Source organism: Microcebus murinus, chromosome 2, assembly GCF_040939455.1.
Source record: "Microcebus murinus isolate Inina chromosome 2, M.murinus_Inina_mat1.0, whole genome shotgun sequence".
In the NCBI taxonomy this organism is placed as follows: domain Eukaryota; kingdom Metazoa; phylum Chordata; class Mammalia; order Primates; family Cheirogaleidae; genus Microcebus; species Microcebus murinus.
The window spans coordinates 51262926-51467624 of record NC_134105.1 but is presented as its reverse complement, the minus strand read 5'-3'; the positions used below and the strand labels follow the sequence as shown (position 1 = coordinate 51467624).

The 204699-nt window shown below is 36.8% G+C and overlaps 2 protein-coding genes and 1 non-coding gene across 4 annotated transcripts; 1 reads left to right on the top strand and 2 right to left on the bottom strand.

The window, feature by feature from the left end:
• The first annotated feature begins 46626 nt into the window (after window positions 1–46626).
• LOC142869748 (U6 spliceosomal RNA) lies at window positions 46627–46734 on the top strand. Its single transcript, XR_012918319.1, has one exon. It is a non-coding gene; the product is annotated as a U6 spliceosomal RNA (small nuclear RNA).
• A 21432-nt stretch (window positions 46735–68166) lies between these two features.
• LOC105872867 (non-histone chromosomal protein HMG-17-like) lies at window positions 68167–191562 on the bottom strand. Its single transcript, XM_075999106.1, has 2 exons — window positions 191558–191562; window positions 68167–69349 (listed from the first exon to the last, which is right to left on the bottom strand). Exons 1-2 carry the CDS (start codon window positions 191560–191562, stop codon window positions 68971–68973), a joined length of 384 nt encoding a protein of 127 aa, XP_075855221.1. The 3' UTR covers window positions 68167–68970.
• On the bottom strand, window positions 95641–195049 carry LEPR (leptin receptor). Of its 2 annotated transcripts, none has more exons than XM_012767153.3 (19): window positions 194938–195049; window positions 175665–175724; window positions 168845–169180; window positions 167259–167382; window positions 143347–143555; window positions 138974–139116; window positions 136515–136659; window positions 127871–128161; window positions 127594–127711; window positions 124749–124948; window positions 122384–122532; window positions 121212–121371; window positions 121013–121095; window positions 115922–116138; window positions 113771–113953; window positions 112263–112358; window positions 110909–111014; window positions 109877–109952; window positions 95641–96483 (listed from the first exon to the last, which is right to left on the bottom strand). In XM_012767153.3, exons 2-19 carry the CDS (start codon window positions 175702–175704, stop codon window positions 95656–95658), a joined length of 3504 nt encoding a protein of 1167 aa, XP_012622607.2. In that variant the 5' UTR covers window positions 175705–175724; window positions 194938–195049; the 3' UTR covers window positions 95641–95655. The 2 variants fall into 2 exon arrangements, with proteins under 2 accessions (XP_012622607.2, XP_012622603.1); XM_012767149.3 differs by lacking the exon at window positions 95641–96483 and adding an exon at window positions 97226–99495.
• Between the last annotated feature and the right edge of the window lie 9650 nt (window positions 195050–204699).

The following is a 204699-nucleotide window of genomic DNA, read 5'->3' as shown; positions in this document are numbered from 1 at the left end:
ACAGGAATAATAAACAGAGGAAACAAACTGGATCACTCATACATGGCTAATGGAATGTAAAATGGTACAGCCACCAGGGAAAACAGTTTGATAATTTCTTATAAAACTAAATATGCAACTTTAACCATAATGATCAAAAACTGGAAATAGTACAAACACCCTTCAATGGGTGAATGGTTATACAAGCTATGGTAAATCCACACCATGGAATACTACTCAGCAATAAAAAGGAACAAATTATTAATACATCAAACATCTTGAATGAATCTTTGGGGAATTATGGTCAATGGGGGAAAAAACAATCCCAGAGGTTGTATAGTCTGTGATTTCATTTATATAACATTTTTGAAAGGATAAAATTATACATATGAAAAACAGATTACTGGTTATCAGGGGTTAAGAATGGGGCCAAGGAGACAGAGGGAGGTGGATCTCATTATAAAAAAGGAAGCATAGGGATCCTTGTGGTGATGGACCTATTCTGTATCTTGACTGTGGTGGTGGATGCATGAACCTACACAGATGATAAAGCTGCAAAGAGCTAAACACACACACACACAGTACATGTAATACTATATCAACGTAATATTTATCAATTGTAATACTATATCAATGTAATATTATATCAATGTCAATTTCTTGGTTGTAATATTGTATTACAGTTTTTTTAAATGTTACTCTTGGGAAAAACTGAGTGAAAGGTATACAGGATCTCTATATTATTTCTTAGAATTGCTTATAAATATATAACTATCTAAAAAGTTTAACTTTTAAAAATTGGGTAAAAGTAGTGGGGAAGCAGGTTTTTCACATAGTCTCAAAGTGTCACATTACGGTGTACTTATTAACTTCAAAATAAAAGAAGTAAAAAGAAGGAATTTTGTAACTAACACCTCTCAAGTGATCTAACTTAGTTACCAATAATAGGACAAACAGACTCTCCTGCTGGGATGCAATAGGAAGCACACATTTAAGCAAGAGTATCCTTGCTAAAAAATGTGTAAGTTAAACCTAAGTAAGTGGATTAAACAATTTAAAAATCCAGACTGTACAATACTCTGCAAGGCAATTGTCTTGAACTTGACAAAAATATTAATGTCACAAAACTCAAAAAAGACAAGGGGATAGATATAATTAATTTTTTAAAAAATAAGTAAAGACACTCTAAAAAAAAGCAAATAACTGAAAATAGCCAATTCTCAGAGTGGACATAGTCACAAATAGACATATTATTCTACCATAATGGCAGACTAAGCTAATGTAGACCAAACTGGAGGTAAGACATCTGCATAAAGGAGAACCCTAGGAGACCTCTTGAATGACTGAAAGCCTGGCGTGGGAAGTAGCAAGAAAGCTTATCTCTTCCTGAAGCTCCAGATAGAAGGGGAAAAGTATTCATTGAATTAAATCCCTAAACACACACACACAGAGTTTGAATTTGCACCACCTAAATGGTTCAGAAATCTCAAGCCAAGAAAGTAATATAAAAGCTGGTCTTAGACCAGAGAAACTCCTAGGCTGTTCTACAGAAACAAACACAATGTCATTCCACAGGGAAACTCTCAAAAACTAGAAAGAATGTGACTACCATAGAGAAAAGCCAAAAACAGAAAACTGGCTGAAGATGAGCACATAATCCAAATAACAAATCACATGAGAAAATGATATACTTGGCCATGCGCGGTGGCTCACTCCTATAATCCTAGCACTCTGGGAGGCTGAGGCGGGCAGATAGCTCAAGATCAGGAGTTCAAAACCAGCCTGAGCAATAGTGAGACCCTGTCTCTACTGAAAATAAAAAGAAATTAATTGGCAAACTAAAAATATATAGAAAAAATTAGCTGGGCATGGTGGCACGTGCCTGTAGTCCCAGCTACTTGCCAAGTCAGAAAGATTGCTTGAGCCCAGGACTTTGAGGTTGCTGTGAGCTAGGCTGATACCACAGCACTCTATTCAGCGGAACAGAGTGAGACTTTGTCTCAAAAAAAAAAAAGAAAAGAAAAAAAATGATATACTTTATCATATATATATAGTACTAGAAGAACAAGCAGGCCCAACCACTGGAATAAGTAATTCCCAAAAGAATTTCAAGCTAGAGAACAATTTGAAAGAGACTATAAAATAAGTGCAGGTACAATGCTTAATGAGATGAAATAAGCATAGAATCTATAATATAAGAATAGAAAACCTAGAGGAAAAAAATAAGCAGACATGAAAAGGTATCAAATAGATCTTCTATAAATGAAAAAATAATCATAGCTCAAGGATAATTTAAACAAAAGATAAGGCACTGAAAGACAGAATTATTAGCTGGAAAATCATTCTGAATAATTACCCAAATGCCCCTTTAAAAAGTAATACAGAGGTAATCGACAGGAGAGATAAAACAAGAATGTCCAACAAATACCTAATAAGAATTCCAGAGAAAAGAATAAAGAAAATGGAGGCAAGACAATATATAAACAATATATGATAAGATAATGCTACAAATTTTCAATAATTCAAAAAACACAGGAACCATCTGATTACAAAAGCACAAGAAATCCCAAGAAGGAAAAATAAAAACAAACCCACACCTGAGCATATCATAGGAAAATGGCAGAACACCAAAGACAAAGAGAAACCTTAAAAGCAAACAAAAAACAAACTTGTCATCATCAACAATAAAGAACAAAATGAACAATATTTGATAGCATGACAGAGTGACTTTAATCAACAATAAGTTAGGGTATACTTTAAAATAACTAAAAGAGTAGAATTGGAATGTTTCTAACACAAAGAAATGATAAATGTCCAAGGTGATGGAGACCCCAATTACTCTGATTGGTTTAATTCACATTGTATACCTATAGCAAAACATCACATGTACCCCATACAGATATACAACTATTATGTACCCATAATAATTAAAAAATTTTTAAAAAGACTAGAAAATACTATCTTCATTCAAAATGATGAGAAAAATAATTATCAGCTTAGAATTCTGCTTCCAGATAATCTATTATCCAAGTGTTAGGATGAAATACAGTTTCAAACAAAAAACAATTAACAGATTTTTATCATTTGTACATGTGTACCAAAGAACTACAGATAATCCCCATAGCTACAATGGTTCAACTCATAATTTTTCAACTTTATAATCATTCAAAGCAATACATATTGTAACTATATTTTCAATTTATGGTGGGATTATTGGGATGTAACCCCATCATAAATCAAGGAACATCTGTACTTCCATAAGAAGGAATCTGAATCCAAAGAGAAGGAGAGAGATGCAAGAAGCAACAGTGGAAGCAGAAAATATGAGTAAATTTAAGCGTTGACTATAAAAACAATCAAGCAAAAGAAAAAAACACATTCTATAGGAAATGACATGGGAATATAAAAATGTGGTAGAACTACATCACTACATCATTATGAAATGAGGGATGATCAGAATTATAACACTGAAGGTTCTTAAATTATTCAAGAGAAGAGTAGATATTTTGATTAATTTCATCTGTTAAGACAAAATATGAATATTAAAAACGTAAAAATATCCATTAAAAGAATAGAAGTCTGATACATAACATTCAGATCAATAGATGGAAAGGAGACTACAGAAACTCTAGAGTACCCTACAGTAAAAGTAGGAAACAATGATAAAACATGGATCTCCAGCGAGAAGAGATGCAAGCACAAGGAAATGCCCTCCAATAAGATATGACACTGGCACTACATTTCAAAAGACCAGTGGATTAGAACTGGCAAAATGAGTGCTAAACCATTCGTAGACGACCTGCTTCTGGGTCGGGATTTCCTACGTAGCAGAGCAGCTCCCTCGCTGCGATCTATTGAAAGTCAGCCCTCGACACAAGGGTTTGTAAAACATAAAAATAATAAAAATAAAAATAAATTAAAAATAAAAATAAATAAAAACTGGCAAAATGAATATGTGTGGAAAGAGCATTGCCACAAGTTGGTTTCCCCGGCAAGCCAACTCTGAAATGAAGTTCAAACTGCAGTTTTATTAAGGACTGCCTTGTCATCCACACCTGAAGAAGGATGGGGAAGGAAGCAGAAATGGACAAAGGGAAAAGCAGAGGTGCAATGCAAGCCCACAGTGAGCTCCAGAGTTAGAACGATACTTTACAGTTTTCCAGAGTTCTGCTGAGATGGCCCGACCTTTATACTCCCACATGGAACAGACATTGGACATGATCTGCCCTGGAAAGGTGTGTGACCTTGTATAAGGGGGCTATCTACAGGTCAGGCTGAACATCAGACTGTTAAAGATGATTTATTGACAGTACCACGAGAAGCAGGGGCAAGAAGTTCCTCCTTGAAGAAGGATTTGACACATCACAGTGTCTGCCAAACTACCATGACGTGGCTACAACAACCAGTGCTCAAAAGGATCCATTTGTCCCATGGTCAACAATATCCTACGCCTTCTCCAAACTGTGCTGCTTGAATTTTATTGGAAAGGGCAATGGGTGAAGTTTTATGCCATCATAATAGAGATAAATCCAAATTACTAACTCTCAAATCTTTCTAACTCAAGACCTCTTCATGTACCTCTTGTTCCCTAACCAACGTAAGTTAAAAATGATATTAAGAGCAACCTGGGACTCTCTATTACTTCACAATTTTAAACATTATTTTGTAAAGTAAAATGGAAATATCAATTGTGTCTAGTATCTTTATCAAACGATTCCTTCCTTGTACATACATAGTTCCATAGTACCTGTTAATATTAAATACCTGGCTCTATACAGGCAAAAGACTCCAAGATCAGAAAACCACATATGATTGATTTCTTATTCCTCAAATGAAAACCATCTTTATTTCAAAAGCAAACAAACATGTCCAAATGGATACCCTCTAGAGAAATTTGAGATAATTCATCTTTGCAAAATATGTCAAGCCAGAAATAAAATGAAAAGCAAATCAGCTGATAAAGATACCAGTAGACATCATAAAAGTGTTCAGCTCACAACTGTAATAAGGAATATAGAAAGATGGTAGATATATAAACAGCCTCAATGCATCAATCATGCCATCTCAACAATTCCAGTCCATTTAACAATCTTATTTATTTTTTCTAAATTAACAAATTGGCGTTCTGTTGTTTAAAAATGAAAAATAATAGAAACAGCTAGCAAATATGTTACTAGCCAAGTCCTACAAGTATTGCATTGAAGAGTTGAACAAGGCAATGTATGCATCTTGAGATTAAGGGGTTTTTCTTTTAGGATGTCAGAAAGTACGTGAGGTGCCCTGAGAAGGAAGTGCAGCTGAATTTCCTTTTACCTGAAATGAAATCATCAGTCTTAGCTACCTTCTTGTCAATTCACATACAGATAAATTCCAGACCCCTCCCTATACCTCAGATTGTAGGTAAAAACACTTTAAAGCCCCATTGTTTTGTTTTTATGAAAATTATTAGCATAACAACCAGCTTTTAGCAAAAGGAGGAAGAAGTGTATGATCTACTAAAAAATACAGCATCTGGACTTTAATTATTTTTTAATTTGTCTTTTTTATGTTTAATATGCCTTTGATTCTTACAGTGTAGCCCAGAGCTTTCAAACAGCTGGAAACCTTTGAATTTAAAAGATGCGTGTGATTCAAAGATGTCATGCAGATCTAAGATGTAGAATACATAGATTGACCATTTCTGTTTAGTGGCATCATATACATGTGATGTAAAACTAATGTAAGTACAATGTAAATTTAGGTGAAAGCCTCAAAGTCCTACTTAGAAATTACCCCAGGCATATGTGCCATACATATTAAAACGAACCACTCTGTAATTGAGAGCGATTCCTCTGTGCGCTCCTTCTTATATTTGCTTTAAAGCTGTTGGCTACAGCGGGTTCCGATTTTGGTTTGAAGTATGGCACAGGGAAGGTGGTCTGTGAAAAAGGGAAGGAAGGAAAGAAGCAAAACAGGAAGATGGGAGAGGAGAGAAGGTAAGGAGGAAAGTGGCAAAGGGGGGAGGATAGCTCCTCTCCCGGTCCCTCACACACACACACACACACACACACACACACACACACACACACACACACACACACACACACACACTCGTAGCTTGGAAAGGTGGAAAGGTCCAGGCCCCCTCACCGAACACCAAACAGAGCCTCCAAAAAGTTCCTGGCAGCGCCTTCGTCATGCCACGGCTTGCGTGCGCCCCACTTGGTGCCCGAGCCCCCTGGGCATGCAGAACCATCCTGGGGCCGCAGCCAAGCAAACTCATGGGTACTTGAGGCTCCCGCCCGCGCCCGCCGCCCGCAGTCATTCACTGGGCACCGCGCGCCCAGCCGTCACCCACTCCTGGCTTTCCGAGCGGTGAATCCTTCTGCCTCTCTCCATCCTCCCTTGGCTCCCTCTCCTTCCGGATGACTTGCCAAGAGGTCCAAGGGCGAAGGCAGAGGCAGAGAAGGAGAGCGCCAAAGGGAAGGAGGTGGCTGCGGATTCACTGCAAGGGGCGACAACGCCGTCAAGGCGACCATCCTGGCCCGGTAGCCCTATTCCCTCCTCGCCCCCCACCCCATCAGCCCCACAGCACCCCACATTCTCCATTTCAGCTTCAACGTGTGATGAAGTAAGAGAATGGGGAAAACATAAACCTGCAGTCTCCTAGGCAGCCCTTACCTCAGGCTGCCCTCGCGAAAGCCGCCCTCCTCCTGCGCGGCGCCTCTGCTGCACTGCCGCGGCCGCTGCGCTCTGGACGCGGGGCTCCGGCCGCAGCTCCGCCCGGCGCGGCTCGACCGTGCGCTGTGAGCTAGTGCTCCTCGCTCCCGGGGGGACGAGAGCCAGCCGGGAGGACGCTTGCATGCAGCCTGGCCGGCGACGAAGAGCCTGCAGCCCCTGAAGAGAGCCCGGGAGCCCCGGAAGGGGCGCGCGGGCCGGGGGCGGCTGCAGAGCGCGCGCGCGGACGGACTGGCGGGCTGGCGAAGGCAACCCGCGACTGGGCAACACTGGCTCTGGCGACGCTCCTCTGAGCTCCTCTCTCTTCGTCTGGCCCTTTAAACTCCGTCTCCCTAACCCTCACTACCACCCACCCCTACCCACCCCCCCTCGAAGAGACAGCTCGCCGGTGCCACTTGGTCTGCCGCGCTGCGCTCCTCAGCCCGGTGCGGGGAATGACAATGTGACCGTATTGCACGGACTAAATGCTGTGTAGTAGGTTGTAACTGCTGAGGCCACCACCTGTCAATTCTAGGGAGTAAAGCACGCCGTCCCCAGTCAGCTGGCCTCTCTCTGATTGCCCTACCCGCTCATTTTCCTCCCCACCTACCTCACCGGCCGCCCGCAATACTCCATGGGCACGATACCAGGGGAGTTTTGCAAAATAACCCTCTCTCCTCGCCGGGAGCTCACGGCATCTTCCTCAATACCAGAGCTGAAGGCTTACGCACAGCCCTACGTGCCTATCGGAAGCCAGATACCGAAAAATCCTGGTTTGAACCCCACACTTGCCGGTCCCCCAGCCCCCATTCATAATCCCAGCGGCCGTCTGCCACTACACACCCTCCCCCAGCCGCCCGCGCTCGCTCCCATTCGCCGTCCCCGCAACGTGTCAGTCACTGGCAGTTCATCTGCCATGAACACAGGACGGAGAGCTCCGCAGCTAGGGGCTGCACAAAGGGATGGGAGGTTCTCGGGGGACGCAGAGCCTGGGCTGGGGGGAGCGAGGGAGCCAGCGAGGGGGGCACAGTACGTGGAAGGAGCCGGCGTGAGCGTGGGAGCCCGCGGGTCTCCTGTTGCACAAAGGAGCTCCAGAGTGAACAAGCGCAGTGCTACTGAACCAGCGGGTCACATAACCTCTGAGGAGGTAGGTGCTCCACCACGACCCCCTGGAGGTGGGTCCCACAACTTGTGAATTCATGTGATGGAGCAACAGGCGCCCGGGAACCTGACTGATACTGCTTTAAGAACTGCAGTCGGGTGGAGTCCTGCGTGTGTGTGTGTGTGTGTGTGTGTGTGTGTGTGTTCGTATGTATGTGTGTGTGCGTGTGTGTGTATGTGTGTGTGTTCGTACGTATGTGTGTGTGCGTGTGTGTATGTGTGTGTGTTCGTATGTATGTGTGTGCATGTGTGTGTATGTGTGTGTATGTGTGTGTGTGTGTTCGTACGTATGTGTGTGTGCGTGTGTGTGTTCGTATGTATGTGTGTATGTATGTATGTGTGTATGTGTGTGTGTGATCGTATGTATGTGTGTGTGTGTGTATATGTGGTAGGGAGGGCGGGGAGGGGATGCGGGAATGTGCGCAGGTTTCCTTTGCCTCAGTTGTCCAGCACTTTCAGTCAGAGAAAATGAAAAGAAGGAATAGAAAAAAGGAGGGAGATAAGGATGAGGTAATTTTGCCTATTGAACCACCAAACTAGCTAGAGATCAGGACTTTAATGGGTAAAATTGGCCGATTTCTCAATTCATTCCAATACACATTATGGCACGCACATGTCGCACTGAGCGTGGCATGCTGTACCAGAAGCTAGGGTTACAGGGATGATTAGAACACAGTTTCTACACCCAAGGAGCTCACTAATGACAGAAACAACTACAAAAGCCCAAAATGAATGATAAAAGTTACACAACAGAAGCACATACCGATTACATAAGTAGAAGTAATTTTTTTCCATGTGGGAGGGGGAATAGGCCAGGGAATTAAATCCCATCTAAACTGCGTTTTGAAGGACAAATAGGGGCTTACCAGAGAAGTGTTTATAATCTATTACTCACCCATTAACACAAACTAGCTTTACCCACCAACACATTGAAACGCATGCCTGAAAGCTTACCAGAGTAAGGACTTAATGGACTTCTCCCTTCATTGTTTGGAGGAAACATTTTAGAACACTAGCTCTTGATGTGTAGAATAATACCCAGTTCTCCCCAAATAAGATGTTACTAAGTGTTCATTGGTTATTTTGTCTTCTTAGACTGTTTATATTCTACATACCATCCACCTGATCCATTACCTTGAAATTGAGCCCAAAGACAAAATTAATAATAGTAAAATAATTAGCATCTGGAGGGAAACCAAACAAATTCTGCAATGTAGTCATAGTTCTGACAGTTTCCATCTGTAAATTGATCACTAAGTAATCTCTTTTTCTGAATTACAGTGAGGCTTAATTAGTTAGACTTATTAAATGTAAGGCAACTATTGCCCAAAGAGAATGTGGATGAGAACCTAAATTGTGATGCAATCTAACAACAAAAAAAAAGAAAAACGATCATGTTTGAGTGGCATGCTTTCCCTCTCTGAATTTTAGAACTTTGAAAGGTATTAGTGATTACTAAGGTTCCCAAGGTTATTACATCATCCTCAGAAAAATATGTCCAAATGGTTCTTATTGCAAAAAAGAATTAAATGAACTCCAGTATGAAAATGGTGTCAGCTATTTAAACATATTTTCCATCTCTTCCTAGAAATTATATAAACTAACAAAGTGAAGGGGAAAAAAGTTAAATGCCATTTTCCATAAACTTACACAGATTTTTACCCACAAACTCCAAAGTACTTGTAAAGGTTGCCAAAAGCAGCTGAGTTTGGGCAGAAGTCATATGGAAAATGCCCAGGGCAAAGCAAAGGGAACCAGCAGTAGAGTATCTGGCAGTGCCAGCAAAAATAAGGTCCCTGGAAAGGAGAGGTTTATCACAAAGTGCGAAATCTATGTCTGTCAAAAACTGAAGCAGAAGGAGAAGAAATGAGGTAAAAGAGACATGTAGATAGGAATGGTAAAAGAGGCACAGAGAGTTTCCAAAGCAGCAGATCTCAGGGTCAGCAAAACTTTAATCCTTGATGATGATGAAATCACTGTGAAATGTGGAAGCCCTCTCCCTTCTTTCTAAGACCCAGGGAGTGCAGAACTATTGGCAAAAAGTCCTCAGGACCTAATTCACTTCAGAGACTCAGAAGAAGTGAGTATACAGAGATGCCATAATTATTGGAAGCAATTTGTTTTTGTAGTAGCTGTACAAGTAAATCTATAATCTGCTGCTACATAACAAACCACCCAAAACAATGGTTTAAAAAGCTACCAATTATTTGACTACAACTTAGTGAAGTGACAAATTGGTATGGGCTCACCTGTGTGGACTTAGATGGCTTCTCTGTGCTCCATATGGTGTCAGTAGGTGTCACTCCTATATCTGCGCCTCAGAAGGGATCTTTTGGATACCTGGGCCTCTTCCTAGGAAGCTACTGAGGATTTTTCACATAGAAATGGGTGAGTTCTTAGCAGCAAGACAGAGAACAGGCCCTGTTCATGCCCTTTCAAGTTTCAAACTTCTGTATGAATGCAATTGATTCGCAACACAACTCTGTGAGTTAGATATTGTTATTGGCATTAGATAGGTTTTTTTAAAAAATTAAGGCAGAAGTAAGTAATTTGCTCAAGATCACATAGTTAGTTAGATGAGAGCCAGTATTTAGACCCAGTATTTATTCTCGCTCCAGAGTCTGTGCTGTTATTTTTTTAAACTATATTCCCTCTCTAAATGAAGCATATTTACTGCTATGTTAATGAAGGAATATTATCTATTAAGAAAAACCAAAAAGCACAAATGAAGAAAGTCAGGAGAATGAAATGAGCTGATATTAAAAAAACAAAAAGGTAGGAAGAACAAAAAGACCCCAAATCATCACAGAAATGAAGACATTATTAGAAGAAACACACCGGAAGAATAAGCATTATGGATAGTAAGAGACAGGAAAGACAGATGTAAGAAGAGTTATCAAAATTAAATGATAATAAAGAAAAATATTTTTTTAATTATTTGTGTGAAACTGATAATGATAGAAAAAATAACATGCAGCGCCAACACATGTATAATTGGCATCTCTACAGAAGAAAACTTAATCAGTGGAACAGAGCAAATACTTTAAAACAAAATTATCCAGGAACTTCCTTGAAGTTCCAAAAAAAAAAAAAAAAAAGACTTGAATCTACATGTTGAAAGTAAACACCATGTACTACACAAAATTGATTCATAATGGTTGAGCAAAGACACATGCTAATAAATTTTGAATTTTAAACATAAAGAAAGAATCCTTGAAACAGAAAAGAAGAAGGATCAAGTCTTATGTAAGGAAAAATAAATCAGTCTACACTCAATCTTCTTGACAGCCACATTCAATGCCTAAAGACAATGGAACAAAACTTACCACATTCTCAAGGTAAGAAAGTATAATCTAAGGATTTTATATCTAGCAAGTAGTTCATCAAATATAAAGGTCATATTTTTAAACATTTAGAAATAAGAGAATATTTCTTCTATATGGGGACTATATTAGAGTAAATATGGAAATACTTTCTCAAAAGGATTGGTGGTAAATGGGGAATTTATTTTACTATAAAACTAAGACTATAAAAATTGTATGAATGTTATAGACTTTGAAGGCATAAAAATGACAGAAGTCACAAATAGAGTGGAAAGGGAAAAGGTGGTGGTAATTACAATAATTTCATGATTGACTCATCTATAACTGTTGGGGTTTAAAATGTCACTTAGAGCTGACATACAAGTAGTAGAGTAAACATATATAACAGTACAAAGATAAACACTAAGAAATGTGATTTTTTTTAACAAAATATGACATTGCATCAAATACAGTGTAGGGAAGAGGATGTATACCAATTTATCATTGCCAACAACTAATAGTTATATCTAAACCAATAGAGAATATGAATATTATATAGAGATACAATAATAAATATTGTATCTAGAATGCAAATCTACACTTTAATGCATACCTTCCTAAATATCAGAGGAATCATACACACATGTGCACATGTATATACACATACTCATCTATTATATATATCAAAGAATTGAGAAAATAATTATCAATCAATAAACATTTGTAGATATTTTTTAAAAGCATCTTCAAAATGCATTAAAACCAAAACTCTATACTGTAGACAAGATACACATTGAAAAAGAAAGGTTCAGATGGTTGAACATAAAAGGAAAAACAAAGTTTTACCCAGATAATCCCCTACCACTGCCCCACATACACACAGGACAAGAAAAAGAAATAACAATAATAAAGTAGAAGTTATGACTTCAAAATCAGACAAGTTGGATTTGGGGCAAATAAGTATTAAATGAGACAAAGAATAATATTTTATAATACAAAAAGTAAAAATCACACTGAAGATGCAAAAGTTATGAATATCTATAAACCAAATGCATAACAGGAACTTATATAAAGTTTTGTCACAAGAGATAGAAAGACACAGAAAGAAATATACCAAAAATAGGAGAGTTTTACTCATCACTCTTAGTCTAACACTGGATATATCAGACTTTATGCCTCAAAAGCAGAGATTACATATTCTTTGTAAGAGCTAATATTATATTCATGAAAAATAGCCATATCTTAAGCCATAAAGATAAAATGCAAAAGTAAGTAATTATGAACAGCATTATTAGATCACATTTTCATAAAACTAAAAATTAATCAAAAAGACAGAAAAATAGAAATCTCCTCACCTGGAAATTACAAACTAAAAACTCTCTTAAATATTAATAACTCTTGTGAACAAAAATTATAGGATTTCTTGAAAGTAATGAGAAATTAAAATACTTCCTAACAGAATTATGTGATACAGCTTTAGCTTAATTCATGAATTATGCACCAACTCAAAATGTTATAAAAACAACTATTAAACAGAAAGAAAATAGATTTAAAAATTAAATAATTTAGAGGAATCAAAAAAATAAATTAGGCAAGGAAGGTGCTTACATAATTTGAAATCTGCTTTTGGAAATACAAAAATAAAATATCTAAAGTAATAATAAAGATAAATGCAAATACAAAAAAATAAGAAATAATAAAGGGTTAAAACATAAAAATCAAGAATGTTAATATAAGGATTACTTTAACCTATTTAACCTTAAACCTATTATAATGTTTCTCAAACATGTTTTTCATTTTTACCCCCCCAAGAAAATTTTATTTTATTTTCTCTCTTTTATAATATCAAAAATATATTATCCCCATTGAGAATACATGTTCTACTGTAATATATTTGAAAACCTGGGTCAGATGGGCACTTTAATGGGAAATACAATTAATCACAACTGACCTTAGAAGATACAGAAAATCCATAGAGAAAATTCCATGCCCCCTCCAATAAATTACCAAGCCAATATCATTTTACCAGGGGAATTTTACCAAATCATCAAAGAATGGGTAATTCTTATGATATCTAAATTATTAAAATGTGTTTTTTAAAAAAGGAATACTTCCAATTAAAATTTATAAAGTATGTGGCACTAATACCAAAATATAACAAGGTCTATGCATAGATAAAACCTATAGACCAATCTTACTTATAAATCCAGAATCTACAATGCAAGAATAATTCAGCATTAGTCAATTTTTCAGGTAAATAATCATAGGAAAAGATTTAAAGAACAAAATCCCTAGAATTATTTCTAAAGACATTAAAAAGGTATTTGAAAAACTCAATAACCATTTTTGGGATTTTTATCACTTTAATTTTTTAATTTTTTATTGGTTTCTAATAGATGTACATATTTCACAGGTACATGTGATACTTTAATACATTGATGTAATTTGTAAAGGGCAAATCAGTGTAATTAGGATACTCATCACATTAAATATTTGCCTTTCTTTATGCTAGAAACATTCAAATTATTCTTTTCTAGCTACTTTGAAATACACAATACATTATTGTAAACTATAATCACCCTACTGGTCTATCAAACACTAGGTGTTATTTTGTCCCTCAAAGTGTATATTTGTACCCATTAATCTCTCCTTCTCCCTCTCCCTCCTACCCTTCCAAGTCTCTGGTAACCATCAATCTACTCTCTGTCTTTATGAAATCTACTTTTTCATCTCCTACATATGAATGAGAACATGCAATATTTGTGTTTCTGTGCTGGGCTTATTTTACTTAACGTAATAACCTCCAGTTCCAACCATGTTGCTGCAAGTGACAAGATTTCATTCTTTTTCATGACTGAATAATATGCCATTGTGTGTATATATACCACATTTTCTTGATGCATTCATACATTAATGGGCACTTATGTTGATTTCATGTTTTGACTATTATGAATGATGCTGTAATAAACATAGGAATGCAGGTATCTCTTCAATATACTGATTTCCTTTCTTTTGGATATATTCCTAGCAGTGGACTTGCTGGATATGGTAGTATGGTAATATGGTAGTTCTATTTTTAGTTTTTTGAGGAACCTCCATACTGTTCTCCACAGTGGCTGTACTAATTTATTTTTCCACCAACAGTGTACGAGAGTCCCCTTCATCCTTATCCTTGCCAGCATTCATTCTTGCCATTTTTTGGATAAAAGCCATTTTAACTGGGGTGAAATAACATCTAATTGTAGTTTTGATATGGATTTCTCTGATGACTAATGATGTTGAGCATTTCTTCATGTACCTCTTGGCCATTTGTATGTCATCTTTTCAGAATTATCTATTCAGATCTTTTCCCCAATTTTTAATCAAATTATTTGTTTTTTTCTTATTGAGTTATTCAACTCCATAGATATTAATCCATTGTTCAATTTGCTGTTCCTGTGGAGGAACAATCCCTAGAAGGTTCTATTTGGCCATATTGCTCTGCCTTCAGGAGACTTTTTATTATGAGTTTGATCTTATCACTCATTATTGGTTTATTGAGGTTTTCTATTTCTTCATGGTTCTATCTTGGTGGGTCTAATGTGTCCAGGAATTTATCCAGTTCTAGATTTTCCAATTCATTGGCATATAGCTGTTTGTAATGGTCTCTAATGATTCCTCATATTTCTGGGGTCTCAGTTGTTACACATCCTTTTTTGTTTCTGATTTTATTTACTTGGGTCTTCTCTCTTTTATTCTTAGTCTAGCTAAAAGGTTTGTTGATTTTATTTATCTTTCAAAAAAAACCAACTTTTTATTTCATTGATCTTCTGTATTCTTTTAGTCTCAATTTTATTTATTTCTGCTCTGATATTTATTATATTTTTCTTCCATTAATGTTGGGTTTGATTTACTCTTGCATTCTAGCTACTTGTGGCGCATTGTTAGGTTGCTTATTTGAAGCCTTTCTACTTTTTTTTTGATATAGATGTTTATTGCTATAAACTTCCCTCTTAGTATACTTTTGTTGTGTCCCAGATGATGCAGTGATAAAACCTATGAGATTATCTGGAAACTCCAAGCAAATCAATTGAAGACTACTACAAACTATAACTGTATCAATACACAGAAAAATAGCTTTTATGTATACAAGCAACAATCAATTAGACAAGATAATGATTAAAATATCTCACATTACGAACAAAAAAGCTAAAATATATAATAATAACCTTATCAGAAAATGTGTAAGACCTATACAGAGTGAGCCACAAAATGATGCTTTCATCAGCAATGGATGCATGTATGACAGTGGTCCCATAAGATTATAATGGAGCTGCCCCTTTTTCTATCTTTTATACCATATTTTTACTGTGTCTTTTCTATGCTTAGATAGACAAATGGCTTTCCATTGTGTTACAACTGCCTACAGTATTCAGTATGGTAACATGCTATACAGGTTTGTAGCCTAGGAACAATAGGCTCCACCATATAGCCTAGGTCTGTAGTAAGCTATACCATCTAGGTTTGTGTAAGTACACTCTGATGTTTGCACAATGGCGAAATTGCCTAGCAACGCATTTCTCAGAACACTGCATTCAGCAGCATATACAGAAAACTTTGATTACTAAAGGACACTAAGGAAGACATGAACAGATAGAAAGAAATTCCATGTTCTTCAATAGGTAGATTCAACATAATAACAATTCTAAATTAATTTGTAAATTTAAAGAAATTCCTCCAAAACAGAATTTTTTAGAACCAGAAAGCTACTTCTAAATTTCATATAAAGGAATAAACAAGAAAAGTTCTAGAAGAAAACACAGACAAAAACTTTAAATTTAAAATCCACAAAAAGTAAATCGAAGTTTGTTTATGTAAGAAAAAGAAAGCTTCTATATGCCAAAAATTAAAAGAACATAAAAAAAGAGACAATAAACAAATACCATAAGCAAAGGATAAACTAGGATAAAGTACTTGAAAATCTGGTAGCTCCTCTTACCCATTGCTGTTGGGAGTATAAACTGAATCAGTTCCTTTGGCAGGCAATTTAGCCATATAGATTTACATTAAAAATGTATGTGTCCTTTCACCCAGAAATATCATTTTTAATATGCTTCAGTTATTATATATATTGAATATATTGAACTGAATACACTAATAGTTACTAAAGTTGGCCAGCATGTGAAATTATATTTATACACACACACTTGCGCATACACGCACAAAAATCTATTTGTTGCAATATTGCCAGGAATAACAAGAGATTGAAAGGAGCCCAAATACTTTTCAACAAAGACACAGCCATACAATAGAATACTACTATGCAGCCACAAAAAAATAAGAGGAATCCTTTTGTGTACTGATATGGAAACTTTTCCCAAGATGCATTATAAAGTTTAAAAAGTAGTAGCTTACCTTTGGGTAAAAAAGGAATAAATGTAGGAATATGTATTTGTCTAAATTCAATGTGCATTTTCAAAATCTCCAAAAGGATACCCGCTAAATAAATAAAAGTGGTGAGCTCTGGAAGTAGAATGGAATCTGGGACATGGGTGATAAGCTTTTCAGTGAATTTTTAAATTATTCAATTGGAAAACCATGATAATTTTTATCTGTTTAAACACTAAATAAAATAAAGTTAAAAGTCTTTAGATGCCATGTGAATTATGTGTTTTTATCTGCCATGTTCTCTTTAATGTTGGGGGGGCGGAATGTGATGTGCCGCAGAACTATAACAGTACTACAAGTGATTTCTTTCTATGAAAAGGTCAAACTAATTTTCGCATGCAGAGTATAATCATGTTATCAAGCATGATTCATGTGGTTATTTCAGGAATGTAATTTTTCTTTTTTATCAATTAATCATATATTTAAGTGTCAAAAGGAATGAAAACTTCTAAAGAAATGATGTATTTATCCATGTCCCTGTTTAAACCCTCTTTTATTTTAGACTTTAGGCCAAGATTGGCTGACTTCCAACCTGAAGTTAAGCCTAGCCACTTAACAAACTTGTAGCATCTATAAATTCAACTCTGCTATTCTCCTACTTCAGCCCTTCAATGGGAACAGAGTCATCCTCTGATAATGTCAACCTCAGAAGAAGGTACAGCTCATCTCATAGCTCCTGGCAAAAATTCAAAGTCAGGGTCATTGTCGATACTGGAACAGCAGGGTTATGTGCAGCCTGGGAAACTGCAGACCTGCTTTGGTTTCACCTCTATGACCCATCCTTTAGCAGAGCAAGCATAAGCAGACAGTGATTTATTTTGAAGTGAAAACATATCTTCAAGGCACTTCAAATCTTCATGTCCTCTCTAACCCTAATAATATAGATTAGAACACGATGTTTGAAAAATCCACTAATTTCACCTACAAGAAGACCCAGAACAGCAGCAATGTTACCAAAGTTGACAATCCCCATTATACTGGATATAAAATTTCCTGGGAAATACAGCTTCCTGGCAGTAGACGTTGCCAGGATTTTGTACAGCTTTGAATATCTGTAGTATGTAATCACTCATAATATGTAAAATCATATGTACTCCAGAGAGCTGTTGGAAGATTAAGTAAGAAAATATATCCAAAGTTTTTTGCATGAATTTGAGTCATTCACTTATTTCCTGACTAGTAAACAGAATCAATTTACTTGGCCACAGTGAAACCAACCAAATCCCCCTGTCTACTATATGTCAATAAATTGTTATCTAAGAATTTAGAGAATTCAGAACATGTTTGATTAACCAATGGTCTGGAATTGTCTGAAAATTTGCATTTTCTTAGCATTTTCAAAGAAGTTATAGCAATATATGTTTGGCAAATGATTTTGTGTAGTAACATCTAGTCTGATCATAGCACTACTAAGGCTACAAATGACAAAGTGGTATGAAAAATATGAATTTGAGTGTAGCATATTTAGATCCAAAGGACTCATTTACATATCATCATGTTAAACTCTGTAGATAGGAAAGGGTAGAAAACATCGTATTTCTGAAGATAACATTGGAAAATAAACCTTAAAAAGATGAAAACAGAAAACCTCATTTAATAACCAATATTATAAAAGAAGACTTTGTTCTGTGTTTATTCATTCAACCAACACTCATCAAATATATAACACATATTGAGCATCCCTATTTGCCAAATGATGCTAAGTGCTTAGAATATATTAATAGTATTCAATAGGGTGAGCCCCAAGCCTGCTAAAAACTATGAATGGTCAGAGTTAGCTATTGCCTAGTTCAAAACAGAATTTGCGAAGGGACATTTAGCCATGCACATGGGTTCTGCTGACTTCTCTAGGGGAAGCACAACTGTGATTTGGCTACAGCAGCTTAAGGTGCAGAGGTTCAAGAGTTAAGGCCAGAGACAAATTCCAGAGTTAAGGTACAGAGGTCCAAGCTCAGCTGTGAACAAAGATATGGCAAAAAACAGCCCATCTTTCTGGTCACTGGGCTCTGATTTTCTAGAACTACTTGATGTCCTAATAAAAAAATCAGTGGGGTCCTTTCCACTTGCTAGAAAGATTAGGTTCATGACCCTTCACATACACTAACACACAACGCATTACCCTATAAATTTGCAACCCATCAATATGTAGCTGATATACACAGCCATAAGTCTAGGTAAGTTTACCTCTGTGAAGACTTTAGATTGAGAAGAGGAGGTATTCCCTAGATCACACCAATACTTAGAGACTATGGAGATAAGGAAAACCCAGCAATGGAGACTGAAAATCAGAGGGGGGGACTAAGAGAGAAAGTGACAATCCTACAGCAAGCGAATAAAATGTTTGAAGAAAGGAAGTTTGCCAATCATGACAAATGCTGCTTTTTGTTTAAATAATATAAAAGCTGAGAACTGAACATAGCTTTTGCAAATGTGGAGATCACTGATGACTTTGGTAAGATTCAAAGGAATAGGGAAAGAAACTTGAATAAAGTACATTTAAGAAAGAATGGAGGGAGCAGATAAGTGGTACAATAATTTTAAGCAGGTCTTCTAAAGACATTTCTGTAAATAGCAACAGCCGGACGGGGCAATTTCTTTAAATAAAGGAGGTTATTGGAGAATTTTTGAATGCTCTATGGGAATAATCCAGTAAACTGGAAAAACATTGATGATATAATTGGGGGGGGGCACTTGCAGGAGGCACCTCATGGAGGAGAAAAGAGGAGCGGGATCCTGTGTACCTGTGGAAGGAGCCTTAGTTCAGGAACAAGAGTAGTTCACGCATTGAAATGGGAGTGGAGTTGTGGTCTGTGGACAAAGTTCCAGGAGCCTGGGAAGATGTGAGGGTGGCAGCACATTGAAATGTTATGAACATGCCTGTTTTCTCATTGAAACAGGGGATGCAGAATCATCAGCATAGAGTGAACACAAGAGCGAAGGTACTGAAGTTTTGAAGAAAAAGAAGCAGTTTCTTTTTTTTTTTTTAGAAAGACTGGAGTGTGAATTAACTAGGAATAAATTTATAAGTCCCTCAGACAGCACAGAACTGCCTTAAAGTTCATGATCATGAACGTAAGAACAGTCAGCATCGTGGTGCATTTTTCTTCAACTACATTCTCCTACCCAGATGCAGGCACAGAGGAGACAACATTATGTTAAATCAGGATTTGGTCATATCAGGTCGATAGAAGAAGTCAAGGGTGAAAGTTGAGGAGTGATTCTAGCAATTGACAATGGAATCCAAGCTGCCAGAGAGGGGATGAATGATATAAACCATTTAAAGAACAACAAATCATTGTGAAATTTAAAATATAAATTATTAGAGAGGAGACATTTTTTAAAAAGGGAAAATCAATCCTGGAAAGGAAGAAAAATTTGCCATGATCTGAAATAAAGATCAAGCATAATATAAATCAGCTGAACAACAGGATACAGTTAAACAAACAACAAACATTTCCATAAATTCATTTGGATTAATTGCACTGCAGACATTTTTGGTGTTTTTTTTTAATCACAACTTTATTGAGATATAATTTAAATATCATAAAGTTCATCCTTTTAAAGTGTACAATTCAGTGGTTTCTAGTATATTCCTAAAGTTGTATACCAATCATAACTGATTCCACAACACTTTTATCACCCCAAAAGAAATTCTATAATCATTAGCCGAAACTTCCCATTGTCCCTTATTCTCACTCCAGCAACCACTGTTCTACTTTCTGTCTCTGTAGATTTACTGATTCTGGACATTATCACATAAATGGAATCATGCAATGTGTGGCTTTTTGTATCTGGTTTCTTCGACTTAGCATAATGTTTTTAAGGTTCACTCATGATGTAACATATATTAGAACTTCCCTTTCTTATGCCCCAATATTTTTCCATTTTATGGATATACCACATTTTATTCATCCACTCAATGTTTGATGGATATTAGGGTTATTTCCACTTTTGGGTTATTATAAGTAACACTGCTTCAAACATTCACATATGAGATTTGTGTGGACATATGATTTTAATTTTCCTAGGAGTGGAATTGCTGAGTCCTATATTAACTCAATGCTTAACCATTAGAAGAACTGCTAAACTGTTTTCTAAAGTAGATATACCATTTGCATTCCTACCAGCAGTGAATGAGGATTCATAAAGAAATGTCAGAAGACTCTAGTTTCTTCATATCTTCCCAAATACTTATTAGTATTTGTCTTTATTCATTCATTCATTTTTTTATTTATTTTTGAGACATGGTCTCAGTCTGTTGCCCAGGCTGGAGTACAGTGGTGCTATTATAGCTAACTGCAACCTCAACTCCCAGGCTCAAGCAATCCTCCATCCTTAGCCTCCCAAATAGCTAGAACTACAGGGCTGCACTACTACATCTGAATAATATTTTTTTTTTATGTTTTTGTAGAGCCAGGGTCTCACTATGTTGCCCAGGCTGGTCTTGAACTTCCGGGCTCAAGTGATTCTTCTGCCTCAGCTTCCCAAAGTTCTGGGATTACATGTATGAGCTACCACACCCAGCCCCTTTCTGTGTCTTTGTTCTCTTTTGGGGTGTCCTCTTTCTGTCACCTCTCCCCTTCCTCTAGTGAAGACTTTCCTAAAGGTTCTGTGAATGATGCATCTCATTGTTCCTAAGACTGTGCAGATGACCCTCTTTTGCCTGAGCTCCAGTTGTCCCTTTTATTTATATCAGAGGATGACCAGCATCGTCAAAGATTATTGGAGAGGAAAGCACTAGATTTCAAATCAGACAGATTTGGGATTAAAACTATTTTGTCACTAACTAGCTGTGCTTGGATAAGTTATATGCCTTTCCTTAGACTCAATTTTTTTAATCAAATAAAAGAGAAGAATGTTTCCCATGTAGGCTGTAGTGAGACTAACAGGTAATACAATGAGCCTTGCACCCAACAGTTGCTCTTTAAATGCTTATTGCTATTATTGCTATTCTTTATAATTGTATCCTTAAAACAAATATCCAAGTGCCTTAAGTAAGGGCTCCTTCCCTTTAGCAGTATGACATATTACAATACCAAATACCTATCCTATAACTTCTGTTATGACCAGTGTTAAAGTATAATTTTCAAAAGCTTAGAAAAATTTGCATTCTTATACAAATATAAAGTGAGCATGTGTCAAATATTTTATTTGGTTCAATTAATAAATGGACAAAATCTATAAATTAGTCTCTGTCCCCACCAAGTTGTAAAACACCCTGATCAAGAGGGGAGCAAGTCCAACACTACACTAAAAGTAATGTAATCTCTTTTGTCTATTTCCAGATTTTGGCTAATTTTCCTAACAGTCTCACCCTTTAGGATTAACTCCAAATAACATTCCTAAACACAAAATAGCTGATCTCATTAAGTTTGGTTTCATATTTGCATAAGTGCAGCAAGAATGTTAATAAATATACAGGCCTCCTTGCATTTACTCTGCAAATCTAGAGCCACACAGCAATGAGCAACTACTAATGCAAAACAATAGACTTCACGTGGGGATTTTCATAAGGAATCTTGGATTGAATTTTCTTTAGTGTCTGCTATTTGCCTTTATATCCTGAGTCTGGGAAACCAAGATCAGGGTACTTTCTTTACCAGATTTTACATGCTGTGCCTATACATTTGGGTGAATGTGGCTCAAAATTTTGAGGCTCCCAAAATTTGCCAAAGAGCATCCTTCTTTATCACCTGTGAGGCTGGAATCCTCTACCAGGCACCATGCCAGTTTTCGTAAGAGGGCTGTGAATCACTGGCTCCTTTTGTAAAATCAATCCTTGCTCCTTATCAGTGGGATTGTCACACCTAATTAAATGAGATTCATTGTGACATATGGCATGCCAGGTATTACTTTGATTCCATAATTAATTTGTCCATTATATAATGGTAGAAAAGAGGACGGGTTCTTATAAAATACATATAAACTATATTGCCCTGAAAAATAAAAAGATTCAGTAAAAGGATTTGTTTCTGAATTCCAAGGGTTCAGTGAAAATCAACTACCATTTTTAAATGTTTCAGTTTGTAAAAGCATAGTCTACCAAATGGCTTAGCTAGAAATGGCTTAGAATAAAAGAAAAGAGACTTCCTCATATATCCATAAAAAAGAGAACATTAGAAGTAATACCAACAATAATTCAAACAAACCCCAATTAAATTTCCTTCATTGCTAACATGGATCTTGGGTCAGAAGTCAGCTTTTGGAAGCACATCGACTTTCAGTCTGGAAAAGGTCCTAAAAATCTTGATTCAGTACACTGGCACAATCTGACAATTATCTAAGTGATGTTACTTTGGAGGCCTATACTAAGAGTTTATTTTTTGAAGCACCAATAGTTCAGAGTACCTGGTGTAATTTTTTTCTACAAGGCTCTGATCTTGTTTATATATACTGAAAATACAAATTATAGCTTGAAATTTATAGTAGGCTCCTTAAGCAAGTGTTAGAGGGAAGCAAAAACCTATTTGAGACACTGAGAAGCTGTGGTTATTTTAATCCAGTGACCAATAATATTAGAATGGGGGAAAGTAAAATTTTTTATTGATGTACAGGACATTACCATTTCCTAAGAGACTGATGAGTGTTTCCTCTGAGGGTAAGAACATATTATGGATTATGAAACCATTGAAAAATCTCCAAAGCCTTCACATAAAGTGTACAGTTTGTGAAATATCTTTATGAATACCATGTTTCCTATACAAGCATAACCAAGGATAGACTGAGCATCTTTTCTGATTTGCCATTTCTTCCTATACAGCTTTTATAATAATGTTAATCTATTTAAGAAATATGGGCCAGGCACGATGGTTCACTCCTGAATCCTAGCACTTTGGGAGGCCGAGGCAGGAGGATAGCTTGAAGCCAGGAATTCAAAACCAGCCTGGGCAACATAGCAAGACCCAATATCTATAAAAATAAAAATAAAATTACCCAGGCATGGTGGCATGCACCTGTAGTCCCAGCTACTCAGGAGCCTGAGACACAGGAAGATCACTTGAGCCCAGGAGTTAGAGGTTGCAGGGAGCTGTTATTACATCACTATACTTCAGCTGGGGCAATAGAGCAGACAGAGCAAGACCCCATCTCAAAGAAAAGAAAAGGAAAGGAAACGAAATGAAACAAAATGAAAGGAAATGAAAGAAAAGACAAGACAAGAAAAGAAAAAAGAGAAGAAAAGAAATATGGAGCACATCTAACAAACCTAATTATTTTTAGTATACATATTTTAAAAGACACAATAACAAACTTTTGCAAATTTCTAGGGGCTTTCTATGAAATCTCAAAAATAATCTCAAGTGTGAAAAGTTTCTAAAATTTTTCTTTTATTTTTTCTTAATTTGGAATCCAGTCTTGAGAAGGAAAAAGCAAAAAACTTGTAAGAAAATATGGTAGTTTGATTAATATTGGGTTGTGAATTCCTGAGAAATAACATTTGGTTACCTATTTAGTCAAGGTGACAATTAAATATTTTCAAATAGACATAAGGTCACATTATGGAAATTTAGTTCTTAATAAGTGAGGAAATTGTATTCCTTAAAAAAAGGGAGCATGACAAAGTCAACCAAAAACAGACCTTATTCTGATGAGATATGGAATCTCTGATCTTTGTGTAGATTACATGGAAGGCAAAACTCTAATACCAATTTATTTTCTTATCAGACAGAAAGTCAAATTCTAGTATTGCACTAATGGATTTGGCAGTAAACGTTGCATAACTTCTCTTTTTTTCTTAAATCACCTTTGTGAATATGTCCATCAAAATTGCATGAACTTTGGCAAATTTAGCACTTTGCATAGGCTCTTTATAGCCTGAAAAGTATTATAAACAAAAGCAGATAAATTCAAACTTTTCAAGCCTCTCTACATCTGTCTTCTCCCTTCCTCCAGAACATGCTTTTTCATGGATGAACTTTGGTTTAGAACAAAATTACTCTCCTTTTCCTTGAAAAACAAAATCTATACTGAGCTATAGTATACCTAAGATAGCCTCAACCATCCAAATTAATTATAACTTTAATTAAAGTAACAATTCTATTTTACAGAAAAAAACAAAAGGTAGATAATTGACAATGATCTGTCATTCATAAGCCTTTTAGCATACCAGCAAATCTCATGAATACTAATAATTTAATACATCACACCTATGCACCTCTTTTTCACACCTTTCTCACCTTATTAAAGAAAGAAAAAATGAACATGTTCATTAACATAATCCAAGGACACATCCACTCTATACAGTATAGTAAAATCAGAAGCAAAACTTACCATTATGCTTAGTAATCAATGTTTCAGTAGTCCATCACAATTATAAATTACCCAGCTATTTGAAGATTATGCAAAAAGTAACTAAATTTAACATTAGTGCAAGTATCTGAATTACTTAAGGATTTTGGAAATTACGTTTAAGCTGACACACTATAAAATATGATTACTGTTATAATAATGCTTGTTGGAATTTTGGCTCAATTCAGTTTAACACAAATTTGCATTATTCATAATCTTAAACAGCATGTAGGAATCATGTCAGTTTATTTGGTCATGAAACCAATATAATAAAAAGATTAAGAAGTTCATCTTAGCTAGTCTTTTCATAAGAAAACTAACATAAGATTTTTTTCTCATGAAAGAAAACAAACATCAGAGTTTTCTTTTTTTTCTTTTCTTTTCTTTTTTTGAGTATGCTTACTTGACCCTCCGTAATGAATAACTTAAGAAAAAGACAAAAGGCTATTGTAGATTTTTAAAACTAAAATTATTAAACAAGATTAATTTGACCAAATATTCATCATAATCACAAAAACTTAGATTCTTAGCAAAAATAATTTTGAGCTAGCAGCTTACATAGATGTTTTCCCTTGTCTAGCACTTTAAAATAATTAAAGGTCAGTTTATTTTTGTGAATTTAGTAAATATTCTATTTTTATAACCACTTATTTATCAAGCCAATCAGAACACATTTTTCTAGTAATTCAACAATCTAACTTATTAACCCTTCCCATAGTTAGGGAGATATTTCACACATAGTGAAAGGTAAGAGCTTTTCTGATTACAAGGGCAGATGCTGTAAACAAGCATTTCTAGCTTGTTTACAACTCAGTCACAGATCTGAAGTAAACATAATAATACAAAAACTCATGGGTTTAGATCTCAAACAACTTTTTCTTCCCAGTGGGCATGAAATTTTTCATTTGATTTGAGCTCATAGAGAATAAACACACCAGCCATGAAGAAACTAGGGCGGTGAAGTTAAAACTAGAGGAAAAACTTGGAAAGTCAGAAAAGTTTAAAGTTCTCATAACACTCGGAATTCACACTTGAAGCCAAGAAAAGATGCGTCTGGACCGAATAGTCCTAAGGTGTATGACTCTTGCAACACGATTTCCTTGTCTCTCTTCGGTGAGTTTTTACTTGGCGCGTTGATGGATGACCTCCAAAACTGTTAAGGAATAGTTCTCAAAATACTTTTAAAAACAGTATTTCGTGCAAATATAAAACAAATATGTGTCAAAGATTTTATTTAATTTATTAATTAATAAGGAAGATGTTAAAGATATTAAAACAGGCCCAAGGAACATTTTAGGGGCACGATGTACATAGGGAATTTAATAAAAGAATATCAAGGTAAGATAGCTGGCTTAGATACAAAAGTGGTTAATGTCTTCCAGGGCAATAAACTGTAAGTTTTGCTGCTGCATCTGTTCCACTGGACAGAAATCATTTGCCTCTCTGCTAGACGGAAACCTGAGCCGAGTACTGCCCTGCAGAACACACAGTAGTCTCTTTTGCCTTTTTCCAAGTTTTGGATAATCTTTCTGATTATCTATTTTGTTACAATACTTATTCCTTTTTACCTTGCATGAAATTAATGTGTACAAGTCTTTTCTTGATCCAGACTCAGCCTTCGAGTTTTGTTTTTATTTTTCTTTTATTTCATCATATTATGGGGGTACGAATGTTGTTAAGGTTACATATATTGCCCTTGCCACCCCTCCCCCCTGGAGTCAGAGCTTCAAGCGTGTCCATCCTCCAGGTGGTGCTCCTTACACTCATTGTGTTTGTATATACCCATCCGCTCCTCCCCCCTCCCACTTGCCCGACACCTGATAAAAGTTTGTTTTTGTTTTTGGGTTTTTTTGACATTTTGGTTACATTTTATATCTTTGCCTCTCCCTAGAAAGGGTTATAGGTATGTCCTTCCCCTCCACAATGCTCACCCCATCCCTAAGATGTGGGTTTACCCCCCCCCCCAATCCTTGATGAATACTCTCACCATTTGAGCACCATAGTTTTAATCAGTCAGTACCAATTTGATGGCGAGTACATGTGGAGCCCATTTTCCTGATCTTGTGTCGCCTCACTTCGGATAACAGGCTTGAGCTTAATCCAGGATAGCATAAACGGTGCTAGCTCACCGTCATTTCTTAGAATCGAGTAATATTCCACTGTGAGCACATACCAAATTTTGATTATCCACTCATGAACTGACAGGCATTTGGGTTGTTTCCATGTCCTCGCAATAGTGAATCGTGCTGCCATAAACATTCAGATGCAGATGTCTTTATAATAGAATGTCTTATGCTCTTTTGGGTAGATGCCTAATAATGCTATTGCTGGGTCGAATGATATTTCTATTTCTAGCTGTTTGAGGTAACTCCACATTCTTTTCCACAAAGGTTGCACTAATTTGCAGTCCCACCAGCAGTGTAAAAGTGTTCCTGTCTCTCCACATCCTCGCAAGCATTTGTTGTTTTGGAATTTCTTGACACAGGCTATTCTCACTGTGGTTACCGGGCCTGGACAGCCTTTGAGTTTTTATGATTTTCTGCCTTGGCTCTCTCTGGGAACTGTGTTTCAATTCCAAAATCCCAAGTAGAGAACCTGATTGGCCTGACCTATATTTTCGCCTCGGCCAAAGGTTTTGGCCAGCCTATATATGAGATCTTTTAGATCTATTTTCTTCTCCTAATCTAATTAGCTGTAGCTGGAGGACAGCACTGACAGTGAGCGGAGACAGTTACCTAAGTAAGGGGCTAAAAATGGGGCAGGTCCAGTGTCCAAAAAAGCATAGTAATAATGCATCAAGAAGAAAATCAATCTCATGTGAAAGGATTGTGGAAGACCTCAGAGAGGGCAGGGCTTTTCAGATATTTGTGATTTCAAGGCTTAAAAACACAAGACACCATGGACTAAGTCAGGGATATCTAACACTGGGCACTAGTTCTTTCTGCTTTCTCTTTACTCTTCCCATATATCCAGAACCTATCTTCTTAACTTTTCCCTTGGTCTACACCCAATGCTAGGCCTTTCTTCTGGGAAATACCCAAGCTGTCTCTAAGGTACTTACGCTTATTATTCTTTTTATCCAGTTAATTTTTAAGTATAGTGATTCTGCTCAATTCTTCAGGTATAGGTATTCAGAGCTAATGATGAACACTATAAAGCATATCAGATAAGCACTTGCCCATCTTTTAGTTATTCTGCAAAGTAATGATATCTTGGGGGAATGAATTGGAACAACTTTGTAAGATTAAAATCTTATCATAAGAAGCCATTGGGAACATGACTGTACAGAGGTAATGCATTTTAAAATTCTTTGCAACTATCATCAGTAACAGTTTAGAGATTATTAACACGGAAAGAATATTAAAAATGTAATTTGCTTCTCATATTTTATTGCCCTAGTTTATATTCTGTGTTTTGGTAAGCTTGGGTGATTTGGGACTCTTGTGTGAAGTCTGTGATATTTTTTGTTGTCTTGGTGATTATGCTGCTAAAAAGGTTTAGGAGAGATGATCTTACCAGTGCTTCCACGAATTTGTTCCAAGGACTTTTATAAGAAGTGACTTCAGAAATGGCCTTTAGGAGTGGAATCAAGAGCATAATAGGGAAGAAAAAAAGAAAAGAAAGGTGAGTTTTAAAATGCTTCCTAGGTGCTTCTGATATTCTGATCTGATTTTCTATTGAGAACAGCTAAGTGAAAGTGTTTGAAATAATGACTACAGAGCAGATAAATTGTGTGGGACTTAAGGAGTAAACCTATAAAAACCAATTTTAAAAGAAGCAGCTCTAGAAACTTAGATAGCTACGAGGTTAATATAAAGAAGTTAAAATGACAACTCATAGGTTTAGAAATCAGGGCTTATCGTCTTGCCTCTGCCTTTAAGAGACAACATTGGTAAATTTATGCAGGGCAGGGGGTTCTTATTTTATGTTTTTCTTTACAATGTATCAGTTTTCTCAGTGGGAAAAGCAAAAAAAAAATTCTATGATTGCTTTAAGAATTCATTTGTAAAAATTTTTGTTTTCACACATATACAAAAAGGTGTTTCTGATCTCCTTGTATTCAGGTCCTGAAGTAAGCTGTTCACTAATGCTTTTATAACAGACCAAATCACACAGTAAGATCCCACTCTTTTGACATTCGCCTCTGCTAAGATACCTTTTCACTTTTTGTCAACTGTTTCTTGAGCAATCTTGATATTTGAAAGCAATTAATTCTTGATGAATGCTCAGATGATTTGTATGTATACTACCCGATATTTTTCAGAGTCTCTGAAGAGTAATATATTAATGTCTTCACAGTTTTTCAAAAAGGGTGCAAGCTTTCACAGCAGGATGGAAAAATAATTCTGAGTGTCCAATACTGACGGTCGTTGTATGCAGTGAAAAAGAAAAATGTGGCTGAGTGCAAAATTAACAAGATAGAAAGCCACACAGAACGTGGCTCCAACCAGCAGAACACAGCTTCTGAGTATGAATAATAAGCAAATAAAAAAAGGGAACACTTCTTCAGTCTATAGTGCTTGCTTTATATGTTCTGAGGTGGTACCATATGTTTTCCTCTACAATAATAAATCCTTTTCTGGGGGAAGACTTGATTCTAGCATTCAGAGTTGGCATCCCACAAAGGAAAAACAAAACCACAATGGCACTGATGTCCAGGTGGTGATATTTGAGAGGCCATGTGGTGTCGTGGAGGGGAAGTTCAATGGAAGGGTTTCATAGGTTCATCTGGCCCAGGAGGAAAACACACCACTTTCACCATCACTCCAAAAGCTGCCTCTTGGTCCACACCATCTTCATTTGTTCACTGCTGTATCTTCAGAACCTAGAACAGTGGTTCTAGGCTTATACATAAGAGAAATTCAGAAAATATGTGTACAAAAAATAATCATTTTATGATTTTTATGAGAAATAAATATTTCTTGTAAGCATTAACATGTCTTGACACATAGAACATACTCCATAAATGTTAACTGTGTATTAGATTAGCTGTGTTTTCAGTGATCTCCATTGCATGGAATTTCCTACATATGAAGCATGCACATTGCCCCACCCTTTGTAGTTTGTCCCCACTGTCTTGAGGCTTCTTCTGGTGGGTGACAGCAGAGGCCAACAGAACATATTGGCATAGAGATGTGTTGCAGATTATAACTACAGTAAATGAAACAGCCTAACTGAAGATATTTAACAATTTAAGAAACAAGCTATTTATCTTTCTTGCTCTCTTGTTCTTTATGCTAGATTAATCAGAATCGCACAGCCTAAACTGTAAGAGATTCCTTAAACATGGCTGCAGTTCAGCAACCTTGTTGTTCAGCTCCTTGACTAAAGAGAAATGTTGTTAATTCTGTTACAACAGAAATCAAATGAAATCATCAATTGGGAGTCCATTCGCAAGCTCTTGTTTCATTCTTTACACAGAAAGGATCTTTCTACAACTGGAAACCATATTTATTTATTATGTCTGAATTTTAGATATCTGCACAAAATAGCCCTGAAGTCTATTAAAGAAATATAATTTTAACTTGTATATAAGGGGATAAACAGGCCTTGTTCATTTATTCTCCAAACATTTTTATGTATATTATCTTGTAAGGAGTAAGTAAATAGTAATAATCAATATGTGTCCGCCTTAGTTAATTGGAAGATATAGAGCTATTAAAGACCAATAACCGACTAGTCATTGAGAAAGGCTGAAGTCTAGATTAATGGTTCAGAGGGGAAGAATTCCCCTTTCCTTTCTTATTGTCCTTTCAAGCCCTCTGTATTGGTGTGGTTCAATCAGAAGACAGAAATCACACAGTAATTTAAACAGGGAAATTTTAATACAAGGAATTATTAAGCTATCTTATGAGAGTAAATATAAAGTTGGAAAGAGACTTCTAAAGGGCATCTTAAGACTGAGGGAGAATAGACAAAGAAGGGCAGACTTGGGAAGGTGGTTCATACCTCCTTGAAGAAAGTGACGGTTGGTGAAGAACCTCTCTGGGTTACAAGTTCACACCCTCCAGGCAAGCAGAAACAACCCAGAGGGGTGCAGGTGAGCCAAGCTTGGAGACAGATATGCAGAGGGGGTGGGTGCACAGAGGGAAACAGGCAGGACTGTGGATGTGAAGCCTGAAGCACATGATGTCTTGTAGCAGAAGGCCCTTGAAGCAAACCTCTAGGGAGTGCAGTCAAGCCAAGGCTGATGGGCAGGTATGCGCAGGGAGTAAGGTACCATTGTGGATGCTTCTGGAACTGGGATCTAGAAAGATCTTCTTCAGGAACCTAGTGTACTTCTCTGTGTGGCTGTAGGTTACTGCATAGGACAAAGGTCAGGTGGCCACCATGCTGGATAGGCAGTTCAATGGGGCTCCCAGTGTACATGCACACGGGGCTGAGGACAAGGTGAAAGGAGCAGTGATCAGAGTTGTCTGGGACTCCCGATGGTATCACTGCCACCCACCCAATGCTGTGAGAATGTGAAAAACTTACATAGTCATACTGAGCCACTATTTCCTCAATTGTCAAATCAGCATAATGGTGTCCACTTCATGGGATTGTGGTGAAGATTAAATTATTTTGTAACATGCAAAGGACTTAGTATATTCATGACACATAATTAGTGATCATTAAATGTTATTTCCATTCTCTGCCCTTGAATTTGCTATCAATATAATATTAGGAATTCATTCATTCAGTAAATACGTTACTGTGTGGTTGCCATGTGCTGTCATTGGTGTAAAACTCTGCTCTGATGACTAACTTCTTTCAAGCCTCTGTTTATCATTCATAAAAGGATGTGATAATGATATACCAAGTTCAAAAAATTGTTCAGATAATTTTTTTTTTTTGAGACAGGGTCTTGCTCTGTCACCCAGGCTGGAGTATAGTGGTACGATAACAGCTCACTGATCACAGCTCACTGCAACTTCAAACTCCTGGGCTCAAGCAATCCTCCTACCTCAGCCTCCTGAGTAGCTAGACTACAGGCACGTGCCACCATGCCCAGATAATTTTTTTATTTTTTCTAGAGATGAGGTCTCACTATGTTGCCAAGGCTGGTCTTGAACTCCTGGCCTCAAGTGATCCTTCTGCCTTGGCCTCTCAAAGTACTGGGATTACAGACAATTTAAATGACTTAATGTATGTGAAAGACTTTTATTTCTGTTTTTCTGATGACATAATTATCATGTGTCAAGTGAATATGCTTTCCTTAGCTTTGGACATGAGCTCTGTGAAATATTTTCTTCTTTATTCTATATTTTCAATAAAATAATTTTAAAATTGGCAGTAAAAACATTCAAACATGAAATTTTATATCTTTTAAGTTGTTCTTCAGTAAACTCAGTTCTCTTTTGGATAATGTGATTGCATGTTTTTTTACTACAAAGAAGAGTAAGACTCACATCACTTTATCATAGAGAAAAATGGTTTTATATCATTATGTAGAAGTGCCTTTTCCATCAGCAATCCCTATTATCTGATTGCTTAAGACAGAACAACTACAGACGAACAATTCTCAAACTAAAAAGAATTTTTTTGTTATCTGTCTTCTAAAGTTCTATAGAACAGACTACCTTACTCATTTAACATAGATACACATTGTGTAATGGATTATCCCGAAGAGTACAGAGGATGTAGGATTATCCAGACTCCAAACCATTTAAAAGAAAAAATATGAACAAAATTAGTTATTCTAACTGTCTTTATAAATGTGTATCTTAGAGGGAATGAATTATAAAAACCTGATAGTGTTCAGAGAGTTAGGATGCCCAAAACTTAGATTGCAGTCTGGGCAGCATGACAAAGTCTAGAGGAAAACCATGGAAGTGGCTATTTCAGGTGAGATGGAGTTCAAAACCACTGGAAGAGAAGAGGCTTAGTAACTGAGAGGCCAGGGTTTTTGTAGGTTCCTCTTTGCAGGTATTGAAGTCACCAAGAATAAATGCAAGAGCAGTGCTGGAGATACTGGCAGTGAGCCAGGAAATCAAATCTTTAGGAGTAAGAGGGAATGATTCATGATCTTTAAATAATTGGGCAAGGAGGGATATCAGCTGATACATTTTATTCGTAAGGGATTTAGAACTGGGAATGAGGGTGATTGAAGCTCTGACTTGGGGGATGGGAGAGGCAAGAACAATATATATAACCTAAACATTTGTACCCCCATAATATGCTGAAATTTTTAAAAAGTAGTAAAAAGAAAACAAGACGAAGAAAGCAAGGAGAAAGTTATAAAAGAGGCATTTGCAGCAATAGCCTTGAGAGTAACTATCCGATTATTTCCTTAAGTTTCTAAATAAAATTCAAAGGCTATGAATACATTTGAACTCTAGATCCAATTGCCAAATTATCCTCCAGAAACATGGCATCAATCTACAATTTTACCAGTTTATGAAAGAATTTCCTTTTTAATGATCCTAGAAAATAGATAATTTTAAATGGAAAATTATCCATTTAAAAAATACTTAGAAATTTTGAATGCAAAATTAATACCTCATTATTTATTCCATCTCATTATATTCATTAAATTAACATCTATAGAGTGCTTACTGTGTGTCAGGCATTATGTTAGACTCTGGATATGCCCCTGCTGTCATGAAGGTTATAATCTCATCAAAGGAAAATTTTAAGCAAAAATTAATTTCCATGTGGCAACTGTGAGAGAAGTACTAGTACTGCAAGGCTGTATAACAAGGAGAACCTAACCAGTCTTGTAAGCCAAGTAGATACTTTACAAAGAAGCTAGATTTAAGCTGAGTCTTGATAAGTAAAGGAAGCTGGTTAAATATTTTTAAATTGTTTTTGACTATTTTATTTCTTCACTTTTATGTTTTCTGACCATGTGCTTTACACTCTTTTAATTGAAATTATATCTACTTGTATAATTTTAGATGGTTTAATTTATAATTTTAGATGGTTTTTCTTATGGAATGAATGGCAATAGCACACTAATGAGATGCTGTCTGTGCAATGGCTAAGTTCTTTACACAACATTGTACCCATCTCCTCTCCTTACGGCAGGCATATTCATATAGCAGACCCTACCTACCTTCTCAACCACAGAAGTGGACATGTGACCATGAGTGGGCTAATAGCTGTACCCAACCACCTGATCCAAAGTTGGGCATGTGCTCACGTACAGTAGGATTCTTCCAATTAACTGAAACTGATTGGGGGAAGTTTGCTGTCTTCTTCAGAAATAAATCTATAAGGATGTAAGCACAGAGCTTTCTGTGGCCATAGTTGTATGCTTATGGGAATAAGAAGCTTGGTAGAACAAAGTTAATATGCAGAGAGAAATGGAGAGGAGATATTAAGATGCAAACAAAGAAAGGAAACATGAGAGCAAGAAAGAGAGAGAGAAGAGAGAGAGAGAATACCAGTCAAGTCCCTGCATGCACCTAAACCTGAGGTCAGGCCAGTCTAGCCTTCTGTTGCTTAGGTGATCAAGAAAGCCCTGACACACAAGTCTTATGAATATTCGAATACTCATTAGCAACCCACAGAATGCCTTCTTGAAGGCATTAATGACATTTTCTTATCTAACTTAGTAGCTGACACAGAATAGGAACTTAATAAGTCCTTGTTGAACAAATGATTTAAGAAGCAAAAGATTTTAAGTCATACAAAGAAAGAGTTTTGTTGCTGTTCATGTTTAGTTTTGTTTCTTGCAGCACTGGCAAGATCCTAACCTAGCACTGTCTGGATAGCTTCAAAAAAGCTAGACAGGAACTGGCTCAAAAATAATAAGTGCATCAAGACTGTATGTCTTAACTTGATTTTCAGGGATGAGATATGTTTGAACTCACAATTATTTAATAAATGTCCTATTATAATGTTTCTTCTGGGTGCCTTCTTCCTGGTGTTTTTTTTTTTTTTTTTTTTTTCCATTCCATGTACTGATGTATTAGTAAACTTCATTTGCCCTTCTTCCTGTTGGGTGAAGCAACTACTATGGGGCATCACTTGACAGGGGAAAAGGGAAGAGAAAAAGCCATCATTTCCCCCATGCCTGTGAGTATATCTTTGCTGCTCTCTGTGATCATCAAATATTTTAAATGAAAACCATTCTATACAACATAAAGGAGGAGGAAGACAAATAATGCAGCCTCTGTTACACGGGGAAAAGCAGAGGTGTAAGGAGTAGGTGGAGCCAGTAGAAACGAGCCTAGCAGAAATAAAATTATTTTCCACTTTTAAATAGGGGGAGGGTCATCTTTCATCTGTATTTCTTACTAGCATTCTGCCCAAAGAACATAAAACGCTATAAAGTAGATAGGAAAATATACTCTTGTGCATTGCAATAAAAGCTTGCATTTGGCATTACGTTATAAAAAATAATAACCTTAAGCAGCAGTCCCCAACCCTCCAGGCCACAGATGGCCGGGGTCTGGGGCTTGTTAGGGACCAGGTCCCAGAGCTCTGTCCCCCACCACCTGGAGGCTGTGGAAAAGTTGTCTTCCAGGAAACTTAGCAAAGGAGGGGTGGGAGGGGAGCTGCACAGCAGGAGGTAAGCTGTGGCAAAGTTTCATCTGTTTTTTTTATTTTGAGACGGAGTCTCACTCTGTCGTCCTGGGTAGAGTGCAGTGGCATCATTGTAGCTCATTGCAACTTCCAATTCCTGTCCTCAAGCGATTCCATTCCTTCCTGTCGTCCTGGGTAGAGTGCAGTGGCGTCATTGTAGCTCATTGCAACTTCCAATTCCTGCCTCAACCTCCCGCCATAGCTGGAACTAAAGGCGGGCGCCTCAACGCCCAACTAATTTTTCTATTTTTAATAGAGACGGGGGTCTCACTCTTGCTCAGGTTGGTTTCCAACTCCTGAGCTCAAGCGAATCCTCCCGCCTCAGCCTCCCTGCGTGCTAGGATTACAGGCATGAGCCACCAAGCCCAGCTGCTTCATCTGCATTTACCGCAGCTCCCATCAAACCCATCTCTGGTGCCAAAAAGGTTGGGGACCATTGAGCTAGAGGAAAGAAACGTGAAATTACTTCTAAATCCTGTTGTCATTAGCACCACCACAAAACTGATAGTATAGACTTGTATAGGCAGTTTTCCTTTGAAAAGCACTTTCCTATCCATTAATTTATTTTATTTCAACACATGATGTGATGGGAAAGTCATAATGCCTTGAATCAGGAAGTTTACTATGCTTTTGAACAAGCCACTTAAACTCTCCAAGCATGTTTCCTCTTCTATAAAATATGGGTAGGTAGTAATATCTACTCATTTGACAGGGTAAGAAAATGAAGGACAACTAGATTAATGATTTGCCCAAAGTAACATCAAATGTCTGGCAAAGACAGAAAATGGAACACAGGTCCTTCATCTTTTCCAGGATTCCTTGAAGTATATTATAAATAATTGCTATTTCTTTACGTATAGTATATAAACAATTTAGGAAAAATTATTTCTATATTCTGTAGAACTTTAGAATAATGTTGTTAATTTGTAACATATTATACATGCTCATCATAATTATTAATAATATAAGCAGTTTTTTAAAGTGTGTAATAAAAAATCTGGCCCACATTCCCCTAGCCCTGGAATGAACACAGAAGCCAACATTTCTCTCTGTGTGTGTATAGGAACAGATTAAAAAGCAAAACTTTTGTTTTTGTTTATCAGCATTTCAGCTAAAGGCTCAATTCTGAAAACAATATTCTATATTCTACAGAAGTATGAAAATGCTACCAGATACTCCCTGTGGGGTTTTCTAGCTTCAATCCATTTTCTGCTTCAATGATCTGTCTAGTACTGTCAGTGGAGTGTTGAAGTCCCCAACTATTAGGATGCTACTGTTTATTTCTTTGCTTAGAAGAAGTTGCTTTATGAAACTGGGAGCTGATGTGTTAGGTGGATATATATTTAGGATTATTATGTCTTCTTGTTGAATTGCTCCCTTTACCATTATATAATGACCATTTTTGTCTTTTTTTTTTAACCATCCTTGATTTAAAGTCTATTTTATCTGATATGAACATGGCTATATCTGCTTTTGGTTTCCATTTGCAGGCAATTTTTTTTCTATCCCTTTACCTTGCGTCTTTGCAAGTCCTTGTGGGTTAGACATGTTTTTGAAGACAGCAAATACTTAGGTGGTGATTTTTCATCCATTCAGCAAGTCTATTGTCTTTTGAGTGGGAAATTCAGTCCATTCACATTCAGTGTTAGTATTGATATTTAGGATGCTGTTCTGTTCATCATATTGGGTGGTATCTTCTTGTTTTGTTTTCCCTTTTCTGCTATTTGTTTTTTCTCCTCAATAATTCTCTAATAGGTTTTCCATGCTTTTTGCTTTTTCTTATTCTCCCTCTGAGATAATTTGTATATTGGCTCACTTAACATAATCCTGTATTTCTCTGAGTGATTGTTCATTCTTCTTCATTCATGTTTCTACAGCTTTGGCTGACTGGGTTAGTCTGAAGGCCTTATCTTCAAGCTCTGAGATCCTTTCTTGGCTTAACCTAGCCTGTTGTTAAAGCTTGCTGCTATCTTTTGTAATTCTCTAAATGACTCTTTCATTTATTTAAATTCTGTTATATCCTTTCTTACGTTGTCTGTCTCTTTAGCGAGTTTTTCATTTTTTTCATTCATATCCTGAAATATTTGGCTTCTTCCTTTTGCTTTTTACCTTCTCTTCTATCTCATTTATCTTATTTGCCACCCATATTTCAGAGGATGAAATATTTCAGAAATTTCCATTTCTGACGTTTTAACAGTTTCCTTTTGGTTGGAGTCTGTTGCTGTGGACCTATTGTGATCACTTAGGGGTGTCAAACTAGGTTGTTTTTCATGTTGCCAGAATTCTTTTGCTGGTTTCTTCTCATCTGAAACCTCCTCTCTCAGCTCAGGGAAGATAGATTTGTGGTGCACTCCTTCTCCCTTATTGGGAAGTCTCCTACTTAGTGAGAATAAAGAAAGGGTCCTAGACAGCACTTCTGTGTCTTACTTCAGAGGACTGACCCAGAGGGAGATGGGCAGATGCACTGAGAGCCTGTAACACAGCTGTTCTCCTGTGTTGTCCTGTTCCCATGTGGTTGTCACAGTCTAAGCCACTGCTGGAGGATATTCATAGGGAGTGGCGGGTTGGTCCCCAGGCTTCTGTTAGGTTTCTGATTGTGATATATATATATATATATATATATATATATATATATATATATATATATATATAGGCTAGCATTAGTACGTTTATTTTGTTGAATAAGGATTTCTTTTCTCATTCAATTAAGTACTAAGGGGAAATTATGTGCTTCCTCCCTGTTCCATCATTTTTACTCAGACATTATTAGTAGAAAATTAAATTATCCTACCCTCGTCATGTTTTTAATTTTTATTCATTCAACATGTAATGTCTACTTATTGAACACCTACTTGGTGCCAAGCATTGCACCTATACTCTTACAGACCAGAGGAGAAAAATATTTCCATAATGCAAACATTTCATGATCTCTTTCTCCATCCTCTCCAAATTGTATCATCAGTACTTTTGATTTTATCACTTGGGCGTCTTAAGAAGTTTTCAAAATTTCTAGTTGATTGCGTACACACGTAACCTTGTCTGCATAACCATTCATGACTGCTATTGTCTCTTATGTCCTCGGTAAGCTTTGACAAAAACATAAAGATCTCTCTGTACCAGGAAACAAGGCTGTTAGTATTCAAAGAACTGTAGAAATGAAATCACAAACAGTAAAATTAATTGGTATAGGCCTTGAAGACACAGATTCATATGCAGGTGTGGATTCTAAGAAAACAAGAGAAACAAATGCATTCTGCTTTTTTAACTAAATAAGTATCTGTGAGGGTTTTTTTAATCCCTAAATCTTCACCTTTCAGAGAAGTCCCTCGAGCCTCTACAAGCATACAGGGTGGGAACCAGGAGTAGTTGAGATCACAAACATCATTATCCCCTAAGGCCTTGTCTGCCCTGAGTACTTGTGGGGGAAAAGGATGACAGGACCATTAGTATTGTTGCTTACATGTGCAAAAGGGATCGTCAAGACTACATGTGATTGGAAATCGCTCCCACTCTTATTGAGCAGATCTGGAGATGGTGTCAAGCAGCATAGCATTTTCCAAATTGAGTGCTGCCATGCATGTAGCAGGGTACGTGCCTGGTGTGCAAAACTGGACTGTCCATGGAGCACGTGAACACATGCTATTTGTTCTCTAATCAGAAATACAATTTCTGCATGATAACACCCAAAGAAATACTTAGTATAAGTATTTCTTTGCACTTAAGTGTTATCTGTTATACTGTTATATGCTGATATGTAATCACATGTTGCATTGAGCCCCATACTCCTGTTCAGAAGATTGTTTTGCATGTTAAACTATAGGTCTTTAGCTCTTCTTCCTTTGGTATGTTTGATGTTGTTTTGCATTTTATAGAATTATTCCAACTCAGCAATCAGTAGAATTGGTACATTTGTGCATCTTGCAATAAGATGAAGCAGAGACTCTTCTAGATGCTGTAATTTAGGAATAAGTTAATATTGATTCATCCAAAGAGCATGACATAATTTTTACTTTTTTATTGGCTGAATATATTTGAATTTTAACTTAAAAATGATTTCATTCCTTATGTTTTATTTCTTTTTTTTTTAATTTCAGGATTTATGAGGGTACAAATATTTTGGTTACATGTAGTGCCTTTGCCTCACCTAAGCCAGGGCTATAGGCATGCCCCTTTTCCCCTCCCCCACACAGTGTACTCTGCCTCCATTAGTTGTGAGTTTACCCCCCCACCCCTCCCACCTGACCAGCACCCAGTGAGTATTACTACCATATGAGCGCCTTAGTGCTGATCAGTTAGTACCAATATGATGGTAAGTATATGTGGTACATGTTTTTCCATTCTTGTGATACCTCACTTTGAAGAATGGGTTCAAGCTCTAGCCAGGATAATATAAGCGGTGCTAGTTCACCATTGTTTTTTGTAGTTGAGTAGTATTCCATGGTATACATATACCACATTTTATTAATCCACTCATGTATTGATGGGCACTTGGGTTGTTTCCACATCTTTGTAATTGTGAACTGTGCTGCCATAAACATATATTCTTGAGATATACTGTACAAAGGATCTAGGGTTTCAGAACCCCATGATCTGATATTTTACTTCAAGATTCAAAAATATAATTGTAGGGTGCTGTATTTTGTTTTCTAACAAAATGCAGAGGTCTTGAGGTCTCTCTCAAGAGAGTAGCTATAAACTGTAGCCCTGCCTTGACAGGGCTCTGGGAATTTGGTCATGGATGTTTACAATGTGTCTTTCATCAGACACTTCTTTATCCTGGCACATGAGCCCTAATGCCTAAAGTGTCTGACCCATGACCAGTGTCCCTCTCACAGGAAATTTGTTTATGCTGATAGACACACTTTGTGGCTCTTGTCTGACCTGTGTCCAGTTCGTTCCTACCAAGGTAGCCACTTTCCAGGAGAGCCCTGATCAGGAAAGAAGTTAAGTTCAGGTATGTCCGTCATTTGAGACACAGAGGTGGCAACTCAACAAAACCCAGATCAGAGAGAAGAGATCTGCCTCACGGGGACAATGGGACATGGGGAGCTATTCAACACACATACTCAACCAGCGGTGAGGAGCAAAAGAGAGAAAGAAGGACCTGTGGGATGAAGGCTTTATTGGAGTCCAGGATGTTATCCAAGCAGGTTTTCCACAGTCAGTTCTAACTGGTGGGTTTTGAGCAAAGCAACACGGGTTCCATGACGTGGAACTCTCCGTCATAGCATGACGGAGATGTGGTCCCTGCAGTATATCTAGCTGTCTCATAGGAAGGTGATCACAAGAGGTGCTTCTATAAGGCAAACATCTGGATCAACCACATTAAGGAACTGGGAGAAGGCAGAGAACTGGAAATTTTGTCAAGGGTAACCAAGCCCACTTCTGACATGAGAAAGTTAAATCTATATTCAAAATGAATGCTGAGGCAACATAAAATTAGAGAAAATCACTACACAGGTGGGAATGTAAATACTTTGGGCTGGTAGCCCATTAAATTCCTGAAACTTTTATGTGGATGATTATAGTAGATATCAATCATTCTTGATGTTTTGTATCTGTGATTTCTTCTCCTGATAATGAATCTTGATTTTTCAAAAGGGAAACCAACATCTTCCCTGATTTCTGCCCAGTCTCATGAGTGGAACATGTGGTTCTATATTAATCTAAATAGATTCAAAATCCAATCAGTGTAACACATCTGCTGGCCACATTCAGTGTTTGGTTCTTGTAGAGTAAAGAGATGTTGCTGGTTGGATTTATACTATCTGATCCTTCTTCATGAGGTCTGGAGCTAAAGCCAGCACAGCTAGGCTGTTATAGGAGATTTCTTTTATAGAAATTCATGGGAGCTAGAATTAGAAGAATGTTTTGAGTGGAGAATTGAGAATGGGATCAAGATATTGAGTCAATGTTTAGAGTCTAAAGAGATTACAAAATACGGAACAACAACAGGGCAACAGCAGTTGGAACATATATATGGGAATCAGAGAGTCAAAAATGATAGGTTAAGCTGGCACCAAAAGAGGGCTGTTGTCTAAGGCTAGCTTTTTTCTCCTTTTTATAGCATTATGCTTAAATAAGTTAGCTTTATTTAAATGCAAACACCAGATATCCACCTGTTATACAAATGGTACTTAGATCATAAAATATCTATAAAGCCGATATATATTAATACATTCATAGATCACTGTACATCTGCTCATAATGCCGTCAGATACTATAAAGCTAAGCCTTATGTGCAACATAACAGGAGATAAAGATCTGAGGTTTGAAAGGGTTCCTAGAAAGCATCTGTACAGTGATATCCCTAGAAAGCATTCCAGAGGACCACAGCAGTCATTTATGGTCCAGTGACTAAGACATTCTGGGCAAGGTTTCAGAGCAACTACAATGCTATTAATTGTGACATTGAGACCCTGTCCCTTGTGCAGATCACACTCAGATTCTGCAGCTTCAAAGTCAGCCAGCAGGAAACAGGTGTGGGAAACCTCTCACTGGGCAGTCAATGGAAGGCCTTAGAGTTGCTGTTCTACTGAATCCCCTCGTCATTAAATTGTATTTTTAATAACCACCGACACAAAAGATGTCAGCTATTTAAGAGCCACTCCTTCTCTTCAGAACCCAGCTGCCAGGGACTGTGATTCCCGGCAGCACTTGAACAGGTATCCCAGCAACAGCGCCTTGCATGCCTAATGACAGGCCAGAAGGTCTTCTCATCCCTTTCTTTCCTCTCTTTTCCTCACCTGTCATTTTATGGCCTCTCTCTCATAAAACACTTCTCCAACTGGGCCCCCTTATCTCTCTGAATCTTAAATTCTTTGTGCCATGCCTCCTTTTCAGAGGACAATCTCATAAAAACTCTTATCAGAGTTAACACTTTTGGTACAAGCACTTTTTTTGTTCCTGTTATACAATGAATTCCCTTCTCTGCCCTCGCTTTTGGAATAACCCATCTTTTCTCTTATCATTTTCTTACTTCCTCTCTTTTCCCCTAGTGTTTGGGTGGTATCTCATTCCTCAGTGCATCAAGGATGCCTTAACAGGAGTAGTTTTCTCATAATTTCCCCCTAAGGAAAATAGTTACTTATTTAATAGAAAGGTTACAGAAGACACCATTTCTTGCCTACCCAACCCCCATGACCTTCATCTTCCTCCTTTCTGATTTCGTTTTGGTAACTACCACTTCTTCACACAGCCATGTGATTCAGGGGAAGTTAACTCTACTCCCAACTCCAATGAGAGAATCCTAATTAGTGTAGCCAACTACTATCATACCATTCCTTTTTCCAAGGAGAAGTTTACAGAGGGGATTGGTTCTGGTGAATGAAATCCGACAGGAAGTCTGCTGGAGGACTTGTGGCAAAAGAGCTTGCATGGTCTTAAGAAGACCAAAGATGAAAGTGATCCCTTTCTCCTAAATGCCATCATCCTGCTTGGACATGAGGCCTGGACTCAAGGCAGCCACATTGTCTCCAGCATCAGAACAAGGAAGAGCTAAAGGAATTAGAAAAGCAGAGCTGGAGCCTTGCCATCCTGCCCATGGGACCTCAAGACTTCCTATTATGAGGGGTCACAAATGTCTTTGTTGTTTAATGGGATTTGAGGCAAGATATTCTATTGCTTTTAACCAAAAGTATCCTGATACAAATATTATCCATTTTGGAGAGAGCCAAATGGGATCTCCAACCTTTACGATCCCCACCCCCAGTGCTGCAGACCAGTACCAGTGTTGGCCTGTTACGAACTGGGCAGCAGCCACTCTCCATCTCTCGCATCACCACCTGAGCTCTGCTCCCCCCTTCCCCTGCCCGTGGAAACCCCCAACTTCTATGAAACCAGTCCCTGGAGCCAAAAATGTTGGGGATCACTGCTAGCAAAGTCAATTATTTGTTCTAAGCTCCATCATCCTGATCAATATAACCAAAAGATCCACATGAATTCAAATGAATTCAGGGGTATGCCTTCAGAACTTTCACCTCCTCCTTTTTAATATTAGGCTGATAATTCCTGGTCCCAGTTCTCTCCATGACCCTAAGGGAGCTTACATGTATTCATGAATCAGCGTTGGTTTACAGCCCACAGCTTTAGGACTGGCAGTTCCTTGTGGTTGCTGTCCTAAGCAGGACCTTTTGTCCTCAGCCTTTTTCTGCCACTCAGGTGTTAGTGGAGCTAGGGACCTACATACCTGGATTGTAGACCTACATACCTGGACCTACATACCTGGACCTAAAATACTACTTCAGCTTCTCTATGCCAAGGATCTCTGCTGTCATTCTTACAAAACAAGAAAGATAATTCCCCTTGTGTGTTTAGTTAAGGAAGTTCCCAAAACTAGATTGAGTCTCCAAAGAACTATTTATTGCTGTAGTACAGCAAAATTGCTTATGCTCCAAGGTACTTCAGCATCCAGAGATATAACTTCAATGCACATGTATAGTCTACAGCAGATACTGCAGACTGGTTCCCTGCACTGTAGAGGGTAAAACATTACAAACAACATTTCTCAGACCCTTTACAGCTCAGGTTTCCTATGTAATCTAGCTTCTCCAAGAACAGACACTCACATAAGATGCAGAAGACAATAGTGATGGGAAGGCTGCTCCTCTCCTGCTTTTGCCATTTTTGCTGACAGATATGGTCACAGGAGCATTTAGGATTTTCTGCAGTAGGGGTGATGGAGTCCCTGGCTTTGTGGTATCAAGAGTCAGAACATGGAGCATTCATTTTGCTGGCATGGATTATGGAAGAGACAGAGTGGAGCTGGAGCCAGCAATGGTGGTGGCATCTTCTGGCTCCTTGGCTTATAGATGAGGTGGGGTATTCTGCTTCCAGCAACTTACTGATTCCTCCATGTTGTGATCTTAGTATGATAATAATACCCTTGACAGGCCAGTTCTACAATATTGTTCAGGATGTCATTGCTGGAAAGTCAGTCTCATGCTGGTTCCTCTAGTCCTTCTAACACTTTTGAAGCATCTGTGTTAAATCACTTTCTGCTTAGCTGGGTGCAGTGGCTCATGCCTGAAGAGGCTAAGGAAAGAGAGCCACTTGACACCAGGAGTTTGAGATTAGGCTGGGCAACAAGACAAGACCCCATCTCTACAAAAAACAGAAAAATGGGCATGGTGGCGCACGCCTGTAGTTCCAGCTACTCAGGAGCTGAGGCAGGAGGATCACTTGAGCCCAGGAGTTTGAGGCTGCAGTGAGCTATAATGACACCACTGCACTTCAGCCCAGGCAACAAAGCAAAACTCTATCTCAAAAAAGAAAAATCACTTTCTGCTTAAATTAGTTTCTATGATCTGTAACTGAAACCCTGACTGATATACAGCCTGTTTCTCCCTAAGGTGCAAACAAACCAAGAGAGCAACTGAGTGAGAGAAAATACTATTTCCAGCACCATCCTGATGCCCAGAAGAAATTAGCATGTCCCTTTGAAGAAGAAGCCATATTAAATTTAGCCTATAATGCCAGACGTTTTCTTTCCTAGTAGCAATGTCACTCTCAGGATCTCCATTTTGTTCCCTAAAACATGGCATTTGTTAGGGTCACATGACTCTGTCAAATATATCCACATATACTTGAAATTCAGTGACTGACAGGTCACCCAGAGGGCGTCTCAGCTCCTATGTGGATCAGTGGGTATAAATGGACACTGTGGGGAAAATACATCTGATAATTCCATTTTCCAAGAGCCTCTATGCCCTAGAGCCTGCCTGGACAGGGTAGGATTATTCCTAATTTTACTTCCTAGAATATTTGCCCAGCCAAGAAACTCTGTTATATCTACAAAACAGACATAATTTAGCAGTTATGAAGACTCAGTGAGATAATATAGGTGAAAATGATGAGCACAGTACCTGGGCCAGATTAGGTGCTCATAAACATTCTTCTCTTTATTAGTTTAATATGGAATGAGTGAGTAATCTCAGCAATTCTTAGAAAATAATTTCTATTATTTTAAACATTGTTATAGAAATGTTTGCTGGGCCTGATTTAGCATTATGTATAATTTTATTTTTCGTGTATTCTCAAATTGAAATGCTAGAAAAAATGCTTTTTGTCATTCAAAATATTCTTGCCTCAATAATAGTTCAGAGGATTTCCTAATGAGCTCATCATTTATTTGGTGTTTTGTGTCAGGCCCTATTTTGGACATAAGCAATGCAATAGTGAAAATCAACAGAGTCTTTGCAGTTGCAAACTTTTCATTCTAGAGGAGTTTAGAGATAATTATCAAATAAAAACATAATCAAAATAGTCCTAAACTCATGCTATGGCCAGAATCAATTGACTTTTCTTTCTATTTTTAAAATCTAGCTGCTCTCTCCTTCCCTCCACCTTCCTTCCTTCTTTTCAGTAAATGGTACCCAATTACTGTTTATTGCCAAATGCCATTATTGGAAATAGGGATACAACCAAGAACAAAAAAGACAAACATTCTGCAGTCATGAAGCTTATATTCTAGAAGGAGGAGATAGATCACAAATAAGTTAGAAATAAATCAATAATAAAATTAATACTTAGTGAAATGAATGAAATAAGCTGATTTGTTAGAAAGTGAATAGAGGAGAGTAGGGACTACCTTAGATTGGATGATTGAGGGAGCTGAGAACTAAAGGTGAGAAGGAGTCAGCCACATGAAGAGCTATGAGTAACAGTAACAAGCAAAGAACTGTGAGTGCAGAGACCACAAGGCGAGGACATGTGGCTCTCGAGAAAGAGAAAGAGGCCATTGTGGCTGGGGCTTAGTGAGCTGATGGGAGAGTGGAGGAGATGACATCACACAGGTGGGCAGGCAGAAGGCCATGGGGGAACTCTTAGAGCAAGGTGACAAATTCAGATTTCATTAAAAGTGTATTGATTTCATGATCCATGTAAACAAAAATATTTGTACCCCCATAATACTTTGAAATAGGGAAAAATCATCTTGTGCATCTTAAATATATATAAATTTTTATTTGCCAGTTATGTCAATAAAGCTAAAGAAAACAAGAAAAAAAGTGTATTGAAAGACATTAGAAAGACCTTGTTCTCCTATGCTTGCCTTTTCCATCCTCAGATGTCATGTGGTTCCCAGCCTTTGGTATTAAATATGCAAATATGAGGTAGAGGAAGGCCCACATCAGAAGGCTGGCTTGTTTTTGTCAAGGTAGAACATTGGGTAAAAAGAACTATTATCATTTAATACCATTGTCATCCCATATAAAAGAGTATTTTAATACCAGTGAAACAAAAAGGAAAGAAATACATCATCTTCATGCTCACTGTGGCAGCATATATACTAAAATTAGAACAATACAGAGAAGAATAGTGTGGTCCCCTGTACAAGGATGACACACAAATTTGTGAACATTCCATATTTTTTCACCAGATGTCAGCACCATACTGTTGGACTTTTCAGCCTCCAGAGCACATGAACCAAATAAACTTTTTTTCTTTATAAATAAAAAAAAAAAAAGAAATACATCCTCTTGGGATTTATTTATCAGATTTTTAAAAGGAGCATGTGAAAGACTCACTGTGCCATCCTTTTTCTTTCTTATTTCACCTTTTACCAGTAAATGACACTAGTCCTTGAGCCAGAGTTTGGAAAACATTTCTCCTTTTATGCTTCTATTTAATCATTTTCTGTGATTGTTTTCCATTTCTAAACTCAGAAACATTTGCATATTTTTTGTAAATCCATTTTCCAATAAACTCATCAAGTGATAGTCTCCTACTTACATTCTTGGCTTAAAAAATGATTTTTAAAGTGAAGGAACTCCACACACCTAGATTTTGGATGAATGTTTCTAATTTGTGAGATCATCTCTTTAGGAATAGACTATAATTTCCTATATATTATACATCCTTTAAATGTATATGCTGTAGTATGAAAAACATCCCCTACCTTGCCTTTCATGACAAGACACTGACTTTTATGAACAGGAAACAAGCTTTAATTCCTTTGTCATTTAGCTGTAATAGGATGCAATCAGTTTTCTGTACCCCCCAAAAGGGAGTTTCCATTTGATATAAGGTATGTACCTTGGAGGCTTTCCCAGGTAGAAGATGCATTCTATTAGTCATTAAATACCAGAAAATACTTCTTAAAACTTCTGTTTTGAGTAGGGTGAATATAGTTAACAACAATTTATTATAAATTTCAAAATAGCTGAAAAAGAGCACTTAAAATGTTTCCAAGACATAGAAAGGATAAATACTCTCAGTCTACAGTCCCCAACCCCCAGGCTGCAGACTGCTACTGATCTGCAGCCTGTTAGGAACTGGTCCTCAGAGCTCTGCCACCCCCATTCCACCCCTATCTGTGGAAAAGTTGTCTTCCATGAAACTGGTCCCTGGTGCCAAAAAGGTTAGGGACCACTGCTCTAAGTGATAAATACCTAAATATCCTGACTTGATCATTACACGTTCTACGCATGTAACAAAATATCACATGTCCCCATAAAAATCTACAAATACTATGTATCAATAAAAAAATTCTTAAAACCTCTGCTTTATAAAATAGTATTTATAAAATATATTCTTTTATAAAATGGTAAAAAAATGGTGTTTGGTAAAATGCTTTGATTTTTAACACACGAATTCTTACTGTCAAAATTTTCTGTGATTATCTCTTCCAAAAATAATAGCTTAAATCCCTAATTAGCAGTAGATAATCTCATTATTTGTAATGAGAAAACTCATAAAATAAGAGCATCTTAAGAAGGAATATTTTGGAAAATAATATATCAGCTTTAATTTCTAATTAACTTAAAGGACTAGTGCTTGTTAAGTATCATAAATGGCCTATTACTTCCTTAATGTTTCAGATGAGATTAGGCGCATTCAGGGTGGTATGGCTGTAGACAATTTCCTTAATGTTTCAGATCCCAAACTAAAATATTGAATATTTTATATGAAAAGAAAAGTCCTGGCCATTTAATTGTTGTGGTGTTGTTATCAATTGCAAGTCACTGTGTGTATTCTGTCATGCTCCATAAATATTGATTTAAAAACTAAATAGCAATAGAATTTTTAACTTGATGATGCAAAGAAACATGGGTGGTAAAAAAACCAAATCTATATATTTTACACACTCCTTGACTAAAACACTTGAGACTTCTATTTTTAGAAAGTTTTAAAGAAATCAATCTTTGAAAAAGATTTAAAATGGTCATTTATAATAGTATCAGATTTTATACAGTGCAGATAATAACTGTTATTTAGTGCACATCTTTAGAACCAGAAGACAAGTTTGTGTCCTGTTTTAGCCGCTTCATTTTGTGTGTCCTTAGGGAAGCCACTTAAACTCTCAGAATCCTAACTTCCTCTTTTTAAAAAAATTGGTGTCCAGACTTCTTCATAGTGGTGTTATGAAGACCCAGTGAGATTATTTACAATAATGAACTTTGTAAACTTAACCAAATGTTACTTGTTCTAATTATTATGTGAGTGAATCTTTTTTATCTCTTTTATATATCTGTAATACTAATGTACTTCCTTTTTGCTCCTCCTTGAGCGAGACAATATTGGGCAAAGCCATTCCATTCTCCTAGACTGGTCTACAAACTGGAATGTGCATCCCCCTGAAACACCTGAACATTCTAAATGGTATGGGATTATCGCAAAGGAATTGATTTCCGGGTCCTCAACTCCTGCATGTACCCTTTCCTAGCATCATATAGATTCTTCTTTCCCATTTCCCTTTTCACAGTAGCCTTCCTCATATTCAAAAAAGAAATTTAAGCATATGGTCCTCGTTGTTCCAAAATGTCACCATGATACAATGCATAAGAGTGTAAAATGCAAGGGAACCAAGGAAAGACTTCTTTAATACAGAGTCAGGGCATCAGCAGTTGGTAAAATGAGGTGATATGTGAAAATTGTCTAGCACTGTATTTAACCATAAGCGGAGCTCATTCAATGTAATTTCCATTTTCTTAATTCATGTTTCAAAACCCTCCTCACTTAATGTAAATTTATTATTGAATAATAAATGCTTTAGAGGAAAGAAGATTCAGTCTGTGACCATACTTAACAACCCTTTGGAAATATATACTTTATGTATTACTTATAATAAAAGTTATTTGTTGAGAGCATATTTTGTATCAGGCTCACTGATTTACAAATGATCTTCCATCCTTCACTGTTCTGCGAGGTATGTATTGTAGTCCCTTGAGATTTAGATGATATAAATTCCTGCAGATAACAAAGCCAGGATATTAACCCAGTTCTTTTTGGCTCATGGTACATTTTAATTCACATTTTTCTGCCTTACTTTTAAAAACTCTTAAACGCATAATTATTAACTAACTAGTATTCTACGAAAATAAAAGTTTATAAAAATGTCCTAAATTAACGTTATTAATTTGCTACATCCACTGTTCAATTATATTCTAATAATATTTTTTCTAATTATCTTATTAAAACATAATGTATTAATAGAAAACTTGGAAAATCAAAAGCAAAATGGAACAATATCTCTTATAACCCCAAAGTACCCACTATCAATATTTTGGTAGGGGTTCTACCAATATTTTGTAATTCAATTTTATAAGATTTATAAATATATTGCAGAATTGGTATCATATTGCATATGCCTTTCTGTAGCTCATTTTTCAAATTTAACAATATATAGTGAACACTCTCCCATGCCAAAAGTACTTTTCCACGACATGACTTTTAGTAATCTTGTACAATATACAAAAATATCATATTTCCTTTAATTTTCCTATATGCTTGAATGGTTGTTTTATTTTCCTACTTTCGCTATCACAAATAATACTATGAAAAACATCCTTAAACATATATTTTTTCCATTCCTCTGATTGCTTCTTTAGCATGGATTCTCCAAAGGAGTCATGCCTCAGCAGAGAGGAAAGCCTTTGTAACACCTTATAAAATCGCCCCCAGAGAGATGGTATCTTTGTCCTGCTACTAGTAATATATGAGTTCTCGTCTCTCTTTACCCTTGCTCTTGAGATTCTAGGGAGACAGAGAGACAAGATTCAGACAAATGAAGATGAACACAACAGCTTTATTACTGATTAAAAAAAAAACTAATTGGAAGTTAATGTTTTAGATTTACAGTCAAACTGGCTTGTTAAAACCTGATGTCTAATGTTGTTAAATTTGTGACTCCATCCTTGGCCCAGATGGACTGCCCCAGGCTGCCCAGCTGGGGTCCTGCCCAGTAAACTGGTCATGCGGAAGAGAAGAGATTATAAGTTTCCTGCAGGCAGGCCTGCTCAGGATTAGAACTGAGAAAGGAGTTGGACGAACATGTTCAGTTTCTTCTCCCAAGCTCATCACATTACTTCTTCTCCCATAGGAAGCAGTAGAGGGTGAGAGGGCCTGGAAGAGAGGAGTCAGAGTGCTGGTCCAGCTAACATCCCTCCATGTATATATATGGATCAAAACAAATGGAGTTTCTGCCCCAGCATTTGCCAATATTCTGCATTGAATTGTTGAGCTTTAAAAAATAATTTCTTACCTTGAGGCAGGGGGAAAAGCATCATTTTAATGTATCACTTTAATTATTAATAGCCTAAACTTTTTTATTCTTTTGTGAATTTCCTTTTCATGACTTTTGACTATGTTTTTATCGGAGATTCATCTTTTGATGCTGTTGATTTGTAATACGTGATATGGAAAGACAGTGTACTGTACATATTTTTAAAAATTCCAATTGGCCTTCGATTTTTAATGAAAATAGCTTTATTCTTTTAAAAATTATACATACCATTAAAAATATTAAATAACTAAAAGTATAAGAAAAAATTCATCTTTAGTAATTTCCCAATTTAGAGATAACAACTGTTAAGATTTTGTTGTATATCCTTCCAGCCTTGGTAGATATATAGATAGATGTATGACTAGATAGAAATATGTATATAGAAACAAGCATACACCTATCATTTTACAAAAGTTGGATCATATTGCTGTTTTGTAGCCTGAAAAATTTGCATTACTATCCTTACAAATTTATCTATAATACATTTGTAATGTGTTTTTTTCCTTAGGACATATTTGTAGAATGTTTGCATATTTTTTTTAATTTTTTTATTTCAGTATATTACAGGATACAAATGTTTAGGTTACATATATTGCCTTTGCCCCACCTGAGTTAGTGCTTCAAGCATGTCCATCTCCCAGATGGTGCACACCACACCCATTAGGTGTATATATATCCCCTCCACCCCCACTCCCATCTGCCCAACACCCGATGAATGTTATTACTATATGTGCACTTACGTGTTGATCAGTTAATACCACTTTGATGGTGAGTATACGTGGTGCTTGTTTTTCCATTCTTGGGATACTTCACTTAGTAGAATGGGTTCCAGCTCTCTCCAGGATAATACAGGAGGCACTATGTCACCATTGTTTTTTGTGGTTGACTAGAACTCCATGGTATACATATACCACATTTTATTAATCCCCTCATGGATTGATGGGCACTTGGGTTGTTTCCACCTTTTCAATCGTGAATTGTGCTGCTATAAACATTCTAGTGTAGATGTCCTTTTTATAGAATGTCTTTGTTCTTTTGGGTAGATGCCCAGTAATGCGATTGCTGAATCAAATGATAGTTCTACCTGTAGCTCTTTGAGATACCTCCACATTACTTTCCACAGAGGTTGTACTAGTTTGCAGTCCTACCAGCAGTGTATGAGTGTTCCTAATCTCTCCACATCCACACCAACATTTATAGTTTTGGGACTTTTTGATAAAGACCATTCTTACTGGAAATAAGTGATATCTCATTGTGGTTTTGATTTGCATTTCCCTGATGATTAGAGATGTTGAGCATTTTTTTATATGTTTCTTGGCCATAAGTCTGTCTTCTTTGATGTAAGGAAAGGAACTCATATTTATTACAAATGAACAGTGTATATTGCTAACAATGTATATAATTTCAATAAAGTGGCAAAGATGAGACATTTTCTACAGAAAGTTAAATTTGTACAAGTATAGGCAGTGACAACTGTGGCACATTTATTCCATCTCATTAATAATAAGTTTGTTTTTATATCTATTGTAACATTCACATTAATTTCAGGGCATTAAAAGTGTGAGAAAACATGTATTTCTTGGAAAAACAGGAACTTTGGATATTAAGGTTGTTAGCTATTAATTATAATGTGGAAGTGTGTGCTCCCTCTCATTTTTCATTTCAGTGTGATCTTGTCTATTCTTTCCCTTTTGGCCTTCTAGATCAGTGGCTGACAATCTTCTTCTGTACATATTAATAGTAAGTTTTTTGGGCTTTGCAGGTCTAATGGCTTCTGTCACAACCACTCAACTCTGCCACTGTAGAACAAAAGGTGTTATAGACAATATGTAAACAAAGGGATGTGGCTATGTTCCAATAAGACTTTCTACTTCTTTCTTATCCAGTCCATATTCCAAGGATCACGCTCTCTGTTCTTTAGTTTGCTCTCAGAACACACCATTCCCTGTGTCCATTCTTTTCTCTTCCTGCTTAGTGACAGGTATGTGGGTGTAGCTGATTGTGTAGTTCAGCTATTTCACATGCAGAATTTAGGTTTCCATCGCTGCACTCTCTTACAGGCCAAGGCTTCAGGTCAACTGGACAGAGAAAGCAAAGAAGGTGAGAGGGTTGAGGGAGGAGGGTGATGCGATAACCATATTCTGAGAAGCCACTTTGGCCTTGATGCATTAGCTCTCTCCCTTGCCCTCTTAACAGAGATCTGCTAATGATTTTCTATTTATTCCCACAAACACTTTCTCCCTTTCATGCTTTATAGCTAAGAGATAATGTAAGCACATTTCTCCCTTTGGCATGCATAACGGAGTTAGGGCATTTCTTTTTATTACCAGCCTGAAATAGACAACCAACACTTATTTCACTGGGCCCAAGACAATCACATTTGTTATTTATGGACATGTAATTTTCTCCTTTGAATATAAGATAGCATGTTTGGAGCTTTTCCATTTCCATAAAGTTTCTGTAGAAACATTTGCCCTGAATAATAATACACTTGCATTGCAGATGAGAGAGTTTGATATAAGGGTCATTCTAGAGTGTTTAGCTGAACTCAAATGAACTGAAACTACCAAGTGCCAGTGTTAATTACACATAACTGGTATCTTCTATTGCAGGAGGAAAACAAGCAAAAATAAAAACCAATTTCCCCCAATTCAGCAAGAAAAGTAATAAGACATAAATAATTCAAAATTTATTGATGTTAGTGGATCAATTATTGAGGGCATTTATTCAGAATCTGGGAAATTTAATTAAATTCTGCTCAAAATATATGTAATACTTTATCTGTCCTTATTTTAAAAAGCTACTTTAACCTAACCCTCTTGCTTTGTATGTCTTAGGGATTCTCTGCTGCACAGAACCATATAATTAACAATTAACATGTGAGCAATAACATTCACTGAAAAAAGGGTTCCAGTTTTGTTTGTTCCCTTTGCACTAAGCAATATTTTTCTCTTATATCCATCTGTATTTAATGTTGAATGCATCCGTCTTTTCTACTTTTTGATATATTTATTGCTCCTGGATCACATAAAGCCTCTTCTAACTACTTTCTTCTTTTTAAATGCTCATAATTCATGTGTGTTACGGAGAAATTAGAAAAGGTAAGAAAAGGGGATGCATCATTCAAAATTCTGCTACTCAGTGATAACCACTGTTAAAATGTTGGTTTTTCCTGATCTTTATACAATTTATACATAAATATATAAATTTTGAAACAAGCATGAAATTCAATTCTATCTGTTCTTCTGTACCTATTTTTCTTTAAATATTTTCCATGTTGATAAATACAGATGCATATCCTACCTTTAAGGGATTTCATAAAATTCTACCAGATGTATAAATGATAATTTAGTAAAACCTTTATTAAACTTTTAGATTGCTTCACTGACAAAAACATCTTTGAAAAAATAATTGTTGCATTTTTTTTTCATTCATTAGGATAGATTTCTAGAATAGAATTACCGGGTTGAAGAGTATGTAATTTTTCAAGGCTGCTGATACATTTTGTTAAATTATTCTTCCAAAATGCTGTAACAATTACAGTTCCACCTGCTTTCCCACACCTCATCAATACCAAGTATTTACACGCTTATGCTAATTTACTTCTAAGTACCATCTTTCTTTATTATCAGGTGGTTGATATGGGTTTTAATAGGACAAAGGAAGGAAGACCAATATTATTTGAGTGAATCCCTTAAGGATTATTGGTGGTTCTGCATTTACTGAACTATCGTGGAATCCCACATCAAATCTCTAATTCCTATTAATATGAGTCCATATTTATAATTATTCTTGCAGTTAAAAATATTAAGAATTGCTTATTTTCAGCAAAGCCACTATTAAACCTCAAAATGTTATTCATTTCAAGATCTTGCAGCTATCAATCAAAAAGGCTTTTAACCAAGTCTCTAAGGCTGAATATTGGCATCCTTTCCCACTGGCTAAATGAAATAAACAAGAAGAAAAATAGGCTTAAATTGAGCTGCCAGTTTAAGACCTGGGACTTCTGCCATTTTCTCACTGGGATTTGACCCAGCTATTTTTTTGACTTCTAATTGCTTCTATACAGGTGATTCTTTTCCAGTAGTCTTCAAAATAGAGAGCTTACCAGAAATTTGGAATGACAAAAAAAGAGAGAGAGAGAGAAATAAAATTCTGTGGGCTTTCCATTCCCAGTTGTAGTTTTTAAACACGTAACAGGATGTTAAAAAGAGACCTTTTTGTATCTCAGTTTTGACAGATGTGGTGCATAGCAGATATCAAACTGCAGATAAAGCATTAAAAGGGTTGAGAGTGTGGATGTAGAGATGGAAAGATATGTAAAGAGATACCTTTGGAGAGAGCATGGGTTTGCTGTGAGACTCCATCCACCTACCCAAAGTGTGCAGAAGGTTTATCTCGGTCACCTGAAGCTTACTGAGCAGGCATCCACTGACCTACGAGAGCTTTACATTATTCTCTAAGGTTGGAAAACACCAAGGAATATTGCCCTGACTCTTGCAAGTCTTCGAGTGGGGACTAAAAGTCCCACATCGCAATGGGCCAGCACTCCCAGAGCTTGTCAGGGCAAGGGATGAGTACCTGTTCCCTGTGGTCCCACTATGAGCCACCCCAGGAGAAAAAGCCAGACTGAACTCATGCTAAGTCCTGCCAAGAGAAGTATTTGGGAAGGCGAAGAAGCCTGATAAAGGAGAATCTCCTGGGAAAAGAGCTGGAAAACCATGGGCTTGGGGTGGCAGGTGGGGTGGTGCGGGTTGAGTGGGAGTCAAAGGTCAGGCATTGCCTGCACCATGAGAGCTGCACTGAGAGGCCACAAAGGCACCCATAAATCCAAGTACACTTGAAACACCCAGATCATGAAGTCATCTGCTTAGGGTCCGAAAGAGCAGCAAGCTCACTGGGGAGGAGAATGAGCAGACAGCACAAACACATTTCCTTCCCTGGAAGCTGCTGTCTCACCAACTAGGAATAGTCCTACCTTTGATACATATGTAAGGGAAAATTGATATCCTAGACTGGGCATATTTAACTTATGAGTCAGAACTGAACTGAAACTTGAAGAGACAGATCTATCTATTGGGGCCTGGCAGAGATAAATTTTTTTTTTTTTTCAGGAAGGGAATATATTTTTTCGCTGAAGAAAAGTATTTAAGGGTACAATGGCAGCCTCACACAGATAGCTAGCTTCCTATGGGCCAGGCACTAATCTAAATGGTTTACCGGTTTTTACTCTTTCATCCTCACCATACTCCAGGAGGCAGGTATTATTTTTATCCCCATTTTACATGTGAAGACACTGAGGCACAAAGAATTCAACTAATTTGACGAAGGTCACATAGCTAGTAAGTAGCTGTGCTGGGATAAGATATTTAGCAATCTGACTCCAGGGTCCATCAAGCTCCGAAGTTGGATGCATCCACTAAAAATTATATAGTGAAATAGCTGAAGCTCCTCATGGACATTTTATAAGAAAAGGCCTCTGGGGGCTTTAGGAATCATGAACAATCTATCCTCATCCCTTGGCACATAGCATGATAGTATTGCCACTTGCCTGGGGTCCTTACCTTCCAGTAATAACTAACCTGAGGAGCAAAGATTATTTCCAAAATTAATTTGTAAGTTTCTTGAGAGTCAAGAGAGATAATGTCATCCTTTGTGCATAAATGTTGCACATGTAGGACCATAATAAGCATCCGTGGATGATGACATGTGAATTTAAGGGATTCAGAAGAAAATGATTTAAGCTTGATTCAAGATAGGTCTCAAATGAAGTAGGAACATAGACTAGACGTGATGTTGGTGATATGTGCCTTGTTTTTTTCATGATTCCTGTTGCTACCTGGGATCTGTGGTAATGAGAGGGGGTTGGTAATCACCACCTATTAATAGTATATACCAGATGATTGAAATCAATTGAAAGATAATTAAGGGATAATTGCCATTATCTCCATTTGGTATATTTTAATAACTAACCTTAGCTGAGCACTTCCCCTATGCCAGGCACTATTTTAATTTTTAAATGAATTCATTGATCCCTGTAATAATGGTATAAATTATTATTTATCCCATTTTACAGATGAGGAAACTAGAGTGCTATGAGGTTAAAAACTTCCTCAATATTTTACCACTAAGACATGGCAAAGGGGGGATTTGAATCCAGGAAGTCTGTAGCAAAGCTCATATGTTCAACCACTATACTTCCTCACAAATGCAGTAAGTGGGATGCAGGGTGTTTAAGTAACATATCTAAAGGTCCTAGTAAAAGATGAAGACTGGATTTGAAATCTAGTCCCTTGGATTTGGGTGCCATCCTGCACACTCGCCCTTCCTGATGGAAAGGAGTCACTCCACTTCACCTTCCCCCAAATGAACGTATAGCTTTACTCCTGGGTCTCCTATTTGGGATTCTATTTCGGTATCTTGGGCATTGCAAGAACTATTCTGGCCATTTTCTCCTTGTACCTCTATGAGTCAGAGATGCTACTAGAATTTAATTTAAAAATGCTATTTTCTTGGCTTTAAATACAAAAGAAGGCTTATTAGTGTTTTGGAAAGTGATACACAGGAGCAGAATTTCATTTCTACTTTTAATCAACACCTACCTGAATTTTGGAGTTTGAACTTTGAAACCTCTTGCTGATTAGCAATTGTTTCTGCTGATTGCTATTTGAGATTGACTTTGTTGTTAGACACATGGGATTCCTAGTCCCTCTTTGTCTTGAATTCCCTTCAAGGCTCAACTCAAGTCCCACCTCCTTTATGAGAAGTCTCAGTGACTCCTCCTTCTCTGAACTTCCTTATGGCTTTGTCTATCTCTCTTAGCTGATGTCTAGGAGAAAGCATCCCTGGTTGTTTTACAAACAGAGCCTTTAACTAGATTGAGGAGAAGGACTCTTCTTGTTCCCCTTCATATCTGCTGTAGCCACATACCCTCAGCTGTGGGACTGGTTAAGAAGATACAGAATCTAGAACCAGGCAGAGTGACATCATGGGATTAGCTACAGAGCAGGTTCCAAGAGATGGCCAAGAACCTTCCTCACAAAGCCCACACGTAAGAGCTGATACTCAAAATATTTAACAGTCAGAATGAACTCCCAATCAACCAGAATGGACACCAGCTGTTAAAACTTACATTGTGCGATGGCTGAATATTCTTCCTGCCTAAAGTGGTACTAGTTATGGCATACGACTTAGGAATGTGAGCTCTGGAATTAGATGACCTGAACTGAATTCTGCTGCTGTTTAACCTTAAGACAATTTTCTTCGCCTCTCAGTACTCAATCTCCTTATCTTTAAAAAGAGTACAACAATAGTACTTTCTTTATAGGGTTGTTCTGAAGATAAAGTCAGCTAGAACAAGCTGAGCATTTAGAATTATTTCAAATACATAAATGCTCAGCAAGCATTGGTTATTATTGTTAATTTCATGACTACAGGGTTTAATCTGTGCATGTAGCATAGTAGGAGGCACCAGGCAGAGATGAATCTTGCTGTCAAATTGTTCAGGGCTGTCCATTGGCTGATTACTGTTGAAGCAAAACCCCTGCAGGGCAGTAAAACAGGTACACACTCCCAGGCACAGGAAGGAGGCTTGTTAGGTCAAGGCACAGAGGCACCTCATTCAGAGATTTCATGCAAGTACAGCAAATGCTGGTCTATGGCAACAAGATTTACTCCAGAATCCACCACTGATGAGGGTGAGACCTGTGGCAAAACCTTCTAACTCAAGCTGAGGGGGTAGGCAGGGTGCTGAGCCACAGGCTGAGTTCATTGGTGTCTATATCTAAGCAGAGCTAGAGAAACAAGGACCTTCCTGAGTGCCTTACAAAATTTGGATGCTCATGAGGATAGTGTTGATCATGATAATGTTGAAAGAATATTTATTTATTTGTCCAATTAAAACACTTTCTTGAAAGCTTACTATAACCTAGACACTGTGCTATTCACTAAAGAATAAAACAGGTAATGGTCTAGCAGGTCCAGAATGAAGTCTATGCTATATTCCACATTTATCATCCTTAAAAAACTTGTATTGACAACCTAGAAAGATAAATGTGTTTACTTTGCTAAAGAGCTAACTAGCTTCCACAGATTTATTTGGCTGGCATCCTGGATATCAGGAAGAGAAATGTGTAGATTGTAAATTCCACACTCTGACCCCAATAGCTCTCAACCCCAGGCAGCACCTAACATACTAACACTTCTAAATTCCAATCATATGAGAAGCTATACAGAAAAGAAAAAAAGAAAGGAAAAAAACCCCTCTCCTTGACAGTGCTAGTAATGTAAGGCAGATATGATAAGCAAAATTTGAAGAAAAATATCCAGCTTAGCACATTGCATTTTTTCCCTTAGATAACTACATAATGAATTTTTTTCTTTTTTCTAAAGTGAGTGCTAAAAGGTCTTAGACAAGAAACATGAAGTGCCCCAATAAAGAAAAGCTTTTTTCTTCTCTTTGTCTTCTCTCTCCTTTCTTGGTGAGAAAGCATTCCTTTTAATAATGTCTTCCTGCGGGGAGCATGTGTTTTGCCTCTCTAGGTTCTAGTTTTACAAAGAGAGCCAGAGAGGTCAGAGACTAAGCAGATGAAGGATTCCAGAGCTTAACGCCAGAGGTACCTTCAAGAGCCAGCACAGCTCCCACCAATTCAATGTCATGAAATTGAATTTGCTCACCGTGATGAATGCTTTGGAAAGAGAGGGCCCCAGATCAGCACTGCTCAATACACACACATACACACACACACCGTTTGTTCCTTTGTTCTTAACCCTTCAAATGGTCAGAGGGTAAAAGTTATACACTTAATTGAAAAAAAAAAGTTTCTTCCTTTGGGTCCTAAGCAGCTGATCATTTCTCTCTCTTAAAGGAGCAAGTGCCATCATTTCCGTTACATCATGTAGTAAATGGCTTCCCAGCAGGTGCATAGTAGCCCAGCTTGAAACACAGCTGGCATTAGGTTCAAGAAGATGAAACTGAGAGGAGTTTCATCTCCACCTTTAATCAGTGGCTCTCTGTAGCACCCAGGGAGGCAGGAAGTCTGCATTCTGCACTTGCTTTTTCTCCCCCTTGAGGAGAAATGGAATGTGGTAATGAGAAGAGAAAGAAGGCAGCCACAGGTGGTTGGTGACCCAGCCTTTTTTGAACTATCACTTCCCTTTATTATCTGCTTGACCGACATACATGTGCTTTGCTTTTTAAAATCCTAACTCCATGAATTTCCCCAGAGTTGGGCCCTGGCAAAAGATGTGTGGAAAATTTTAAAATCCATTTTAAACAGCACAGTGCCCTGAGCAAAATAGTTTCTCCAGAAATGTTAGATCATGAGTGTGGAGAATGGGAACATGAGAAAACTTTAGCTCCCAATCCTATCCACACATTCAAACAAATATTCAAATATTAAGCATCCATCGAGTGACTACTATGAGACAGACAGAGCTGGTCTTCACAAATGTGAGGAAAATGGTGATAGTCCATGCCCGATGGAGCTTACATTTGAATGAGAAAGACAGACCATAAATCAAACAAATGTAATATTGCAACAACCATCATTGATCATTGCTAACAAGGAGAAGTTCAAGGTGCCATAAAGGGGAAATTTTAGAAAAATTTGATCTAGACTGAAGAGTCTTGGAGATCTTTTCTGAGCAAGGACAACTGACCTGAGATCTAAAGCATGAAGCAGAATTTTCAAGGGCAGAGAGTGGAGGGAAGGGGAAAGTGCATTTCCAACATTGGAGACAGCGTGAGCAAAAGTCCTGCGGCAGGAAGTAGGAAGGCAGGCCAGCATAGTGGGACCACTGAGCGCCACGGGCACACAGTAAGAGACAAGGCTAAAGGGCTTTGTGTCCCATGTCAAGGGTTAAAGACTCAATCCTAAAAGCAATGGAAAGCCATTGAAGAATATTTTATGAGGGTAGAGGGGGGAAGGGTTTGCATTTCAGAGCGCTCTCTCTGTTTGCTGCAGTGAGAACAGACTAGAAGCAGCCAAGAATACCGAGAACAGTTAGGTGGTTTCTGAAGCAGTCCCTGCAAAATGGATGGCGGCCCAGGATGGTGCTGACAGAGATGGAGAAAGGGAAGTAGAGCTTAGATGATTTTAAGAAGTAATTGGTATATGATCGTGATATTCACAACTCAGATAATTTTTCACTGATTTATTCATTAAACAAACATTCCTTAAATGTTTGCTATGTGCTAGACTGTGGAAGAATAATTATAATGAATAAAGATACAGTTCTAATTGGAAAACATTGCAAGGGTCCATTTAGCAGAACAGCCAAGACCACAGGCTCTGGAGTCGGATGTACTGTTCTCATTTCTGATCGTGCCTCTTATTAGCTGTGTCACCGTGAGCAAGTTAATGTTTCTGGGCCAATTTTATAAATGAATATAAATTGTACCTATCTCCTAGGGTTGTGGTGAGAACAAGATGAGATGACGCATGTCACATTTATGACAAGTTGATAGCATTTAGAACATTTTTTAAAAAATATTTTGAGACAGGATCTCACCGTGTTTCTCAGGCTGATCTTGAACTTCTGGGCTCAAGCGATGCTCCTGCCTCAGCCTCTGGAGTAGCTGGGACTGCAGGCGCACGCCACCACGCCTGCTAGGGAACATTTTAAATTCTTAAATGATAGCTATTATTCTGATCGATCAAACAACTGAAGTAACAAAGATATATCAAAGTTGGTGTATTTGCAAATGCAATGGCTTATATGAAAGGGTACATGGATATAAGGTGAGTACTTAAGGGAGTCTTTGCTATTTGGGTGCCATGATGCACCTGTAAGCTAACCACTCGTCCTAGAAGCTATATACTTCACACACACTCTGTCCTGGATGTGTATAATGTCTGCAACATAACTTGTGTTACTTAAATATCTTCTTCCATATGCTCCGTAAATATTATTCTCAAGACACACTTATGTCTGCTATGGCTGCAAGCAATATTATTACTTGATCTCTCAAACATAGCTATAGACTAATGCACAGACTAAAGCTAATATACTAGCTTGACATGCATAACTTTGCTATTGCAATCTTTCTTATAAATAAAACACCATAATAGTGATCAACAGTTTATATACAATTGCTAAGGCTGCACGTGGTGGTTCACACCTGTAATCCTAGCACTCTGGGAGGCCGAGGCAGGCAGATCCTTTGAGCTCAGGACAGACCAGCCTGAGCAAGAGAGAGACCCCTTCTCTACCAAAAATAGAAAAAACTAGCCGGTCATGGTGGCTCATGCCTGTAGTCCCAGCTACTTGGGAGGCTGAGGCAGAAGGATCGCTTGAGCCCAGGAGTTTGAGGTTGGGGGACTACGCTGACACCATGGCACTCTAGCCCAGGGAACAGAGTGAGACTCTGTCTCAAAAAAAAAAAAAAAGAAAAGAAAATAAGGGACATCTATAATTGCTAAGAACCTTGAGCAATTCTATCATGGATGCTGATGCAGCAATGAATAGATTAGCATTGTAGACTAGCTGCTTGAAGTCAGATTCATACATAATGTGTTTTTTGAGCAAGGAATCATTGAAGAAAATGAAATTACCTTGGAAAATTTCCCTCCACCAACTCTTACTCCATTCAGAAGTTTTTAGAGGCATTCATTTATATCAAAGGGACCACATTCAGGATGGAGAAAACTCACTTTGAAAGCAGTTTGAAAATCCTTGGAGCAATGGGACTGCCTCTAGTTGCTGTAGGGATGCTTATCGGGAAAAGAAGGCATCTAAAGACCAAAGTTAAATAAACTCTTCAGCTAATCAAATCCACATAGAAAAAAAAAATCTTCCAAAAGGAGCATTTATTATATAAATTTCATAGTTAATTTACAGTGTTTCATTTTCTTTAACTCTATTTTAGTGACTGATTTTGGAGTTAGTGTGTTTGAAATGGGATCTCAGAAACAGATCACAAATTCTAATCATGATCCTCTAGGAGATAAGGGTTCTACTCACAAAGGCACACTTGTGACCATCATCCAGAAACAAATTAAGTCAGCGACTCTCAGACTGTTCTCAGCACCCTGATAATTCTTCCACAGTGTCTCAGGGCTGTCACAGACAGGGCTGGGAGAAACTAGGAGACCCCCAGTGAGTGCAGCAAACTCTGCTCCCATCCCAAGCACCATCTGTTTTATTTGTTGGCCTTTGATACAGCACCTTACTTGATGAAGAAAAGTCTTCTGCTTTTTTTTTTAAGTTTGAAAAATTACAGAATTGGGATTTTGCAAAATAGAGGGAAGTGGGCTGTCAGTTGTATGTCCCCAATGCCTCAGACTCTTCTTTGTCTCTGTAGCCATCCCCTGTTCTTCCTATTATTCCTCCTCTCCGTCTTTCTTTTGTCCTGTCTCTTTCTTCTCTCTCCCTCTTCTCCTTCCCTTCCTTCCCCTTCCTGTCTGTCATCATAAAACACTTGCTCAGTGTTAAACAGCACTGATAAGCCTTGTCGATGATAGTATGTATTCCACAAACACTGATCTCTGAAAATGTTTCTTGCTGGGAATTTAATCCCTGCAGTCCTCAAAAAGGTCAAGGTTAAAGAGGGGACAATGTTCACAAAAGCAAAGCCAAGATCAAAATAGGTTATGATAAAGACGTGTTAGTGAGGGCAGGTTAGCAGAGAAGTTGACGGCGTAGGTTCTGCAGTCAGACTGCCTGGGTTCCTAATAGTCCCTCCTAGCTATTCACTAGCTGTGTGATCTTGGGTAAGTTTCTTAATCTCTGAGCCTCATTTACATTATCTGTAAAATGGAGATGATTTTATTCTCTACTTCATTTGCCTGTTGTGAAAAGTAAATGAGTAAATGCACACACACACAAAAAGCACCTTAGAACAGTACTTAGCCTGTGGTAATTGTTCAATAAGTGTGTGTTCGTGTGTTTTGAATATAAAATGTTTTACATGCAGGAGAACCTGGGCATAGTAATGAATTCTGGGAATTGGTGATATCTAAGGTGAGTTTTGAAAAAACTACCAAGTGATTATCTTCAACAAAAAGAGGGAAATGATACTGCAGGAAATGGGACCAGCATCCCAAAGTCCCTAAAGGCAAAGAATGCACCATTCACCGGGTGCTAATAATAACAATAATAGGTCATCAAAAAACTCCTAAAACATGAAAAGCACAAAGAAATAAAACTAATATTTTCTTTAATTTCATCATTCAGAGATAATTACTAAATTATCCTTCTAGACTCTTTGTAAAGCCTAGATTTTAAAGCAAATAGGTTCATTTAAAAAATGCCTTACAGCCTACTTGTTTTTCTGGTTAGAAATTAATTATGAACATTTGTCCATGCCATTATTCTTCTGCAACACTATTTTTAATAGCTACATAGCATTCCATAATCTCTTTAGAATTTAAGGGTATTTCAATTTATAAATACGACTCTAGTACACACATTTTTAGCACATTTTAAATATTTCCTTTGAGTTATTTCCTAGAATTGGAATTGGAAGTTAGAGCATGTTTATTTTAAGGCTTTTGATGTATATGTATGTACTCTCAAGATATTCTTCAGAAAGATTTTGTTATAAATAAGGAATGTTCTGATTGTCCTTTTTGATCACAAAATTGCAAGAACTTACTAGAAGATATGCGTCTATCTAAGAGTAAGAAAATTTTATGGGTGAAGACTGAGGGCATACATGACATGCAATTAATTAATTTTGGGGACACAGCAATTAACCCCATGTCCAGAGGAAAAAAATGAGACAACAGCATGAGTTCAGGAAGATTAAGATTATCATGAGTTTTTGTTTGGATCACTGCCAGGAGGTAAGAACGAAATGGCTCTGTTCCCAGGTACTTACTCAGTTTTGTTGCACTCCTGGTAATATATTCCTATCCTAACAAGGTGCTCTTTCTATCTGATAAATTAATTTTTATCACCCCCAGTCCATTCCCATTAATGACTATAGTACCATCTGCCTTATTCCTGCTCACTTTACTTTCACTGGAAGTGTGCAGAAAAATGGATTTCCACCTTTGCTACTGGGTAGGTCTTGGAACTAAATCAATTTGGCCTTTTCAGTAAAAAGTACTTTTGCAGCCCAAGGTGAATATTCGGCAAAGACCATATTGGAGGTTGGAGGGATGAGGAGAATTTCATATTTGTCAAGCGTCTACTAGGGGCCAGCTATTTGCATATATTAATATTTTTACTTAATCTCCCAATAGCTAGATAGTTATTATAACTACCACCATTTTGCAAAAGATGAAATTGAAATTCAAAGAGATTACTGACTTAGTGATCATGCTGTAAATAACTGGCAGAGCAGGGATTCCATCCTCCCCCAGCTGCCTCCCAAAGCCCACACTGTTTCCACTGCCTCGAAGGAACGAAGACACCCCCAAAGGTAAATTCCACACAAGCTTATTCCAGGAGATATTTCAGGGAGTTTCAGTGTTTTCCCATTGTTTCTTGGGATAACTAGGCAGCCTGAATTAATGTATTAAAACAAACTTGGTTTAAAAACCAAAGGCCCAAGGGAGAAGAGGCTTGGTGCTTTGAGAAAGGGCAGGTGATAAAAGCAGCAAGGAAGTAGACATTTGGTTAGACAGAGTAGACATTTGGTTACTATTTATTTATTAAGTGAGACATTACATGTTAACAGGATGTTTTTAGGTTGCTGCTTTACTCTCTTCCTTCTCCATGATATAAACAGCTGGCCACTCATAGGGATGATGAATGAAACCAGAATATCACTTTGGGGCTGAATTTCAGGCTCTGGCTTCAAGGTTCCTGGCTAGAGCCCTGTGTAGAACTTAGCACAATGAATGTAGATGAATCTTAGCATAAATCATTTACACTTGAAACCTAGAAGCCCAATGGACCATCTGTGAGTAGGTGTGGTGGGATTTGGAGGAGGAAGAAGGTGGTGTTAAGATTAGGAAGTGGGAGGAGATTGGCTTCCTGACTCTACTTTTGGGAGTGTTAGGAGACTTCTGCTCTGGGTTGCTTGCGTGGGCTGGAGGGCTATGCTGAATTCTGACCTTAAAACTACCCTTCTTCCCATTCCCAGGCCCTCAAGTCCCTCTGAAGATAGCCTACTTCTTTCAGAGGAAAATGGAAGCCTAGAAAGAGTAAGACATGGAAAATGGAAAATGACAAAACCCCAGGACTGAGTAAAATTCTCACTTTGAGCCTGGGGTGAAGGCAGTTAGTGTGCTGATCCATGATGGGCTGTCAAAGCAATCCATGCTCTGGAGAAGAAGTGGGGCTCACAGTGCTGCTGGGTCCTTTGGTCCTATTTTGCAGCCTTTCAAGGCCCTGGGCTCTCTTATTGTTGAAGGTCCCAACCCATATCATATCAAGCACATTAAAATGTATCCACATCCCATATTACATTTCATGTATGTATAATATATTTCAGTTAAATGGCAGTTAAACTATTTTTCCCCCACTGGTTGTATATTTTATTGTTTTGGCACATTGATGTTTGAAGCATGGATCAGGAAGAGGAGTAAATAACCAAATCTCCAGCTAGCCAGTCCTTGGCAGATAGAGTCTACAGATGCACTTGCAAATAGCGGGGACACTGAAAAAGAGTAATTGTTGGAAAACATCACATTCCTCTTGGACTACATGTTTGTCTCACCAGAGAAATTGCACCATTAAGAGCAACTGATCCAGACCACCACTTTTTGACTTTTTTCCTTATTAAGAAGTCAAAAACTCTGTTCCTTCTTAAGCAGGGTTTTTTCATAAAGTATTTTCTTTAGGAGATGTTTGAATAAGCATTTGTTCATTTCAATTTTGCAGTTTTCTTTGTATGAACCCAACATTTTTTTGTTCTTCAGGCCTTAGGTGTTTTCATAAGCTCTGGCCAAGGTGGTGAGCATTTGGATTAAAGATTACCTGGAACATCTGGTGCCTTTGTGCGAATTAGAAAAAGACACGTCCTATAGGCTGATGAATTACGAAAATATGCACCATTCTAGGGTTAAATTTGGGGCCTTTGCATTTCCTGCTAGAATTCAGCAGTTAGTAGGAAGTAGATGGAGGGGCCACAGAGCTAAGAAGCTGCCTTCCTTAGGAGCAAGAAGGGCTGTAGGTCAGTCTGAGACTCTGTGCCCGGTGAAGTTGAAGGCTCAAGGTAGGGGGGGGAGGGCTGAGTTTCCTTAGCAGGATTCACACCCCCTCTAGCAGGCATTCCCTCAAAAGGTTATTCAGGGATATTCAACTGCTCAGCCCAACACCCACTTCCCACTATATTGCCTGGTTTTGAACAAAGTTTATGGTTGAAGCCTCTAAGGCTAAACTTCTGGCGTGATTTGTACTTAAAAAAAAATGAGCCTGAGATTGAAAGCAAATCATCCGTCATCATGGATGTTGAAAGCCTAGGAGCCAATAAAATGCACTAAAATGATGAGGGAAAGGTACTATCGGTGTAGATCTCCCTAATCTAAAAATAACATAACACAACAGGAGACAGAACATTAGAGTGCATGCCAGGTGGGCAGCGACAGACACTTTCTATGCAACAAAGGCAGAGTCACAGAGGGTTGTAAGCTCAGATGCCTTCAGGGACCAGGCCCCTCAAGGTTAATGTTGGTACTGTCCAATCGTAAAACACCTGGATGTGGGGCACATACACTCCATGATCCTCTCGCGTATTCTTGTACATATTTAGAAAACATGCTTTACCGCAATAAAAAGATTAAAGAAATCCTTGTGGAAAATATTAATACAACTTAGTTGAACAAATTATTTAGCCAAAGGTTTAGATTAGAAAGAGATACAACAGGGGCAATTGAGAAAGTTTTGTAGATATAGAACTGAGCATCCTACATATTTTTTTTTAATTTGATGAGTACCTAAATAATAAATGAGCAAAGTGGCAGAAATTTTGACATGGCAACATCTTCAACAGTTTCATTCAATTAAAAATGTTTTTGCTATTTTGAAACTCTTTATTATGGATTTTTTTCAAACATAAAAGCAGAAAAAAAATAATATAATAAAATCTCAGGTACCTAACAACCAATTTCAACTAATGTCTACATTTTGCCATTACTTTTATTTCATCACTACCTACCTCCCCGCCCCCAACCCACACACCCAATTTTTTTTCTTTTGCTGGACTAAAGCAAATCCCAGATATAATATTATTTTGCTATAACTATCTCACTATATTAATATATGGCTAACAGATGAGGCCTTTGAATTTAACTTAACCAAATACCATTATCACACACAACGAAACTTCTTTTCAATTTCTTAACATCATGTAATTCCCAACCTATATGTTTGCTTTTCCATGATAATCTAAGTTTTTTTTTTTTTCAAACTGTATCCAGCTTTATTAAAGATACTTTTCATAAACAATCATGGTATTTCAGGCAGGACATGGGCAGACAATCGTTAACAGTATACAACAACTTTCAAACTCCCTTCTTCAATGGTCTACCAAAATCAGAAAGCCACTATAAAACCCAATGAAGTCTTCATTTGATGCTCCAGAACAGAGAAAGTTTAGAGTGAGGGTTGACATTTCACATTTAGCATGTTGTTTAACAACTTTTCACAAGCCGACCCTGACTTTCAGGAAATGAAATGAAAATGGCAGAATTTATCTGAAGATCCACAATCTACAAATGGAACTGCTGCTCTTTTGAGGGATGCCATCTCAGTGGTGCCACTGGAAAAGTCCAGATTACCCGACATACTGGTAAGCAATTATTGGAGGTCAGGCCAAGAGGTGTCTGGGTTTAAGGGAGTTAAGACTATGCTGAAGGCAGAGAGGGAGAATAGGACATAAAAACAAATTAGTTTTTCCATACCACAAGGCATTTGTGCCAAGGTGGCTATGTGTCAACGTCAGGGAATCCCTCCTCCTGAGAGCCAAGAGGAAGTCTCTCAAAACTAGAAGGGGAAGGTGTTTTCCCCATATCGATCTAGCTTTGGAGACATTCTATTAGTGACATATGCCCCTTCCCCCAAAAAACAACAATGAAGTGTTCTGTGTGCTAACAACATAGCTTAAAAAAAAAAAGTAAAACAAAATTCTGCATTTTTATAAAACTTGATAAAAAATAGTATTTCAAACTGTACAGTCACCAGAAGTACACAGTTATCAAAAATGCACACACTTCACTTGGCGTCTCCAGCACCTTCAGCTTTCTGTGCCTGGTCTGTTTCGGCATCTCCGTTTTCTGCAGGATTATTTCCCTCCTTGCCAGCGTCAGCTTTTCCCTTTTTCCCTTTGGGTACCTTCTCTCCCTTCTTTGCAGGGGCCTTTTTAGGCTTGGGCTCTGGCTTTGGAGGAGCAGGTTTAGCAGACAACCTCGCGGATCTTCTCTGTGGTTCGTCCTTTGCCTTGGCTTTATCTCCTTTAGCATCCCCTTCAGCCTTTCTCCTGGGCGTGGTGGCCACGGCGGCGGGACGTGGGCGCTGGACGCGGGGATGCAGCGGCGCGTGGGCTTTGGTCGGTCCGGGGGTCGTTCTCACCTCCTCTTCTTCACACTGCTCCCTAAGTTTTTTTTAATAATTAAAGGCCCACATATTGAATTGTATCAATATGTTCCTTGAGTCTCTTTTAATATATACAGCAGTTCTTCCTCTTTCTTTGCTTTTGTATCATTTATCTGTTAAAGAAAACAAGTTGTTTATTTTGTAGAATTTCCTACATTCTGGATTTGGATGACATATCTTCATGGTGGCATTTAACATTTTCCTCTATGCTCTGTAATTCCTGGTTACTCAAGGTGAAATCTCGAGCAGAGATCAGCAAACCGTAGCCTGCGGGCCACATGCCTGTTTTTCATATAACATTTTTGGGAACACAACCATGCTCATTTATTTATGCATTGTCTGGGACTGCTTTCATGCTCCAATCGCAGAGTTAAATAGTTGTGACAGAGACACTATTGCCTGTAAAGCTGAAAATATTTACTTTTAATTTTTTATTTTTGAGATAGGATCTTGTCATGTTTCCCAAACTGGCCTTGACTCCTGTCCTCAAGCAATTCTTCTGCCTCAGAAAATATTTACTGTCTTGGCCTTCAAGAAAATGTTTGCCAACTCCAGATCTAGACACTCGAACAAATTCAATAAATTCTCTGAGTTCCAAACATATTCCTTCCTACACCCATTGTTCAGCAGCAACACCAACACCTCATAGTAATCAGGGCCCAACATGTCACCAGGTGCAGTAACTCCTGTGTTTTCTTGATAGCTTATGCAAATGAGGAGTCCAATGTGGCCAGGTGTCAGTCACAGCTTCCAATTCATAGAACAGCGTAGATGCATGCCTTGGAAGAGGTGTTCCCTCAAGAACCTCTACCCAGCAGAACTCAAGGTTGTGAGGACAGAAAACACAAATCGCCCAGTTGAGTCACTGGAAGTGATGAGGTCAAACTCACTTCCACTTCTTGTTTTCGGGACCCATATATTCCAGCTACTGAGGACGCAGCACCATATATTGGCACTTGATTTGTTTAGCATATCCTGTCCCCGCCCCCAAAATGGTGTTATCCCAGAGCTATTGCTACAGTCAAGCCTTTAAGAGTTCATTCCAGTGCTATTAGGGAACCCACTTCTGAGAACTAGGGTAGATAGTGTGATCAATGAATCATGTGGTAATGTGCCCATTTTTGCACTTCCTTTTCAGTAATTCAGTCCCTTAGTCTAAGGGAACATTGTATCAGATATCAACAGGTCATGATTTCCAGAAGCCCTCAGAATGTGGTGCTGGCAGAGATACTGCAGGAAATGAAGTCACACCCATATTTGGAGTCGGTGTCAATTTCTGTAAGGGCAAAGTGCTCAGCACTCCATGTTAGAAGGTGTCCAAGGTGAATACTCCACCTGGTGGCTGACTGGTCTGGGCTGGGTTCATGAGCTTGTGACCTATACAGTCCCACAGGGCCCTGCCCTCACCACCCTTAGAAGGGCCTATGCTTGGCTCAGTGCTTGCCACTGTTGCTGTCGTGTTGAAATTCTTAATAATTTCTGAACAAAGGGCCCCCCATTTTTATTTTGCACAGAGCCTCTTAAACTACGTAGCCAGTTCTGTGGCTGGTCTCCCTCAAAAGTGAAAATAAATCAGCCATGGAGAGAAGAAACCCAGGAATTGCCTCCCCCCCCCCCAAAATAAAGTCTATTCCTGACAAAATGGCCCATATGTTCATGGAACCATGGCATAAGCACTGACATGACAAAGGAGAGAAGCTGGCTCGTCCACAGGACAAGTCATCCCATCCTTCCGTTAGTTCACAGCCTCCTCTGCTAGATATTACACAGTGGATGAGAACCAATTCTGCCTCCATGTCAGTATAAGCTCTCCAGGGTCCAAACTTACCTTTCTCCCACGGTGACCTTTGCCACCAGAGGATATATTAGCTAAGACTATCGATTCATCAAGAGTTTCTAATGACTTCAAAACTCAAAGGGGAAGAGGTCAAGTGTGTTCCTTTTGTTCCCAGGAAACTCAATGACCTTTATCAACTTCCTCCCTGGAGACTAGTCATGTCCCTGCCAAGAGGCAGCCATTGCCAAGTTCTAAAAAACCTGTTAAGCCCTCCGCCAAGGCAATGGGTAGGAGGCTTGACTAATACTTACATAAGTAAAAGAGATGACCCCAGTGACCCCTCCCAGAGCAACATCTGCTCCTAAGGATGCCTTCCATCTACAGCCCTAGACGTATTAGAACTGGAAGCCTTGGCAACTTTTCTTGCATGAAATAAAGAGCCCTCAGCCACAGACATCCACAAGATCATAGATGGTGCTGGGGAGTTTGTACTTGCTTCCAGGGATAGAATCAGAAATGAATGACTTAAGTACAGGAGAGACTCTGATTAGATTTTTATTTGAGGAAAAAATATTCTAACTGCTATGTGGAAGCTGGTTCTCAGAACAGCATAAGCAGAAGCCAAGATACATGTAGGGAGGTTGTTAAAAGTTATGGCGGGCCAGAATAGAGCTGTGACAATGAGCAGAAACAAGCAAATTGAGGGAAGAGTTTTAATCTAGTGTACATATTTTCCTACGGGGCTGAAGGAAAAGCAGGGGTCAAAACAGACGCCCAGGTTTTCAATAAGGCATTAGCCACTCACTGCAGGAGCACAGGGGGAGAGAAAGGTCGGTGGGAAAGGGGTGACCACCAACTCTGTGTGGGATGCCCTGGCCCTGATGCAGATCTGGAGGGCTCTCTAGCCACAGAAAGCCTTCCTTCCACTGAATGCAACACAGGGAGCACTCAAATGGAAATGTCCAGTGGGCAGTTGGATAAATGGGTCTGGAATTGAGGAGAAATGATCTGGCTGAAGAAGTGAATCTATGCATCATAAGAAAATGGATAATAACTAAAACTACAGAAATTAATGTGCCATTCCAGGGAAAGTGTGTAGATTAAAGACATAAGAAGGCCTAGGTCAGGCCCCAAGAAGCACCAGTATAAAGGAAGAAGGGTCTCCAAAGGAGGCTGAGAAAGAGGAGTCAGAGAAGTAGGGGGATCCGTGAGAGTGTTTCCTTACAGAAGCCGAGATGGTATATATAATGTTTGAAGGAAGGAACAGCTGTCAACAGAGTCAAATGCAGCCAAATGATGGAACAAGAGCTGCAGCAAGGAGTCATTTTCTGCTCAAATGCCTTGCAAGGCTCGCTTTTCTTCACGGAGTAATAATACTCACGAGCATGGTGCACAGGTCAAGGCGTGCTAGGGAGGCAGAGCACGCCAAGTTTGTCGGAGAGAGGGCATTTGGTGCGGGACTCAGTGGCTCCGCGGTGGAAGGCTGCAAGAACAACAGGGCACCACTGCTGTTACCTAGAGGACAGGAACTGCAGGCAGCCACTACCTCTCCCAGGAACAGGGAGTCTGAAGGGAAGAGGCGAAGAGCTACAGTTCTACAACCGAAGAGCTGGGGAGCAGTTCTGCGGGCCTGGAACTTAGACTTCTTGGAGGAAGCTCTAGAAAAGCTGGTGCTCAGACCACTGAGGAAGGAGAAGAATTCAGCCAGGTCTTGGATTATCAAGGGATTTTAGGGCCCATCTGGTGAAGGAACATGGCGTGCCTGTTCTCTGAAGGCCAAAAGGGGGCCACCCAGCTGCTCCTGGCAACTAAGGGACATGGAACGGCTGGAGCCAACTGTGACTCTAGAGAAATGTGGACATTAATAGGAAAACAGGAAGGAAATCCACTTTCTAGTGCCTCCCATTGGCAAAGCTTAGCAGGAAAGCAGCTGGCAAAGGAGTCTGGGAAACACAATATGCAAAGGCCCAGGCCCAGCTGCTGAGAGAGAACATATTTCTAAATGCCGGCCCACACGCACGTAGGACCCTGTATAATCTGCCCCCACGAAACAGCGTAACTTGAGCTGTGAAATCCAGCTTCACCCCTCACCATTCGTGCAAACACAAGTGTGTTACAAGAATCTAAGCTTCTATTTCCTCTCCTATGAAACAAGGATTTAATATTAATAGTACATGTCTCCTATTGTACAATATATTTGATCCTGAAAAATCTCAAGTTATACAAAATCACACTAAAAATGAAAGATCAAAGGGAAAAATAAAATGGGGCAGAGCTCTCAAACAAAGCTGTGAAGCTTTGCAACAAGAATAAAAAAAAAAAAAAAAACAAAAAAAAACCCAAGTGGTTGAAATCTCAAGAGAGAACTCAGACAGTCCAGGCAGGCTGTTTAGCACGGTTGAAGGTTGCTTCGGGGGATATCAAAAAAGCTCATGACAGAGTGGAGATGATATCGCGTGGGGGCTAAGAAAATGCAGATAGAAGAGGAGCTCGGAGCCGCGGGGCTGCAGTGGATGTCGACAGAGGCGGGAGTGCGCCTGCCGTGGGCCTGGAGCTTGTGTTCGGTGGGCTCTCTAGAGAGGGAGCCCCACAGCAGACCCTCATTTTTAATTTTCTTAAAATAGAGCAGTAAGGGCCCCAAGTCTAAGCCACAGGGGAGCTGAGGTCTTTCTCATTTCCTGCTGAAAGTTCTGATTTTACTCTGATCTTCCAATTCCTCTGGCCTAGAAAAAGTTGTATTTGAACCAACCCAACTTCGTTATGCTGAAGTCATTCTCCTATTTTTCCAGTCATGTGTGCGTTACAGAAACTGTTGTCACAGAAACACATATTGTAGCAGAGCAAACTATACCCAGAACACAGCGTTTCCTGAGAAGTAAATAGGAAAAGCCATGAAGACTGCTGAGAGGAGTACGGGGCCCGCAGGAGGATATTAAGGTCGATGCTGTTGTTCTCATGCCCCCAGCCTCTTCTTCACCTGCTTTCTCACATGCAGCCTAAGCCCCAGCCATAATAAACCAAGTGAAGCAGCGCCTGCCATGTATTCTTGCAATTCCATGGGTCTGCGTGGTTGTCTCCGCCCAAAATGTCTACCAACCCCCCAGACCCATGTCGGGGGATAATGCCGGCTGGGTAATTCCTACTTTTTATCTGCCTTAGCCTAAAGAAGTTTGTTTTTTGTTTGTTTTAGACACAGAGTCTTGCTCTGTTGCCTGGCTAGAGTGCTATGGTGTCAGCCTAGCCACAGCAACCTCAAACTCCTGGGCTTAAGCAATCCTCCTGCCTCAGCCTCCCAAGTAGCTGGGACTACAGGCATGCACCACCATGCCCAGCTGAGTTTTTCTATATATTCTTAGTCGTCCAGCTAATGTCTTCCTATTTTTAGTAGAGACAGCATCTCGCTCTTGTCCAAGCTGGTCTCCATCTCCTGACCTCGAGCGATCCTCCCGCCTCGGCCTCCCAGAGTGCTAGAATTACAGGCGTGAGCCACTGCACCTGGCCAAGAAACTTCTAATACTCTCTGGCCTAGACCATAAGACAGCTTTGGGCATCTCTTTAGAGTACTTTCTGTATGGCTGTCTCTCCAATCCAACTTGGAGCTGCTGTATGGCAAGCACTGTGTCCCACCCTCATCTCTATAGCACATGTGTCAATTATAGCCCCTGGAACAGTCAAATCTGGCTGCTCAGTTACACAGAAGGGGATAGCAGATGATGAGCCTGGGGAGGGTCCCGAGACAGAATCTTCAGAACTGAACAATTGCTTAGATGTGGACTCCAAAGTAACTCTCGTTTTTCATGTTTGGGGTTTTGGAAGGATGGTGGCCCTATTTTCAGAAAGTGGAGCAGGGGAAGAAAGAGTTTATTGGAAGTGGGGAGAAGTTCAGCTTGACATTGCTCATGTGGTGTTTCCTTTGCTAGTGGGGAGAGCCTAGATTTAGCCCCTCTCAGCTCGAGGTAAGCTATTGGTTAATAAGTTTTAAACTATGATGTGCACAGATTTCTTCTGTGGCAAACAAAACAAAGCAACACACACACACACACACACACACAAGTTCTGTGGTCCTCCTCCTTCTCTCCCTTGACTGAATACTGAAAAAACAATGCCCGTTTCTAACCACCTGTTTATGAAAATTTTATGTGGCAATGGAAAGAGAAATTGGAGTGGGGATAAGGTAATTATGATGAGGGAAAGGGCTGGGGACAAAGGTGGTGGCAGGAGATTGTGGGAGAAGTAGGAATGAGGATGGACTGGACCAGAGGTGGGTGCCGGGTCTCTGGACTTCAGCGCCAGCAGTATGTCAGCTCAGCCAAGCTAGTGGTGGCATCAGAGAAGCCAAATAACTCTGTCCACTGTCATCAAACAGCTGGTATAAGTGACTGCAATAATGAAACAGAGCAACCCTCTTCTTTTCTGCTTTTCCATCTCCTGCCCTGAGAGACCCTCATCCGTCCTACTCACGGCAAAAAGGAAAAAAAAAAAGTCCCAGATACATAAAAACAGATTCTCTGAATAAGAGACACTCTTTTTTCTTAAGTTAAAAGATGTTACTCCATTAATGAATGCTCACGGTAGAAAAAAACTAGAAAATGTAGACAAGGAAAAACAAGAATCTCATCATCTTCAGATAACTACTGTTGATATTTGGTCCTTTATCACAACTTTTGTTTTCTTTGTTTTATGTGAATATATGTATACACACATAATAAAACATTCTTTCTAATGTTTTTCCCAGATTTTTAGGAAACAAGTCACTACTGAGTGGTTGTCAGTAGTACTGCTCAATGTAGTGCCTGGTCTCCTAATCTCCACAATCCACTTAGCTGAAGCCCCAGCAGGGGTCAGCTGCCACCTCCCTGAGCGGTCTGCGGACGCTGTAGCTGGGCACAGACTCCCAAGCGAGGGGCTCTCTCTGGATTAAGTCCATGGGCAGATTTTTTGAACTGCAAGTGAAAGAAAGCCCCGATCCTCGAGATGATTTCAGGGGCCAAGTGTGCTCCAACTGCGAGGACTGCAGGAACCAAGCGTTTCCTTGGGGGCCTCTGATGAAGGAAGGGGAAGGAGAAGGAAGACTTGCCATTTGGATAACGCCCGCCGTGCACTCTGAGCCCTCCCTGTGAACCTTGTTACCAAAGGTTCAGAGGACCCAGAGGAGAGGCAGCTGACCAAATCCTGTCTGAAGGCTGGAATTTCAGACCTCGTGGCGCGGGTCCTACGCTCAGAACTTTACAGGGGAGCCTGAAAGAACAGAGACAAGCCAAGGGTGTCCACACAAGCTCCTTGAGGACAATTACAGGAGACATTGAAGTCACTGCAGGGCGGGGCTGGCAAAGACCCCAGAGTACTGACCGTGCGCCGCGAAGCTTCCTTCTGCCTTCGCTTGGATGACCAGCAGGGGGCAGCAGAGCACAATGCAAAACGCAAGGACCACTGGCAGGCGCTCTGAGAAAGAGGTTGGAACCATTGTAGTTTCTAAAATGATTTATTGATATGTTTTCTTCACTTCATAAGTAACTTAAGGAGTCCTACTCAAATTGGCCACCTCATGGCTGTTTCCTAACCCCTTGGAGATTTGGACATCACCCACTGTCCATTCCAGTTTTTACAGCACGAAAATTTTCCTCTCCATGAAGCACACTGTTTAACAAGCTGGGTTTAATATTTACAGGCCTTTAGAACTAGATTCCTATTTTCGTTCTTCATTGACTATTTATTGTTCTGCATTATTGGAAAAATCACTAAGTCCCCGATTTTCTCATGAAGTATCTTTTATGAAAATTTAAAGGAGAACATGGCGTTGAATGACCTGCACAGCACTTGCCACGTGGGAAGTCTTCAACAAGTGCCGGTTATCTTGCCCTTTCTAGGACAAGTGAGGTGAATAAAGAGATAATCTATTCTGGGGAGAGGTGTCATTTCAAATAGTTTAAAGGAGGTAGAGGAAATGATTCTTAAACCAGAATTTTCCTTGTTAAGTCATTTTTAAGTATCTAGTGGAATGCAAGCAATGTAAACACTTCATTGTCCTAAACATTTCACTCAATTTTATGGTGTTCAACTGCATTCAATAAAAATTTACCAAATTATGTCCCGGGCATTACCATAGACACTGGAGGTACAAATGTAAGTAAGACACTGCTTGGTGCAGCTCTCTGGAAATGGACAGTATGGCAGAAAAGCGACAGAAGTAATAAAACAAATAATCTGCTAACAGAGCCCCACTTTCAAGACCCAGGCACACAGTGAGTGTCCAAGACTGAGGCTGGTCTGGCTCAACAGAGAATGTTCTCTGCTCCCACCATGAGCCTGGACTCCAGTAACAGACAATAGCAGCCCAGCACTGGGAGGCAAGCAAGTGAATGGAGAGACCCCTCTGTGAGGAGACAGACCTACAGGGGTGGCTGAAAATGCAGGGAGGAGCTCAAACCCAGGAAAACCCTAACCCAAGGCAAGAGCGTCGCAGCACTCAGTCTAGCCTTCCTGCCTTTCATTTTTATAACATCATTCTCCCACTTTGAGAAACCTAGCTCTTATAATTTATAGTATATTTATTTGTTTGTTCAACCCTAGTATCCAAATAAATTAGTTTCAGAATTTCTAACCCATATCCCATGAGAAGCAAATTTATCAGCTGAAGTATAGTGTTTGCGGATAGTTCTTTTGTTTTTAGTCTTATAGCATCGATCCGGTTAAAACACTTTTCCAAAGTTCCATAGATCAGCTGCTTACTTCCCATGTGGCAGCTTTCCATCATGCCCCCATATCTAGCTGAGATTTTTTACTTACGTGCAGCAAAATTCACTTCTTGTTGTGCGCAGTTTTTTATAGGTTTTGACAAATGCATAGAGCCTGGTACCTACCACCACAGTTCTATTAGACATAAAACATTTCCATCATACATCTCTGCCTACCCCCCCCCCATCTCCCAGGCTTCTCCTTTATACAAAATCCCTCCCTCTACCCCCCACCAACCCCTGGCTCATGCTGATCTATTTCCTTCCTGTGGATTTGCCTGTGGAATCAAGCAATATGCAATCTTTCAGTGTGGCTTCTTTCACTTAGAAAAATACATTTAAGAGGTATCCACATTGCTGGGTGAGTCAATAGTTTGTTACTTTATATTGCTGAATAATATTCCATCATTTGGATAGACCACAGTTTGTTTATTCATTCACCAGGTAAAAGACATGTGGGTTGTTTCCAAGTTTTGACAATTATAATTTCCAATTCTAAAGTGGCTATAAAGATTTATGTACATACATTTATGTGAGCATAAGTTTTCATCTCCCTTGGGAAGGTAGCTAGGAGTGAAGTTGCTGAATCATTTGATGGTACAGTGTATATGTTCAACTTTATAAGAAGCTGTAAAACTGTTTTCTAAAGCAGCCAAATCCTTTTCCACATGACCAGCAATGTCAGACAGTTCCAGTGGCTCCACATCCTCTCCAACACATGAAATTGACAGGAGTTTTTTAAACACTGTAGACATTCTTATAGCTGTGTAGTGCTATCTTATTTTATTTTCCCAAATTTTTGGTAATTCTGAGCACCTTTTTATATGCTTATTTCCCATCCAAATATCTTTTTTCATAAAATGTTTGTTCAGACCTTTTGCCCATTTTTAAAATTCAGGTATTCTTATTGTTGAGTTTTGAATATTCTCTACATTCTGGGTGCAGCTCTCAGTCAGAAATGTGATTTGCAAATATTTTCTCCCAGTCTGTGGTTTTTAATTTTGAAATATTTAACAGTATCTTTCTCGGAGCAAAGTTTTATATTTTAATATGAAATTCAATTGATCAAATTTTCTATTATTGATTATTCCTTTGGTGTCATATGTACAAATTCCTTGCCTAACCCAACATTGTGCAAGATTTCTCTTAGGGAATCTTCTATATATTTTATGATTTTAGATTTTGCATTTAATCTATGATTAATTTTTAGTTAATGTTCTTATGCAATATAAGGTATAGACTAAGATTCTTTTTTGTTTGTTGGTATATGTATGTTCAACTGTTCCAACACCATTTACTGAAAGACTATCCTTTTTCTATTACAATGCTTTGTCATCTTTGTCAAAAATTAGGTAATTATATTTGGTTGAGTTTATTTCTGGACTTTCTATTCCACTGATAAATTAGTGTATCCTTTTGCCATTATTACATTGCCTTGATTACAGTAGCTTTGTAGTGAGCCTAGAAATCAGGTAGCATTGAGTTCTTTAAATTTGTCCTTTGTTTCAAAATTGTGCTATTTTAGTTCTTGTGACATTTAATAAAAATTTTAGAATTAGCTTGTCAAAATCTATGAAAAATTTACTGAGATTTTGATTGGGATTGTGTTTAATCTATAGATCATTTGGGAAGAACTTATATCTTAACAAAACTGAGTCTTCTATTAACACAGTATATCTTTCCATTTGCTTAGGTCTTTGATTTCATTCATCAGTGGTTTATAGTTTTCAGTATACATATCCTGCATATATATATGTTTGTTAGGTTTATACTTATGTATATGTTTGGGTGCTATTCTAAATGACATTTTAAAAATTTTCTAATTTAATTGTTAATGCAAATACAATTTATTTTTGTATGTTGACTTTGTATCATGTGTGCTTGCTAAAATTAGTTATTACTTCTAGGAGCTTTTTTGTAGTCTTTGGTATTTTCTGCATATGTAATATTACCTTACCTAATAGAAGGAGATATTTTTCTTATTTTCTTCTGGTTTGATCTTTATGCTGTTTCCTTTTTCTCTTTCTCCTCTCCCTTTATTCCCCTTTGAATCACTGTGGTGTGGATTTCCAATGTGATGGTCCATAGACATGATGAGAGAGGACATCCTTGGCTTGTTCCCAATCTTAGGGGAAAAAACATTCCATCTTCCACCATTAAGTATGGTGTTAGCTGTAGGGATTTTTTTTAGATGTTCTTTATCAGGTTGAGTACCATGTATAGTCTACCAAGCGTTTTTATCATGAGTGGGTGTTGAATTTTGTCCAATCCTTTTTTTTTTCTGTATCTTTTGAGATGAGCATATGGTTTTTCTTTCTAGTCTATTAATATGATGAATTACATTGATTGCTTATAATGTTGAACCAGCCTTCTGTCTCCAGAATAAACCCCACTTGGTTGGGATATAATATCCCTTTTTATATTTTGCTAGATTTGATTTGTTAATGTTTTCTTAAACATTTTTTATGTCTATGTTTATGTCTGTAGTTTTCTTTCTTGAAATGTCTTTGTCTGGTCTCTGCATTGAAATATCCAAAACCAATAAAATGAACTGGGAAGTGTTCTCTCCTCTTTTTATTCTAGAAGAAATTTTTTTTAAATGCCATTTAGAATAGAACCAAAAAACATACATAAGTATAAATCTAACAAAAATATGTGTAGGATATATATTCTGAAAAGTATTAATCACCGATGAATGAAATCAAAGACCTAAGCAAATGGAAATATATACCATGTTAATAGATTAGAAGACTCAGAATTGCTATTATTTCTTCCTTTGAGGTTTGATTGAATTCACCAATGAAACCATCTGGGCCTAGAGTTTTCTTCTTAATGGGGAAGTTTGTAATAACAAATTCTGTTTATTTAATAGATATAGAACTATTCAGTCTATCTCTTGACTAAGCTTTAGTAGTTTGTGTCTTTCAAGGAATTGGTCAAATTTATTAAGTTGCTGTGCCCTCCAAACTTTTATTGAGCTGTGCCACTCCAAGCTATCCAACAGGGAGCAAGACAGGCAGAAGATAATGCTTAGAAAAAGACTGCCTTGAAAATCATTTGGCTTAAGACGTGGTGAGAAACTCAGTGCTGAAATTATAATTAGGCTTCTGGCAATTCGGTACATATTTATTTGGGAAGAAAAAAAACTGGTTTACTCTGTTTCAGGTACTCTTCTAGGAATTTAGGTTCACAGAATTGAACATTACAAATTCCACGTCCTCTTGAAGCTTATAAGCTTAGATTCTAGTGAAACACCCAGACAACAAAAAAGTAAGCAAAATAAATATGAATATAACTTTAATTGAAGAATGGTCTTACAAAGAAAGAGTGAAAAGACACAACTTTAGGTAGTTTGGTTTTAGATGGTCTCTCTGAGGAAATCAAGTTGAGCAAAGACCTGCGAGAAGTGAGGGAGTGACCCGTGCAGAATTGTGGGGAGTGGCATTTCGCTGACAGGTGCTAAGTGAGAACCCAATCCTCCCGTTCTGATCAGCCCGACTCTAATAGGTTATCCTCCAGGTTAATCCACTTTACCTCTTGACAAGGACTTTGGGAGAGCGGGGGTCCTCTTTCTCTGTGGGTTTCTCCAACTACCTCCTGTCTTTAGGAGGAGCAAGAAAATACTATTTTAACATTTCTCTATTTTTTGCATTTATCTGTTACTAACAAGTTGGCAGAAATATAGCGTTTTCATTTTATTTATAACATTTAACTATTACTAACATGTTGGCAGAAATGTAGCATTTTTATTTCTACAAAGTCACTACACTTATTTATAAATCTCCATTGCTTTTCTGCTGAACGGAGACCAGAAAAATCCCTCCACCTTTCCTTGTCCACTGTCCCTTCTTTCCCACACAGCTGTCTGTCTCGGAGGCAGACCTGTGCTACTGTCAACAGCGCCCCTTCTTCCCAGGCTGTGTTTGGCAACTGAAGTCCTGTGAGAAAACCGGGGGAGGTGAGGAAAGCGATGTTGAGGTGTTTACTCCCCGGGTCCCCTTCCCGCATCGCCTCCAGCTTTCTGTGTCCCTCAGCGGAAGTTCATTGCTCCTCTCACAGTGGCTAACTTTCCCTCATTCTGTTCTCTGGTGAGAGCTCCCTTCTCCCAGCTTTTTGAGCCTAAGGGTGGTGAGAGGTTGGCGGCTACTCTCTTGACATACCTTTGAAAAGGAGTCTAAAGTCTCAGAGAAATCAGTATCTTGGAATGGATCTATGATCTGCAACCTGCTCGGCCATCTCTTATCACACCCTCCTCATAGGACGAGAGGATACCCCCTTCACCAAGTAAGAAATGTCTTAGGAGGGAGCACCTGAACCCGTAAAGAGCTCCCTGGTGACTGTCCTCTGAGGCTGGAAACGATAATGCCCTAAGACGTGGTGGAATCGGGTTCCCTGACTTCAGTGGGAGTAATAGGGTAGTGGAGTGGTAGGCGTCGGTTGATGGCCCTTAAAAATCAGTGGTAAGGTGACACAAATACCAGAATAAACCACAGAACAGGAAGCTAGTCAGAGTGTTTAAGAGTATATTTAAACCAGCAAAAGAGGAAAGACAGCTAAGAAAGTAAAGAAAAAAACAATGAAAACTAAAGCATGACAATCCATGGTCTTGTTCCATAGAAAGCTGTTTCTCTTTGAGGCAGTCATCTACTTGGTTTAAAGGTCTTGGGTGGGAGCTGTCACCTTCCGGTAGATCATCAGTTTCTTGAAGGTCCCTAAGAACCCCCAGCTTGAGATCTGGTAAGAACCACCACACGTGGAGTTCCACAGTCTCTAGCAGTGGCAGTGAGCTCTGCAGTTGGCCCTAGGGTTGGAGCAGTTCCAATAGCCAATAGCTCTCACTCCATGGCGCAGAGGACACATGTGGTGATTCTGACAGCTACAAAGATCTATCTCCGCTTATACAGTCTGCGACTGGGAAAATTAACACAGAAATATGTGAAGCTCAGGCCAAGATTCCATCTATCACTGTCCTCTCTAAACCCTGCTTTAACCTGTGGAACAAAGCGGTGTTTCTGATCTCTGGAAATCGGTGTAAATTCAGATTTCTCTTCCAAGAGTATTTAATAACTCTTGAAAGATCTGGATATTTCCCTTTCCTCAGTGTACAGTTGATTTGGCAATGGCTGCAGTTCTCACTTGAGAACATTGAATTACTACTACTAATAGGATTAGTAGTACATGTCTGTAAGGGATTTTTATTTTAGAAAATTAATTTCCTCATATGTGTTTTAGAACCATATATTTTTCTAGCTTTAGGTGTGTATATGTCTAGTGAAGTTAAGGGTGATATGTCTGCCTTATATCTCTTCTACCTCCAGGTACTACTCAGCATGAGTCTTTTCCTTCCAGGCCTGGCTTTTTTTTTTTTTCCTCTGAAAATTTTCTCTTTTCTATTATACCATGCTCCCCACAGCCATAACACCTCAATTAATTCCCTTACTCTCTGGCACTCTTGGCCTACACATCTGGCTGAGCTATTGAATCCAGCTATAAATCTCAGTTGGAAGCAGTTTTTCCGCCCAGTCTTCATGACCAGAATGTGCGATAGATGACCTCGTACCAGGTAATGCTGGGCACATATTGTTGAAGTTACTGAGAGGGAAATTTAGGGAATTAGAGCAGTCAATTGGCACAAGAATTCTAATGGGTCAGTTGCCCTGGAGAAAATAATTAACATTTCTCTCTTTAAGTGCCCTCTACTTTGGGTCAATCACCTCTCAGCTCTGAAAGATAACCTCCTCCCATGCAACTCTCATTCACTTTACCAAGATTTCCTTTCAGCCTTCTCCTATCTTAATGGTCTCATTTGTTAGATATGAATCATCCCTTCCTCTGATGTTTTGACATTTGCATTATGAAGTGCAAAAGAGGTGATAATTCTATATGTAGATGGCATGGGGGACCTCAGTAAAGCCCATCAGAACTTTAGCACACAGCACTCAAGGTGCTCTTCTGCCTTAAATTCCCTTCCACTTCCATCCCAGGGAAGAAATAACAGTGTCCTATAATGTTAACCGGTGATTGCATCAATGATGGACATGTGACCAAGAGCAACCTGAGGTTATTTCCTTAAAATAAATATTTATTTCCTTAAATTGTCATAAATATTCCTTGAATCAAAAGAACTTATCCCACCACATATACTCACCAGCAAATTTGTATTAACTGAACAGCACCTAAGTGGTCACATAGGTACTGTAGTAATAGGGTATTGGGCAGGGGGGAGGAGGGCGGGTATATACATGTATAATGAGTGAGATGTGCACCATCTGGGGGATGGTCATGCTGGAGACTCAGACTTATGGGGGGAGGGGGGAAATGGGCATTTATTGAAACCTTAAAATCTGTACCCCCATAATATGCTGAAATAAAAATAAATAAATAAATAAAACAGAAAAAGAAAAAGAAAAAAAAAGAACTTATCCCATGCAGAGATAAGCAATACCTTAAAGTGATAGGCTGGGATGCAACACTGGATAGAATATTAACTGAAGGTGTTTAGATACACAAAGCAGAATGTAGGGGTTCTGTTTTAAGTGTGAAGATAGATTAGATATTCTCAAGCAAACATTCCACTGCAAAACACCCAATACTGGATAAATGACAACAAAAAGTAAATGAAATTCTCAAGGTAAAAAAAGTTGAACAGAAAGTTGAAGCCAGAAAGATAAGAAAATCAAAAGTCAGATGCTATATTTAGAAAACAAAAATATCCAACACCAGTTTATATTTGATTTTTAGGTAAACAAATATTGCATGGAACATACTCTCACTGAAAATTGTTTTTTAACCAAAATTGAAATATATCCAGGTGACTTGTATTTTATCTGACAATTCTACCCTAAGGCCAACTAGTTAATGTTCATGTGAGACTTGGAAACAAGACTTTATACCTGCAAATAGTGAGAGCTAAACCTGAGGGCTTCACATAAAGCCAGACTCTCTTTCTGTCAAAAGGAACCATTGCAGATATTTATCTGTTTCTCTTACATCTCTGGGTAGGGAAAAACATGTAACCCTAATAAGTCTCCCCAAGAGAATGTGGGACTGGAATTGAAATTTATATTTACATTGTGGTGGGTAAAACTATAAGCTAAGAAATTAACATTCTAAAAGATTAGTAGTTCCCCGACAGGAGGCAGAAGGATATGCAAATCTACTCTGACAGCATGCTTAATTCAGACCTTTTAGAATTTCTAAAACTTAGGTTCAGCCAAACATGATTCCACAATTGAAAAAAATATATAAGAGTAAACAACCCACTATGAGTTAAAATTAGCATAAATAACAGTATATTTAGGTGACCTAAGATTTCAATATTGGCTTCAGACTAGATGATGCCACACCCCCACCAGAACTGTCACCCTCACACACACCCAGACTCAGCACCACTGAACACCACCAAAGTAAGCTCTACCATATCCCCCACCATCCCAAAATAAGCATCACCATGTCCCACTGGACCCAGTGCTCACACATGGCCCTTTAGTGCCTCCAGACTCAGTACCACCAGGTACCCCACTCAGCCACTTGTGAAGATCTTCTCTACTGATTTATGCCAGTCAGTAAAGTCTGGAAGAAGTGACTGTTTCTTCAAATTTACAGACATCAACACAAGCCTACAAGGAATACACACAAAAAAAATCAAGAAAATATGACACAACAAAGAAACACAATAAATTTCCATTAACCAACCCCAATGAAATAGAGATCTGAAAATTGCCTGACAAAAAATTAAAATAATTGTTTTTAAGCTTAGCAAGTTCCAGAGAACACAAAATCAACAAAATCAGGAAAACAATACATGAACAAAATGAAAAGTTCAGCAGTGAGGTGGAAATCATAAAAAAGAGCTCCCCAAAAATCTGGAGCTAAAGAATGTAGTGATTTATATGAAAAAGGCAATAGAAAGCTTCAGCAGTAGACTCAATCAAGCAGAAGAAAGAATCAGTGAACTTGAAAACAGTTCATTTGAAATTATACAGGAGAAATAAAAACAAATTTAAAAGAGTGAATAAAGTCTATGGGGATTATGGGACACCATCAAGCAAACCAATATGTGCACTATGTGAGTTCCAGAGGAGATGAGAGACAAAGGAGCAGAAGGCTTATTGAAAGAAATAGTGTCTCAAACTTTCCAAATCTGGGAAGGAAATAGACTTCCAGAACTAAGAAGAAAAATCCAACAATAGATATACAAAAGATAAAGAACAAAGTCTAAAAACAAATTACTACCAGAAAATCATCCAATAACAAAGGAAGACAGCAAAAGAGGAAGAGAGGAGCAAAACAACTATAAACCAGAAGAAAACAATTAACAAAATAGCAATGGTAAGTCCTCACCTATCAACAATTACTTTTAATGTAAACGGATTAAATTTTCCAATAAAAATACAGAATAGCTGAATGGATAAAAAATTAAGATCCAGCAATATACTATCTATAAGAAACTACTCTTGAGAGTTAAGGACACACATAGGCTGAAAGTGAAGGATAGAAAAAGATATCCCATGCAAATTATAACAAAATAAAGAAGGGGTAGCTATACTTACACAAAAAAATGGATACAAAGAGGGTCATTATATAATGATAAAAGCATCAATCCAACAGGAAGACATAACAATTATAAATATATATGCACCGAACATAAGACTACCTAAATACATAAAGCAAATATTGACAGATGTGAAAGGAAAAATTGACAGCAGTACAATAAAAGTAGTAGACTTCCATAACCCACTTTCAATAATAGATAGAACATCCAGGCAGGAAAATCAATAACAAAAGAGTTGACTTGAACAAGACTATAGATCAAATGAACCTAATAGACGCATACAGAATTTTCCACTCAACAGCTGAAGAATGCATATTCTTCTCAAGACCAGACCATTCTCTAGCATAGATACATATTAGATCACATAATAAGTTTTAATAAATTTAAGAAAATTGAAATCATACCAAGTATCTTTTCCAACCATAACAGAATGAAACTAGACATCAATAACAATAAGAAAATGAGAAAATTCACAAATAAATACAAACTAAACAATACACTCTTGAACAACTGTTGAGTCAAAAGAAAATCAAAAGATAATTTTGAAAAGATCACAAGACAAATGAAAACAAAAACACAACATGCCAAAACTTATGGTATACCACAAAAGCAGTACTTAGAGGGAAGAAATTTATACCAATGAATACCTTCATTAAAAAAGAAGAAAGATTTCAAACAAACAACCTAACTTTATACTTCAAGGAACTAGCAAAAGAACAAACTAAGCTCAAAGTTAGCAGAAGAAAGGAAAAAATAAAGATTAGAGCAGAAATAAATGAAATAGAAAATAGAACATTAGAAATGATCAATGTAACCAAGAGTTGGCTTTTTAAAATGAGAAACAAAATTGAGAAAACCTTAGCTAAACTTAAAAAAAAAGAGAAGACTCAAATATAAATGAAATCAGAACTGAAAGAAGTAACATTATAACAGATGCCTCAGAAATAAGAGGTATCATAAGGAACTATAATAAGCAAGTATATGCCAACAAATTAGATAACTTGAGATAAATTCCTATAAACTACAGCCTACCAATACCAAATTAAGAAGAAATAGAAACCTGAACAGACCAAAAACAAATAAGGAAAATGAATCTAAATTTTAAACACCCCCCACCCACCACCAAAAAAAAAAAAAAAAAAAAAAGCTTAGGTGGGATTATTAATTGGGATAGCCATTAGGGAAAATATTTTGGAGGTTTCTCAAAAAGTTAAAAATAGCCATAAGATTCAGCAATACAGGCCGGGCATGGTGGCTCATGCCTGTAATCCTAGCACTTTAGGAGGCCGAGGCAGGAGGATCACTTGAGGTCAGTAGTTCGAGACCAGCCTGAGCAAGAGGGAGACTCCATCTCTACTAAAAATAGAAAAATTTAGCTGGTCAACTAATAATAGCAACAAAAAATTCACTGGGCATGGTGGATCGTGCCTGTAGTCCCAACACCTGAGGAGGCTGAGGCAGGAGGATTGCTTGAGCCCAGGAATTTGAGATTACTGTGAGCAAGGGTGATACCACAGCACTCACTCTAGCCCAGGCAATAAAGCAAGATTCTGTCTCAAAAAACAAAAAAAGATCCAGCAATCCCACTACTGGTTATATATCCAAAGGAACGGAAACTAGGATCTTGAAGAGATACCTGCACTCCCATGTTAATTGCAGCCCATATGCAATGGCCAAGATATGCAAACAACTTAAATGTCCATCTATGGATGAATAAAGAAAGCTGTGTTGCATATATACAACAGAATATTATTCAGCCTTAGAAAAGAAGGAAATCCTGCCATTGGTGACAACAAGGATGAACCTGGAGGACATTAGGCTAAGTGAAATAAGCTAGACACAGAAAGACAAATACAAGGTGATCTCACATATAGGTGAAATTTACAACAAACTTATAGGAGCAAAGAGTAGAATGGGAATTTTTAGGGATTGGGGTTGAGGAGGAGATAGGGAGATTTCAGTCAAAAGTACAAAATTTCAGTTGTACATGATGAATAAGTTTTGGAGATTCAATGTATAGCCTGGTGATTGTAGTTAGCAATGCTCTATTGTATATTGAAATTTGCTGAGAAGGTACATCGTAAATATTATAACAACTAAAAAAAGAAAAAAAGAAGATAATGGTAACTCCATGAGGTGATGAATATGTTAATCAGCTTGATTAGTGATCATTTCACAATGTATACATATATCAACTCTGTAGTAGATAAATTTGACTCTGTAGTAGATAAATACTTTTCACTGAAATCACACCAGATTTCTTTTAGATCCCTAAGGTGTCAAGATGCCAGCTTACTGCTGCAGGGCCTCCTTGCTTTAAACTCTTTGCATTAAAGGTATCACACTTGGCCAGGGAACTTAATTGTACAATTTCACTTACTACTACAGAGTCAAAAACTTTTCCTGCCAGCCTTCTCATGAAATTACAGTGCATGGAAATACCAGGCCTAAGGCTATAAACAAAATATTTACTAAAGAGATTTTCATAAAGATAGGCCATCAAACATATATATGTCTTGCTTTAAATATTTATATATTTGTCTCTATCACATATCCCAGTGTATTGTCAATATAATCTATGGGAAATTGCAAGCAATTTCACCTGTCAATAGCTCTACCACCACCTACATCAAGCTGGTGACAGTTCCTATCCCATTCACGCACATGAAACTCCTTTCTTGGAGGATTAACTACCTATTGTAGCTTCAGTACATTTGTTGTAGGAGAGCCTGACTTTAAAGTCTGTTAAGGGCAGCTGCAGGAGAGCCCCTGAAAGTAAAGTCAGCACATCAGAAGAACCCAGATTGTTGAGTCTATAAGAAAAATACAACCAGGAGTAAAAAAAAAAATGCTCCCTAAATCCACACCTATTTTGTCTTTACTGTTGAGATTGGTAATCTCATTAAAGAGGAATATTGGTAAAGAAACATGGCTTTAGAAATCTGAAGTTGAAAGATACTTCAGAAATTAAGTAAAGCATGCTTTTCATTTGACAGTCAAGGAAACTGAGGCTCAGAGAGGGGAGGATCTACAAAGGACACAAAATGACGTAGGGGCAAAAACAGATTGCAAATCTAGAATTGTTCTGGGAATCCTCAAAACAGGCCACCTCTCAGTATACTAAAGAGAAGACTTTCGGGAAAGTTTTACTGGGCACCTTCAGCATAACAATTTCCAACAGCATTCAACACACTATCCTTTTGTACTGAGTCCTATTTTGTGAGAAGGAATTGGAATATACTTCCTGTATCAAATATCTTAAAATTTTCTGGGAGAATTCAAGTTCACCGAGGCTGGCTAGAACCTCTTATGTCTCTTTAGTTTTCTTTATCTGTATTTTATCTCAGGGTCAACAGATGCTCGCTTATCTTCACATTACTGCTTGAGGCATGGTGTGCTGTCAGAAATTTCTATATTAATAACTATGTGAATTGCATTCATTCTTTCTAAAAGAAGAATAAACATATACTAAGTATTCTTCAGTTTTACTGGGACCAGGATTTGTGTTGATTTTTAAGACTGTGATTTTCCCTCAATCTAAAATTAGTCTTCCCCACTCCCACTCCCAATTTACTAGGGCTGGTTCTCCAAAACCAGAAACAGAATAACTATCTGTCTGCCTTTTAGGAATCAATCACAATGTGTGGCTATTTTGTCATCACAATCACCCCATTCCCAATTCAGTTTCTTTTTCTCTCTCTCAAGTGAGATGCTTCTTTCAGTAGATAGCCAATTGAAATGGCTTAACCCATAGGTAAAAAGGATCTTTTCCTTTAGGAGTTGAGAAGTAGGAAGTTACAGGATTGGCTCAGCAGTTCAATAGTGTCTTCAAGGACCAACCCTTTTCCCTTTCCCCTCTGCCTTCCTCCACAAGTTGGCTTGGTTTTCCAGTCCTTGTGTTTCTCATTCTGTTATCTTTTGTTCCCACTGACTTTCACTAAAGGGGCCAAGTTCCTTGGAGAGTTGAAGCTTTCAGGATGTGAGCTGAGGATGGATTTCCCCAGGGGTTGTTTGCATTTGTTTCTGTGATGTACCTTAAAGGCTCAACCAATCTGGAACTCTTAGAACTAGATAATTTGCTTTTTGTTTTTCTAGATCACCCAGGTAGTAGGAATTCTTGCCCCAAATCCATGTGAATGAAAATCTGAGAATAGAAGTCTGAGGAAATACAAAGCTGAGAGTAGGAATTCTCAAGGAAGCTTTTCTCTTCCTTTCATTTTCTTCAACTCAGTTCAGTGCAATGATGAAAAGAGGCAATAAGCTCTGCCAGCTTCCTCTGCTGGGCACAACTTCATCCTGCTCACATCTGAGGTCCTTGGTTTAGGGTAAGGACTTCCCCTTCTTTTTCTCCCTCCATGTTGCCCTCTCAGAACACCCTGTATATTGGGAAAGATTTCTCTGAATATCTAGTTCACTACATTGCTGGGTAAAACTCTTTTTATCTTATTTTGAGGAACAGATATGGATATACAAATATTTGCTACCAGGCAGCTGTTTTCAGGTGATATAGAAGTAAATCTATATCTTGATTTTCTTCAAAGTACACCATGATTTCCAAGAGTCCTGTCTGAACAAATTTGAGAACCACCAGTATATTAAATTGGTAAAAGCAACAGTACCAGGTATCGTCAGCAATTCCACTGTTAAGAATATATCCAAAAGAAGGGAACTCAGTATATTGAAAAGATACCTGCACTCCCATGTTTATTGCAGCACTATTAGCAATAGCCAAAATTGGCAATCAACCTAAGTGTCCATCAACAGCTGAATGGATAAAGAAATCACGATACATATATACAATGGGATATTATATAGCCATAAAAAGAATGAAATCATGGAGAACATTATGTTAAATGAAATATGCTAAGCACCAAAAGACAAATCTCACATGTTCTCACTCATATGTGAGAGCTAAATATTAAAAACAATTGATCTCATGGAGACAAAGAGTAAAATGATGGTTACCAGAGGCTAGGAAGGGTAGCGGGGAGGGAATGGATAAAGTAGGGATGGTTAATGGATGTAAAAATATAGTTAGATAGAATGAACAATATTTGATAGAACAACATTACTATAATCAACAATAAGTTAGGGCAAACTTTAAAGTAACTAAAAGAGGGGAACTGGAATGTTCCTAACACAAAGAAATGATAAATGCCTGAGGTGATAGATACCCCAATTACCCTGATTTGATTAATTCACATTATATGCCTATATCAAAACATCACATGTACCCTATAAATATATACAACTATCATGTACCCATAAAAATGAAAAATAAAAAATTTTAAATAAATAAAATATTTTCAAACCCTTTCCAAATGCAAGGCATATGTTTGTAGGAATTTTGAAGACACAATCAAAGGCTAACAATGAATGAAAATCTTCTATTAACTATTTACACAAACTACAAGGGTTAATTATTTGTATTTTGAAATGTTAGCTGAAATAATATCATTGTGTTGTCATACAATCAATAATATAATCCTAAAGTAACAAATTCCATTTGGACTTTCACTTCTCAAAACTCTAACATTTCTTTTGATTAATAATGACATAAAGATGAGTATACAGTCACAATGTACACTGCTTTCTCTATGACTTTGGGGACACAACAGAGAATTAGGATAATTAAATTTTATAGAACAATTGGAGATGCATATCTCAGCACTTTTGTTTATAACATTTATTAACATACCAATTGTGACAAAAGAGAAAATGTTAACTGCATGCCAAACACTTATGACAGGTTTTTAAAGTGCAATATCTATAATACAGGTATTTCACTGCAAAATTAAATACCTTGCAAATTCATTCTCAGTTCCAGGTTTTTTGAATAAACATGTTATTTAAAATACTCTGGCAGAGACCCACATAAAATTGAATTTGGTGCCATACATGTTAATTCACTTTGAAAAATAAACATTTTCAGCAGCTTTCCAAAATAAATATTGATAAATTTTTTATAAAAATAATTCATTCAATATAAAACCCCATGTAAACCATTTCCTGATACTCATGCAAATACATTAACAATATCTCAGTTCTAATGCAGACTTTTATATTTTACATTGTTCTCCCAACAATATGATTAGGTGCAGGAGTGCTATTGTTCTAACTAGCTGCTCAAGAAGAGTAAAATTACTGACTTATCTAGCTTCCTTTTATAAAGAGGTATTCACATTTTTTCAGTAAATACACTTAAATTTTTTTCTCAAATGCAGCTTATTTTAATCACAATAGAGTGAGAAATTTTAATTTTGTGATTTAAACTTTGGGTATTCATTATTTCTCCATAATGAATACTTGAGAGTTTGTGAAAGTACCAATTGAGATGACTCATAAAAGATGAAATGTAGAAGGAATTTCTTTTAAAGCCGACAGAAAATAATTTAGAAAGAGGTCTTTTTCCATCCACATCTAGGTGATGCAGAACTTCATGGTTGCCATGTGTGGCAATCCATCAGCATGTTGTCCCACTCCACCTATGAGCACTGTGCACACAACTCTCAACATGTCTCACCGCCTAAAGTTTCTCTTTCTTCAGTTTTCAAGTAGTTAATATGAATATTCATGAAGAAATGTGACCATGTTTGATATTTGGAAAGAGGGAGTTGGTTTTATTGGAAAACAGTGAGAGGACTAGAAGAATGTCATGCCCATGGTTATAAAACCTTAAGTCCAGTGAAGTTCACACTGATTTGGGAACTTTATCCAAGTCCTTTTACTACTTGAAGACTAGGTTTAAAAAGAAAAGAATAACCATTCCTATTCCTCTTGTCAACATGTAGCTCATCTCTAAATGAGACATAGGGCTCCAACAGGAGGTCCCTACCCTTAGTGATGTGTGCCTCATATTTTTTCCATCTTTGTTCTTGGGGGGGATTTAAGCTAGGAAACCAGTAATCCTGTTAACCTGACAAATGGTTTATCTTCAAACAGGTTGTTTAAACTTGAAGCCATAACTCAAATTATTAATTTCCATGTTGGTTTTCATGAAGTTCAGATTTAGCGAGACCATGATTAGTAGCTTGTGTTGCAATTTAAGGCATCTGTTTATTTATTTATTTAGAGACAAGGTCTCTCTTTGTCACCCAAGCTAGAGTGCAGTAGCACAATCATAGCTCACTGCAACCTCCAACTCCTGGAGTCAAGCAATCCTCCTGCCTCAGCCTCCCAAGTAGCTAGGACTATAGGCGAGCACCACTGTGCCCAGCAATTTAAGGCCTTTAAATGAAACGTGCAAAATCTCAGATTGATCTTAAGTTTAAAATTCCAAATCCAATACTTCAACTACCCCTTCCCTTAAAATTTATTTATAGAAGCCCTGGGAAGAAATGTAGAGTATCTGACCATTATGATGTATAAAACATTCTAAATTTTTCCTGAATTTTATGAAAATCCACTATTTAATAGCAGTAATTTTCACAAAAACTCATAAAAACATAATAATGTATATAGTGAAATAAACCTTCAAAAGTGGACATCAGAACTCAAGCACACTAACAATAAATATGATCTAATTCTATACATGCCAATAGGCCAAAGTTCAACCTTCTCTATGAAGGAAAGAACCTTGGAATTTCAATATTTTTGAAGTGCTTTTTTTGTTTATTTGTGTGCTTGTTTGGGGGAACTGAAGCTGCAGAAGGGTGGTATCAGTGATCTAAGATTAATATTCTGTCACTAAAGTCCTTTAACTCAGACCTGCACTGCAGTGGTCCTGGGACATCTGGATCACACCAGCATACACACAGCATGGTGCATCCTTGGGCCGACTGGAACGCCTATCAGTTTCTCTTTCCTGTTGGTCTGAGTCCCAGACCACAGGAGAATGTTGTGTGTCAGTGGATGTGCTCAAGGGTTAATCTCCAATTACATGCAGAGTATGGCAAAACATAATTTTCTACCTCTTCTATACTATACCTTCAATTCAATGTTTACATTCTAAGCATGCATTACAAATGGCAATAGTCAATTTTATGGAAATTTCCATATATGTAATAATTTCTGTCTGTTTCTGAATCTCTAAAGTCACTTGAAAATCAGTAGAAAAAAATCTTTTCCATTTATCTTTGCATAGAACTAAGTCTTTCCTACCACACTAATTAGTGGGTTGGTATGGGCCCTAGACCTTTTTCGTGTAAGAGAGGCATCAGTTTGGTATGTGAAATCCTGAGACCTCTTAACAATACTTCTGACATCTTTAAAAGGGGTACAATGTTAATAGTAAAACATGTCTCATACAACCATTGCAATAATTAATTGACTTAAAATATACAAACTATTAGCACAGTAGTTGGTTTAGATCAAGAGAACGCTCAGTAAGTGAAAAAAACAGTATACATGCAAGTGAGTATGAGGAAAGATGATTCAGGGTTATATACAGTGACAGTTGACAATCTAACTTTATAAAAAGTGATGATTTCAACATTTTTAGAGAGAAGAGCCAAAATTAAGAACATGCTTTCAAAAGTGCTATATTGTCATTAAAATACTGGTTATGGATATTGCCATTCTAGTAGGTTTCTTCATTCTATGGTATGCATCTTAGATTTGGTACATATCAATTAACTTACTTATTAGTCTTCACCAGTATAATCCCTTTGGACCAGGGCAACTTTTCTATTTATCTTCAACATTTAGGGAAGTGTCTACTTCAAATCACACAGTCTGGTAGTACAAAATTACAAACACATCACATATTCTCAAAATGCACAAGGACACACATTAAGTACAAATTGTGTGTGTGTGTGTGCATGTTTTGTGTGTGAGAATTAGCACAACTCAAAGACAACCCAAGGTGAAACAAACACACCCCTGAAAGAACAATTACATCTCACAAATATTAGTTTGAAGCCTTGTTTCAGAAGTAGGTGTAATACAAAAGATTAGCTCTTTCTACACAGGTCTAATGTTCACAAAAGATGGTATTTGTTACTTGTTAGCTAATTTCTAGTTAGAAACAAGAGCCCTTCTCACTACAGTTTGGGAATAGAATCATTATAAGAGTCTGTCTACACTACTAGGCTCATGAAGGCTTTCTCACATTTTTTGCAAATATTACCAAGAGAGGACAAACGGACAACATTAATTTTGAAACAACCATTTTCAAATTTGACTCTGACCATTTTCTTTTCTCTCTTCCATCTTTTAAAGTAATATATACAGCTATAAAGCAATACATTACAATTCATATGACCCATTGTGATGCAAATCTGAAGATGTCTTGAATGAAATTACACAGTTAGGTCACACATCTTGTTTTCCATTATCTTATGAGTCTGAGTGGAACAAGTTTGAAATTGAGGCATGTACGATACAAAAGTCTTCTTACCAGAAGTTCCTAAATTGAAATTATTGTCCACAAAGTGTGAGCAACTCTCCTGGAGGATTCTGAGGTCAGTGAATAAACAGTGGGCTGGGAATGGGCACAACACTCTGGACTCGTCAGTCAGAAACACATCGCTCTCTCTTTTTTTGATTGACGTGACCCCTAAATAATAGATAGACTTTTCAACATTATTTTCTTCAGGGAAATTTCCCTCCAGTTTCAAAAGTTCATCCAGTCCTTCTGGGAATGTAAGGTGTGGTGACATTTTGTTCAGATGCTGATCTGATACCATAAGAAACGCCTGGCTCTCTAACTCCCAAGAGCTATTAGGGAAAGAATCTTTCAGTGGAGAATTTTTGCCAGAGAAGCACTTGCTGACCGAACTATTTATAAGCCCTTGTTCTTCATCAGTTTCACTTGATTTCGAGTTACTGACCAGCGTGGCATATTTAACAGAGGGTTGTCTCCTGCTTTCGTCCTCACAGGTTACCTGGGTACCCTCGGCCTGAGAGAAGTTAGCACTGTTGCATTGATCACTAATACAAAGAGAACACTTTCCAACATCTGGAGTTGTCAAAAGTAGAGAGACCACAGTGGCTGGTACCATCTCATCTTTATTTTTCCATGGTGTATCAACACTGATATCTTCTGAAATGGTTTCAGGCTCCAAAAGAAGAGGACCAAATGTCACTGATTCTGTGTGCTTGATAAAAAGATGCTCAAACGTTTCTGGCTAAAAGAAAAGACATATTTTAATGCTCTATTGTATTAAAACTTTTTTCATTATGTCATGTTTGCAGAAATGGAAGTGTGGAAGGTTAATAATAAAAAACATAAATCAACCACAAATTTAATTAGTTTCAGACTGAAACAGAAATATAAAACAATTTAAGGGGCAGGCAGTTTAAGATAGTGTTTAAAAGTGAGACAAGACAGACTTAGGCTTGAGTTCTAATTCTTTAACCACGGACAAGTACATTCACCACTCAGCAGTTTCTTCATCTGTAAAAATATGCTCAACACCCGCTTCATGACATTGTGGATTAAAATAAATTAGTGTCTGCAAATGCTTAGCTCTTGGTTACTGAAATTGGAAAATGCTCTCTTCTGAAAGAATCCCTAATACTTTAGAGCAAATGAACCGAAAATTTAAGCCCCCAAAAGAAAAAAGAAGGAAATAAAACCAAATGAAGAAAATGACTTGTCCAAAGATAGTTAAAATAACTATTTTATGATGTAAGATATGGAATGAAGGTAAAACAATTGTGACTGAAAATTAAGAACTTATCTGCCTTACATCATACTGAGAATCTGCTTGAGATTATCTGAGAAAACGGACTAATAATACCTACTTTTTGAAAGCAATGATGGTAAAAGAGATAATCACATTGTCAATTACTATTCCTTATAAATAACTTCATATAAAAATATATACTATGGAACATGTGGAATGAAGACAAATACACAAGACAAATGTACATCATATTTTTTATAGGAACAATGGTTACATCACAACAAAAATCCTGCTAAGCAGCTACAAATCAAGAATACGTATGCAAAAAGCTCAATTCATACAATGTAAACACATTGAAAAAATGCAAAATAAAAAATACTGTCAATGCATCATATTAAAAAATTAATATAACTAAATTACGTGCTATAAAATGTGTTCAGTTTATATATCATATATGTAATTTAACTTTTGAATTTTACAATTTTTAAACTTATAGAATGAATTCAGATTTATTGCCTGAAATCACCACATACCCAGCTGTTCTTAATAATGGCATGTATATTCCATATAAAAATACAATTTATTTAGCATAGTTTTTACTCTTAAGTGAAATATATTAGTGGTTAAAAATAATAAAAGAATAAATATACCAAATACTAAATATGATAATAATGTAGGTATTAAAATACTACATAATGACAAATACTGTGTTAATACAACTTTTTCTGTTATTCTATGAACATAATACATGAAGAGAAAAAACTATTCATATGCCTGTTTTCTTTCTGACAGAAATCTATAGATTTGTGACTTCCTTCAAATATTTGCTTGCTCATTTTGTTTTTTTTCTTAAGGTTTCTACTAATATGCATGAATTGTCTTGAAATTTAAGCAAACCTAGAAATTAAGGTTGCAAAATAAACGAATTAGATGCTATCAATATGAAAACAAAAAATACATACAGATAGCCCATAGCATGCAGTCAAGCTCACATATATTCTTAAATGATATGTTTAGTATATTTCATGCTCTCTAAAACTTCATAATTGGTAAGTAATTGATCAAACAAAATATTGTATTTGTCTTCAAATGAACTCAGCTGGAAGATTTTTCACTAATAATAAGAAATCACAGGTTCAAATATTATTGAAATATAACTTATCAAAGGGTCACAAAACTTTATTAAAAGTATATTCATCAAAAAGTTATTTCACTAATGCATCTAAGTTTTTAGAATACTCTGGGCACATATTAAATATGTATTCATTCAACTGGTAGGAATTTAAAAATATCCTTTCATAATTTCACATAGATTTTACATTCCAATGACATCTGTTAATAGTCAACAAAAAGGAAAAAGACATGTTCTTCCTATTTTTTAGCTTTTATTACACTCAAAGAAAACTCTGAATAAAATCTAAATATAAGTGATCCATATATGTCTTAAATTTGAATGCTATTTGGAGTCATCCAACAGAGGCTTTGATTTTCTTTGAATGTGAGCAACATAGCACACCTTGTCTGCCAAATTCATAGAACTAATAAGTGGTCTTTTTTCAGGTAGAAAAGCCCTGTCCTCACCATAAACTATTTGCAAAATCTCCAAAGAATCTCCCTTCTTTGCATCACTGCCCACTTCCCTGCCTTCCAGAAGTCTTGGATGATTCAGTGGAAATAAATTAGATTTAGGGAAGAGTTTCACAAGGAGGCTGGACTGGAGGCTGATGTTCTTTTCAGATCTGGTCAATCTAACATGGGCATATAGGGTTATGCTGATATGAACTGTAACTTCCACTGGCCTTTGACCAGTACTAGTCACAACTTCTGGCTTTCTCTGAACTGAAATGGGAGTTAGCACTTAAGCCATTTTCAAGGATATTGAATATTGAAATTCACATATTGACCAAAGTTATGTACCAAAAAAGCTACAAGATACTCAAAAGAACAGCTAAATGGGTCAATTTGTAGTCTGAAGTATCTATAAGGGAATCTAAAATGGAAAAATTTGGACTTAAAAATATAAACTAAACTAAACATTTAGCGTTCTGTACTTAGAGTTATTGTATTTGCCAAGCTATGTGTCAGAAGTTGTAGTTTTAGAGTTCACCTAGTTACAGCATTGCCTTCTATATATTTGATGATATTGAATAGATATATAATGACAGAAATAGTCACAACTTTTTAAATGTTTTATGACCAGGAAAATGATAAGTCAAAAGCCAGAACTCATGAATATTACTTTTAAACTTTAGATGACCTGAAAATTAATCACACATCCAAACTGAACTGGACTGGAACTTATATCTTGACCCCAAATTTACATATCTATTTAAGTCCTAAATCAACATGATCCACCATACATTATTTTCAAAAGTTCAACCGAAATTTTTTTAGATTTGCTCCCCTTCTTCAAAATGTAAAAATCTTCTAATACTCTATAGACTGTTGGGAAGTTGGTACAATGGGTTCATCTGTAGTGATCATGATTAGACTTCAAAGAATGTCCGTTCTCTGTTTAGATAAAATAAAACAAAATAAGAATGCAAAATAAAAAAAATCACTCAGAAAGCAAAAGATAAAAGATTTCAAAAACATTTTCTGTCAAGCATGGGTTCTGAATTATAAATTCTTACGTTATGTTACAGTGATGCATCCTTTTAAGAAAAATTAAAATTTTAGTAATTTAGGGAAGGCTAAAACTCCCATTTTCTTATACTCTAAGGACATTTTCAATTACCCCAGAAAAGGAAAAACTTAGAGGAATAACAGCATAGGTAAAAGGAGAGAAGACCAAAGAGCTGGAAAAATAAAATGGGAGGTGAAGGGGAACCAATAACGATATTGGCACAAGAAATAGCAAAAGAGTAGAGCAGTGAAGAGAAAAATTAAAAAATAAAGAGAAAGAAGAGATAAAATAGAAATAATGAAGAAGAACAGAAACATAGAACCATTATCATGGATTTTTTAAATCTAGAAATAAGATCTAAGAAATCATCTATTCCAAACTTCTCTCTACCGTTTGTTAGACAAAGCAATTGAGTCTTGCCAAGACTATTTGCTTAAGATTACACAGCTAATTAGAGCACAGTAAGGACCCTGACTTAGTTCTTTGTCCTAGCCCAACAATTGTTCTATAATACAATGGAAGATAAAAAGATGTTCCAAACACAAACAGGCAGAAGAACATATTCTTTGTTTTCCTTCTACTATTTGCTATGATAAAGTGGAGCTGTTTAATTCATACTCTCTCCTGGTTCCTTATAACTAGAGGGCTATAAGGAACAAGAAAATAAATAAAACTGAAGTCATATTTTAAAGGAGTGAAACACACACCTCTAGGCCCAGTGATATGCACTTCAGGGTACAGAGGAGATGGCTACTGCTAAATAGAACTTCTAACTAGAAAATGCACCAGCTCTTCCACACATTCACAAGGCCATTCTAGCAATTTCAGGGATGCTTCTGATTCAGATCTGTGAAGATGGTGTTCTGGAAGTCCACAGGTTGTTAAAATGGTTCCCTGGAGGCCTACAGTAAGCTGAGGAATCTAGGATAGTTTTTAGATACCAAGGAAAAATCCATTTGTTTTTAGCTTCTGCCCTCCTAAGTAAGTTGTTAAGTGGGGTACATTCTTGTGAAAACTCACATCAATGTAGGCAAAGGAACAGAGTTGGGTCAAGAAAAAATGAGTGGATGGGAAAAACATTGCAAAACAAATAAAGAATGCGAAGGAATGGAGTGAATTAAAGAGGCTTAAAATATCTTTAAAGGGAAAAATTTCAGATGATTTGGATGTAAAAGAAAAACAATAAATTTGGCAAAAATATTAAAGAAAAAAGGTACAAAACAAATTGAGAAAGGTTATACTTTTTTACTCTGTGAAATTTGAAGAAAAGTAAAGCTATTGGGTCATTATAATACATTTTCCTATAAGAATTCAATCTACGTTTAAGATGCTAATTGTTAAAGCATAAAGAGAAATGGCATGGAGAGGCACATATTCTGATTCAAGGTGGCAGACTGAACATTTCTCTCTCGTCTCTACAGAGATTCTGTTAGAATGACAGTATGTAAATAAATCAAATACAGACCCACAAGAAAGATGATCTGAGAGGGCTAATATGGAATGAGTAATTTGCATACATTCCTAAAACGTGAAAAACATTTGGAAGAGTGAAGACCAAAGAAAATGAGCAAAGGAAGCTGATGACCAGAATATATCCAGAGGGGGCTGCATGTGAGGAAAAAGTCAGTTAACCTGCTGAATAAAATAGAGATGGCGGGTGAAGAAATGGCAAAGACACGTAGAGAAACAAGACCTGAGGCTGGAAGCCAGGGCTTGAGGGAAGTTCTGCATGTGGAGGGGGCTCTTCTATCATGTCTCCCCAAAAATAAGACAGGGTCTTATATTTATTTTTCCTCAAGAAGACACCCTAGGGCTTATTTTCAGGGGATGTATTATTTTTTTTTTAAGTATGGTACAAATGATCTGTCTGGGCTCAGTAGGAGACTGCTTGCTGAAGCTTTTCCCCTATCCCCTGGTGTTTGTGGGGGGTGAGAGAGGCCCACAGTGCTGAGTAAAATGGCAGCCACAGCTTTCCTTCTTCCCCCTGGGGACACACAATACCTAAAGTGGAGCATCCCGCTCCTCACTTCACTGAGGAGACTTTCCCCTCAAAGCCTCAGCTTGCGGCACGCACAGGATGGCCAGGACCTGACAGGGGGAGCCCACCTTGTTGGTGGGGCTGCCTGCATCCTTCCAGTCACCTCTCGGATAGTAGCTGTCACCATGGGGCAGATGAGAAGGGCTTCTCGTCTTCTTTACCGCTCCTGAGGAAATGCATGGGTTGTGCGGATACGCTGCGTAGCCACGCCCATCACTAGGTCTTATTTTCGGGGTAGGGCTTATATTGCACAAATGCTTATAAATCCTGCTAGGGCTTACTTTATGGGCAGGTCTTATTTTGGGGGAAACATGGTACTCCACCACCGAACATGGAAGAGCCACTGTATGAGAACTAGCCTTCATGCCCAAATTGAGGGTTTGTTGTCAAAAGCAAGTGAGGAACTAGGTGGGGAGGAAGAGAGCAGCCTTTGGATACTACTATCTCAGAGTACATCCTTCCTCATCTGGCCAGAAGCCTGTCTACTCATGTGCCTACACACATCCAGCTGCCAGACAGCCTGTCTACTGTTTCATCCCTAAACATGAAAGGAAAGCAAAGAATGACCAGACATTTGGGGAAAGTCTGAGATGAGAAAAAAAAGGCCAAGACAAACAAGAGAAAAACATGTCCTAGCACAAACACAGAATTCACGGATTAGAGCAGAGAATTTTTAAAACAAGAAAGCAAAAATCTTCTAATTGGTATTTCTAGTAATTTTAAAAAAATATTGCACACATAAAATCAGAACAGAATACTCTGAAAAAGAATACTTGGAAATTGACAAATATAATAGAAAATAAAACTTCAACAGAAGCACCGGAAGAACAGGATGTGGCAAGATCTCAGAATGTAAAACAAAAAGACAAAGAAACAAAAGAATATTACTTTTAATTTTTTAATGATGTCCCTTGAGTCATAAGAAACAAAAAATATTATATAAGAGATAAGAAATACCAAAGAATCAATGCACATTGATTGAGTGATGGGTCTAACATCCAAAAAATACAGATTCTAGAAAGAGAACCAAAGAAATATGAAAAGAGGAAATTAACAAAGAAATAAATAATTTCTCAGAGTTGACAGGAGACATGGAAAAGAAAGTCTGATAACCAAGTTAAATGAAAAAGGAACCACCCTAGATTCATTAATGAAATTTCAAAATATTTTAAAAGAAAGAAAATTGCAAATAACCAGTGAGGAGTAAAAATCAAATGCATCTGACTTCTCAGAAGTAACACTGGATGTTAGATGATAAGGCAAGAATTTTTCTATTGGAAAGGCTCTTTCAACCTACAAATTGATGTTCCACCAAACTGTCAAATGAGGAAGTTAGAATAAAAAATTTCAGGCATGGAGAGACTCAGACTTAGCACACAACCGTTTTTAGGAGATTACTTAAGGATATATTAATAGTTAAGAAGGAGGAAGGAAAGGAACCTAGGAAACAGTGCTGCCTAGAAATCAGTGAAAGGAAAGTTCAGAGTGATGGAGTATGGCAGTTTTAGAAAAGGCCTAATCCAGATCAAAGTAGGAGGACAGAGGATTTGCTCGACAGAGTACACTAGAACAAGGTCTCCAGTAAAGATGGGAACTGGATAAAATAGTTTAAATAATAGCAACACACAGAGGGAAAGGAAAAGGAAAGAAAGAGGGAGGAGGAGGAAGAAAGGAAGGAAGGGACAATTAGAAACTCTAAGGAAAAGAAAAAAGGACACAAACCCAAAATGAAGCCAACTAAAATTTGACACAATGTTAACAAGTAGAATATTCCTAATATCTTTTTTTAAATTCCTCTTTGACACTCAAACCACTAAGAAGTGTAACCACCATTATATTACTTGGTTCAGGAAGGAACAATATTTAAATAATCATAACAATGTAAATTCAGTTTATTGGTTTTCTATTTTTTAAATGAACCTACAGCACAGAGCATGATGTCAACCCTGGTTGAAGGAGAGGTGTAAAGTTCGTTTACAGGAATTGGAAAGTAGAGAGAGAAATGGAGGAAAGAGTAAGAGTGCTAATGTCCTTATTTTACAAAAAAAAAAAAAAAAGGTAGGGGAGCTACAAAGCTCCAAGAAACAGTCTCTGTTTGATATAACAAGGAATAGAAGTTTAAGTAGATCTTTCTGAGGTTGCAGAGGTGACTACTCAAAGAATTGAAAAAAGGAACAAAATTATATTTGGCAGAAGCATGAGGAAAAGAGAAGGGGAGGAAAAGTACGTGTATGAGTAATTCCCCATTGTCACCAGAAATCAATAGATAATGTCTACATTTCGGAGTAGCACAAGCAAATTACCTTTAGAAATATAGAGGTGCCCAGCTAGGAAAAGTCAAAAGTCAGACAGTTAAAAGCAGTAGCATTTGGACAGCAAGACTAAGTGTAGGAAGGGGTGGAGGTGGATGCTTTTTAATAAATGTTCTTCCACACTATTTTATTATTAAATCATGCTCACATATTTTTTCAAAAAACATTTTTTAAATAATGAGAACTATCAAGGCATATACACTAGAGAACGAAGAGACATATACAACCATACTCCTGCAGTACTGTTTGTAATCAATAGAAAAAAGTGTTGAAGCACCTTAAATATCCACCAGTAGGGGAATGGATAAATGAATGGCACTACATTCATATGGTGGAATACTATGACTACTCCAAATGGGTAAACTAAATTAACTATGTCAACATGGCTAAAAAAACAATACTGGGATTGGAATGATATGGAATGTACCATAACATGAGCAATACTCCAAAGGATTACTGTTCATTGGTCATGGATACACACATGTGGATGTAAGAAAGTACAAAGGCACAAACTATAGAAACTGTATACAGTTTGTATAGTATATACAAACTATATAAACCCACTTCTTAAATGTGGGTTCCTCTAGGAAGGGAAGGAGGAACTGGAAATAGTGAGGGGAACAAGCAGGACAAACTTTATATGTGGTTTTTATTCATGAAAAAAAATGAGGCAAATATGGAAAATTTTAAGATTCGTTGGTATAGAGCTGTTTTTATATTATTCTACATTTATGTATTTATATTATCTGAAAAATTAATTTTAAAGGAAGTGGAACATACAAAAGAAAGAGGATCTGGGGGAAATTATATTAGCTATATTATCTTTAATCATATATAATATCTTATTTTTATTAGCATATAATAGCTTTAAATAAATGTTGTATTTTTATTTTTCCTTTGAAGATATCTCAGAATATTGGTTCTTTTTTCATCTTCAGCATCTAGCACATTTATATGTTCAGCATAGATTTAGATTTAATATAAACCAAAGGGAAGGAGAATGATAGCTTCTAAAGTGAAATAGATTAATTTTAGGGGAAATTTTAGAAATCAGATTAGATGTCTAGGAATTACAGGTATAGAGCACATTCATAACAATCATTTAAAAAAATCTAAATATGGAGAACAAATTAAGGGAAATACTTTATATAAACAATTATTAGTTTCTTTAAAAATGCTATATTTGTATTTGAACTGTTTTTAAAAATAATAGGATCCCCCGATCTATTTTCATTGTAATATATTGTGGATTTTTTGTTTGTTAGGTTGGTTTGTTGATTGGTTTTAGAATTGGATGTACCGCACACATATTGTTTACCTATTCATCATTTGGGTTGCTTTCATGTTTTGGCTGTTATGAATATGAATTATGCTTCCATGAATATTCATGCACAAGTTTCCATGTGGATATATGATTTCATTTCTATTAGGTATATATCTAGAAGTGGAATTGCTGGTTCATATGATAATACTGTCAGACTATTTACCAAATGGGCTGCACTATTTATGTTCCCACCATAAATGTATGATAGTTCCAATTTCTCCATATTCTCACCAACACATTATCTGTCTTTTTTATTATAACCTTTGTGGCGGGTGTAAAGTGGTATCTTATGTTTTTTATTTGCATCTCCCTAATGTCTAATGATATTGAGCATGTTTTCATTTCTGTTTATTGGCTATTTCTTTATCGTCTTTGGAGTAATGCCTATTCAGATCCTTTGCCCATTTTTTAACGCATTAAAATATACACAACAAAGTTTACCATCTTAACTATATATATTTTTAAGAGTACAATTTAGGTAGTGTAGTACATTAAGGAATACGTTGTTAATATGAAATTGATGGCAAGGGTATCAGTTTGAGCTGGATGGCTCTGCATTTGAACTGTGGTTTTTACATGTATAGGCAGGGAGGTCAAGACAAGCTACTGAACCACTCTGAGCTTTGGTTTTATCATCAGAAAATATAAGGCCATTAGCCCTATGAAATAGTTAATAAAATAATATGAATATAAAAGCATAGGATAGTAAGTTTGGCTTTTCCTCTTTAGTAATATAAAGTGAGTTATACTATGTTATTTTTCCTTAAAAGAAGTAAATTTTAGTTATTTAGCAGATTAAAGCAGAAGGCTAGATAGAAAAAAGTTACTGAATTTTAGTAGATTTTAATAATTTATAAAATCTTTGAAGCTATATTCTTCTATACTCTTTAAAATTTTCCCATTATATTTCAAAACCTGATTTATTCCTAATAGTGTTATTTATGTACTTGTTAAGCCCTAGTGATAAACTAACTGTGGGTTAGTTATGCTTAATAACTATATGATTAGATGTGGTTCTACCTCCCACCCCCCGAATGTCTGGTGAACACCACCACCCTTTGAGCATCATATTGATAATCAGTCAGTACCAATTTGATGGTAAGTACATGTGGAGCCCATTTAAGAAAAAAAACTATATGATTAGAAAGTCAAATATTTGCAGAGGTAAAGAATAGTCTTACAAATAAGAATATTCACACCCACTGTATCTTAAAAATTCTTCACATTTCTTTAATTTACTAGAAACTGAAAAGATCTGGAAATCTTTCAATCTACTTGTATACAGTGTCTGTCAGATGATCTGCTGAAGCAGAATCATGCTCATCTTCAGGGAGCATAGGGGAGACAGTGGGTAGTACGTAGACTACAAATATTTATCAATTCAACCTGCATCCACCCAGTTCCTTTGAGCCAGACATTTTCTGGAAAAGGGAAAAATAATTTGGTGCAGATTCAAACTGCATTTTGCTCATATGGGTTTGATAACTTCCTTGCTTTAATAAACACTCAGAAACCATTTTCATGATGGTTCATAGGTAAGATTTCAGAGCTTAAATACTGAAGAGAGTTTTAGCTTCTTTTTAAGTGATGATAGTATGGTCATTCTCTGAATTAATATACGGTTATATAGTGAAGCTTAAAAATTTTTATTTAGATAGGCATTTAGGGGTTTTTGACCAAAAAAAAAAAATTATCATATTTAAGGGGAAAAAATCTCCTACTTAGTTTTTGTCTTGGAGTCTCCCTATTGCCGGGTTGTGAATGTGCTCTGGTCCTTCCTCCTATGTGACAAGAGTCCAGGTGTTCTTTCCTGGACTCGACATCTTCACCACAAAATCTAGTTAATGACTATTCGTCTACCAGATCTTGGCTCAAATGTCACTTTCTTAATTTCATCTACTCACTCCCACTCAACACGCTAAGCCAGGTTCCCACATTATAAACTCTAAGCACGGGGTCACCTTCTTTCACAACATGTAGTTTATAATTGTAAAGTTATTTCCATGATACACTGATTAATGCTTCTCTTCCCCATGAGACTGTATATTCCAGAGTCCGCAGTGTTTTCTCTAGCATAGTGACCAGCATAGATAGGATAGGTATTCAATAATATTCTAAATGGATGAAATGAATACATGAATGAATGAAAAAATAAACTATTTTAGAGAGGTAAAAGAAGACAAGTTCTTCCTATTCTTTCAACTCAGCCACTCTTCTCTGACTCCACTGTCTTATTTCGTGGATGGTAAGAAGAATATATTTAAAATATGTTTTCCTAAAGCCTAGGAACAGCCTACCCTTACATATAAATATTCACTGTGTGCTTGTTGAACAAATGAATGAATTATATATATATAAATATATATACACATATACATATAATGCCTGACATATCACCATAACTACAAGAAATGTTACTGTATGAATTCATAATGGAAGGGAAAGAAGAGGAATATTTTATTAATTGAAAAAATCAGCAATCCTGTTTTAATGAAAGAAGACTCCATTGCCCTATCCTGAGCAACGGCACAGCTGAGGAGTGCATAAGCGTGGCTTGTTAGACTCAGGCCAAGTGAAGTTTCCATTAAAAGAATGATTCATATATAAAATTACACTGCCACCTCTTCTGATGACAGGGAATTGTTTATTCTGCTGAAAGATTAGAATTAAATCTTTTGTATTGTTCATTATGTCTACAATATTGCTTGTTTATTCACTCATCGATAAAATGTAGAGCAATGTTTCTCTAACTGCAAATTATAGGCCATTTTAATGTTGTGAAATCAATTAAGTGGGTTGCAACCAGCATTTAAAACAAATAAAATAGAGTTTTAAAACATTCTATTTTGTGCAAGTAGTAAAAATGTTTCATTCATCTTGCATTTCACTTTTGCATGTCTGTATCTATGTGTACACTACTGGGTTGGAATGTAAAATGTATTTCTCACTGTGGTTGGGTCATGGTAAAAAAATTGAAAGCCACTACTATAGAGAACAGCTGCTATTAATATATATATATATATAATTATATGTTATATGTATATTATATGTATGGAACAGGCTCCAAAATCAGACAAATTGATAAAACTAATCTTGGCTCTAAAACAAGTTACCTAACTACTATAAGCTTCAGTTTTCACTTCTATAAAATGGAGATAACAATACTTATCCCAAAGGGCAACTGAAAGAATAATAATAATGTAAAATATGTAAGATAATAACTAATATTTATTGAGACCTTACTATGTCACAGGTACCATCTTCTTTAATAACGAAACCCAATAAGGTAAGTGCTGTTAACCTTATTTTACAGGAGAGGAAAGTGAGACACTGAGAATTTAAGTAATCTTAATGAATGTAAGAGTATGTGTCTCAGCGATTTGCACATAAAAAATGGACACTGTTACCATGAATTACTAGCAAATATTTAATGAATTCCTACTTTAATACCTTGCACATAGCAGGAGGAGTGCCATAAATATTTGTGATGGATAAAACACGGTTCTTGAATTCAGAGCAGTATCCACAATAAATGAAACAATAAAATGCTCTAGGGACTTAAAGGGGGCAGAAATTCTTCTGAATTACAGTTGTTAATGAAAGGCTTGGGGAAAGAAGAGTCCAGAGCAAGGTATTCATCAATGAGGAAGGCTCTGTGTAGATGGAAGGGTATATAATAAAGGCCTAATCAAGACCCAGGGACAGAAAAAATTGGATATGTAGGTTGATAACAGATCGCAAGAAGAGGTTCCTAAATACTAGTTTAAGGGGACTGTATTTTCTCTTGTAGCCAAAAAAAAAAAAAAAATCACTGTAGACTTTTTAACAAGTGACTAATGATAAAGATCCAACCCTTGAGGATGCATAATAACCTCCAAATAAGTACTGTTTTAAAATCATGTGTTTTGACATGAAGACTGAATTCTATTTTTCCAATCTCATGGGTGGAAAGCCAACTTTGCTTCAAGGGAAATTATGAGAATTAATAAAACATTCATTAAACTCTAGAGCTTTCTAAAATTCTCCTATAGAAGTAAGTGCAAATTATTTTATTATAGTTGACTGTCTCATAAAGTACTACCACTTGATGAGACTATCTGTAGAAATATGAGTTTTATTATGATACCTGCATTTTTCAGATTGTAGTGTTTGAGGATAAGATTATTTATTTAATACTTGAATTTATTTAAATAATTATGAAGATAATTATAGAGATTAAAAATACTGATTCCAGCCTTTTGCCTAAAAACAATTTATACCAAAAAAGTGTATCCCAATTGCTATTCTCCATCAGATTTGACCCTTCATATTCTAATATTTATTTTTTTGCACTGTGACACAGTTGGCAATATACATATTTATATATAGTCAACTCTCATGACAAACTGTACTGAATTTTCTTTTCTCCTGGTTCTAAACCCCTGTATCCTGCTATTCTTGAAAATACGGAGTAGATTAAAAAGACATATTAAAATGGATTGAATAAAATAAGAACTTTTAAATCCTAAAAATGTTTAAAGCTCTAGAAGACATATGGCATTAAAATACAATCTGATATATTCTAGGTTTAAAAAAAAAATTGAAAAAGTGACCTTCTGAAAATTAAGTCCTTGTGCCCAGGAACAATTCTTGGGGTTAGGAACATCTTCCCAAAACAGCTTTTTCATTCTACAAAAGATAGAAACCATCAGAACTACAGAAAAACATTCAGATTGAAAATGTTAGCAGTTCATGAATACACAAACTAGACATTAGTCCACTGGACCAGCTATGCTTCAATAGAGTGAGATTCATTTTCATGTGCTAGCCCACAAACATTTCCACCAAACTTCATTCTAGAGCAAAGTTAATAAGCCCTTTAATAATAAAAAGCCAATATTTGTGAAAATCTGTGTGCCAAGCACCATGCTGAAACACTGCATAGGTTTTTCCCAGAGAAAATGAAATATTAAATGGCCATCAAGTGAGTATCAGAAACAATTCCATTTGCTATGGCCCCATCAACTCAATTGACTAAAATTCAGATTCTAAAATACCCTCTCGCTCTTTTTTACTAAAAGACAGAAGTTTCTGTAGAGATTTGGCATGTGTAAAATAACCTCACTGGTCTGGACTCAGTGCAAGTAATGTGGCAACCATCGAATCATCCAGGGAAATTCAAGGCCATCTGCCTGACAAATCAGACAGATGGGAGCCACACAGTGCCAATCTCTAAAGAGCAGAGAGCCCGCTGATCATAAATGAACTGACTACTCCAGGTCTCCACTAGAAGTCTACTTTTAACCTCCGCTTCACCATGAAAAGTCTTCCACCCAAACTGAAGAACTCTGAAGGCCATTTTTTTCCACCTCAGAGAATATATTGCCTAGGATTTTCTGTTACAAGCCTCTGATTCCCTGAATATAAAAAAACTAAATTCTTCCTTGAGGTTTATGTTGCCCTAGCAAAATCAAATGTCACTTCTTGAAAACAGGCCTTTCCTTTTTATATCATCTTAATTGTATACTGAACATATATATAAAACCATTTAGAATAATTTAATATTCCTGATTTAGGCTTTAAATCAAGGTTTAAATATGGTTAAGGGCTTTTGCCATAAAAGTTCTTAACACTAAGTACGATACCTTTGGTGTGATATTAACAATGTTCCAAGCAATAAAATGGAAGAGGAAATAATTATTGGCACAATTACATATAGACCTGCATCGTTCTTGTGTTTTTCAATATCATCTGAAAAAGAAATACAAGTCACACAACTCAGAAGCTTGAGGAAATGTTAATTTCTGTCTGTATCAAAAATTATAGTAGACTTTTTTCTGTATTACCTTCAAAAACATAAAAAGAAAGATAAAATTGTGTTTTGATCATAGTAATAAAATAATTGTTATTTTATTCAATATTATACCTATAAATGCGCAAAACATTTTTTCAAAATTATTTATTTGCCTATCCTCTCCATCTGGTCACTTTTAGGTTATATGAGTCAAAGGTGTCCATTAAAGTTGTCATGATGACTCTGTCTCAGCATTGGCTTCAACACCTGCTAATCTCTACTTTGTTCACGCCAGACACACAGACCTCCTTGCTGTTTCTTGAACCACCAAGCATACTCATCCCTCAAGGCCATTGCCACTGTCCCTTTGCCTGGACCGCTCTTTTGCTTTGTACAGTAAGTTCTCACTTCACATGGTCCATAGGTTCTTGAAAACTGCAACTTTAAGTATAATGAAACCAATTTTTTTTCTCATCAGCATTTTAACAAAACTACATTGAAGGAAACAATGTAACAACATTATTCAAGGACCCCCTATACATCCTTTCACTGAAAGTTGCAGTTTCCAAGAACCTATTTATGCAACATGAAGTTCTTGCAGGGTTTTCCTCAAATTTTACCTCTCCAGAGACACCATTTCTGGCTATCTTGACTGAAACCACATTTTAACTCTGTACCTTCATCTTACTTTTATTTTCCTTCATGGCACATGTTTCAATCTGACATTATATTATACATTATTTATTGTCCATCACTCCCAGAAGAGCACTGGAGTTTAAGCTCCATAAGAATGGAGTCTTATGCTCAGTATTCAATCCCCAGTGCTCAAAATAGTGCTCAATAAATATTGGTTGAATAATACATAAATTAATTTTTTAAATTATTTTTATTTATTTCATTATTGGGCTGCTTGGATTTGAAGACAATTTTGAAAGTAATAACAAGATTCAAATGTTGGTACTTAAGTACAGTAAGATGAATCAGAAATATAGGAGGCCCAGTGAGTTTATTTCTGTAACTATCTCTCCAGTTTATTTTTAGAGGAAAAAAATATTTCCTTCAGAATAACTTCATGATACATCTACTTAAGAGTCTAGACTCTTCTATAATTCCATCAGAGAAAGAATAAACAAATGGTAACATTACTGCTAAAAAATTAGGTAACGTCCGTTGCTGTTAAAAGAAACTAAAATTAAAAATTTTACCTTGGGTGAAACTATTAATTATCTTCGGTTTTCCCACTCCTTCCATAAATATTGGATAAAGACTGAACTGATACTTCTCAATGGGGATGAAATGGTCTGAGGAGAAAAGTACATAAAAGGCTCGTTTATACTTAATTAACATCAATGAGTGAAACATATGTTAAAAAGAATGAAAGTGTCTATCCTATATTTCCAAACATAAAAATTAGTTGTTATTTATACATTGAACTGATGATTAAGGGAGTTTAAAAAACGATGGAAGCAAATTCTCTAGTAATGACAATAATTTTCCAAATAATGTTTTAAAAACTTTACCCAGAAATAGAAGATTGTAATGTTTTCAAAGGCTTGTTCCAATGATTCCCAATGTGTTCAAGTTCAGGGTGTATGAGCTGTTTCTGTCCCTCATCTCCTTTTTCCAGGACAACATGTTCTACCTCCTCTCTCTGAGCCCCAAAGCAGGTAACAATCCATTTTTATAGAAATTTAGCTTACTTAGTTTCCCCATTCAAGGTAGCTGGGAGACTAAAGTCTTGTGAAAGCCTATGCAAAGAACATGGCGGTGAAGACCAGGAGTCCCCTTGCAATATCTAGGATCTAGATCCACAGAGAATGACCGTTCCATAGCAAAGCTCCAAATGGATCTATCAATGATTTTCACATGTGCTAATAATATATATTATTCCATAAGAAAAGAAGAAGACAAATCTCTTTAAAGCCTAAATTTTATATCCCCATGCTTTACAGAAAAGCACAGAGAGTAATCACCTGGACAACAGTGGTAATGGACTGAATTCAGTTCTTCATCAATAATTTGTAAATACATTTACCCTAATGCTAAATTCTAGGTATCTGGAATGAAATAAAGGCATAAGTCCTTGAGATGACAGTATATAAAAAGGTCATGGCAATCCCTAGCTTCCCTACTTAACTTCCCTTAATCCTTACTCAGATTTAGAGATGCTATACTGTACACTTATACTTTGTGCTTTACTCGCCTCCTGGAATCATGGTCTACCTTCGGGAGATTATGCTGACCTAGGCCCAGGTCCTGGATCCTCAGACCTTTAGCCTAGCACTCTAACCCATGTGGCATTATTTTTTGGTATACAGTTTGGGGAGACAATTCAGCACTAGACATCACAAGCCATTAAAAATGATTTAACAGAAGGTAAAGCTAGAAGCCACATTAATAATCTCAAATCAATAAATAGCTTAGGTAGATTATGGCATAAAATGTTATATGATCATTAAAAATAATGGTAGAAAGGATTAGAGAGAAAAACATATGATATGGTAAAATTACAACTATGCAAAATATTAAAATGAAAAGGAATCAAAGGAAATAGAATTAAATGTTTTGATAAGGTAATAGGATTATATATAGTAAGATGGTAGGACCATCTATATTTTTGAAGTTTTCATTAACTATCTACAGTAATTGAATTAATAATCTGTAGTGTCATACTAATCCATGAGAGAAAACTACCAAAGTATAGTAAACTTACCGTGGATATAATACTTCTTAAAAGATGAAGGGATTCTAAGCCATTTAATTTCATCATCTTCATTAAGATTCTTCCACTCAACAATAAAATACATTAGACTGTAATCACAGGGTGAGAGTATCCAGGAAAGAATCACACAACTGCTGTTTAAAGGATAAGCACTGAGTGACTGCACGATATTTACTGAGGGGAAAAGAAAGAAATTTATTTTTAAATTCAAAACTTAATGAAAATCTACTAATACCCTTGAGGAATTTATAACCTACTGGAGGAGGGGTGAAGGAAGAGAAGGCAGGCAATTTATACAGATAAATGTAATACATGGCAATCATTTTTGTATCATGAGAGTCATATAAGCAGAGAAATATGGAAATATGTGAAATTGAGGAGAAATGTGGTTCTTTCTAAAATCTAAAAAAAAAAAAAATGTATGATACAGTCAAAAAGTTTTCTCAGCTGGAATATTGCACAAGCCTACTAACCATCCTCTCTGATTCCTTCCAAACTCTTCTCTCTCGCTGATAGAGTGATGCTTCAAAGTATAAATCTGTTATTTTAACACCCTCTGCATAAAGACCCACTTAAAATCCTCCAGTGGATTTCCACATTTGAGGATAAAATTCCTATCATGCCTACAAGGCCCCGAGGGCCAAGTCCCAACCTCTCTCTCTGCCTGTCGTGATTTTTCACACCAGAGCCAACCTGGTCTTCATTTCCTATCCTGGGCCATAAAGACTTTTGATCCTGCTATTCCTGTCAGGAGCCAATGCTTTTCCCACCCGCCCCCTCCATCTCCTGTGAAAGTTTAATTCCTATTCAGATTTCAGATTTCAGTTCAATACCACTTCCTCAAGGTGGCTTCTCTGACCCTCAATGCCAGGTCAGGTCCCTTTTTTCTTTTCCTGGATAAAATTATATTCCTTTCCTAAGGGCACTTATCTCAGTTTGAAAAGACACATTCACTTGTCTGATTATCTGATTAATATCTGTCCCGCTTATTCCATTCTGGATGCTGTGACCATTATAGTTTTCCTCACACTGGAATCCCCACCATGTAGTGCACTGCAGCACTCAACAAATATTTCTAGAATGTATTTATTGAAAAAACTGTAAGTGCAAGACATTGTGGTAGGTGCTAGGGAACTTACAAGAAGCTCACACTATAAATACAAAAGTAATCATAATATAAGGCAGGATATAAAATACCTTAATAATGGTAGAAAGCACTCTGAGATTTAAAGAAGGGATAGGACATATTCAATTAAAGCAATAAGGAAAGACTTCATGGAGGACATAACATCTGGAAAGCTAGGCTGGGCACGGTGGCTCACGGCTGTAATCCTAGCACTCTGGGAGGCCAAGGCGGGAGGATTGCTTGAGGTCAGAAGTTCAAGACCAGCCTGAATAAGAGCGAGACCCCAGCTCTACTAAAAATATAAATTTATCTGGACAACTAAAAATAAAAATATGTAAAAAAAAAAATTTGGAAAGGCCTTTATAAATTGGTAGAGATACAGAAAATTTGTATTTTGTATTAGAAATGTATATTTTGAATATATAATCTAGATTAGAAACTCCTACGGAAAGTGGTTCTCAACTCTCTGATTAATCGAATATATCAAAATTAATGCAGGAAAGTTCACCATTCACGTTAAATGAAGTCCACAGTAATTTTTCAGTCTCAGCAATTAACCTGCATCCGCATAACACGTCACATTATTACTATTATGTATAGTATTTTACATATATAATACTATATACGTAATTATTTTCACATATTTACTTATATACTCACAGACATTTTATTTATACATACATACATATATGGAGAGAGAGAGATGTTGACCAACAACCTCCACTGGCCCAACTCTAATACATAGATTTAAGCATTAGATTTATTAGAATATTCTCCTTTATTGTAACACTATTTCAACAATGTTCTACCAATTGAACTCAAGGACTTATTACATAATCAGTACACAAGGTATTTTGTTATTTTTCAGACAAAGAAGAGAAGAGATGAATGGTGAAAGAGAGACTTTGAAATGCAGACAATTGCAGGCTGCTTGGAAGATAATTTAGAATGGGAAGCGTTTCCAAAGGTTGAACATTAAAAGGGGCAATGGATTATTACCTTGTACATATTCTTACCTTTGCTCATAGGCCATGAGAAAGTTAAATTAAAATTTGCAAAAGAAGCACCAATTGAATTGATGGCCAGAACTGTAACTGTATGTGCTTGTTCTGTCCACAGGAAAGTGAATTTAGTGTGATTTCCCACATCTTCTGACCATGTTCCATTGCGGGAAGTATAATGGTTTATTACATATCTCCTCACACTGCACAATGAGTCATTTTTCATCAGGGGCTGTAGTAAACATAAAAATTGATTAATTTAAGGACTGCAGGGCTTTTTATACCAACTGAGCTCATGGAATTCTTATTATACATTTCTCATCAGGAGGCAAGGATCGTATCAGGACAGGGACTCCATACCATAAGGCTGGGGACTGGGGAGGTGGGGCTGGGGTGCGATAGAGGCTGCCTCTGCCACAGTCTCCATGAAGGTGTTTGAGTGGTTATGAAGCACAGGAAACTTATTTTTCCCTTTTCAGGTTTTTCTTAAGACCCAGAGAATAAATCACTTGAAGATAATCAAGTAAGGACATAATTAGGACACTCTTCTACCAAGAAATCTCACTGTAATTTTAGAGAAGAGAAAGACTGACAAGGAATAGTTTGCTCATCTAAAAAACAAACAAGAAATAACCCTCAGATTATGTAAAGCCTTGACAAGAAGAGATGAGAAGATGTTAATCATCACTTATACTAATCCTACCAAGATATGTCATTCATTTTCCCTTCCTCTGATTATTTAAAATAAGTAGGAAGAGTTTGTAAAGACTAACAAGTGAAAGAAGCTATCAAGACAGGGGTATATGGCACTCCAGAATTTCTGACCTATAGTTTAAAAAAATATACCAAGTCATTGAAGATTTGGATATAAAATACATATGTAGTTCAATCTATTCTTGCATTCTACAGGGTCTAACAATATACTCTACTTTCCCATCACCTTCACCTGTTGCAGGTAAGATTAAATACTATCAATCCTTTATAACCCCATAGAAAGCTGGACTCTATACCATAGGCTAAAATAGTCTCAGTTTTTTGTTGTTTGGGGTTTTTTTTTGCCATTGATATGCCTCTAATTTAGAAATGGCAGAGAAAAATAAACATATATACAAGTATCACTGCAGAGCTTGGAATCATCTGGGTAGGTTGGGAGTAAGATTTTAGCAAACGCTGTAAGAAACAAATGCCTCAAAAGTCATGCAAATTTTGCACTGTATTTGAAAAATCCATGTCAGCTTTAATATACAAATATTTTTTATAACCATAAAGTAAAAGTAATGCTAAACTTCCTTACTTTCTGATATTGCAAGATGGTCCACACTCATCTTGTGTATTTTCTGCCCCAGCCCTAAATTTAGCCACTTTTCCCAATAGTCCTGGTTGCTTTATTGCATGACGGTATTAGAAACAAATCCAGACACCCACCCTACTACTGGGTGTCACTACTTTTAGGCTCTCTAAGCTTACAAATCACGGAAATGTGCATGTATAATAACCCAGAATCCGTCTATACATATATTAAGCTAAATATGGGTTTATAGTGATGTCTCCAACTCTCATTCATTGCCACATAGATCATTTTGTTACTTGTCTGTAACTTTCTGGTGTAATAATGAGAACATGCCACTATGCCTAGCTAATATTTTTTTATTTTTGGGAGAGACAGGGCTGGCCTCAAACTCCTGGCCTCAAGCGATCCTCCTCCTGCCTCCTGAAATGCTGGGATTAGAGGAGTGAGTCACCTTGCTCAGCCCTAGTTTCACGTTTGAAGGGTATTTTGATTGTTTCCAGTTTGGAGGATTATGAATAAAGCTACTTGAACATTCATGTGCAACTTATGTGAACATCAGTTTTCAAATCAGCTGAGTAAATACCTAGGAGCGCAATTCTGCATCACATGATAAGGCTACATTTAACTTTCTAAGAAGCTACCAAACTGTCTTCCAAAGTGGCTGTGACATTTTGCATTTCCACCAGCAATGAATAAAAGTTCATGTTATCCTGCATCATCACTAGCAATTTGAATTGTCAGGGGTTTTTTTTGGATTTAGCCATTCTGATAATTGTGGAGTGATATCTCATTCTAATTTGAAATTCCTTAGTGACAAATGATGTTGAACGTCTTTTAATATTCTTATTTGCCACCTGTACATCTACTTTGGTTAGGTTTTTGTTTAGACATTTGGCCCATTTTTAATTACATTATTTTCCTACTGTTGAATTTTAAGAGTTCTTTGTGTAATTTGATTCAAAGTCCTTTATTAAATATGCATTTTGCAAATTTGTGCCTTAGCTTGAGACTATACTCATTTCCAAAGTTCTATTCTCTTAACAGTCTTTCCCAGATCGTAAGTTTCTAATTTTAATCAAGTCCAACTTAGCAGCACTCAAAAATTAAAGGGGAAAAACTCTACAACGATGGGGACATGTCAAAGTGACATGAGTCATTAAGAGAGCACCCAATGACTGATGTGGGAACAATTTGAGCAACCAAATAAAGTAGCATTGGATTATGACACAGAGTATAGAATAAAATATCCATTGTCCACACTGTTTTAATAAATAAACCAGGTGGGAGAAGAATTCTAAAGAATGTATGTACATCTTCCACCCTCAAGTAGATGGAACATAATTCCCACTCCATAAGATGAGCTGCATATAAGGACTTCATTTCAAAAAGTAAAGTGTGGAAAGGGAAAAAAAGAGTAACTTTTCAGTGGGCAAGCAAACACTACCTCAGCCAGGTGAGCAAGGTCAACATCAACTATGCTAAGTCATGTTGGTAGCATGTAGCCTTAATATGATATCATGAAATGGCACTTAATATCTATGGTCCTCCCCCAAACCCATAGCCCTAATCTAATCATGAGAAAACATCAGATAAAACCCATTTGACAGAGATTCTACCAAAAACCTGACCAGTACTCCTCAAATGTGTCAAGTTCATCAAAAACAAAGAAGATCTAAGAAACTTTTACAGCCAAGAGGGGCATAAGGAGACATGACCACTAAATGTCATGTGCTATCCTGGATGGAATCGTGGACCAGGAAAAGACCATTTCATGAAAACTAAGTAAATATGAATTTTAATAAATTATGGACTTTAGTTAATGATAACATATCAATAATGCTTAATTATAATAATTGTAAAAAATGTATCATACTACTGTAAGATGTTAATAGAGAAAACTGGGTATGGGTGTATATGGGAATTCTCTGTACTATGCTATATTTTTGTAAATCAAAACTGCTCTAAAATAAAGTTTATTATTTAAAAGATGCCAGAGAAATGATGGTTGTTTTTTTTTTAAGTGCTACACTTATCCTGTGGCCTTGTGGCTTATCCTTTATATACCTTGGGGCAAATCTTAACCCAGTCTGAGAAGCACAGGCTTGGAGAACTGTAATCATTGAACTATTTAACCTCACTTTAGGAAACCAAAACAAAACAATACATAACAAAAACAAATTTAATGAAGGACATTTCAGCTAATAACAGGCATTCAAGTTCCTGTAAGGATGGTAGATTAGCAAGAGTGCTGTCTCCCTCCCACAAATCCACCCTAAAGAACCCATAGTGCTTTGCTGACCAATATGACAGCCACTAGCCAATCCAAATTTTAAATCCAGTTTCTGAGCCACACTAGGCACATTCAAGCGCTTAATGTGACTAGTGACTACCATATTGGACAATGCAGATGTAAACCATTTCCATCATTACAGAAAGCTCTACTGGACAGTTTTGCCGAGGAAACATGGAATCCATGATATAAGGAAAATACAAGAACTGTCTGAGAACAAAGACGGTTGTTTTGTTGGAGTGGGAGGAGAAAGGGAGAGTAGCTGCATCCTGGACCATAGGGCAGCTGGCTACAGCTACAAGGGGATAAATTAAAGCAAAAGAAATGCTATTTAAATTCTGCTCATGGCTGGCCCTACCACTGCCTTGGGGACATCACTGCTGGTCTCTCACTGTAGATCTCTGAGGCAAGGTCCATGGAGATAAATAGAGAGAGAGAAAAATCTGTTGGGCAAGTTGGTGTTTCTTATTCAGCAGTGCCTCCTTCCTCAATGACTTCAATACCCCACTCAAATCTCTTAGAGTACAGGCCCTGAATTCCCTGGGAGGGGGAGACATCTATAAATTTCTTGGAATACAATAAATGTTTAATAAATGTCAATGTTAGTTGTTAATGTTAACTTTAATTTAGAAATCTTGAAAAAGAAACCAGTTTAGAAATTACATTCATTATAAATCAAATGAAATTATGTAGTAATTGGACTTACAATCTAAATGAATACAAAGCCTTATATACCTCAATTCTTACATAGGGATTGGTCTTAAATCAAGCAACCATTTTCAAACTATGCTCATTCAACTCCTTGGGGATTAAATTTAAATTTCACATTTGAGGTAACAAAAACACTATTTCGCTTCATGTGTATATTCCCAAATCAATCTTAAATTTGGTATCTACTTATCAGATGTGGATGGTCCTAAAATAAAAGAAAAACAAAAAATTGTTTTGGTATCTACTGGTATCCAATTGGTATCTACTGAGCAAATCTCTAGTCACTTGGGATAGACATTAATTCACTTGGGATAGAGGATGCTTTGAAAATTGCTAAGCTGAATATCCATCATTTATGGACATATCTATTGCTTATAAGCCATCTTACAAGTGGAATAATCTCATGTTTCAGATGCCCTTGGGATGTGTGGGGAAGGCCACACTTACATTGTTCAGGATTAAATGTGAATACAATTTTTGGACTCGAAGGAACACTAGATATCATCTAGTTCAATGTTGCATTTATACAGATGAGGAAACTGAGGCCCAAAGAGTCTAAGTGACTTTGCCAAAAGAGTACTGACATACTGTAATATGTTAAGCCGAGAAGAAAATTAAAATCTCCTAACTCCATGCTAATGCTCCAGCCACTATACTACAACTTAGCTCTCTACAATCACATCTCAAAACTGGAATAAAAATATGGAATTGCAGAGTTTTCTGGAGATTAATAATCACAGGATTATGAACAATGAAGTAAATTTTTTAAGAGTATAAAAGTAAAATTTAAGAATAACATAAAAAGCAGGAATACCTTCCAAAGTAAGGTGACATTTCTCTCTTTTTTTGTAATATCTCCATTAATTATTCTCCAAAATTCGGGTCCTCTTATAGGAACTGCAAAATGACAAGGAACCCAAGTTGTATATATGTTTTTGGAAGCATTATTTTTCAGCCATATTTGAAACACACTTATGCACTTTCAAAACACATTCACAAAAATCTCTGCAGACCTTTTATATCCATGACAACTGTGTAGGCTGGATTGCTCCAATTACTCCAATAGCCCAGCCCATCCAGCCTCTTACAGCGCACCTGAACAGCATAGACTGCACACAGGTCTGGCACGGCAAGACTGGCAGATTTTGATTTTGCATCATACACCTCAGACATCTGTAAAAATAAGTCAAAGCATCAGATTGATCACTACTAACATATATGTATCCAAAGGGCCCTAAAGTACATTTTATTTTAAAACCTTAACACTATTTCAAAATTAACAGAACCGATTTTGCATTTTCTGGCTTCAGAAAGTCACATTAGGCTTGGAGTATCAAGAATTTTCTTACTCATCTTGTCATTTTCTTAATGATGACAAGATTTTGTACTGGTTCACATGCAACCTTGTTTCCCAAATACTCTTTTGCCTTGCTAATAATCCTTGTCCACTAATCCCCTATCCACAAAGATTTTTTAGGCTTTTAACCTATTGGCTAGATAGGGCCTGCTATAAAGACTCTCGGATAGCCAGTCTCCCTCAATAAGCAGCTAAACTGTCAGGTTTGTTTTAGTTGATATCGTTGTGATCTAATGATATAATAAGGGTTCGTGATATTTCTAGGTCTTTGCAGGCTGCCATCACAAAACTGAGAGTCATCATAGGCACTCTTGACATATAGAAATGATGATTCTGGTTGTTTGAAAAGCAGCTTCTCCAAAATGCATTCCTATGAACATATATGCACTGAAAGCTATTAACAGATGTCAAGGAAAAAGAATTCCTTGAGAAAACGAGTTTGGGGAATATGGGATGAAATAAAGTCACAAATATTACTTTAATGTAAGACCTCTTCAAACCTTTGATGTGTAAAACATACACCACAAATCTACACTAGGAAGACACAGCGACACAGGGTTTACTAAACATACTTAGCCACATGATCCTTCTTCAAGGAACATTTTGTGACAACAATGCTCTCCAAAACACACTTTGGGAACTGACGGATTGCAGGAAATTTTGTTCCTTAAAAGGCTTAGACTGAAATAAATCTATGTAATGAAAATAGCTACAGAACACAGGGGGATGTACTTTTATGACCATAAACTTAATCTATGCAATAAAACTTAAACATTATAAAAACAGCACTTAGTGAGGAAAGCTGAAGAAATTTTTAAGTAAAGGTACCTTCCATTGTACTTCTTTTCCCCTTAAGCCATAGCGAATCTGGTACCGAAGGTTATTTTCTGGAAAGACTGGCTTTTCCCAAGATATTTTCAATAATCCAACGTTTACAGTAATTTCTGCTTTTACACTGGATGGAGGCAGTGGCTTCACTAGAAATGTAAAAAACAGTATTATGTAATGGTAATTTAAATAGTAATAATGCTTTAAAACGTTGTTATATTTTTATATCTTATATTTATAAAGCAATATCTATTTTTCAAAACTTTTTCATTCATTATCTCATTTGTTTCCCTGTTAATTTATGTGCGACATTAAAAAAGGGATTATCTGTATTTTTCAAATTAACAGGTTAGCTGAAAATAAAGCAATACATTATCCATGTCACTCTGTAAGTTAATAGTAAACACCTGTAGAAATTGAGCCATCGGCTCTGCACGCAAAAGATACTATACTGAGCACAGAACAAGTATCAACAGCAAACTCCGTTCTACATAGAACTTTAAAGGCAAGAAAACATTCACTGCATCAATTTCCACATGTGTGAGTTTGAAACTCTTCTTTGGCTGTCTATTATTAAGTATTTCTAGGTCAAGGGCAGAGATAGACTCTCAAGTAAAGCCTTGGTTTTCTATAATATGAGGAAAACAGGCTTTAAATGGGCAGAAATAGACGCAAAGATGACCTGAATGATGGAGGGTGAATTTTTTAAAACAGCTTTTTTAGATACACACACATAGAGTCATAGAAGTGCACAGGAAAAAGTTATCTTTTGTCTGGGCACGGTGGCTCACGCCTGTAATCCTAGCACTCTGGGAGGCCGAGGCGGGAGAATTGCTCGAGGTCAGGAGTTTGAAACCAGCCTGAGCAAGAGCAAGACCCCATCTCTACTATAAACAGAAAGAAATTAATTGGCCAACTAACATGTGTAGAAAAAATTAGCCGGGCATGGTGGCACATGCTTGTCATCCCAGCTACTCAGGAGGCTGAGGCAGTAGGATTGCTTGAGCCCAGGAGTTTGAGGTTGCTGTGAGCTAGGCTGACGCCATGGCACTCACTCTAGCCTGGGCAACAAAGTGAGACTCTGTCTCAAAGAAAAAAAACAGTACCACTCTTAATAGCACTTTTAAAAAAAGTTATCTTTTTTGTTTTCTCAATATCTTTCGATGTTGCTGCTTTCAGAGCTAAAGTCAAAACTTTAGCTTAGGCTTATATTCACTATATAAATTTTCTCCTTAATTTTTTACTTAGAGGGCCACTCTTTCTAACAATAATAATAAAAGGCAATATAGAAATTTGACATATTAGGCACTAAAAGCCTGAAAGCCCAAGCAAAACAGAGAGCCTTTGAGGCTCCTAACTTTGTCATAATTCCAAGCATCAACTTTACAATGCAGAATTACACCTCCATAGTCATGTCTTGATTATCTGCATTAACAGAAGATTTTATGTAGAGGACATCTATTCAGGTGATATGCCAAACAGGTTGTTAAAAACTTTCAGTACTTCCATACCAGCTGGTAAAGACCTGCTCCCCTGAGGAACATCTCCTCCAGAAGGAGTGCACATGGGATCCCCACCACACCTGCCCATAACTCAGCACCTAAAAGCTTAACGCCTGGTACATCAGTGGGCTCCAGGATTGTGGCTGGAATGCCCCTCTTCATCCCTGCCAGATACTGATTTTTGACATAATTTCCCAACAAAATAGTATACAGCATCAAAAGACATTCTTTTATTTCTGTTGCACAATCCTAAATGAGTCATTTCTTAAAGATTTCACAATGCTATTGGAAGGATATATCAAATTTTCTAAGGGCTCTCTTAGTATCTTTGAAATCAAATTATCTTTTGAAAAGAATATTTTAAATATTATGATGGATGTCATCATCTTTGTCTATTTTCTCCACTTCAATTTAGTTTTATGAATGCTTTTATACCCTACCCAGCATAACAAATTAAAGCCTTGGATTATTACTACTCAGATTACCAAGACCCTCAGAATACCCCAATCAAACTTTTGAACTAAAAATACCAGATGTTTTCACAAGTACACTGGAAGAAAAACAGGAAATAATGCAGTATTTAGAAAAACATTACTATAATTAATTCACAGTGACCCATGTGACTTATCAAATAGTGTGCTGAAAATATCGTATTGCTGAAAAAGTATGCTATAAATAATTTTAAATGAATTCAAAACAGCAAAACTTTCTAAGACTGATTATCTTCTCAATTCCACTGTAAACCAGAATATATTTTTTCAAAATCCTGTATGATCAGAAAATGGTAAGATACATTAACCCTAAATCAATCTGCATTCAAATCTGCTAATAAAAATGAAGACATACAACACAGTTTGACATACCCACGGAATCAGGGAGGACACATGTTGGTGGAGAGTCAAGTGAACCTAAAGAGTGATTGATCCTAATCCACATTGTATAACCGGATAATAGGAAGATTGGCTGAAAAATGCATTCATAAAAACCATCCCTCTGCAAATGGCAATCTTTGGGTTCAGATATGGGATGAATAGATGGAATATCCGAACAGTAAAGGCTGCTCCTTAAAAGATGTAAAAATAGTCAATTATTATACAACATTGATAAAAGCAATAAGAAAATATCCAAGAATTCTGATGTGTTATTTTAAAGAGAGACAGTTTTGCTCCATCTAAAAATAGATGTTCTTATTAGAAAGACATTCTTAAATTCCCATCTATATCCCAATCTTAAGTCTTTCCATAGAAACTGCCAGTAGCTCATTAAATATTTCATTAGACACCATGTGGGGATATAAACGAAATTAAATGCTCTAAGAAGCAGATAATGCTCCAGTTAGACATAGAACCTACAATACTTTGAAAGTTAAACTAATGTTATACATTAGTAATACAATATTAAAAGTATAGATCAAAAGTAGTAATGGGGCATTCCTGGAATGGGAAGGAAGACAAATTCCTCACACTTTAAATAGAAGATTAAATTCCAACACAAACTGAGATTGTAACTGTCAGTAAACTAAAGGTTAGTTGACAATGCCTTAATATTTTCTAGTTCATATTAATATAAATTAAAATAATACCAATCCCTGATATTTATATCAATTATACAATCAAGTATACTCATTTTCCCAGAGGAGAAAATTAAGAAAAAAATGTTTATAAATGAATCCTAATCAGCACTTCACCTTAGAACACATAAAGCAGTTCTCCTTTTCTTTGAAGTGGCTCTTCCGCCACTATTTGCTCTAAATACGGTATGTAAAATGGCCAAAGTAGCAATTACTCTTTCCATAGAGATGGGAGTGAGGAGGTTGGAAGGAGATAAAAAAATGTATATTCTTCTCTCATTTTTCATTTTTCATAACACTCCTTTTTCTTATATCCTCAAAATTATAATACATGGATGTATATGTGTGCGTGTGTATGTGTGTGTGTATGAATAAGTGGTGGCGAGTGGGCAACAATGACAATGAGGAGTGAGAGGTCGTCTGCACATATAAGAACAGTGTAGAAGCAGTTACAGCCCACTGGAATCCAAAGGTTACATCATTACCATCATGACAGCAATAAGCATTTATTGAATGTTTACTAAAAGTAATTACATCATTTAATTATAATTAAGTGAAATATGTCACAAATTCTCACAGGAACCCTGTAAGTCCTATTAGTCTCTCCATTTCACACACAAGGAAACTGAGGCCTAGGGAAGGTAGAAAATGTGCCCAAGTATATGCAGTGAGTTCCATGGTTATTCTGTAAACGTTACTAAAGATAAATGAAGCGTGGGATTTATATAATAGTCTTCCACAAACACCTTTTTAAACATGAAAACACCATGGAAAGAACATGAAGACAGATTATAAAAGTAAAATGTCATACCATGAACACTGATTTTAAAATACTCATGTCAGGTAGGATGAAGGCAGCTATTATTCCCACTGAAGAAATGTAGAAATTGCTACATTTTTTTCTAATACTACATAAGAATAAACTAACAGCATTAGGAATCGAATTCAGATCACAGTATTTGAGGGAGAGGATTTATTTTTCAAGTTGGAAAATTTAGATTTTGAGAATAAATTAGCATATTATGCAAATTAAGTTTCCAATACAAATAAAAATACAAAGCGCAACATAGTATTTAAGAGCAGTACACATACTTGAAAACTACTACGCTATATTTTAAAAATAAAGATGTATCTATCTTCTAATCAAAGCTGATACCATTTAAAATAAAATGCTTTGTAGCGAGACAGATTTTATATGAAGATGATGCCCTGAATCTTTTTTAAAACAAGAAAAAATTTTTAAAAAGGAGCAAATTACTTCTTATTAGAACACATTATTCTTTATTAATTATTAAGTGTTTACTTCCTAAACAACCTCTCCTAGTTCTAAGAACTATTCATATTGTCTTTTACAATCTTTGTTTCTATCTGAAATTTTTCCAAAACATTAATCTTTAGCCAAATGATGTTAAACTTTTATAATCCTCCACATTTCCCACTAGTCAATTCTCTAAGTCAAATTAAAATGTATTTAAAATAATTTTTGTTGTATTTCATTCAAAAGTTAAAATGCGGCCGGGCGCTGTGGCTCACGCCTGTAATCCTAGCTCTTGGGAGGCCGAGGCGGGCGGATTGCTCAAGGTCAGGAGTTCAAAACCAGCCTGAGCAAGAGCGAGACCCCGTCTCTACTATAAATAGAAAGAAATTAATTGGCCAACTGATATATATATAAAAAAAAATTAGCCGGGCATGGTGGCGCATGCCTGTAGTCCCAGCTACCCGGGAGGCTGAGGCAGAAGGATCACTCGAGCCCAGGAGTTTGAGGTTGCTGTGAGCTAGGCTGACGCCACGGCACTCACTCTAGCCTGGGCAACAAAGCGAGACTCTGTCTCAAAAAAAAAAAAAAAAAAAAAAAAAAAAAAAAAAAAAAAAAAAGTTAAAATGCAATTATATGAAACTGATTGTCAGAAAAGATAATTTGAAGTAAAAACAATTACAATTTGTTAACCTCAGATGTGAATGCCTTTTAAAAATCACCAATTCATATTATCCATCAAAAATTCTCCAATTGATTGTATCCTACCTTCCTCTTTCAGGAAGACAATAATCTATAAGACTACTGTTATGGTGATATTTCTATAGAAAATTTTTATATCACCATACCCACAGAAAACCAAAACAGCAAAAATAATACATACCTATGATATCTCAATTGCAAAGTGCTTCCCACAAGTGATTGGATTGTATTGGTGGACCATCTACAAGTCATTTTAGTTAAGTACCCATCAGTTTCACAGGATATTTTGATATTGACATCTATTTAAAACACATCAAAATATTATTATAAAGCAAAAACACCAAAAATGTTAATGAAACAAATTTTCCTTACATCTTCAATGGGACTCTAATATAGGGAGGGTCCATAATGAAAAGTTAACTTGTGGAACAAAATGAACAAAACCTCAGTATTCTTACCAATCACATATAATTCAGCATAACGGTGATGGCATTCATGTTCATTGCAGCAGTACACTGCATCGTAGGTAAATTTTCCTCGAGGTTTGGTTGCATTCAAATTGGGAAAAGTAACTTTGCTGATATGGTCACTCACAATATTATACTGGCTTTGAGAAATTTTCTCAGCTAAATTCATCCACCAAACAATCTTTTTTGAGGAAACAATCTTGTTTTCATTTTTATAGATGCAGTGAAAAGAAACGTTGGATCCAACACTTGTCAGAATTTTAGGTGGAAAGTATATGACATCTGCAAAGAGAGAAGAAAGGTAGATTATCAGATGAAAACAGAAAACATCATGTAAGCAATTTACATGGTCAAAAAGATTCACAACACATTCCAGAGATACAGTGCCCAAAATGCAATGAGGGTACGAAAAGACTGAAAACTCTGTAATTGCCTGTTTGTGTACTTATTTTGATGTCTCAAGTACTCCCATTCTGAAGTGAACTGCTCTTCCATGAATGTCTTCACTGTCTTCTAAACACAGAGGCTTTTTCATCATAAAATGTCTTAGTCAGTAACCACCACTTGCTAACTGATAGGCAGGAAATTAACTAAAATGAAATACAGTTTAATTCCATGATGACATGTTTACCACCAGACCCTGCTTTAAGAATCAGTGAAATTTAGGGCAAGCTCTTAAAACAGATCACTAGGAGGCAAAATTCTGAAGTAAAAATGATTGCTGCTATTGCTCTGTTTGTTCTGTTGATGAAAGTTTTGATTATGCAGGTAAAGTAATAAAATAAAATATAAGTTAAAAAATAGTTAGGAGATATAATGTGAACAATGCACCAATATAAAAGCAGAGAAAATTGTAAGTACTGGTCTGTAATAACATTTTGAGTTATTTAATGCCAGTCTCCTGTAGTTGAGGACAAGGGGAACCCATATTTTTCATAAACATGATTTTTAATGCCTATATGCTATTATTTCATACTATTATTTTCAGTGTTCTATGGTTGGAAACTTAGTTTGCCTATTATTTTCAATGACAAACAAGAAAAAAGTAAATGATGGTTTACATAGGAAGAAATTATTTCCAAGATACTGCATTACAAAATTATCATTACATTTCAATTCTACAATTTAAGGTAAATCATTTTCTGCTTATAGAATATTAATATCTATTTACACATAAATCTCTGCATTACCCTAAAAGATACAAAAAAAAACTTAATTGTTTTTTCTTGTTTGTTTCCTTTATTCTGTAATAATATGCTAAATATCAATGTCTTTATATTTATAATCCATATAAGACATTTATGCTTTGTATGTCTATAGTCATAAGGAAGTAGGAAAAAACTTAGTAGCATGTAATTACTGGACAGAAGCCAGACAATTAGATTTATGGACATGACTAAGTATAATCCTAGCTCTGGGTCGCACTCAAGCTTCACTTGTACCTTCCTTACACTGGACAAGTACCTGGCACAGACCTGAGCGATCATTAAACCACCTTCAGCATGCTCCACAACCACACTACTGAACTACCTCAAAAGTCTCAGAATAATTCTTATTTAAAAAAAAAGTGCAAATGAACTTTCATGAATTCAGTTCAAGATTTTCATTTTAAAGATGATTAAAAAAAGAACTCAAAGCAGTTCACTTTGAAATCAAGTGCATATAGTAAGGCTGAATTGAGAAATAAGATTAAAGCCATAGTACTTTTGGCATGGTGAGATGCTAAAATATTACCTTAAAAGTAAGTAAAACAAGTTAATAAAAACCTGAAAATTTGTGAAATTTACGTTGAATAAATTTATTAAAAATGATACAAAAATGGAGGCACCAAGACAGCAGACTAGAGGCAGCCTGCATGCAGTTCTCATGGAGAGGATGGAAAGTGGCAAGTGGATATTCCTCTTTGGCTCAATCATTTAAGAGACAGCATTGGGAATCAAGGAAGATGGGGGGCACCCAAAGTGAAGGATAGAGAAGTGGGAAAATCTGCTTGACAGGATTGGAGGTACACATGGAAGGTACCGGCACCTGGGGAAGGGACAAGGGCTGCACACTTCCCCTGTGGACACTGCCATCAGAGCTGTGAGAGGACTGCTCTCCCACAGCAGGTGACCAGACTGACAGGGAGCTCACTGCAGAGTGTGCAGCAGCATTGCTCCAGAAGAGAAGGTACAGCAGGGTCCCACTGGCTTATCTCTGGATACAGTATCTGGTGCCATTTTGAGGCCCCAGAGCACTGTATCGACCTGAGAGTCAGATCCATTGCTGATCCCTCCCCATTGTCCATGCCAGGCTGAGGAGGGAGCAGGGTGGCCAAGTGATCTTATGCATCCCATGGGCAGGTGCTGCACATCCCCACAGCTGGGGACCCAAGCAGAGTGGGTGCCCACAGATCTGGTGCCCATTGCCACTGTCTAGGCAATCCCACCCAGACGCAGCTGCTGTGGGGAATCAGATGGAGAGAGAGCTCATGGCCCTGGGCACCAGCCACTGTTGTCTGGGTGGTGTAGCTTCAGCTTCAGTGTCCTGGGTAACACCACCACCAATGGTCCTATGCAGGGCAAATGCTCACACTGCCATGTGCTGACCCCCCACTGCCAGAAATGGACATGAGTAGGGAGAGTGCTCACACTGCCACTCACCAACAAACGCTGCCACCTGGGAAAGGAGAACAATCACTCTATCACTGATGGACCTGGGATGGCCATGCTCACAACACAGGTGCCTATCATGGCTGACTGCCATGACAACTACAAAGGAACAGGGAGATGCAAGAGAGCAGCAGTGTTAAAGGCTTAGAGTGCATCCACCTCTTTCTTGTCTGATCAATCTTCCAGAGTAGGACTCAAGTGTGACATCCAGGGACCCCTCCTTCTCATTGCTAAGCAACAGAGTTCCCACCAGAGAAGAACAGGTGTAAAAGCCATCCACCTTGAGCTGAGAGAAGAGACTTCAGATAAGAAGAAACTAGCAAAAGAACTCTGGCAACATGAAAACACAGGCAGTATTGACACCACCAAAGGATCACAATAGTTCTCCAACAACGGACCCCAACCAAAAGGAAATTGTTGAAATGTCAGATATGTAATTCAGAATATGGATGGCAAGTAAGACCATAATATGGATGGCAAGTATGGAATTGAAGAGAAAGTTGAAAACCAACACAAAGAAATGAAAAAAAAAATTCAAGACATGAATGAAAAATTCACTAAAGAGATAATATAAGAAAAAATATAACAGAACTTCTAGAAATTAAAGAGTCATTTAGGGAATTTCAAAATACAGTAGAAAGTCATAATGACAGACTAGACCAAGCAGAGGAAAGAATGTCAGAGCTTGAAAACAAGTCTTTTGAATTAACCCAGTCAGTCAAAAGTGCAGGGGAAAAAAATCAAGAAGAATGAACAATCTCCCTGAGAAATATGAGACTACATAAAGCAAATGAATATGAGAATCATAGGAATCTCTGAGGGGGAAGAAGAAAAAGCAAAAAGCATGGAAAACTTCTTTGAAGGAATAAATGAGGAAAACTTCCATGGTATCATTAGAGAGTTAGACATCCAGATATAAGAAGGTCATCAAACACCTGGAAGATGTATGGCAAATAGGACATCACCAAAGCACATAGCTATCAGTCTGGCCAAAGTCAAAGTGAAGGAGAAAATTCTGCAAGGTGTAAGACAAAAGCAACAAGTTACTTATAAAGAAAAACCTGCCAGACTAATAGCAGACTTCTCAGCAGAAACCTTACAGGCTAAAAGGAATTGGGGGTCCCACTTTTTGTCTTACTAAACAGAAGAACTACTAGCCAAGAATTGTGTTGTGTAAAATTAAGTTTCATAAAGGCAAGAGAAATAAACTCTTTCCCAGACAAGCAAATACTGAGGGAATTTGGCACACTAGACCTGCGCTACAAGAAAATGCTTAAAAGTGTTCTATACATGGAACAGAACAATCAATACCCACCAGTGTAAAAAAAAAAGAAAGTTAAGGCTCATAGCTCTTACAAAACAGTAACATAAGAGAGAACACATAGCAACTAGGTAACAATAAACATGATGATCAGAGCACTCTGGGAGGCCAAGGCAGACAGATCACTCAAGGTCAAGAGTTCAAAACCAGGCTGAGAAAGAGCAAGACGCCATCTCTACTAAAAAAAAAAATAGAAAGAAATTAATCGGCCAACTAAAATATATAGAAAAAATTAGTCAGGCATGGTGGTGCATGCCTGTAGTACCAGCTACTCAGGAAGCTGGGGCAGGAGGATCACTTGAGCCCAGGAGTTTGAGGTTGCTGTGAGATAGGCTGACGCCACAGCACTCTAGCCCAGGCAACAAAGTGAGACTCTGTCTCCAAAAAAAAAAAAAAAAACTAACATTCAACATAAGTGGTCTTAATGCTCCACTTAAAAGATATACATTGGCTGAATGAATGAGAGAACACAGCCCAATGTCTTGGAGACATGCTGTCTCCAAGAAAACCATCTAAATCACGAGGATTCACACAGACTCAAGGTAAAAGGATGGGGAAATAAATATTCCATGCAAATGGAAACCATAAGCTATATCAGAAAAAATAGACTTTAATTAACAATAGGAAAAAAAGGACAAAGAAAGTCATTATATACTGTAAAGAGAAAGGGAGAAATTCAGCAAGAAGCTATAACAATCCTAAATATATATGCACCTAACATGAGAGCTACCAGATTCATAAAAAATAATTCCACTACATCTAAGCAAAGATGTAAACAGCAGCATCATAATAGCCAGGAACTTCAACATTCCACTGACAGAACTGGACAGATCATCAAGGCACAAAATAAAAAAGGAAAACAATGGACTTAAATGGGACTCGAGAATTAATGTACCTAACAGACATTTACAGAACATTCTACCCAAACTGCAAAATATACATTCTTCTCAATAGTACATGGGACATATTCCAAGATAGAAAATATGTTAGGACACAAGCAAAGTCTCAGAAAATTTAGAAAAATCAAAATCATATCATGTAGTTTCTCAGACCTCAATGGAATGAAACTAGAAATAAATTCCAAGAGGAACTCTAAAATCTATACAAATAAATTAAACTACCTGCTGCTGAACAATAATTGGGAAAATGACAAAGTAAGATGCAAATAAAAAGATGTTTTCAAACTGAAGAATATGAAGAATATGTCATAAGCTTCCAAAATCCATTGGATATACAAAAAGCAGTACTAAGGGGGAAGTTCATACTCTTGCCCAAATACAGAAGCAACAAAAATAAATATATGGGAATTGATTAAATTAAAAAGCTTCTGCACAACAAAGGAAATATAATCAACAGAGAAATAGACAACCTACAGAATGGGAGAAAATATTTGCAAACTATACATCCAATAAAAGGTTAATATCCAGAATCTACAAAGAACTCAAACAAATCAGCAAGAAAAATATAAACAACCCCATTGAAAAGTGGGCAAAAGACATGAACAGAAGTTTTCTAAAAGAAGATAAACAAATGGCCAGCTAAGATATGAAGAAATGCTTGACATCATTAATTATCAGGGAAATGCAAATTAAAACCACAATGAGTTTCCACCGTACTCATAATAAAAAGTGAAAAAAAAATTGATGCTGGCATAGATACAGAGAGAAGGAACACTCATACACTATTGATGGGACTGCAAATTAGTACAACCTCTGTGGAAAATAGTATGCAGATTCCTCGAAGAGATAAATGTAGACTTACCATTTGATCCAGTTATCCCACTACCGGGTATCTATCCAAAGGAAAAGAAGTCATTTTATCAAAAAGACACCTGCACTTGAATGTTTATTATAGCACAATTCGCAATCTCAAGACTTAAGTGCCCATCAATTCATGAGTAGATTAAGAAAATGTGGAATATACACATGATGGAGTACTATTAAGCCATAAAAAGAAATGAAATAATATCATTTGCAGCAACTTGGATGGAACTGGAGACCATTGCCCTAAGTATCTCAGAAATGGAAAAACAAACACCACATGTACTCTCTTATAACTGGGAGCTAATCGGTGGGCATACACAGGCACAAAGAGATATAAAGGACATTGGAATCAAGACTAGAGGGAGGAATGAGTGGGGGAAGTGTAAAAACTCACCTACGAACACTATTTGGGTGATGCGCACACTAAAAGCCCCAACTGAAGCATTATTATAAAAGGTATCCATGTAATAAAAACATCTGTACCCCCTAATATTTTGAAATAAAAAAGAAGTAAAATGGTAAAAAAAATGAAGCTATTTTACTATGGGAGGGAAACATTTCACCAGATGCTTAAATAAAAATGGCAAGCCATGGGCCACTTAGTGGAGATAAGAGCTATTGATTTCCACTTCCTTTGTAAAATTTCCGTTTTCTCCCCACCCACCTCATCCCATGCCACTATGGAAAAATCACTACATGGGACATCTTTGAAATTGGATATTTTTTCATTCCCCTCTACATGTTGCACAACTGGTCATTACGGCCTATTAATCAATGACATAATTGAAGATAGAAGATTAAGTTGCCCTTAGAAAAAGAAAAATTCCAAAAGCTGAATTGTCAGCTTCATGTTACATACATTGTGATAGTCAATAATTATCTGAAGAATAGAGATACAAAATTCATGTCTTTAAAGTCTGTCCACACAAGGTCCCTAACTCTCCCAATTAGAATTATTTGCTCCCATTGTTTAGCATTTTGTTTAGCACCTCTGATAATCTTACTGTGCTTATCAATTACTTATGCAACACATCAATTTTTCACCCGCATTAGACTTTGAGATTTCAGATATTGAGGTTATAAATTCATAAACTATGAGAGTATATAACATTTATTGAGTGCTTGCTAAGGATCAGGTGTTCTGGTAAGCACTTTATGTGCCTTATTTCATTTTATCCATATAAAACATCCTTATTTTAAATATGAGGAAATTAAGTCAGAAAGGTTAAGAAACTTTCCAAATAAATGGTGGGTCCCAAACTTCCATAAACTTCATCAAACTCCAAAGTCAATGCTCTTAAACCACTAAGGCTACTTGCTTTTTGATGAACCAGGGCTTTTAAAATAGTAAGCAATCAATAAACTTCTCAAGTTAAATAGGTTGACTATTTGCTTAGTGTTTTACATGGCATTTGCTATATCCATATAGCTATGCTCAATATGAGTAAGTTTGAACAAGAAAAATTTTGCCCTTTTGACAGATCAGACAAGTGAAATGAGTATTGTCTTCCTTATAATTACAACTTAGTATGTGGCAGGACTAGGACTATTTCCAAGAGTCCTGAGCCTCTTTCTCAAACATTTCATCTCATCTTCACAAAGGAGATGTGAATAAACTGCAGTTTTTCCTGACACTAAAAATAATCTTAAAAGTATTTTTAAAAATTGACTTTGAAAACTCTCAAAAACAAGCATCTGGTGCAAAAAGAATTCACACTGATATGGAAGCACATACATCTAGGAGCTCTGACACAATTTTTTTTTAATTTTTAATATTTAATTATTATGGCTACATAATAATTTTGTGTATCTATATAGGGTACATGTGATGTTTTGAGGCAGGAATACAATGCGATTTAATCAAATCAGGGTAACTGGGGTACCCGTCACCTCAGGCATTTATCATTTCTTTGTGTTAGGAACATCCCAGGTCCATTCTTTTAGTTATTTTAAAGCAGACCCTAACTTATTATTGCTTATAGTCACTTTGTCATGCTATCGAATATCGTTCATTCTATCTATTAATAACTGTCTAACTATATATTTTTGTACTCATTAACTCTCCCCATTTTGTCACATCCTCACCACTACCCTTCCCAGCCTCTAGTAACCATTATTCTACTCTCTGTCTCCATGAGATCAATTTTTTTAATATTTAGCTTCCACATATGGGTGAGAACATGCAAGATTTGTCTTTCTGTGCTTAGCTTATTTCACTTAACATAATGTTCTCTAGTTCCATCCATGTTGGTGCAAATGACAAGATTTTGTTCATGTTTATGGCTATATGATATTCCATTGTGTACATGTACTACATTTTCTTTATCCATTATCCATTGATGAACACTGAGGTTGATTCCAAATCTTGGCTATTGTAAACAGTGCTGCAATATACATAGGAGTGTAGATATCTTTTCACTATATTGATTTCCTTTCTTTTGTATATATATCTAGCAGTGGGATTGCTGGGTCATATAGTAGTTCTATTTTTAGTTTTTTGAGGAATCTCCATACTGCTCTCCATAGAGGTTGCACTAATTTACATTCCCACCAGCAGTGTACAAGGGTCCCCTTTTCTCCACATCCTTGCCAGCATTTGTTCTTGCCTGTCTTTTTGATAAAAGCCTTTTTAACTGGGGTGACATGATAATCTCATTGTAGTTTTGATTTGCATTTTTCTGATGACTAATGATGTTGAGCATATTTTCATATACTGTTGGCCATGTGTATGTCTGACACAATTTTAATTAACAAATTAACCTGTTCAAAATTTAAATTAAAAGTTAATATTTTGTTCCCTTTATGTCTTAAGGCCATAAAATTTAAGATGCTTACAATACACCAAAGGCAAATGCAGAAAATATATTTCTGTCATTAGAAGTTACTATTACATAACCTACCTTGCGTGGTAAAAGTATGAGGGGTAGTCCAGTCACTCCAGATTCCTGGGCCATGCAGCCTTTTGCCCCTCACCTGAACCTTATATGAAGCCCCAGGAAGCACACCGTCTACTAGCAGCGATGTAGCTGAGACAATCTTGTCTGCCTGTTAAGTATTATTGTAAAACATTAGAGCATCAAGTCAATGTGAAATTTTACCAAAATTATGATTATAAGCAAGTCTCAACAAATTTCAGAGAATTAAAATCTTACAGAGTAGTTATCTGGCCACAGTAGAATTAAAACAGAAATCAATAACCAAATAACAAATGTTTTGCACATTAGTCAATGAAATTTTAAATAGCCAATGGGCCCAAGAAAAAAAATCATCATGACAATTAGTGAATATTGTTAACTGAATGATAATGAATATATGACATTAAGAATTTTGAGAAATGCAGCTAAAATTGGCAGAAAGCCTCAAGCCACTACTGCCATCTGTAACACACAGTTGGTAGAAAACACCAAGCAGGGGTAGACAGAGAACTGTTAAGTGTTCCTAGAGGAGTGCTGCACAGGAGGACATGAATAACTTTAAGAACCTGAGCCTAATGGTAAGCTACAGTGCATGAATCAAAACACAGTTTACAAAACAGAGGAAAAATATCTAGGACCAAACTGTGCATTAAAACAGCCACTAGCTAAGAATTACTTAGTGAATAAATTCAGTCACCCAATAATGTACCACAAAATTATTAAATTCTCCTAAAACTGTCGGGGAAGTCATAAACTAAAAATGATTAAAACCATCAGGAATGCACTAAACAACATCAGATCACTCATAGTTAAAATCTTATTGGCTGGGTGTGGTGGCTCACGCCTGCAATCCTAGCACTCCAGGAGGCTGAGGCGGCAGGATCACTGCTTGAGGTCAAGCGTTCTAGACCAGCCCCAGCAAGAGTAATACCCTGTCTCGACAAAAAATAGAAAAATTAACTGGTGTTGTTGTGCACACCTATAGTCCCAGCTACCAGGGAGGCTGAGGGAGGCGGACGCTTGAGCCCAGATGTGTGAGGTTGCAGTGAGCTATGATGATGCCACTGCACTCCAGCTCGGGAGACAGAGAGACTCTTTCTCAAAAAAACCTTAAACATAAATAAATAAATAAAATCCTATTATCTCCAATTTACAGACAAGAAGGCTGAAGTTCAAAGAAGCCTTAAGACTGCTTTTTCCATACACGAGGATTGACATCCTGCTCTTTCTGAAAATAAAGCCCTTTTAGAAATTCGCTCAGATCTAAAAAGATTGGTTTTAACCTCTAAATTATGTAACACTTAGTTTCACAAAGTTAAGTGCCAAAGTATTCCATGGCCCAAGAGGCCATTTATGAGCTTCTCCTCTTCCTCCCCCACTGGTCTCTGACTTCATCCACTACTATCTCACCTTCCCTCACTCCCCTTGGCCACACAGGCCACAGTGGCCTCTACATTGCTGCGCTCTCTGTCTGGAACCCAATTCCCTAGATATGTACGTCACCATTTCCTACACTTCCTTGTCCAAATATCACCCTCTCAATGTGGCCTTTGAGTGGCCATCCCCAACAGCACTCTCAAACTCTTCTTATCCTGTTCTTGTAGCCCAGTGTACCCTGAAGCAAGTAGGACAGTTCCTGGCACCTAGGAGGTGCTAAATAAATACTAACAGAATTAATTGTTAAAGAAAAATTACTCAATGATATTTGCTAAAGCACAGTAAGGAAGACTTTATGCAGGGCCAGTACAATAGGAATAGAGACCACTGCAATGGAGTCTTGCAGGGTATGAGAGAGATTGGGCTAACTCCAAATAAAGCATGCGCAAGTGTGGTTTTAGAGCAAAGGAGTAGTGTGGGGGTCAGTGGATGGAAAATTACTAAGAAGAAACAATGCGGAGGATTCTAGCTAAACTGACCTAACAGATTCTTGATGAAGACAGGACAAGATGATAAAGCATCACCTGGGGGATGGTGAAGGATAAGGAACCTGATCAAATATCAATCGGTTATCAAAGATGGGGAGGTTCTTGCTAAGATGACTCAGCAGAGTTCTTTGCTAAAACTGGATTTTACAAGAAACTACACAGATGGGCCTAGCAAAAGATTCAGAAGAGTGACTAAAGTTTGGCCAAGCAAAGAATCTTTCTGTCGGATTTAGAAAAAGATTCAAGCACAGTTCAGCAATAAAAAATAGAAAAGGAGGCAATGTAAAATCAGTGGTCTGCAGGTGAAAAAAATTATAATTATGAACTCAAGTTTCTGTAACTAGTCTTCCTGTAGCCATATATATACACTCATAAGCATCTAATATAATATTGAATTATAATTCATTCTGCTCTATAAGGAGCATGCACATTTAATATGCAGAGGGTAATTTCTGTAAGACTTAAGAGGATTTTTAGTTGCTTCTCAACTTTTCATTTTATTTTCTAAAATATACTTACTTCTCTTATAATTGTAGAATTCTCTGAATATTTCACTTGATATTGAAGTGGAAAAGGTACCAATGGGGGGCTGGACCAAGAAATTTTTAAATTACCATCATCCGTGATTTCCATATTCAAACCTACTGGTGGATCAGGCTTCACTTAAGGAAAAAAAGAATACTTTTAAGTCAAGTAATTTTCATGACAATTATATCTGAGTAAAATAAAATCAAATAATTTTCAATAATATTCTGCCTTTCAAATACTTAAAAGGTGACTTTACCCAAGGACTAATTACTGAACCAGAACAAATCTAGAATATTGAGTCTACTTCTTGTACTTTATCATGGCAATCCATGTGTCTTCAGTTCCTTCCCTATAAGTGGTAAAGACTATAAATCAGTAAACAAGATTATTTTGCTAAATGTGATTTTGCACTGTAAAAATCCAGTTAACTTTATTTAAGCCAGTATTTCTCAAACTCATTTGAAGTCTCCCCACCACCCTACCCACACCACTTGTTTTAGTGGGTAACAAGGAAAGCATTCTACAGAACACTATTTGGAAAATCCATAGAACTATCCAAAATTCCACATATATATTAATTTTAAATCACAATAATCCAGACACACCTACTCAAATAACCCAGAGCATGAATATTCCCATGCAATAAATACAGGATCAGCAGGTCCTGGCTTATCACTAGAAGTAAGGGTGGAGTTTCTTAGCTTAATGGGGAGTTTAACTTGGTAAATGACATCTGAGTTCAAATGTATGTGTGCACGTTTATGTACATATATGTGTATTTGTGTATACAAGTGTGTAACTATATATGTATATGTATAGTTTTAAACATACAACAAAAAAACCTTTAAAATATTTAAGTATCCCTTGAATAAATTAAGGTTCATACCATAATGGGAATCTATAAAGCCACTTAAAATAACATTGCTGGAAACCCCATCTCTATTTAAAAAAAAGAAAATAGGTAGGTGTGATAGCACACACTTGTAGTCCAGTTACTCAGGCACGAGGTTGCAATGAGCTAAGATGATGTTACTGCACTCTAGCCTGGGCAACAGAGCAAGATTCTGTCTCAAAAAAAAATAGATGATGCATTTTCTTCTTTGTATATCTCTATATTTGCCAGGTTTTCACAATTAAGAATTATACATATACATAGAAATTACCATTACATTGAAACATTTACTGATTTGAATTTTATTTTCAATAAATAAAATGACAAGATATTTTTCACATTCTATATCTTCAGGAATTTGAACATAGTTTTCCTCTTTTCCTTTAGTTGAAATTGATGAGGTTTTATTTTCTGTGATATATTACAAATTTCAGCTATTTTAAAGTAGGGACAGCTAAATATTAAAGTCTGAGAAACAATAGGTGAAATTTACTGTGTTCCCATGACCAAAAAGAAAACAAAACAAAACAAATATCCCAGGGAGAAGTGAAATCATAAAATTACAAACTATTGTATATTTCCTATTTGCATAGTGTGAAAGTTGTGAGTATCAAAATGGAGTCACTAATGTCACGCTAACAAAATGGAGCCAGAGACCATACAGCAGGGGCTTTCAGGCACATATGCCGGTGATAGGAACAATGTAAGGAATTCCACAAAAGCCACTTGGCACTTGCCTAATAATGGCTGTCTTCTCCAGTGAGCTAACACCTACTCCTGCAACAAGCCCCTGCAATCAGTGCTCTTGTTTCCAAACAGCTTATGATGCAGATTTCTCCTTTTTGTTTTTAGAAGCTTCCTCTCTGTCCCAACTCCCTTGGATGCTCCCATGGTCACGTGTATCCTGATTGCAATCCCCTGCTATTCCTGAATAAACCTTTTGCTTTGGTGAGTCATTATCTATAACTCATTTTAGGTTGACAATACTAATACGCATTCATATTGGAAATCGGAAAATACACCCTGGACTCCCTATTTACCCAGTCCCAGGTATGCCTGTCTGCTTCTTTCAGAGCAGTGTTCCTCAAAAGGGTGGGCATTACTCACTGTCCACATTGCATCCCATTTCCTAACCAACCTACCCTGGTCAGATCTTCCTCCTCATCAGCTCACTGAAACTGTTCTTACTAAGATCACTACCCTTTACCAAATCCAGTGTCAACTTCCAATTCATCTCACTCTGCCTCTCAGCAGCATTCCTCACAGCTGCTCATTCCCTCCTTCTTAGAATACTTTTTTCACTTGGTTTCTAGGACAATACCCTCTTGTACTCCTTCATTCTTACTGCTTACCTTTCGGTCTTTCTCTTCCTGAACTCTAATGGGTGATGTCATACAATCCCATAAGCCTCTATATGCTAACAACTCCCAAATATATACCTCTTTAGACCCATTGGTCCAACTGCCTACTAAACATCTCTTGGGTTTCTAATAGGCATCTCAAATATGATGTGTCCAAAGTAGAGATCTTGATTTCTGCATACACACCTATCCTCCCTGAGTTTTGCTACCTCAGTAACTGGTATTACCATTCACTCAGATGGTCAGGTCCAAGTCTAAGGGTCATCCTTGGTTCTTCTCTGTCCTTCACACCCTAAAACTCAATCCACTATAGTCCAGTTAGCACCATCTCCCAAATAGATCTAAATCTAATCAATTTTTACTGTTCACCGGTACAATCCTAAACCAACTCAACTATACCAATAGCTTCCTATCTGGGCTGCTCCTTTCACACCTCCAACTATACCTTCACTCCCTTCCCTAACAATTTCATTCTTCACAATGCAGAGTAAATTTTAAACACACACACATGCATATGATCATATCACTTCCCTGATCCAAAAGTTTCCATTGCAATAATTAACAGAATAAAAGCCAAACTCTGCAACCCTGGCCTATGATATACTCTGGACCCAGGTAACTCTGACCTCATCTCCTAATATTCTCATACTTCATTTACTCCTAGCAGAAGGGCTTTCTCTTTTGTTTCTCAAACTACCAAGTTCATTGCATCTCACAGATTTTGTGAATGCTGTGCTTCCTGCTTGGAGCACCTTTTGTTCTGGATTTTTGCATGGATATCTCTCCTTCATTCAGCTCAAATGCTATGTCCTGAAAGAGGTCTTCTTTGAGCTACATAGCAGAAACCACAGCCCCCACTCCTGACACTCCATCATAGAGTTTTATGTCTTTCATGGAATTTACAATTGTGGATATTATTATTTTTATTCAATATAAGAATTCTTCCCCAAATAATCTCTGTATAAAGACAAAATTAAGAAGGTTTTCAAGTTCTTATAAATTTTGTCATAGCACTTTCCCTTATTTACTTCATTTTGAAAGACAATGCAATTCAATGCTGGCTCTAAATGCTACTAAAAATCACCAGGTAGAATTGGTTCTGAAAAGAGAAGATATTTAATAAAGATATTGTAATTTTTGTCATGTGTTATAACTTCATGATTGAATTGCTTGGATGCCATTATAATTATATTGTAGAGATCACAAATATATCCTAGATGACAAATTGAAAGTTACAATATTAAAATATGACATCATACACAGATTCAAAAAGTGCTACATCTCAAGTAGGTTAGAAAGAAATGGAGTTGTATGGAAAATTGTGTCAGATACTTGGAAAAGTGGCTCTAGTGACACCAAAATCAATGATGCAAAAACGGATGTGAAGAGTTTGCATATAATTATTTCAGGAAATATAAGTGAAAATAATAACACTGCTAAATTATAATTTAACATATGTATACAAAACTAAGTCAATAAATTAAATACTTTAAGTTAACATTTGTCTATATTATTCACATTTGTAATTGTATATTTAAGTTGATCGAAAGAGATTTTGGGGATCTTTGCACCAAAAAATGGGGCAGTGCCTATTATTTGAGGTTTTCTTATAATCAAGTTTGTAGAGTACATTACTTATTTGTTTATTTTTTTATCATTTGTCTCTGCCCACTATCGTTTGTTCCTGCTCTATAAGGTAGGAACTTTGCCTCATTCCCCACTGTTTCTTCTCCTCCTAGAACAGTCCCTGACACACATGAACCTCTAAGAAATAGTTATTGAAGGAATAAATTCAGGCAAGAAACACGCTTTGAATTATTTTCACAGTTAGTTATCCGAGATGCAAAAAAATGATAACCAAACAATACACGTCCATCAGACAGATCCAGGATTTAAAGAAACCAAACTGTTTTCAAAAATGAATTTAAGTGACAATTGCAGAGATAGATATTACTGCTAAATCATTCTAGACTGTCCTTAATACTTCCCAGTATTATATTTACTATCATTACAGCATTGGTCAAAGTGAAATGAGCTAGTGAAAATTTTTGTTAGTGATTTTTAACCTGTTCTCATGTTGAGATCTATTATTATTTTAATGCACAACTTACCGACATTTATGGGATGAACTGACATTAGAGGTGACTGAAAAATTATTCCACCAGATGAGATTTTCAAATACATAAGAAGAGTGTTGTTGAGTTTGGTTGTTGGCACAGGCACAAGACATTCACAACATTCATGAACACTGCAGTTGCACTGAACAATCTGAAAACTGCTTTTCTGAGGGACCAGAGGTGAGTCTTCTAACACTTCAGGCCTATAGTAAAAAATAAGAGCTAAATATTAATATAGATGTGAAAGCACTGGATAGGCTTTTAAAGCAGAATACTAAATACAAATTGAGGTAAACTATTCTGGATATCCAGGTAAAAGGGTATCTGAAAAAAAAAGATACTTTATATTAGAAAAACAAAGATAAAGATTGTAGCAGGTTAATCATCAGAAATAACACAAGAAGACAGTGAAGTACTAAAAGGAAATAAAAACTGCAATCCTAAAATCCTACACTTAGCAAAAATGTCTTTCAAAATAAAGATAAAATAAAGGTTTTTTGGGGGCATACCAAAACAAAGAATTCATCACCACCAGACCTATACTATAAAAAGTGCTAAAGGAAGTTCTTCAGGAATAACAATCTGGTTTCACATAAAGAAATGAAATTTAGCTAAAAGGATACATATTTATTGACTACTTAAAGCAAAAACAATATGGGGCTTATAACATTGGTAGAATTATAATGTATGACATTAGTACCAAGCTTAGGAGAGGTGAAATTTATAATGTTCTTACAGTATATGTGAAATGGTATTATATCACTTAGAGGTATAATATCACTTGAACTATGATAAGTTAAAGACACATATTATAAAGCCTAAAGGAACTACTGAAATAATAAAACAAAAATATATACCTAATAAGCAGCAAAGGACATTAAATGGAATCATGAAAATACTCAATCCAAAAGAAGGGATAAAAGGAGGAAAAGGGTAACAAAAAACAAATGAAACAAGAAAAGAAATAAAAAGATAGATTTAAACCTAAACATATCAATAATCATATTAAATGCAAATGACCTAAACATTCCATTTAAAAGGCAGAGAATATCAGATTAGATAAAAAAGCAACACCCAATTATAAACTGTCTACAAGAAACCAATTTTTTTTTTTTTTTTTTTTTTTTTTTTTGAGACAGAGTCTCACTTTGTTGTCCAGGCTAGAGTGAGTGCCGTGGCGTCAGCCTAGCTCACAGCAACCTCAAACTCCTGGGCTTGAGTGATCCTTCTGCCTCAGCCTCCCGAGTAGCTGGGACTACAGGCATGCGCCACCATGCCCGGCTAATTTTTTTTTTTATATATATATCAGTTGGCCAATTAATTTCTTTCTATTTATAGTAGAGACGGGGTCTTGCTCTTGCTCAGGCTGGTTTTGAACTCCTGACCTTGAGTAATCCGCCCGCCTCGGCCTCCCAAGAGCTAGGATTACAGGCGTGAGCCACAGCGCCCGGCCAAAGAAACCAATTTTAATTATAAAACACAAATAGGTAAAAGGAAATGAGCAAAACCAAAAAGATATACCATCATAAGATTAGTTAAAAGAAAGTTGAAATAGCTATATTAATATAAGATAAAGTAGATTTCAAAGCAACGACTATAACCAGGGATAAAAAAGATCATTTCATAATGAAAAACTAGTCTATTCACCAATAAGACACACCAATCCAAAACATTTATGCATCTAATAACAGAACTTCAAAATACATGACGCCAAAGACTGATGATAAAGCCTCAAAGACGAATAGACTAATTCACAATTATTGATTGAGATTTCACTCCCCTTCTCCCAAAAGTTGATAAAGCAAGTAGACAGTGTTTAGTAAGGATAAAGACTTGAACAGTGCTATCAACCAACTTGACCTAATAGACACCGCAAGAACACTCCATTTAACAACAGCATAATACACATTTTTTTCAAGAGCATACAAAATATTTACCAAGGCAGATCATATTCTGGGCCACAAAACAAGTCTCAATAAATTTAAAAGAATTCAAGTCACACAAAAATAGGATTAATAACAGAAATCAATAACAAATGATGTCTGGAATAGTTGGAAACTTAATAATACACTTATAAGTAACTCATAGGTCAAAAAAGAAATCAAAGGATATTAGAAGGATTTTTAAGTAAATTAAAATGCAAACATAACATATAAAAAATTATAGGATGTTGTTTAAAGCAATAAAATAGAATTAAATATAGAACAAAATATAGAAACTAAATGCCTATATGAGAGAAAAAAGAAAGGTCTCAAATCAACAACCTCAGCTTCCATCTCAACAAACTAGAAGGAAAAAAGAGCAAATTAGGCCAAAGTAAACAAAGATAGGAAATAAATAAATATCAGATCAGAATATAATGAAACAGAAAACAGAAAACTAATAGACAAAGATCAAGAAAACCAAAAGCCGATTAAGAAAATCAATAAAACTAATGAATCATTAGCCAGGAAAAACTATAAAAGTCACAAATCAACAATATGAAAAATGAGAGAGGTGACATTACTAAATATTTTACAGATATTGAAAGAATAATAAGGGAATATTATGAACAATTTTGTGCCATTAAATTTATATTTGACAACTGATGAAATAGAAATTATTTTAAAATATCATTTATAATAACATCAAAAATAGAAATACTTTAGGGATATATTTGACAAAAGATGTTTAGGATCTGTACACTGAAAACTACAAAACATTGTTGACAAAAATTATTAAGAAGACCTAATAAAAATGAGGGTTAAACTGTGCTCATGAGTCAAAAGACTCAATATTGTTAATATGTCAACTCTCCTTAAATTTATCTGTAGGTTCAGTGCAATGTCATTCAAAATCCCCGCAGGCAACTTTATACAAATTGACAAGATGAATATATAAATTCACATGGAATTCCAAAGGATCTAGAATAGTCACAACTATGAAAATGAAGAATATGTTTTGAAGAATAACAATACCTGGCTTCAAAACTTATTATAAAGTTACGAAATCAGGCCAATGAGGCATCAGTGTAAAAACAGAAAAACGGATTAGTGAAACAGAACAGGGTCCAGAAAGAGACTAATATATATATGGACAACTGATTTTCTACAAAGGTACAAAAGCAATTCTGTAGAGAAAGGACAATTCTTCCAATAAATTTTGCTGGAACAGGGGACATCTACATGCAAAAAAACAATAGAACTTCAATCCATACCTCACATTAGACTCAAAACTTAATTCCAAATGGATCATAAACCTAAATGTAAAACCTAAAGCTATGAAACTTCTAGAGGAAAACATGGAGAAAAAAAAAATTTTTTTTGAAGCAGAGTCTTACTCTGTTGCCTGGGCTAGAACGCCATACCATCAGCCTACCTCAAGGCAACCTCAAACTCCTGGGCTCAATTCTCCTGCCTCAGTCTCCCAAGTAGCTAGGATTACAGGTGTGCACCATTACACCTGGCTAATTTTTTCTATTTTTAGCTGTCCAGCTAATTTCTTCATATTTTTAGTAAAGACGGGGTCTCCCTTTGCTGAGGCTGGTTTCAAACTCCTGACCTCAAGTGATCCTCCCACCTCAGCCTCCCAGAGTGCTGGGATTACAGGTGTGAACCACCACATCCAGCTGAGAAAATTTTTTTGTTACCAGGAATGAAATACTAATATATACTATATTAAAGAATCTCAAGATAACCATGTCATGAGACAGCATTTCAAAGTACTATGATTGCATTCATATAAATTCTAGAAAATGCAAAGCAATCTATAGTGACAGAAATCAATCATCCCTGGAGACAGAGTGGGATAGGAGTGACACAGGTAGGAGCAAGAGGGTGGGATTACAAAGGAGCAGGAATAAATATTGTGATGGATGATATATTCATTTTCTTTATTACAGGGATGGTTTTATGTGTGATTTCAATTTATCAAAATTTATCAAATTCATATTTAAATATGTATAGTTTATTATATATCAATTATGTCTCAATAAAGCTATTATGTAAAAAGAAAGAAAATTTAGGAAAATTTTTGTAAGCAATGCTTTGCCTATTATTGTAAATTTCCAAGTGAATAGGTTAACCTTAAAAAATAGTTGTAACTAGCTGAGTCAGGTTACCTAAAAAGACATAAAAAATAGTAGCATGCAACCAAGACACAGAAAGTTGATATTTCTTATTTGTTAGAATTTTTTATCTGTCTGGTTCCTTAGGGAGTCTAAGACTGGGTGTCAGTGAAACAACTATAGAGTGAAAGGGGGGGGGCGTGACAGTGCTTCCTGTTCCCCATCTCAGCTGAGCCACCCCATTCTGACCATGAATGTCTGCTGCCTCATATTCAAACTCTGTGCTTTTTAAAGAACGTGGGGATAGGGAATTAGTATTAATATTTAGGCATAATCATTGCCCTCAAACTCTTCCAGTCCTTTTGGAGTAAAAACAGTCACTAATAAATATAATAATTTAAAAAAATAGTGTGCAGAAAGTGTTGATTTAGAAACTGTACTAACTAGCATATACGTGAGCATCCAAATATAAACACAACATGAAAACAGTGGACCCTCATTTTTCTATGCACACTCACCAGTACTAAATGTTTCGAATTATGATAGATCTTCAAGTTTCCTACGATAGAATTTATTATTACTTTATTACTCAGAAAAATCAACCAGGAAGAAACATTTACAGAGCTCTAATGTACAAAGTAGTCTACTGGGAGCTGTAAAAGGATTAATGTTATTGTAAAAAACACACTAAATTAACACTGAGGTCTAAAATCAGGTACTTTTGCTTACTTTTTGGCCATAAGATCATAAACAAGAAAGTTCCTATTTGTGAACAACAGTTTCCTTAATCAGTAAAAGCAAGAAAATGCCTAGACCATTTATCTTTACAAGGTTGTGAATATCAAAGATAATAATTAGATAGGCTGGGCACAGTGGCTCACCCCTGTAATCCTAGCACTCTGGGAGGCCGAGGCTGGTGGATCGTTTAAGCTCAGGAGTTCGAAACCAGCCTGAGCAAGAGCGAAACCCCGTCTCGACTATAAATAGAAAGAAATTAATTGGCCAACTAATATATATAGAAAAAAATTAGCCGGGCAAGGTGGCACATGCCTGTAGTCCCAGCTACTTGGGAGGCTGAGGCAGCAGGATTGCTTGAGCCCAGGAGATTGAGGTTGCTGTGAGCTAGGCTGATGCCACGGCACTCACTCTAGCCTGGGAAACAAAGTGAGACTCTGTCTCAAAAAAAAAAAAAAAAAAAAATTACATAAACATTTTTGAAAACTTTCACATGCTATACAGCCAAAAAAATATTGTTTTGAATTGGAGGCAATGACTTAGCACTTTCAATCTTACCTAAATCTTTAAACAAAGCAAATGAAATACAATTTTTTAAAATATAAATCCTGACCTTTAATGTGTTTTTCAAATATTAAAATAAAAGCTTTTACCAAAAGCATGTGAATAAATTGAATAAATTACAGTATTTTATGACAGCACCATGCTTGCAAGGTATTATGCTTTCACTGAAGAACTCCCTAATTTTAAGACAAAAATAGAACTGAACATAAAACAGGACATAATTCTCCACTAATATTTTTTAAAGGATACAAAATTCTAGTCATATTTTTCTAAGACAAAAAGAACAGTTAGAATCACATTATCTTACTTTAAGTAGTTTGCCAATATCTTTTTCTAAATACAGTGAATATTTGTAGAAAAGGGCTGATTGATTAGATTAGATTAACTATGATTTCTCTACCACTTCATTGTTGTATTTCCTATTTTTTCAATCTCACTTTTATTACTATATAATTTTAATATATGCCAAAAAATCAATATATATACTTAATAATGACTATATATGATATAGTATATATATTATAATATATATTAGAGTAATTCATAGTTTTTTTTAAAAAGCTTTCCTAAACCATTCCAGTAGACAGCCCATCATGAAACTATCAGAATCAATCTAAAACTAATTTCCAAATGTTCTAACCTAGGGATCAGCAAACTATAGCCCGCAGGCCAAATCCAGCCTTCCTTCAGTATTTGTACAGCTAAGAATGGTTTCTTACATTTTCAAATCTTTTTTTTTCTTTAAAAAGAAGACATTTCACAATACATGGAAATTATATGAAATTCGAATTTCAGTGCCCATAAATGTAGTCACACTAATCATTTACATCTTAACTATGGCTCCTTTTGCACTACAAGGGCAGAGTTGAATAGTTGTGACAGAGATAGCAACAGTATGGTCTGAAAAGCCCAAAATATTTACCCTCTGGCCCTTTAAGAAAAAATTTGCTCACCCCAGGTATAGGCCAAAAATATTTCGTACTGCCTACTTGTGGGTATTTGATTAGCAAAGGACACAAAAATAGAAAAATCACATAAAATAACAGCATCAAATTTCATTATTACAAATTATATCAAAAACCTTTAGGAAAGTTATCTAATTGAATTTTTCAAACCATCTTATAGGGAACTCACAGCATCTACTTTACAGATAAGGAAACTGAGATTCAAAGAGAATGCTGACCGAGAACTCAAGTCTCCTGCTTCCATGTTCAATGTTCATTTCCTTACACACGACATGTCTTATTATCACAAGATACATTTCACTGATACCATTGTCATTTTATTTAGGGATTAACGAAGACATCAGTGGCCACAACTAAAAAATAGTTATAATCTAAATCATGTTAATATTTAATATTTCTATAAATGTGAATATTAGAGAATTATATAATTATTTCAAATTATTTTTTCTTTGAGGAAAAACATTAGATATTTCTCGCATTTATAAGAAGAGAAGTTTTCCAAGTGTGTGTGAGACCTGGAACCCACCAGCCTTCTTACATGCCAGTCAGTTATAAGAATTGAAGAACTTTTATCTTCCAAAAGACTTTTAAAAGTTTTAAGTTTTTATGAACATCAAATGATACTTTTAAAAATTTGGTAATTTTAAAGCATAAGAATAAAAGGATCGGACTCGGGAGCAAGATGGCGGACGAGAAACACTGCCAGACAGAGTGTCTCTGCAGAAAAGACAGATTCTAGCAGAAATTAGAAAAAAGAAGCAATAAGACGAGCATACAGCGGACGAGGGCCGGAAGGAGGGGTACCTGAGACCCCGGGAGACTCCACGGGAGGAGGCTGCGGAGGAGAACTGGAGGCTGAGACCACCGGAGCAGCCCAGAGACCAGCGGCAAAGGTAGGTGGATTTGCTGTTTCCCCTCCCCTGCATTTGGGACTGCTGGTGGGCTCCCCAGCAGGTGGAGAGACCTGGGGACACCAGCCCAGAGACGGTGGCCGCCAGCCAGCAGTGAGCCTGTAGCAGACGTGGCACCAGGTTCCCAACTTCCTCCGGGCACCTCCGTGTGCACAGGCCCGAGCCGCGCGGCAGGTGCCATATTGCCTCCTCCTCCCCTCCGCCGACCCTACCCAGGGCTGCCCAGAGAGACAATATAGCCACCAGCCAGAGGCACCTCCAGGGAACGGGACCTTCCCTTCTGGGACCCTACAGCTGACTCAGGGCAACTCAGACTGTGAGCTCCCTACCCGCCAGCTCTCCCAGGTGCTGCTGGCACAGTGTTCCCAGGAGAACAGTGCCGACTCAGAGGCTGAGAGAAATAGACCCAGCTTGGGCTCCCTGTGGGTGAATTGAGACCGGAACTCCTCTCCCTGGTGGGGATACAGTTTGAACTCTGGGACCCAGAGGTCGGACCTACAGACCAGATCCCCTGCACCGAGGGCTAGCATTGCTCGGGGCACAGAAGGGTTATACGTGAACAGCCTACTGAGGTGTGTGTGCCTCCAGGGGAGGATCAGCATCCTAGAGGGCAACCCTCCTCCCAGGAGGAGGCCCTGAGCCCAGCCCAGGTGGTGTTCCTGTGCAGGGAACCTCCCCGCCGGCATCACAGTCCGGGGAAGCCTGGTGGCTTGTGGTCTGGCCTGCTGGCAGAGGCCCAGGAGTAGCTGCGGAGTTGAGGAGGGTGGAAAGAAGCAAGGCCCGCTCCAGACTGCGGGTCTCAGACAGCCCCACCCCCACACCCAGACTTTCTGGCTGAGCGGGACCATTCCAGCCCCACCCTGACAGCTTTTCCTGGAAGCAGAGAACAGAACTTTGACCCCTGCTAACTGCCTGAGGGCAGGCTTACCCAACCCAGCTCCGCCCAGAACAAGAGCTGATAACAGGACACAAAATCAACACCATAGCCTGTTCCTCCAAGCAAACGCCACCTACTGACAGGGATGGCATCTTGCACAGACTTTCCATGGCACCCACTGACTCAATATACAGGGAGTGGTCCAATCTCACCCACAGACACCACCTAACGCCACAGAAACTAAACAAGGTGTGTGAATACCCAAGCAATAACCTAAAGAAAAGAAACAACAACTGATTGACATGGGAAGAAATCAGCGAAACAACTCAGGAAATATGAAGAATCAAATGGAAAACACACCCCCAAAGAGGAGCACCAGCCCCCTAGAAATGGACACCAACCAAAATCAGGCAACCAATATGACAGAAGAGGAATTTCGTATGTGGATCATAAGAACACTCACCGAGCTGCAACAACAACTCAATAACCAACACAAAGAAACCACAAAAAGCCTCCAGGATATGGAAAAAGAAATAGACACAATGAAGAAAAGTTTAACCAAACTCCTGGAAATGAAGAATCAATTCAAGGAACTACAAAATACAGTGGAAAGTCTCAAGAACAGGGTAGATCAAACAGAAGAAAGAATCTCAGAGCTTGAAGATAACACCCTCCAATTAAATAAATCAGTCACAGAAATAGAGCAGAGAAACAAGAGAAAAGAGCAAAGCCTACAAGAGCTGTGGGATTATGTGAAGAAACCTAACGTGAGGGTCATAGGCTTACAAGAAGGGGAAGAAGACAACACTCAAGGGTTGGACAAGCTGTTTGAAGATATAATAGAGGAAAATTTCCCAGGCCTTGCTCAAAATCTTGATATACAAGTTCAAGAAGCTCAGAGGACCCCTGGGAGATTCAATGCAAACAGGAAGACGTCACGACATGCAGTCATCAGACTGACCAAAGTATCAACTAAAGAGGCCCTTCTAAGAGCTGAAAGACAAAAGAAGCAAGAAACATACAAGGGAAAGCCAATTCGAATAACATCAGACTTCTCTAATGAGACTTTACAAGCAAGAAGAGACTGGGGCTCCATTCTCACTCTTTTGAAACAAAACAATGCCCAGCCTAGAATATTATTCCCTGCAAAACTAAGCTTCGTATATGAAGGAGAAATAAAAACATTCTCAGACAAGCAAAGGCTCAGAGAATTCACCAAGACAAGACCAGCCCTACAAGAAGTTCTTAAAACAGCGTTACGCACGGAACATCATAATAATAACCCACAAATATAAAAACAACCAAAACCCAAAGATATTAAAGGCCAGATATTACAATGGCTCAAGACAGAAATCATAGCAACAACATCCAACCCAACAGAATGAACAGTAATCTACCTTACCTATCAGTTCTCTCAATAAATGTGAATGGCTTAAACTCTCCACTCAAGAGACATCGGCTGGCTGAATGGATAAGAAAATACAGGCCAAGTATATGCTGTCTTCAGGAAACACATCTAACCTGCAAGGATGCATATAGACTAAAAATAAAAGGGTGGAGATCAATATTCCAAGCAAATAGAAGCCAAAAGAAGGCTGGTGTGGCAGTTCTAATTTCAGACGATTTAGTTTTTAAACCAACAAAAGTAGTGAAAGACAAAGAGAGTCATTATATAATGGTGAAGGGCACAGTACAACAAGAAGAGATAACAATTTTAAATATATATGCACCCAACTTAGGTGCACCCAGATTCATAAAGCAAACCTTACTGGAGCTAAGCAAATGGATTAATAGCAACTCCATAATCACCGGAGATTTCAACACCCCACTGACGGCACAAGACAGATCCTCCAAACAGAAAATTAATAAAGAAATAATGGACTTAAACAAAACTCTAGAACAATTGGGTCTGACTGACATTTACAGAACATTCTACCCAAAATCCACTAAATATACGTTCTTCTCATCAGCTCACAGGACATTCTCTATGATTGACCATATCCTAGGACACAAAGTAAATCTCAAGAAATTTAAAAAAATAGAAATCATACCATGTACCTTCTCAGATCACAGTGGAATAAAAGGAGAAATCAACCCTAACAGAAACTCACATTTCTACACAAAAACGTGGAAATTAAACAACCTCCTACTAAATGATTACTTCATAAATGAAGAAATCAAGACGGAAATAAAAAAAATTCTATGAAGAAAACGACAATGGAGAGACAAGTTATCAACTCCTCTGGGACACAGCTAAAGCAGTTCTGAGGGGAAAGTTTATCTCCATAAATGCCCATAACCAAAAGACAAGAAGATCACAAATAGACAATCTAGTGAAACGACTCAAAGAGCTGGAAAAAGAAGAACAGACCAACCCCAAACCCAGCAGAAGAAGTGAAATCAACAAGATGAAATCAGAACTAAACGAAATTGAAAACAGGGAAGCTATTCAGGAGATTAATAAAACAAAAAGTTGGTTTTGAAAAAATAAATAAAATTGACACACCATTGGCTAAGCTAACGAAAAGCAGAAAAGAGAAATCTCTAATAAGCTCTATCAGGAATAAAAAAGGAGATATCACAACTGATCCCAAAGAGATACAAGATACAATTTATGAATACTATTAAAATCTTTATGCACACAAACTGGAAAATGTGGAGGAAATGGACAAATTTCTAGAAACACACAGCCTCCCTAGGCTCAACCAGGAAGAAATAGATTCCCTGAACAAACCAATCTCAACAGCTGAAATAGAAACAGCAATTAAAAACCTCCCTAAAAAGAAAAGTCCTGGTCCAGATGGCTTCACACCTGCATTTTACCACACTTACAAAGAAGAACTAGTACCTATCTTGAAAAAACTATTCCACAACATCGAGAAGAATGTAAACCTTCCCGACACCTTTTATGAAGCGAATATTACTCTGACACCAAACCAGGAAAGGATGCAACAAAAAAAGAAAACTACAGACCAATATCCCTAATGAATATAGATGCAAAAATTTTCAACAAAATCTTAGCTAACCAAATCCAGACACTTATCAAAAAAATAATCCACCACGACCAAGTGGGCTTCATCCCAGGGATGCAGGGATGGTTCAACATACGTAAATCTATAAATGCAATTCACCACATAAACAGAAGCAAAAACAAAGACCACATGATTCTTTCAATAGATGCAGAAAAAGCTTTTGACAAAATTCAACACCCTTTCATGATACGAACACTTAAGAAAATAGGCATAGAAGGGACATACCTAAAGATGATACAAGCCATATATGACAGACCCATAGCCAACATCATATTGAATGGGGAAAAATTGAAATCATTCCCACTTAGAACTGGAACCAGACAAGGCTGCCCACTATCTCCACTTCTGTTCAACATAGTACTGGAAGTCTTGGCTACAGCAATCAGACAGGAAAATGGAATCAAAGGTATCCAAATAGGGGCAGAAGAGATCAAACTTTCACTGTTTGCTGATGATATGATATTGTATCTAGAAAACCCCAAGGATTCAACCAAGAAACTCCTGGAACTGATCAATGAATTTAGTAAAGTCTCAGGATACAAAATCAATACACAGAAATCAGAGGCATTCATATACGCCAACAACAATCTAATTGAGAACCAAATCAAAGACTCAATTCCCTTCACAATAGCAACAAAGAAATTAAAGTACCTAGGAATATACTTAACCAAGGACGTAAAAGACCTCTACAGGGAGAACTATGAAACACTGAGGAAGGAAATAGCAGAGGATGTAAACAGATGGAAATCCATACCATGCTCGTGGATGGGTAGACTCAATATCATCAAAATGTCTATACTACCCAAACTGATCTACAGATTCAATGCAATACCTATTAAAATCCCATCAGCATTCTTCACAGATATAGAAAAAGTAATTTTACCCTTCATATGGAACCAAAGAAGACCCCGAATATCAAGAGCAATTCTAGGCAAGAAAAACAAAATGGGAGGCATTAATATGCCAGATATCAAACTATACTACAAAGCTGTAGTAATTAAATCAATATGGTATTGGCACAAAAATAGGAATATTGACCAGTGGAACAGATGTGAGAATCCTGATATAAAACCATCCTCATATAGCCATCTAATCTTTGACAAAGCAGACAAAAATATACGCTGGGGAAAAGAATCCCTTTTCAATAAATGGTGCTGGGAAAACTGGATAGCCACCTGTAGAAGGCTAAAACAGGATCCACACCTTTCACCTCTCACAAAAATCAACTCACGCTGGATAACAGACTTAAACCTAAGGTATGAAACTATTAGAACTCTAGAGGAAAAAGTTGGAAACACTCTCCTAGACATCGGCCTGGGCAAAGAGTTTATGAAGAAGTCCCCAAAGGCAATCACAGCAGCAACAAAAATAAATAAATGGGACATGATCAAACTACAAAGCTTCTGCACAGCCAAAGAAATAGTCATGAAAGTAAACAGACAACCTACAGAATGGGAGAAAATTTTTGCATCCTATGCATCCGATAAGGGACTGATAACTAGAATATACTTAGAACTCACGAAAAACAGCAAGAAAAAATCAAATAACCCCACTAAAAAGTGGGCAAAGGACTTGAACAGAAACTTTTCTAAAGAAGACAGAAGAATGGCCAACAAACGTATGAAAAAATGCTCAACATCTCTAATCATCAGGGAAATGCAAATCAAAACCACAATGAGATATCACTTAACCCCAGTGAGAACGGCCTTTATCAAAAAATCTCCAAACAATAAATGCTGGCGTGGTTGCGGAGAGAGAGGAACACTCCTACACTGCTGGTGGGACTGCAAACTAGTTCAACCTCTGTGGAAAGCAATATGGAGATACCCTAAAGCGATACAAGTGATTCTACCATTTGATCCAGCAATCCCATTGCTGGGCATCTACCCAAAAGATCCAATGACACTCTACAAAAAAGACACCTGCACTCGAATGTTTATAGCAGCACAATTCATAATTGCAAGGCTGTGGAAACAGCCCAAGTGCCCATCAATCCAAGAATGGATTAATAAAATGTGGTATATGTATACCATGGAGTACTATTCAGCTCTAAGAAACAATGGTGACATAGCACATCTTATATTTTCCTGGTTAAAGCTGGAACCCATACTATTAAGTGAAGTTTCCCAAGAATGGAAAAACAAGCACCACATATACTCACCAGCAAATTGGTATTAACTGAACAGCACCTAAGTGGTCACATAGGTTCTACAGTAATAGGGTATTGGGCAGGTGGGAGGGGGGAGGGGGGCGGGTATATACATACATAATGAGTGAGATGTGCACCATCTGGGGGATGGTCATGATGGAGACTCAGACTTGTGGGGGGAGGGGGGGAAATGGGCATTTATTGAAACCTTAAAATCTGTACCCCCATAATATGCCGAAATAAAAAAAAATTAACAATTAAAAAAATAAATAAAAAAACCCCAAAAAATTCTCCACATGACTGAGAGAAAAGAAAAAAAAAAAGAATAAAAGGATCATCAAATTTTAAAAATAAAAGGAGACATACTTGGCTTAAAATAAGCAAACCTTAAGAATTTTAGAAATTCTTGAAAATTTTCTATGCAACAAAATATATTCTGCCTTGCCAACACACATATGCACACACAAATTCAGTGCCACTATTTATTTAATCCTTCTTTAAGTGAATAAACTTTACTTGAAAGTGAAAAATAGTATATAAAAACATCTGTCAAATGAATTTTAAATTTGGCTTCTTTGCAAATTTTACCCTTTCAGCAGTTTTTCTACTCAGAAGTTAGATATATAAGTGTTTATTTGGTACTGAAATTCAGTTTTTGGTAGCCATACATAACTTATAGAAAGCACTTTCTGGAATCTGACCTTTGGCCCCATTTTTCTTTCCAGAAAATTTCTCTGTGAATACAATATTAAAACTTCTCTAAGCAAAAAGCTATGCTAAATTATTATAGGAATAACACCAAACGGGTGCCACCTAAGTTTCTGATTGTAATGTAAACTGGCAAATCAATGAAGTGAAATTTAAAAATTCAGTATTACCTTTATAAGTCATTTAGTTGAGTCAATTATTTTAAAATTCAGATTGGTAATTGATAAAAATGTTACCCCAAAAAATTTACCTTGCTAATCCCAAATAATTTAAAGACTAGTGTAGTTTCTCAGACCAGTCTCACCATAAGAATCACCAGAAGCACTTGTTAAAGATAGATTCCTAGATTCTCCATGAGGAATTCAGTAGATCTGGGGCTGAGAATTCTGTTTTTAATAAATGCAAGCAATCTAGGTCCTCCCCAGACATATTGAACAGGCCCAGGTGAGAAGTACTGACCTAGATAAATCTCGTCAAGGAGGAAAGTTTAAGAAGCATTTTGTAACATGCAAAGTCCTTTTCAGATATAAGATGTTATCAAACAAATGGAAAATTGGTAAGGATGAAAGGAGGAGAAAAAAGAGGAATGCAAATAGAAACAGATGAATCTTAATGCCTATCAAGTTAATAAGAAAACCATAGAAGAAAAGACACATCCCAATTAACTTTGGAACATAATATTTTGACCATGTAACCCTTTAGCCTTAGTAAAGGTAAAATGAGTGTAAACAACATTGTACTCTAGTTAGTATGTTTGTTTTCATTTTTCACAGTAGTATGGGTTAGCTATTCCAAAACTACCTTGTATGTATCCTAAGACTGAGCAAATAAATAATATATTGTAGGAAAGGGAAACCTTATCATTGCTGAAGAAGGGAATTACAAAAAAAAAAAAAAGAAAGTATAAAACCCTGTAGTTTGGGGCTAGACTGGGACATATTAATATGAGCACATACTTTTAATATATGCACATACAGAAAGATATATTAATAGAAATACAGATTTTGTATATTGTGTATGCATGTACATATAACTAGCTTTGTACACCGAGAGGGCTAGAAACAATGACACCCCAGTAACAATGAGCAATTAATCTCCAGATACTGGCTTATAAATACCACTCTCCTTGGAAGAATAGCTGATTCCAGCATTACATCAGGAAAGGCACAGAATCAACCTGAAATATCTTATAACGTTAGAAAACAAGAAAGTCCTCAAAAAAAAAAAAAAATGAGGACACATCAAAAGGACACAGGAACCAGCCTGAATGGGCCCCCACTGACCAAATAGGAGACAATTTGAGTAATAAAATAATGATAGTAACTTATTATAGCCCACAAAATAAAATAAGAACCCATGAGTCCATCCTGATATGAAGGAATGAGGGAAGGAAAACAGAAAGTTCATGCTTCACAGAGCCTTGGCACTGCAGCCTGTACACACTAAATCTTTCTTGATTGAATAACACTATTCGTAAAATGTCCCAATTAATATTTAGCACCATGTTTACTTTACAAATAATGCGTTTTTCATCTGTAAAAAAATTACACTTGGTCCTTTTTTCTATCTTCGATTTCTCTCCTCATTATATTCATGTTTTCCTTTATATTCTTGAGCATGTAGAACATATTACTTACAGCTTTCCTTGTCTGCTAATTCTGCCATCTCTGTCATTTCTGGGTCTATTTCTATTGGCTGATTTTTCTTTTTTTGATTATCAGTCACATTTTCCTATTCCTATTTCTTCATATTTTTTTTTTATTGGAAGCCAGACATTGTGAATATCACATTTTTGAGTCTTGTATTATATTGCTTTGAAGAGTGTTGGATTTTGTTCTGGCAGTCAGTTACATTACTTGGGCAGAGGTTTGACTCTTTTAACGCTTCTTTTAATCATTTTAGGGATAGTACAGAGTAGCCTTGACTCTAAGACTAATTTGGCCCCACTTTCAAAGTGTAGCTATTATAGGGTTCCTACTAAATGTCACTGGTATTCAACAAGGTCTCTCTAATCCGGTTTGTGGGAACTGGGATGATTCCGGCCCTAAATGACTTCTGGGAATTGTTTAGCTTACAGCTTCCTGATCATTGTTCTCTTTCTAGAAGTTTTCCTTACCCAGCATCATGCCCAGATTGATATTCAGCCAAAGAGTTAAAGTGACCCTACTCAAATTTCTGTGCGTGTCCCTACTTGCAAGTACTCTACCTCATGAATTTGAGTCCTCTAACACTCTAAACTCCTACTTTTGTCTCCTTAACTCAGCAAGATTGCTGGGCTCAGCATGAGTTTCCCAGCACTGTGCCATGTTCTGGAAATTGCCTGCATCCTGAAAGCCTAAGTAATGGTGGGACTCATTTTGCTTCCTTCTCTCAGGAATCACAGCTCTGTCTCTCTTTGTCTGATTCTGAAAAATAGTTATTTCCTACAATTTATCCAGTTTTCTAGTTGTTTATGACAATTATTTCTAGTTGTGTTATTCCCTCATGGCCACAGTCACTTTTATTTCTTCTTTTACTTTTTTCTTTTTTTTTTTTCTTTTGAAACACACACAAAAAAAATCAGAGTCTCTTTTGTTGACTTTTTATATTAATTTTTGATGAGAGAATATATTCATATAGTTAAAAACTTTGTTTTCTTTAAAAGGAGTAGTGAGACGAGATACTTGGTGAAAACGTGTGATCAAGGAAATTTGGGTTTTAAATGGGAGTTACTGCATGGTGTCTGTCAGCTGAGAGGGAAACTTGATGGTGCAGGAAAGAGAGGGGATAATGGCAAGAATAAAGTCCTTGAGCAGGCAACAGGGGATGGGACTCAGAACACAGGAGAAAGGGTTCACTTTAGACTGAACTGGAGAATTCATTCACAATAAAAGGGGAGAAGGAGATTACATGAACAAGAAAAGCAATCATTAAAGAAACTCCATCTGCTTGTTTCCTCTGTGAAAATAAAAAGCAAGGTCATCAACGAATCTCTCTGGTTCACTCTCACTCTCTGCTGTCAGCTGCCCTACAGAGAGAGCCGCATGACAAGGAATTGAAGGAGGTCTCCAGCCAACCATCCAGGAGGAACTGAGACCTTCAGTCCAACATCCCACGAGGAACTTGGAAGCCCAAGGAGTGAGTTCAGAAGCAGGTTCTCCTGAAGTTGAACCTTGAAATGACTACAGTCCTGGTGGCTGACACCTTCATTGTAGCCTTTCTGAGACACTTTAAGGCAGATGCCCTCAGCTAAGCCTCACCTGACACTGGGAAGCTATGAGATAATGAATGGTTGTTGTTTTAAGCTATTAAGTTTTGGGGTAGTTTATTGTATGACAATTGGTCGCTAATGCAGATATTAGAACCTGGAAATTAGGTGCTGCCATCTCAAATACCTAAAAATGTAAAAGGGTATTTGGAACCCAGGTGACAAAGGCTAGAAAGATTTGGAAAAGCATGGTAAATAAAGCCTAAATTGCCTTGATCAGACTGTTCATAGAAATCTGGACTTCAAGGACTCTGCCAGTATGGGCACAAAATGAAATGAGGAACAATTTATTGGAAACTGGAGGAAAGAGGATCTTTCTTGTGTAGTGGCAGAAATTTTAGCAACACTGTATTTTTTAGTCATGTGGAAAACACAGAATGTGCCTACTAAAATGAGTGACCTGTTTAAGGAGATTTCCAAGTAACTGTTGAAGTTGTCTCTTGATTTCTTCTTGCTATAAGAGGACAGAGTCACAATGAAGAAAGGGCTGTTAAACAAAAGGAATGAGGGTTTGTTAGTTTTAAAGTGTCCAGAGTCTTCAAATACCAAATGCTGCTAAAATTAAGAAATGGCTTCTGAGAAAAAAATTGAAGAGAAAATAGTGAAAGGCTTGTCGCAAAGAGATTTATGGGCTTTTATTTAATGCAGTGAACCCCAATAAGATTCACTGGGGAGCCACATGGTTTTGTGAACCAAGTGCTAATATAAATTGCTAATATAAAGACTGAAAGAAATAGAGACAGTACAAAGTGAAAAAAAAAAGCCCCTGAACCACCCAAAGTTATGTTCACAGAAAGCAGGCTGTAAAAACTACTGAGCTGCAGATACATGCTTCCTTTCATGGAGAAGGGAGGGCTGCCCAGGCCAGAACCCTGCACCAAGAAAATGGAGCCAAGAACAATGGAGAATTATTCCTCAAGTTGAAAAACAGAGGGAATAAACTAACATGAAGGGTGAGAGAAGAGATCGTCAAAGAGTAGGATTAGGATTCGTGAAGCTGGGATTACAGAAAGATCATGCTTATGCATGCTTACACATGGCAAAGTCTAGAGTATGACCATGAGAAAGAGTAAGCTAAGGTGGGAGTCAAAAAGAAAGTATGGCCAGGTGCAGTGGCTCACACCTGTAATTGTAGCACTCTGGGAGGCCGAGATGGGATGATCACTTGAGATTAGGAGTTCAAGACCAGCCTGGTCAAGAGCGAGATGCTATCTCTACAAAAAATAGGAAACTCAGCCAAGCATGGTGGTGCACATCTGTAGTCTCAGCTACTAGGGAGGCTGAGGCAGGAGGATCACTGGAGCCCAGGAGTTTGCAGTGAGCCACAGTGATGCCACTGTACTCCAGTCAGGGTGACAGAACAAGATCCTGTCTCTTAATAAAAAAAAACACTAAGGATATTGAAACTAGCATTCAAGAAACTGAAGAGTATCCATATTGATATTGAAATCACCAAGAATGCTGCCAGAAGTAACAGTGAAGGGACGAAGTAAATAAGATGTTAGTAATTACAAAAATCCAAACTCCCTAACATGGCCTGCAGGGCTCTTCAATGATATGCCCTCTTCCTCCACCCTGATTTCTCTTCAATGCCCAGCTTCCCAGCCCACCCACCCTCAAGTTTCAAGTCCTCACATGTGCTATCTGTGACTCTGGGAAGTGCTCTTCACACTCTCTGGCTCTTTCTCCTCTGGCCCCTCTTAGGCTAGTCTAGAAATTCCTGGCATATGTTTCCACAAGTCCCTATATATAATATATTACATCACAGCATTTTCAAACTTTGCTATAATGTAATGTTTCCTGTTTTATCACAGACTGTTAGCTCCAGAAGGGCAAGGGCTGAGGCTATGTTGTTGAACACGGTTCCCCGCACTCAGCTCAGTGTCCGGTACACACAGTAGGTCCCTAATCAAGGAAGAAGAGGATTTCTTTCCTAGATCTAAGATGAAATGTCTAGAGCAGTTCCAAAATACCGCCTTTCTAGGGTATCTGTCCTTCAGATTCTCGACAAACATTAATATCTGAGCTCAAACAATGCTTTCCTTTAAGGGACACATTTGTAGGGTATTAAATTCCTTATATACCTTAGGTTTTAGTTCCTTAAAAAATACACTTTTACACCTGGAAATGTTTGAAAGATTTCTCTTGTGAATTCTCTTATGTCTACAAAAGGTGAGTTTGATTTAAAAAAAAAAAAAACTTTTCTATTAAAAAACCATTATTGGCCAGGTTCAATGGCTCATGCTTGTAATCCTAGCCCTTTGGGAGGCCAGGGTGAGAGGAATGCTTGAAGCCAGGAGTTTGAGACCAGCCTGGTCAATGGCAAAACCTTCTCTTTACAAAAAAAAATTATGGATTTTCTCTTCCACAGAGGTCTCATTTGTCATACTGGCCAGATCTCACTCGTGATCAGAAGAGTCTTGTTTAAATTGTTTGGAGATATATTGCCTAAAGAGGCACACAAAAATAGAAATAAAAAACAGAAATAGTATGTGTTAATTGGTATAATAAACATATTAACCAATCATACAGAGGTATAATGTGGCAGAAAAAAATGAAAGAATGCATCTCAATTGCTTGCAATTATGACAGATTTTACTATACTACTATTTTTAGAAATCTGGGTTCAAAATAAAAGCAGGCCAATTGAATCTGTTAAATTCATCTTACAAGCAAGTTTAAAAATCTATTTAATTTATCACCATTTTCTCATTTTTCTAGGTACTACCATTTAGATGAATAGATCAATGAATGTAAAGCTAAAATTCTCAGCTGTAGCTAAGTTACTATTCAAATTTATAATGCCTATATATATATATGGTGTTTGTGTATATATATATATGTGTGTGTGTATATACATATATAATTTTTATATATACCCACATACTTTTTCAGAAAATGAAGGCCACAAGACATAACTATAGTCTATACATAATAAAATTTAAACCTTTACATATGTTTACAGAGCTTTAAAACTGAGCACATTGCCTTAACCTGATGATAAGACTTGAACTTCTCTAAAATAGGCACCCAGATGAGAGTTTTTAATCACCATCCGAAGCAGTTAGCTCATCAAAGGAAGGTACTACTTTGTGAAGGAATACTTTTCTCTGAACTAAAACCTACTTTGCTCCATAAAGTAAGAAACTACCCCAAACCTCAACTATATCTTCATCCACCACAATGCTTCCTTTCTTCCCTCAATACCCAGAAGCAGAGGTGAGCCTCCTTCACTTAAAGATCAACCCTCCAACAGTGCCCTTTTTATGGAATTTGCTTATTCAATTATTCACTCTCTATAATATATCTTCAGTGGGTCCCCTTCTATCATCTCTTGACCTTGTCTCTCCCTGCTGGGTCATTTTTTACAGACTAGAAACATGTTCATGATTTCCCATCCTTTACCTAATCACCCTTGGACATCCATTACCTGTTGCTCCTCCACTTCCACCTTCCAACCTCAGATAGGCTTCTCTGGCCTCCAGAGATTGATGGCTTTGTCATTGTTGCAATGGACATTTGTCTAGTCTGGCTTCCCAGCATCTCACTGGAGAATGTGCCATCATATAAGGCATGAACACTGGCAGAAAGGGCACCTTCCCATCCACAATTAATAGATACTCCCATAAGGGACATTAGCCCTCATGAGAACTGCACAAAAAAGTAGGGGCTTCTAGATTCATCAGCGTGATAGTGTCCAGTGTCTAACATTAGAAGTGGAAATGATGACCACAAGGACACCCAATGTCCAGATGTGACAGCGGTGCACCATATCTGGGCTACTACCATGGGTAATTTTAGAATTAGCCCAGTGGTCTAGTGTAAGTTACAAATATTAACCACAGCCTAGTAATCAATACACAAATGAGGACAGTGGCAGCCATGCATATTTTCTTCCTTAGAGTGTGCTTGTACATGTGTGTGTGTGTTGCTATACATGAACTAATTTCTTCTGAAGCTCTTCTTCCCCCTTATTATTTTATATAATAATTCTCAGTGTTGTTAACTTTATAATTTTTTATTTAGCTTCCAGAAAATTCATTTAGGTAGGACTATGAGTGTGAGGAACAAATAATATTGCTTAGAGAGCAATAATGTAAATGTTGCCCCAAAATGGATACAATGGCAATTGTAATAGCATACCCCATTTAGGGGAGAGGGTAAGAATGTTCAAAGTGTAGTTGCATCTTACAAGGTGAAAGCATGAAATTAAAAGAAAATTCAAGTACACGTAGAAAGGTGTTTGTGTATGTTAAGTAGCCAAAGGGGTGAATTATGATGGTGATTAAGCTATTGTCTCTCAGCTTCAAAGCCTCCTATCCTCTTTTTGCCATGCTGGGGCTGGAACTCTGCAAACCACAGTTCTCTTCTGCTACCTAGATTCTTGCCAAAGTCTACCTATGTGAGGACTAGAGGGAGACTAAAAGACTAATGGAGGAACAAGGGATTTAATTCTTCCTGTTTTCCTGTTTGTTTTGCTTCCCATTCTTGAAAGTACCACTCCAACAATGGTTCCTCACCTAGGCGGCAACAGTTGGTTCCAATAACTGACCAGGTTATTTACTCATTCTCAGACCTAGCCATAGTATCCTTCTCAGAGACTCCTCACCACCAGCCATCTGGCATCCCCTCCTTGGATATATGAGCTCCAGCTCTGCATGTGCCCCCTGTCGAGTACCTGAAGAACTAGTACCAACCTCCTCAGAGTCAGCTCTTCAAGGTCCTTTCCCATTTTTCCCTCTGTTCTGGCAACCTCCCCTGCCACTCCCTTGAACCAGTTCTGGCCAAAGACCCACGACTTCCATACTGGCCAGTCTATACATATTATTCATACCTTATTATACCTTTCTGCTACATCTGACCACTGACCACTCACTTCCCCCAAGTTCAGACAATATTACTTCTTTATTAATAGTTTTTGGCTCATTAAGATATTTCTGGATGGTAAACTGGCAAACATTTTTGACAAAGTATTTTGGTAATATGTAGTCATTCAGTCAGTCACTCAACAAATAATGTTTAAGCATTTGTGTGACTATTCCCATTGAGTTCATTTCCAGAGGTAGAACTGCTGTTAAGCATAGTAAGTGTTATAAGTGGTAGCGCCAGGTAGTCTGACTCTAAAATCTCTGACATTAACCTCTACACCAAGACTTTTCAAATTTGAGTTCCATCAGAATCACATAAAGGGCTTGGTAAAAACACGGATCTATGAGCCCTACCCCCAGAACTCTGCATTCTGGGGTGGAGCTAGTGAATTTAAATTTCTAACAAGTTTTCAGGTAACACTGATCTCATTCTCAACACTATACTGCCCATCTATTTTCTTATTATCTCTCATTCATCTCTAATGAGCCAACTCAGCTGTCTGCTTCCTTAGGGAACCTTTGCTCCTCTCTTCTCTCAATGAACTAGATACTACCTAACTACGACTCCACAGCAATCGTGTGCTTCCGTGACATCACGTACCTACCAAAAGGGTCAGTAACTACTAAAACTGAAACCCTGTACTTATCTGTCCCAACTGTCAGCCTGTGAGCACCTCAAGGGCAAAGATCTTAACTATTCATCTTTTTCTTAATATATATTCTTCAACTTTCTTTTTTAAATTTTTATTGCGATATATATTGTGATAAAACTTACCATTTCAATCATTTTAAGTGTATAGTTCAGTGATTAAGTACATTCACATTGTTATACAACACCATCACCCAACTCCAGAGTGAAACTTTGCACCCATTAAACAATAACACCCCATTTCTCCCTCCTCTCAGCCCCTGGTCATCACTCTTCTACTTTGTCTCTACTTATCTTTATGTGGACAGTTCTAGCATATTGTCCTTCAGTGGTGTGGTCTCAATAACTGGAGAACTGAAGAAGATGAGTCTCTTTCTCTTTAAGCATCAAATAAAAGAAAGAATGAGAAAGAATATTAAAGAGTTAAAAGTCCCACGGAAATGGCGTTTATTCTCACTGGAGTTATTAGAAAACCTGCATGATATGGGGAGGCCTCATGGCGCAACAGTAGCACGTCTGACTCCAGAAAACCTGCATGATATATTGGCCGTTAGAATTATACAACGTATGCCTCTTTGAAACGCCATCTTAGCTCTCTACCTAGGACAAATAAATATTAGGCACCTATATTTTTACAGTTATGAAGAGCTCAAATATGAAAAAATCACCTGAAAAAGAAATATAAAACAAGTTTTTTCCCCTTTTCCTCTTAAATATCATTCAGTAAGTGGTAGCACCAGGTAGTCTGACTCTAAAATCTCTGACATTAACCTCTATACCAGCACTTTTCAAATATGACTTCCATCAGAATCACATAAAGGGCTTGGTAAAACATGGATCTGTGAGCCCTACCCCCAGAACTCTGCATTCTCTCACTACTTTTCCTCTCAAATATCTAGGACCCCTGAACTGGGTTCACCATCTGTATCTACAATGTCTTGCTCCCTGAATCAACAAGAGGGAAAAAAAAAGGAAACCTAATAGAGAAGAATGCTATATAAAAAAATACAAACTGCCTCCTATAAATATACATAGATATAAAAGGAAATTTACAGATAGAAGAGGTTTCATAATTCACTTCTGCTTATGGAAGCTCTTTTTTTAAAACAAACATTTATGTAGTAGAAATGTCCAAATTAATTTATTTAGTACTTACAGAATATATAAAAGATGGACTTTAAAATTATAAGTCTTGAAAGGATTCTTAAATAATGGTTCCATATAACAGATGAATAATGTCAAGTCCCCTTTCATCCAACACTGTATGTTCCAGTTTGCACCTGAATTTAAAAAAAAAAAAAAAAAAAACTACATGAAATCTAAAAAATATTCTGAACAACTCAGTGAGAGAGAAGAGCTAAATTAAATTTACCAGTGTTCTGATATAGCTTCCATTGACCATTCTGAGAGTAAAAGAACAGGCTCTTACAAGTAGTATGTGTCTGGCCAAGCCATTTAGTCCCTTTGGCCCTCAGTTTTCTTTTTTCGTAAAGTAAGAGAATTAAATGCAATTATTGCTTCTCAACCTTTCCTTTAATCCCAAATCACTTAAGTAGGACAAAAGACCTCAAAACTCACCTAGTTTAGTTCTTTTTCGCTTTTCAAGAGAAAAAAGAACATTAAATACCAAGTTACAAGCAAATTTTCAGGGATATATATATTTGCTTTAGCAAATACAGGCACAATGATTCACATTTGAACTATAATGCAAGTCTTAAATTCTTGTTATTGTCATATTATAGGACTCAAATACAATAGATGAAAGTATATTTCACTGCACACTGAACAACTCACCGGGGATAATGCTAAACTATTGGTGATTTGTAATTCAGAAAGCAGGAATAGCAACAATTGAAAATCATGACTTTAAACGTCATAACATATAAAAAAATTGAAAAAAGTAAAAAATAAATAAATAAATAGAAGAAAAAAAAAAAAAGAAAATCATGACTATCTTAAGACAACACTAACATATTACCCCAAACCACAAGGATTTCCAAGTAATAGGGACTTTGCAATACTGTTGAGCCCTATGAAGTAGACACCTATTTGGCAGAATTATAAATTTAAATCCTCAGTGACCGCTACTTAACCTAGCAATTTTAGTTATGAAAACTTAAACTCACTTAAAAGTAACTAGTTATTAGCCTTTACTTATAGTGTAAAGTTTCAATCCACAACATCATAATCAGTCTGCTTCATAACTGACAAAAGTGCTAACACCTTTTATCACTTCAAGGCTTATCACTAAGACCAACTTCTTAAGTTCATTCTTAGTATATTTAATAATCACTAGATTATCCATAATACTTAAAAACGACAACAAAAAGCCCTTGATTTAAAATTTACATTGTTTCAGAGATTCCTTGCCTGAAAAAAATACCATTATTCATAAACATTTTAAAATTTAACTAATTCAATAATACTATTAGTCATTTGATATTTTATTTAATAAAAATAAGATATATGTTTTCTATTTCAAAGTACATTTAGAAGACTGCAAGGGATATACTTAAAGATAAAAGACTTCCCTTATTACATTTTTATGGGATATAAAATAATTTGTCTTATTAGTTTGATCACATGATGAATCCTAATTTTATTACTAATATTAAAATGATAATATGCATTAAGAATCATAGCCATACGCCATTTATTTCACACAGGTTTCAGAGATTTAAAACACTTTGTTCCATACAATTAAAAAATAACAGATAATACTTAGAACATTAAAATACTTACCTATTTGTTGAATAACTAAAAAATTTACTGTTGAAGCAAATGTCTTTCCTTCAATGTTGTCTGCACTTACAGTGCAGTTTTTATTAATATCTTGTTCACTCCAAAAGCAACACTGGAAAGTTGTCTTGGATAAGTTAGAAAAGTAGATATCACTTGAATTAAATTTAGCTTCAACAGCTGTGTCATAATGTCCATTCAAACTTGAAGTGTTCTTTGAGACTTCAGCAGGCAAGAGGAAGTATTCATAGGTTGTATTTGGTGGCATGCAAGACAACTTAAATCTCCAGGGAGTAATTGTATATGACAGGTTAAATGCAGTTATCACATAAATAAATTCTGTTAGGACATTGAAAAGACACAAAAAATGAGTAATCATTTTGACTAAGACATAAATAGGAAGTATCTGAGATTAAATCATTTAGTGTTCAGAAATAATTATTTAACTTTCTAAGTTCTCAATCAGTTCTCAATGAATAACTAAGTTCTCAATGAATAACTCTCTGCTTCCATTGTACAATTTGTTATATTAGAGAGGATGCATTTATCTATAGAAGTAACTCTACTCCACTCTCTGGCACCTGTTTTGGAAATTCATACTTCATTTTCTCTCATTAATATAACATCATATATATATATATATATATATTTTTTTTTTTTTTTGAGACAGTCTCACTTTGTTGCCCTGGCTAGAGTGAGTGCCATGGCGTCAGCCTAGCTCACAGCAACCTCAAACTCATGGGCTCAAGCAATCCTCCTGCCTCAGCCTCCCAAGTAGCTGAGACTACAGGCATGCACCACCATGCCCGGCTAATTTTTTGTATATATATTTTTAGTTGGTCAATTAATTTCTTTCTATTTTTAGTAGAGACGGGGTCTCGCTCAGGCTGGTTTTGAACTCCCAACCTTGAGCAATCCGCCTGCCTCGGCCTCCCAGAGTGCTAGGATTACAGGCGTGAGCCACCACGCCTGGCTTATATCTATATTTTAATAAAAAATCAACACTAAATATTGTATTTTCCTCTTCTAAAAAATATTACTCTAACTTATGGCATAAATGGGAAATATCTGGATGTGCAGTTATATAAACAAACATTAAAGCACTGTTTTAGTATTTATTAAAGAGAGTAACACCAAAATGTCAACACTGCTTTCACTGTGTACTTTTAGAAAGGATTTGTCTTCAACATGAGGACAGCTGCATGCCCACCTGAATCTGTCCATGATCCTCCAGATATAAAACATCATATAAGACATGCTCATAAAACACTACCCAAGAAATAATGCACAAGAATAGACTTCTTAGAGGAAACTTATGCTGATTAAATTATCACTTTTTAAATATGTAAAAATTAAGACCAATTATATAATCCTGTACTAACAATATCCTCAAAAGTTAAACTTATTTTCATATAAGTAATTGTTTGACATTGATGAAAGAAATTGAACACAACACAAGAAAAATGGAAACATATTCCATGCTCATGGATTAGAAGAATCAATATTAGTAAAACGTCCATACTACCCAAAGCAGTCTACAGATTCAGTGCGATCCTCACCAAAATACCAATGACATTCCTCACGGAAATAGACAAAATAATCTTAAAATTTATATGGAACCACAAAAGACCCAGAAGATCCAAAGCCATCTGAGTAAAATAACAAAACTAGAGGACTCAGATTCGACTCTCTGTCTCCACGTGATTTTAAAAGCTGCACAGCAAAGGAAACAATTAACAAAGTGAAGAAACAAACCACAGAACGGGAGAAAAATATTTGCAAGCTACCCATCCAACATGGGATTAATAACTAGAATATATGAGGAGCTGTAACAACTCAATAGGAAACAATCAAATAATCTGATTTTTTTAAATGGGCAAAGGATCTGAATAGACATTTCTTACAAGAAGACATACAAATGACAAGCGGGAATATGAAAAATGCTCAACATCATTAGTCATCAGAGAAATGCAAGTCAAAACTACAATGAGATATCATCTTATCCCAGTTAAAAGGGCTTTTATCAAAACACAGGAAATAACAAATGCTGGCAAGAATGTAGAAAAAGGGGAACCCTCATACACTGTTGGTGGGAAAGTAAATTAGTACAACCTCTATGGAGAACAGTATGGAGATTCCTCAAAAAACTAAACATATAACTATCATATGACCCAGAAATCCAACTGCTAGGTATAATATAGAAGAAAGGAAATCAGTATAGTGGAAAGATATCTGCACTCCCATGCTTATTGCAGCACTATTCACAATAGCCAAGATTTGGAATGGATGAATGGATAAAGAAATTGTGGTTCATATACACAATGGAATATTATAAAGCTATAAAATAGAGTGAAATCTTGCCATTTGCAACAACATGGATGGACCTCGAGAACATTATGTTAAGTGAAATAAGCCAAGACAGAAAGATAAATTTTACATGTTCTCACTCCTATATGGGAACTAAATATTAAAACAATTGATCACATGGAGACAGAGAGTAGAATGATGGTTACCAGAGGCTGAGAAGGGTAGTGGGGGTGGGGAGATGAGGTGAGGATGCTTAATGGGTACAGAAATATAGTTAGATAGTTAGACAGAATGAACAACATTTGCTAGCACAACAGAGTGACTATAGTCAATAATAAGTTATGGTATACTTTAAAATAACTAAAAGAGTAGATTGGAATATTCCTAACACAAAGAAATGGTAAATGTTTGAGGTGATGGATACTCCAATTACCCTGATTTGAGTAATGTACATTGTGTGCTTGTATCAAAACATCACATGTACCCTATACAACTGTTGGGTACTCATAATGGTTAAAAATAAATTTTAAAAAACATAAAAAAGGAAAAATAAGATAAAAGAGAATTGAAATTTTTTTTAAAAATTAGTAATTATAAATAAAATAATAATTTCCAAAACTTTCATCTAAGTTACCCAAATAACCCAACAATTTTGTTGGCTCATATACACACTAATGCAGAATGAGAATTTTGAGAATTGTGTATGAATTTGTATGGAATAAGAATTTTGATAAATGTAAGAAAATAGAAGCAACCAAGGTATTCTTCAGTAGGTGAATGAATAAATAAATTATGGTACATCCAGACAATGGAATATTATCCAGTGTTTAAAGAAAATGAACCATCAAGTCATGAAAAGACATGGAGGAAACTTAAATGCATATTATCAAGTTAAAGAAGCCAATCTGAAAAAGCTACATACTATATAATCCCAGCTATATGACATTCTGTAAAAGAGAAAACTATGAAGGCAATGAAAAGATCAATGGTTGCCAGAAGTTAGGAGAGAGAGAGGGATGACTAGGTAGCCCATAGAGGATTAATAGGGCAATGAGACTATTCTGTATGATTCTATAATGGTGGATAAAGGTCATTATACATTTGCCAAAACTCACAGAATATTCAACATGAGGAGTGAACCTTCATGTAAACTATGGGATTTGGGTGATAATGATATGTCAATGCAGGTTCATCACTTGTAACAAATATACCATTCCTCTGAGGGATGTTGGGAATACGAGGGGTACGCTTGTATGGGGGCAGGAAGTATATGGAAAACCTCTCTGTACCTTCCTCTCAATTTTGCTGTGAACCTGAAACTGCTGTAAAAAATGAAATCTATTTAAAAATGTAAGAAAATAGAAATTTTTAAAAATCAATTCATAGATGTATTTTTTTAATTACAAAAGCAATACATGTAAAAATATTCAAACAATACATAGGTTAATAGTTTAATAGTATGTTAATAGTTTGGTTCCTAAACATTTCTATAAATATAAATTAATATAAAGGTACAGATGCAAAAATTAAGGCCAAAATGATTAATGTGACTAACATTATTGTGTCCACACTGATGACAGTTACATATCGTAACATCACCAAAAGTAAATCCTCATTGCCACTGGATTCCTTATGACTTCACTCCTTTTGACATGTGTTTCTAAAACCAGAGCATCTTATGAAAACAGCCATGGTTTTCTTTTGGGTTTTACAAAACCATGAATATTGTAATATTACTAATTAAAAGGATTATATTAATATATTTAGCTACACATTGAGAATTCAATTGCCTGAACTGAAATTAGCCTAAAATCCTCAAAGAAGGATTGAAATTTAAAATGTGATAATGAACTTCATAGACATAGCAACTATTGAATAAGTTTAATTTAAATGATGAGTCTACTTTGTTTACATGCTTCCTTTGCAAATGATATTTCTTTCCCTCCAAATGAATCTTAAACAGCAAGATGTCCAGAATTTTTTATCTGAAGACTTATGTTATCAGGTAAAAATATCCCAGGATCTCTTCTGATTCATAAAACTTTATCAAATCACAAATCTTTCAGAAAGCTAATGTGAATGAAACATTAGAGTCTAATAAAAATAAGAAAATATAGAAGAGAATGAGTTATTTCTCTATGATCGCCCCTTGTGGCACAGTTTTTTGGAAATCTGTAACAGTGGAGCTATCCTGGGTATATTCTGTATGTATACAGATGGCTGCAAAGAGAAAGACAAGTATGTAAAGAAAAAGACTTGTAGGGAAGCTTATAAGAGCACCTTGGGATTGGAGTTGCCAATCCCAGAATGGCAATGTTCAGAACTAATTGACACACAGGTAACAGGTGCCAGATAACATAAATTTTGTTAAAGGTAGCCTAAATTTAATTTCAAAACTTGGAACACAACCTAAATTAGATGATTTGGACTTAAGAAAATCAGAATATCACCAGAATGTGGTCAGAAAAAAAGTGAGAACAGTATGCCCAAGAGTTATTGGCAATGTGTGCCTAATTTCAAATAGATACTGCTATGGTTCACAGCAGTTCAAAAAAATATAAGACATCTAAAGAACATCTCAAGCTTTCCCTTAAGGATATTCTTGAAATAAGTAGGAAGAAGGACTAGTATACATTTAATTTCTGAAAGCATTCTTTTCTTGGTATTCAAGGTGGCACTTTCCAACATATACATCATCCCTTGATAATATTCCCTTATAACATCATATTGATCATTGCTTGCCAGAGTTACAATATAATAGGGAATAGCATTTAAGATGGCATCTCCCTTCCATTTGAGAATAAAACCATCTTTTTGTGTCACAGTCATTTATTTTAAATATTATCACTAAGTAAACTACTCCTTGATCTAGAGAATTAAAGTTTTGGTTATCATTGATATATATTTGTAACTTAATAATGTTACATTTGCTAAATAAAATTAACATTTAAATGTCATTACATCTTGTTTCTAAGTGTATATACTGGAATTGGTATTTATATATAAATTAGAAAGCAAAATTAAAAAGCGAATAATGGGCAGTGAGAAAATATTTGCAAAAATAGTAAATTGTTAAGGTTCCTGGTGGTTCATTTTATATATCAACCTGACTAGGCCCATGGGGTGCCCAGACATTTGGCCAAACATTATTCTAGGTATGTCTGCAAGGATGTTTCTGGATGAGATGAACATTTAAATTGGTAAACTGAGTAAAATAGATTGCCCTTCCTAGTGTGGGTGGGCCTCTTCCAATCAATTGAAGACCTGAATAGAACAAGAAGACTGAGTAAGAAGGAACTCCTGCTGCTTGATCTCCTTCAGCTGGGACATGAGTCTTTTCCTGCCTTGGGATTGGAACTGAAACAGTGGTTCTTGGATCTCAAGTGTGCAAGTGTTCAAACTGGAACTCACATCATCAGCCCCTATGGTTTTCAGGTCATTAGGCCTGGACTGGAACTACATCATCAGCTCTCCTGGGTCTCCAGCTAGCCAGCTGCAGATCTTGGGACTTTTCAGCCTTCATAATTATATAAGCTAATTCCTTATAATAAATCTCTTTATACACACACACACACATACACACATTCACACATACCCCTTACTGGTTCTGTTTCTCTGGAAATCCCTAATATAGTGCTAAATATCTTTTACCTTTTAGAAATTTCTGAAATTCAATTAAGACTAATAAAACCCAACAACAAAATGATCAAAGTATAAGAACTAAAAAATTCCGTCAAACATATAAATATCAGCAAATAGTGCTCAACCTCACAAATGATCAAATAAATAAAACTGAAATAAGATGCCATATTTTGCTCATCCAACAGGGCAAAAGGGTAAGAGAATGATAATATGTATCTTTGGCAGAAAAGCAACGGAACAACTTTCACATACTGATGCTGTGACAGCAAAAGCTTTGTAGAGGAGATTTCAGATCAAATTTTAAAATGTGCATACTAGTCAACATAGAAATTCTTGCATTGATATACATAAATATTCCTTCAAATATACAAAGACCTATGTATATGGATTTTCAGTGCAGCATTATTTGTTACATAAAAAGAAATGTCTACAATCAGGAATTGGTCAAATAAATAATTTAAGATGCATTCATACAGTGCATTGTCATGCAACCATTAAACCAGTAAGTACATCAGTAAATACTCAAAAAGAAAGCTATCATGATAAATTGAAAACCTATTAAATGGAGAAAGAAACATGGTATAAACCAATTCTATTTTTACAACTACAGATAGGAGTGTATGTGTGTGTATGTGTATGTATATGCATGTATATGTGTGGTATAATTCTGGAAGGCTACACCATCAGATTGTTTCAGGAGGTTAAAAAGAGTTTTCATTTTCACACATTTTGTTTCATTCGCAATTTTAACCACGAGTATGTATGAGAATTCCTAACTAGAAAAAGGAAATTCCATTAGTCAATAAATGAAACAGCATCTCTACAGGCAAAATCTCTACTTTATATAAGGTCATTAAAACATCAAATAACTTACCCCAATGTAATAAAACCACACAGAATTTTTGACAAATCATCTTACTTCAAAGAAGGACACCTGAAAAACAGTAAATCTAAAGTTAAAATCACACACACAAAAAAACACATATATACGAGCTGTCTGTGGAAAACATAAGAGGAAAAGGATTACAAACGAGTCTTTAAATTTTAATCTTCTGTTACCTTCTGTATCAATATCAGAGAAGCACCCCACTTTAAATTATAAGTTATTGATTTATTACTGTACACATCCTATTTTACATGTTTAAAATATAAGCTAAAAAACAAAAGACATTCAGTGTCTTTATGCCATAACAAACCAGCACAGGTGTCACAGGATAAGAATGAAATTTTAACTCAAGTGTTCACAATGTTCACTAAATACATAATAGCTAATCTAACACCATTAATTTTTTTTCATGCTCAGTTCTTAAATCTCCCTTATTTTTCTAAGGTCTTTATCTTTTACTACGATACTTCAAAGCCAAACGGTTACTGCAGCAGTAACAAGTACATATTTATTTCCAATAAAGAGGAGAAATTTTTCCAATATGCTTTTAGAAATCTATTGTTTATCTGCAGATGAGGTAATAGTCACATTAGAGGGCTATCAGGGTAATTTAAAGAAGGTCTGATGGCTTAATGTATCCAAATGAGGAGATGAATTCAGATACAAGCTTTCCCATGAGTTCTACTCAATTTGAAATACACCACGAATAAGATTATTTGTACTATTACATCATCAATTATAATGGTAGTTACAATTTTAATATATTGGGCTTGGACTTGTGATGAAATCCTACATAATTTTGATGTTTCAGTCTTTTGTATGATCTCGAAGTGGGGATTCAGTTTAACATATGGAAGTAATCTGAGATTAAAAAGCCCTGAATTAGGTGTCAAGCGTGTTGGGTGCCAGGTGTAGGCTCTTCTGCTAATCAGCCGTGGGACTTGGGATATCAGCACTAGACCTCAGTCAGACCCAGACTGTTGGATGATCTCTAAAATCCCTTTCAGAGCTGCCTGTGATTATGAGACATTTATTTTAAAATATAAACCACAGCTTTACTAAAAGCATATTATAAAATATTAAGTGAGAAACATGTCTCATAACTCATATCTGAGAATTAGCACCATCTGATAAGTTCATGGAAAAACATATTTATTTTTTACAACTTAAATACTCTTAAGAAGAAAACAGATGAGTACAAACAAGTTGGCAAGTTTGTTTTTCAGACTATCAGTATTCATCAGAATTTTGGTCCTTTATATACTAATAGTACAATGTTTCTCTAGAATTTCTAGAAATTGGTTCACCATTTGGAATCCTCATGATATAATTATATGCAATGTATGTAAATTCCTCCCTGTTTTATATGCTACCTGTTTCTGGTATAAAATGTTCTCATAAAATAAACTCAAGGGCAAGTTTCATAATCAAGATCTGTCATAGATACAACATAACACTGGATTAAATGTTTTGATTGAACTGACCAGTGACTAGTAATTCAGTCCGACAATTGCTGTGACTCACTTTTAACTTACTGATCTGCTGAGTTAAGTGATCAAATCTGTTTTCCTTGCATAAGACAAACATTTCTTTATTTAATGTTCCATGAAAAACTTAAACTATTCTGATGGTTAGGATTTGTGCAGTCAGGTTTCATTCTTAAATAACAGAAACAAGCACAAGCGTAAAAAGGACATAGATGCAACCTTGAAGAGACAGTGAAAGGTGGTATCTCACACAGATTCAGTGAGAGAAATATTAACGGGCACCCTAACTTGTACCAAAAGGAATATAAGGTTTACAAAAACAGGAACAATGACAGAAATTTTAAAACTAAGATGAGAAAAAAATCAAGCAAAAGGAAAATCAATAATAGGATGACCAAAATAAGTCTAATACAGCAAACACCATTAATTTGAATATGCTTCCTGAGGATGAGCCATTAAGCCATTAATTTGTTCTAAGCTTTCTTTCGTTCTTTTTTTTTTTTTTTTTGAGATAGTCTTGCTCTGTCACTTGGGCTTAGAGTGCTATGGCGTCAGCCTAGCTCACAGCAACATCAAACTCCTGGGCTCAAGTGATCCTCCCACCTCAGCCTCCTGAGTAGCTGAGACTACAGGCGGGCACCATCACGCCCAGCTAATTTTCTCTATATTTAGTAGAGACTGGAGTCTCGCTCTTGCTCAGGCTGGTCTCGAATCCCTGACCTCAAGCAATCCTCCTGCCTTCGGCCACCCAGAGTAGTAGGATTACCGGCATGAGCCACTGTGCCGGGTTCTGTTCTAAGCTTTCTTATTTTCAAAATGTTCAATTATAAATTTGCAAAGTACTTAAGATGAAACTAACAGCTTAGGGGGAAAGTACAAATAACGCTAACACTAAGAACAGTAAGAAATTTTTCCTGATTAACTTCATAATGGGTAACATCCTCATAAATGTCCTAGTAGTACCAAAGTTTTACGGGAATTTCAAAATTAAATAATTGGTCACCCTTTCCTCTGCCAATACACTATTTTAAACCACCATTATCTCTTCCCTGAACAATCAGAAGAACCTCCTAACTGGTCTCCCTGCTTCTGCCCTTGCTACCCAATGCAGTCTATTCTCAACACAGCAGTCAGAGTGATCTTGTTAACACAGAGACCATATCGTGCCTCTCTTTCTCAAAATGCAACAACAGTTAAGTAGATCATATCAACCCACTCCAATAAACAGAATGAGAAGGGGCAAAAGAGAGATTTAAATAAATTTTTGGAAGATGAAGCAAAAACTAATGAAATATAATGAAGGAAGTAACTACTTAGGATATTTAGAAAAGAGACCGTTCTGATTAAAAATGTTCTAATTGGTGAGGGCAAGAAAGTGAGGTAAAGCTAAAAGGACAGTATGCTTTAACTTGTATTTAAATATTAATTTGCATTTTGATGAATATTCCGTTAACATTCAAATGAGTCAATTTATGTACAGATTTTACATTACATTGTAGGTAAGAGTCCTACTCTGACTCAACTTTATTGACTTTATGTTACTGAGGGATGTGAATCATAGCTTATCCTTCTGCATTTTTTAGAAATTAATATGTGACAAGGTCACACAATTAGTCATATCACGAGTTGAAGTAATTGAAATTATATTTTCCAAGTGACAAAAACTTACACAAAAATGATGGAAGAATTTTTTTTATTTTAAAAATAATTTAAGGCCGGGCACAATGGCTCACGCCTGTAATCCTAGAAATCTGGGAGATCGAGGCGGGTGGATCACTCAACATCAGGAGTTTGAAACCAGACTGAGCAAGAGCAAGACCCTGTCTCTACTAAAAATAGAAAGAAATTAATTGGCCAACTAAAATATAGAAAAAATTAGCCGGGCATGGTGACACATGCTTGTAGTCCCAGCTACTTGAGAGGCTGAGGCAGAAGGATCGCTTGAGCCTAGGAGTTTGAGGTTGCTGTGAGGTAGGCTGATGCCATGGCACTCTAGCCTAGGCAACAGAGTGAGACTCTGTCTCAAAATAATAATAATAATAATAATTTAAGTCTTTAACAGTTACTTGATGGACTGCAATATCTGACTTGTTTATCTCCTTATAAACAATCCACAGCAGCCAAATCTGGCTCCCTGTATCTGTCAGGAGAGTGACTGACAAACAACTGGTATGAACTTGGAGTAGTCTAATTAGGAAAGGAATTTATTAAAGATTATTGGGTAGCTCACAGAATTCAGAGACTGCCAGAGAATCAGGCTAGAAAAGCACACAGCCAAGAACCACACCCAAAGTCCCACGTAGAATTGCTCTAGAGAAGAAGATAGCCCTGTACCATGCTAGGACACTGCGTGTTGTAACTGAAACCTCATGCCCACTACCTCTGAGTTCCTAGCAGCTCATCTGCTGTTTCATGTCCCACACTTCTGGTCTAAAATTTGGCACGAATGCCTCTAATTGGTAAAATGCAGTTCATACTCTCCATGCAGGCAGTCAGGAAGCTTGGGAAAATAAGGGCTTATTGAGTGGGAATTCCCCAAATATAGGCAAAGTATTCAAAGGTCAAAGGGAATAAAAAATTATACTATATACTCCTATATGTTTAAAGGCGGAAAGAACAAGTTATTTGAGGACAACTTGAGCTTTTAATGTAAGCTTGGCACCAGTATGGTAAAGCCTTTACACATTGTGACAGTTTGGGGGACAGGCTTTCAGCATAAATGGCAGCTCCTTGATTAAGTGTCTAAAATGGAGCCTACCAGTTGACAACCGCTGCCCATATGCACAGAACTCACATTTTCCTTGCTTCTTCATTTAACAGCCATGCTCAATGGAGACATGAATGAAGACACAAAGAACGCCTTTAGCATTATGGTAAATTTTTTATAAAAAGAAAGAAAGAAAAAAGAAAATTTGGCCATAGTCTTCTGCGATAAATCACAGAAGAAAGGGAAGCTTTAACGAATCTTTAATAAGTATACTCAGAGACATTTCAGAAGATTTTGCATCCATAAAATCACAAAGTGATAATGAGAGGAAGAAAGTGCTTTTAAAAATGCAATGTATGGTGCAATAAAATTAAACACATTTATATAATTAGTGCCCCCCCCAAGGGGAGGGGAAAAAAAAGAAAAGAGATGTTTGAAAAAAAAGAAGTCACCTAAAGGATATATCCAAGAGATCCACATCCAACTAACAGTATTTTAAGAAAAAGAAAATAGAGAGGAGGAAATCATCAAAGATAAATTCAAGAAAATTTCCCAGAGCTGGTAAGAGACACAAGTGTTCAAACTGAAAAATATGGCTACCAGATTCCAAGGAGGAATGGAAAATGATCCATTCCTAACTATATCTTTAAAAAAATGCCAAATCGCAAAGGAAAAGAGAAGATATAAAAAGCTATCAGAGAAGGGAAAAGATCACTAAAAGAGTGAGAAACAGAATGGAAACAAATGTTTCATCCCAAAACATCGAATGCTAGAAGACAATCAAGTAATTACCTTATAGAAAATTATTTTCAGTTTAGAATTCTAGTCAAGAAAGTGTCATAGGCCGGGCGTGGTGGCTCACGCCTGTAATCCTAGCACTCTGGGAGGCCGAGATGGGCAGATTGCTCAAGATCAGGAGTTTGAAACCAGGCTGAGCGAGACCTGTCTCTACTAAAAATAGAAAGAAATTAATTGACCAACTAAAAATATATATACAATTAACCGGGCATGGTGGCACATGCCTATAGTCCCAGCTACTCGGGAGGCTGAGGCAGGAGGATCACTTAAGCCCATGAGTTTGAGGTTGCTGTGAGCTAGGCTGATGCCACGGCACTCACTCTAGCCAGGGCAACAAAGTGAGACTCTGTCTCAAAATAAAATAAAATAAAATAAAATAAAATAAAATAAAATAAAATAAAATAAAATTGAAAAGAAAAAGAAAAAAGTTTAAAAAAAAAAAGAAAGTGTCAGAGAGAAACAAATATATTTTCAGTAATGCAATGACTTAGAAAATTTATATAGTATGAATCTCTTTCTCAAAAGTATTATAACTTTACAAGATATGCCAGCAAAGTGAGGTGTAACCAAGAAAGAAGAAAATATGGATTCAGGAAAACTGACTACAAATAAGTCTGATGGCTCTGCAGACTTGAGAATGACCAGTCCAGATAGCAGCTGTAGTACACAAGGAGACGGCAAGGAGGAAGGGGAGGATGGAAGGCAACTTGATACACAAGATGATACTGAAGTTGGAAAACCTTGAAAATAACACAAAAACACAGAATACCACAGGGGGGAAAAGGAAGTCATAGTTCAAAATTGAAGCCACCAGTCCATATTAGAATATGAGTCAGTGGGCTTCAAAAAGATGAATGAATAGATTCCAAATAATTAAGAAAATGAGTAAAAAATTGAAAATTATTAAGGATAAAATGAAGAAGGTCTGTGTATCCTTTCCCAGTGAGAAAAAATAAAGTTAATTTTAAAAAGCTTTATATAAAGTCATGATGTAAATATGAGCCAAAATTAAATATGGCATAATTTTCAGCAAATGCTAGAACTAAAGAATCCATTTGAAAGAAGGAAGAGTCTCCTTAACCTTAATTCTAAGAATATTCTTCTTTTGGTGGCTCAGGAGTCACATTGAATTCAATGTAATATGAACACTCTTGATTCTGCAGTAAATAATATTTACAGGGTCACAATAACAATAATACTATTTATTAGTTTTTCAATTTTTAGGACAAAAATGAGAAATTTAATTACAGATACTAAACATAAAATATTATCAATATTCTAACTGTACAGTTGTCAGATTTGAGTGGTATAATTATGTAAGGAGAGATGGTGGTAAGGTAAAAGGTGAAATATCCCAACTTCATGAAATAAGGAGTCAAGAGAAACTATCTGTAGTTAATGGAACAAAAATAGTGGTGAAAATTATAAATGTAACCAATAAAGAAGCTCATAAAATTAATATAATTATATGTGGAAGAGGGAAAAAGAAAGGAGCTGAAATTAGTAAGCTAAATTCTCTTTTACCATGGTATCTGCTTAAATGACAAATGAAAAAAAAAAACAAAACAGGCAGTATAAACACATTATTTAGTCCTGCAAAGGTAGTCACAGGAAGAATTAAAATCAGAAATGGTTTAAGAGAGTAGGATTGTATTTCTTCTATTTTAAGATTCACAATATATTAATACCCCAGGCATCAGGATCATTGTTTCAATTGATGGCATCTTATAATTCCTGATGGCCTGGCAGCAGCTGTGATCTAGTTGTTATTAACTACATACATCCAAACGGGGGCACTTCCTAATGATTGACTGGACAATTTTAACCCATCTATATTTTGGTCAACAAACTAAAGATCTTTGAGAAAGGATTATGAACCCAAGTGTTGTCTGAAAACCTTACGTTGACATATTATGGTAAGATCAATAAAAAGCCACCATCAAAATGTGCAAAATGGACCAACTTGGAAGAAAATCCCAGAAACAAGAGTGACGCGTCCTTTTTTGAGCTGCTCCATCACAAATATCCTTGATAGCCCAGAGTATGACATTTTTTAGAAAATGTTGACATCAGCAGCTATGAGTTGAAAAACAAGGAAAAAAAACAGATTTTAAATATAAAAAATTCCTTAACCACAATCTTTGATTTATACTTTCTTTATAAGAATGATGTGATGTAAATAAAAAATATTTATCTAAATAATTCTAAATGAACTCTTTCAATGTTTAGAACTAAAATTCTAAATAATGAGAAAGTATTGTAAAATAGTTAAATAGACCTTTTTCTTTCTTAGTTATACAAAAATGGTGGTGTAGCTTAAAAATCCATGATGTCTTAGATTTAAAGAATTACAACTACCTAGAAAGAGTAATAATTACGAAAAATCAAGAGATTTCTTCTGGCTTAGGAAATCATAAACAATTTCATAAAATAGAGATTGAACTGCCCCTTGAACAATGGGAAGGAATATGAAGCACATCATAAATATTATAAAAGAGATTCCAACAGAGCCTATGGTCAGTAGAAACAAAGATCAGCCAAACGGCAGGATCAGCAAACGAAAATAAGAAGTCCTGTGTAAGAACTGAACTGCAAGTTTAGAATCATATTAGTCAAAAGATCAAGAAGCCACTTGCTCAAATAACTGCTTTTTAGAGACTTGTTTGCATCATGTTCTGTGCAAAGACCTTTTCTCCCACCAAATCATGCCTATAACTAGCAGTGTTATTGCAAGACACTCAGATCACTAGAGAAATACTCAGCTACCTCCTGGATATATCTAATATGATAAGTATCCCACATAAGAGACAACATCTTAGTAACATAACAGCAACTACAATTAATGGGCGTGTCAGTGTATTTTCTCACTCTGTTTTATCTGTTTATGCACGTGTGTTTAGCTATATATGAGCATTATTTACTGTCTTTTTAATCTCCTGAACACTGACCAATTTGGTTCAGAAATTCTGTTGGTGCATACAGAAATCTAATTGATTATCTCATGTTTATAGTTTCTTAAGTTTCATAGGTTTAAACACCCAAATAACAGCTACTAGTTAAAGTAAAATGAGAAAATATAATTCCAAGAAAAAGTAAGTTGTCCTATGCCTTCACAAAACAGATATTTGGTAACAGCTGTTCTTAAACGTAAGTTCACATTTTTAAAGCCTATTATAATACCATTATAGAAACTCCTGAGAATCCCTATTTGGCTCAAACCTTCAGCTATTAATATTACCTAATACAAACAAATAAAACACTTATATGTCCCCATAAACCTTATAGAAACTATTGGCCCAAGGGTAGGGCACACTCACTCACTCTTTCATTTGTACTTGTGTGCTCTCTCTCTTATTCTCTCTCTCTCTCTCTTCTCTCTCTCTCTCTTTCTCTCTCTCTCTCTCTTCCCTCCTGATCTTTTTGAGTCTGCTCTATTTTTTTGTTTTGTCCATCACATTTATCACCCTCTAATATATCATATAATTTATTCATTTAGCATATTTATGTTGGTCCCCTGTTATGTTTTACAAGCACAGGGATGCTCATTTGATTTGTTCAGCATCTAGAATAATGCTTAACCCAGAGTGAGCTCTCAATAAATATTTGTTAAATAAATAAAGGAAATTCAAGATATTGATAATATATTTCTAGAAGGTATTTTAAATGGAGTTAAAGTTAAAGCCCCTGTATTTTCCTGTATTCATTATTATACAAAGTTTATTCAGTTTCAACTTTGATAACCTAAAGATTCATGTGATGACTTCTAAATAATCACTGAATCATAGAAATAAAATGTATATCTTTTAAAGTAGCAAAAGAAAATTTGAAAAGACAAAAAGTAACCAACCTAAAATACAGAAATAAACAGAAAAGAAACAGAAATACAGGGTAAATAAAGAGGACATGACAGTAAATACAAGTCTAAATATATCACTAATTGCATTAAATGTAAAGTGACAAAATTCTTCAGTAAAAAAGACACTAAATTTAAAATAAGTGCTATTTACAAGAGACACATCTAAAATATAAGAATATAGAAAGTTGAATGCAAATTTCACAGACAGACACATCTAAAACAAGTACATAGAAATCTGAAAGCAAAAGGATGGAAAAGAGATGTACCATGTGCATACCAAACAAAAGAAAGCTGGTGAAGTTATAGCAATATCATACAAAATAGATTTTAATGCAATTAAGAAGGTTACTCCAATTTACAAAAGTTTCAATTAACCAGTAATATATAATTTAAAATGTGTATATATACATCATAAGATAGCCTCAAAATAACATGTATATTGTAATGTAACCTCAAAATGTATAAAGTACAAATTCAGAGCATTACAAGGAAAAAGACAGAAATACACAAATATGGTACAAGATTTTAACACTCTCCCCTCAACAATGAATAGAATAAGCAGACATAAAATCTGTGAGGAAGTATGAAATTGAAAGAAGCAAATTAAGAAATTTGACTTACACAGAACTATGGCATCCAAAAACTGCAGATTGCACATTATTTTCAAGCACGAATGCGACATTTACAAAAACTAACCATGTGCAAAGACAAAAAGCATGTTTCAAACAAATCCAAAGAGTTAAAAATCATACAGTCCACACCCTCTAATCACAGTTATTTAAGGCAGAAATAAATAACAAAAATATAACTACAAGGATGCCATATGGTTGGACATTAAGAAAAATAATTCTAAGTAAATTACTGGGCATAAAAGATATAATGAAAATTAGAACATATTTTAAGCTGATGATAGTGAAAACAGCATCTCATGTAGATAAGGAAGTATGTAGAGGGACACTCAAAGCCATAAATAATGATGAAAGGCTGAAAGTTAATGTGCTATCATTTTTTATAATCAGTTAGAATTAAAAACTTAATAGAACACTCACTTAACAGAACAGCAAAGAAAAAAAACACTCTAAAGAAAGTAGAAGAGGGAAAATAATACACAGATAAAATTAATGTAATAGAAAGTAAATATAGGCCGGGCGAGGTGGCTCATGCCTGTAATCCTAGCACTCTGAGAGGCCAAGGAGGGAGGATCCTTTGATCTCAGGAGTTTGAGACCAGCCTGAGCAAAAGCGAGACCCTGTTTCTACCAAAAATAGAAAAAATTAGCAGGGCATGGTGGCGCATGCCTATAATCGCAGGTACTCTGGAGGCTGAGGCAGAAGAATCAACTGAGCCCAGGAGTTTGAGGTTGCTATGAGCTAGGTTGATGCCACGGCACTCTAGCCAGGGCAACAAAGTGAGACTCTGTCTCAGAAAAAAATAAATAAATAAAATAAAGTAAATATACAACAGTGAGAATCAACAAATTAAAAATTGGTGTTTTAAAAGATAAATAAAATTAATAAAACTTTTATGAGATTGAAATAGAGAAGGCACCAATAACCAATATTAAGAATGGAAAAGGGACTCAAGTACAGAATTACTTAGGACTGTCTTTATACCAATAAATCTAAAATTTAATTTTAGATGAAATGGATGAATTTTTAGAAAATATAATTTACCAAAGCTGACTCAATGAAAAAGGAAAGAAAGAAACCTGAATGGTCCTATAACCAGGAAATAAATTCAATCCATCAAAAATAAAAATCTTTAGTTTCACCAGGGAGTTTTATGAAACATTTAAGGAACAAATAATTTTAAATCAGCACAAATTCTTCCTGAGACTAGAAAAAGGTAAACACTTGCTCATATTTACAGTTAATATAATCTAAATTCCAAAACACAAGGACAATTTATAAAAAGATAATTATAGCCAACCTCACATATGAATATAAGTTTTCCTTAATTCTTAATAAAATATTAGCAAATGGAATTCTGCAATGAATAAAAATGATCCTACTGCATGAGCAGGATTTATTCCAGGATAAATATGATGATTTAACAATTTAAAAATCAATTAATATAGTTAGCCCCATTAATAAGTTGAAGGAGTAAAAGCATCTGATTATATCAGTAGGTATAAAAAAACATTTGATAACTGTCAACATCCATTCAGGACAAAAACTATTTGCAAACTAGAAAGATTGCGGAAGAGAATTTCCTAAATCCAAAGAAAAGGATATTTGCCAAAAACCCACAGCAAACATCATTCTCAATGATGAAATTATTTCTTCCGTCACCACTTCACGTCAAACATTATACTACACATCCTAATCAATGCAGTAAGGAAAGAGAAAAAAGTTTAAAGATTATAAGAAAGGAAGAAACAAAACTGTCATTATTCATAAAGGGCAAGAAAGATAGAAAATACAAAAGTATCTACATTTAAAGTTTCCAATTTAACTAGAAAGTTCAGCAAGGTTGCTGGTGAAAAATATAACTACATAAAATCAAATATTTAAAATACTTCCCTATCCATTCTGTGAGGCCACTATTATTCTGATACTTAAATCAGACAAACACATGATAATAAAACTACATACCAGTACCCCTTATGAATATAGATGCAAAAATAATAGCAAACCAAATCCAGCAACATATGAAAAAGATTATACACTACAAACAAATGTGATTCAGCCCAGGAATGCAGGGTTGGTTTAAAATATGAAAATCAGTCGATGTAAAACACCATAATAAAGGATATGATCATCTCAATAGAAAAACATTTGACACATTCCAAAATCATTTCATGATTAAAAAAACATTCAGCAAACTGATTCTAAAATTCATATGTATATGAGAGGGAATAGGCAAAATAATCTTGAAAAAAAAGAACAAAGCTGCAAGACTCACATTTTCAATTCAAAACTTACTTAAAATCTACAATAATCAAGAGAGTGTAGCACTGGTATAAGAATAGAAATATAGATCAAAGGAATACAATTGAAAATCCCTTTCATTTTTGGTAAATTGCTTTTTGACAAAGTGCGTTAGACAATCAACGGGGAAAGAATAATCTATTCAACAATGGTGCAACAAGTGGATATCCACATGCAAAAGAATTAAACTGGTCACTTCCCTCACTCCATATACTCAAAGTAATAAAACCTAAATGTGAAAGCTAAAGCTATTTATATTTTTCTCAGAAGAAAAACATAGGACTAAATGTTCTTGACTTTGAATTAGGTAATGGTTTCTTAGATATAACATCAAAAGTATAGTAAATACAAAAAAATAGATTCATTGAAATTAAAAACTTTTTTTTAAATTTTGGAATATTGCAGGGGTACAAACACTTTGGTTACATATATTGCCTTTGCACTGCCCAAGTAAGAGCTACAAGCATGCCCATCCTCTGATGGATAAATTCACACCTAATGGATGCAGTGTGCACTGTCTGGGAGAAATTAAAAATTTTTGAGCTTCAAAGGATACCACCAAAAAAGTGAAAAGATAACCCAGAGAATGGGAGAAATTATTTGCAAATCATATATCTGATAAGTGACTTTTCTCTACATATACAACGAACTTTTACAACATAACAATAAAAAAAATTTACCCAATTCAAAATGCACAAAGAACATTTCTTCAAAAAACATATACAAATGGCCAATAAGCACATGAAAAAATCATTAGTCATCAGGATATGCAAATAAAAAAAAATAATGAGACACTACTTCACACCCACTGGAATAGTTATAGTCAAAAAGGCAGCAATAGTGTTGGCAAAGATATGGGGAAATTGGAAGAAGAATGTAAAATGATGCAGCTGTTTTAAAAGACATTTTGGCAGTTTTTCAAATGTTAAACATAGTGTTTAATATAGTCATATAGTATGACTCAGCAATTCCACTCCTAGGTATATACCCAAGACAGATGAAAATATATATCCATTCAAAAACTTGTACAGAAGTGTTAGTAGCAGCATTCTTCATAATTGCCAAAAATGTGGAAACTACCCAAATGTCCATCAACTGGTAAATGGATAAACTGTGATAATACCCATATAGTGGAATATTATTCAGCAATAAAAAAGGAACACAGTACTAACAGATGCTACACAGATGAGCCTTGAAAACATTATGCTAAGTGAAGGAAGCCAGTTACTAAAGGACCCATGGTTTTATTTACATGAAATGTTCAAAATAGGCAAATCCATATACACCGAAAGTAGATCAGTAGTTGCCAGGTAAGGAGGAAGTTGGAAAAAAAGGAGTGATTGCTAATAAGTTTAAGGTCTATTTCTGGGGTGATAAAAATATTCTGAAATTAGGCAGTAGTGATGGTTGCATCATTCTGTTAATGTACAATAACTACGATAATGTGCTCAAAATCAGTGAATTGAATACTATAAAAGGGTGAAATATATGATATATGAATATATGAGACTGTTGAGAATATTGAATATATGAGAATATATGAATATATGAGACATATGAACAGTCTAATAAGCTGTTATTTTTTAAATGTTTTTAAAAATCAAGTAGATTTCTATATGCTAGCATGAAACAGAAAATGAAATTTTAAAAATATATATAATTTAAAATAATTTCAAAAATATGAAGTTCCTGTGAATAACTCTAACAATAACAGGCTCAAGGACTCCTAGTAAAAAGAATTAGACAAGGTTTATGGCTCAGATTAGAGAATAACTCAGCATATAGAGACAGATAGTCATAGATTCATGACTGAATATTTAAAAGACATCAATTTCCTTTTTATTGTTTATAGACACAAAGCAGTCTCAGTACAATCTCTATTAAATTCCTAACAAATGTTTTAGAACTTGACAAGCTTATTCTAAAAGGTATATGGAAAGTGAAGAGCAAAAGAATGATACAGCGCTCCTGAAAAAATGCAAAATGGGAGAATTTGCTCTATCAGAAAACAAGACTTACTTTAAATCTATGGTAAGCAAGACAATGTGATATTGGCAAACACACAGAAAGAGACCAAAGGAACAAATACAGAGCCCAGAAACAAACCCACACATACATCAATTCTTAATATTTGAAATAATCAATGTTTATTGTTTTAAGCTGCTAAAATTGGGGGTAATTAGTTACATACCATGAGATAACTAATATACTCCTGTTCACCAGTATTTCCAGATTTATTCTCCTATTAGCAAGAAAAGAAATAACATTCCCAACCCCCTTGAAGTTTGGCATGACTATGTGACTTCTTTCACTTCTCAAATGTGAGTAGAAATAGTTCATGTCACTTCCAGATGGAAGCATTTGAAGATGGTATGGTTCATGATTATCTGTGCTCTCTCTTCCCCTACCACACCAAATGGAAAAGCCCTGTGTTCCAGATTGTACAGCTACAGAATGTGTAGTTTCCCTGAACTTAGATCTATGAATTATTACACAGAGGACAGCTGCCTTGGAAAATTGTTTTGATCCATAGGACACTTTGAATGAATGAGGAATTACATTAAGTTAATGAGATTTAGGATTATTTGTTATTGCAGCCTAGCCTAGCCTATCCTCACAGACACCAGGCTCAAATCTCACTAGTAATTAAAGTAATGAATATGAATAAGATAATAATACATACTCACCAGATGGACAAAATTAAATGTTTTGACGATACTAAGTTAGCAAAGCTGTAGAGCAATGAGAGCAAGAATGGAAATTGGTAAAACCACACTAAAAATGTGTGGCATTATCTAATAAAGCTGAAGTGTACAAACTAATAATTTGACCCAGTAAAAAGAGTACTAGTTTTATACTCTAAAGGACCTCCTGTACGTATACACCAAGATATTTGTAGATGGATCATAGCTGCTCTATTTATAGTACAACAAAGGAAGATATCCATAATCAGAATCAATTTTAAAAGTTAGCGTGTTTTATTCATACAATGGAATATATCTAGCAATGAAAATGAACAAGCAATAACATTCATTCAGCAAAAAAATTACTAACCACTTCTTACATGCTAGGTCTTATTTCACACAGTAGGAATACAACAGTGATCAAAACAGAAAAAAAATCCTGCCCTTATTATGGAGTTTACATTCTTGTGGAAATAAGGCAGAAGGTATATAGTATTTTAAAAGGTGAATAAATTCTATGGGGAAAAAACAAAGGAAAGGAAAGGAGAAAGAATATATTGCAAGGTAAGAAGATACACAATTTTAAATACTATAATCAGGGCAGCCTTCACTGAAAAGGAGACATCTGAACAAAGACTTAAAGGAAGTGACCATAACAGATCAAGCCATGTGGACATCTGGGGGAGGAGCATTCAAGGCAGAGGAAGCTCAAGTGCAAAGACGGTTTCTGGTATATTCAGGGAACAGCAAGGAACCCAGTATGGCTAGAACTGAATGAGAGGATAAACAGTAGGAAATGAGACCAGGTAGGTAAAGGGGTAGAGGGACTGAAAGATCAGGTAGGACTTTGTAGGTTATCCTAAGGACTTTAGTTTTTACTCTGTGTGAACTGGAAAGTGATTGGAGAGTTTGAAGCAGAAAAGTGACACAATCTGACATATATGGTAAAAGGAGAGCTCGGATTGCTATTTTGAAAATGAAATGAACTGAGGAGGGCAAAGGATAAAAGCAGGGAGACCAGTTTGGAGATCCTTGCAATAATCCATGTGGGAGACAATGGTACCAGCCAGGATAGCAGCCTTGGAGGTGATAAGAAGTCATTATATTCTGGATTTATTTTGAATATAGAGCGAAGAGATTTCCCAACACATTATATATGAGGTACGAAAGAATGTCAGGAATCAAAGGCCAAGGTTCTGGGCCTAATCAACTTGAAAGATGGCAATGGGGAAGGCTGCAGATAGCATACCTTTGGGCAAGAGGAAGATTCCTTTTGGAGCATGTTGAACTGGGGATTTCTACCAGACATTCAAATGGAAACACTGAGTAGGCAGCTGGATATAGTGGTCTGGAGTCCAGGGGCAGAAGCCAAGGCTTGGGCTGTAATTTTTGGAGTTATTAATATGCAAATAAAGAGACTCCATGTACTCATCAAAGAGTACAGAGAGAAAAGAGCTAAACCTTAAGGCATGCCAATGTTGAAACCTCTGGCAGAAGAGGAGAGGCCAGTGTAGACAGAAGGGAGCAGCAGGGAAGAAGGAGGAAAACCAAGAGTGTATATGGTGTCCTCGAAGTCAGTAAAGAACTGTTTCAAGGAGCAGAGGGTGATAACTGTGACAATGCTACCAATAAGTGTAGTAAAATAAACTCTGACAGCTGACTACTGGATTAGCAAAGGTGATCTCATTGGTGACCTTGACAGTAGTATACTTTGAAGTCGTGTAAGCATAGTATTGAAAACAGAAGATTGATAGGAATGGGTTCAAAAAACAGTGTGAAGAGAGAAAGTGGAGACAGGGAATATAGATAACTCTTTCAAATACTTGTGCTGTAAAGGGAAGAGAAGAAACGGTTTAATTGGTTTAATCTCACAAACATAATGTTAAGCAAAACAATCTATGAAAGAATGCCTGCCATAGTCATATATATATATATATATATATATTTTTTTTTTTTTTAAGGTAAAACTAGACTTGCGATGAGGAAGGAAAAAGCAAGAAGCTTTTGGGTACTGGAAATGTTCTCTTTCTTGGGCGGTAAGTAGTAGGGTATTTGCCTTATCATTATCTGTTATAATGATTTGTTATTATAGTATTTGTCAACCAATAAATTTGTTTTATGCACTTCTCCCTATATATGTCATAATTCAAAGTGTTAAAATTTTTTCACACATTAATAAGATCATGTCTGTGAAAAGATAACAGGTAATATCATTATTGAGTTACGAAAAGTATTTGAGAAGCAATATCACAAGTTATAAGAAGATCAAATTTGAATAGAAACTCCAAAAGGTTGTATGTACTAAGTCTGTCCAGTAGGTGAACATTTGTACCTTTCTAATTTAATTAAAATCGGAATTTGTAAAGCACATAAAATCTTAAGAATTAGAGTAAACCATAAGCCTTTTTCTTCATTTTTAACTCCACAGGACATTTTTTTAGTGTGCATGTTTGGCTCTCAGTATAAAAAATGCAGTATAGTATCTGCCAAGAATTCATTTTTTTCTGGACACTTTTAGGTTTCATTTCCAAGACTTCCCAGAGATATTGCACTTTACAAACACAAAACATTTGGTGCTATAATAGTGATCTAAGTGTGAAGAGATGACTGGGTTTTTTGTCGGTAAATTCATGGGAGAGTAATGTCGCACGTTACAAAAGAGGAACGGAGCCTCTGCCAACCGAATGACACGCCCAAGTCATGAATGAGTTGGCTGTGGACCATGAGTGATCAGATCCATCCACTGTTTCAGTTGTTTTCCAAACAACTAGCAGGGTATTCAGAGTTCTACTACTCCCAGTTCATTCAGCAAGCAATTTACTTAATTCTCTGAGCATCTCTTTCTAAGGAGATAACCATCTACTTCACCAGAGAATATGAAGAAGGGAAGACAAATGCCTGAATGACTGATGACATTTCCAGCCAAAAGACAAAATGGCATTGAAAACAAGCTAAAATGTGTTCATAAAAGAGTACTTCAAATCCACTCCATTCTCCCAAACTGCATACAAAGCACATGTGGGTGGGAAGAGACTGTTTTATTATTTTAGATCAAAGCCACCAAAAAGAGCTAGAAATATTTCTAAGCCGGTCCTAACTAGTGATGACTAAGTTTCAAATAATTTTGAAAATGCTACCAATAAAACATGGCAAGTAGCAACAAAAGCTATTCCCACATTCGCTGTCACTTAAACAAGTCAACATTTTTTTAATCAAAAAGAAAATACAAGACATACTGACATAGTGCATACTCCTTGTACTACGTGTGTGTGTGTGTGTGTGTGTGTCAATTCCTCATTTTTTGCTTTATCTATTTAGTTAACCTCTGCTATTTTCTGGGATTCATTCCAAGACAAGGAAATGCATAACTAAAATTGGCATCTGTGTTACTGAGCTTAATACCAGAGAGGCTCTGAAGTGGTCTGAAACCATTTTTTTAACATTCTGCACACAACTTTATGCTAAAAAGTAACCAACACTGTTCAAGAGCAGTAATTGATAGGAAAGGTGCAATTTTTGTTTTCCTTGGAAACAATTTTTATTTCCTCTAACTGAACAATACTGAAAGAAAATAAGTGCTATGCTAAAGCCATGTGTTTTTGTTGCAATGTTGCCAATATTTGGCCTAAAGATTCTTTATGGTGGTATGAGAAGGTGATCTAAATATTCATATGTAAACAATACATTTCTTAGCTCCTTATAAATATTTTTCTGTACAACTTCTGGTTAGAAAAATCCTAAAAACATAAGTCATAAATGCATATAAACCAAATGCTAACATCAATATAGTTTTTTTAGCATCATGAAAGTATGAAACTAGCAACGTTTGTAACAGGCTAAAGAGTTAAAGATCTATACCTTTTTGATCTGGGACACACCTTAGATATTATCAAAAGGCCCTTAAAATTGTCTTAATCCAACCCTCTAACTTGAAAAAAATGAGGAAACTGAGGCGCAGAGAGGTCAAGCTAACCACAGTGTCACAGATAATAAATGGGAAATCAAACCAAAACTCAGATTTTCTCATTCTAAGTCCAGAGCTCTCAAAGAATATTTGTTTTAACATACTTTAATACTTACGGAAATAAATGGTAACAGAAGACACTCCAGACAAACCCTTAGTATAAATAACTCCCTCAGACTTACGAGACCCAGTCTCATCTTCTGTTTGCAAACACAAGTTCTAGAAATAGCACCCACAATAACCAATTTCTTAAATGACATCATCATACCTGGGGTTTCCAAAATGATTCCTCGCTTGGGTCTCTTTTCCTCACCACTACCAATACCCTTCAGTAAGTGATTTGGTTGGGATTGGATTTGATCGGGATTGGATTTGGTAGTGGCTGTTTTTTAATTTGCTTGCAGGGAGGAGGGGGAGAGAGTGAAAAACAAAAGCTGAGGTTTAAATGATCCCTACACTGTAAATATTTTCCTTTGTCATTCAAACCAACAAATCAGTCCTCAAGGCCCCAGGGCTTACAGGTTTGCCTCACAGTCCTTTCATTTTCCAAAGTTGGCAGGAGGCCTGGAAAAGAAGTTGGGCGGATGGCACGTCTTTTCGGTGGCCTCCGGCAGGTGCGCACCCTGGCGCCGCCGACTGCTCGAGCGGCGCGCCCCGATCCTCCGCGTCCCGGGGAAGCCAAGGGTGGCCCGGCGTCCCATCCACCCCACTCCCTCGCCCGCCCGGCGCTGGCCGCTCTGATGGCCCTGCGAGGCTGGCCCAGACTCCCGGTTTCCAAATGGCCCGCAGGCTCCGCGCCTCCCACGCGCGTCCCAACGCCCAGCTCTCGAGTTACCCGGAGCAGGAAGAGGTGGCAGTAGGGGGTGGAGGAGAGACTAGCGGGTTCCACTTCGATCCAGGGGTCCAACCCCGACGAAAGGCAGCGATGGCGGAGGCACGGGGGCTCGGGCACCTGTGTCGCTCGCACTCGGCCGGCCGTGGGCTCTGCGGTGGGGCCGCTCCAAACTCCTCGCCGAAGGTGCCGGGAAACTCTCAGGAGAGAGGAAGGCAGCGGGTGTGTGGGGAGGAGGCGCTGAGGAGGAGCAGGCTGGGGTGGGGAGAAGGGAGGGAAGGGCCGGGTGGCCTCCCGCGCGCGCCCCGCGCCCTTCGCCGCCGCTCCGGGGCGGGAAGGCAGCCGCGCAGGTGACGCGGGGCGGCGGCGGGAAAAGCCGCTGCGCGTGGCCGCGTGCCTGGGGTAGGGGAGAGCGGGAGCTTGGGAAGGAGGACCCCCTGCCCGCAGGAAGGCCGAGAGCCCAGGCGAATCCAGCAGCGACGCGGCGCCGCCAGTTCCGCCAGCAGTCACTACAGCGCGCCCACCCGGAGCTGGTGGCTGTCAGACTTTCCCCTGTCCCCTCCCACCCCCAGACTTCCAGGCCTCTGCTGCAGCAGGTGTGGGGAATACAACAATATAGATTGCAATAATTGAGAGGAGTGGGAAAGGAAAGAAATGGAAAAGACAAAAAGGAGTGAGGTAGTGGGTTTCCTTATCACCAAGGATGCTTGCAAGCCGGCATCTGGGTCGGGAAGGCTGAAGACGGCATGCACGCTTGTAGTTGGGAGTTGAACCAAACGACCACTTACTTCTCTTTCAATCCTGAAATTCACTGATGTTTGATGTATCAAGTAGAAAAAAAAAAAATGTGCCCTTAAACAGTCTGATTCCAACCCCAAAGTAAAAGACATTTACTTGCTCTCCACTCAAAAAATGTTCATTCATAAATTTGTTTATTTATTTAATATATTTTTATTGCAGACACACTATGTGCCAGACAATATGCTAGGTGCAGATATTGTGTTCCTTGGAGGTAGGAAGACAGATAAGAAAGTATCCATAAAATTACCAATTGTGCTGGGTGATATGAAGGAAACCAACAGGGTGAGGGTTTTAAGCCTCCAGAAATTAATTTGACTAACACCCTTAGAGGAAACACCATCAGAAGCACCCAGAGAAAGTGAGGTGCAGGAAATAGTCCAGAAATGGGTAGGGGCCAGAAGCAGGGGCTCCTGGCTCCCTGGCCCAGCTGCTTTGCCTCATGGAAAGAAACTGAGATAACTTTGTAAATGGAACTTTTCCTCCATAGGAACATCCTCTCAGAACCAGTGTCACTTTCTTGAAGAGAATTTGGATCTCCAGACCACTTGTTGAAAGCACTTTATTCAGAAATGTCATATTTGTGCATGAAATGGACTTTCTGGGGTGTCTATGGTAGACAAAAGTAACCCAGAAACACTAACCTGTGGGTTTTCAACAAACTTCAAAAAACATATGTTTCCATTGGACGGAAACAAGAAGTGGAGCAGAGATACTGGCTTCTCCAGATTCTTATGGCACAAAACAACACAGAAAGAATCCTTAATTCAATAATCAGAATGAACTAGCACATCAGTTTCCTAGGGCTGCTACAACAAATTACCACGGACTTGATGCTAAAAACAGATTTATCCGCTAGTTCCAGAAACCAGTAGTCTAAAATCAAGATGTCAGCAGGCCTGCAGTCCCTTCCAAAGCTCTAGGGGAAAATCCTTCCTTGCCTCTTTCAGCCTTTGGTGACTTCAGGAATTCCTTGGCTTGTGGCTGCATAACGCCAATCTCTGCCTTCCTCTCCACATGTCCTTCTCCTCTGTGTATGTCTTCTTCTCTTCTGTTTGTTGTAAGGACACTTATTATAGGATTTAGGGACCCTGCAGATAGTCCAGGATTATCTCATCTTGAGATCCTTAACTTAAAATTACATCTGCAAAGTCCCTTTTTCCAAATAAGACCACAGTCATAGGTTCCAGGGATTAGGATGCGGACATTTTGAGGGGAGAAGTCACTATTTAACCCAGCCCAACTAGTAAACTAACTGATAGAGACAAAAATCATTGTCTACTGTGGTATCAGGATGTCTGTCATTCCAGCATCATTATCCAGAATTGTGTTGACGCTCAGTATAATTAATTATTTCATTGTGAACTACTAAAAATAAGTATCATTAAACCTGAGAATTACAAAGAATAAATGCCTATGGAAAAGAAATACAGGCCAGGTGTAGTGGCGCATGCCTATAATCCCAGCACTTTCGGAGGCCAAGGATGGAGTTCAAGACCAGCCTGGGCAACATAGCGAGACCCCATGTCTACAGAAAAAAACAAATTTAATTAGCCAGGCATGGCGGTGCCCTCCTGTAATCCTAGCTACTCAGAAGGCTGGGGTGGGACTATCCATTGAGCCCTGGAGTTCAAGGTTACAGTAACCCATGATTGTGCCACTGTACTCCAGCCTGGGCATGAGGAAGACCCTATCTCTGAAAAAAAAAAAAGGCAGGCAGGCAGGCAGGCAGGCAGGCAGGCAGGCAGGAAGGAAGGAAGGAAGGAAGGAAGGAAGGAAGGAAGGAAGGAAGGAAAGAGATGCAAAGGCCCATGTCCTCAACTAATATTTGGGTCCCAGGCAATTACTTGAAGGCCAATCATGGCACGTCACAAGCTACCATTGTTAAGAGAAATACATCCTACATACTACACATGGATGGATTTCTGATAATGCACCAATACTGAATGTCTGCTGCGTACCAGGCTCCAGGTCAGGAGCTCCTAACAGAGTTTATATTCAAGGCCAGAGGATGCCTGTGAGTCTCATTCTGTCTAGCACAATGTTTGGTGCATATCTGAGGCCTGATAAAAGCTGTGAATGAAAAAATGAGAAAAAGTAAATCACTAACAATCAGCTAGGCAATTATTACCACATTGAAAAACATCTCTATAATAAGAAGACAGAATTTACTAGAGCAAAACAGATTAATGCCCTGACACATTCATTATTTTCTTGAGCTAAGAAAAAAAATCCCTAAAAGGAAATCTTTGATGTGAAAAAGAAATTAATGAGGTCACCTATCTTCGCTTTTGAAAAAAAATCAATAATGCACCTATTTACACAGATGCAGATCCTGCTGGGAACAATCAATCATAATTGAAGTTATAGTTACTTAAAATGGGTAAAAAATCTTGTCTAAGTATTTTGGTTGTTAGTTTCAGAAACATAAGCATTGCTCTGTATTAAGTTGATAATATTGATACATCGCTTCTTGAAATTCTACAATGATTTCAATGACTCCACTCTCTTCTTGGCTCACCTCTTTCCTCTTTGACTTTCATTCTTAATCTTCCACTCTTACAGTTTTAAACAATCAACCAATATGTTAATAAATACCAAACTGAGCCTCATTCAGTGACTTACTTGGGTCACAGGCCCATCCCTGAACCAGTCATGTGGCCAGTAAGCTGAGATATGATGACTGTGTAGGTATGAATCACCTGTCTACTCCTGGAAAATAAGGGATGGGAGGATGGGAGCAGGGTTGGTCTTACCCTAACCAAATACCTGGGGGTAAAGTGGTACCCCCAAAATAAAATTAGGGTGCTTTCACTGAATGGGAAGAAGATAAATAAAGCACATATATCCACTAAAACAGATATTCAGAAAGTTTTGTGGTTGAACTGACAGTAGTTTTAAATAAAACAGCACCTCACCTGGTCCATGGTGCCCTAAATGTTTTGTGGAAACCTTTCCAGAATAAAATAATAATCATAACTATTGATTATATGTCTAATTACCACACAAACTTTAACATTTTACATTCATAAATGCATTTGCAAAATGCTGTTATGTGCATCAGAAGCAATCGAGTCAAGCTCTGGAGTCTGATTGCTGGAGTTTTTATGTACATTTACTGTGAGCCTTTGAATCAGTTCTTTCTCTTTCTTTTTTCAGTTTCCTTTCTTTGTAAAAATGGAAATAATAATAATAATTTCTCTGAATTGTCATGAAAAGTAATGCAATAAAAACAATGCCTTTAGAATAGTCCTTGTTATCTATCAATAGTAGTCTATTATGGTTGCTAATTATTTTCTCATTTACTCCTAACAACATCCCTGGAAAATTTTGTATCTGTTTACTTTAGGTATCTTTAACCTGTATCCATGATGAAACATTGAAAGCTTCTAGACTTAAATTATGTTTTCAGATTTTTAGGGCGGAAAGCATAATCTGGGTGTGTAGTATATGGCAGAGAGAGAAAATGGCAAGCCTAGAGCCAGGGATAACAGTTAAGACCAGTGCTTCTAAAACTTCGATATGCAACTGAATCAACCAAGGGATCTTTAAAACACAGATTCTGATACCAGAATGCCGAGGTGCTGGCCTGGAGTCTGTATTTCTAACAGGCTTCAGAATGATGCCAATGCTGCTGGTCCTCAGCAAGGCAGTGGACTATTTAAATAGTATCAATGCCATCTCCGGCAAAAAAAAAAAAAATGATATTTAATATACATGAAACTTTTAAGTCCTCATGGAAAAATAATTTACAACTTGCAAAGTCGTAACTGCTAATTGAAGAACTGTTGTGCTCAATGAGCAAATTATATGGAAATATTTCTATCTTGGTTCTTAACATATCTTTGAGATTAAACCCCTTTAAAACCTGAATGTCCATGAGAAAGTTACTAGTTTGCACGGGAGGGGGCAGCTTTGGTGAGCAGAAGAAGTGTGATACAAGACACTGTGAAGGTCCGTTTGATGTGTTGACAAGGCTAGGCTACAGGCCCCAGTTATGCAAACACTGCCTAGGAGTTGCCATGAAAGTATTTTTTAGATGTGATTAAAGTCCATCATCAGTTGACTATACGTAGAGAGATTATCCTAAAGAATCAGCGTAGTCCTGGTTCACTCAGGCCTTTCAATTGTGTTGGGAAAATATGATTGAGGACTCAATGAAATGTGGCTCATAAGACCATTATTTTATTGTATATCCCAATATTGCTATAGTAAAGACAGAAACAGGAGTTTGCAGGGTTTTGCCCTGAAGGAATGTGTGGACTCAATGGTTCACTTATTAGAGGCTGCTATCATGGGAGAGCTCTCAAATCTCCAGTGGGGATGTTTTCTAGGAAGGCTTCCCGGTGTCTCAAAATCTGTGAGCTTCCCTGTGTCTTGAAACACAAGGCAAGGCAAATATGGCCCACAGGATGGGAGCCGGAGACAATGAGTGCACTTTGCCCAGAGATGCGCCCCCGTGGTTATAAACAACCTGTTTTATTAGAGATGGGTTTCCTGCTCTCTCCTGTCTATCTACCTTTAAGTCCACCATAACTAATCAAAGAAATATTCAGTCACTGTACCTCTTTTGTTTTACCTCTGTTAATTGACAACTACCTCTTAAAACTTAGAAGTTAGCCCCTGAAAGACTTTGTACCTGTTTGTTCACCTAGATACATTAGAAGCCCCTTGAGAGGACTTTTGACCCTAACCCACTACCTATATCCCCTAGCAACTGCATTCCCTGATATGCAAATATGTTACCCTGACAACTGGTAATTCATGTCTGTGATTATAAAAACCTGTATGAATCTAACCATATTGCTGGGGTTGATGGAGATACCAGTCCCCTAGGAACTTCTTGCTGTGTTATATCTGATCTTTTTATATACTATAAAACTATAAACTATGCCTTAGTCTCTGTGTTTTCTTTTATTTCTGTCTGTTGCCTATCAATTTCCTTATCCTCTGTGGCCACCCCTATCTTAGGGGCTTGGCTTCGTGGGGAGAAGCAACTGATCTCCTCATGGGCCTGCCTCAACTACCCTCACCCCACACAGTTGGATGACTGTTTTTAAGGATTTTCAGTCATATGAAAGGCCTTAAAAGTAGAGAAAAAGAAGAAGAAATTCCACCTGTAGATAGAAGCTTCTGTCCAGGACTGAGAGTCCCCGCTTGCTTCTCCTTATAGTCTGCCTCGTGGATGTTGGACTTGCCTAGCCATTCCCTACAACCACATAAGCCAATTCCTTACAATAAATCTCTCACTGCATAGATCTTCATGATTCTGCTTCTCCAGTTGAAACATGACAAATTTGGGTACCAAAATGTGGTGGTGTATAATAAAGACCTAAAAATGTGGAAATGGCTTTGGAATTGGGCAGGGCAGAAAGTGGAAGAATTCTGAGGAGCACAATAGATGCCTATCTTGTCTTAAGCCGACTTCTAGTAGAAACATGGATGTTAGAAACTCTGTTTCCTCAGAAAAGAGTGAGAAGCATGGTAGAGAAACATACTGCCTTAGAGAATACCTAAATCATTATGAACATGCTATTGGTAGAAAAATGGACACTGAAGTGGCTGCTGGTAAGGACTTAGAAGGAAATGAGAAAAATGTTATTGGAAACTTGAGGAAGGTTGATACTTGTTATATAGTGGTAAAGAGCTTAGCAGAATCATGTCCTGTAGTTATGTGGAATGCAGAATTTGTAAGCAATGAAATTGGACATATAGCTGAGGAGATTTCCAAGCAATGTTGAAGATATAGCCTAGCTGCTTCTTGCTGCTTATAATAATATATGAAATGAAATATATAAATTAAGGAAAGATTTGTTACATAAAAAGGAACCATAAAAACCAATTCCATAAAAAGGAATTGAAAATTTGGAACATTCTCAGCTTATCCAGTTTCCAGTAGATCCATAAATTAAGAGATTGACTGTCAGGAAAGTACAATGTAGAAAAAAAGCTAAAAGTGTGGCTGGTTAACCTTTTGCTAATATCTCAGAAAAATTAAAAAGTCAGAGTATTCATAAAGAAATAAATGTAGACTTACTACTTGACCCAACAATCCCACTACTGGCTATCTACCCAAAAGAAAAAAAAGTCATTTTATCAAAAAGACACCTGCACTCAAATGTTTATTGCAGCACAATTCAAAATCACAAAGATGTGGAATCAACCTAAGTGCCCACCAATTCATAAGTGGATTAAGAAAATGTGGTGTGTATGTATGTATGTGTGTATATATATATGTGTGTGTATGTATACATACACATAGATACATATGTATATATACATACACACCATGGAGTACTATTCAGCCATAAAAAGGAATGAAATAATATCTTTTGCAGCAACTTGGATGGAACTGAAGACCATTATCCTAAGTGAAATATCTCAGGAATGGAAAAACAAACACCACATGTACTCTCAAATAATTAGTAGTTAATCAATGAGCACACATGAGCACAAAGAGAGGCAAGGGTCATTGAAAATCAAGAAGGGGAGAAGGGAGGGGTAAAAACCTACCTGTCAGGTACAATGAACACTATTCAGGATGGGCTCACTAAAAGCCCCAACTTAAGCATTATAAAAGGTATCCATGTAACAAAAACATTTGTACTCTCTTAATATTTTGAAATTAAAAATAAGTCAGAGTATTCAGTTACACAAAAGGCTCTTTGAAGACATTAAACAGGTGACACATAGATCCCCTCAGACATCTCAGCGGAGCCTTAAAATAGAGATGAGATTATCCAGGACAGGTTTCGTTTATTCTGGAATGAATTCCTCTAATATACACAGGAAATCTACAAGATTCTTGATAATTTTACACCAATAGAAACACTGCCCCACCTTGGAATTTAAAAGATAGAGTACAAAATGCAAGAAATCTGTTGGACCCCCCAAATTCTATAGACAGGAAACAAGCTGATAAAATTCCTCATCTCCAAACACAGATCAGACAACAAAATGACAAAAATCCTGAGGCCTATCAAAGAACGAATGAATAAAAACCACTGGAGGTGGGGAAACAGGACTCAGCATTGTAATAGGCACATCAAATGAAATTAGAGAAAATCAGATTTAGGAGAAAGGCAAGAATTGTATTTCACTTCAAACATTAGCAACACAGCCATGAAGAAGATGTGGTAGACATTCTATGTAGCTCCTATAAACTGAACTAATATCAATGAGTGAAAAGCACAGGCCGGGCACAGTGGCTCACGCCTGTAATCCTAGCACTCTGGGAGGCAGAGGCGGGCAGATTGCTCGAGGTCAGGAGTTCAAAACCAGCCTGAGCAAGAGCGAGACCCTGTCTCTACTATAAATAGAAAGAAACTAATTGGCCAACTAATATACATATATAGAAAAAATTAGCCGGGCATGGTGGCACATGCCTGTAGTCCCAGCTACTCAGGAGGCTGAGGCAGCAGGATTGCTTGAGCCCAGGAGTTTGAGGTTGCTGTGAGCTAGGCTGATGCCACAGCACTCAATCTAGCCTGGGCAACAAAGTGAGGCTCTGTCCCCCCCAAAAATTAAAATAAGAAAAAAAGAAAAGAAAAGCATAGAGAGCAAGGTTTAAACCAAATCTAAGGAATAACTTTCTATTTCTTACAACCATCAGAAGTGGAATGGACTACCTGGTGAGACAATGTGCCTTTCATCATAGATATTTTTAAACAGAGACTCAATGACTGCCCATCAGGAAAGTTGTAGGACAGAATTGGATGGGAAAGAGGTTAGGCTACTAGAATGGTGATTAAGGCCACCTATTATTTGCAGTAAAAACTTCAGAGCACTTTTATGAAGATTTTGGGTGCAAATGATGACTTATATAGTAAAAATATTACTTACTATCCACAGTAGGGTTGATCTACCACCCATAGAACACTAACAATTTTTTCCTGCAAAGTTGGTGACTGCTTTTCTTACTTTGCCAACATCTGTTCTCCATTGGGCGGGGAGAGAGAAAAAGAAGAGAGGTAGAGATAACTTGTCTTCGAGATGGCTGGGGTGAACTGGCAAATCTGAAAAAGGAAAATTAACTGATGAAGATTATTGTTTAAACATATATACACAAGCCTTAACTTTAACCAACTCAGTTAAGCAAAGAATCACTACATAACTTGACGGTTTATCTACTCTGTAGATATGTACCTACTCTTCTGTGGCTTTCAGATTAATTATGTGTATGAATCCTTTAGGTTTGGAGCACCCATACCCTGTAGGAACTAACCTGCAGTAAATACTCCTATAATTATTTAATAACTATATAGTTACAGGTGTATTTACCAAAGTATTTCCTTGACTTTGGCCATTATGGGATAGTCCATATCCCATTAGTAGTATCAAAGAGGTCTGCAGCAAACTGGTAGAGGTAAAAGGATGTTACGATTAATATTAGCATCTAAAAACTATGTGAGGTTACCCAAACATTAAAATTTAATGACAGTGATTTGAGATTACTTGGTTATCATGGTCCTAAAGAACACTACTAGGTTTTGTTTTTCTTTTGTGATTCGGTACTGCTACAATTGCTCTGATTTATTCTTGCCTTCGGAAGGCAAAAGGGTAATGGAGTGGCAAAATCGAGGTCTCAGAATATGTGCTGAGGCTTTATGAAAAAGGTACAGAAGCACTTAGACCTAACCATAAAAGAGCTGTATTTGCAAACTTGGAAGGTATTATAGTAGAAAAGAATTCATCAATACAATTAATAACAATAAATATTAAAGTATATTCTGGATTTGAGTAAATGCCTTCTTATATTTAATTGTACTGAGTCGCATTAGCTGGATAAACAATATAGCTGTTTAATTAAATAATGGATCCGGAAACCAAAGTAAACATTAGAAGAGAAGACCTTTTATATAAAGATGTTTAAACTTTGAGGTCACTGGACATGCCATTTGCAGATAATTAGCTGACCTGCTTATTTGAGTAACTGATAGCCAGTACCTCTGCCTGCACCAGAAACAC

Excerpts from the sequence above, each read along its gene's own strand:
- LEPR (XM_012767153.3), bottom strand. The coding sequence starts at position 175,704 with ATGATTTGTCAAAAATTCTGTGTGGTTTTATTACATTGGG. Across the intron at positions 122,533-124,748 it reads TGTCCTCCCTGATTCCGTGG|TGAAGCCACTGCCTCCATCC; the intron begins GTATGTCAAACT and ends TTACATTTCTAG. Across the intron at positions 121,096-121,211 it reads AGTTGTCATGGATATAAAAG|TTCCTATAAGAGGACCCGAA; the intron begins GTCTGCAGAGAT and ends GTCATTTTGCAG.